This window comes from Lepidochelys olivacea, assembly GCF_965140295.1.
Source record: "Lepidochelys olivacea isolate rLepOli2 genome assembly, chromosome: 14".
Lineage (NCBI taxonomy): Eukaryota > Metazoa > Chordata > Testudines > Cheloniidae > Lepidochelys > Lepidochelys olivacea.
The window spans coordinates 26852267-27097699 of record NC_140424.1 but is presented as its reverse complement, the minus strand read 5'-3'; the positions used below and the strand labels follow the sequence as shown (position 1 = coordinate 27097699).

The 245433-nt window shown below is 44.1% G+C and overlaps 3 protein-coding genes across 3 annotated transcripts; 1 reads left to right on the top strand and 2 right to left on the bottom strand.

Annotated features, from left to right (window-relative positions):
- Positions 1-14851: 14851 nt before the first annotated feature.
- Positions 14852-93186, bottom strand: LOC311530250 (germ cell-specific gene 1-like protein; the record flags this gene model as incomplete). The annotated part of the gene is made up of 5 exons (XM_084646714.1): positions 14852-15152; positions 37981-38092; positions 66181-66333; positions 76618-76665; positions 92892-93186. 5 exons carry the CDS (start codon positions 93184-93186, stop codon positions 14852-14854), a joined length of 909 nt encoding a protein of 302 aa, XP_084502840.1.
- Positions 93187-102844: 9658 nt separating this feature from the next.
- Positions 102845-225034, top strand: GLP2R (glucagon like peptide 2 receptor). Its single transcript, XM_084647601.1, has 13 exons — positions 102845-103143; positions 111242-111335; positions 123488-123592; positions 126943-127064; positions 134465-134571; positions 134815-134971; positions 139623-139782; positions 154793-154853; positions 169824-169893; positions 187485-187573; positions 209118-209256; positions 218325-218366; positions 224386-225034. Exons 1-13 carry the CDS (start codon positions 103039-103041, stop codon positions 224719-224721), a joined length of 1587 nt encoding a protein of 528 aa, XP_084503727.1. The 5' UTR covers positions 102845-103038; the 3' UTR covers positions 224722-225034.
- Positions 206227-207872, bottom strand: LOC311530194 (uncharacterized protein; the record flags this gene model as incomplete). Its single annotated transcript, XM_084646672.1, has 2 exons — positions 206227-206726; positions 207317-207872. The coding sequence occupies 2 exons, from the start codon at positions 207870-207872 to the stop codon at positions 206227-206229; spliced, it is 1056 nt and encodes a 351-aa protein (XP_084502798.1).
- Positions 225035-245433: the final 20399 nt, after the last annotated feature.

The following is a 245433-nucleotide window of genomic DNA, read 5'->3' as shown; positions in this document are numbered from 1 at the left end:
ACAGAAACCCTTTCACTTTATATTCATTATACATCTCATTGCATTTACTATACATTGCATTACATGGTTTTGGATTGGCTTGGTTACTTTGCAGGAACTAACCCCTGTGCAGCATGTTCTGTTCCCAGCCATAGTGAGTCGAGCCTGAGGGCCAGGGGGCGAGTTGGGGAAATAAAGGGGGCATAGCTCATGGGCATGAATATATGTGAATAGGGCAAGTGAACTGAATACTGGCACCATTTTCCATAGGCGGTAGTGATTTTAGTTGATATCGCGCTCCTGAGGGTAACAGAGACTGAAACGGAACAGCTCCTGCAGGTGTCCGGCTACAGACCAGGGCTGTATGCTGCTAGCCTGTGTGCTGCAATGCTAAAGTAATCACTCAGTGATGTGGAAATGTGTCCTACCGTGGTGGGAGAAATAAAGCAGCCCTCCCCAGAAACATTTGGCAAAGGATTTCTGACCTCCTCCAGGAAAGTTTCATTGAGATCTTAATGGATGATTCATGGGACATCCTGATGCACATAAACAAACTGTTCCGCATGGCCCCCTATGCGTAACTCAATAGGGGAATGAGAAGCAGATAGCAACTCTACCTCTATTGGTTGTTTCACTACCTCTTCTAGCTTCAGAGTAATCAACATATGTGTCCTGCTACTCTGAGAGTTCCATATCTACAATTTCAAAGCAAACTGCATACTTATCAGAGGTTCCTTTCCCTGCATCAGGCTCACCCATGCTGGACCGTAGATACGGCTGGACTGCCCAGGAGTCAAAAACGGGTCCTGGCTCACTGCAGTACTGGATTCTCCTGGTCACCTGTTCCCCATACTCTTCCTCTTGTTCCACCTTCTCCTTGCTGTTCACTCATGCTCCCCCAAAGTATCCACAGAGCTCTTGGGGATGGTGGTGGGGACCTCTGGCATTGAACCATGCCTTGTTCTTCTGTAATTTTGCCTTGTCAGTTGCTACCATGATCTTTTGAACTTGTAAAATCTGCATCTGAACCCAGGCTTCTGACAGGGCCATTGTAACCAGATGGACTGGAACCATGTCAGTTATATCTTCCCACAATCTCAGTGTCCTTCCCATTAAGGCCTAGCAAGGGGAAAATCCTGTGGATGTGTGTTACTTAGGTTTGATGTGCCATTTATCCATGGTAATACTTCATTCCAATTGCTGCCTGTTGTATTCACCTCTTTTTCTTAGTTTGGATTTGATGGTTCTATTCATATCCTGCTGCTGGATGATAAGGAATGTGAAACTTCTGATCACTGACCAGCAGGTTGCATACTTCTTTGACAACTGACCCCACAAATCCACTCCCATTGTTGGAGTCAATAACCTTAAGCACCCCCTATCTGCAGAACAGATAGCACATCAATTGCTTTGCTGTAGTTATGACAGTCATCTCTAACAATGCCTCCACTATCTGAACTGGATGTATGGGATTCCTTATGGTCCAGTGACTGGTTCTGAGGCAGTGAGTCCTCTCCTACAAGTAAAATGTAGGTGTGCACTTGACAATATTCCAGGCTGGACTTGGCCCATGCCTCCAAAAAGGTCTCGAGTAATTGGGGTACCCATGCAGACATATCCTGTCCATTTTGTACAGGTATTTTCTGTGCATTTTTAATTGATTCCACAACCGCAGCCATGGGCATGACACATCCTTCCTCATTCCCCCGAAGCATTATGTTAGCCAAATCCACTGCTAATTTTATTTCCACTATAACCTACTTGCAACCTCCAAGCCGACAGATCAGAAAGACAGACTCCAAGCAGCATGGTACTGTCACAAGGGGTGACTGGTTTAATGGTTTTGTTTGAGGGGGTGGAGGTTGGAGCCAAACGGCCAATCAATACAGGGCAGAGACTGGCCCAAGGGAACACTGCAGAAAGCAGCTTGATTACCTCATCAGTGTCCGTCAGTCCCTGCTACAGGTACCTGTGTCTGTACTCCACTTCCTCCCTCCTCCTATTTCCCCCCCACCCCCACCCCACAGCTGAGTGTAGCTGTACCTGCTGCAGCTGCCTTGTGGCTCAATCTCTGGACTTCTCTCAGGAGACATTTGCTTTCTAAACTGGTAGGAGGGAGGGAGACTGATGTGATAATCAGATGAATGTGTATTCAACTGTCCTGTTATCCTGGAGAGACAAGGGGCATGAGGTAATCTCTTTTAATGGACCAACTTCTGTTGGCAAAGAAGAAAAGTTTTCAAGCTACACTGAGCTCTCCTCTGGGTTTGGGAAATGTACTCAGAGTGTCACAGCTAAATACAAAGTGGAACAGATTGTTTATATAAGTAGTTCACCCATATTCTAAGGGACCATTCAAGGTGAAATGGCCTGTTAACACCTCTGCAGTCATAGGACACCCCTAGTTCTTACCTGCTACCCCGCACTCGAACCCATATAGGGGTATCATTAAAAATTACAATCCATCTTTGATGGGGACCACATTCTGAAATAAATCTTTCCTAAACCCCATCTTTTGGCCTTCAAACAACTCCCCACCCCACCCCCTCGCCACCACCACCCAGTCTTTTGAATCTCATCCTCAGAAACAAGCTTCCTACAGACTGGGACCCACCAACTCAAAGCAGCACCAGACCCTGCCAAAACAACAGATGCAAAATCTACAAACATATCTCCACTGCTATGATGGGTGCCTTGCAATGCCTTGCTAAAGTAGGTTCCACCTGGGCCGCTCACAAGCAGCCTTCCAGAATGCAAGTCACACCCTGAGTGTCTGCATGCAACTGGAGCCTGCCAGTCACACTTGGGTTACACTCTGACTCTCACCAGCTTTGGTTATACTGCAGGGTGACCCCAACATACCCCCAGTCCCAGATTTATCCCAGAAATGTATGTTCTGTACTGCCCAGCCCTCTCCTAGACAGTACAAATATTTTAAGTTCGCTATTCCTTTAAGGGAATATTATGCCATTTTATTATCTCAAATAGTTATTCAGATGCTTTCACGTTAAACACGTTGGACTAGATAAAACAGTAAAACAAGTTTATTAATTACAAAGAGATAGATTTTAAATGAGTACAGTACAAGTAATGAGGCATAAATTCAGGAATGGTTACAAGAAAAATAAAGATAAAACATTTACTAATGCCTAACAAAACAAATTATATTAGATTCAAGCAAAGTTTCTCAGCACATGATTTAAAAGATTACTGACCAAACTCTGAAGTCAGAACCCCTCCCTCAGTGTCCAATATCTGCTTCCATTTTCTCTTCAGGTGCAATGACTGTGATGGGAGGGGGGAGGGGGGTTCCTTGGTGTGTTTGTCTCTCCTTGCTTTAGTTTCAGGTCCCCCCCACCCTTGAAAAACATTTCCAGCTGGGCACTAGGACACAAAGAGTTTATGTGGAAGAATGTTTCCTGCTGGCTTTTTCTCACCTGTTGGAGCTTTCTTTGTTTCACTCCCTGCTTGGTGACGCTGTCTACAGCTTAAATGCAAATTAAGTAGAGCACACAGTCCTGTGTTTAGGACATACATGTTGGCCAGCTTCTCTTAGGGCAAGGCAGTGGAGTTTGAAATATGTGTTAATAGCATCACACAGGGGAATGTTATAACTTCACATACAATGTTGCCACACATATTTTACCAGGACAATACCGAACAGCAAATTATGAGTTTTCAAATGATACCTTGGTCACAGTGTCTGGAGTAGCACACAACTAAGACTGCCAATCTCAGATCAGACTGTCATAAAACAGGGCAGACACCCCAAACTGGTAGTATATTCTATAACTAAATTCTACCAAACCAGTAACAAGCATGGACACCTAAATTACTATATTTGTTTGACCATAGAGTCTCAGGCAGTCCTCTTAGGCTCTCCAATGCATCTTGCCACTCAGACACACTGGACTTTATGATGAAATATTATTAAAACCAAAAATCATCACACATTAGGTCACTCCCAACCCCAAAGGGCCAGTCACTTACTCCAGGTCAATGGATACTCGTGATCTCACACTAAAGACAACACTGTAGTAATTTTTGCTAGAAGACTTACTAAAGATTTATTAGCTAAGAAAAAGAAATGAGAGTTATTGAGAGGTTATAGCAGGTAAAAACATTAACAGGTGAGTCAGAGTTTGTAAGTCCAAATGACAGCAGATGTGTAATAATCTCCTAGTTTTCCCTAAGTCTCTAAGGGTTACTCAAAATGGCTTTGGGGATCTCAGTCCAATGGCTCAGAATTCCACCCTATCAGAATTCATCAGTCCAGAGATACAGGATCACTCCCAGGGTTCATTCTTATAGCTGTCTTCCCAGAAAGCAATCTGGCAAGTGTTTCCATCACAGCATGGGTATGTAGATTTCCCGTTGTTGAACACAATGACCCATGCTTTGAAATTACCATCCTTCTTTATTACGGCTCTAAGGCTTCAATCCCATTTGATGGGCAATTAAGTTACAGATATATGCATAATGCGTTTAGTTACAGCAGTCCAACCAATCATTCACTAGTTTTCATGAACATTGTGATAACCAGAAACAATCCTTCATTAGTTTTCATGCAGTTTTACACATTAAGTAGATTCTCATCCTAATACTAATAAACATTTTCGATTGGGGGTTATCTAATTAGAGGGTATACATATATAATGTAAATTATCAGAGGGGTAGCCATGTTAGTCTGGATGTGTAAAAGCAGCAAAGAGTTCTGTAGCACCTTATGGACTAACAGACGTATTGGAGCATAAGCTTTCATGGGTGAATACCCTCTTCATCAGTTGCATGTAGTGGAAATTTCCAGAGGCAGGTATAACTATGAAATAATTATGTAAATATACAATAATAATGTAAATTGTAATTGTGACACTCAAACAATGAAATGATTGCAAAGCTAGAGCTGTTCAGACTGCAGGCAGCCAAAAAAAAGAAAAAATATAGGCAAATCTTGGAGCTAAAAGAACTGGAAATAGGGGCCCAAAAGCAAGCTATGGAATTAGCATAGCAGAGGGCTGTGGAACTGAAACAACAAGAAGTTGAGGAGAGAGAGAGAGAGATCAGGAACATCCACTGGACTTGCTGGAAAAGCAGAACCAGAACTCCCCCACAGCACTGATTCCCACCTCTCCAAAAAGCCAGAAATGGGAACAATTGTGTCCTGCATACGGCACAGTGAGAAAGCCATTAGAGTCATCCAGAGAATGTTCCAGATACTTCAATTACATGGTTTTGTCATCGACCTGGATAGCTTCTCAGGACTTAGCTCATCTTACAATCACAGAATCACAGAAGATTAGGGTTGGAATAGACCTAAGCAGGTCATCTAGTCCAACCCACAAAGACCTTGGAGCCAGATCTTCACACACTGAAACAAAATTCTCCTTCCTATATTGGAATGGGCAAGGACCTCATGAACTCCTTCCCACAGATGCCAGAGGCTACCATCTGGCACCTGCTCATTCTGGGACTGATGGTGTCCTGCTTGGAGGTGGTGTGGAGGGCACTCTCCCATGTGAGGTCTCTACCAACTCTCTTATTGGTTTGGGACCATGCCAGGAGTAGCTGAAAAATGATATCATAATCACTCACTCTGTCCTGTGGTCATTGAGCTGGTGGTATGGACTGAGAAACCTAACACAAAAGAAACTTTGACAGTCTCAAGTGAGAAGGATACCCATGGATACCTGCCTCATAGTCTGGGAGCTCTCATGGCATCCCATCTCTGCCATCAAAAGCAATATCCTTCCTTCAGAACACAAGAGAGACAGCAATGAGGATTGCTATGTAATGTTTCTCTCCTCCTCCTCACTGCTCCAGCCCAACAACAAGATGGTAGCGGGGAACCCCAGTTCATTGCTCAGTACTCTCTGCTGGGCAAAGAAGAAGATTGGTATTAATTTTCAATGAGAGGGGCTGACTCACTGCACATGGTTCCTAGGAAAGGTGGGAACTGAACAGTAGGAGGCATCAGTCAGTGCTTGAACATAAGAATATAAGAACGGCCATACAGGGTCAGACCAAAGGTCCATCTGGCCCAGTATCCTGTCTTCTGACAGTGGCCAGTGCCAGGTGCCCCAGAGGGAATGAACAGAACAGGTAATCATCAAGTGATCCATCCCATCACCCATTCCAAGCTTCTGGCAACAGCGGCTAGGGACACCATCCCTGCCCACCCTGGTTAATAGCCATTGGTGGACCTATCCTCCATGAATTTATCTAGTTCTTTTTTGAATGCTGTTGTAGTCTTGGCCATCACAACATCCTCTGGCAAGGAGTTCCACAGGTTGACTGTGTGTTGTGTAAAAAAATACTTCCTTTTGTTTTAAACCTGCTACCTATTAATTTCATTTGGTGACCCCCTAGTTCTTGTGTTATGAGAACTAGTAAATAACACTTCCTTATTTACTTTCTCCACACCAGTCATGATTTTATAGACCGCTATCATATCCCCCCTTAGTTGACTTTTTTCCAAGCTTTTTAGCCAGTTATCAATCCATGAGAGGACCTTCCCTTTTATCTCATGACTGCTTTCTTTGCTTAAGAGCCTTTGGTGAGGGACCTTGTCGAAGGCTTTCTGAAAATCTAAGCACACTATATCTACTGAATCCCCTTTGTCCATATGCTTGTTGACCCTCTCAAAGAATTCTAGTAGATTGGTGAGGCATGATTTTCCTTTACTAAAACCACCTTGACTGTTCCCCAACAAATTATGTTCATCTTTGTGTCTGACAATTTTGATCTTTACTATAGTTTCAACCAGTTTGCCCGGTACTGAAGTCAGGCTTACTGGCCTGTAATTGCCGGGGTCACCTCTGGAGCCCTTTTTAAAAATTTGCGTCACATTAGCTATCCTCCAGTCATCTGGTACAGAAGCTGATTTAAATTATAGGTTACAGACTACAGTTAATAGTCCTTCAATTTCACATTTGAGTTCCTTCAGAACTCTTGGGTCAATACCATCTGGTGCTGGTGACTTATTACTGTTTAATTTATCAATTTGTTCCAAAACCTCCTCTAATGACAGCTCAGTCTGGGACAGTTCCTCAGATTTTTCACCTACAAGGAATGGTTCAGGTCAGGGAATCTCCCTCACATCCTCAATGGTGAAGATCAATGCAAAGAATTCATTTAGTTTCTCCGCAATGGCCTTATCATCCTCAAGTGCTCCTTTAGCATCTTGATTGTCCAGTGGCTTCACTGGTTAGTTAGCAGTGTTCCTGCTTCTGATGTACTTAATTTTTTTTTTTTTTGCTATTACTTTTTGAATCTTTGGCTAGTAGTTCTTCAAATTCTTTTTTGGCCTTCCTAATTATATTTTTATACTTCTCTTGCCAGAGTTTATGCTCCTTTCTATTTTTCTCGCTAGGATTTAACTTCCATTTTTAAAAGGATGCCTTTTTGCCTCTCACTGCTTCTTTTACTTTGTTGTTTAGCCACAGTGGCTCTTTTTTGGTTCTCTTACTATGTTTTTTAATTTGGGGTATATATTTAAGTTGAGCCTCTATTATGGTGTCTTTAAAAAGTTTCCATGCAGCTTGCAGGGATTTTACTTTTGGGGCTGTCCCTTTTAATTTCTGTTTCACTAACCTCCTCATTTTTATGTAGTTCCCCTTTCTAAATTAAATGCTGCAGTGTTGGGCCACTGTGGTGTTTTCCCAGTCACAGGGATGTTAAATTTAATTATATTGTGGTCACTATTACCAAGTGGTCCAGCTATATTCACCTCTTGGACCTGATCCTCTGCTTTACTTAGAACCACATCAAGAATTGCCTCTCCTCTTGTGGGTTACAGGACTAGCTGCTCCAAGAAGCAGTCATTTAAGGTGTCAAGGATCTTTATCTCTGCATCCCTCCTTGAGGTGACATGTACCCAGTCAATATGGGGATAGTTGAAATCCCCCATTATTACTGAGTTTTTAATTTGTATAGCCTCTCTAATCTCCCTGAGCATTTTATAGTCACTATCACCATCCTGGTCAGGTGGTCAGTAATATATCCCTACTGCTATATTCTTATTATTTGAGCATGGAATTACTATCCATAGAGATTCTATGATACAGTTTGGTTCATTTAAGATTTTTACTTCATTTGATTCTATGCTTTCTTTCACATATAGTACCACTTCCTCAGCAGCATGACCTGTTCTGTCCTTCCGATATATTTTGTACCCTGGTATTACTGTGTCCCATTGATTATCCTCATTCCACCAAGTTTCTGTGATGCCTATTACATCAATATTCTCATTTAATAGGAGGCACTCTAGCTCACCCATCTTAATATTTAGACTTCTAGCATTGGTATATAAGCACTTTAAAAACTTGTCACTTTTTAGCTGTCTCCCATGATATGATGTAATTGAATGAGACTTTTTTTCATTTAACTATTTCTCATCATATCCTACTTGTATTTTATCATCTTCCATCCTCTCCTTCTTACTAGGACATAGACAATCTCCATTCGTAGATCCTCCCCTAAGGGATGTCTCTCTCTGAACGACGTGCTCCTCCGCACCTGTTGGCTTTCCCCCAGCCCTTAGTTTACAAACTGCTCAACAACTTTTTCAATGTTAAGTGCCAGCAATCTGGTTCCATTTTGGTTGAGGTGGAGCCCATCCTTTCTGTATAGTCTCCCCCTTTCCCAAAAGTTTCCCCAGTTCCTTATAAATCTAAACCCCTCCTCCCCACACCATAATCTCATCCACGCATTGAGACCTTGCAGTTCTACCTGTCTAACTGGCCCTGCGTGTGGAACTGGAAGCATTTCAGAGAATGCTACCATGGAGGTCCTGGACTTCAGTCTCTTACCTCGCTGTCTAAATTTGGCCTCCAGGACCTCTCTCCTATCCCTCTCTATGTCATTGATACCTACATGTACCATGACCACCTGGCTTCTCCACAGCACTATACATAAGTCTATCTAGATGTCTCAAGAGATTCGCAACCTTCGCACCAGGCAGGCAAGTCACCATGCAGTTCTCCCGATCATCACAAGCCCAGCTATCTATGTTTCTAATGATTGAGTCGCCCATTACTAATACCAGTCTCTTCCTAGTAACTGGAGTTCCCTCCCCCGGAGAGGTATCCTCAGTGCAAGAGGATACCACAACATTATCTGGAAGGAGAGCCCAACTATGTGATCATTTCCCTCTGCTCCAGCTGGATGTTCTCCTTCCCTGACACTTTCATCCTCCTCAACAGCACAGAGGCTGTCAGACAGAGGGTGGGATCATTCTACTTTGTCCCAGAAAGTCTCATCTATGTACCTCTCTGTCTCTCTTAGCTCCTCCGGTTCAGCCACCCTGGTCTCCAAAGACCGTACATGGTCTCTGAGGGCCAGGAGCTCCTTGCACCAAATGCATACATACGCCACCTGCCCATAGGGCCGGTAATCATACATGCTGCACTGGGTGCAATAAACTGGATATCCCCCACTCTGTTGCTGGATTTCTGCCTGCATTCACTTTTTACCTCCTGAAGTTAGTTCCTTTGCTGAGGTTTTGTTTTTCTCAGGGGTTATTTGGGGCTTTAAGTTTAAAGAAGTTTAAGGAATGTTACATATATCTAGCCCCCCACTTTCCCTGTAAACTCCCACACAAAACTCCCCCTGGTCGCTAGCTCCTCTGGTCGCTTACGGGTGGGCTTTTTAAAGCCCTGGTCTTCCTGATTAGCTCTGTCCCTTGGTTAGGGGTTGATGGGTACTAAAGGGCTTAGAGATCAAAGCCTCATCAAGAAGCTCTCAGCCTTGCCTAGCAGGCCGCTAGGCTCAGCACCCAGATGGTGAGCACATGGTCCCCCAAACAAACAGACCACACGGAGAAAGGGCAGGGCAGGGGCAGGACCTCGGGGAGGGTAGGGGTAGGGGTAGGGCAAGGGTGTTTGGGTTTGTGTGATTAGACAGTTGGAACCCTACCCCATGTATATAATGAACATCTAACAAATGCAAAGAAATTCAAGCCTAAGTAAATCTGAGGCAAAACTGTCGGTGAAGTGAAATTAAGGTTGAGAGTAAAGAACTAGAGCTACAAAGGGACAGGCCTCACAACACTGACCATTGCAACAGCTAACTCGTAGGTACCCTGCAAACCAGTGGAATCCTTGGACCTAAATTAGGCACCCAGGCTCCCTATACAATGTATGGGAAGAGTTAGGTGCCTATGAATGAGCTTCGCAGAAGCCAGCATGCTGAGCAGGGAAACACCTAAGCCAGCCAGTGGGAAATGTTGAGGAAAGGGACATGGCCTAAGCTCCACCTCAGAAAGGATTTAGGCATCTAACTGCTTCAGATGTACAGTCATGAATCCTCTCCTGGAGTTAGGCATCTAAGCTAGGTCACATCAGCCCAGAAAGAAAGATCCCCACATACATGCCACTGTAGTCAGAGACCTGTAACCTAGTGGTCAGGGCACTGACCTGAGATGTGGATATTGTTTTCAAATCCCTGCTCTAATATGGAGCAGGGACTTGAAGTGGGGTGTCCCACATGCCAGCTAAGTGCCCTAGTCCCTGGGCTCTTGGGTATTCTGAAACACACCGCACCCTCTCTGTGTTTAGGGTCAGACCCGATCAAGTGGACATATTCTGAGCATACCTATTAGATTGGGCTCTGCAGGTGAGATAGGCAGAGGCACACTTAGTTGGCGAATCCTACTGGGGCTTAGGTCTGAGCTAAGGCACTGAGCTACACGTGCATACCCACTGGAAAAAATGTAGGCACCTTGGGCACTTTGCTGGCAGAAATTTATGTATCTGCACGAACAGGCAGCATCTGAACAGGGGGTTGAGGATCTCAGGGGAGTTAGGTGGCTAACGTAGCGGTCTCTTTGTGGATCTAGCCCAAAGTACCTATTAGTAAAATAAGAGAAAATAACTGTTACAATAACTTTTGTAGCTATAAAAAACAAACATTAAAACAGGGAAATTCAAAGTCAGGGTTAACTGACATGTCTGAGTCGATGAAAATCAACATCTAAAGCACTAGCCACCTTCACTTTGTCCCTTGTAGTGCTTTCCTGAGGAAAAAAAGAAGCTCTGAGATAAATGTATCCATTCATAGCAGTTTATTTGTATCATCACCACAAGTGTTAGCACCCAAAGAATGTGCCTATGGGGGAGCACACATGCAAACATGCACTGTAAAAAGTGCAGGCCAGGTTGAGGCCCTGTTGTAATAAGTGATTCATAGATTCCAAGGCCAGACAGGACCATTCTGATGATCCAGTCTGACCCCCTATATAACATGGGCAAGAGAACTTCCCCAAAATAACCCCTAGAGCAGATCTTTTAGAAAAACATCCAATATTGATTTTAAAATTGTCGGTAACAGAGAATCCACCATGACCCTTGGTAAATTGTTCCAGTGATTAATTATTCTAACCATTAAAAAGTTATGCTTTAGCTCCTGTCTGAATTTATCTAGCTTCACCTTCCAGCCACTGGATTGTGTTATACTGAAGAGTCCATTATTAATTGTTGTTCTTCCTGTAAATACTTCTACTCTGTAATTAACTTACCCCTTAACCTTCTCTTTGTTAAGCAAAATCAATTGAGCTCTTTGAGTCTATTACTAAAAGGCAACCCTCTCCAATTATTTAACATCTTTCTTGAACTGGACACAGTATTCCAGCAGTGATTGCACCAGTGCCAACTACAGAGGTAAAATAATTTCTCTGTTCCTATTTGAGCATCGGTTTATGCATCCCAGGATCACATTAGCCCTTTTGGCCACAGCTTTGCACTGGGAGCTCATGTTCAGCTGATTGTCCACCATGACCCCCAAATCTTTTTCAGTCGCTTCTTCCCAGGATAGAGTCCCCCATCCTGTAAGTATGGCCCACATTCTTTGTTCCCAGATGCATATACTTACATTAACTGTTTAAAAACACATATTGTTTGCTTGTGTCCATTTTACCAAGCAATCCAGATCACACTGTCAGTGACCTGTTCTCTTCATAATTCACCATTTCCCCTATTTTTGTGTCATCTGCAAAATTTATCTTGATAATTTTGTGTTTTCTTCAGGTTATTGATAAAATCCTTAAATAACATAGGGCAAAGAACTGATCCTTGTGGTACCCCACTAGAAGCATGCCTGCTTGATGATGATTCCCCATTTACAATTATATACTGAGACCTATCAGTTAGACAGTTTTTAATCCATTCAGTGTGTGCCATGGTAACCTTAAATTGTGCTAGTTTTTTAATCAAACTGTTGTGTAATACCAAGTCAAAGGCCTTAGAGAAGTCTAAGTTTATGACATCAACACTATTACCTTTATCAGCCAAATTTGTAATCTCATCAAAAAAAATATCAAGCCCTCCTTTAATTATTTATTAATTGAGTTCTGAATGAACCACTCCTTTATCTTCCCCAAGCTAACTTTAACTGTGAATGTAATTGGTGGAAAATGGGTAAAGGTTCGTGAATTGTCACAATGACCTGTTATATGATTGTTTAAGAAAAGATGCAAGAAGGAGACAGAATGACTGAATTTAAACAGAGAGGGTCTATGATAACATTCAAGGACAGTGTTAAGATTATGATTGATGAACAAGAGGAGTAGGGGACCAGAAATCAATGGACCAAAAGTGGTGCTTTGGAAATTAGGCCTAATTGGTGGGCAAAATAATGAAAGCATGAACCATTCCACTCATCACCATTTTGGAGGCCCTTAAAATGAGGCAAGAGGTTAGCAGCTGGCTTATTTACTGAAATATGAGAGTTCATCTCACTCTTACTTTTCCCTACCAAATGTTATTGTGGGTGTAATCATTTTACATAGGGACATCTAATTTTTTAAAACTCTTACTAAGATCTTCACCTAAGTGATATCTTGTGACAGAAATATCCACACATTAATTATGTGTTAAGTAAAAGCATATTTATTTTGACCAGTTTTCAATGTTTTGCCTGTCAAAATCATTGGATACCCCCTCCTGCAAGTAAGCAAATAAAGGCACCTGATTTACCATCTTTAGACTATTCGCTACTCTGTGTATTTCTGACACATCCCCTCTTGTTAGTCTCTTCTATATACTAAACAGTCTCTCCTCATAAGAAAATCTTTCCAAGACTTTAATCCTTTCCACTGCTCCTTCCAATTCTTCAAGATGAAGGGGGAACCAGAACTTTGCACAGACCTCTGTGCCTCGAATACCATCAGAGACACTGTATTATGTAGTCTTCAGTGAACTATGACTCCCAATAAAGATGCACATCAGCATAGTAATAGCGGGGTCATTTGGCACAAAAACACCAGCACTCACAGCATGGGTTTCTCATTCAGCTTGCACAATAACACCTTATCACTTCCAGTTTGTCTACAGGCATCAAATTCCACCACCATCCTTATGGTGGGTGAAACACGGCCAGAAAGGGTTAAACATCCTGCACGATAAATGACCCAAATTCAATCTTTAGAGACATGTTTAAAAAGTATGTAAATGGTAATTAGGGCCTTTCCATGTTAGATAGGCTAGAACTTTGAAATGCAAACCTGTATTTTTAGAGAATTAGAGGTGATACTAATTGTATTTGTTTACTTATATCTTGTTAGATGTCAGCCATGTAAACAGACAGTTCCTGTCTATTACTATAGCTATTGATTCAGAGATCAAAAGGGAATATTAACATTTAGATGAATCTTGGGTAAAATAATGTCATTGTCTATATGTCTCTTTAAAGTTTGTGATAAGCTGCCTAATGGATAAATTGCCTTATGTTAATCCATATAGCTAATTACCAGTGATGCTTAGGAAACAGGTCTACTTCAGAGTCTGGCTGATTGCCTGTTGTTCGCCTAAGCACTGTGTGGTCAAGGGGCTGCTAGAAAACTGTATAAAAAACTCTTGGGACCTGATCCTTTTTATCTCAGTTCTGCTTGATGCTTCATGCAGGGGAAGCTTAAGTCGTAAGACTGAGATCTCCAGTCCTATCTGGATCACCCTGAATATGAACATTGGACTATAACCTATGGACCAATTCTGAAAGAACACTTTGCAACTACAAAGCTTACCATCTCTACTATGAATCTGATCTCAGAACTGTACTCATGTCTGTATGTATACTGATCTTTTAACCAATACTCTCTCTTTTATTTTTTAATAAATTTTAGTTTAGTTAATAAGAATTGTCTGTAAGTGTGTATTTGGGTAAGATCTGGAATATTAATTAACCTGGGATGTAATGTGTCTGTTCCTTTGGAGTTGGTAGAACTTTCTTATATGATGAATAAGATTTTTAGTAATCCTCATCATATTTGACTTGGATGTCTGGTTGGAGGCCGAAGGCTGGGTTACTTTAAGGGAACTGTGTTGTTGGCTTCTGGGTAACAAGTTAGGTATTATACAAGCTGTTTTGTGCTGCCTTGATAAATCTAAGTATTGGAATATCCACTAGCTTTGGGGATTATCTGCCCCATTCCTTACAGTTTATCCTAATCGAGTTACCTCAGTGTGGCTCCCTGGGACCTCTGTCACATGGTGAAACTAATCAGTGTAGCCTGAAATGTGCTGAATTGGGCTGGGAGGTTGCATCTTTAATGAAAAATAGCCTATTCCAGCTATGGACCAAGTTGTGGACCAGATTCTTTGTTGCCATGGTACTGGTGTTGTCATTTCCACTAGTAAAGGGGTGTAAGCCAGTGCTATTCTGATGTAGTAGTGTTCACACCCACTTTGCACATGTGTATATGACTGTACAAGATGCAGGACGATGGAGAATATGACTTACTGCCTTTTGTGAACCACTCTAGCTGGATCAGTTCCACAAACACTATGTCTTGCTTGAAGCATTGATAAAAGCATTTCTCTTTATGAAAAATAAATAATGCTAGACAGATAAATTTTTAATTAACAAATATTGTAGAACATATTTAGCAATACTCTTCACGGTGTGGCTCAGGGATATTGTTTAAATCTACAAACATTGAAATGCTGGCTGGATTATGTATGTCCTTTAATTGATGCTCCAAGTCCTCTGTAGTGTTATGAAAAGAGCTAACATACATATTCCAAGCTTTCTCTGGAACTCCAGGATCTGGAAACTTGCATTTATTCTTTAAACTTCTCTCCAGCTTTTTTCGTTTGTGCTTGAATTCCAAAATAGTTTTTGTATATCGGTTAATAGTGGTGACAGAGGCAGCCATACAGCAAGCGAAGGAACCCCATGCAAGGCTGTCAACAAAAAGGCTTGTTAGAAAGTGACAGCAGTTTTGCATCCACATCATACTACTGTATCTCCTAAATATATTGTAGCAAAAGTGGTCAAGCTATCCATTTATTGCTATAAATTATGGATTAAATGGGGGAACAGATTCCTAGTGGAAGGTTTTAACAGCTACTGTAGAGTTAAACAGCTCAAGATGAAGCAGAGTTAACTGAGTACTTAAGTTTAATGTTTGCCTTCAACTGTATGAACACTAAACAGCATATTTTTGTGTTTTAGAACAAAATGATTATTGGCATAAGTGAGTATCTATGAAAGAAGGGTCCCTCCTGCTGAAACAAGCTGGAGCATGCTGATAACTCAGTGTGAGTAAGAAACTATGTTACGCAAAGCTATATTTTGCTAGAATTAAGTTTTAGACCCTAGAAACCACGTTATTTTCATTTTGTTTGCAACCCTTTCATAGCTCTCTCACTCTTGCTTGAAATCATGGAAATCTGTGTTTGTAATGGGGGGCACCCCCTCCTGAGCACCGCCTGCTGCTCCATTTGGTACTGCAGGCCTTTTCCTGCTCCTGGTGCTCCCAGTAGGTTTGTGACCTCCCTAGGTAGGTCTTCAGTGGCTCAGCCCTCCAGCCAAGTCACACGGTCAAAAAGTAAATCACTTCCAGGAGTTATAAAAGTTCTACGAACTGTTAGCCCTCACCAGGGTATTCAGCTCTATCTCTGGGCCCTTTAAATCCCACCCTTAGATCAGGCTTCTAAACAAGCCTTCTCATTGCTTGGGCCACTTTCCCAGTGGCCAGTGGGGAAACCCAAGCCTGCCCACCTCTCCAGGTCCGAAATCAGGGATCCTACACACAGCAGCCACATGCTGCCTCCTTTAAAAAGTTGCTGCTGTTTTTTCTCTGGGATTCTTTTCACCTTGTCTCTTTACCACCACCTCAGGGTTACAGTTCTTAGGTCCTCTCTCTCTCTCAGGTCCAGTAAATGCAGCACACCAAACACCCTGGGCCAGAGCAGAGCACCCCTCTAATCCTAGCCAGAGACTGAGCTGCTCAATCTTGCAGCTCCTTTTATTTGAGCATAGTGGGCTCTGATTGGCTGCTTCTGTGTAGCCTTTCTAGGTAGGCCTGGAGGACTCACCTTTACTAGTCCTTCCTGGGGCAGAGTGCAGTGGGATTGCAGGGCCTCCAGTAGGGGGTCACAAAGGTCCAGGTGCACCCTGTCACAACGTTCTTTGTTAAAAACTAAGAATAAGTTTATTACTACAAATCATTTTGGTGCTGTGTAGTAGGGTAGAGTATATAACCCCAGCTGAGCTACCAAGCTATTATCTATAGTGGCTCTTTGGATTCAGTGAACTTGTGGTTACCTCTGTGAGTGTCCAGTAAGAGGATCTGGACACTGCAGGGGAGATGGTTTTGGGGAGAATTGAGACCAGAAGTGTTGTTATGGACACTCTGTAAGGAGTAACTGGGCTGGTGGAAGCCAGGGTGAGACCATTATGCTGTGAGCTGACTCCTGGTGTCAGAGGTCTCAATCAAAGCTATACAGCACAGAAGCACCCAAAGTTAGAGGGCAAGGAGTGAAATTGGAAAACGTCCAGCAGAGGGCAAATGATTAGGGGACTAGAACACATGACTTATGAGGAGAGGCTGAGGGAACTGGGATTGTTTAGTCTGCAGAAGAGAAGAATGAGGGGGAATTTGATAACTGCTTTCAACTACCTGAAAGGTGGTTCCAAAGAGGATGGATCTAGACTGTTCTCAGTGGTAGCAGAGGACAGAACAAGGAGTAATGGTCTCAAGTTGCAGTGGGGGAGGTTTAGGTTGGATATTAGGAAAAACTTTTTCACTAGGAGGTTGGTGAAACACTGGAATGTGTTACCTAGGAAGGTGGTGGAATCTCCTTCCTTAGAAGTTTTTAAGGTCAGGCTTGACAAAGCCCTAGCTGGGATGATTTAGTTGGGGATTGGTCCTGCTTTGAGCAGGGGGTTGAACTAGACGACCTCCTGCAGTTCCTTCCAACCCTGATATTCTATGATTCTATGAGGATGGTAGAATAGGGTGGATAAACTTACTAGGGTGGATAAACCCCCAAAACATCATAGGAAGATGATCAAATAACTTTTAAGACACTTTAAACAGTACCACACTATCAGGTAAAAAACATTACCTCCACTCCTGACTTTCACTTGGATTTGGCAACACTACCCCCTGCTTAGCGAGTGAGGTCCAATTTCAATCAAAGGATACTAAGTACAGTTCTGCTGCCCTTTACTCATACAATAAGGATAACAACATTTAATTACAATGACATTTCATACTAATGTGAATCTTTACATGAAATAACCAAAATTGACCACTTAGGCAAGCAGATTTATTTGGTTATCGCCTAGGCAGGGTCTATGCAAGTATAATCTGCTCCTAAGGTTTTTTCCCCTCAGTTCTTCACTAGACAGCAGGGGAGAGTTCATTCAGATCCTGATTACATTCTCCTTCCAGCCAATAATTTTTCGTCCTGGCAAATCACACTCCATATTATACCGGGTCTACGAATTCTCCCCATAGAGTCTTAAGAAGCCTACTATTGCTGATTCAAACCTGTGAGCTACATGTATCAGTTCTTCTCTAACCTCCCCAGGTGCTCATAAGTTAACCTGTTTACTGGCCTGATAACCCTATCACTACTATTGAGAATAGGGATTGCAGGGTCAGTGAAGACTTCTCCGTGGCAAGGGACGGTAACAGTTCCATTGATGGTTCCTCAGACACTGACATAGGCCTCTGCATCTCTTGCTCCAATAGTGGAGGGTCTAAAGCATCAGGGACACCTTCCACCTGTATGTCCCTTTGCCCAACAACTGAACTGTGTCATCAGAGTCCTGTCTTTCTTTCAAGAGATACGGGAATGCTGGTGGGGCAGACTCATTGCCATAGGCTGGTCGCACTGATGAAATGGGTGTGCTAGCAACAGGCCTAAATGCTTCTGCTGTGGGGTTCAAAGCCAAAAGAAGTTCAGTAGATAGAGACCAGAATCTGTTCTCCATTCTAGGATACACCATGGTAGTGTCTTCAGTCTCAGTCGGAGCCATGCTGAACAGGGTGGGTTAGCCCCATGGGGCCCATTGCCTTTATTGGACAGTGGTTTTGGTCCAGCTTCTTTTTGCCACCCATTTTTTACTACTACTCCTCCTCTACTAGAAAGCAGGTCTTAGGGTCAATATTCATCCCCTTGCTCCACTCCTCTAACATGTATACAGCCATTATAGAAAGTGTCGTTTCTCAAAAATATAACAAAATTGTTTCCCCAAATTAATGGTTTACTCAAAATGTGCTTGCAAGGGGCACTGACCCAGGACCCTAGACAAGCCCACAAAACTGTAACCCTTCTGCCAAGTGGAGTCGACAGCAACAAGGGCCTGGTTTAAAATATAGGGGTTCCTATTAACAAAAGAAAACAAAACTGTCTTCAGTCCTCACCCAGTACTCTAGAAAAACTGACCACCGCCCTTGGGCACCCCTTAGAGGCAACACTTCGCCACTTGCTGAGGGTATGGCTACACTGCAGTTAGAAACCTGTGGCTGGATGGGCCACCTGACTTGGACTCACGCTAAGGGGTCGTTTAATTGCAGTGTAGATGTTCAGGCTCGGGCTGCAACCCAAGTTCTGGGATCCTCCCACCTCACAGGATCTTGGCGCCTGGACACCATTCCAAATCCAAATGTCTACACCACAATTAAACAGCCCTTTAGCCTGAGCCCTAGTCAGCTGGCCCGTCCAGCCACGAGTTTTTAATTGCAGCGTAGCCATATCCTGAGTCTGCGTATAACAAAATAAACAAAATTAAAGAACTAAACAAAGCATTAATTTGAGAAAACACTGCAACAATCACTTGAAAGTATACAACCAATAAATAAAACCCCTGCCCCAGTATTGGCTCTGTTTTCCACCGTGTGATGCGAAAGTCCAACAGATGGATGTGTCTCTAACATGCCATTCCCCTTTTTCTTCCACTGCATGCCATTCATGGTTTGTTGTCCAAGGTCAGCAATATCCTCAGAGGCCAGGAGTGTGTTTGGGTGGGTTTGCCTCTCGGCCCCTTTGCTCATCAACGTTGTTGCCGTTTCTGCCACTGTCATTCTACCCTCCACGCTACCTCTTTCTGCAATGCTGTATCCTGCTGCTCCACTACTTAGCCCAATTCTCACTGATTTCAACGTTCTGCTGATTTCATTGGGTAGCAGGGAACTTCTCTGCTGCTAACTCTTCTACATTGTCTTTTCACTGCAACACTATATCCACAGCTGACCTAAGGTTCAGCTCCTTTAGAGCAGCTTATCAGTACATGCAGCTCAAGTAATCACTAACACCACCCAGATTCTCAGTTGAGTCTAGTCAGCTTTACTTTTAAACACTGGACAGAAAAGGATCAAATAGCTCTAGAGACTCCCTAAACAGGACTGGACCACAAGGCAAAGATACCTATACCCCTCTTCTCTAACTTTCACCAGGATTTGGCATCAGTAGTCCCTGATTAACAAGTGAGGTCAAATTTAGGGTGACCCCCTCAATGGGGCATACTAAGCCCAGTTTGGCTGCCCTTTACTCATACAATAAAAATAAAAATATTTCATTATCTCAGGATTCATATCTTTACCAAAACAGCCAACACTGATCACAGTGTAGATGTTCAGGCTCGGTGTTCTGCCTAGGGAATCAGCAGAGAAGGGATGTCTATGCAAACACAGTCTGCTCCTGACATCCTTTCCCCCCATCTTTTCCTCCTGCCATAGATGGCAGGAGAGAGCTCATTCAGACCCTGCTTACAATGAGTAGTTGAGGGCTATAAAGCAGCTCAGCTGCACTGATAGGGAATGGGGCTCAGTGGCATGTTTCTGCCATTTACTTGCCTTCTCCACTCCTGCCTCATAAAACTGACCAAGGAAATCCACAAGGGTGCAGAAGCGTACCACAAAAAATATTCCAGGGATGGGGAAAATACTTTACAGTGAAAGACTTAAGCTGAACAGACCAAGCTCTTTATCAAAAAGAAGATCGAGAGGTGACTTAATTACAGTGTATAAGGGCTAAATCCACAAAGGAACTTAGGAACTGCAATGCTGAGTGTTGCACCATCTACCATGTAGGCATCCTTCCACCCAGTGCAACCTCAGCCCACGTTTGGTGCCCAACTTAAGAGACGCATGACTCTTGCATTTGGGGAGGCTTGCATTTGCAAGCACCAGAAGCTCCCTAGAAGTGGGAGGGGCCACTGGTGCCTGGACTGTGAACCCACCCCTTGCTCCACCCTGAGGCTCATCCATTTCTCAACCTCCTCCCACCCAAGACCTATACCATGCTTCACCCTCACTCTGCCCCGAAGCCTTGCCACCACTTGGCCTCTTCCCCTGAAGCTATGACCCCACTCCACCACTTCTCCCCGAGGACTCTCTGCCTGCTGCTCAATCCTCTCTGCCCCCTCCCCCTGCCCACTGCTTGCTCCTCTCTGCCTCCTCCCCAAGGACCCCCACCTTCCGCTCTCTCCTCTCTGCCCCCTTCCCCAAGCCCCCCATCTGCTCCTTTCTGCCCCCTCCACAGAGGTCCCCTTGCCTTCTCCTATCCACCCCCTCTCCCAGGGCCCTCCCACCCACCGTTCGTGCCTCTCCGCCCCATCCCCCAAGCCCCCCACCACTCACTCCTTTCTGCCCCCTCCTGCCTTAAGGGCGAGCAGCGGGTGGAGAGGAGCGAGCTGGGACTCGGGGAAGGAGACCTAGCGGGAGCGGAGCTCTGGGGCAGAGTGGGGGCGGGGTCGCTCTCCGGGCACCAGTGGCCCCCCCACTTCTGAGGAGCTTCCAGCAGCGACAATAGAAAGGTGGCAGGCTGGCACGCCTCCAAAGGGAGGTGCACCACAACTGGCATTTCTTGCCCTGTTTGGAGAGATTTCATCTCCCCAAGCCCCTTATACCTGCCGCCAGGCTTCCTACACATGGGGAGAGTTAGGTGCCTAAAAATGGGAGCCACAAAAGCTAGCACACTGAGCAGGGAGCCACCTATTCTAGCCAATAGGAAATTCCACTGTGAGGGGTGTGTCCTAAGCCCCACCCTTCAAAGGTAGCTAGGCACCTAATTGTGGGCTGGAGAGAGGTATCACTCTCTGCTTGGGATTCAAAGCTGTGAACTGTCTGTTGGGACTGTGAAGGGGGAAAGAGGAGAGAATGAGTGAACAAGAGATTCCGACCCATTATAGCCAACAGCCCAGAGATTAGGGTAGTCGCCTGGGATGTGAGAGACCCAAGTTCAGAACATGCCCCCCAATGGAGTTCCCTATCCACTGGCTTATTGGGTACACACACACAATCCCCAAACATAATCATCTAGCTGTTCTTTGTGTGAGGCCCAGTTTGGTAAGAGTGCTCTTAAAATGCCTGCTGGATAGGCCCTGAACATGAGATAGGCAGGGGACTGTATAGCTTGAGCATCCCACTAACTCGGGTTTAGGTGTAAGCAAAGGTGCTAAGCAGCTTTGGGGCATCAGGATTTGGTTTTGCTCATGCCTGCTGATGGAACTTAGTCACTTATAAGTTAGGTGGCAGCTAAGTGGGAGTTTTGAAGGATTCAATGGCACCAAAATGTTGGACTTAAGTGCCTAAAGTGATTGTTAGGCACCTAAGTCCCTATGCAGATCTAGCTCTAAGTATCTTCATGGGGAGAAAATACCAGGTACTAGAGGGCTTTTTAATTTAGCAGAGAAAGACAAACAAGAACCAATGGCAGGAAGCTAAAGGCAGACAAATTCAAATTGGAAATAAGTCAGAGTTTTAAAAGTTAGTGTGATTACCAAATGGATCACACTATCAAGGGAAGTGGTAGATTTTCCATCTCTTGATGTCTTCAAGTCAAGACTGGATGCCTTTCTGGAAGATATGCTGTAGTGAAACACACATGACTGGGCTCCGTAGATGGGTAATTGTGTGGAATTGAACAGTCTGTGATATACAGAAGGTCAGGCAAAATGATCTAATGGTCTTCCTGGCTTTAAAAATCTATGAATTCAGTGCACAGGATAGACTGCAGCTACTCAATATTTTGTTTCATCCTCATTGTTCAACTTGTGGCCCCCAGGTTTATTTACTGCACACTAACCATACCCCACTCTGAATACACAATTCTAATTTCTTCATGGGCTTTTCAATGGTGCTCATCACTACAGTATCTGAGAACTTCAACTATATTAATGAAATTATTTTCCCAACACCCCTGAGAGGTGAAATGGCATTGTTATCCCTGTTTTACACATGGAGAGCTCAGGCACAGAGAAATTAAGGTCAAAGGTATCCATTAATTTTGGGTCCCCAAATCTGAGACACCCGAGACCTGAAGTTTCAAAGTATATAGCACTTTATGCTTTCAAAGCACAGCTCCCATTGACTTCAGTTGCAGCTGTGAGAAGAGTTGAAAGCAGATTTTCACACAATGTAAATGACAATTTCCTGACTCAAAGAGCATTGCAGCCAGCATGGAGGAATTTTTTATTAGATCTTGTTTTAACAGATAAAGAAAAATTGATCACTTAAAATTAATGGTAGTCTAGGTACAAGTGATCATGACTTGATCAGATTTATAATGTACAAGCAGAATGAAGTCCAGCCCAGTAATATATATGCACACTTGATGCTTTAATAGAACCAATTTCATAAAGCTAAAAACTATTATGAGCCAAAACAGCTGGGAAGACTAATTTAAATCAGAAAAATGTGAATGTTAATTGGGAATCATTAAGAACTCCTGACTAGATATCAAAAAAGCCACAAACCCACAACTGAGGAAAAATGCCATGCTGATTAAAAAACAAACCTGGTTTGGAGGGGAAGTGAAGGCAGCAATAAAAAAAAAGTGTGTGTATTATAAATATATAAAACAAATGGAAGACAGGGGAAGTTGATAGCAATGAATATAAAATATAAATCAGGAGCTAGGAATTGTAGAAAATTGATAAGGGATGCAAAGAGACAAAAAAAAAAAGAAAGAAATGTATTGCCAGCAGAGTTAAGGACAATAAGAAGGCATTTGTTCAATATATTAGGAACAAAAAGAATCCTGACAATGATATTGGTTCATTACTAGATGGAAATGGTAGAATTATCAATAATAATGCAGAAATGGCAGAGGTATTCAATTAATATTTCTGTTCTGTATTTGGGGGAAAAAACAGATGATGTAGCTATATCACATGATAACACTCTTTCCATTCCACTAGTGTCTCTGGAGGATGTTAAGCAGAAGCTACAAGAGGCAGACATTTTAAAATCAGCAGGTGCATATAACTTTCATTGAAACTGTTAAAAGAGCTAGCTGAGGAGCTTATCGGACTTTTAATACTGATTTTCAATACGTCGTATGTAGGCCTTGCTAGAGCCTTAGGCATAACTAACAGTGTGAACCAAACGCTGTGAACCAGAGTAGGCCTGGCCTTGGCAGAATAGCAATGCACCAGGTGTTAGCTAATACCACGTGTAACCCTTCTGCCCGTCAGAGTTGGCAGCAACAAGGGCCGGGTTCAATATCTAGGGGTTCCATTCCAATAACACAATGCAAACCGGCTCGAGCCCCCACCCAGTGACCTGGGACAAATATATACCACCCCCGCTGGGCGCCTCCAAGAGGCAATACTTCCCCTCTCGCAAGCACATAGTCTGAGTGTAGCAAAAGTCTTTTAATAACAGAGAGAAACAATGTGGCATTATGTTGGGGAAACACCACCAACCGGATTCATAACACAACCCATGAGCAAAAACAACCCCACCCCAGGCAAATTGGGGCATGCCCTTTTCCCTTTGGTTCTTGAGTCCAGCAACCCCAAAAGTCCAATGCCCCAAAAGTCTCTGTCCCTGGTCAGGGCAGCCCCAGAGTTCGAAAGTTTATCGGCGGAGTTTTACCTCCCAACCTGGGTGGAAATGGGACGGGGGTAAGAGGCACCTTACGTGATCTGAAGCTGACCGCCCCATAGCTCCATAGCGGCGCTCCGCTCCGCCAGCCGCCCCACAAAACTCCTTCGCGCAGCTGCACTCCGCTCCACCAGCCGCCCCACGAACTCCTTCGCTCAGCTGCGCTCCGCTCCGCCAGCCGCCCCACGAACTCCTTCGCTCAGCTCCACGGCCCACAAGCAGCTCCTGCCATCCACACACTGCTCCGTGTCGAACTGCTTCGCCAGCCGCCCCGCAAACTGCTCCACAATATATCTTCAGGCTCCCCCACTACTTAACACAACACTCAGTGATTTCAGCGCTTAGGTGAATTCAGCTTATAATAGGGGAGCCCCAGTGCTGGTGCACTGTCAGCCCAAAGTGAGCTCAGCAGCCTATAACTAGACTTCTAATGAAATCAAAATTAGCTCTGATATTCCACAGTGGAGAGAGGAGGAAGTGCAATTAGCATGTAAGGCCCTCACCAAGGGGCCCATGCCACCAAGTATTAATACTTGTCCCCAGCCTCTCTCCATTCACACAGTTTTGGAACCCATGACCCTTGCCTAGCGAGTGCTACTTAGATGATGGTGAATCCCTCCATCGTAACAAAAGGCCACGTACAGTTCCAAGCACAGTTCCCATAATCAGGGTAATAACAATTTATTCTTCCTGCCCCAATAACAGAGACACTGGGGATCCCACAGCAGCCAAAGTGACCATTTGGGCAGCTATGGTCTCATTCTAGGCGTGGTGGGTGTGCCTATGCAAATGAGATCGGCCCCTGAAGTTCTTTTCCACAACTTGCCACACCTCACCACCAGATGTCAGGGTGGAGCTCATCCTGACACTGCTTACATCCTCCCCCCAGCCGAGACTTTGTCGTCCCGACAAATCACACTCCCTTTATACCAACTCATTGGTTTCCTCCAAAGGGCCTCAGGAAGCCCACTTTAGCTTCCACAAGCCTGTGTGCTAAATGTATTGGCTCCTCACTAGTCACCCCAGGTGCATCATAAGTTAACCGTTTCACTGGTCTTATCACCCTGTCTCGTCTATTGAGAATCTCTGTTGCCGAAGTAAGGGGAACATCCTCTTGAGTGACGGATGGAGAGGCTTCCCTGGAGGGTCCCTCGGCTACTGGCGTAGGCCCCTGCACTCCTAGTTCTAACGCTGGAGGGTCCAAGGTGCCCAGGACATCCTCTACCTGTCTGTCCCCATTGTCCAATAACCTGTGTGTGTCATCACAGGGGGGTCCCATCAGCAGCACCGGGGTATCAGAAAGGGGCCTAAATAGTTCCGCCATTGGGTTTAGGGCGGAAGAGGGAAAACTCTCGTTTGGTTCAGCTGATCGAGACTGAAATCTTGTCTCCATCCCAGGATACACCAGGGTTGTGTCTTCCTCCTCAGACTCACTCTCAGATGTGCAGAATAGGGGTAAGTTAGCTGCAGGGGGCCCACTGTCTGTGTTGGATGGCGGCTTTGGTCTAGCACCTCTGTTCTGCCCGGCGGCCCTGCCGTGGCCCATCTCACAAGGGGTGCTTACCAATTCCCCCACAGGGAGCAAAAGGTTTCTATGCACCGTCTTTATTTGCCCTGGACCGTCTTCAGGTTTGATCTTGTAGACCGGCAGATCTCCCAGCTTTTCCATCACCAGGTAAGGTATTGCCTTCCATCTGTCAGCTATCTTGTGTTTGCCAGCAATACCCAAATTTCGCAGCAGGACTCTGTCCCCCGGCTGGAGCTCCTGCGAACGCACTCTAGCATCATATTGATGTTTGTTGCGGTCTGCGTTCTTCCGAGCCGCAGCGGTAGCTAAGCGATAAGCATCCCGCAGCTTTTCTCTTAGTCGGGATACATATTGCTGATGAGTTTCATAGCTATCTCCATCCTCTGATACACCAAAGCACAAGTCTATGGGTAATCTTGGTTCTCGCCCAAACATCAAGAGATATGGGGTGACTCCCGTAGCATCGTTCTTTGTGGCATTGTAGGCATGCACCAGAAATGCGACATGCTGGCTCCAGGTTGCCTTCTGCTCTGGTCGCAAAGTTCCCAACATATCTAATAGGGTTCGATTGAACCTCTCTGGCTGAGGATCACCTTGGGGGTGATAAGGCGTTGTCCTAGACTTTTTAATTCCTGCTATCTTCAGCACCTCCTTCAGAAGGTGACTCTCAAAATCCCGCCCCTGATCAGAGTGTATCCGAGCCGGGAATCCATAGACTGAGAAATATTTGTCCCACAATACTCGAGCAACGGTGGTGGCCCTCTGATCACGTGTGGGATATGCTTGTGCATACCGTGTAAAATGGTCAGTCACTACTAGAATGTTTCCAACATTCCTCTTGTCTACCTCTACAGACAAGAAATCAATGCATACCAACTCCAAAGGTTTGTTGCTGGTGATGTTCTTGAGATATGCAGCCCTCGTGGGCAGAGTTTTCCTTTGAACACATCGAGCGCAAGTCTCACATTTCCTGCGAACATCTTCAGCCATTCGGGGCCAATAGAACCTACTACGAATAAGTTCCAGGGTCCTCTCCATCCCTAAATGCCCAAAGTCATCATGCAGGGCCCTCATGGCCAGGGCTCTGTACTTTTTTGGCAGTACTAGTTGTGCTCGTTGTTTTTGTAAAGGGTCACTGGTCATTCGGTGTAGCACTCCCTGAATCAGTTTTAGTTTGGTCCATTCTCTCAATAGTAGTTTACCCTCCGGGTTAGGTGGGACAACCACAGTTGGGCTTCGCCCCTCCCTTTTGGCAAGTAGTGTATCACGAATGTCAATATCTTGCCGCTGGGCTTCTTGCCAGTCAGCCGCATTGAGCATGGGCAAAGGAGATTGGTCTAATGCAATATAGTTCACCGAAGCAGAAGGCATGCATTCAGGGGGCAGGCCCAAAGCTTCTGCAACACATCCCTGAAAGTCTTCACGGGCCTCTGGCTCTCGGCGACTCACACTGCAAATAGCTCTCACTCCATCTGTGGGTATCACAGCAACTTCTGGAGCCTGCGGACGCCTGGACAATGCATCTGCATCTACATTGCTTCTCCCTGATCGGTACTGAATGCTGAACTCATAGCTAGCCAAGGCGGCCACCCATCTCTGCCCTGTAGCATCCAGCTTAGCACTTGTTAACACATAAGTCAGTGGATTGTTGTCTGTCCACACCTGGAACTGAGCACCATACAAGTAGTCTCGAAATTTCTCAGTGATGGCCCATTTCAAGGCCAAAAACTCCAGCTTGTGGGTGGGATAGCGAGTTTCACTATCAGACAATCCTCGGCTGGCAAAGGCTACAGGTTTACATTTGCCTTCCACTTCCTGGTACAGGACTGCTCCCAGACCCTCCAAACTGGCATCAGTATGCAGGATAAATGGTTTGCTTGGGTCAGCAAAAACTAGGACTGGAGCATGAGTTAGGCAAGTAATGATTTCTTGAAAAGCCCTTTCACATCTCTCATCCCACCGTGGCCCAAATGGTGCAAAGGGGCCATTGTGTCTCTGCACAGGAGGCTTTGGGGACCTCCCCTTATTCTTGGACTTAGATTTGTTCTTGCTGGACTGATGTCCCCTGGTAAGATCATTCAGAGGCTTTACAATCGTAGCATAGTTTTTCACAAATCTGCGGTAGTAGCCACTAAATCCAAGGAAGGTCTTGAGTTCTCTGTAGTTACTTGGACGTGGCCATGTAGTGAGTGCTTCTATTTTATCAGGATCAGTACTCACACCTTCTTGGGACACAATGTGACCCACATACTTCACTGAGGTTCTGCAGAACTGGCATTTGTCAATTGAAAGCTTCAGACCATAATCCTCCAACCTATCAAGCACTTTAAGAAGTCTTTCTTCATGCTCCTCTAAGGTTCTTCCAAACACAATCAGGTCATCCAAATAAACTAACACTTGCAGTAAATTCATGTCTCCCACAACTTTCTCCATGAGACGTTGAAAGGTGGCAGGTGCTCCAGAAATCCCTTGGGGCATGCGTTCGAACTGATAAAACCCTAATGGGCAGATGAAGGCTGTCTTCTCCTTATCTTCTTCTCCCAGAGGGATCTGGTAGTATCCACTTCGAAGATCCAACACAGAGAACCACTGGCTTCCCAGCAAACAGTCTAAGGCATCTTGCACTCGAGGCATAGTGTACTGGTCGACCACCGTACGGCTGTTTAGGGTGCGGTAGTCAATACACATCCGGATTTTCCCATTCTTTTTGTGGACTACCACAATGGGTGAGGCGTATGGGCTGCGGGACTCTGTAATGATGCCATTCGCAGCCAGCTCCTGAAGATGATGTCGCACATCTTCCATCTCAGAGAGAGCAATCTTCCTAGATCTCTCCCTGAAAGGTCGAGAGTCATGTAGTCTGATATTGTGCTCTACTCCTTTTGCACATCCCACATCCCACTCATGCAGTGAGAACACCTTGGATCTTTCACAAAGTTTCTTCCTCAGGCGATCTTTCCAGTCCTCGGACACTGGTGAATCTCCAAAGTCAAACTTTGCTGGGTCTATTGCCGGAACTGGAGTTTCATACTGGGGTTTTACAATCGACTCAGGCTCAAAGAGGTCTGCTATCTTTTGTCCTTGCTTCACAAAAATATCACGACTCGTTTCATTAGCAATCAGTATAGTCACCCTTTCCTGGGCTTCAGCAGGTAGGGTTATGACTCCACTGGGGACCAGCACTCCTTCAGGGAGCTCTCCTCCCATCGGCTGCTCTATCATTGCTAACGTCCCTTTACTGCCTTTCAGACAGGTACTCATGACAAGCACTTCTTGCTCCGTCCTTGCAGGCACTACTAAGGGGGTTGTGCCCGCGTACTTCAGTGCCCCAAGCGGTAGCTCAGATGTGTCCCTTTTAGCGCTCTCAATTTTCCTATAGGCTTCAGCACAAAGCGTATGGATCATCAGGGTATTCAGGTACTGGTCCCCAGCCCGCCTTCTGCAGTAATCCGCGAGTACCTTGAAGAGACTGGAGTTGGTCCCTATCAGCACAGACACATCAGAAGTCCCTTTAGGGTCAGGGCATATTAAGGCAGCTGTGTCTACCTCTTCTCTCACCCCAGCAACCTCCTCTGGGAATTCCAGGTGCACTATGACATACCCTTGATAGGGGTATTCATCCATGCTGAGGCCACATAGGCCAAGGCCAGTCAGTGGCTGTATAGGCAGGTGCCTAAGCATCTGTTGGTAGAATGACTGAAATATAATAGTCACTTGAGATCCAGTGTCAAGCACTGCTTTACACTCCACCCCTTCGATCCTCACCATGACCTCTGCTCGAGGCCCTATCAGTCCTGCAGGGATCCCAGCTGGACAGTCTTTTCTGGGGGAATCTTCAAATCCTGCAGACCTGGGGGGTCCCCGTCCCCAGACCCTCTGGCAGCTACCGGATCTCTCCCAACTGATCCTCAGCTTTCCATACACTAAGGAGGGGTTTTCTTCATTACGGCACTTGGCAGCACTGTGTCCATCCTGACCACATCGGTAGCAGAAGAATTGACCTTTCCCCCTTCGCCTGGGGGGGATGGTGGCTCTAAGTGCGGGCTTCTCAATCGCCACAGTTTGAGGCTTCTTATTCCTAGAAGTCTTAACTCGGTCAACGGTACTTTGCAGCTCAGCTATCTGTTCCGTCAGGACCTGCATTTGTTGGGCAAGTTCCTCTCTGGTGCTCACCATCAGTATACTGGCCATTTGCAGTGGTGTTGTGCTGGCTGGCTCCGATGTTTGGGCTTCCCAAAACTCACTGGCAGCCTGCCTTTCTTCCTCCTCTCGGACCTCTTTTATCAGCTGGGAGTAACTTGGGGGATGTTCCCGTCGTTCTCTTAGCCGGAGATGAAGTAGAATCGGGTTCTGATACTGAGTTCCTCTTACAATTTGAGCCAGTCTGGTCTGATCCATCTGCTCAGCAGTCACTGCTCCCCTCATGACAGCTCTCTGAAGCAGTCTCTCCAGTCTCTGTATGTAGGCTGAAGCCTTCTCGCCCTTTTGTTGTCGGGAATTAAGGAACTTACAGTAGCTGTCTTCAGGGCCCTCTACGCTCCCAAAGTTGTGTTCAAGGGCCTCTAGGCAGTCCTTCACACTGACCCCAGGGTCAATGAGCTTCAGGGTGCGAATCACATCTAATGCTGGGCCGCCAAGGCTCTCTATAAGGCATCTTCGCTTTTCTGCATCTGGTACGGCCCACTCTTGCAGCATTTCAGTGGTATGCTCTAACCAGGGTTCAAACTCCTCCTCCCCAGCAAATAATCTTAACTTACGACAAGAGTCTGACTCAGCATGGGGCAGCACAACCTTTTCCAATATTTGCCCCAGAGCTTTTGTCCAATCATCAGCCGAGGCTGCAGCCTCCGAGCTAGAAGCTGCTGAGCCAGGGCCCAACAAACCTGACATATTAGCCATTATACAAACAGTAATTTCCTCAAAATATAAGCACAAAAAAAATATATATAAATTGTTTCCCAATGTAGTGGATCACTCAACAGGTGCTTGCGAGGGGTACTGACCCAGGCGATCCCGGACGAGCCCCCAAAAATGTAACCCTTCTGCCCGTCAGAGTTGGCAGCAACAAGGGCTGGGTTCAATATCTAGGGGTTCCATTCCAATAACACAATGCAAACCGGCTCGAGCCCCCACCCAGTGACCTGGGACAAATATATACCACCCCCGCTGGGCGCCTCCACGAGGCAATACTTCCCCTCTCGCAAGCACATAGTCTGAGTGTAGCAAAAGTCTTTTAATAACAGAGAGAAACAATGTGGCATTATGTTGGGGAAACACCACCAACCGGATTCATAACACAACCCATGAGCAAAAACAACCCCACCCCAGGCAAATTGGGGCATGCCCTTTTCCCTTTGGTTCTTGAGTCCAGCAACCCCAAAAGTCCAATGCCCCAAAAGTCTCTGTCCCTGGTCAGGGCAGCCCCAGAGTTCGAAAGTTTATCGGCGGAGCTTTACCTCCCAACCTGGGTGGAAATGGGACGGGGGTAAGAGGCACCTTACGTGATCTGAAGCTGACCGCCCCATAGCTCCATAGCGGCGCTCCGCTCCGCCAGCCGCCCCACAAAACTCCTTCGCGCAGCTGCACTCCGCTCCACCAGCCGCCCCACGAACTCCTTCGCTCAGCTGCGCTCCGCTCCGCCAGCCGCCCCACGAACTCCTTCGCTCAGCTCCACGGCCCACAAGCAGCTCCTGCCATCCACACACTGCTCCGTGTCGAACTGCTTCGCCAGCCGCCCCGCAAACTGCTCCACAATATATCTTCAGGCTCCCCCACTACTTAACACAACACTCAGTGATTTCAGCGCTTAGGTGAATTCAGCTTATAATAGGGGAGCCCCAGTGCTGGTGCACTGTCAGCCCAAAGTGAGCTCAGCAGCCTATAACTAGACTTCTAATGAAATCAAAATTAGCTCTGATATTCCACAGTGGAGAGAGGAGGAAGTGCAATTAGCATGTAAGGCCCTCACCAAGGGGCCCATGCCACCAAGTATTAATACTTGTCCCCAGCCTCTCTCCATTCACACAGTTTTGGAACCCATGACCCTTGCCTAGCGAGTGCTACTTAGATGATGGTGAATCCCTCCATCGTAACAAAAGGCCACGTACAGTTCCAAGCACAGTTCCCATAATCAGGGTAATAACAATTTATTCTTCCTGCCCCAATAACAGAGACACTGGGGATCCCACAGCAGCCAAAGTAACCATTTGGGCAGCTATGGTCTCATTCTAGGCGTGGTGGGTGTGCCTATGCAAATGAGATCGGCCCCTGAAGTTCTTTTCCACAACTTGCCACACCTCACCACCAGATGTCAGGGTGGAGCTCATCCTGACACTGCTTACATCGTAAGCACATTCCTGGCCTAAGAGGATGGTACAGAAACACCCAGAGTTCAAAATGAGTGAACAAATTCTCAAAAATTTATAGACCTCTATCATATACCCCCTTAGTCAGCTCTTTTCCAAGATGAAAAGTTCTAGTCTTACTAATCACTCCTCATATGGAAGCCATGCCATACCCCTAACAATTTTTGTTGCCCTTTTCTGAACCTTTTTCAATTCCAATATATCTTTTTTGAGATCATAGAATCATAGAATATCAGGGTTGGAAGGGACCCCAGAAGGTCATCTAGTCCAACCCCCTGCTCAAAGCAGGACCAATTCCCAGTTAAATCATCCCAGCCAGGGCTTTGTCAAGCCAGACCTTAAAAACCTCGAAGGAAGGAGATTCTACCACCTTCCTAGGTAACGCATTCCAGTGTTTCACCACCCTCTTAGTGAAAAAGTTTTTCCTAATGTCCAATCTAAACCTCCCCTACTGCAACTTGAGACCATTACTCCTCGTTCTGTCATCTGCTACCATTGAGAACAGTCTAGAGCCATCCTCTTTGGAACCCCCTTTCAGGTAGTTGAAAGCAGCTATCAAATCCCCCCTCATTCTTCTCTTCTGCAGGCTAAACAATCCCAGCTCCCTCAGCCTCTCCTCATAACTCATGTGTTCCAGTCCCCTAATCATTTTTGTTGCCCTTCGCTGGACTCTCTCCAATTTATCCACATCCTTCTTGAAGTGTGGGGCCCAAAACTGGACACAGTACTCCAGATGAGGCCTCACCAATGTCGAATAGAGGGGAACGATCACGTCCCTCGATCTGCTTGCTATGCCCCTACTTATACATCCCAAAATGCCATTGGCCTTCTTGGCAACAAGGGCACACTGCTGACTCATATCCAGCTTCTCGTCCACTGTCACCCCTAGGTCCTTTTCCGCAGAACTGCTGCCTAGCCCTTCGGTCCCTAGTCTGTAGCTGTGCATTGGGTTCTTCCGTCCTAAGTGCAGGACCCTGCACTTATCCTTATTGAACCTCATCAGATTTCTTTTGGCCCAATCCTCCAATTTGTCTAGGTCCTTCTGTATCCTATCCCTCCCCTCCAGCGTATCTACCACTCCTCCCAGTTTAGTATCATCCGCAAATTTGCTGAGAGTGCAATCCACACCATCCTCCAGATCATTTATGAAGATATTGAACAAAACCGGCCCCAGGACCGACCCTTGGGGCACTCCACTTGATACCGGCTGCCAACTAGACATGGAGCCATTGATCACTACCCGTTGAGCCCGACAATCTAGCCAGCTTTCTACCCACCTTATAGTGCATTCATCCAGCCCATACTTCCTTAACTTGCTGACAAGAATACTGTGGGAGACCGTGTCAAAAGCTTTGCTAAAGTCAAGAAACAATACATCCACTGCTTTCCCTTCATCCACAGAACCAGTAATCTCATCATAAAAGGCGATTAGATTAGTCAGGCATGACCTTCCCTTGGTGAATCCATGCTGGCTGTTCCTGATCACTTTCCTCTCATGCAAGTGCTTCAGGATTGATTCTTTGAGGACCTGCTCCATGATTTTTCCAGGGACTGAGGTGAGGCTGACTGGCCTGTAGTTCACAGGATCCTCCTTCTTCCCTTTTTTAAAGATTGGCACTACATTAGCCTTTTTCCAGTCATCCGGGACTTCCCCCGTTCGCCACGAGTTTTCAAAGATAATGGCCAATGGCTCTGCAATCACAGCCGCCAATTCCTTCAGCACTCTCGGATGCAACTCATCCAGCCCCATGGAATTGTGCACGTCCAGCTTTTCTAAATAGTCCCTAACCACCTCTATCTCCACAGAGGGCTGGCCATCTCTTCCCCATTTTGTGATGCCCAGCGCAGCAGTCTGGGAGCTGACCTTGTTAGTGAAAACAGAGGCAAAAAAAGCATTGAGTACATTAGCTTTTTCCACATCCTCTGTCACTAGGTTGCCTCCCTCATTCAGTAAGGGGCCCACACATTCCTTGGCTTTCTTCTTTCTTCTTCATGGGGCAACCAAATCTGCACGCAGTATTCAAGATGTGTGCATACCATGTATTTATGTAGAGGCAATATGATAGTTTCTGCCTTATTATCTGTCCCTTTCTTAATGATGCCCAACATTCTGTTAGCTTTTTTGACTGCCACTGCACATTTAGTGGATGTTTTCAGAGAACTATCCATAGTGACTCTAAGATCTCTTTCTTGAGTGGTAACAGCTAATTGAGACCCCATAATTTTATACATATAGTTGGCATTATGTTTTCCAATGTGCATTACTTTTGTGATACAGCAGGGCCAGAGAGCAGCAGGAGAATTGACTTATTGGGTGCTGGGAAGTTAGCTGGGAAGTAGGTGGGCAGAAGCCCTAGGATGATCTTGTTCCCTGTGGACGAGGGAAACATTACTACAGGTTAAATAGATTGTGGAAGTGTGAAAGGGAAAAGAGGATTTGTGTGCAGTTATTTTAGTTTGGTTAAGAGACAGAGCAAGAAACAGGCCAACCTTAACCCTAATAACACAAGATTTGTAGAAGCGAGGTTTGTGCGAGGCGAATAGGAAAACTACAAGGGACCTTGCTTTAAGATAAGAATGGAATGCAATGTTGACTAAGATAATGGGAAGAAAAAATGTATAAACAGGACATAGCTATATGTAATGAAAGGGAATAAATAATGTTTTATATTGTTTGTACTTTGAAGATTTGCCTAAGGACAGACACTCTGTCCAATTGCTGTCTTCCCTGCAATTGCATGAATAAATTGTCTCTGACTCGTTGCTGACAAACTCAGCGTGAAGACTCTGTCTTCTTCCATCAGACAGAGAGAAGGAAGGAGAGCTGACCAGAGTTTGGAGGAGTACTGCTGTTAGCCAGAGAACCAGATTGCCAGGGGAAGGGAAACCCTGCCCAAGCAGAGCAGAGGGACTCCCCAGGCACAGAGGACTGAGGGAAACCCTACCCAAGGGGAGAGAGGGTAAGCAGCCCGCAAAGCTGAAGGGGCTGGGACTCAGAGTAGGAGAGTGGACCTGGGTCCCTTCTCCGTTCCCCTCTCTCTCCCACCGGGGCACTAGTGGAGCCCACAATGCCCAAGAATAGGGATAAGGGGTGGCGCCCTGACCCACCACACCAAGAAAAAGCACAGGACCCATCCCAGTAGCATCAGCCATTTGCCACACTTTGCATTTATCAACATTTAATTTCATCTGCCATTTTGTTGTCCAATCACCCAGTTTTGTGAGATCCTTTTGTAGCTCTTTGCAGTCTGCTTGGGACTTAACTTAACAGAAGATTGGAAGAAAGTGAATGTTGTGGCAATATTTAAAAAGGGTAAATGGGAAAATTATAGCCTATCAGCCTGTCATCAATCCCTGGTAAAATAATGGAGTGGCTCACACAGGACTCAATTAATAAAGAACTAAATGTGGGTAATGTAATTAATGCCAATCAACTTGGGTTTATGGAAGATAGATCCTGTCAAACCAATGGAATATCTTTTTTTGATGAGATTACAAGTTTGGTTGATAAAGGTAATATACTTAGACGGTTGTAAGGCATTTGACTTGGTACCAAACAACATCTTGACGAAAAAACTAGAATGACATAAAATTAACATGACACACATTAAATGGATTAAAACCGAGCTCACTGATGGATCACAAGATGTAATTGTAATGAGGAGTCATCAGTGAGCAGGTCTGTTTCCAGTGGAGTCCTGCTGGATTGGTACTTGGCCCTACACTCTAACATTTTTATCAAGGGTCTGGAAGAAAACAAATCATCATTGATAAAGTTTACAGATGACACAAAAATTGGAGGAGTGGTAAATAATGAAGAAGACAGGTCACTGATACACAGCAATCTGGATCGCTTGATAAACTGGTCACAAGCAAACAATTTTAATATGGCAAAATGTAAATGTATAGGTCTGAGAACAAAGAATTTAGGCCATACGTACAGGATGGGGGAGTCTGCCCTGGGAAGCTGTGACTCAAAAAAAGATTTGGGGGTCATGGTGGATAATCAGCTGAACATGAGCTCCCAGTGCGATGCTATGACGAAAACAGCTGATACAATTTTGGGATGCATAACTATGGAATCTCAAGGAGGAGCAAATTCACCTCCGTATTTGGCACTGCTGGCATACTGTGTCCAATTCTGATGCCCACAATTCAAGAAGGATGTTGATAAATTGTACAGGGTTCAAAGAAGAGAATGGTTACTGGACTAGAAAACATGCCTTACAGTGATAGATTGAGCTCTTTGAGTCTATTTAAATTTTAAAAAAAGGAGGTTAAGGGGTGCTTGATGACAGTCAATAAGTTCCTACATGGGGAACAAATATTTAATAATGGGCTCTTCAGTCTAGCAGAGAAATGTATAACATTTTCCAAGGGATAGAAGCTGAAGTGAGACAAATTCTGACTGGAAATAAGGCATACATTTTTTAACAGTGAGGGTAGCTAATCACAGGAACAATTTATCAAGGGTCCTGGTGGACTCTCCATCACTAACAATTTTAAAATCAAGAATCATGTTTTTCTAAAAGATCTGCTTTAGGAATTATTTGGGGGCAGTTCTCTGGCCTGAGTTATGCAAAAGGACAGACTAGATGACCACAATGGTCCCTTCTGGCTTTGGAATCTATGAATATTATTAAATAGTTGATTCACCCAAAATGCAGTGTGGCAAAATACCTCGTTCACCTCAGTAGGCTCAGTCCTTTTCAGCCTTGGAGACTGTGATTTGGGGCAAGGCAAATCCTTATAGGTGGCACACGGTCCTGTTACTCCTCTCCTCAGTCAGTCCCTTGTGCTTGTTTTCCTTCCCTTCTGGGGAGCGAGTGCAGCCTTCCTACTGGGAAGGTTTGGTGTCTTGCTACAAACAGCCTACTAGCAGCTTCCCTACGCCCTCACTCTCCCCCTCCTACCACCCAGGGGAGGGTTTGAAAAGGTCCCAAGTAGTTGGAGTCAGCTGAACCTAATTGGTTCCCTAGCAACCCCTTTTCCAGCTGAACCTTATTGCCCAGTGGTTCTCTCTCCTCAGTGGATAGGGAGGGGCCTTTTAATCCCCTGGGACTAATTACTACCGCCCTTTTGTAGCTGTTTGTCCTGGGTTTACCACAGCAGTTTCAATTGACCCAAAACTATTCACAAATTTGACTTAATTAGTGACAGCCGAGGAAAAGTTTTTCCAGGCCAGAAATGCAGATATGTCTTTATAACCTGCAGTCCAGTGATTACTGCACTTGCCTAGAATGTGAGTGAACTAGGTTCGAATCCCCATTCCGAACCAGGGAGTTGAACTCACATCCCTCATCCCAACAGAGCATCTTAACTAGTGGGCAACATACTATTCTGAGGTAGGTCTCAGTCTCTCCTATGGCAGCTGTTCCCATTTTAATGAATATCCATTGGTCTACAGAGAATGAAAATGACTCTATAGCAGAGGTGGGCAAACTATGCCCCGCAGGCCACATCTGGCCCGCAGAACCGTCCTGCCCGGCCCTTGAGCTCCCAGACGGGGAGGCTAGCCCCAGACCCGTCCCCTCCTGTCCCCCCTCCCCCGCAGCCTCAGCTCGCCATGCCGCCAGCGCTCTGGCCCACCACTCCTGCCTGGCAGCGCAGCACTGTGGCTGGCTCCATCTGGGGCTGCGAGCTCCTGATGGTAAGGGGGCGGGTGGGGGGGGGGTGTTGAGTAAGGGTCAGGGAGTCCCAGGGGGCAGTCAGGGGACAGGGAACAGGGGGGATTGGCTAGGGGGTGGGTGATGGAGTGGGAGCCATGGCACCTGCATGCCCTGGGTAGTGCTGATACTAGCTGTCCTGGAACTATGGGACCTTATACCATTAGACAAGACTACAGAAATTTCAAATAAAGAAGTTGGTTGTTGTATTACACCCTCAATGGAAAGCTCAAATCAGAGCCATTAGTTGTTACTGGAGGACAAGGATGGCAGAGAGAGCAATTTAAATGTTAATGAAACAGTTAGATATTTTAGTGCAAAAATTACCAATAGGACCAGCCATAATCCCACATCTGTGGTCTCCAGTCTTCTGGACCAAGGTTGACGGTCATTTGAAATACAGTTGTGTACATCATGTGTGCGACCATGCCAAAGAGACCTAGAAAAATATAACTTTGTAAGATATATTAAAAAATAAACACATGCAAAAACTGTTTCTGGCACTTTATAAGAGATTATTCCTGAATATGGAGAATGTTTTGTGAAGTATTTAAAGGTCTAAAAATAGCTGAAAAAATACTTTACTTTGTAAAGGGAATGGAACACCCACCACCCTGCTTGTGCTGCTCCACAAACTAGCAACTCATACATGGGAAGCCCCTTCTATTAGGGACTGAGTTGTTACGGTCACCTCTACAGCACCATGCAAACTTCGCTGTACACTGGGGAATGAGGATGGGATATTTAAAAGGTATTTAAGGAAGTTAAAGTGTACAAACCATACTGAATTTCAGTGGCAGTGGAGTGCCTTACTCCTTTAAGCTGCTTTGAAAACCTTATATGAAATTCATCGAGAGTAGTGTAGCTCATAGGGCTAGCTTGCCTTCATTATATTCAGCTGTAATGCAAGGAACCTATAGGCCTGTATCCTGTAAGACATTAGCTTCAGCAGTTTTAGCATAAAGCTTGAGGCCTATGAAATTTGGCACAGACAAATGGCCCAATGGAAAACCCCAAGTATTGGGGAGCTGAAATTAGAATGTTTAAGGGGAATTTCAGACCACAGGAACATAAGTCCAACCACAAGAGTGTCAAGGCAATGAATTGGTGTACATAACAATAACAGGTACATGAGCTACATCTGCAGATACCTAACCACAAGAGGGCCATGGCACTGAAATAACGTATATGATAATAAGTTGAGATAATTGATGTACTAACCTATAGGAGAAGGATACTCCAATGTTAGTAAGGGGAGGAAATACAAATAAGGAAAAGGGGGGAAAACCTACTGAATATGCATCAAACATAGTGGCATCAGCATAACATTTTATAAAAGTTGCATCCCAGCCTATGGACAGTAAAGAGAGAGAGAGAGCCTCTGAGAGGTGTCAGAATGATGACCACCAATGATGAGGGGGAAGGTGATGGTGACAAATAAGATGATGGTTAACATTTCCAGGTCATTCTGCAAGGGATGGTGTGAGCACAAAGTCAATGTCCCACCTCAGCCCCACTTAACTCTTATTTTAAAGGTAAAAAGAAAAGGAGTACTTGTGGCACCTTAGAGACTAACCAATTTATTTGAGCATGAGCTTTCGTGAGCTACAGCTCACTTCATCGGATGCATACTGTGGAAACTGCAGAAGACATTATATACACAGAGACCATGAAACAATACCTCCTCCCACCCCACTCTCCTGCTGGTAATAGCTTATCTAAAGTGATCATCAAGTTGGGCCATTTCCAGCACAAATCCAGGTTTTCTCACCCCCCCCCCCCCCACACACACACACAAACTCACTCTCCTGCTGGTAATAGCCCATCCAAAGTGACCACTCTCTTTAAAATGTGTATGATAATCAAGGTGGGCCATTTCCAGCACAAATCCAGGTTTTCTCACCCCCCACCCCCCTCCAAAAACCACACACACAAACTCACTCTCCTGCTGGTAATAGCTCATCCAAAGCGACCACTCTCCCTAGAATGTGCATGATTGTAATGGAATGCTAAACTGTAGTGTACTGTTCAGCCACTACATGGCACTCGGTGTAGAATATCTTATTTAAGCTAATCTCAGCTGTACCAGGCAGTTCATTGAAGGCTCTTAGGATGAACATGTGTGGTATGTGTCTTGCTCAGAAACAAGAACTGTAGCCATTCCATATCTCGTACAGGAGCATGACATAGTGTCAGAAGTAAACTAGAGTCGGAGGAGAACAGAAGCAAGAACACCACCTACAAAGGTTGCAGACAGAAGAAACAAAGCAACAAAGGTTGCAGGATCTTATCAACATGCCATGCTTCAATGCCCCAGAGAATTTGAGCTTTGACAAACCGTCACAATGGATGGACTGAGGGCAGTCTTTTGTAAGATTTTGAACTGGAAACAAGCTCCACAAAGAAACTGGAGATATACAGGTATCTTCTTTAATTTATGCTATGGGGAAACAAGAAGAGTGTATCTTTAAATCCTTTGATTTTACTGAAGACAATCACAAAGATGACTATGAAAGTGTTCTGGCTGTGGTTGATGCATATTTTATACCTTAGAGAAATGTGATTTATTCTCTGCTTCCACCAGAGAATTCAAGATCCAGGAGAAAATGTTGAATGCTTTATAAAAGCTCTGCATATCTTGACTGAAAATTGTAATTTTGGGAATGCAAAACTTAAAATATCAGAAACAGGCTTGTTATTGTATTAACAGGTAAAAACCTTGCCCAGCAGGTACAATTGAAGAGAGCTTTAACTCTAGCCACAGCTATAGAGAGCAAAGCATTCTGAGCTGGAGAGACAGCAAAACTTAGAGCAACTTGCCACTTGATAGGCCTTGTGAGAAAAATGGAAGAACTCAATGGAGGATTGATGACATTGGACTTTTGAAAGGAGTTCCAGTCTGTATCTGGTAAACAACCATCAAAGGGACATGGTCAGGCCCACTGCACAGGGCAAATTTCACCCTGACCAGGGCAATAATAACAGTAGGTGATTAGGCCCGTGGGTAATGAGCTTCTGGGAGCCCTCACTTAAGGTGAAGCCCCACAGGCCCTGAAGTGGGATTCTCAAACTAGGTTTTCAATTATCTCACCTGTAGAGCATGAGCCCATAGATGGTCTCAGAGTACACCTAGGACCTGATAGCTGTCACAAAAGACAAGTGTGTGTCCTGGCCTTGTGGTTAGGGCACTCAGCTGGCATGTAGAAAATCTAAGTTCAGGTTCCTGTTCTTCCAGATTTGAACCCAGATCTCCATCCACCTATGTATGGGCTATTATGGGGTGAATTTCTGTCCTCACCTGTAGGAGATATTCCACATTGTGTAAACACTTCAATAGTCATGGAGTGAGCAGCAGACTGATTTTATAGCCCAGTAGTGGGATGTGGGAGATCTAAGTGCAAGTCCCTGATCTACTGAATAATTGTTTGTTCACAGAGGAACAGCTCCAACAGGAAAGATTTAGAAAGCCCAATCCCAGAATGTCTACAGCCTAGCAGTCAGATTGCTCCCCTGACAGTCTAGTGATGTAGATACAAGTCTCTGCTCCAAACCAGTAAGAGCAGTGACTTGAAGCCTGGTCCCCCACATTGCAGGTGAGTGCCTTAACAGCAGGGCTGCTCGCTACAAGGTGGTATGGGCCTGTCAGTACCTCATACCTTTTTAAAAAATGGCCCTCACTGGCTTCTGCTTTGCTACCTTAAAGTTCTTATAAAGTTAGTTGTATATATGGAATACGCTCTTGCTTGGTTATCAACTCTGTCCCCTTTCCATTTCAAATATTCACTTTATTCTCAGATCTTTGAGCAATCACTTGTCAATTCATATTTTTAAATTTGTGTATATCAATGTATTTTATATAAATGATGCATTCATTAAAATGTTGAATATTGGCAACTTTTCACTTACTGCCTTACTCCTGGCTGATTTCCAAAAATACCCTGAACCATGGCACAGCTACTGCTCCGCCAGAATACCCTAAACTACGGATACACCACTTGTAAGGGATATATGGGACAGATATGATTTGGATGATTAATAAGTAATGATTCCTTCTGGTCCTCAAAAATTAGAAAACATATCCCATCTCTGTTTATCCCAAAATAGGATCCACCTATGCAGACAATAAGAACATGTTTCACATCATGTCAGACACTGTGTCTAAGGTCCCACAGATCAGCCAAGCAACCCCAACTATTGAAACTTAAATGAGGGTATTGTTAATCACCTAGGCAAGACTCAGTCATAATCTGCATCTGTATAAACCTTTCTCCCATCCAGCCTAGCTAAAAAGAACTCCAAAAGAACTCCAAGCTACATGTTTTCATCCTAAATTAGAATCTGCAGGTTTATTTACCTTGAGACATATTAATATCCTTCTATATGTGGAAGATATCTCTTCTTCTATTGCAAGTCCTAAAGAATGTGAAATTTTTATGTATAATCAAAGGATGTATGGTGCACGTCCTCCAAATTTTGTTGGTTTTCATTGTAAATAATTATTGCACTCTAGAACTAATAGGAATTCTCTGGCACGAGGAAGGAGAAATGTTAAAAGATATAAACCAGAGTATAACTTTGGGCTATGAAGAGAAATTGCTTAAAATGGGGGATCCCAATTCACAGTGGAGACAAATAATGAAATACAACTCTTGAAACTGATCAAACTTAAAAAGCCTCTGAAAATAAAGGATTAAATAAATGTATCCATGCCATTCACTGAATACCAGCAAACCCTGAAACTAGGACTCAATAGAGTGAACTGAACCCAATGCAAGTGCATGAGAACTCTGTGGGCAGGGGGGAGGCAGTTACACCTTGTGTGAAAGTTGATGTGGCTAATATAATGTTGTAGAGTTGAAATGTGAAGGGAGTGTGCATTTTCCCACAACATGTGCAGTGTATATTGTAGAAGGCGTAAAAAAAAATGCAAACAAAACATGCTATATGTAATTAAATCCTATTGGGGCTCCAAAAGGAGCCACAATAGGTTGTGTTTTCTTTTTCAGGTGGCTGTGTGTTTTAGAAGCAGAAGTTAAAAGTGAAAAGTAATCAGAACTCTGGTAAAAGTTAATTGCTTCCCTTTTAAAACAGAGTCTTTGAGCTGCTAATAGCTTTTGGTCCAAAAGCAAGCCAGAAAGCATCTGTGGGGATGCAAATTACCTAGCTGATGGGGGAAGGAAAGAACTGCCCATAAATGGCAGCACAAAGGAGCTGAAAGTAATAAATATACCTAGTCAGCAAACAAGCTACTTGTAAGCGAGAATACTCAGATTATGGCCCTCCAGGAAAGGGAGGTGGGAAAACAAGTCAAGCCTGTAAATAAGAGGGGAAACTGAGGTACACAACCTCATAAATTTCATAAATAAACAGTGGAATAATTCACTAGCCTGCCTATAGAACAAAACAAAAAAAGTATAAAAGTAATTCTTCTGTTTTTCTTGCAGTCAGCAAAATTTGTAAAAGGAAAAGGTATTTTTAGGCAATAATCTGTCCCCACCCAGGGGGCTGGGAAATGTTTCTTTTGTTTTTCAGACACTCTACAAGCAAGCTGGCACCAGCGGAAAAGTAACCCAGAGCACTGTGGGTCTCCTGCTGTGATGAAGATTGTGTTGTGTGTTTCTCTTGTTATTACCGTTATTTTGGTGGATATTGTACAAGAAGGGTTAACGCATATAAAAGCAAAGGTCAACGCATGGTATGACCTGCCTGGGAAGCACGGTCTACTCAAACTAAAAAATCAAGTGCAAATAAAAAGGCACAAAATGGAGGTTAAAAATGGGGATAAATAAATTCTGTTGCATGCATCTTACAGGTGGACCCACAAAGGAAAAATAAGGACACCCTGACCTGAAATAGAACAATTATTGCTGCTATTCTTGCTATTATATACCAAAATCCAGCAATGTGAAGTGGCAAAGGGAGGAAACACGTGAATTGTTATACCACCCCACCCCCCCTCAAGTGGTGGTAATGAAGCAGATAAGAACTTTAAGGATTTACCTGTGGAAAACTGTACTACTAATCCCCCATGGGAATTTGGCAATGTCGGTATGTGCTGTATGATTTGGAGGTGGGGGGGGGGATCCTAACCTGGTGGATAATATCAAATTTATCAGAAAATATTGCATGGTATTCCTTAGGATGTGTCATGATGAATGACAGTGGGAAACAGTCATCTGGACATGTGGTTTGTCACGGAGGGCCCCCCAATATATAACTCTCTGACCTCCTGGGGTGTTTGGATTATGGGGTTCCACAACTGGGGTGTGGTGTTACCCTGGGTAATCATAATGGTATCTCCCTAGAGGACAATTCTTAGGCATGAAGTTATGTATATACCAGACTGGGTATGAAGTCTCCCCTGGGACATTGAGAATACGACAATTTAACTGCTTTGCAGAATGTAACCCTACAGGTAATATGGATGCCAAAATGGAAGGATCCTGATTTAAGCTGGCCACAGCCTGGAGCTGGAAATACTTCTTTATGGGCAAACGTGTGGGAGCCACTGTGGGAGCAGCTGCAACCAGAGCTCATCAATGTGTCCTTTCAGTCCATTACATGAATGGGTGGTACACCCCAGAGAATGGTGGGTGGACCAGGTACACCCCAACTGCAGCACATACATAGAAGGGTTGAAGCAACAATTTCATTGGTGGATGAGGGGATACACATGATATTGTCACTGCAGAAGGGATCTATGGGAAGTAGGAACCACGGGGTGGGTGTATGAAATCTGGGGGACCGTTGGATAACTAAGTAATTAATAAGCCAAAATGTAAAACTTCAACAACAAATCAATGAATTACTAGCACAGCAACTATCTGCAATTGCAATGGAATGAAAAAGGATGGAAAAGGTGAACCTGCAGTTAACTCAATGAACAGGGAACCTTGTAACATGGGTGGACGTATGGCTTTAAAATCTAACTTGGGAAGGGGGAAAGAAGGTGTGTATAAAAATGCAAAATGCCCAACTAGGGGGGCTAGCACCTAAGTAATAGTTGCAGTGGTACCTTGAAATAAGGTGGCGACTAAGGTGGTCCCCATGAGCCCTATGGGAATAATAAGAAAGGGAGGAGCTCACTGGGAACCACTGGGGAATAAATAGGAAGAATGGAATGGTGTAAAATGAACAATAATTCAGTTAAGTAATTGTTTGTCCAAAGAAAATGTTTAAATGTGCCCCTTCCCGATGGCTGTGAAGGAGCAGACCCAATGGCCTGTGCAGGGGTGGACGATTGAGCGTAATGTATATGGGGTATGAAGTGTTCTGCTGGAAGTGTACACAATTCTGTAATATAACACTTGGGAGTACATGTGCACCAGCATCTGGCACAATTGCACACATCTACGTGCTGCCATTGGGACTTTGGTGCATGAATGGAACTGTGGAACTCATTGCAGTGGACAATCATAGAATCATAGAATATCAGTGTTGGAAGGGACCTCAGGAGGTCATCTAGTCCAACCCCCTGCTCAAAGCAGGACCAATCCCCAATCGAACCAGTGCATTACCCAATTCCATACCAAGTGGTCAAGCTGGTTTGGACAATACCCTGTTTCTCTGTGAATATTCAATGGCCTCATGATATGGACAAAGCACATGAACACTGTAGGGGCAGCTCGCTGCAACTGCCAGAATGGTGTTACAGGATTTTAAACCTGTCAAAGGAGAAGAAGCAGTGCTTCCGGTGGTGGCCCGGATTTTGAACTATATTACAGTGGTCAGGGCTGACAATGTTACTGTAAATTATGGCTATTTTCCTATTATTAAGTATACTAATCCTGAAATGTATAGAGCTTTATGTGATCGGACACCCATCAACACCCATTAATTGAACAATAGTGGTACCGGAACCCACCTGGATAAACTGGGATCATTTAATAGAATCATAGAATCATGGAATATCAGGGTTGGAAGGAACCTCAGGAGGTCATCTAGTCCAACCCCCTGCTCAAAGCAGGACCAATCGCCAGCTAAATCATCCCAGCCAGGACTTTGTCAAGCCTGACCTTAAAAACCTCTAAGGAAGGAGATTCCACCACCTCCCTAGGTAACACATGCCAGTGCTTCACCACCCTCCTAGTGAAAAAGTTTTTCCTAGTATCCAATCTAAACCTTCCCCACTGCAACTTGACACCATTACTCCTTGTTCTGTCTTCTGATACAACTGAGAACAGTCTAGATCCATCCCCTTTGGAACCCCCTTTCAGGTAGTTGAAAGCAGCTATCAAATCCCCTCTCATTCTTCTCTTCCGCAGACTAAACAATCCCAGTTCCCTCAGCCTCTCCTCATAAGTCATGTGTTCCAGTCCCCTAATCATTTTTGTTGCCCTCCGCTGGACTCTCTCCAATTTATCCACATCCTTCTTGTAGTGTGGGGCCCAAAACTGGACACAGTACTCCAGATGAGGCTTCACCAGTGTCGAATAGAGGGGAACGATCACGTCCCTCTATCTGCTGATAATGCCCGTACTTATACAGCCCAAAATGCCCGTTAGCCTTCTTGTCAACAAGGGCACACTGTTGACTCATATCCAGCTTCTCGTCCACTGTAACCCCTTGGTCCTTTTCTGCAGAACTGCTGCCTAACCATTCGGTCCCTAGTCTGACACAGTTTGACATTTGACACAGTTGCTCAGGCAGCTCCAGGCCAAGCTACGCTGAATGCAGGTCTGGGTAGCCCAGGCCCTTCAAAGAATGAATGCCTTCCAACTAGCTACTGAACTGCCTGCTATTTGTACTTGGACTGATGTAGCCTGAGCCCTTCAGACAGGCCTAATGGACACTCATTCGCTTCTTGGTCATATTACGCATGTTATAGGAGTGTTATTCATATTAATTGTATTATTAATCATATTCATGGGATGCTTAAAATTATGTACTGCCTTAGCCACTCCCCAAAAGCCATACTTGTAAATTCAGCGGCTTACCCCTTTTATGACCCACCTCCTCTCTCTCCCTGAAGCATGAACAGAGGGGCACTCCTCTTGATACTGGCTGCCAACTAGACATCGAGCCGTTGATCTCTGCCCATTGAGTCCGATGATCTAGCCAGCTTTCTATCCACCTTATAGTCCATTCATCTAATCCATACTTTTTTAACTTGCTGGCAAGAATACTGTGGGAGACTGTACCAAAAGCTTTGCTAGAGTCAAGATATATCATGTCCACCACTTTTTCCATATCCACAGAGCCAGTTATCTCATCATAGAAGGCAATCAGGTTGGTCAGGCATGACTTGCCCTTGGTGAATCCATGTTGACTGGTCTTCATCACCTTCCTCTCCTCCAAGTGCTTCAAAATGGATTCCTTGAAGACCTGCTCCATGATTTTTCCAGGGACAGAGATGAGGCTGACTGGTCTGTAGTTCCCTGGATTCTTCTTCTTCCCTTGTTTAAAGATGGGCACTATATTTGCCTTTTTCCAATTGTCTGGGACCTCCCCGATCATCACAAGTTTTCAAAGATAATGGCCAATGGCTTTGCAATCACATCAGCCAACTCCCTCAGCACCCTCGGATGGATTGCATCTGGCCCCATGGACTTATGCATGTCCAGCTTTTCTAAATAGTCCTTAACCTGTTCTTTCACCACTGAAGGCTGCTCACCTCCTCCCCATACTGTGCTGCCCAGTGCAGCACTCTGGGAGCTGACCTTGTCTGTGAAGACAGAGGCAAAAAAAGCATTGAGTACTTAAGCTTTTTCCACATCATCTGCCACTAGGTTGCCCCCCGCATTCAGTAAGGGTCCCACACTTTCCATTATCTTCTTCTTGCTAACATATCTGTTGAAACCCTTCTTGTTACCCTTCACATCCGTTACTTGCTGCAACTCCAATTGTGCTTTGGCCTTCCTGATTACATCCCTGCATGCTCAAGCAATATTTTTATACTCCTCCCTAGTCATCTGTCCAAGTTTCCACTTCTTGTAAGCTTCCTTTTTGTGTTTAAGCTCACCAAAGGTTTCTCTGTTAAGCCAAGCTGGTCGCCTGCCATATTTGCTATTCTTTCTGCACGTGGGGATGGTTTGTTCCTGCATCCTCAATAAGGCTTCTTTAAAATCCAGCCAGCTCTCCTGGACTCCTTTCCCCCTCTGAAAACATCCACTCAGTGTGCAGCGGCAGTAAAAAAAGCAAACAAAATGTTGGGAATAATTAAAAACGGGACAGATAAAACAGAAAATATCATATTGTCTGGGTCCCCTGCCCCTTGCACTTCCACCTGGCTGTTAGGAGTGGCCATCACGGTCTGCACCAGACTCCTGCCAAAAGAGGTTAGACTTTGGGGTGTGGTTGGCCATTGTGACTGGGGTGAAGAGAAGGACTGCTGATAACACCAAACCTTTGGAAGGGGGTGGGACCGGAGCAGTGGGCACTGCTGGAGGGCAGCGTCCTGAAAAGGACGCCGCAAGCTGGGAGCAACGCGGGTTGAGACACCAATCGAGGGTGGGAGACAGACGGGACACCACCAGCAGAGGGTGCTCTGCATGAACTGAGCTAAGTGAACAGCAGGAGGCACTGCGGTGGTGAGTCCCAACCCTGTCACACAAGGGTATGCCCACATTTTGAATACTGCATGTAGATTTGGTCACCTCATCTCAAAAAAGACATATTGGAAAAGGTTCAGAAAAGAGCAAAAAAATTAGTAGGGGTATGAAACAGCTTTCATATGAGGAGAAAATAGGACTGGGACTTTTCAGCTTGGAAAAGAGATGGCTAAGTGAGATATGACAGAGATCTATAAAATCATGACAGGTGTGGAGAAAGTAAATAAGGAAGTGGTGTTTACTCCTCATAACACAAGGATTATGGGTCACCGAATGAAATTAATAGGCAGCAGGTTTAAAACAAACAAAAGGAAGTATTTCTTCACACAACGCTCAGTCAGTTGTGGAACTCTTTGCCAGAGGATGTTGTGAAGGCCAAGACTATAACAGAGTTCAAAAAAGAACTAGATAAAGTCATGGAGAATAGGTCCATCAATGGCTATTAGCCAGGATGGGCAGGGATGGGGTCCCTAGCCTGTATTTACCAGAAGCTCTGAATGAGCGACAGGGAATGGATCACTTAATGATTACCTGTTCTGTTCATTCCCTCTGGGGCACCTGGCATTGGCCACAGTTGGAAGACAGGATACTGGGCTAGATGGACCTTTGGTCTGACTAGGGTGATAAGGCAGCAAATGTGAAAAATTGAGACGGGTGGGGGGTAATAGAAGCCTACATAAGAAAAAGACCCCAAAATCAGGACTGTCCCTATAAAATTGGGACATCTGGTCACCCTAGGTCTGACCCAGTATGGCTGTTCTTATGTTCTTATTTAAGGAGTTATGGGTCCATATTGAAATTTATGTTTTTAAGGCAGGTAACCAGGAGATGACGTATTTCAGGAATGTTCCTTTCAGGCAGGTGGTAACAGACCCTGCCTGGTCATTGTGTAATGGGCACTGTCCATTCATCATACACATCCATTGGCATCCTGAGCAGGCCTGAGGCTAATCAGGAGATTGCAATGTTGACAACAGAGGAAAGCCACAGGAAGAAACAACCAGAAGGGGGGATCCTGTTTCTTAATAGGACAATGGATTCTTCTGATATACCTGGGCATGCAAACAGACACCCTGAATCTTTCGTCTAGGAGGCAAGCTGACAGCAAGTTTGTCTCATGAACAAAAGATCACAGCTATGAGACTAGGCTCTATGAGACAGAAAAGTATCTAGTTAAATAAGACTGTGCCATAGAATGAATGTTATGATTTTATTTGATATAGAATCATAGAATCATAGAATATCAGGATTGGAAGGGACCCCAGAAGGTCATCTAGTCCAACCCCCTGCCCGAAGCAGGACCAATTCCCAGTTAACTCATCCCAGCCAGGGCTTTGTCAAGCCTGACCTTAAAAACCTCGAAGGAAGGAGATTCTACCACCTCCCTAGGTAACGCATTCCAGTGTTTCACCACCCTCTTAGTGAAAAAGTTTTTCCTAATATCCAATCTAAACCTCCCCCACTGCAACTTGAGACCATTACTCCTCGTTCTGTCATCTGCTACCATTGAGAACAGTCTAGAGCCATCCTCTTTGGAACCCCCTTTCAGGTAGTTGAAAGCAGCTATCAAATCCCCCCTCATTCTTCTCTTCTGCAGGCTAAACAATCCCAGTTCCCTCAGCCTCTCCTCATAAGTCATGTGTTCCAGTCCCCTAATCATTTTTGTTGCCCTTCGCTGGACTCTCTCCAATTTATCCACATCCTTCTTGTAGTGTGGGGCCCAAAACTGGACACAGTACTCCAGATGAGGCCTCACCAATGTCGAATAGAGGGGAACGATCACGTCCCTCGATCTGCTCGCTATGCCCCTACTTATACATCCCAAAATGCCATTGGCCTTCTTGGCAACAAGGGCACACTGCTGACTCATATCCAGCTTCTCATCCACTGTCACCCCTAGGTCCTTTTCCGCAGAACTGCTGCCTAGCCATTCGGTCCCTAGTCTGTAGCTGTGCATTGGGTTCTTCCGTCCTAAGTGCAGGACCCTGCACTTATCCTTATTGAACCTCATCAGATTTCTTTTGGCAAAATCCTCCAATTTGTCTAGGTCCTTCTGTATCCTATCCCTCCCCTCCAGCGTATCTACCACTCCTCCCAGTTTAGTATCATCCGCAAATTTGCTGAGAGTGCAATCCACACCATCCTCCAGATCATTTATGAAGATATTGAACAAAACCGGCCCCAGGACCGACCCTTGGGGCACTCCACTTGATACCGGCTGCCAACTAGACATGGAGACATTGATCACTACCCGTTGAGCCCGACAATCTAGCCAGCTTTCTACCCTCCTTATAGTGCATTCATCCAGCCCATACTTCCTTAACTTGCTGACAAGAATACTGTGGGAGACCGTGTCAAAAGCTTTGCTAAAGTCAAGAAACAATACATCCACTGCTTTCCCTTCATCCACAGAACCAGTAATCTCGTCATAAAAGGCGATTAGATTAGTCAGGCATGACCTTCCCTTGGTGAATCCATGCTGGCTGTTCCTGATCACTTTCCTCTCATGCAAGTGCTTCAGGATTGATTCTTTGAGGACCTGCTCCATGATTTTTCCAGGGACTGAGGTGAGGCTGACTGGCCTGTAGTTCCCAGGATCCTCCTTCTTCCCTTTTTTAAAGATTGGCACTACATTAGCCTTTTTCCAGTCATCCGGGACTTCCCCGGTTCGCCATGAGTTTTCAAAGATAATGGCCAATGGCTCTGCAATCACAGCTGCCAATTCCTTCAGCACTCTCGGATGCAACTCGTCCGGCCCCATGGACTTGTGCACGTCCAGCTTTTCTAAATAGTCCCTAACCACCTCTATCTCCACAGAGGGCTGGCCATCTCTTCCCCATTTTGTGATGCCCAGCGCAGCAGTCTGGGAGCTGACCTTGTTAGTGAAAACAGAGGCAAAAAAAGCATTGAGTACATTAGCTTTTTCCACATCCTCTGTCACTAGGTTGCCTCCCTCATTCAGTAAGGGGCCTACACTTTCCTTGGCTTTCTTCTTGTTGCCCACATACCTGAAGAAACCCTTCTTGTTACTCTTAACATCTCTCGCTAGCTGCAGCTCCAGGTGCGATTTGGCCCTCCTGATATCATTCCTACATGCCCGAGCAATATTATGTAACCATTTGTTTCCAATACTCTTGTACTTACTATCATTTGAATTTCTGTACTTTGTTAAATAAACGTTTACTTGTTTTCACTGTAAATGTATGTAAGTATCTACCCTTAACTGTGGCATAGCTACCACTCCACAAGAATACCTTTACCAGTGGTACAGCTATCACTCCACCAGAACACCCTTAGTTACGGCTCAGGTGCCGCTCCACCAGAACAACCTTAACTGTGGTAAGCTGCCACTCCACCACAATATGCTTACCTAGGTTGCAGCTACTGCTATACCAGAATACCCTTAACTATGGTGAAAGTACCACTCTCTGTGAATACCCCTAACCGTAGCACAGCTACTGCTCCACACAAATATCCTTAACTATGGCAAAGCTACCACCAGAATACTCTTTAGAGTATTGAAGGTAATCTCCGCTACAATACACGTAACTATGGCAAAGGTACAGCTCCACTAGAATAGTCTTAACTGTGGTACAGATATTGCTCCACAAGAAACACCCTTTACAATGGCGCAGCTACTGAGGCACCAAACTATCCTTAAGCATGGTGTGAGTACTGCTCCACAATGGTGTCTGTAACTAGCATACAACTACTGGTCTACCAGAATATCCTTAACTATGGGAAAGCTGCTACTCCACCAGTATACACTTGACTATGGTGCAGCTACTGCTCCACCAGAAAACCCTTAACCATATATTTGTACGTTCTAAGACCAGAAGGGGTCATTGTGACCATCTAGTCTCACTTCCTTTACAGCACAGGCCAGAGAATTTCCCAAAAACAATTCCTGAAGCATATCTTTTAGGAAAACATCCAATATTGATTTAAACAGTGACAGTGATGGAGAATCAACTATGACCACTGGTAAATTGTTCCATGAATTAATTATTTTCATCATTAAAAATGTATGCCTTATTCCAATCTCAATTTGTCTAGCTTCTGCTTCCAGCCATTGGATAATGTTTTATGTGTCTCTGACAGATTAAATAGCCCCTTGTTAAATATTTTTTCCCCATGTAGGTACTTACAAACTGGAATCAAGTCACCTCTTAACTTTCTGTTTGTCTGTCACTATAAAGGCATCTATCTATACCCTTAATCATTCTTATGGCTCTTCTCTGAGCCCTCTCCAAATTATCAACATACTTCTTGGAATGTAGGCAATAGAACTGGACATAATATTCCAGCAGCATTTGCACCAGTTCCAAATACAGAGGTAAAATAAGCTCTCTACTCTTAACCATGGTATAGCTACTGCTTCACCAGAATACCCTTTAGCGTTCTGCAGTCTTCTTACACACCACCGGATTTAGAATTTTACCTTCAGAGGGAATACATGTGTTAGTACCTGTTAGTAAAGATTAGCCTTTTTTAGTCCTCTTTTTGCTGTATACTGAATTCTTCTGCATATTAACTATTCTTCCAGAATCTTTATGATATTAGCAATTCCAAGGCACAGACTGTTGGCTCTCAACCTTTGAGCAACCTGTATTCAGGAAATTCATGTGACTGAGTATTGTGTTTTACCTCATTAATGCTCATCCCTCCAAGTCTGTGGGAATATAGATGTTGAGGGAAAAGACCCCTCAAACTAATAAAAAATGTCTGCAGAGGTATGGTGTAACAGGACTTGGTGATTGAAAAGGGGTGCCTATGATGTAATTATGTTCTGTGATAAGAGGTACTTGTTAGTGCAGACGTTATCTGTAATGGATGAAATAAGGATCCATTGAAAGATGATTTTTAACTGATTAAGAACTGCCAATAGTCACAGCTTTCAGTAATAAAGACTGGATTAGAATTCCCTTTATCTTATCCGTCATGTAACCTACAGCTACCATAAACGAAATTCCATAAGTAATTAGGTGAAATGAAAACATCCAAAACAGAACACAAAGTGAAATTACTCACTGAAAAGCAATTTCCCCTCCAAAACGGAATTTGTTTGTCTAATCCCTGATAAAAAGACAGAGGGTGTGGAAATGGGTTGGGGAATGCAGACTGCTAGCACCCCACCAGTTACAGAGGAGAGACACACACACAGGCCAGCTCTTTGTCTTACACCAAGGATGGGGAGAGTAATGTATCTATTCTTTCTGTATAGTGTTGTATTAATCTTTGTCAAATAAGAGGCCCAAATGCAATTATTTAATCAAAGATTATCAATCTCAACTCATTATTAAATTCAAGCATTCAACTATTTTTAAAATCCTTTGCTTCTTTATGCTGAAGTTTTTGTTTATTTGTATTATCTCCCTGCTTTTCCTGCAGCATTCTGGAGAACTGGAAGGTTTATGATATCAGAAAGGCAGGTCTGCTGGGAGTCAAAGTGCAGCTCAAGAGGGATAAATATTCTCTGTCAGCAGCTCTGTGTGACCCTCCTCATGCCATCAGCTGAAGTTAAGCCTTTCTCTGTAAAATAAAATCTGGCATAAGAGTGCAGCTCCTGCCAGAGATGTTATGTTCACGCAGCTCTCAACCGGGTTTGTGGTATAAAGCCTAAACTGTCAGTTAACTAATGGCAAAAATGACCCTACAGTCAACTTTTTTTAAATAACCCTCCCCCACTGCACTTGCTGTACTCAGGATCACCTCTGGGCCACCTTTTGTGCCAAGAGCAATTTGTTGTGATAGATAGCTGTTGTTGACACATTTCAGCTAGAGTTCAAATGGAAGGACCTCCCATTAAAACTCATGAGGAGAAAATCAAAGAAAAACTACACACATGTAAGCAGAGTCAGAATGAGCTCTACCCTGACATCCGGTGGTGAGCTGTGGAAAAGGACTTCAGGGGCTGATCTCCTTTGCATGGGCACACCCACCCTGCCCAGCATGATGGACTGCTTGCCCAAATGGTCACTTTGGCTGCTGTGGGATCCCCAGTCTCTTTGTTATTGGGGCAGGAGTAATGAAGTGTTGTTACCCTGGTTATGTGAATCAAGGATATTAGAACTGTACTTGGCATTTTATGATGGAGGGACTTGCCCTCAACTAAGTAGCACTCAGTAGGCAAGGGACATGAGTTCCAAAAAACATACTGAATTGAGAGAGGTTGGGGACAGGTATGTGTATCTAGTAGTGTGGGTCCCTTCTGAGGGCCTTAAATACTACTTTGACTCCCCCTCTCTCTTTCTACTAGCAGAGCTAATTTTGGCTCTATTTAGGAGTCTTGTTACTTGCTGCAGAGATGAAATCACTGATACCTTGGTCTAATGGTGCACTGGTACTGAGGCTCCCCTACTACCAGCTAAAAATCACTGAGAGCTGTGTTAAGTAGGGGAGGGGTATGTACCTGAAGACAAGTTGGTGAGTGGATGGCTGGTGGAGAGGTGTAGCTGGTGGTGAAGACTGCAGCAGAACCCCACAGAGGTGTGTGGCACTCGGCTGTGGATCCAAGCAGTGGAGCATGTGAGATACGCACACACACCCCACCCCCATACCTCTCTCCACTTCCACCCAGGCTGGGAGGTAAACTCTGCAGATGAACTTCTGAACTCTGCGGGGCTTCACTGACCAAGGAGAGACAGTGTGTGTGTGTGACTATTGGGTTGCTGGACTTAAGACCCTGAGGGGAAAAGGACACTGCCAAACTTACGTGGGGGTGGGTCTTTTGCTCATGGTTGGTGTTATGAATCCTGTTTGTGGTGTTTCCCCAACATAATGCCGCATTGTTTCTCTCCATTATTAAAAGGCTTTTGCTACACTCAGACTCTGTGCTTGCGAGAGGGGCAGTATTGCCTCTTAGAAGTACCCAGGGGGGTGGTATGTACTGAACCCAGCCCTTGTTGTTGCCAACTCTGATGGGCAGAAGGATTACACACAAAAGGGCATAAAAGTGAACCCTGCGTGAAACTTGCCACCAAATGACCACCTAATTTTAGAGAAAAACCAGGGAGCTCAGACCACATTTTACAGTAGTGCAACCCACACTATGTAGTCACTGCCAGGAACCTGCGTAATGACTTATTCATTTATTCAGACAGGTTTTTCCTGACAAAATATACAGCATAATTCCACTTATCCAAATTCCTTGTTATCTGATTCCACAGGCTGTCTTTCATGTAGGCCTTATGTTAATCACACACCAATAACTTCTCAATTACCTCTTAGTGCCTGTTAGTGCTAATCAATGGCTTTGTATTTGTGTAGCAGTTCTGAGTGGTTACCTGCTGATACCAATACCTAAGCCCATTTCAGCAGCAACGGCAACTTGGCAGGACACTATTGAAAAGAAAAAGATCTGTATTGAATCTAAAGCAGAAATTGTACAGTAAGAGCTACATCATTCAGAATTAAATTATGTCCACTGTGGTTTTAATGCAATTTTGGTGTTTTAATAAACTCAGTGGTTTTTTTTTTTTACTCTTTAATAAACTGCAAAATATTACACAAACTTCAGCATTACTGCCTTTGTTCCCCATATTTGTATATCAGTGAAACTGAAACTCAAAATAGCACTTCTGTTTATCCAACTGCTCGGTTATCTGAACATTTTGGATGGCTCCAGGCCACTCAGATAAATGTGAGTATACTGTAAGAGATCCCTACCCCAAACTGCCACAATCCAAATTAGACACAACACAACAAGGGTTGGCAATAAGCAAAGAGTGTGGCAGGAGGGACAGGGAGGCTGAGGCCAGCTCTACACTACAGACCTATAGAACTATGTTGTAAAAAATCTACAGCCCTGAGCAACTGACCTAACCTCCCATGTAGATAGTGCTATGTTGACGGAAGAGTTTCTCTCATTGACATAGCTACTGCCTCTCCGGTCAGCAAAGTAGCATCTTCACTAACATGGTACAGCAGTACAGCTTCACCAGTGCAACTGTAGCACTGTACATGAAGACAAGCCCTGAGTGTTAAACAAAGGATCTGCAAGGGGACAGTGTACAGAATGGAGACCACAGTGGAACTCTAGATTTTTAACTTTCTATAGGTGGTTTCTTGATAGCAGACATCCTCATACAACTGCATTCAGGATCCTCTCACTCCTTCTTGTGCTGCTCTCTGGGAGCTCCGGAGAAAGGAAGAGTAAGAGACATTTCTTGTAACCTTTATCCCAGTGGCTAGAGCAATGTTTCTCAAATGTGGCCACCATGGCCACACAGGGCAACCAGGGGCTTTTCGTGAGGCTACAGTGGGGGCAGTGGGCAGTGATGGGGGGGCAAAGCATCAGTCTCTCCCCAGCCCTCCTTGTTGTGCCGCCCTGCACCACCTCTGGAGAGAGATGGGGAACAACACTGCAGAGCAAAGTGAGTTCTTGACACAGGTTGGCGGGGAGGAGGGTTGGGTGGCAGGCTCCAGAAGCAGGACTTCAGGAACCTGGCCATATGACCCCGTGTAACGATGCTGGTTCTGCGGGACCCAACTGAGAGTGCCAATTCAGGACAAATTGCTTAAAGCAGGGCAGTTACAGCCCAAGGCTGGGATTTCTATGCACACCAAGGCAAACCAAACCAGCCAGACAGAGAAGACTTTGGTTTTACCCCACTGGCTAACCACAAGTCACATAAGCAATTCTCTTAGACACTCCAGTTTCCCAGTATCACCACCAGTGCCACTCGTTATGGGGACAGATGGTTATGAAAACCAATACCCCTGTAAAAGAAAAAAGGTTCTCTCGATCCCAAAGGACCAAGCCCCAGACCCAGGTCAACATACAAATCAGATCTTACCCACAAATCATGATATTGCCAAACCTTTAGATTTTAGATTCTAAAGGATTATTCATAAAAGGGAAAAGATACAGATGAGAGCTAGAACTGGTTAAATGGAATCAATTACATACAGTAATGGCAAAGTTCTTGGTTCAGGCTTGCAGCAGTGATAGAATAAACTGCAGGTTCACATCAAGTCTCTGGAGAACATCCACAGCTGGGACGGGTCTTTCAGTCCTTGGTTCAAAGCTTCAGTGTAGCCAAGTCCCTCCAGAGGTAAGAAGCAGGATTGAAGACAAGATGGAAGAGCTGCAGCAGCTTTTTATATTTTCTTGCCGTGTGGTCTTTCTTTCTCTGTTCCAAAGACAAGCTGTCCATCACACGGCATGGAAAACCGCAAAGTTCTGTCCATAGGCATGTCCCAGCACAACTTGCTGAGCCAGAAGGTATGTCTGCCTTCTCTCAATGGGTCAATTGTATAGCTGATGGTCCTTAACGGGCCATCAAGCAGGCTAGGTAGACCTGACACCAACTTGTCTGGGGTGTCACCCAGAAGCACAGCACAAGTTTGAAATACAGATTGTATAGAGCCAATACTTATAACGTTAAACACAAAAATAATACATGCATACAGTTCACATACTCATAATCAGCAAACCATAACCTTGTCTTAGACACCTTATTTGACCCCCTTTATACAAGATTTGGTGCCACTACGGGACCTTGGTTGCAACCATATTCTATATGGTCCCAGTTCAAGTCAATAATGTGACACCCCGGGTTCCAATCTCAGGGCAGTGGGTATTGACCCCCCTGGCTCTGGCCACGCGGCCCTGGTCTCCAGTTGCAGGGCTTCAGCCTCCAGTCCCTGGTTCCAGCTATGTGGCAACCGGCGCTGGCTCCTGGCTCCAGTCCCGGGTTCCAGCCATGCAGTGACAGGCACTGGCCACAGGCACCGAACCCCAACCCCAGCTGGATGGCAGCAGGCTCCAAGCAGGGGCTTTGGGCGCCAGCCCCTTGCTCTGGCCACAGGGCAGCAGATGCAGACTCCCAGCTCTGGCCTCAGAGCTTCAGTCGGCCTCTGGCCCCCAGTTCTGGCCATGCAGTGGTGGGTACTGGCCCCAGGCTCCAGCTGTGCGAACCAAGCCCCTGGCACTGATCCCCTGCCGCAGCTGCATGGCAGCAGGCACCAACCCACAGCTCTGTTCCCGGGCTCCGGCCACATGGTGGCAGGAACTGGCCCCAGGTGCCAACCCCTGGCCCTGGTCATGCAGCAGTGAGTGCTGGCTACAGCCTCGCAGCAGTGGGTGCTGACTCCTGGCTCCAGCCACACACTCCTGGGCTCCAGCATCCAGCTCCAGGCTCTGGGCCTGCGGCTGCAGGCACTAGTCCTGGGCGCTGACCCACAGCTCCAGCTGCGTGGCAGTGGGCTCCAATGCCTGGCTCCAGCGAAGAAGTTCCTGTCCCCAGTTCTGGGTTCTGGCCATGGGTACTGAGCTCCAGGTCTGGCTGCATGGCAGCAGACATCAAGCCCTGGCTCTGGCCATGAAACAGTGGGGCTCATCACTCACCCCCATCGCCCCCGCTGCCTCCCCTGGCCTCGCATCCATCCCACCATCGCCTCTGGCTCCTGTTGTCTCGCACTTTTCCCCCCTCCCCCCATCCAGAGCTTAATGGGTCCTGGGACTTGCTAAGAAAAGTGATCTTAACAAACATGCAAGTATCACTTTTTACAGCAGACTTACCAGCTATCTGTGAAAAGTGATACTTGTATGTTTGTTAATATCACTTATCACTTTTCGCAGCCTCCCAGGTAGCTACTAAGTGTGCTGTGATATACAAGTATCCACAGACAGACAATATTTTTCACAGCAAGCCCCAGCCTAAGCCCTGGGTGGGGGGACTGAAGAGGGAGGCATCATTATTTTTGTTATTGAGTCTGCCAAAAAACCCTACAAATATACATTACAATGATTTGGATGTGAATCTGTCTATATTTAATTGTTTTTCCTAAAGTTCATTAAGTATTTTAGGAAAAAGGCGTCAAGGAGGCCACCAGTGCGAGTTGGTGGCCACACTCTGAGGCCACTAAAAAAATTGTTGTGAGAACCCGTGGGCTCCAGCGCTCACTTGGTATATGGGACACCCACGCTCAAGTCCCCCCTCTGCCTGATGTGTAAAAGGCAGGGTGAATAAAAACAAATGGTTTCTTTACAAAAATGATTTTTATGTAAATCAGTGGTTTTATTTAAATCTGATATTTTTATTTACATAATTTTCTTTAAAAATAAATTTTAAATGATATTTGAAAGTTTAATAACCCACATGAAAGCTTAAGCTTACCATAACCTATTAAAATAATTTAAATTTTTAAAAGTATTCAGCAGTTTAACATTGGTTGCTACCAAAGTTTTAAAGTCAAACCACTGAACCGGTGGAAGCCACTGTCTGAGTACCTGGAACCAGATTTTTTAGAAGTGGGGAATTAGCTTTTGACAGTACTAGTCTCTTCTGCAGTTTATTCCACCAGCTAATTTCAATGACTAGTTTAATCAAAGTTAAGAAACCAATTGGTAGTTGAAAAGGCAGGCAAGTTTGTTATCCTCTTCCAAATCTATAAATAAAAATGGAGGTATGACAGGGTGAGATCTACTAATTGTAAATTCTTTGAAGCACATGGTGACCAGAAACAATCAGTTCAATTCACTAATTGCAGATATTACTTTTTGTGTGTAATACATCCTTTGGTTTTAAATGCAAAACATGCTTTGATAAAATTATTTCCCCCTATATATCCAGCACATTTAAGGTAGTTTTATTTAACTAAACAACAACACCAGCAAAAAAGCTTTTTTTGGTGCATTTTTATATTGAATTCCAATTTCCATCCAGTTAGAACTTGACACAAATCACAAGTAAAAAAATCATATAGTAAATAAGAAATGCATCATTTACCATATTCTAACATAATAACAATATTAAAAACTAAGCTATATAATTGCTTAATTAACATCTTTCCTCCTGGTTAGCAAAAAAAGTTCCAAATGTAGAGTAAAGGCTATATTTAGTTGCAAATCAACTTGTTTTGTTACCCACAAATGAGAATCAACCTCTCTTTATAATTATATAACCTAAAAAATACAAATGCAAAACAAGATGGACATCAATTATTTAAATCAAGGATTTTTGCTTGCTGATTTAAGTTACTTAGATTTGAATCAATCAACCCTGGGAGAAAGGATTTCAGAATGGGTTTTGTAACTCTCTGGTGAGTTCCCTAACCACTGGGCTTTAGATAGGCTTGGAAGGATTAGACTTTTATGGATAAATGTTGATTTCATCATACACACCTAAACCAGAAAAAAAAATTTCTATCTATAATAATCAAAATGTACAGGTAAGCAAAGTAAGAAAACTGCTGCTTGAGAAATTAGAATTTCAGTTAAGGTGATTTACTCTGTATATTTTGGCACGTGATGCTGACAGTGTGTGTGTTAAGAGTTATAAAGCTTTAACTTTTGAATCTTAGCATCTACTGTCATTAAATAATTACCCTAACCCTACCCCCAATTGTCTGACCCCCTATAATTTTGTGCAACTGTGAAAATCTATATTGATAAAAAAACTGAAAAAATACTTTATTTATTTATGGTAATTTTGATAATATCAATGTTATTTTAAATAATAAAAACTGAATTATCTTCTCTCTCTCTCTCTCTTACTCTCTAGCTGTAGAGTAATTCTTACACTCTCTCTGGGCCAAGGGGTATTTAATATATAGTGGAACAGCTTCAACAAAAAAGACAAAGAAAGCCCCATGCAAAAATACCTGGTAGCCCAGAGGTTACTGCTGCCTCTTTCTCCTAGTGTTTCTAGAAACATTTTAGGTGTGCCTGACTCCAGGAGAGGGTTCACAGCTCCAAACCCCAACCAGAGACAGAAACCTTTTGCCATCCCAGGGATAGGTGATTAAGTCCCTTTGAGGGGTGGGACTTAAACCACATGCCTCGTCTTGTTATTTTCTATTAGCTTGTTTCCCCAAATTTGAGGGTGTGTGTGTGCCCCAGATTTTGATTAAGCTAATTGCATCCAGCATTCAGACACCATGAATTAATAAAATAGACCACCACCTAGTTAAGGGTTAATTTGAACAAGCAGAGCTTCTGGAGGCATGTTCAAATACATTTCCAGACTTGCAGTCTCTGCTAATCAGAATGGGAGGAGGGGAGTAAAAGAATCAACAATTTAAGACTGAAAGAAAATAAGTGGATGGGAACCTTGGGTTTGGGGCTCCTTTGACATAGAAGCTTATTATGACTAAGAGTGTAAGGAATGTTTGTTGATAAGTAATTTGACATTAGGAGACGTGATGACCCAGTAGGGGTCACTATGATCTATGTGTTTTGTAAAAGTTAGTTATAAAAAGGACTACATAATAGAGTGTACTTTGGAGCAGTCCTCTGAAGCTATCCTGAGAGGCATTTTTCCTGACAACTCACTCTCTGACGGGGAAGCAACCGGCCAGTGTTGAACTGCTGCAATTTACTCAATACCATCCCACATTTTCAGTAAATATTTGAGATGTTCTAAACCTATTGGTTGTGTCTGTGTATGCTTAAATCGAATAAATTGTAGTTGTAGATAACAGAATACTTACTTGTATTAATCTTTCATCAGCCAGAGCACTGTGTTCCTACTGATTTATTCCTGACACCGCTTGGAGTGAAACAGTTAAGTTACCACTGTTTTGGATTCTGAAAACCATGGGTAACAAGCTAGCTTAGGTGACTCCAGTTTAGCAAGATGGCTTTCGTGGATCCCATTCTTAGGTGCCCAACTCTCCCCATGCATTGTATGGGAGCCGGATGCCTAACTTTGGCTCTTGGATTCCAGTTGGTGGAAGGACACCGAAGAGTTAGGTGCTGCAACACTCAGCATTGCAATGCCTAAGTCCCTTTGTGGATCTAGACCTTTGGGTCAGATTTTAAAATGTATTTAGGTGCTTAAAGATGCAGACAGGCACCCAGCAGGACTTGATTCCAGTACCAGTAGAAGTTAGGTGCCTAGGATCTTTTGAAAATCTGACTAGGTGCCTATCTGTAACTCTAGGTGCCTTTAAAATCTGACCCTAAGTCATTTAGGTGCTTTTGAAAATGTTACCCTTTGACTCTGTGTAGCATCAAGGCACAATAAAACTGGTGTTAAAACATAGAACCTCATCAAATCCACATTCCATATAACAAATGCAAGATAACATATAAACACCATGCAAAGAGAGGCCTTCAAGCCAGAAAGGAGAGTCAAACAGAGATATAAATTCAGTCCAAATCTCTTAAAAAAAATACACATCACATATTATGCAGCCCAGTAGTTTGCACAAAATTCACCCCTTGCCAGAGTTCTGATCTGCCACATTCATCTCAGTCAGGACTCCACAGCCTAGCTCTTGAGAGAGTAATGCAGGAGGGGAGGCCTAGGGAGCAGGGAAATTTACTGTTAAACCTGGCTACAAGCTCCCCCTTCCTAGCACACTCTGGAACAAGGCGGTTCTGAGTGGGGTCACCTAGACAACTGCACAACAGCCATGGCCTGGGCAGCCTGGCTGTCTGGAGAATAGAGTGAAAAAGACATAATTGTAAACAATCATTGTCAAAAATATTCAGGGACAAAAATGTTCTTCTAATGAGCCTTTTCAGAGCTGTTGCTATGGGGGATGCGGGTGGGGATAGTGATAGCAACAAAGAGTATTTCATCGTGATAGAATAAATTAGCAAAATTGTGGAATTTGGGGGTTACCACCACAGAATTTGGTGACATTGTTCTGCAGAGTACACAGGGACCTGTCAGTGAACTACAAACCCTGTTGAAACAAAAACAACAAGGAGTCCTAGTGGCACCTTAGAGACTAAAATTTATTTGGGCATAAGCTTTCATGGGATAAAACCCACTTCATCAGATGCATGGAGTGGAAAATACAGAAGCAGATATATATACATAGTACATGAAAAGATGGGAGTTTCCTTACCAAGTGGAGGGTCAGTGCTAACAAGACAATTCAATTAACAGCAGAAAAATCACTTTTGTAGTGGTAATGAGGGTGGCCCATTTCAAACAGTTGACAAGAAGGTGTGAGTAACAGTAGGGAAAAATTAGTATGGGGAAATTAGTTTTTGTAATGACCCATCCATTCCCAGTCTTTATTCAGGCCTAATTTGATGGTGTCCAGTTTGAAATTAATTCCAGTTCTGCAGTTTCTCGTTGGAGTCTGTTTTTGAAGTTTTTTTGTCAAATGCCGGTTTATAGAGCTTTCTGGTTGGTAAAGTGCCTGATAAAACAGCTGTTACTGTATAGGGTTTCGGACAAAGGAAACCTAGTTGCCAAGAATATTCTCCTAGAAACATATGTTGTGATGTCATTTCTATACAGTCTCAGTTTACCTGATTCATGTGTGAAGGCATGATTATTCACAGCTGAGAGCACTAACAATTCTTCAATTTAATATCTCTGTGAGTCTTTCTTACCCCACAATCATTCTTCCATGTTGATTTCCCCAATAGAAAACATCTGCTATAACAATAATCTCTTATTAATTTCCCTAATCTATATATGCTTATGTAAGCATTTTATATATATGTTAAGGAGATGGTTTCCAAGAATATCTGGTGTTTTATAGACAAGAAGGTACCCTAGAGTTCTTAAATACAGCATCATAAATAAATTCCTAAATAGTGTTACTTATTGGTCAAGACCAGTGTTCTAGGCCTTAGAATTCAGACATACTCTTTGTTTAAGATAAAGATTCTAAAGAATAGTTAATATGTAAATTAATCAATATATACAGAAAGAAAGAACTAAAGGTATTATTATTTACTAACAGGTACTAAACAAAGTCCACTACTAGATCAAGACTGTAAAAATGTTAACAATGAAGCAGGAAAAAGTCAGATGTGTTCAGTAAATATTTCTGTTCTGTATTTAGAAAGAAGCAGGACAGTGTCCTGATATCATGTGAAGTGATGAAATATTTTCCAGTTTAACCAAGGAGGATGTTGATCATCAACAACTAGGGATGTATATTTTTAAATCAGCAAGCCCAGATAACTTGCACCCATAAGTCCTAACAGAGTTGGCTGAGATGTCTGGCCCTCTGATGTTAGTTTTTAATCTATCTTTGAATATGAGGAAATTCTAGAAGACTAGAAGAGTACTAATGTTGTGCCTGTATTCAAAAAGGAAAAGCGTAATGTCCTGCGTAAGTCTAAGCCAGTTACCCTGACCTCAATCCTCAGCAAAATCATGGGAAAGCTGAAAGTAAAGGACAAGATATAATTGATGCCACCTGATTTCATTGTTTGTGAGACTGCAAATTTGGTTGATAAAGGTAATTGTGTAGATGTTAAGCACCTTACAAAAGTCTAAGTATAAGACTTAGTACTGTGCAACATTCTGGTTAAACAGTTAGCATTATACAATCATAATAAAGCATGCATTATATGGATTAAGAACTGGCTAACTGACCGATCTCAAAAAGCAGTCGTCAATATGGAATCATCACTGAATGGCGGTGTTTCTAGCAAGTTCCACAGGGATCAGTTTGAGACCCAATGCTATTCAATATTTGTATCAATGATCAATTTAAAAATCAAAGCTGATAAAATATCGCTGGCACAAAGATTAGCGAAGTGGTAAATGATGATGATAACAGGGCAGTCATGAGGAGCAATCTGGCCTCATTAGTAAACTGGGTCCAATCAAACAAAATGTGTTTTAATACAGCTAAATGTGAGGTCATTCTTCTAAGAGTAAAGAATGCAGGCCAAACCTACAGAATGGGGATTGTATCCTGGAAAGCAGTGACTGAAAAGATTATTGTGGACAAACAACTCAACATAAGCACACAGTGGGATGCTGTGGCAAAAAGGACTAATCTGATCCTTGGATGTATGTACAGGGTAGTAGTGAGAAGTAGAGAGGTGATTTTACCTCTGTATATGCATTGGGGGGCAGATACTAGAAAACTGTGTCCAGTTCAAGTGTCCACATTTTTAAAAGAATGTTGGAAATTTGGAGAGGATGCAGAAAAGAGCCACAAAAATAATTTAAGGACTGGGAAAAATGCCTTCCAGTGATAGCACTCAATCTGTTTAGCTTATCAAAAAGAAGAACGAAAGGTGATTTGATTAGGATGTATATGCATGTTCAAGAGAAGAAAATAACAGATACTAAAGGGCTCTTTAATTCAGCAGTGAAAGGCATAACAAGAACCAATGCAGGCAAATTCAAATTAGAAATAAAGCACAAATCTTTAATAATGAGAGTGATTAACCACTGGAACAAAATACCAAGGGAAGTGGTGGGTTCTCCAGCTCTTGATGTCTTCAACTCATAGCTGGATGCTTTTTTGGAAAACATACTTTAGTCAAATACAAATTAATAGGCTCAGTACAGGAGTAACTGGATTAAATCCTGTGCCCTGTGTTATGCACGGGGTCAGACTAGATGATCGAATGGTCATTTGTGGTTTTTAAATTTATGAATCATTATGTACCAGTCCTCCAGCTACGGTTTCATTTGCAAACTTTATCAGGAATGCGTTTATGGTTTCTTCTAAATCATTGATAAAGAGATTGGATCGTATTGGGCCAAGAACTGATCCCTGGGAAAACCCTAGAAACATTCCTTTAGGAGGATGATTCCCCATTTACATTTACTTTGGAGATATATCAGTTACCTAGTTTTTAATCCATGTAACAAGTGTTATATTAATTTTGAAGAGGGCTGAATTTGTAATCAGTGTTGTGCAGCACTAAGTCAAATGTCTTACAGAAATCTATTATGTCAACATCTTTGTCAACCCAACTTGTAATCTCTTTGAAAAATTATATCAATATTGTTTGACAAGACCTATTTTCCACAAAGCCATGCTGAGCCCGGCTCTGCTGTCTGGATCTCAGTATGGAAGGGCATATTTATTGAAATCAAGTCTAATTTCTCTCTCTATGTTGCATTTTCTAGATTAATGAATTATGCCATTTACAATAGTATTAGAAAATAGAGGACCCCGTCCTGCCGTCCTCACTCAGGCAAAACTCTTTGATTTAAAGATCTGGTCCATAAATTAAAGAATTTTACTGCAAAAACATTTAGCATTGCAACTCAAAGTTACAAAGTTACAATATATAAATCCTAAACTGTACCTGCTAGTACAGTGAATATTGCAGCAAAGGCGTTGAGCTTTAACCCATCAATGACTGTAGTGTAGTAGCACACTTCTATGGACATCAAAGTGGCTCCAGTTAGAAGCAAAATGATATAGAGTAGCTCCGCTACAATAGACAGCCACAGTACACCTGGAAAGACAAATCAATAGCATCGATATTATAAGCAGCCATTACAGACATTTAGTACATTTCTTTCTTCATTTTTATTGTTTATAAAGCTTTAAATCAAGGGTCAAAATCTGTGAGGGTGCCCATGCAACTTCTGACTTTAAAGGTACTTAGATACCAAAGAGACATTCTATATTAGGCTTCATCTTAACAAATAAAGAAGAACTGATTGCAGAACTAAAAATTAATGGTAAGTAAGATACCAGTGATCACATTTATAACATGCAAGCAGAATAGAGGCCAGACCAGTGATACATATACTTGGTGCTTTAAAGGGGCCAATTTCACAAAGCAAAAATACATTTAGAACCAAATCAGCTGGGAGGAGGAATTTAATCAGAAAAATGTGAATGATAATTGGAAATTGCTTAAGATCACTTTACTAGATCCCCAGAAAGCAGTAATCCTACGATGGAACAAGAAGATAGTATTGTTAAAAATAACTGATCTGGTTTGGAGGGGAAGTGAAGGCAGCTATCATAAAGTTAAAAATAATATATAACAAATGGAAGAAAGGAGAAGTTGATAGTAATAAAAACAAATCAGAAGCTAAGAATTGTAGAAAATTGATAATGGCAGCAAAAGGCGACAAGTTGAAATCTATGGCCAGCAAAGTTAAGAAGGAATTTTTACAACATAGTAGGAACGAAAAGAATCCTAACAATGGTATTGGTCGGTTAATAGATGTAAAATGTAGAATTATTAATAATACAGCATAAAACACAGATGTGTTAAATAAATATTCCTGTTCTGCATTTGAGAAAAAAAACAGATGATGTAGTCATATCATATGATAACACTATTTCCAGTCCACTAATGTCTCAAGAGGATGTTAAACAGCAGCTACTAAAGTTGGACAGGTCCAGATAACTTGCAGCTAAGAATTTTTTAAAAAGCTGGCTGAGTAGCTCACTGGACCATTAATATTGACTTTCGATAAGTCTTGGAGTACTGGGGAAGTTCCAGAAGACTGAAAGAAAGCTGATATGGTGCTGGTATTTAATAATGAAAGATCCAGGTAATTATCCTGTCAGTTTCACAACTATCCCAGGCAAGATAATGGTGCAGCTGATACAGAATTTGATGAATAAAGAATTAAAGAAGGGTAATATAATTATTGCCAATCAACATGGGTTTATGGAAAATCAATCCTGTCAAATTAACTTGATAATCCTTTTTTGCTGAGTTTACAAGTTTGGCTGATAAAGGTAATAGTGTTGATGAGATATGCATAGACTTCTGAAAGGCATTTGAATTGTTACTACATGACATTCTGATTAAAAACTTCAAAAGATATAACGTAAACATAACATGCATTAAATGGATTAAAAGCTGTCTAACTGCAACTAGTATAAACTACAAGATATATCAGAACAGGAAAAGGTGCAGAGAATGGCAACAAAAATGACTACGGGTATGGAACAGCTTCCATACGAGGAGAGATTAAAGAGACTGGGTCCATTCATCTTAGAAAAGAGGTGACTAAGGGCAGATATGATAGAGGACTATAAAATCATGAATGGTGTGGAGAAAGTGAATAAGGAAGTGTTATTTACCCCTTCACATAAATACAAGATCTAGGGGTTACCTGATTAAATTAATCCCTTTGCCTTCCTGAGAGCACTCTCTGTGGGACAAGAAAACTGAAACAGCATTGGGGCAGGGGAAGTATGCATCTTCAGAGATGCTGGATTCTTTCAGTTGCCACTGGCATCATTAGGTGTAAGTTGTGAGAGCACAAGGTACAGCATTGGGATTTATGGGTGGAAACTTGGAGCGGACACTACCATTCACTGTGGGGGGGTCCCAGTTGGCATTCTGGAAGAGGGAGCATGTGTCAGGCTCTGGGTTCTAGGCAGTCAGGTCTGGTGATTGGTGTGGAGATCCAAGCCAGACATAGGGTCAGGACTGGGCTGAGGGCAGCATGGAAACCAGGGGAGGCTGTGGGTCAGAACTGTGATCAATGTCTGTAGACAAGCTAATTCAAGTTTGTAGTCAGAGTCTGGATGCAGGCCAAGTGTCAAAGCTGGGCTGGAGTACGTGTAATAGTTTTGGGGTCAGGAGGTGGGTGCGCAGCTGAAGCAGGGTCAGGAACAGGGCTGAAGCAGGGTCAGGGTAGGGCACAGACAAGGCTGAAGGAAGCTTCAGGCAAGGTTGGGGGAAGGAACAGAATTGAGGGCAGGCTGGAAGCTGAGGGAGTCTGTCACACGTGAAGCATCAGGAGGGTTCCTGGCTGAGTAGTGCTGTTGCACAGACTAACTTGCAGCTCTGGTGGGGTCAGGGAAACACCTGTTCCTGGGGGTCATCTGATCCAGCCTCTGCTCAGGGCTGCAGCATGGATGAGTTACTGCAGGCTCTCTTGGAGGGGTGAGTCATAACACCTGAGTGAGTTGCATTGGTCTGGTTGTGGGGTTGCCTCACCTTACCCTCCTCTGAAGGTGCCTCCCAGGCATTCCTAGGATTGGTTTGTTGGGATGGGACTGGTGGAAGTCACAGATCAGGTTGGGGCCATGGATGTTTCTCACTGGCTCCCGTGAGTGCTCCTCTGGGCCATAACCTTCCCAATCTATTAGGTATAGGAGCTTCTCTGAGGACCTGATTCACCAGTTATTATTCCTGACCTTGCACCACGACTGGAGGAGAAAGAGCTTTCATTCATCCTGACAGGGAGTTGTGGGTGTGCTATTTCAGTAGGGAGACATGGAACATGGGATGTAATCTCATGGTGGGGGGCAACTGGAGGCAGAAAGTGACTAACTTAATTTGCTAAATGACAAGGAAGGGACCAAGGTACCAGTAGTCAAGTTTGTGTGAAGGACATGAGGTGTCCAAGTGTTTTGTGTAAAGCCAACAGTGATGGGAGGTTTGGTCTATTAGTGGTGGTCAGCAAACCACTTATAGTCTGCCTTGGTAGTGTCAAGCTTACTTCCTCCTGGATACGAAGGAGGCATTTGACCAGATCAGAGGCTGCAGGGATATGGGAAGTTGAGGTTCATGATGGGTAGAACCAGGGATGGAAACTGTAGCTGGAGAAAAAGGGCCTTTGCTGGGTAGACTTATGTTCAGAATTGTTATAGACAAACTCTGCAAAGGGTAGGAGTTGTACCCAGTTGTCCAGGTGGAAATCCCCAATGTCTTGTTCTAAAATATCATTTATCTGTTCTGATTGCCCATCCATTTGGGCATCACAAGTAGTAGAGAGATGTAGGTCAACATCTAAGAGGCGGAAGAGCTCTTGCCAAAGGTGGGTGACAAACTCTGGTCTGTGGTCTGATGTGATTTTGGAAGATAACAGATTCAACTTGCAAACATGGTCAAAGACAACATGGGCTGTCATTTCTGCAGTGGGAATCTTACAGGAGAGCTCGAAGTGAGACATCTTGGATAAGAGGTCTACAGCTATGACTACGGTTCTGGAGTTAGGGAGCTCCAAAAGAAAATCCATTGCTATTGATTCCCAGGGTTGGGAAGAAATAGGTAGGGAGATCAAGTATCCCAGCAGCTCAGTATGGGGGACCTTAATACAGCATGGGAAACTTTGCATAAGTCAATGTATGATCTCACAGAGGTGTACAGTCTAGACTACCAAAAAGGTCACACAATCAGTTTTGTGGTCTTCCATGTACAAAAGGCTGTCCAGAGGGGAGTTGTAGCATAGTCAGAGAGTTGGAAGATGGGACAGGCCTCTGGGGGCATAAACACAATATTTGAACAGAAGTAGACCATTTCTAACAGAGAAGCCTGGGATGGACTTGGCATTGTGCAACATCCATTGTGCAAAATGGTAGCTCTGTAGAGAGGATTTTACAAGGGATAAGAAGTCCATGTTCACTAATACATTGGTGAAATGGTGGGGCTTTAGGATGGTGGAGGGTTCAGATGGTCCTTCATTGCCATCAAGGTACCCCCCCTTGTGGGAGAATGCATCAGGTTTGCCATTGGCCTCCAGACCAATAATGCAGCATAAACTCCAGACAAGAAAAAACAAACAGACAGGGACCATTGGATTTGGCCTTCGCGGATCACAAGTGTTCTGGGTTTTTAAGATTGGTGAATACCTGGATGGGGAAATGTGCACCCTCTGAGAGGTGATGCCACTCTTCAAGGTGGTCCTGATAACTAGCAGCTCTTGTCATAGATTTTGTAGTGCTGTTCGGTGGGACTTAGCTTTCTGGAGTAGAATGTTCGTGGATGGAGAATGCTTGGTGACACTCTGAAGTTGCGACAGGGCTGCCCCCATGGAATAATTGGAAGTGTCTGTCTTGACAACAAAAGGCTGGGATGGTTCAGGTGTTTCAATATAGGTGCAGAGATGAAGGCCTTCTTTAGTTGCTCAAGAGCCCATTGGGCCTCTGAGAGCCAGATGAATGTGGAATTCTTATGGAAGTTACGTAATGGGGGACACTACTTGGGAGATGAACCTCCAATAGAAGTTTGTGAATCTCAGGAAGCACTGGATGTCACAGGTGCTCTTTGGCAGGGCCCAGTCCACAATGGTGGTGTGGATACATAGTGATCTCATTAGGCAAGATAACATAATCCAGGAAATCAATGGTGGTGCAGTCAAACTCACATTTTTCTGATTTGGCATATAAGCTATTTTTCCTGAGGCATTCCAGCACTTGTTGGACATGCTGGTCGTGCAGAGTCTAGTTTTCTAAGAAGAATAGGATGTCATCTAAGTAGAGATCAGAATGAACTGGTATAATATATCTTTGAGGGTATTATTCGTGAAATACTGGAATGTGGCCATGGTTTTGGAGAGGCCAGAGGGCATAGCCAGGTTCTCATAGTGGCCATACCTGAGGCAGAAAGCTTTCTTCCACTCGTCACCCTCCCGGATGCAGACCAAGTTGTATACACCATGCAGGTCAAGCTTGATGAAGATCTTTGCTGTACTGACCCATTCTAGAAGCTCATTGATCAGCAGGAGAAGGTCAAACTGCATAATTTCCCAGTGGTCTCCTATCTTGACCTGGAGAGGTGCTGTGTTTTAGGAAACTGGCCAGAAGTCAGCATACTACCATCAATAGTCTCCACCTGCTCTGGGACACGCTTCCTCTGCCTGGGCAAATGGTTGGCTCCAGCAAAGGTGAAGTCCATAAAGTTTCTGGACAACTCAGAGTTGATCAATGCAAGCAGGTACAGCTTACTTCAAGTGTGACTGGGACCCAGAGCTGGAGGGGGATCTGCTGGTGTGGTTGGTGGTGCTCCTAAGGTGCATGGGAAAATGTAGGCAGCAGAGTGGATCCAGTTGGGGAATTTGCTCTCTGCATTAGGTCCAGCCATGACTCCTCTACTGGGGCTGGATCGAGTGGTTTTCTGGCACTGTAGCGGGTCTGGGATTGCGGGAGCACCTTGTGCTGAAGTGACCACTTTCTCTGCAGCACAGGCAAGGCCATTTTGGCACCAGTAATCCTTCTGCTGGTCTGTGATGAACCCCCTGGTGCTGTTTGTTTGCATGTGATCAGATCCAGAACTGGGTAAAGGACATGCATGGGGACCTTTGACCCTAGGCTCGGAATGGTCAACATCCTGTTTCTTTTCCAGGCAATTCTCAAGCAGCTGGTTCTTGATTCTTATGCAAAGCTTGATGTAGGGTACCAACTCAGTGCAGGGGTGGGGGTGGGTAGGGTTGACCAGAGCCAGATCCTCCTTTACAACATCATTCAATCCCCAGTGAAAATTATAGATTTGGGCTGCTTCATTCCAAGCGTTATCGGCATTCAGACTCCGGAAGTGGACTGTGTAGGTGGAGATAGGTCACTAACACTGGCGAGGAACTATAGGGCTGCTTTGATGTTGCAGACGTGGTTGGGGCCTGGAATATTAACAAGAAGGAGTGGATGAAGTACTCAAAATCAAGCATCACGTTGACCTGTTCCAGGCTTGGTGAGGCCCACTCTAGGGCTTCTCTAGACAGTACATTGATAACAAGTCCCACCTTCATCTGATTGTGTGGGTGGCACTGGTAAATAAACCCTCAAAACATGTGGCAGTCACCGCCAAACCACTCCGGCAAGGGAATTTTTGAACTACGCTCCAGGGCTTCTACCATGGGTGGGCCAAAAGATCCTAGAGGGGTCTGAACCAGCACTTGGAGGGAAGCGTTCTCTAACTTTAGCTGGGCAGTTGGCTCTAGAGGTTCTGGAGTAGCGATGACATCTCTGGGGCTGCAGCATCCAGGTGCTCCATGTAGGCCTGGGATCCAGTACAGTGGAGTCTGTGCAAACTGTCAGGCTCTGGTTTGTAGGCAGTCAGATCTGGTGGTTAGATCAGTGAGCAAGAACTGATACCAAGGGTTGAAGCTGAACGTAGGGATGGGACCAGGCTGAGGGCAGCTCTGAAACTGGGGCCCAGGGACAGACTGTGGTCAGCATCCATAGACAAGCCAAATCAACATCATAGTCAGAACTCGATGCAGGCCAAAAGTCAAAGCTGGGTTGGAATCAGTGCAATGGTCTGGGGGTCAGGAGGCAGGTGTAGGGATGGCGGAGTCAGGAGTGGGTCAGGGCAGGCCATAGACAGGGCTGAAGCAGGCGGGAACAAGAGTCAGATGAGGCTAGGGGCAGGATGGAACAGGAACTGGTTCAAGAACAGGCTGGAAGCTTTGGGAGTCTGTGACACTGTAAGGCAGCAGGAGGGTTTCTGGCCAGGTAGTGCTGTTGCACAGACTAACCTGCAGCTCTGGTGGGGTGAGTGAAATACCTGTGCCTGGGGTCATCTGGCCCAGGGCCTACTCAGGGATAGGATGCTGCAGTATGCCTGAGAGCTGAGTCACTGCAGGCTCTGTTGGAGTAGGGAGCCATGTCAGGTGAGTGAGCAGCCCTGGTCTGGCTGTGGGTTTGCCTCAAAGCATAGGCGAGGGAAGAAGAAATCCTTTTTATTATTATTATTATGCATTTTTCTTTCCACATCCCACCAGCTTTAGTTCATTCTCCAACCCAGGAACTGCCAGACTGGATCAGACCCTAGACTCCTCTAGCCTAGTCTTCTGTCTTGGACAGTGGCTAGTACAGCTGCTGAAAAGGAAGGTGCAAGAAACCTTGCAATGGGCAGGTGTAGGATAATCTGCCTCCCTAGGAAGATTTCATCCTGATCCCTAATAGTTAAAGATAGGCTTAAGCCCTGAAGCAGTAGGCTGTATTTTCTTCTAGAGTTTTTTAAGCATTAACTAGTATTACATTAAAAATCATATTAATTTATCCACTCAATTTATCTCCTTCAATGCATGGCAGAGATGATACTCAATGACTGAATATTTCTTTTTGTCCTCCTCATTTAGTCTATTGCCTCAGGCCTTATTTACTGTACATCATTCAAGCCCTGCACTGAATGCATAATTGGTAATTTCTTCATGGGCATTCTATGGTAGTCATCCCCATAGGGTCTCATTTTACAAACATTAATGGATGTATTTTCACAACACCCATGAGAGAGGGGATGATATTACCCTGTGGGGGTCTCTTGGTGTGGTCTTTCAAGGGGAACCAGCTTCTCCTAGCTGACCACCCTGAGTATCTCTTCAATCAGGTCAATACTTGGACTTTCACCTCTAATTAAGGCTAGCAGGCCTTCAATTATAGGGCTTGCAGTCTGCTTCAGTCTCTTGGTTCTTTCTTGGAGACAGCCTGGTGCAGGGCTGTCTCCCCTTTACTGTCCCAGGCCTTTCTACCTTCCCTTCCATCTCTGAACTCTCTCCCTGATATCAGGTCTTGTGTCCTCTATTGGTTGCAGCTGTGGGTGCCTGTCTCCATGACTGGCAGCTCTGGCAGCTGTATGGTGGTGTGATCAAGCTGCTTGCTTGTAAACAGGAGAGGTTCTCCTCTCCCTCTGTTTAGGCTCAATATGGGGTTTGTAGACCCCCATACATACTCCCATTTTATCTATGTGAAACTGAGGCACAAGAAGATTAAGGTCAAAAGTGGCAAGTGTTCACTAATTTTGGTGCCCAACTTCAGACACCTGGGGCTAGATTGACCTAGGAACTTAGACACAGTGATACTGTGCATCACCACACCTAACTTTTAGGTCTCTAAAAAATCCCTTTGATTCACAAAGCCTGAGTTAGGAACCTAGGCTTCCCATAGAGTGAATGGGGTGAGAGGCGCTTTAGACTGCAATTTACAAAAACCAGCACGCGAGGGAGCTCCTTACGTGAGCTAGCCAATGGGAGATGCCAAAGCAAGGGGTACGGCAGAGATAGGTGCCTAAATCTGGGCTTCAGGGAGGTGCCTAGCTCTGCTTGGGATTCTCAGCTACAAACCCTTTCTTGTCAGTAGGTGCCTATGCCATCTTAGCAAGAAAGACATCCCTGCTAACGTTTAGCCCAGTGTTAGGGTACTCATCTGGGATGTGGGAGACCCACCTGTGGGGGAGAAGGAATTTGAACAGGGATCTGCCATCTATCGGATGCTTGCCCTAATCCCTGGTCTGAGGGATATTCTGATGTAGGGGCTCCCTCAGTCTCTCCTGTGAAGCTGTTGCCAGTGACAGAGAGCAAGAATGACTCTGTAGCTTGCTGGTTCGAGTGCTCCCTTTTGAGGTGTAACTCAGGATCCAATCCCCCTACTCCCAGGCCTTTTTTAAAAGTTATTATCCACAATTCAACAGGAGAGATGCGGGAGCCGCCATAGCAAAGTAGTCCATGGCCCTGTGGCTAGGATGCTTGCCAGACAGATGATAGATCACTTTTCAAATCCCTTCTCTCCTTTCAGGTGACAGGAGACTTGAAGTGGGGGGTCTACCCATCCCAGGTGAGTGCTCTAACCCCTGGGCTAAAAGTTATGAGGGAATTCCTCCTCCTCCCCCACCCCCAGCTCTTCCATGTAAGCTCATCTGTAGGGGTCTGATCCGATAGGCAAAGCTCTAAGCACTTACTGGACAGGGCTCCACAGGCAAGGTAGGTGAAGGAACACCTCTTTTCCCCCAATTTGTGAATTGCTCTGGAACTTAGATGTGTGGATGCTTGGCATGGGACTGTGCTGTGCAGAACCTAGGAACAGAAACCTAGGTAGCTTTTACTGCAAGAATGGAGGCACGGAGTGAGTTTAGGTACCTACAACATTCGGGAGCAGCTGAGTGGGGGGTTTGTGAATCCCAGTGGGGCCTGATCCTGGGATTTTGCTGCCTAAAGTGGCAGTTAGACACCAGAATGCAGAAATCTACAGTTAATGGAAGGTGAAGAGATATTTGTGTAGTCTCATTTCTTACAAGTGCGACATACATGGACAAGTGTAAGATAACCCATTGCTTGTTAGAAAATGAACTCTGCCACTGTGTCCCATGGCTCAAAAGGGAAGGACTCCTGCTCTAACAGGATAGCTGGGATTCCCCTTGTGTAGAGGGAGGTTGGCATAGCTAGGTATACACTACCCACTTCTCTCCTCCAGGACTCAGTAGGCATGGCCAGAGCTCACTACACTGTGGGGAGCTTGAGCAGATAGAAGAGTCCTTTGGGAGTTGGTCCAGCCAGAGTAAATTAGAGCACCCCTGAGGTTACTCCAGGGCGGGGAGGCGATACGTTAGCAGAGAGCCGCCTATGAGCCTCACGAAGCGGAGTTCAGAGCATCCTGTTCATCCTGTTCAGCTAATGCACTCCCTATCCACCACTGAGGTGAGAAGGGAGTAGACGTGTTAGGAGACAAATTCACGGGTAAGGATAAAACATTTTTAAAAGTTTATGAACCACAGAAATATAGATTTTAAGCATTGTGATAGGCCTGAAGAGCAGAGATAGTTCCTTACGAAAATGAGAAGCAAACACCCAGTCTAAATCCTAAACTTTTAGACTAAACAGGAGTTGAATGAAACAGCCTTTTTCACCCCACTGGACGTCTAAATGCCTTTCAAATCAGGCCCAATACTTGGGAAACTCCCACCCTGAAATTTTATCAGATTTGGGCTTCATCGTGGAGTTTGGAAAACCCAAATAAAGCCTCCAAAGCCTTCCTAAGAGAGTAAAGGGGAGATTTCCAAAGGCACAAAGGGGAAAATGAAAAGGAGTACTTGTGGCACCTTAGAGACTAACCAATTTATTTGAGCATAAGCTTTCATGAGCTACAGCTCACTTCATCGGATGCATACCGTGGAAACTGCAGCAGACTTTATATATACACAGAGAATATGAAACAATACCTCCTCCCACCCCACTGTCCTGCTGGTAATAGCTTATCTAATGTTTAGAATGCTAAACATAAAGCAGGAAGGTTACAGAGCCCTGAAGTACTGGAAATATATATTTACCTCGATCTGCAGGTGGAGTCAGACTGATAAAACTTCTACATTGCTCACCTAAAAGACATATACAAATTTAAAGTTTAAAAATAAAATGCAGAACTAGATGAATAAAATGCAAAGAAAGGCAAAATGTCCTCCTGTATTCAAATTAGCATGAATGCATGTATAAACATACGTGCTGGTTTTAGTTTAGAACTGCCCCTAAGGGGAGCACTTGTTTTAGTATACCATACACTATATTTTCCAGCCCAAACTAAGTGAACGAAGCACTACAGTTATGATAATAACTGCATAAAACTCAGGACATTCAGAATCCAGGTTCCCAAACCATTATAAATCTTCCCTTCTTTACAGTATGGTCTTCCATGCATGATCACATAAGGCCCCACATAAGGAGCCCTCTGAGACACAGATGTTGATTTTTAACTAATTTTTGAATGCTAGTTAAGTCCCAAAGGGTTGGGGAAAAGTTTCTGTTGTGCTAATATTCAAACAGGATCAAAAAGGTTGACCCTGGTTATTAGCAGCCAATTAGCCTGACATGGACCCCAGGAAAATACTGGAAAAGCTGATGTGGGATGCAGTTGTAACTGCCGTGCTTGGTTTTCAGGATAGAGTGATGTGAACAGGGAAGTAAAGAGTGGGGAGGAATGCCTAGTTTATTTGTTCTGTTTTGGGGAGCTTGATTTTTTTTAAACGAGATTATAAATTTGGTTGGCCAACATAAATGTGTTGACATAATACACTTAGACTTTGTAAGGCATTTGACTTAGAACTGTATGACATTCTGATTAGAAACTGAGCTCTATACAAAATCAATGCAGTATCTAATAAATTAATTAAAAACTGGCTGACTGTGTCAAATGTGGAGGTGCTTTTTAATAATTATTAATACTGAATCTGGATCTGCCACTAGTGTGATGTGTCCATACCATACATGGGAATGCGTATTTCACCCTAAGGGGCTGACTGGGTAGCAGAGCCTTTCAATCTAGAGAAAGATAGAGGAGGCCCTTTCTGGTGGTCTAAGGGTCTGCCTACCTCAATTACTGTGTCCTCACTGGCGCTGCGCTCCCCCACCCTCACCCCGCCCCCATGTGTGTGTCTCTTAGACTTCTGGGGCAGATCCTGTTGTTCTTTGTGTGGCACTAAGCTGAGCCACTCTAGGATTCATTCTCAGTGAATTGTCAGAGAACTTGTCTGTCCTTCTGGGCACATGCGGTGAATTGTAGGAAGGTACCATAGGGTTGTTTAGCCTGTATCCACACTGAAAAGTGAAAGCAGTAGCCAGGCTCTGGCCTATAGCCCCCCTCTGGACCAGCTAGCCTGGGTGTCAAGCACCATCAAACTCAGGGGAGAGGGTTGCATATGGAGGGGAGGGGGGTTAGCAGCATCACCCAAGGAGGAGTCTGAGTTGGATCTGCAATGAAGACAGACCCTAATAGTCACCTAACATCTTACACTTAAGAGTCTCTAAGTGATAATCCCAGAGGGAGTAGCCTTAACTGCTTTAGCCCACACTCCTGAGGGAGCGTTGCTACCAGTCTGAACAGGGTGGGTGAGATTAAGAGAACCAGATTGAGAATAAGACACACAGGAGGATCTGGGCTGTCCAGGGGAATGTGAGTTGCTTCTCTTCTGTTCCTGTAACTGAAGAGGAAAGTCTTTCTAATTTAGCTTGTAGGGAAGCATAAGGTTAGAAACTAAGCATAAGGTTAAAACTAAGTATACGTGTGGGCTTTTTGTTGTTTTCAAATCCCCTTTCTCTAATGCTTTGTTCCAACTACTAAATAAAATAGTCACTCTCACTTGTCACAGGTTCCTGAAGGTAGGAAATGTGGGTGCCTGACCCCAGCCAGATCTCCAGGGTGAAAAGCAGTGGTACATGGGGTAGTGCATTCAGGACCTGGTCTAAAAGTGGAAAAATTGTGAGATTCCATCCCAATATAGGTAAAGGCAAGATGTCGAACACCTTCGAGGGTGCACTCAGAGAGATCAAAAAGGGAACCACCGTGCAGATTAGCTACATAACTGTGATGCTAACCAATAGATCTCAAAAAGTAATTGTAGATGGGCAACTGTCATCCATGAAGGGTGTTTCTAGTGGGGTCCTCCTGGGATCTAATCAATAATCTAGGAGAAAATATAAGACCACTTCTGAAAAAGTTTGTAGGTGACTCAAAAATGGTGGAGTGGAACATGATAATAAGGACAGATCAGTTATAAAGAGCAGTTCAGACTGCATAGGATATAGCCTACTGCAAGGTCATACACCCATGAACCAGAAGATAGGACAGAAATGACTCAGAAAAGGATTTAGATGGCATAGTGGCAAACAAATACAGAGGAGTTCTCAGTGTGAGGCTGTGGCTAAGATGCCTAATGCAATACCTGGGTGAATAAATAGGGGAATATTGAGTACCAATAGGGAGGTGTTACAATTTCTGCATATGGCACTAGCAAGACCATTGTAATCATTGGGGTTGCTCATTAAACCTAGGGTGCCTGTAGAGTGGTAGGTGTACCACAACCCAGAGGTGGTGTAATAATTGGGCCGATAATTTTTTCTGAATTGTGAGCTCAACTGGAAAAACCATGAGAAAGTTTATAATGTGTCACAGCAACTTATAACAATAAATGTTAATGGGAAAAGGTGCAAAAGGAAGACAAAGACTGAATTAGTACAAACAAAAAGGCCAAATGATACAACTCAAGGACTGTGTTATGATCAAGTCGGGTAAACAAGAGAAGTGTGGGACTGGAAATTAATGAACCAAAATTGGTGTGTCAGAATTTAGGCCAAATTGGTGAACTAAATAATAATGAAGGGATGGGGTATTTCACCCATCACTCCCTTCTGGGGTCCTCAAAAAAGGATTTTGGGGACAATTGCCGACTGAAAAAAGGGGAAGGAGCAATCTTCACCATCATGGCTGCCACACTCCCTGTCCCCTGGGACCCCAGAATCCAGCATGACACCATTATGTCTTTGTCATCCTGATCCTGAGAGATGTCCTGACCAGGCCAGGCCAGACAGAGGGACCCAGATGACATCATCACCTTCACTGGCTCCAGTTATATCCCGAACACTACCTGGGATGTGAGACTTTGTCACATACGCATGCCCACTTACGCACACAGTGTCCTTTAGCTAGGATTGTATGCTTTGCAACACTGTGACCAGAAAGGCAAATAAAATCAATTCCCTAAACAGCCTCATGCTGGTACAAGTTTCCCAAGTCTCGGTGTGGCTGATCACACCATGTGCCATGCTTATGTTGCTGGGCCTATATTTCTCCATGAGTGCGGTTACAAGTGAGAGTCAACACCAGAAGTGGAAGCTGCATTTTCTCGCTTTGCTGTTCTTTTCTTTTTCACTCCTGTGTTTGTCTTGTTTTGTCTTCTAGGAAGTGGGATTAGACTTTAACAACCATAGCAACAACAGCTCCTCAACTAACTTCTCTTTTCCCCCAAAAGAACAGTTATTACCATTTTTAATATCATCTAAATGACTGTCAGACAAGGGGAGGAGGTTCTTCTAAAGACTCTTTCTACCTAAAGGGAAAGGGAATAAAGTTTGTTGTTAAAATGAAAACCTTACTTAATCCTTTACATTTCAAATGCTTTAATGGTTTCTCCTTTTTCTGTATCTTTAACAAAAAGAATGCTAATGGTTTGTTTGCCATGGTACTGAGCAGGCTGAGTTCTCTGCAGACAAAACCCTGAATCTTATTTAAAACTGTTTAATGCTGGACATTGCCAGGGTTGTGTTAACAGCTTTGACTCTTTGGGCCCATTTAGTCCATCTAAATTAATACAATGGAAGCAAACATTGTAGGTACTTAAGCAGCTAGGCCCTGCAGTCACCAGTCCTTGTGCAGCCCAGTAACCACTCTGACATGTGGCTAAGGGAAAGGGTATTTGACTAGGGCTGGCAGGAAAGGGAAAGGTTGCAAATACCCTAGGTACTGAAATTGTTATGATTCAAAGTGAGCAATAACAGATCTTGTTGGTTAGGGCATAATGACAAACATTTTCAAATAAATTCAGGGAGATTTATGGTCTCTGGTGGGAGAGGGAGGGAAGAGGTGTCCAAGCTGGTGCTGGACTCTGTCTCTCCCAACCTCACCCCCATATACCCTAAATTCAGCCCCATTCCCATCCCTCAATCCCCTTTGTACCCCAACCTCACCCTCATGCACCCCCATGCACCCACTACTCCATCCCCCATGCACCTTGTGATGCTGTAGAAAAAGAAAGATGCAGGTTCCAGGGTGCTGCTTTGAGGTACATAGTGCCACACATGCTTACACTAAGGTATGATCACTGATGTATCGACACTCTTGCACAATTGTGATAAATCTTATACAAAGTGTGCATTGTAAGGTATCATTGGAAAAGGGAAAAGCTGTGATCCGTTGAACAACGTTATCCCAATGGCCCACCTTGATTATCATACACATTGTAAGGAGAGTCATCACTTTAGATAAGCTATTACCAACAGGAGAGTGGGTTTGTGTGTGTGTTGGGAGGGGGTGGGGAGAAAACCTGGATTTGTGCTGGAAATGGCCCACCTTGATTATCATACACATTGTAAGGAGAGTGATCACTTTACATAAGATATTACCAGCAGGAGAGTGGGGTGGGGGGAGAGAAAACCTTTTGTAGTGATTATCACCCATTTTTTCATGGTTTGTGTGTATAAAAAGTATGCAACCAATGAAGTGAGCTGTAGCTCACGAAAGCTTATGCTCAAATAAATTGGTTAGTCTCTAAGGTGCCACAAGTACTCCTTTTCTTTTTGTTATCCTGTTTATATGCCTGTATTGTCATTGCATATGAAGCTGTGAATCTTTGCTGTTTATTGGCATCTCAGACATGTTGTGTTCCTGGATAACACCCATGAGATGAATTGATTCGGAGAGATGTATTGCAAGCTAGCCGACTTAACATCACTGCTACTGTCCTGACCTAGAGACGCTGAAATCAACTGTAATGTACATGATTCATTTTCACCTTTTAATAACTCTCTTCTTTTCTTTTTTTGTTAATAAATCTTTAGTTAGTTTACTAAAGATTGACTGCAGTGTGGTATTTGGTGAGATCCTGAAGTATGTATTGACCTGGGTGAATGTCTGGTTCTTTGGAACTGGAAGGACCGAATATATGTGATTTCTGGTTGTAATAACCATTTATCAGAGAAGTCTGGCTTGTACGGGTAGTTCAAGGGGGGCTAGAGGGCCTGAAGGGGACTGTCTGTGGCTTCGTAATACCTAATATAGTATTAAAATCATAGAATCATAGAAGATTAGGGCTGGAAGAGACCTCAGGAGGTCATCTAGCCCAACCCCCTGCTTAAAACAGGACCAACCCCAACTAAATATTCCCAGCCAGAGCTTTGTCAAGCTGGGCCTTAAAAACCTCTAAGGATGGAGATTCCACCACCTCTCCCGGTAACCCATTCCAGTGCTTCATCACCCTCCCAGTGAAATAGTTTTTCCTAATATCCAACCTAGACCTCCCACACTGCAACTTAAGACCATTGCTCCTTGTTCAGTCATCTGCCCCCACTGAGAAGAGCTGAGCTCCATCCTCTTGGGAACCCCCTTCAGATAGTTGAAGGCTGCTACCAAATCCCCCCTCACTCTTCTCTTCTGCAGACTAAATAAGCCCAGTTCCCTCAGCTTCCCCTCATAAGTCATGTGCCCCTGCCCTCTAATCATTTTTGTTGCCCCACGCTGCACTCTCTCCAATTTGTCCACATCCTTTCTGTAGTGGGGAGCCCAAAACTGGATGCAATACTCTAGATGTGGCCTCACCAGTGCCAAATACAGGGGAATAATCACTTCCCTCGATCTGCTGGCAATGCTCCTACTAATGCAGCCCAATATGCCATTAGCCTTCTTGGCAACCAGGGCACACTGCTGACTCATATCCAGCTTCTCATCCACTATAATCCCCAGGCCCTTTTCTGCAGAACTGCTGCTTAGCCAATCAGTCCCCAGCCTGTAGCAGTGTATGGGATTCCTCTGTCCAAAGTGCAGGACTCTGCACTTGTCCTTGTTGAACCTCATCAGTTTTTTTTTTTTTGTGCCCAATCCTCCAATTTGTCTAGGTCACTCTGTATCCTATCCCTACTCTCCAGCATATCTACCTCTCCCTCCCAGCTTAGTGTCTATTTTGGAAGCACACATTTATTAAAGGCTTCGTGAAGTCTTGTGATAGAGTACACCATCAGTGTGTGGTATATGCCCTATATTCTGGCAGTCTAACCTGAGACTGGCGCTCTTAGCTGTGTCCCATTCAGGCAGCGTGACACCCGCTCCCCATCCCCTGTGTAATCCCCTCCACACACCAGAAGCCTCACACAAATGGATAGACTTTGATTTTGCCACCTGCAATCAATATGGTGAACATAATGTGTGGGGAAGCTGAGGCAAACAAGCTCAAGGCCATACCGCTCTCCAACAACACAGTGAAGCAAAGGATTGAAGCGAGAGCAGCAGCTTAGGAAAACACTGGTGGAGCCTCTGAAAAACATGGATGCTTTTGCTCTTCAAGTTGATGCAAGCACTGAGGGTCATGTTGCACAATTCTTGGGTTTTGTGAAATACACAGGAAGGGTGCAATTCCCAAAGACATTGTGTTCTGTGTCCCTCTTCCCAGACAAGGAATGTTCAATGTGCTACATGGCTACATGCAAAACAAAAATCTACCATGTGATCACATAGTGGGCTTTTGTACAGATAGAGCTCCATCTATGGCAGGCCACAAACCAGGTCTGCATGCCTTGGTAAAGAAAGTGCTCCATCTGCTGTGTGAAATAACTGCATGATTCACAGATAACAACTGGCACCTATACTTCTGAGTCCAGAGCTAGGATGTTTTGCAGCAGATCTCATCTATTGTGAATGATCCAGACTCCAGACTCAGCTTCTTTGTGCATGCCTGTTTGCAAAATGGTGTGAAGAAATGGGGTCCAATCATAGAATCATAGAATATCAGGGTTGGAAGGGACCTCAGGAGGGCATCTAGTCCAGCCCCCTGCTCAAAGCAGGACCAATCTCCAACTAAATCATCCCAGCCAGGGCTTTGTCAAGCCTGACCTATTGTTATTGTTGTCATGACGTATTGTTATTCCACACTGAAGCTCATTGGCTCTCAAGAGGAAAATACTGGGACAATTTTCTGAGCTGAGAGACAAGCTTCATGCTTATTCAAAGGACTGCAAAAGAGTGAATTTGTTGATTTTCTCTGTGACCAAAGGAGATTTTGCCATCTTACTTGTGTCACAGACATATTTGGGAAACTGAATAAATTGAACATAGGTCTGCAAGGAAGGAACACCCATGTCCTTTAGCTGAGTGATTGAATCACAGGATTCATAAAGAAAATAAATTGTTTTCTGGAAGACTGATTTACTGAAGACAAACTATGAAACCTTCCCGCAACTTTGTAAGTTCCTGGCTAACAATGGAATTATTCAGCCTCCCACGTAGGTGATGGTGGTGCATCTCAAAGGAACAGTTTGCATCCTTTTTCCCTGACTTGGCAGTGACTAAGTATGATTGGGTGTGAAATCCCTTTCAGTGCAAGCCTGATTCCAGCTGCTAAAATTGAACAGCTGATTGAAATGTCCTGCGATTGATTCTTGTGAGGAACATATGCATAGACATCAACTCTGTGGGTGCTCTGGGGCTGGAGCACCCATAGGGAAAAAAAGAATGGGTGCTCTCACCCCCTGGTGGGCCCTGCCGATCAGCTCCACCTCTCTCCCCCAGCACCTCCCACCCACTGCTGATCAGCAGTCCAGTGGCAGGCAGGAGGCACTCGGGGGGGGGGGGGGTAAGTAGGAAAGTACAGTCTAGGTGCAGCTACTCTAAGGTGGGTTAGTAAGTGGTTGGAAAACCATTCCCAGAGCATAGTTATCAGTGGTTCACAGCTGGGAGGGCATAACAAGTGTGGTCCTGCAGGGATCAGTTCTGGGTCTGGGTCAGTTCAATATTGTCATCAATGATTTAGATAATGACACAAACTTATAAAGTTTGTGGATGATACCAAGCTGTGAGAGGTTTCAAATGCTTTGGATGACACAATTATAATTCAAAATGATCTGGACAAACCGGAGAAATAGTCTGAAGTAAATAGGGTGAAATTCAATAAGGGAAAATGCAAAGTACTCCACTTAGGAAGGAACAATCAATTGCACACATACGAAATGGGAAATGACTGCCTAGGAAGGAGTACTGCGGAAAGAGATCTGGGGGTCATAGTTGACCACAAGCTAAATGTGAATCAACACTGTAACACTTGCAAAAAAAAAGCAAAAATCATTCTGGGACGTATTAGCAGGAGTGTTGTAAGCAAGACACGAGAAGTAATTCTTACGCTCTACTCCACACTGGTTAGGCCTCAGCTGGAATATTGTGTCCAGTTCTGGGCACCACATTTCAGGAAAGATGTGGACAAATTGGAGAAATTCAAGAGGAGAGCAACAAAAACTATTGAAGATCTGTAAAACGTGATGTATGAGGGAAGACATAAAAAATGGGTTTGTTTAGTCTGGAGAAGAAAAGACTGAAAGGGGACATCATAACAGTTTTCAAGCACATAAAAGCTTGCTTTAAGAGGGAGAAAAGGGAGGAGAGAGAGAAAAATTGTTCTCCTTAATCTCTGAGGATAGGGCAAGAAGCAATCCGCTTAAATTGCAGCAATGGCTGTTTAGGTTGGATATTAGAAATAACTTCCTAACTGTCAAGGTGGTCAAGCACTGGAATAAATTGCCTAGGAAGGTTGTGGAATCTCCATCACTGGAGATTTTTAAGAGCAGGTTAGACAATCACCTGTCAGTTTAGAAAATACTTAGTCCTGCTATGAGTGCAGGGGACTGGACTAGATGACCTCTTGAGGTCCCTTCCTATCCCACAATTCTATGTTTCTATGATTCTAAGAGTGAAATGTTTACAAGCAACTAAAAGTGAAAACATGCATTTAAAGGTCTGAAACTTAATTTTCCAAGTTTTGGTTCCAGGCTTTGTTAAGATGGCTTTTTTTGCCCACACTCTTCCGGCAAGATTGTCAGAATCTCTCCCAATGGCCCAAAGATGTTGGTGCCTTTGTCTTCTTAGGTGAAAGGCAGAGACATAACTTGGCGTTCTCTGTCCCCCTTTCTTATAGTCCAGTGAACCTTTGAAGTGGATTCTTCTGAGTCTTACCTTGTAATGTAAAGTTTATTCAAGCAGTAAAGAAGGCAACATAGGTAAGGGAGGCTCCATGCTCTTTCTCCTCATCTGTGTTTGCTGAAATGCAACATTGCTTTGTCTCCTGCCATCTCTTCCCCCTCTGTCATGAGGACCCTGGTTATTACTTATGTATAAATTAAGGTAAAATTTAGGATAAACCTTGTTAACAAATTTTGCCTAGGCAGGGTTGTGTGCATTTGAACATGTGATAACAACATCATACAGGGGATTCATAACTTGACATATAACTTTGCTACACACAGTTCACCATATATTGACCAGCGAGTTATTAGTTTTCCAGTGATATCGAACAAGGCATATTTTGCACAAAGCTTGTTGTAGTGATGTGTAGGGTGTGAGTACAGGGGTGCTTTTGGTCACACTCTCTTGCAGAGCTGCAGGAGGGCTAACTACTGGCTTAGCCAGAAGCAGCAGGTTAGAGCCCTCTTACAGTCATGGGGACGCTATTGCTTAAATTTAGAGACTGCTGGGTGTGTCTGGCTCTCACGCTTCCTTGCTCAATGCCCTTGCAACACTCCCTTGTTTACTAGCTCCTCTGGTCACTCAGGAGCTGACTTTTTAAACCCCTGTTCCTCAGTAGCCATGCCCCCTTATCAAGGGATCCTACAGGAATTAGGGATCAAAGGGTGGCAGGCTAAAGCCTTGTTAGGAAGCTCTCAGCCTTGCCTAGTAGGGTGCTAGGCTCAGCAAACGGCTCCTCAGACAGACCACACAATAAACTTCCATCAAGCAGCGCATGGCAAGCAGCAAACAAACAACAACAAACAGACAACAAACTCACTCCAAGCGTCACATAGTTGCTCCTCCTTTACCTGGAGAACTCCCTCGCAAAACTCCCCTGTTTGCTACTCCTGTTCACTAGCTCCTTTATCTGTTTTATCAATAAAAATATTGCTCGGGCATGTAGGAATGTTATCAGGAGGGCCAAATCGCACCTGGAGCTGCAGCTAGCCAGAGATGTCAAGAGTAACAAGAAGGGTTTCTTCAGGTATGTTGGCAACAAGAAGAAAGCCAAGGAATGTGTGGGCCCCTTACTGAATGAGGGAGGCAACCTAGTGACAGAGGATGTGGAAAAAGCTAATGTACTCAATGCTTTTTTTGCCTCTGTTTTCACTAACAAGGTCAGCTCCCAGACTGCTGTGCTGGGCATCACAAAATGCAGAAGAGATGGCCAGCCCTCTGTGGAGATAGAGGTGGTTAGGGACTATTTAGAAAAGCTGGACGTGCACAAGTCCATGGGGCCGGACGAGTTGCATCCGAGAGTGCTGAAGGAATTGGCGGCTGTGATTGCAGAGCCACTGGCCATTATCTTTGAAAACTCGTGGCGAACCGGGGAAGTCCCAGATGACTGAAAAAAGGCTAATGTAGTGCCAATCTTTAAAAAAGGGAAGAAGGAAGATCCTGGGAACTACAGGCCAGTCAGCCTCACCTCAGTCCCTGGAAAAATCATGGAGCAGGTCCTCAAAGAATCAATCCTGAAGCACTTGCATGAGAGGAAAGTGATCAGGAACAGCCAGCATGGATTCACCAAGGGAAGGTCATGCCTGACTAATCTAATCGCCTTTTATGATGAGATTACTGGTTCTGTGGATGAAGGGAAAGCAGTGGATGTATTGTTTCTTGACTTTAGCAAAGCTTTTGACACGGTCTACCATAGTATTCTTGTCACCAAGTTAAGGAAGTATGGGCTGGATGAATGCACTATAAGGTGGGCAGAAAGCTGGCTAGATTGTCGGGCTCAACGGGTAGTGATCAATGGCTCCATGTCTAGTTGGCAGCCGGTATCAAGTGGAGTGCCTCAAGGGTCGGTCCTGGGGCCGGTTTTATTCAATATCTTCATAAATGATCTGGAGGATGGTGTGGATTGCACTCTCAGCAAATTTGCGGATGATACTAAACTGGGAGGAGTGGTAGATACGCTGGAGGGTAGGGATAGGATACAGAAGGACCTAGACCAATTGGAAGATTGGGCCAAAAGGAATCTGATGAGGTTCAATAAGGGTAAGTGCAGGGTCCTGCACTTAGGACGGAAGAACCCAATGCACAGCTACAGACTAGGGACCGAATGGCTAGGCAGCAGTTCTGCGGAAAAGGACCTAGGGGTGACAGTGGACGAGAAGCTGGATATGAGTCAGCAGTGTGCCCTTGTTGCCAAGAAGGCCAATGGCATTTTGGGATGTATAAGTAGGGGCATAGCGAGCAGATCAAGGGACGTGATTGTTCCCCTCTATTCGACATTGGTGAGGCCTCATCTGGAGTACTGTGTCCAGTTTTGGGCCCCACACTTCAAGAAGGATGTGGATAAATTGGAGAGAGTCCAGCGAAGGGCAACAAAAATGATTAGGGGACTGGAACACATGACTTATGAGGAGAGGCTGAGGGAGCTGGGATTGTTTAGCCTGCAGAAGAGAAGAATGAGGGGGGATTTGATAGCTGCTTTCAACTACCTGAAAGGGGGTTCCAAAGAGGATGGCTCTAGACTGTTCTCAATGGTAGCAGATGACAGAACGAGGAGTAATGGTCTCAAGTTGCAGTGGGGGAGGTTTAGATTGGATATTAGGAAAAACTTTTTCACTAAGAGGGTGGTGAAACACTGGAATGAGTTACCTAGGGAGGTGGTAGAATCTCCTTCCTTAGAGGTTTTTAAGGTCAGGCTTGACAAAGCCCTGGCTGGGATGATTTAACTGGGAATTGGTCCTGCTTTGAGCAGGGGGTTGGACTAGATGACCTTCTGGGGTCCCTTCCAACCCTGATATTCTATGATTCTATGATTCTATGAAAGCTGTTCAGTGGTTCAGCAGCTGCAAGCAGGTTAGTACACCCACACCACAAATGAATACGAAGCAGAACCACTCTCAAACATCCCTGCACTTCAGAACATAGTACAATGTGGAGGTAGAGAAAGGGGACTGGGGGAGGGTCAGAGATTCTATGGCCAGAAGGGGTCACTGTGATCTTCTAGTCTGACCTCCTGCATAGCTCAGGCCACAGAACGTCGCTGAATTAATTCCTCTTTGAACTAGAACAGATCTTTTAGAAAACATGCAATCTTGATTTAAAAATTGCCAGTGATGAAGAATTCATCATGTTCCAATGATTAATTACCCTCACTGATAAAATATTATGTCTTATTTTCAGTCTGAGTTTGTCAGTCCTCAAATGTCAGCCATTGGATTGTGTTATATCTTTGTCTGTTAGATTGAAGAGCCCACTATCAAATATTTACTCCCCATGAAATACGTATAGACTAATCAAGTCACCGCTCAGCCTTCTCTTTGTTAAACTAAATAAATCGAGCTCCTTGAGTCTATCACCATAAGGCAGGTTTTCTAATCCTGTAATAATTCTTGTGGCTCTTCTCTGAACCGTCTCAAGTCATCAACATCCTTCTTGAATGATGGGCATCGGAGCTGGACACAGTATTCCAGAAGTGGTCACACCATCAGATACAGAGATAAAATAATCTCTCTACTTCTACTCAAGATTCCTCTGTTCATGCATTAACCCTTTTGGCCACTGCATCACACTGGGAGTTCAAATTCAGCGGACTATCCAGCATGATCCCCAAGTCTTTTTCAGAGTCACTGTTCCCTAGGATAAAGTCCCCCATTCTGTAAGTATGGCCTACATTCTTTAGTACTTCTTGCATAAACATTTGCAGTTGGTCATCTTAAAACTCATATTGTTTGCTTGTAACCACTTTGCCAAGTGATCCTGATCACTTTATATCACTGACCTGTCTTCTTCATTATTTACCCTACCCCAATCTTTTTGTCATCTGCAAACTTTATCAGTGATGATTTTGTTTTCTTCCAAGTCACTGATAAAAATATTAAATAGCACAGGGCTAAGAACCAGTCCCTTTGGGACCCCGCCAGAAACACACCAGTTTGATGTTGATTCCTCCTTTACAATTACATTTTGAGACCTGTCGGTTAGCAAGTTTTTAATCCATTTAATGTGTGCCATGTTAATTGTTTAGTATTCTAGTTTCTCAATCAAGATCTCATGCAGTACCAAGCCAAAAGCCTTACAGCAGTGTAAGTATATTACATCAACACAATTAACTTTGTCAACCAAACTTGTAACCTCATTAAAAAAAAAAGATATCAAGTTATTTTGGCAAGATCTACCTTCCATAAAATAGATTGGTATGCTGATTAGCATTAATGTTATTGCCCTCCTTTAATTCTTTATTTATCCTTTAAGTATTTATCTATAAGAAACCACTGTAGAGGGCATGGCAGAAGCCAGGACCCCGTCTCTTGTGGTGTAGTTTGTGATGTCCCAGGTGTGGAGAAAAAAAGGGACCCCTCTTCCCCAGCTTCCCTTCCCTTCCTGACTGTGGTTCACCAGCCTAACCCTAAACCTAGGTATGTCTTTACTAGGGCTACTTGAAAATTTTGTGTTAACTTGTTTTTGACTCAGAATTGGGTTTTAAACTAAATGAAATTTTTCATGAAATATGCCTGTTTTCCCTGAAAATGTTTGATTTTTACTGGAAAACTGAAAAACCCTGAACCAAAAAGTTTTTGTCCAAAAAATGAATAGTATTTTTAACAAAAAAAAAGGAAATGTGTATGATCATATAACATGTGTGCACACTTTTTTGCAATAGAGAGGAGTTGAGAGTAGACAGTGGATGCAGCTAACGGTGACAAGCGAGGCACAGAGTTTGAGGAATGGGCTGGCACTGTCATGTTAGTGCACAGAAAGAATTCGTGAAAGGACAGTTCCTGTGGCCCAGGGTGTCTTGGCCTGGCCTTCTGCCTTGGCCCCCCAAGCAGCAACTCCAACAAAAACTAGGAAATCCAGATGTCTTCATACAGCACCTTTCCCCTCTGACACCACACACTCACACCCACCTTCTGCTCCTCTAGAGCCCCTCCCTGGCTGAATGGTGTGTGTGCATGATTGGGCTGGTAGGGCAATCGCCACCCCCAGGGTACTCTACGGAAAAGGGCCAATCCTCTAACAAGGAAGAAAAGAATGCACAGGGGATTGCGGAGCAGAACTAAGGTGACTAGATAGCAAGTTTGAAAAATCGGGATGGGAGGTCATGGGGGGGTAATAGGATCTGATAGAACACAAAGCCCCTAATAACCAGAATGGTCCAAATAAAATCGGGACATCTGGTCACCCTAAGCAGAACAGGGAGGACTGGGGCTGGGCCTAGAGTGGAGCAGAGTTCTCCCCCAGTGGTGAATTCAGGGAATAGATTTGCTCTGTAGTGCCGCCTAGCTGTGTGTTGAAGCATTTGCTTGGGCTAATATGGCAGTCATTCCAGCCTGGGTAAAGCAACAGCAGCAGCAGAGGAGTTGGGTGCTGGGGCCATGCAGTGGCAGAGGAGTTGGGCCCCAAGGGCATGCCATGGAAAAGGATAAAGGGAGGGTGGCCTCACTGTTAGGAGGTGGGTGAGAGAATCCCTCCCCCTTTGAATCAGGGGCCAGAGATGAAGCTGGGGGAAACTTAGGTGAAGACTCAAATTTGTTTTCAAAAGGTTCGTTACGAAAACAGAGTTCCCTTGACAGGTGGGGGCTCCTCCAAACTCAGTCAATTTGCTTCCCCTCCAGGTGATCAAAAGAATACCCCTGCTTCAAGTTCAACAGATTTGTGGAAACTTGGCTCCAGCCTCTTGCTCTCACAAATGAGTCTCAAACCTCCCTCCCAGCCCCCATCCAGATCCTCTGACCAAAGCTCATTAAATTGATTCCAATCAGCTTGTCCTTTCAGCCACTCACAGCACAAGATACAAAAGCTCTCTCGCCTCTGCAGTCTACAGGGATCACTCCCTCCAGAATGTCTCTGTTTCCCATCTCCTAGGCTTTGTTCTGTCTCAACAGAGGGGCGCCTCTGCTGATCCCTGTTGTTTACAATTTAAGATGTCAAGCCCAGTGCACAGCAGAACTGGGATCCCCAGATTTATGGCTGCTAGTTGCTGAGGGTTTGATGTTTATAGGTCTGGAGTGATCTGACTCTTCTGTTGTCTTTTGTCTGTTTCTCTCTCTCTTTGGGACTACAGGGGCAGTATGGGTAGTAACTTGGAAATCTGGATTTATAATGCGCACCATACTTGTACTAAATAAACAGCCTTATCTTACAAAGATCCAAGATCAATCAACAGTGTCATTTTATGGCAAACTAATTTCATTCTATGCCATCTTGGTGTTTAGTGTTACTCAGATTGGGGCTAGCTTATGTACAAGCATTTATGATGAATAAATGGCCAAGTTATTCTTCAGCAGGGAAAAAATGCTTCTTCTGCCTTTCTTTAGGAGTGACAGCATCATGATGAAAAGAAAATGATCAAATTTCATCTTCTTAGCGGGAGGCACAGAGAATGAGGAACCCCAAAAAGAAAATCCATTTCTTTTACAATAAAATGTCATTCTTAGCACAAAACCAGGGCTTCTCTTGAAATTCTTTACCTAGGAAACACTCCTCACGTTTCTGTAGTATTTACACAAGATCTGCTGTAAATTAACACAATATGTACATTAACACGACATTTTAAAATAAGAAATAACATTGCCCTGCCTATTCTGCAATCAGGGATCTAAAGAGATTATTCCCATCAGACATGTTTGTTTTAATCCAGTTCACAGATATCAGAAAAGTAAAAAACAATTTCAAACCTTCTTTCTCATTAAAAGCCTTTTAACTTGCTGCTCTTACCATAAGAGCAAATATTGTTAATTTCTAATGCTGGTAGCCCTAATCAGTTAATGCTCATCTAACCATCTAATGCTAATCACTGAAATCGAGAATCTGCACTGCAGTCTGCTGTTCTAAACTTCATAACAGTTATTTCTAAGGGTTTATTTGAACATGTTTCTGTCCAATCCTTCCTGAAGCTTTGGATCTTCTCCCTCTGGAGAAGTGGCACCCTTGTGCTGATACCTTTCCCCCTCAATAAACAAACAGCACTAAAGCAGCAGAAGAACAGGGAACAGGAGATAATCAGGAAGCATTTTGGCTAAACACTTTTTGAAGTAAATGTGTCTGGCTGTCACTCACCTTCCCCATTAATAATCTCCTCACATGAATACCAGATGCCAGCGTGAAACTTTCGGTCAATGAACTTGTCATCGCCTGTCTCCCAGATATACTGAACGGCGTTGCTATTGTTCAGACCAGAGCTATTGAAGCGGATGCAGTGAGTCCCTTTCCCCTGATCTGTACAGAAAGGTTTTGCAACTTTTCTTGTCCCTTCACACCAGTAACTGCTGCTAAATGCTGTGATAGAGAAGATTAACGAGAGGAAATTGAGGGAGAGTGCTGCTGAGGCTCTCTGCCGTCTGTCCATGCCCATGTCTGAAATCTGCCTACTTGCAGGGCCAGCATCAGTGTTAAAGTGTGCTGAAAAAGCCAGGGATAATGCTTTTCATCTGGTTGTATGGGGAAGCATCCACTGAAATTCACTCTTCAGTTCTGGATTTCCACCAGTGAATTGTACCAGTTTGGTAGTTAAGATGATAAGCAGAAATTGTAGGTTCATTGTTCGGCAAGAAAGAAAACAGGACACAGCAGATCTGTCCAGCCAGTGAAACCTGTGCAGGAAATGTAAAGGGGGGAAAGGATACTGGGAGTGTGTCTGTTGAATCAGAAGACTCAGGGATTAGTCTGTATCAGAAAAAAATAAAATAAAATAAAAAAGAGGAGTCCTTGTGGCACCTTAGAGACTAACATATTTATTTGGGTATAAGTTTTCATGGGTTATCCCAGGCACAGGTGTGTGATACAGACAACATTCCTGACTAGGGAGGGCAGCTCAGGCTTCAGAACATCTTGTTAAATTTAATACTAATTATGGAAGGAGTGAATGTTATTTGTAGGGAGATTCTTAAGGAGATGAGCCCTATCCCTGAGATGGAGCATGGGGAATCCTCCATAGCCCAGGGGGACAGGAAATCTGCCTGGAACCATACCAATTACAAAGGCAAGAAGTATGTATTTGCCTTTGTCATTAATGGAGCCACTGCAGTCTGCCCCCAGTACTGCAAAGTGTCTCCATGGAATGCAGTTTGGTGAAGCAGTGCAGAGGGCTGAATTGCCCGAGGTGCCATTCCCTCTGCACTGGTGCCAATCCTGACCCTTCCTCAGGAAAAGGAAGAGCTGGCTGGGGTACAATCCAAACAAGTGAAGAGATGCGTCACCTCTTTCTCTGTGACCCTGATTGCCTCACAAGGCCTTGCTACTGAAGCTGTCTTCAACAAGTCAGCAACAAGCAAGCACTCTATGTCTATGTACTGGGCAGCCCTGGTCCAACGCTTTGGGTCCTGGAGCCTGCGTGCAACATCATAGACTTCCACTGTTCTCCACCAGTCTTGGTTAATGCCCGGTAAGGTGACTCCACATTCTTCCTAGCCCCGAATATCCATTTGTTTTCTGAAATGTCCAGTCCTGTTCTGGAACAGTCAGGGGAATTTTAAGATTTGTTGTTCCTTTAAAACGTAAGAATCCAACAGTTTGTTATTTTAACTGGAATTACCAAACAGTTGAGTTCAAACACAGCACTGGATTAGTTTAGATTAAAAATAAAACAAGTGTATTTAATTGCACAGAGAGATTTTAAGTGAATGCAAATATAAGGATTAAAGTCAGAAATGGCTACAAGAGAAGTAAAGATAAAATACTTTCTAGTAACTAAAACTTAACAAGCTAGTCTGGGTTCAAGGTAAGTTCCTCACCACATGTTTCCATCAAAATGTCTGACTGAGCTACTGATGAAGGATGCCTCCAGATTAAAAATCTATTTCCAGCTGTGAGGTAGGCAACATGGAGTCTGTCTTGAAGGAAGTTTCCTGTTGCTTCTTACCAGCTAGAATTGTGTCTGCTAAAATGCAAGTTTTTTAGTTCCTGCCCCCTCGGGTGCAATGGACATTAGACATGTGATTGTCTATTTCCTCCCCGCCATTATAATGTGAGGTTTACCTCCACCCCTTGCGAGTTTGATGGGTCTTTTTATGCAAAATGTAAATACATTCTGAGTGTGATTCAAAGTACTATAGAAGTAATTACCAGGTGGAGAAGCCACATTCTTTTTCTGAGGTGGGGCAATTCCTGCTTGGCTGACAAAACACATCTTAAAAATGATAATTTCAGTTTATATCCATAACTTTGATCAGTTGCTTGCACCTACATTATGTGATTATATTAATAACCAGTGAGTCATGAGCTTCACTGAGACCTTGCATGACACTTACCAGATACATTTCATACATTAAAGAACTGGGGTACACTTGAACTGGTTAAACCAGCTGCAATTCATTACCAGATATATGGGTGCCTCTTGCCCTCTGCCTTTTGGCTGTCATACAGTGACTGTCCCTCTGGTGTATCTGAGTAGACTTACAAAGTTTCAGGAAGCAGCAAGCCTGGAAACATCTGCACTCTCCACCATGGAAGATGCAGCAGCAATCTCTCCTCTCCCCAAAGTGTCAGTCTACCTTGACAACTTTTACAGACACTGCTCTCATCTCCTTCTGTTTGACATTGCAAGTGCTGCAGGAGTCTTCCAAAGGGTTCTGCAAAGTCTTGTTTGGAGCAGCTGTTGCTGTGTAAACCTGTGAGGTGTGGCTGCACAGAGTAAAGCAGTCACCTTCATATTGAGCGGTGGTCTCCCATCATAAGGGACAGTAAATGAGCTGCAGGCTGCAGTGACCAGCTGGCTCTGGGTTATGTTGTGATAGGGTTATGTAATTTTTAAATAACAATATTTGTGTTGTTCAATACAAGTCTCCGCATGAAACTGTAGGAAGCAGAAGTGTCACTGGATGACAGCTGAATTTGAGAAGTCTGAGGCAGACCGTAAGGGGAAAGGTAAAACATGCAAGTGAGAATATTGAACAGAAGTTAAAAAGAGACAAATGTGTCCTTTTATTCTCAGTGCATGTGATTGATACAGAAGGGTTAAGGGTAGATCCACAAAACATCAACGGTTAGTTCTGACTGTTTTTCACAGGCTGAGCTGGTAGTGATGCCTGTAGTTAAGTTTGTCAGACACTTTCCATTATAAGCCCTAATTTCCGTTGCTTATAGCTTTGCCAAACTTTAGCTGTTTGGGCTGAAGTTGCCAGTGCTGGGTGTCTGACTCAGGCAGAATATTTTTGGAAAATTTCAGCAAAAATGGTTAAGCTGTTTCTGAGACTGAGTGTAATGGGGTTTGCTATTCACTGCTGAGGCACCTCCTTGTGGTTCATCGCTCTCTGGAGTCAGGTCACTCTCTCTCTTCACGATTTTGGGTGTTCCCTCTTCATGGCAGTCCTCCAGCCAGGTCACTGTAGTTTTTCCATTGTGGAGGTATCAAAGTTCTACTCAACAAAATGTCTCTCACTTGCTCCACTGCCCAATCTGTGCCACTTCCCCATTGGCTGATAGGGGAACCCGGGGCCGGGGCCGTTCTCTAGGTTCCAGCCCTAGGACCCTATGACTAACAACTCAATCCCAGACCTTGTCATGGTTTCCATGGCCTCCTTCCTACTTTTCCTCATCTTCTAGACCAGTGGTTCTCAAAGCCGGTCCGCCTCTTGTTCAGGGAAAGCCCAGGCCAAGGGACGTGCCGGCCGCCCTTCCCGCAGCCCCCATTGGCCTAGAGCAGCGAACCACGGCCAGTGGGAGCCGCGATTGGCCGAACCTGCTGACACAGCAGGTAAACAAACTCGTCTGGTGCGCTGCGGCTTTCCCTGAACAAGCGGTGGACCAGCTTTGAGAACCACTGGTCTAGACCACCTTCTCTGCTCCCTGTGGCTACCATCTGTAGTAACCTGCACTCTGGTACTAACACCTGCTGCAGTGGCAATGCTGCAGCACTGAATGTTGTCCTGGGGAGACAGACGGCCAATGAAAGGGCAGCTCGAGCTGGGCTGGGGGCTTGGAATCTGCCTGAAGCACACAGTTGGAAGTTGCTGTTGAAGAAGAATTGAGATGCTGAGCTAGGGATGAACTGGCGCTGGGGGTGGAGGTGAGGTGATAAAATAAAAGAAGAACAAAAGAATAAAAGCAGGGGGCTGGGAAGTGAGAAGGAGGGAAGAAGGAAAATAGGAAAGGTTTCAGATCTGGAGAAGCAGAAAAAAACAGACCTGGGTATGTGAGCAGGTGCTATTAGAGAAGGGACATAGAGGGAAATAAAATCTACAGGCTTACCAGAGAGAGAGTACCAAGGGGAAAAAAAACCTGAAAGGAAATATAAATGGTGAAAAATGAAAGTGATCAAAAAGCTGTGTGGTGTGAGGTGAAAACAGACCCTGAAAACAGTAAACAAGAAACCCACCCACAAAGGAGCTAAAGTACCTGAACAGAGAGAATGACTATTGGAACATCTATTGATGGAATACAGTTCAAAGGTACCTAATGGACAAGTGAGGGTCCACTAGGTGAAGAAAACCCACTGTGGATAAACCCGATGAAAAGAGGCACAACCACAGGAACATCGAATCTAAGGAGCACTTCAAGCTGAAGAGAAGCAAAGAACAGGACAGCAAGAGTGGAGCTGGACATGACACAGTCTATTATTAAGTAATTTTTTAATTCTTGACAATAACAATGCACTTGGTACTAACTGCACAGTGTGTACAAGCTCACAAAGGTTAATGAGTGGGTAGCAATAGTTTATTAGTAGTAATGGTAAGTCTTTGGTAATGGTCTATATTATTTCTGCTCCTGATACAATTTTGGGGTTTTCCCTGATAAAGTTCTAAAAATTTAAAATGATCCCTTTTGTTTTGGTTTGCCTTTGCCTCTCCTCCCAGTTACCCCTACCCTTGCTGAGCCAGGTCACCACACACCCCTCTCGCAGGTTCTTGCCAGAGTCTGTATTCCCAGGCAGGATCCCAGAGTTTTCTCCCCCCGTATGACTTCTACTGGTCTCTTACCCACTCACCTCCTCTCTAGGGAGTGACTGCAGGGTTTCTTCCAGCAGCCCCCTTCTTTCTCTCACTTTCTGGTTAGATACCAGCCCAGCCTGCCCCTGCCAGGCTGGGCTTCACCATCAGTTAGTGCTTCTCAGCCCTGACTCTCCTTCGGGTGCAGCCTGTCACTGGGCCAGTTGGCACTTTCCTACTCAGTCCATGTGTGGGGTAGACACCCCATCACACCCAGACTTGAGGGAAATATGTTGTGCCCCTGCAGTGAGGGAGAGAAAAAAGCAGCCTGACTGAAATGGAGAGGGGTGAGGAATGGGGGGCAGGGGTTTGCAAGAACCAGAGGGTGCAAGAGAGAGAGGTCAGGAAGATCAAAGGTACAGGAGCCAGTGGGGGAGGGGGAGGGGAGTGGATTGGAGCAGAGGGAGGGAGAGAGTTAAGGATGGGAGCATATAGGAACCAGGGGTGAGGGAGTAGGGGGTGTATAGAATCATAGGATACATCTACACTGCAGCTCAGAGCGTGCTTCTCACTGGAAGTGCCCAGCCAGTAGCTCTGCGTGAGCTAGCAGGCTAAAAGTAGAAGTGCAGCTAGGGGTGGCCCAGGCAGTGGCTTGGGCTGGCCATTGGATATGTACCCAGAGGGTCTGTGAAGGTTTGTACTCAGGCAGTCAACTTGAGCTGCCACCCCTGCTACCGCCTACACTGCTATTTTGAGCACAGTAGCTCAAGCAGAACTGTCACGTATCTTTTTACTTGCACTGGGAAGCACGCTCCTAGCTACAGCGCAAACATAGGAAGGGTGGCAATTAGGGAGGGCATGGGGGGCTCCCGCCCCACCCTGAGTTTCATACAGGAGGCGGGTTCCCAGATGGACCTCTTAACTGCACAGAATTAGTGTGGAATGTGAGTTCTGCAGAGGAGAGCTGCTTCTTGCAGCTTGTGCCCTTGGGGGAGGGAGTCAGTGTTTTGTTTACAAACAGAGGCAGGGTGATTAAGAAAAGAAAGGGCTGGTGATTAAATTAAGGATCTGGACATCCTTAGATGAACCTGGAAAACAGGAATCCCTCTATGGTGGGGAGGGGGGCGGTTTGAAGAGAGAAACAGGGGACTCAGAAGAAATACAGCCAAGCCCTCTGATCCAAGTTTACATTCAGAAAAGAGGGAGATGTGAGGGGGATATGTGAAAAGAAGGGGCCAAATCCCAGGGAAGGGATAGCAGTGATATAGAGAAGTTCCCATTCTACCTGTGGTACTTATGTGGCCCATCACCATGGTATCTGAGTGCCTCCCATCACAGCCCCTCAGTGGGGTGGAGCAGTGCTGTTATCCCTATTGTACAGATGGAGAACTGAGGGACATGCTAGGGTGACCAGATGTCCCGATTTTGTAGGGACAGTCCCAATATTTGTGGCTTTGTCTTATGTAGGCACCAATTACCCTCCACCCCCTGTCCCAGTTTTTCATACTTGCTCTCTGGTCACCCTAGGACAAACAGACTAAAGGCCAGATTTTCAAAGGCACCTAGTGGGAAAATGTTGTCCCTGAGCCAATGCATATATGATGTGTAACTCTGGATAAGATGGCTCCGATATTTAAGTATGAAGTGTACAGTTATTGACCACAGAAGTTATCACATGTTCACTGTGATGTTAATATCTACGAGTGGAGACACTAATGGCAATAGTTTTACTTGATTAACATCTAGAAGATTTGACCCTCCAACTTTCTTTCAAGTGGAAGAGCTGCCCAAGCTTCTGTGCTGTTTATTTTCCTTTCCTGCCTGCAGTGGCCCTGAGATATCTCAGAAGTCTCAATTTTTTTTCTCAACTTCAAAATGTGGAATTGTCTTGGTGTTTGGTTTTAAATATTCACCTGCGAAAACTGCAACTCAAGCACTGTAGTGTTGTGTTTAACATGCTTCTGGAAAGTAACTCATGATAATTATTGTTTTCCTTAAAGCTCCAGCTTCTGGAGTCAAGTGTATATGTGATTATTTCATCCTTTATTCGTAAAGAGAAATGAAGTTTCTAGCCCTTGTGCCTGTGGACAAAGCTTCAAAATGTGGCCCCAGTTCACTGTAAAGGCTCAAAAAGCAGAATTTAAATAAAAAGAACATCAAATCTATTATTTTTACATAATCTCATTATCTGTAAAGCCAATCTCATGATTTTTGGTGAGCCTGATTCATGATGTTTGAACATTTGGGGTTGGCAATACTATGAAAGTGACATGACAGTGTCAGTTTCACACTTGTTTACAGTCAGTTTCTACTCTATTATTAGTAGTGGGGTAACACCCCTAGAGTCCCAGGCAGGTGCAGTATAAACTCACAGGGCCTTGCCCTAGTAGGATGTTTCCAAAAGTAAAATGATCTATTCCAAGCTTGATGAACTGCAAAAAAGTAATAGAAAGTAATCTAGATTTTTCTACAATTGTTTCAATTGCTGTATTCAAGAATTAGTAACAAAATATGAATACACATTAAAATTTTAAACCTAACCAGTGTCCCTTATGTGGATTGACAAGAGATGTCAGAACATGTTAGTATTAGAGCTGAGTGGGTCTAATATGTATTAAATTTTATTTTTTTATATAGGAATTAGAAATTATTATCTGAGAGGAGCACTCTAAGTTATTATCTGGAAAAAAACAGTTTTCAGGTACCCAAGTAGCCTCCGGAATCACACTTAAAGTTGCCACCCAAATCCCCCCAAATCTGAAATGGTGCCCCTGAAACATAGCCATGGATGAAGGGGTCAAGAGCTAGGAGAGACTGAAGATAGGATGAGTGGGGGAGAAAGACAGGAGCTGAGATGGGGTGGACAAGATCAGAGAGGGATGGAAGCATGGGGGAAAAAAAGCCTGTGGCTACTACAGCACACTCCCCTAGAGAACCTAAAATGGACCAGAGGCATCCCGAGTCTCACCACTCCTCTGTTGTCAGCAAAGAGCTGTGAAACTCCCAGGGAAAGTGTGTGGCTCATCCCCCGTCTAGTGGTGGCTCCACATAGAGGACAACATCCTACTACAGATACAGATACAATGGTCAGGGAGGCAAGTCCACTTCCCCTCCTCCAGTAGAACCTGGGGTGTCACTTCAGTGGACCCCAACTTTCAACTCACTAAGAGGTGGGACAAAGACAGGAAATCATCTGTGGGGTAGGAGATTGTCCCCAAGGAGGGAAATGGTTTTGTTGTATGCACATGGTGTAGGAGAGGGGACAGACACCCAGACAAATATTGCCAGGACTCAGGAGTCTGGAGGGTGGGAAAGAATGGGTAACCATGGCCCAGGAATAACTGCTTGAGTAAGACTCACTCTGCAGGGGGCCAGTCCTGTCTTGACCACCCAGGCTATCAAGGAGGTGCTTGATCACCACCCCAGCAGGAGGGAAACCCCAGTGGACAGCCCTGACGGCTGATATACCAGGGAATGAGGGATCACTGCCCACCTCAGTCCCTAGGAGGATCAGGTCCCAGCTTCAGACCCACAAGTTCTGGGGCAAGCGAGTCCATGTGAGAACTTCCCATCTGTGCTGCGAGCATCCCTGTACATTATGGTGTAAAGGGCAGAGGGTAACTTGGCAGATATGAAGGGTTCTCTTTAATTAGTGATAACAGTATATCTGGATCTGTCATTAGCACGGTGTGCCTGTATCGTACTCTGGGGTGGGGATTTCGCCTCTGGGTCTGACAGGGTAACAGCACCTGCTCAGCTGGTGAAAGAAGGAGCAACCCACTCTAACAGTCACCTGACAGTTTGCACTTAAGGTCTGTAAGGCCCACCCCCAACAGCTATGATTGGCTAGGAACAGGAGGGCGGAATTTCCCTCCTAAATTCCCACCAATGCCACCCCTCTCTTTACTGGGCTGGGATGGAGAGAATTGATCGGCTAACAGGCCAACAGACTCTCTTTGGGAGAAAAGGATGTCACTCCTGAATGGAGACAGCAGGGATACTGGTGACTGGAGTTACTGGAGGGAAAGGTTGTCACTCCAGAACTAAGAGAGGAGATTGGCTGGGGATCATCAGGATGACTCTGGGCCAGTCACCTAGCCCCAGGGGCAGGATGGCAATGATGGGCACTGGAGACTTTCTCTTTGTGTACGAGAAGTCACATGGTACATCTACACTGCAAAGAAAGGTGTGATCTCAGCAACTCAGGTTGGAATAGCAGTGAAGACACAGCTCTTAACTTGGTTTAGCTGTTTGAGTTCCCCCAATAGGTGCTGAATGATCTCTGCATCGTTCAGGGCTAGGCCCTGACTCTAGGCACAGCCCTGAGCAGGAGATGGGGACACATGCTAACCAGGAGGTGCACCCAGCTAGTTGCTGGAACTAGGAATGTGGGGGGTACTGCCTCACCCCGGCTTGAAGTGATTTCCATTATAAACAGGGTTCACAGTTTGGTTCAGTGGTTCTCAGCCCCCCACTATAAAAATTGTTCCAGCATCCCTGGCACCAACAGACTTGGGCCTCAGAGGCAGCTGTCAGGGTCACAATGACGCCCTCGGGGTAGTAATTTATTGCCAGCCTGTCCCAGGAGGAAATTACTTGCCCAGCTCATTGCTCTGACTCAGCTACACTGACCAGTAAGTGCAGAGGGGAGGCAAAGCGCCATTTATTTCCTGCTCTCTTCCACCCTCCATGCCCACCTGCTCAGTGGGGCTGTAAGAAAGACATCCCAAGATTAATAATAAAACTGTAAGAGGTGGCAATACATGTTCCATGTCACCATCCTGCCCTCTGTGTGCAGACTGGGTGATGTGTGCTCCATGCGGATCAAAATAAACCTGGCGTGGCTGCCTCCAGCGCACCATTTAATCTGTGTCCTGGTTCGCCAGAGATTCTGTGCAAAGATTTTTCTTTGTATTTACCTAGGGTTTGTATTTGAACGGCAGAGGAGGTTTTTGAATGTACAAGGGTCTGGATTCTGCTCCCACTAAAGTCAAATGGCAGAATTCCCATTAAGTTCTATGGGAACAGGATCAGCCGCTTAATGTGTAATACTTTCGCTAATTCTCATTGGCTGACAAACAACAGAAAGCAGACAAGCTTGTGCAGTTTAGAGTAAATTCCCTTTGCCTTTACACAGAGAAACAAAAGGAAGTCAGAGTCTCAAAACTGGTTCAACAGATTTGTTGGCTTGATTAAATTCAGACCCAGGAAATAGTCACAGTTGTGAAATTGTCTGTAATTTTAGAAGTGCAGGCAGTAAACTTTTCACGGAACAAGGTGGGGAATTGGCTCTATCGTACAGCAAGAGCACAGCACATAACTCTTGAACCAAGTCTGCCGTTATGGGTATCTTCACACAGTCTGGTCTCTGCTCCAACATGTGGTTCTCTTCCAGAGCATCTCCTGGAGCTGTTTCTATTGTTATGACACTGTTTGTGGTAAAACAGGTAAGAAAGTTTAATGATCAATGATTGATTTTAAAACCTAGACAGTCCTTTCACCTAGCATTTTAATATGCATAAATGGTACTTGTTTAGCTATTTGTTAAGCATTTCAAAATGCAAAAAGAGTGCTATTGATTTATAAGCCCTAGCATGTTATTTCCCAATTTACTGCTCTTATCCAGGTCATATATTAATGTTTTCCTATTTTAATGCTGGTTTTTATATTGAATATATTGTTTTTGAATTTCCTTTATAAAGGCTGTTTTAATATTAACAGACATTGTGTTAACTACCAAATCTGAGTATCAATTTTAAAACTGTAGTCTGTTTACAAAAGGCAGCAAAAATACATACAGTATTTACATTAGCTTCTTTTGCAAAACACTACATTTTCTTTAAATACAGTGAAAGATTTTAATAAGATCACATTTTAATTTTTACCATAGATTATTGACATATGTAGAATATAGAAGAGTTTGAAACATTTCTTCTCAACGGGTTGCCATAAAATTCACTTCAAGGAAATTTTTATTTTTTTAAAAAAAGGCTATATCTGTAGTGAGCTAGGCAGATTTTTTTTTAACAGTTTCATAAAGTATAATGGTAAATTTCATTCTGTTCTGACTGAGATTAAAACACAGATTTAAGATTCCTGTGAGTAAAAAGAAAGTTAAATTTTCTCCTATCTGAATATAACTGACAGATTTACTGAGGGAAGCGTATCTTGTTGAATACATTTCATGGAGTTTTGTTTTACTTTTGCTTTTAAAATTTGTATGAATAAATAATACAAAGTCAATGAATATCACCAAGGCTTTGAATTTTTGAATGAACAAAATCATATTGCACTCAGACAATTCTAACCACGCAAATGATTTCACAGAGATTCACTTAAAACTGAATCATCACTGTACTTTCTAAGACATATCAAATCATGAGGACACATGGGGTGAAATCCTGGGCCCAGGGAAGTCAAAAGTAAAACTCATTAACTTCAATGAGGCCAGGATTTCATCCCTGTTATATTTTCCATCCATATTCTCAGTAATAACATCAGCTTTGATTCATTTATAATGCTGTAATAAACTTGAAGCATGTCTTGGTGAGGAAGAAGCAATTGTAATTTTTCACATCCATGTCCCCCTGATAGACAGGTAGATTAAGGGAATGGTTACAAATATTAGTAACTATTTAAACTTTTAGAGCTTTTTCGGAGCCTATGTAGTTCTTTTTTGTTGTTTACAGCCTGTGATCATTCAGTCTGACTGGCCAACAATTTCTCAGCATATTCCAAATAAAGAATATTCCAGCATTAAGTAGCATATTCCAAATAAATTTGTATTACTTTATTTCACCTTCATTTTAACAAGATTCACAGGGCGAAATTTTGACCCCTCTGAGGTCAGTGGCAAAACTCCCATTGACTTCAATGGGGCCAGGCTTTCACCCATAGATTTTAATGTCAGAAGAGATCATTATGATCTGACCTTCTGCGTAACATGGGATGGAAAATCTACCCAGTGATTCCCACATCAATGCTATAATTTCTAGTTGAGCTAGACCATATCTTTTAAAAAGAGACATCCAGTCTTGATGTAAAGATTCCAAGTGATGAAGAGGTCCCAATTAAGTTGTTCAAAAGGTTAATTATGCTCACTGTTAAAAATTTGTGCCCTATCTCTAGCCTGAATTTATCTAGCTTCAGCTTCCAGACACAGGATCTTGTTCTGATTTTGTCTATTAGATTAAAGAGCCCACTACTAGCAGAAATGTTCTCCCCATGTTGGTACTTACGGACTGTGATCAAGTCACTCTCACTTTTGTAACAGATATGGCAACCTCCTGAAATATCCTGAACAAACCTTATTGAATTAAGTTAAACCGTACTGAATTAGGTTTAAGTATTTTAGGAGTTTGTTTGAAAAATGCAAATGTTTATGCATTATTGTGGAATTGTCTGGAACTTCTTTTGGAGGAAGACACAATTAATCTCTGAGATGTATTTTGAGCTTCAAAAGACGATGTTGAATAATGTAGCAGACACGACTGATCTTTTGGGACAATATGTGTGAAGTGGAATTCTTAGGAAGTACTTGGGAGAAGGAGATTGTAAACTCGGACCTACAGACTCAGTTTTGGAAGTTGCACCTAGAGGAGGGGACCTTTTATCTGCTCATCCCCTATTACATGAGGACAGTTCAAAGACAAACTGTATAATGGAGTAACTGAGTTACTAATGAAAGATCTTGTTTTCATTAAGAATAAATGTGCTTGCTTAGAAAGAGCTGCGTGGTAGTTTAACTGTGACAATTACACTGTGTACCATCTCTGAAGAGAAAAATAAAGCAGGCCGGCATTGCTGGGGAGGTCACAGTATAGACAATGAGCTGTGCAGTCTGGAAGTACCCTGATCAGGAGGGAGCGAGATGGGAATCTCCGCCCAAAAGAGATGATGGCTGAGGAGCCGGGAGTCTTAAGCTGGTGCCCTTGCTGGACCACAGAGGGGGAATATAGGTGCAGTTGCTCTGAACTGTGACAACCCTTTCTTGGATAAGCTTTCTCAGTCCCTCACTTTTAGGTGGGTTTTCCAGACCTCAAATCTTTCTTGTAGTGCTTTTCTCAATCCTTTCCAATTTGTCAGTATTATTTACTCAAAATAATTGTCCAGTAATAGTATCACTAATGCCATATACAGCAACAATACCACCTCCCTACTTGATATTCCCCTGCTAATACATCCATGAATTTCATTAGCCCCCTTAACCAGAGCATGGCATTGGGAACTTGTATTCAGTTGGTTTACCCCATGATACCTAAATTCTTTTCTGAGTCATTGCTGTCCCAGAGGTGTAACCTGCATTCCTGGCTCCTGGGAGTATTAAAATGACTATTGTTCAAATGAACCCAGCTTTCACATTGCTCTTTGTAGCTGACTTGTGCTTATCATTATGGACCACTCCACCACAAGTTGTGTCCCCTGCAAACTTCACCACTAATGATTTTATGTTTTCTTCCAAATCATTGATAAAGATATTGGCTAGCATTAGGTCAAGCGCAGATCCCGAGGGAACTCAACTAAAAAAACCCTCATTGGATGATGACTCCAGATTTACAATTACCTTTTGAGATCTATAGCTTAGGAGGCTGTTTAATATATTTAGTATATGCTGCACTGATTTTGTATAGTGCTACTCTTTTAATCAGAATGTCATTCAGCACTAAGTCATGTGTCTCACAGAAGTTTATGCTGTCAACAGTTACCAGCTACTGCTGTTTCAATTTCTCTATATATGAAAGCTTGCAACCGAATCAGAAAATGTGATGAATCTGTGTCCTTGTACCTTTAAACGTCCTGCCCCTTCTGTGGTGGGTGCTGTCCAGAACCTCTTTCTCAGCATGTGCAGTGACAGCTGGGACTAGAGAGGATCCAGGTAGCAGTTCTGAGAGCTTTCCCTGTATTTCCTTGGTCATTTACCCCTGTTTGTTTATTGTAAACCAAACTTGTGTCAATTAAATGGAGCCGCTTTTTCTACGAATGCGTCATCTCCATTTACTTGCCTCTTAAGATGAAGTTCACTGACCAGTGGTTGTCCCAAGAATCTCTCCTGGTCGCCTGCATTTTGGGGCCCACATCAGGGAAAAGCCAAGATGTTTTTTGTCCTGGAAACAAACATTCCTTTCTCATGGCTCTTATAAATATTCTCTCCTTATCTTACAAGTCCATCATGTGAAGAATAATTAGTCTTTCCACTCCAGGGGATTTAAAGTATGGGCGGCTCACAGTCATGAGCCTGAAGCTGGCCTGGGAGCAGTGCTGGGGAAAACAAGGAGCTGGGGAAACAGTCCTCTCTGAGCTATTTCAAACTTCATGCTCCCAGAAAAGAAAGCTCAAATCCCCTCTGTCTAGCACTGAAAGCTTTCATGCTGGCAGGCTTTTAGCACAAGACAGAGGAAGCTGGAGCGCTCAGCACTGCACCTCCACTTTTCTTTTAGACCCTCTCTCAAAACCTTCAACCAGTCTCCAGTCCTGGCTCATTAAAAATCTTATTTGCATACAATAATTCTGGGGGATTTGGAAATTCACATTAAAAAAACTTCCTTAATTGAGAGTTATGGTTGCTGATGGGTATTTCCTGAGAAAGAAACACTAAAAAGCAAGGATATCTTAAGGCAATATTCACACCCAGAACAAAATCATTTTCTAAGCATTAACTCACTGCCATTATGACAACACCAACCCTTTCTGACACACTCCTTTCCATTCAACAACGCTATTATCCCTCAGCACACACTGAAGAAATGAAAATCACACAGAAACTTTGCAAAGGTGGGTATGAATGAGAAGCCCCATTTAAGAGATAGGTTTTAACAACTATTATTCCTGTTTTACAAACATTACAGACAGTCAATAGATCTGCTATGTTGTTCTAACATGCTCTGAATCTAATGGATAAGATACAGATATGTCCCCAGGAGGCTACTTGTGTGGACTCACACAATCTTCTGGATCTCAGTTACTTTGGCCCAGATTTTTAAAGGTATTTAGGCGTTGCTGTGCGGATGGGACCTTCTGATCAGGATTATAAATCCTGGGTTTCCCTGAGGAGCACTTAGCCGTCAGTCAGGAGTGGAGTCTACAGCACACTGAAGACCAGACATGTGTGCAGTGCAGCCTATCAGCTTTTGGCATTTCACCAAAACTGTTCGCAACCCAGACAACGTACATTGTATATGTGCAAATGGCAATTTTTCAGAAGCATTCAACTCAGCCAAATGGAAATGGATTTTCCTTGGAAAACTGAAAGGTGCCTCTTCACTGTAAGGACTGCTGCTTTAAAGGAAGCTTATGTTCAGCCTCCCTTCCAGAAACCATCTCTTGATGATGACGAGCTGGACAATAACTGACCAGCATCAAATTGTTTGTTCTTGGTTATGATTGTAAGAAAGGTCATGGCAAGTGTCCTTGGAGTTTCTGGATGCCTCTGGTTTCTTGGCCTCTGACAGGATATCTACCAGGGCTTGGCATAGAGACTGGTCTCATTACAATGACTGATGATCTTCTCCTGGCAGTGGATAAATAAAGATCAAGCATCCATGCCGATATTAGATTTATCAGCAGCCTTGACCCATGGATTAGGAGTAGGTTTGGAAGAATTAGATTTTTATCAGTAAATGTCAGTAAAAGTTGATTTTACTGTACGCACACAAACCAATGAAAAAATATTTCCATCAGTAATAATCTAAATTTACAGATAGGCTAAGTAAGCAAAATGCTGCTTGAGAACTTAGAGAGTTTGACTTAAGGATATTGACTTTGTATATTTTGATAGTTTGTGTTTTAGTGGTGTAAGGCACAGAGTGTCCTTAAACCCAGGCCTGCAGAGCAGCTAGGCAACAAACACCTCCATGCTGCCACCCACCAGCAGCTGTAACCAGCTCACACTCCTCTCCCCTTGCCCCACTGCTGACACAGACCACAGAAAGTCCTGCCTCAAGGGGTCTGACAGGCAGCAGCCCTATGGCTCCTGATTGGCTCCCTGCCCTATATAAACACAAGGGTCATTCTGGGAACTGTCCAGGCAACAGTGTGGATTTTCTGTAGCTGTCATGGCCATTCCTGCTCTTGAACTCCTGGTTTAGACCTCAGCTTGACTTGGACCTTGTTTCTTGACTCAGACCTTGAAACCTTTATCGAACTCTGATCCTTGATATTAACCCCAGCCTAGAACTTGATGATAAGCTCCTCCACTACTCAGCCTCAGGTATAACCTGACTCCAACCCTTGGTCCCAACTGCACTTCACAGGATGCTGACAGTTTGCCTTGGCCAGCCTAGCTCACAGTGAAGGCCACTCCTTGCCCAGCATGCCCTGGAGGGTACTGGAAATACCTGTACAGGTTGACTGCTCCCAGGAGGAGCTCCCCAGCTTCGAGTCCAAGTATTGCAGCTTGCAACAGAGACCCAAGCTCGGCACAAGCAAGAGCACGGCTCTATGATGAAAACATGGCACCGTGGGCCTAACTGGCACAGCACACCACAGATAACCACGAGCTATGAGAGCAGGCTGCCTGGCTGCCAGATGAGAACCCTGCACTGTGAGCATGTACTGCAGCCACGTACCTGGACCCAAGGCCTTCAGGCCCCCATCCAGAACATTCACAAAATGCCTAACTGTTATCAGGTATCTTGCAGGCATCTCTGCAGAGGTGGGTTTGAAGGAGGATGGTTTTGTGGATGTTTACAGGGAGTTCCTTCCAGGAATAGGGGCATTGGAAAAGCAGTTGTAGCCTTGTTACTTTTGCTCCACCCATTTGTTGGATCAACTCGTCATCTTAAACTCTCCACTTGTTTTTGTATATGTAACTTTAGTGCCCTTGTGGCCAAGATGGAGTCTGCTCTGCAGGCAGCTCTGGCCAAGAAAAGGTGTGCACAGGAAAGGAACACAGCAGGGAAAGTCCTTTCCACGCCAGGGGCAGCTGTTCCAAAATCCAATCATGTGGACAAGGGTGATCCAGTGAATATATAAAGCCTTTGACAAGGTCCCACACCAAAAGCTCTTAAGCAAAGTAAATAGTCCTGGGATAAGAGGAAAGGCCCTCTCATGAATCAGTGAGTGGCTGGAAGATAGGAAACAAAGGGTAGGAATAAATGGTCCATTTTCACAATGGAGAGAGGTAATAAGACAATAAATATAATGCCGCTATATAAATCCATTGTACCCCCACACGTTGAATAATGCATACAGTTCTGGTCTCCCCATCTGAAAAAAGATATCAGAGTTAGAAAAGGTGGAGAAAAGAGCAACAAAAATATTAGGGGTGTGGAACATCTTTCATATAAGGAAATATTAAAAAGACTGAGACTGTTCATCTTAGAAGAGAGATAATTCAGGGGAGATATGGTAGAGGTCTATAAAATCAGGAATGGTGTGGAGACAGTGAATAAGGAGTATGCCTTCATATAACACAAGAACCAGGAGTCACCAATTAAATTAATGGGCAATAAGTTTTCAACAAATAAAAAGAAGTATTTCTCCACACAATGCACAGCTGACCTATGGAAACCATCTCCAGGGGAAGTTGTGAAGGCCAAAAGTATAACTAACTGGGTTCAAAAAAGAATGAGATAAGTTAATGGAGGATAGGTCCATCAATGTCTCTTAGCCAAGATGGTCAGGGATGCAACCTATCATCTGGGTGTTCCTAAACCTCCACCTGCCAGAAACTGGGAATCGATGACAGGGGGTGGATCACTTGATAATTGCCCTGTTCGGTTCATTCCCTCTGAAACATCTGGAATCTGCCAATGTCAGAAGACAGGATATTGGGCTCAATGGGCTATTGTTCTGACCCAGTATGACCATTCTTATGTTATGTTATGTCCTGTGTTATACAGGGAGTCAGACTAGATTATCACAATGCTCCCTTCTGGCCTTGGAATCTATGAAAATGGAGATGAGTCTTTGCTAGTTTTTCAATTGCCTTACTTGAAACAGGGATACTGAGGGGTTGCCGGGGAGGTCTGCTGAAACAAGGATTAGTGTCTGGAGTCTCGGAGGGATATGCTGGGAAGGGATTTACCTCTTTAAAGGTGACGTTAACAAAATGGTATTACTTATTTATTTCTTCACAATTATATTAAACTGCAATGAAAGAGCTCTCAGCCAATGCTCCGGGCATCCTTGACAATCTGTAAAATATACTAATAAACAAACAGTCCCATGAATTATTTCCAGTCATATCAATCAAATAATCCAGTGAAAACATAAATATTCAACAACGATTAATCAACCTCTGCGTATAATCCAATTGTTAACGGCTTGAAAATGTTTCAGGATTTATGAGTCATAGCACACAACTTGGACAGCATGGCTCTGTCGAGGTGATATATTCAGTGTCCAGTTGGAAGTTTGACAAAAATGTGTGGCATGGGGGAGAACATAGGAGTGTAAAACATATCGCTTGGCCAGAGAAAAAGTGACAACTCTTGAATTTTTTATATTACTTATTTCAACTGTTAAAGTAGCAGAAAACTATCCCACCTAGAAAAATACAAAGTTCAAACTCAGTTTCTTCATTTACAATATTTTCTGTATGTGCAGGTCTTAGGTTCTCTGCTGCAGAAAACGACGACGAAGTGGCTTAAGTATAAAAAAGATTGTTTGAAAAAGTTACAAGAATCTGCAGTAGAAACTGGTAAGAAACCTGACTAAAAATGGGGTAACATTTCAAAATAACCATACTAAAGGGGTAAATAGAAATTTATTGAACCATATTGCAGAGGTATGTTTTTATTCATATATTTCAAGATTTAAGGCCAGAAAGGCCTACTATAAATAGACAAACAGAGGAATGCCATCGAGTTATGTTTAAGACCTTAGTGTTGCTTAGCCAAAAAAAGAAGTGAAATCAGCTTGAAACTCAGCAAATTGTTCACAGCCCCAGACAAATGCTGGATAACTTTGGAGCGAGATGAATTTCCAGATGTTGGGATTTATAAATGACCCTAATTAAGCAAAGCAGTTAGAACCCACTGAACTAACGAGGTTTGCCACCCGTCAATGATCACTCTGTGTTGTATCCCTTCATCTCCATCCTTCTGTTTCTTGTCTATGCAAGTCCTGAGCCTGATCCCACTTAAGTCAGCAGGAGATTTTCCACTGATTACAGTGTGTACAGATTCAGCTCTCTGGAGCTGGGAATGTCTCTTTGTACAGAGTCCTAGCACAGTGGGGTCTCTGCACGCTACTACTACAACGACTATTAATAATAAACTAAGGAGGGTGACCATATTTCCCAAAGGGAAAATGGGACATTGTGTGGAGCTAACCTGTGCCCTCCCCTGACCGCCCCCGCACATGGGGCTGGCCCGAGTCATTCGCCTGAGGGCCCCCCGACATGTGGGGCTGGCCTGAGCCCCTGGCTCGAGCACTCCTCTTCCCCCACCAGCATGTGAGGTTGGTGTCGCTGCTCGCTTGAGCCCTGCCTGCCCCTCCCCCCCATGCATAGCTGGCATCACCACTTGCCCCCCCCCACATATGTTCCTCTGCACCCCACTTCTTGACAAAAGTGGGCATTTGTCCCATTTGCTCTTGCCACCTGATCAACTTGAAAAAAGTCAGGACAGCCGGGACAGGGCTTAAAAAAGGGACTGTCCTGGCCAAAGCAGGATGTCTGATCACCCTAAAACTAAGTATTAATCTTACAGTGTCCACATAAGACAAACACATTGATTCTTATGCAATATAAAGGAGTGCACAGTTCGTTGTAACACAACCTTAGCTCTCACTCAAAGTAACTATTTCCATCAATAATTTCAAAACATAAACAAAAACATTAAATATATATACAAAAACACATAGTGATCAGCTTCCAAACAGACGCACAAACATATATATAGATAGTCAATGTTATATGTTTTCCCGGTGAAACTAAAAAGTGTTTATAGGCAGTTTACTGGGGGGAAAGAACTATTGAAAGTACACATTTATGTGACGTATTTCCCTCAACAGTAACACTTAAGAAAATGTTTGGACACTGAAATCAAGATATCATGGATTTTTTGATATGTGTTGTTTTTGTTGAGAATTAAAATGGAGGTGTCATAATGAAACATGCATTTATTTGTACTTGAAAGGATTAACTGATGGAACCCTGGCCCACTGAAGTGAATGACAAAACTTCTATTTACTTCAGCGGGGCCAGGATTTCACCCAGTATGTTTATGTTTATGTAGCCGTGTAAGATTTATGACATACCTGGTTCAATTATCTTGCTTTGTTTTAAGAGATTGTCTACACACGGGGTTTCAAACTGGATGAAATGACATTAATCTAGTTTGAAAACAATTTGCATATGTAACCCTTCTGTCAGTTGGAGTTGACAGCAGCAACAGCTGAGTTCAATATCTAGGGGTTCCTTTTCAACAATACAACACAAAAACGGCCCCCACCCAGTAACCTGGGACAATTACATACCATCCGCTGGTCATCTCCAAGAGTCAATACTTCCCCTCTCACAAGCGCACAGGAGAGATAATAAGAGAAGAGAAGTAACCCGGCGTTACTTTGGGAAAACGTCACAAGCCGGATTCATAAACATAAAACCATGAGCAAAAGACCCACCCGACAGTATGTTGGGCAGGGTTCTTTTGGCTCGGGTTCTTAAGTCCAGCAACCAAAAGTTCCTTTAATGCACCCTTCCTTTCTTCTGTCCGCCACAACCCGCTTACGACTGTTGTCCTTGATCAGTGAAGACCCAAAGTTCAGAGGTGAGCTCACTTCCCACCCTAGTGGGGAATGGGGGCACCTTGCTTGTTCTGCTGTCCAGGAGCTTGCTTTGGCATCAGCCACCCTGTCAGCAGCTTGCCACTCCGCCCTGCCGTCCACTCACCACTCCACCAGTTGTTCCACTGGCCACCCTGCTCACTGCTCCGTTCTGCCTGCCAGCCACTTGCCAGTCCATTCTGCCAGCCGCTTCGCTCCGCACCCTTTGGGATGTCTCGAGATCCCACCACTTAACACAGTTCTCAGTGATTTCAGCTGTTAGTGGTGTAGCCTCACTACCAGTGTGGACTGGGCCATCTTGTGCATCAGAGACACCGTCCCAAAGCAGGCTGAACGCTTAGACCTGGTTATCAGTGATTTCAGTTCTGTGGTGTGTAACAAGACTCTCAGTTGAATCTTAATCAGCTCTGTTATTACACTGTGGAGAGATGCAGGGTTAAATAGTGGTTCGGAGCCTTTGGCAGGACCCACACCACCAGGTACAAGTACCTGTCCCCACCCTCTCGTGACTCCACTGGGTTTTGGCACACACATCACCTGCTTAGCAAGTGCAATTTAGTTGAGCCTGAGTCCCTCGATCAGAGTATGCCTAGCACTGTTCTTCTGCCCTTGATTCACACAACGAGGATAACAACCCTTTAGTACCCCTGCCCCAGTAACAAAGTGACTTATGACTTGAGCTCATTCAGACTCTGCTTACATTGCATACATACAATGAAACTTATCACCGCACACTAACTCTGCATTTGTCTGGAATGCTGGAGTCCTCTTGCAAAGTGGACTAGGTTTGCTTCAAATTGAAATAGTTTGGTTTTTTGTTTGTGTGTATGTGATTGCTGTGCTCCACTTTTTTCATGCTTTCAATGGCTATCCCACAGTGCTTTGCAGTTTGACTGTTACTGACCTGTCCATTGTGTGCCCTCCCTCCACGGGGGTCCTGTTTTCTGGATAATGCGTCGCCCTGTAAAAATTGGCACAGAGCCAGATATTGCCTGTTTGCTCCTCAATCCCAGTGTATCATTATTCTGGTGATGCAACCACAATAACACTCCAGAAGCCGCATAACATGCCTCGCACAGCTCCTTGGAGCTGTGCTGAGGCACTATATCTCATTGCCATCTGGGGAGATGCATTGGCTCAGGAACCTCTTGTGGGAAAGCACAGGAATAGGACCTTTTTATGGACATTGTAAAACAGATGTCCACAAAGGGTCGCAACCAGGACACCAGCCAATGCCAAATAAACAACAATCATCTCAGGAGAAAGCATACTGAAATGAGGGATGAAAGGAGACAATCTGGCAGGGGACATGTGACCTGCCCATTTTTGAAGAACTGGATAGCGTTCTACACAATTACAGTACAACCTGTCCCAGGCATTACTCTGAACTTTCTGCCTGTACCTCCCCCTACCAAGCATGACCAGCTCGACTCATGGGAGGATGAGCAGAAGGATGCTGGATAGGAGCTGCCCCCTGACAGCTAGGATCTCTTTGTGGGTCAGGACAGCCAGCTGGAAAGCCAGCCCCAGTCCTGCTACAAAAGACCCTCATTCCCGCCCTACAACAGCTGACCTGGATTCCCAGCCCTAAACCAAGCAGAGACCAAAGAGTCAGATCCTCTGGAGGGAATGTCAGCATGTAAGTACCTATCTTTACAATGTATTACTTATTGGTGGATGTAAGTTAGGAGCCCGTCTTTCACTCACCCTTCACCTTGTACTGCTTCAAAATGGCATCTGCCAGCATGGGGCAGTCACAGTCTGTACCCCATTCCTCCTCTCACACCAGATTCAAATAGCCAAAGCATGTATTTGTACAACAATCAATAATTTATTGAGATAGTGCTTATAGGAAAAGAAATCTGGTTAGTTTTTGTAATTTACATGAGGTATAAATGCACATTGCAGGCACAGGCAAGGCACAAACAATACTTGCTCCCCACTGAAGTGCAAATGCCTTGTAACATGCATGTAGCTGACCATCATTGCAGGGCCCTATCTGTTTTTCTCTTCACTTTCTCCAGGGGAGATATAGCAGAAACTAAGACTGAGAAATTACTTGGTTTTTGTTTGTTTGTTTTGCAAATTATAGGGAATAACCCCATGCCCATGTCCTCTCATAGTGCTTGCAAGTCCCTTCCACTACAGCCATGCTTCTGGGGGGACCATCATGGGGAACAACTTCACAGCATATCTCATCAGTCTATCCTTTGTCTTTTTTGAATAAGACTAGTCCCCCACCTCAGTGTAATGTCATTGAAAGTCAGGACATAGCTCCAACCAACCCCCCACCCTAAGAGCATGAAAGCAGATACAGTAGACTGAAATCCAAAGGCACCCACCACAGTCCATACCTACCTACCATCTCTGAGGTTCCCACAAGAATGGGAAGAGTCTCAGGGAGGAACGGTCACACATATAGACTGAAAAAAGCTATCATGCCTTGTCTGATTATGAACAATAAATGATGGTTTTGATGTTTTGTTTGCTCCCACAGCACCCTGCAACAGCAGAACAGTCAAGGACAGGGCCTCTCTGAATTGCTGACAGGATAGCCAACCTGAGGGGAAGAAAAAGGAAGAGTTGGGATGAGATGTTTACATGGCTGAGTCACAGAGTCGAACCAGGCTGTCTGAGAGGTGAAGCCTGCACATGAGGATCCAGAGGGAGGGAGATGATGCTTTCCCAGGAGATCATGTCAATGGCCAAGGGAAAGTGTGGCTGTGGCCAGGATAGCATTACCAAGGTGAAGGAGAGCATGGAAAAGGACGGAGATATAGAGGCAACTTGTGGATACTATCCTGAACCAGAATGCCCTCCTGTGAATCTTGGTACTTCTAGGCCAGAAAGCCCTGCAGTCCCGTAATTTGGGATCCAGACATGTTCTTCAGCCTGTGGACAATGATGGCTACTGGCACCAGCAGCATCTCCTAATCTCTGCATCCCAAAATCAGTGCTCCCTGCAGGTCCCATTCACCTCTCAGGTCCTATCTCTGGGCACCGAGAACATTTGCACCTGGCATAGGCGCCGATAGTGGGTGCTCAGCACCCACCGGCAGCCCCGCGGATCAGCTCCTTCCCCTCTCCCCTCAGCTGTTCAGTGGTGTGCAGGAGGCGCTGGGGAGGAGGGGGAGGAGTGGGAGCAGGAAGAGGCAGGGAGGAGGTGGGGTAGGGACAGGAAGAGGCGAGGTGGGGTGGGAGCTTGGTGGAGGGGGTGAAGTGAGGGCAGAGCCTGGGGTGGAGTGGGGGTCGAGCACCCCTGGGACCTCGGGAAGTCAGTGCCTCTGCCTGGGAGTCCAGCTCTTTTGAGCCCCGCAGAGCCCCTGAGAATTTTGAGCTGAGGCACGCAGCCCCAGAACCCGTGCAGATAAGAAGAGTCAGAGGCAAGGCCTATACTCACCTGTAACTGCTCCCCCTCTCCTCATTCTGTTGCACTTGGAATGTTCTTATTGCTGCATTCTAAGTTTTATGTGCACTGTTGCAGTCATTAAAGGTTTGTGTATAGACATGTACCCCTTTTCTTTTTAAAAGACTGGTTTTCTAAATGTATTTCCAAACAGACATTATTTTTCCATTGCTTTGATTAACATTTTTGTATTTTTTTATTGTTTCATATTAACACCATTTACAATACATCCATTATGGGTCATCATTGCAGTTAGCACAGAGAATCCTTTAAATACAGCAAAAAATAATTCATAGGGTTTTACAAGAGCACGTAGGGAACAGTAAATTTCAACCACCCACATGCAATCCCTCAGTGCTCACAATGTCTCCATCCCAATGCACCCCACACAGAGGCTTACTTTTTCTGGTATGGTAGGCACTCAAAATGCAAACAGTAGCCTCCCTGACAGCATTCCCACGGCTGTTTGTGCTCCTTGCTGGCTGTTTGAACCCCCAAGCAAGTCCCCACACCTCAGACTCCCACCCATCGGCCCGGCTTTCCCCCTTGCTTTCACAAATATTGGGCAAAACACAACATCCACCTCTAATACTGAACAATTTTTTTCTGCAGCTTCCAACCTATTCCACAAACAGTGCCATCGGCCTTTCATTGTGCAACTATAAAGCAATAATTAAAATGTTGCTTCTGTCCCAGCAGCTCGTGTATAGCTTCATTAGCTAGGGCACCAGGCCATACATTGGATCTCCCAGAATAACCAGACCAACTTCCACGCCAATAATGCCCCAATGCTTCAGGTGGTAAACAGTCTTTCTCCATTTTATGTGAACAGTAGTGAGTTCTGAAAGGTTCTAGCATTGTGGACCATACCAAATGCTGCTGCATTTATGTCTGTAAACCTGCCATGGTGGTCCACCGGTCCTTGGAGCACTATGGACAAATATCTCTTTCTGTTTACAAATCCTGTGCTCAACGGGGTGAGGGCAGGCAAATGTTAGGCACATGGGTTCATTAATTACCCCCAAAACAGGTTGGGTACCCAATGTATGCAAACCCATCAATAATCTCCTGAGCATTACCCATCTGCATGAACTGGTTAGAAAGCACCTTATCAGTGGCATAGCAGACCTGCATGAGAATGGCTTCAGCAGTTAATCTCCCCACACCAAATTGGTTGGCCACATACCAGTAACATTCTGGGGGTGACTAGCCTCCATATGGCAATGGCAACCCTGTTTCTCCATGGATATGGGGCACCACACATTGGTACACTGCTGCTGCAGTTCCAGTGCCAATTCTGCACAGATATAAAAAAAAGATAGCCCTCCCTGTCCTGAAGTTCTCTTGTCACTGAAGAGCTTGTCATCCCAGGTCTACAGAATGAGCCTCTCCCACCAATCCACGGTGGTTTCTTCGGCCCAGAAATGGTGCTGACCCCTGTGTAGGTGATCCAGGACCTGGTCTCCTCATTCCAACAGCTCAGATTTTCCCGTTATTCTGCATCAACCTGCTGCCATCACTGCAGATTGTACTCCTGCTGCCAGAGTTGCTGCTACCATAGAATAGTCTTCTGCTCCTGCATCATCAGATTGTTGGTGCAATGGGCAAAATCCAATGCTGAATTCATCCAGCTTTGAGCGCTGTAATATAGCCCGAGGAAGCTCTGTATATTTGCTCTTCCCACCACAAAAGCAGGGAGCAGGAGCCTGTCTTCCCACAGTTCACAGCAAAAACAATCCCCACATGCATGCTGCTCAGTGGTAAAGCAAAGGACCCTGGGATACCCCCAAGAATGCTACACCCTCAATTTGCAGCAATCTTCTACCATCTGTTCACTGTATGTGAACTGAAAATAGAACAGGCATTGTGTGTACATGCTATTGATATGACTTACATAATGCAAATTATCTGATGCACATCAAAAAGCTTTAAATTAAACTCCCCAGCGTAGACATGCCCTAAGTGATTATGCTTTGTAAACAATGGGACATTGTCATCTACTAAACTTAGTTGGACTTTGAAACATAGTGTTTGGGTTTTGATGCATATGGAGAGGGTACATCTACCCTACAGGCTAGGGGTGGGATTCCCCGCTCACATGGATATACTTGTGCAAGGTCACATTGAGCTAGCATACTAAAAATAGTAGTGTAGCAACGGTAGCACAGCCAGCAGCAGCCTGGGCCAGCCACCCTGAGTGCAAACCCTCCTGAACCCCATGGGTATGAACATGGCTGTTAGCCCATGCCACCGCTGCCCATGCTACCATGGCTATACTGCTATTGTTAGTGTGCTAGCTCAATGAGAGCTAATGCTAGTAGATCTTTGTGAGATGGGAGCAGAGGTAGCTATAGATAGATAGATCTGTGTTTTTTCCTGGAACACAGAGATCCCCTACGCAGTAACGTATCACTGAAGTAGTTCACAGAGAAACACATTAACAACGTGACTTCTAAAATGTCTTGGTGGATTATGTCCCTGGAACTTTAATGAGGCAGAACTAGGCTAGATCACAGCACAGCCAGCCTTTGGGAACCAGAAACCCATAGTCCTTGATACCTCCAAGTTGGGGAACTAAACAATTTTCATTAAGAAAAAAATGTGAATCTTCACCACTTTCCATTGTAGAGATGGCCTTAAAAAATGGAAACCAAAGCAAACCAATCATTGAACTTGAAAACTTATCACTTTTTTATTTCATGAGGTGGGACTGCCCTGAGAAGCCAGCCTCTCTGTATCTGGGGGCAATCCTAGAGCAATCTGTAATGTGGATAACAGTACCATCTGTACATGAAGCTCCTTGTCAGGAGCTCTTCAAGTGGTGCCTCTCCTGTCTTCATCTCACCCTGTGGACCCACCTCACTCCAGGAACCACAGCATCCTCTTCATAACTCAGCCCTCCAGCCGGGTTACCATCTGTGTTTCCCCCTTCCAGGGTGACCCAAGGTCCTTCTATGGCATGCAAATGGTCCCAGGCAGTCTTCTCCAGTGCTGCCCTGCTTGTGCCATTTCTCCAGTGGCCAGTAAGATGACCTGGGCCCTCCCCCTACTCTAGGTTCCAGTTCAGGGACCCTCAGCTCAGCAGTTCTGGGCTCTACCCTCTCAGCCCTCACTGCTCCTTCTCTGGACTGCCTCCTACTCTTCCTGGTCCCCCCCTTCTCTGAGAATACCAGCTCTAAACCAACTCCCTCTTCCCAGGGAGTGACTGCCCTTTCCCAGCATCCTCTGTCTGTTGCCAGCTATCTGACTTTATACAGGTCCCACCTGTTCCTGCACAACTGAGCCTGCTTGCAATCAACTAGTTCCCTGCTCCCTGGCTCCTCCTCCTTTGGAGTTAATAGACCTATCTGGCCACCTTAACCCCTTTCAGTCCTGTGTGGGGTGGACACCCCATCACAGCAAGTCACTTGCCCTTTTGGGGCTGTATTATCCTGGGCCTTTCATATGTGCCCAAGATCTTGCACACCCTCTCTATTGGCCCATAGAGCTGACTGGCAGAGGGGAGCAGATCTCTGTCCAGAAACGACGCATCATTCATATTCCCCATGCATGCTAGAGACATCAGGGAAGAACTGTGGGCACCATTCCCAAGGAAGGCTAGTGCCTATCACAATCAGTTTCCCCAGGGGATAACAATGCCTACCTCACTGGGCCAAAAATTGTCAAAGTTATTTAATTTGTGTTTGTAAAGTGCTATGATCAGTAAACTCTGTTAGGATGGTCCCGTCCCCCTTTAAGGGCTATGGACCCAATGGCTGCCAGAACCCCATTATAATTTGACAACTACTCCTTGAAAATCATTTTATGAACTTTAGCCCCTATGTATACCCCAGCGCAGATGTCCAGACACCACTTTTCCTGCAGCAGGAGACTTTTGGTGGTTCAGTGTTTCCGGCCACACTTATCCTACCAAGCATTGGATGGAATCTCCAGCAGCACCCATCATACCAAAGAGATATGTAACAAGACCCATCCAGTACCAGTTACCCAACAGACATAGCAGTGCTGTGCTTATTGGATGGTCACAGACAGAGAGAACAGGTCCACGATTACTAGGTGCACAGTAATTGCTGCCAGTTGTCCAGACAAAAATGCTCGGCTCCATAGATACCACATGACCAGTAATAGATATAAAAGATCTCCATGGTTACACAGTGCTCAGAGACATGTAACGGTACTTATAGTTGCCAGGTTTCCAAAGGTAGATTAATAGATTTTAAGGCCAGGAGAGAGCATTGGATCATTTAGTCCAGTGCTTTTTAAACTTTTCTTCTGGTGACCCAGTTGAAGAAAATTGTTGATGCCCATGAGCTGGGGATGAGGGGTTTGGGGTGTGGGAGGGGCTCAGGGCTGGGGCAGAGGGTTGGGGTGCAGGAGAGGGTCAGGGCTCTGGACTGGGGGTGCAGGCTCTGGGGTGGGGCCAGGGATGAGGAGTTTGGGGTACAGGAAGAGACTCCAGGTTTGCCGAGCGGCTCAGGACTGGGGCAGGGGATTGGGGTGCAGGGTTGGGGTGCGGGCTTGCCTCCGGTGACTCCCAGTCAGTGGTGCAGTGTGGGTGCTTAGGCAGGCTTCCTGCGTGTCATGGCACCGTGGACCGCGCTGCGCCCAGCAGCAGGTCCGGCTCCTAGGAAGAGGCGCACCAGCAGCTCCGTGTGGCTCTTGCCCAGAGGCACCTCCCCCTCCCCTCAGCTCCCATTAGCTGGTGCTCAGGGCAGGGGCAGCTCACGGAGCCCCGTGGCCCCTCTACCTAGGAGCCAGACCTGCTGCTGGCTCTTCCGGGGCGCAGCGTGGTGTCAGAACAGGTAGGGACTAGCCTGCCTTAGCCGGGCAGCACCACTGATGGGACTTTTAATGGCCCGGTCGGTGGTGCTGGCCACCGCCGCCGTGACCCACTACCTTACATTCAATGACGCAGTGCTGGGTCACGACCCACAGTCTGAAAACCACTGATTTAGTCTGACCTTCTGTTGAGCAGAGGTCAGGGAATTTCATAATATTGAGCCCAATAGCTTGTGTTTGGCTAAAGCAGATCTTCCTAAAAGGCATCCAGTTTTGATCAGGACAATGGAACAGACGCCTAGGGAGGTCGTGGAAGCACCTTCACGGGAGGTTTTCAAAAGGAGGCTGGAGAGCCCTATGCTTTGGATGGCTTCGATACAAGAAATCCTGCATCTTGGCAGGGGGTTAAAATAGATGACCCTGGTAGTCCCTTCTAATCATGGTCAGCGCATAATGGAAGCTGGGGGAGGCTAAGCCTCCCCAAACTTCGCACTGATGGGGCGGGGGGCAAGTGGTGGATTACCACATGGGCCCATGGGGCCCATATCCAGAGGCCCTGGCTGATTTGGGACCCCTGGAAAAATCTTCCTGTCCACCTGCCTGCCATGGTCAGGGGCTAGAGTAGCTCTTGCTCCCTGCTGTAGCCACAGAGCTTTTCCAGTCTCTGGGCTGCAGCATGGGGATGTGGGAGGCATAAAGGAGTGAGTGAGGTGCGGGGCCTCAGGGGAAGGGGCAGAGAGGGGGAAGAAGGGGGGCAGAGCCACAGGAGGAAGGGGTGCAACAGGACCGGGGGTATGGGTGGAATGGGGGCAGGGCCGCAAGGGAAGGGGCAGAATGAGGTGGGGCCATGGGTGGGGCCGCAGATGGAAGGGGCCAAATGTGGGAGGGGCTCCAGCCTCGGAGCTCCGGCCAGGGCCAAGAGCTGTGCCTCAGTCCCAGCCAGGGCTGAGAGCTCGACCCCAGCCGGGCCTGAGCTCTCAGCCCCTCTCCGTGTCCCCCACCAAGCTCTCAGCCCCCTCTTGCCCTGGCTGAGGTCATGGGTGCAGGGGTTGAGAGCAGTGAGCAGGGGGCTAGCCTGCCCAAGGGGAAGCTTCACGCTCCATCCATGCGTCTAACCTTATGGTTCTACGATTCTATGATCTAAACACACCAACAGATTAAGAATCTACCATATCACTTGTAGTTTCTTCCAGTGGTTAATAATCCTCACTGTTGACATAATGTTGTGCCTTGTTTCTAATTTCAGTTTATCTGGCTTTAGCTCCCAGCCACTGATTCTCGTTCTGCCTTCCTCCACTAGATCGAAGAGCTATTTATTAACCAGGAATTTTTCTTCCTATGAGGGTACTTACACACCAGGATCAAGTTCCCTCTTGATTTTTTTACAAGCTAAACACGCCAAGCTCCTTAAGTCTCACTATAACATTTTTTCCAATTCTTGAATTATTTCTCTGGAAATCTCCTTCCTCTCTAATTTTTCAACATCCTTTTAAAAATGTGGACACCAGAACTGAGTGCAATATAGCAGCACTGGTCTCATCAAAGCCATGTACAAAGATAAAAACAACTCCCTACTACTCCTACTCACTACTCCCTGGCTGTTTATACATCCAAGCATTGCATTAGCCCTCTGCCACAGTATCACACTGGGAGCTCTTGTTGAATTGTTTGTCCACTATGACCCATAAGACTTTCTCAGAGTCACTGCTTTCCAGGATACAACCCCCATGCTATAACCATGGCCTCCATTCTATATATAATGGATCCCTGTGCTTACAGGCTGCCTGGAGTCAGGCACGTACCACAGTCTCCATGGTTACCAGCTGCCTGAATAATCTTTATTCAAAACTAAACATTAGTTCTTTCTCTCTCTACAGGAATATATTGCAATGGGACATTTGATCAATTTGTTTGCTGGCCTTATTCACTTCCAGGAAATGTGTCTGTTCCTTGTCCTTCATATTTACCCTGGATGGAAAATGGTAATGTGATTTCTCTTTTTTTACAAGATTCATATCAGGAATCTTCATTGCAGGAGGGAGTTGTCAGCTCAGGCTCTACTGTCCTGGAATTGCCTGGGGGGTTGCTTGGGGCTATTCTACATCACCTCCTTCCTGGCTAGCCACCAAAGTCATCCCACTGCAACGTGCTTCAAGCCCTGTGAGGATGAGCAGTGACCTTGCCTGCACCCTTCCCCACCCCTCTTTGTTACGTTTCAGTCACTTTAAGGCCAAAAAGTCACTTTGGGGTATTGACTTTTAAGAAACACTTTAAGAACCCTCCTAACTCCTTTCCCCCTAAATGCTGTCATGATGCTGACCCTTCCCCCAGCAGTTTCCTTGGCCCTCAGGGAATCCTGTGGGGGTAACTGAAGGCCAGGGTGTTCAATCTATGGCTCTAAACTGTGGCCCTCAAGGGCAGCTGTGGTGAGAAGAAGTGTTACTGGATTGCCAGCCTCATGAGGGCCTGGAGGCTGAGGGCTGGTCAGCCCTGCCTGTGCCATAATTGCCTGCCTCCCCGCTTAAGGGATAGGACTAGTTGTGGTCAGGTGACTGCCTGAAACACCTGTGTCTCATAAAAGGACTGAGGGAACTCAGCATCAGTGAGGAACAGGAGCAAGTTGGGCTTTCATGGAAGACCTTGGAGTAGAGGCTGGAGGGACTGCAGGGAATCAGCCTAGGTGTTAGTGCTGTAGCCCAGATGGGGGTTGAGACTTTGAGAAGGACTCTGGGGAAAGAGCCTGGAAGTCAGGGCTCTATGCCAGAGTAACTTAAAGATAACCCTGAAGGGTGTGGGAACTGGCACCAGAGGGTGAGCTAAAGAGGGCCCAAGGAGAGTAAAAGAATGTTTTGCTTGGACTTTTTTTTTTACCTCCAGAAGGTGATTAAACTCTCACAGTGACCCAGCTGAAGGGCTGAGGCACATGAATCCTTGGGAGTGTCAGAAAACCATAGTGATGGGAAACTGAGGCAGGGAGCACCTGCAGTGCCATGCTCAGCCACCATTGGGCACTATGGGGCAGCCATGCCTTATGACAAGAACATTTTATTTGACAAGAACTGAAAAAGGTGCCTTGCAACTTTTAAACTGACCTGTTTGAACCAGCCCCAACAATACAAGGTGGGGATATTGAGCACCACCTCCGAGCTGCCTCCCACCACCTCTCCTGCAGCACTAGGAACATTCTAAGCCACAGCTGGTCCTCCCTACTGCTCAGCAACTGCCCCGCTGACTATTTACTGCATTGCAGGGGTGAGAGGAGAGTAGATCTAATGGTTCCATTTCCTGCTTCCAAGGAGGAGCAGGGCAGGAGCTCAACTTGCTCTGCCTGAGCCTAAGGGCCCCTAGCAAAGACTACTCCCCTTCCCCACACACTCCTGGGCAGCTCAAAAGGTTGGAGAAAAGGAGAAGCTGGGACATAACAGACAGTTAAAGTTCCCTGCCCGCCTGACCTGGCAAGAGCAGCCTGGGGCTGGTTCTAATTTGCTTCCATTGGCAAAGGATCACAGAGTAGGTCTATGCTGCAATTAGACACCCACAATTGGTCCTTGCTAACTGACTTGGGCTCGCAGGGCTTGGGCTAAGGGACCATTTAATTGTAGTGTAGATGTTCTGGCTTGGGCTGTACCCCGAGCCCTGGGACTCTCCCACCTCACAGGGTCCTAGAGACTGGGCTTCATCCTGAGCCTGAACGTCTACACTACAATTAAACAGCCCCTTAGTATGAGCCCCAGGAGCCCAAGTCAGTGTCATGGACCAGCTGTGGGTTTTTAATTTCCATGTAAATGTACCCATCGTGGCTTGGAATAGCTGGGGCACAGCACAATCCAACTACTCATTCTTCCAGCATCCGACATACCCCTCCCCACTCCTTCACCTGTCCTTGCCCTTGCCTCTGCCTCTGCTCCAGGAGCTGCTCCAGGAATGAGGTACAAGAGTGAATTTTGCCAACTCTATGCCCACTGTAGATTCAGCTAGGCCAGGGGATACCCAAAAGCAGACTTGTGGGAAGTTTCTGGTTCTTTTGTGCTTCTTAGCCATCTGTAAGGAAACAGAAGAACTAGGCAGAGATCCACTCCACAGCAGTGACTGTGGGCCCATAAATTGTATGATTAATAACACTTGGCCCCCAAGCTGACAAAGTCGGACACCTCTGCTTTAAGGTGGTTCTTGGCCTTTTAAGAGGATGCTTAGAGGGCTGCTCCATTCTCACCCTGCTTCTTTCATTGCTGCACTGGCCATCATGTTCAGGGAACATCTGTTTTCCAATATGGCCCAGCCTCCGTCTTTCCCCTGGGGATGGAGGGGCCTCCTAGCATGGGTATATTTTCAAATGGCACAAGCTCCTCTGCAGGTGTATCTGGATCTTGCATAGCTCCCCACCACTGCCAACCCCAAGATCACAAGTCAGATGCCTAAAATCATGAGATTTTTGAAAAATCACATTTTTGACTGCCTTCTGATTTCTTTCCTCATTGGGGGAAGCTGCCTGCCCCTGGTTTGTATGGGATCAGCTCACAATCAAAATTCAACCTTCAGCACACACACAAAGCTGCAGCTTCTATTCACAGCTCGAAGGGACTCCACAAACCCTTCCTTATTCCTGTGGTGTGTGTAGCAGCCACTCCATAGCCCCTTGTCACCCCCACTTGCTACACAGACTAGGCAGATGTCCCACTCCCATTCCCTAGCCATGCTCCCAAACAGTTTTTTGCCCCTACCTGTCCCCTAAATTAACTTCCCCACATTTTTCCCTCCCTTTCCTATCAGATTCTCCTTCTCTGCTACATCACATCCCCTTGCACCTTCCTCAGCCGGGCCTTCTGCTCCCCATACTCCCCTGTGCCAATGGAGCTACACCATTTCACACCAGCTGAGGATCTAGCCCCTACATTCTGTGATAGGGCACCGTAAGCTGATGTGCCAGAGCATGACAGGATGGTTATTTAATTACTAAATCATCTTCTTTGCCCAGAGTTCTGGTGGTGGTATGAAATTTATTGTCTGTATGTAAAAGGAAGTGTTCAGATTAAGAATCTAAAGGATGAAGAAAGAATTATCTGAAATGTAATTTTATCTTTTTGATGTACTCACTATATTTGCTTTTTGAAACTACTGGGGAAATTATGGGAATTTCTTTTGAGAATATATTCATAAACTAAGTTTCTATGATTTTCTCCCACATAGACATTACAAAGAATCATCAAAGTCCAAAGCAAAGATTTCTCTAATGGGGTTTCCCTAGCTTTGCTGAAAGGGTGAAATTTGTAAAGCACATGAAAAATTAAATATATGTCTTGACCTTTCAGACTGAAGCTCTGTTTACTTTCAGGAAGTGCAGGAAATGTATACAGAGTCTGCTTGGACCAGGGAATCTGGCAAACAGAAGAGAATTCAACAGATATTTGGCGCGATAATTCAGAGTGCTCTGAGAAGAATCACTTCACTCCACAAGTAAGTATGATGTTTTCTTTTATGCTTTAATACTTTAATCTTCTTAATCCCTTCTTGAATAATTGATCAGATGTTTCCATTGAATAGCTGCAGAAGAGAGCCAGACTTATTTAGGTTATGATATGGAAACCTTTCCTTGAATTCTGAACAGGGATTAGGGCTGGAAAAATCCTGAGTGCTTTGGCTTCAGCAAATTATCCCTAGGTCAGTTTTGGGATCACCACATTTACTGAATTCTAATATAATGAGAAAAAATGAAACTCATAGAGTAAATTACTCAGACTCAGAGAATCCCACATGCTAAAAGGAAACATACTGTATTGGGCAAAATTGCTGTGGAACTAATTGGAGTGAACATGGAACAAATTTCCCACTTCAATTAATTCTCTTCATCCCTGAACCTCACAGTCATTAGTGGGCAGCTGCATGCAAAGAAAAAATGGAGGCAAAATCACAAACAAACCCAGTCCTTGTTGGCACTGGACTTTTGATAAGACCCTTGCAAACACCCGGTTAGGGTTAGGCTATGCTAACTGTGAGGAGAGGCAGGGGAAAACCAAGACAAAAGGGATAATTTTAAATTTTTAGAACTTTATAAGGGAAAACCCCCCAAAAATTTCAGGAGTATAAATAATATATAACATTGCAAAGTACTTACTACTTATAATAATAATAAACTATATGTTACCAACACATTAACCTTTGCAAGTTTGTACATGATACTCTTCTTTACTCTGTGCAGTTAATACCACATACATTGTCATTATCAAGAACAAAGATTATTGAACAATAGACTGTGTCACTTCAGAGAAGAATCAACTTTTCCTCTGCTTGGCTGTAAGTCCAGCTCCACTCTTGCTGTCCTGTTCTTTGGTCCTCTTCGGCTTGAAGTGCCTCTTAGATTCGACATTCCTGTGGTTGTGCCTCTTTTCACTGGGTTTATCCATAAGCGGGTTTCTTCACCAGTGGGCCCTCATTTGTGCATTTTGCACCTTTATTCCTTCACTGATGTTCAAAGTCATTCTCTCTGTTCATGTACTTTAGGTCCTTTGCAGGTGGGCTTCTCATTTACTGTTTTCAGGGTCTGTTTTCATCTGACACAGCTTTTGATCACTTCCCTTTTCAACCAATTATATTTCCTTGGTACTCTTTGTCCAGTATGTCTGTAGATTTTATTTCCCTCTATTTCCTTTCTCTAATCGTGTCTGCTCACATACCCAGGTCTGTTTTTTTCTGCTTCTCCTGACCTGAAACCTTTCCTATTTTCCTTCTTCCCCCCTTCTCACTTCCCAGTCCCCTGCTTTTATTCTTCTCTTCTCGTACTTTATCACCTGACCTCCACCCTCAGCACCAGTTCATTCCTAGCTCAGCATCTTGATTCTTCACTTTCTCTAATAGCTTTTTCCAACTGCCCCCTTTGGGTAGATTCTGAGCCCCGTCCCCAGCTCAAGCTGCCTTCTCACTGGCTGTTTCTCTCTCCAGAAGAGCGTTATATGCTGCTGCATCACAGCTGCAGGGCTAGTGCCTGGGCCAGGGTTACTACAAATCCTGTTAATAGTGGAGAGCAGTATTATCACAGTGCAGAGGGCTGCTGTACAGTGAGCATCATGGCTTGTGCAGTATGATCCCCAGGCGAGCCAAACGCAGTGCTGTTACTGGCCCTTACTCATGACTGTACCGAAAGCTGCCTGTACAGTGATATTTTATTGTGCAAGCCAGTAACACTCATCAAGATGTCCTGAAAACATTTACTAATCAGCCACATGTCGTTTGTGCCCTTCGTCCCCATTTAATATACAGCTGAGTGCAGATCTTGTGGCCCATGCTGAGGACAGCGTACAGTTGCATACCTCTGTAACCGTGCCTTCTTGGGCCACAACTGAGAATGCCAAACTCAGGACGAATTGCTGAGAAATAGGGAAGATACCCCCCGAGACTAGTGGCTAATCCCCCATCGGATATACCAAACCAGCAACAAAAGTAAACTTCTGTTTCACCACACTGGCTAACAAGAAGTCATAAAGGCAGTTTCCTCAGGCATTCCAGTCCTTGTATTATCACCAAAAACACTAGACTTAGAGATGGGTGGTTCTTTAAAACCAGTCTCTTCAAATCAAAGGTTCTTCTGATCCCAAAGGACCAGCCACACTCCCAGGTCAATATATAACTTAGGACTTACCCAAAAATCATGCTGATGCCAATCTAAAATCTTAAGGTTTATTGAAAGAAAGAAAGAAAGAAAGAAAGAAAGAAAGAAAGAAAGAAAGAAAGAAAGAAAGAAAGAAAGAAAGAAAGAAAGAAAGAAAGAAAGAAAGAAAGAAAGAAAGAAAGAAAGAAAGAAAGAAAGAAAGAAAGAATTGGTTAAAGGAATCAAATACATACAATAAATGCAAGGTTCTTGGTTCAGGCTTGAAGCAGTGATGGAATAAACTGCTGGTTTAAGTCTCTGGCTGCTTCCAAATTATCATTGGAAGGTCCTCAGGCCATTGGTTAGAATGCTCCCATTCGTATAGTTCTTATTCCAGAGGTTTGAGCAGGAAAGAGGCAAAATGGAGGAGTTTCCAAGGCCTTTTATATCTTCTGCCATGTGGAGGAAAACACATTGTTTCAAACAAAGGCCTCAGCACAGCTAGTGGAAAATTACAGGTGACAAGATAGCGTTTGGAGTCACATGTGCAAGTCACATGGCCATTCATGAAGGTTTGGACACAGTAGAAGCCACTACCTATATCTCAAACAGCATGTTTGCAGGACAGTCCATTCAGTGTAGATGGGCGTCTCCCATGGTCCACTGTCAGTCAAGTGTTTCTTGATGTGCCACTTAATTTGAATAGTTCCTCCAAGATGTGCTGGCTAACTATCTTGTGGGCATTATCCCAGGTGCAAACATTTGAAATCCACGTATAAAGCCAATATTCATAACTTTAAATACAAAAATGATAAATACATACAGATAGCATAATCATAACCTGCAAATCATAACCTTAACATAAACATCTTACATGCCACATTTTGTACAAGCTTTGTTGCAAATATACAACAGTGGTTGCAACAATGATCTATATGGTCATATTTTAATCAGATAATATCACAATCTCCACTGAGGAATTCTCTCCTCATACTAAGCACAGTGTGGTTCAGAGAACAGGTGATAGGGCTAAGGGTCAAGAAACCAAGGTTCTAATTCCAGCACAATTGCTGCCTTGCTGTGTGATGGTGAAGAAGTCACTTCATCTTTCTGTGCCTCTGTTTCCACTTCCATGCTTGGTTCATGATTTCTGATTGTAGATGGTACTCTAATCTGACAGAACCAGATTCATTTTTAGTTATACCTGAAGCTAGACAGTGTCTGAGAGATATCAGTTGTGCACTGATTTTCCAAGGTCTCAAATGTGGGTAAGCGAGGAGGGTGTCAAACCTACTAGTCCAACACCACAGATTTTCCAGTATGGCCTTGGTAGATTTTTGCTTCCCAAAAGCTGTGCGAGGCCTCAGCAAATCAACTTGCTACTCCTGAACCTGCTAAGGCTGCCACAGTGTGTACTATGGTCTCCCACAGTATTCTTGCCAGCAAGTTAAAGATGTATGGATTGGATGAATGGACTATCAGGTGGATAGAAAGCTGGCTAGATCATTGGGCTCAATGGGTAGTGATCGATGGCTTGATGTCTAGTTGGCAGCTGATATAAGCAGACTGCCCCAGGGGTCAGTCCTGGGGCCGGTTTCATTCAACATCTTCATTAATGATCTGGATGATGGGATGGATTGAACCCTCAGCAAGTTTGCAGATGACTGGCTAAACTGCAGTTCTTCAGAAAAGGACCTGGGGATTACAGTGGATGAGAAGCTGGATATGGTCAACAGTGTGCCCTTGTTGCCAAGAAGGCTAATGGCATATTGGGCTGCATTAGTAGGAGCATTGCCAGCAGATCGAGGGAAGTGATTATTCCCCTCTATTCAGCACTGGTGAGGCCACATCTGGAGTATTGCGTCCAGTTTTGGGCCCCCCACTACAGAAAGAATGTGGACAAATTGGAGAGAGTCCAGTGGAAGGCAAAGAAAATGATCAGGTGGCTGGGGCAAATGAGGAGGAGGAGAGGCTGAGGGAACTGGGCTTATTTAATCTGCAGAAGAGAAGAGTGAGGGGGGATTTGATAGCAGTCTTCAATTACGTGAAGGGGGGTTCCAAGAGGAGCTAGGCTGTTCTCAGTGGTGGCAGAGGATAGAACAAGGAGCAATGGTCTCAAAGTTGCAGTGCGGGAGGTCTAGGTTGGATATTAGGAAAAACTATTTCACTAGGAGGGAGGTGAAGCACTGGAATGGGTTACCTAGGGAAGTGGTGGAATCTCCATCCTTAGAGGTTATTACGTCCCAGCTTGAAAAAGCCCTGGTTGGGATGATTTAATTGGGCTTTGAGCAGGGGGTTGGACTAGATGACCTCCTGAGATCTCTTCCAACCCTAATCTTCTGTGATTCTATGATTCTATGCTGTACCCTTGCTCTGTTCTTGGCAAGTGTTTGCTGGATCTCCCATGGGTACCTGTCTGAATTGCTTGCACTGGTTCTCTGTATCACAGGAAGATGCACTTGCTCTGATATATCTGTCCCCTGAGCCCTGTTTCTGCTCCTGTTCACCTTGGTTCATCTGTACCTGCTCCTTCTGTTTGTGCTGGACCTGCTTTTACCTGGGTGCTATATCAATTGGTTGGGTCAGATTCATGGCTAGTATCTACCAACAGCGGATAAATCAACCATTTATTTCGTCTAATTCAGAGGTGGATAACTCCTATGCCCATATTGTCAGCTCATTCTGTTCCTTGGTGCTGGATTTTGTACTGCTGCTGCTGTGTGTCAACATGGAGATGGACTTCTAAAGACAGCATGCTGGGAATCTCCAGCACCCACATTGCTCCCTGCTGGCTCTATTGTTCCATTATCTCTATCCTATTTTCCTCTCACAAAGTGGCAGATGTATTTTCTTCTGCATCATAGAAAAATACCAGAAAGCATATTATGGCAGACTCCACCACTATGCCCTCTCAAGGGTATAGCCACCAATTTGAGTTAGTTAGAAACAGCTATATGACAATGATGAAGGTGATAACATCCAAGCCAATGCACTTGAACCATCAGTGGAAACAGTGACATTGTTCAGAAGAAGATATGATTACCAGGCTGGACAATAAATCATTGCAATCCATATAGGGGTTTAGTGAGTAGTCCGTACTGTGGAGTTGTCCTCTGTCTATAGAATTTTTCAGTTTGTTTCCCGAAGAGAAGCTTTACTTGAGCTAGAAAAGTAAATACATTGTGCTGGATCAGCTAAGCAGCATTAGCTCCCTCCCACTTCCCCTTCCTGTGGCCAGGTAAGGGGAGACGTCCTCAAACGAAGTGGATGAGCTCTGTTTGGAAGTGGTGGCCGCATGGCTAGCCAGGAGCTGCAGAGAAGCTGAATGCAAAGAGAAACCCCCCAGGAACTATGTGCAGAGTTCCTGTGTGGAACAGGCTGTTGCTGCTGGATGTGACAGATGTGTGTAGGTCTGTGTGGGACTTATGGCAGAACAGCAAGGGCTGGGTGCAGAGTAGCCCCAATCGGAGACAATAACAGCCTGTCTTGGAAAACTTCAAGCTTCTATTTACTTGAATAAAGACTGGACTGGAAAAGGCACCCTAACCACTAGGCTTGAAGAATCCTGACTCTCAATTGGACTGTCCCAGGGACCCAAACATTTACCACTATTGCTCACTTTGGAGTGTAACCATTTAAGCCTCTGTACCTGAGGTATTTCCCCTTTCCTGCCAACCCTAATAAAATAGCCTTTCACTTACCATGTATCTGAGTGGCTACTGGGATCCACCAGGGCTAACACCCACAACACCTGGCTGCCAAAGCACTGAACCACTTGCCTCTGAGTTGCAGTAGACCTGTAACACTACTGACACCTTAGGAGTTTGGTATAATTAATTATTGAGTATCTCCAATAATTACAAAATGCATCAGAAACAGGAACAAAATAAATAAAATGTTAAATGAAAAGATAAAAGAAAAATTGATGCACACTCATTCCAGCTCAGATGTCCTGTTCCATATCACTCGACGTGCTCACACATTAATTTCTCCTTTTTATTCATCCTTATTTTCATCTTGAGTTTAGAAACAAAACCTATGTAAGTGGTGCTGAAAATGATTGCACATGATAGACCTGATTTTCAAAACTGCCCACCCAAAAATGCATGTTCAACTGTTCACCCATTTTGCACAAATGATTATTGTGCTTCATGCAGAATTAGGTCATTTCAAATGAGTAATTAGAGCTGGTTGAAACTCAGAATTTCTGTTTCACCAGAAATTTCAGCACTTCAAAATGTGTTTCATTCTGAATCAGAGCAAAACAAATATTTAGAATTGTTCTACAAAATGGAAATTCTGGAAAAAATTTTGGAAAATTTCAAAATTTAGATTCAAAATGAATTTTTTCCCATTTTTAATTACTTTTATTATATTTGTGTTACCCTGCAATCATATTTCTAAGATATTGAAAGAAGCTTGCTGCTGTAATTAGTACACTGAGTGCTTATCTTCTTTTCTTGTTCCAAACGTGAAACTGTTGCCTCACAACACAAACAGGAGACATCATGGGCTAGAAAATAAGATGTTTCAATTAGTCCTAAACAACATCTATCCTTAATCATTTTAAAACTAAAGTAGAACTAAAAGGAAAGGAAATAATATTTTGACTATTATGCCGTAACGTGTCATATTATGCACTACTACTACTGACATGGCATAAAATAATGTAAAAATGAAAATACATTTTTAAAAGAAAATTTTGTTTGGAAATAAAATTTCAAAATTTTCTCAAATGAAATTTGCCATTTAAAAATTTACACAGGAATTGTCATTAAAATTCTTGTGATTTCATGAACAATTTTAGTTTAAACAGAATGGCATTTTCTGATAGAAAACTGTTGTGATGAAAAATTTCTTCCCAGCATTAGAAGTTATGAATTTATTTGGCTATCTTCATACCCTAGAGCCCAATTTGCATACGTAATCATGGTGGCTGTTGGCAGAAATTAGGCTCACAGCAGTGCATACACAATTTTCAAAATTAGACCCAATGTGCCTATTCCAAATATTAAATTATTTCAAATTTTAAAACCTGCTAATTATACCTGGCTTTCCATAGTGCTTCCCACCTATTGATCTCACAGGGGTTACGGAGGAGGGTCATTTACAGATGGGGAAACTGAAGTTTGGAGCAGTAAGTGACTTGCCCAAGGGACAAATAATAGAACCCTAATGTCTTAACTCCTAGGCTAGTGCCCTATCTGCTGGGCCAGGCTGACTCCCACACTTGTGCTACTTATTTATTTTTCTCTGTTATTCTTATGATTAGGAAGAAGAACACATGTTACTTTCCACACTACAGCTACTATACACGGTTGGATACTGCTTGTCTCTCACTTCCCTTGTATTAGCTCTACTTATACTTCTGCTCCTCAGGTTAGTGTCAACCAACATTACTAGAACATGTCTTGTATTCTGGAATTTATCAATTTATGGATTCTTTTTTCAAGTAACAGCTTATAATTCCATGTAAGATGTAACTATATACATTTACTATGCAAATATAATTCTTGAGCAATATCTGTTGATGGCTATAATATGAATACAATTATATTGTTCATAATGAAATTTATTCTAAAGAATTCATAAAAAGGGACATTTCTTTTTGTACTTCCACAGAAAACTTCACTGCACTAGAAACTACATCCATATAAATTTATTTGCTTCGTTTATACTGCGAGCCACAGCAGTTCTTATAAAAGATACCATATACCATAATACTTATTCAAAAAGACCAAATAATGAAACTGGATGGATTTCCTACTTCAGTTCTGAGGTAATTCTATTTTAGTTCATTGTTAATAGTATAATTTGTGCTGCAAAAGTTAAAGTTGCAAAACAGTTTCCCTTAGGAAAGCAGGTTTTAGATCCTAAGAGGTGAATTATGAAAATAGGAAATAGTGTTCATGGAGAATAGGGTAAAATTCTGGTTCAGAATTTATATTTATTTGATTTAGATATGATCATAAGAAAAATGAATAGCAAGCACACTGTGCTGGTTAATAGTGTTCATAGTTGTCATTTCTCAGCTGAATCTTCAGAGATATTTCCTACAGCTGCCATGCTGAGTACCTGATAGCAATTGGATACCTCTAGTAGTGCGTATTTCTTTTTGTGGTGATCATAGAAGATTAGGGTTGGAAGAGACCTCAGGAGGTCATCTAGTCCAACTCCCGACTCAAAGCAGGACCAACCCCAACTAAATCATCCCAGCCAGGGCTTTCTCAAGCCAGGCCTTAAAAACTTCGAAGGATGGAGATTCCACCACCTCTTTAGGCAACCATTCCAGTGCTTCATCTCCCTCCTAGTGAAATAGTTTTTCCTAATATCCAAACTAGACCTCCCCACTGCAACTTGAGATCATTGCTCCTTGTTCTGTCATCTGTCCACCACTGAGAACAGCCTAGCTCCATCCTCTTTGGAACCCCCCTTCGGGTAATTGAGGGCTGCTATCAAATTCCCCCCCCCCACACACACACACACTCACTTCTTTTCTGCAGATTAAATAAGCCTAGTTCTCTCAACCTCTCTTCGTAAGTCATGTGCGCCAGCTCTCTAACCATTTTTGTTGCCCTCGGCTGGACTCTCTCCAATTTGTCCACATCCTTTCTATAGTGGGGGGCCCAAAACTGGTTGCAATATTCCAGATGTGGCCTCACCAGTGCTGAATAGAGGGGAATAATCACTTCCTTTGATCTGCTGGCAATGCTCCTACTAATGCAGCCCAATATGCCATTAGCCTTCCTGGCAACGAGGGCACACAGTTGACTCATATCCAGCTTCTCGTCCACTGTAATCCACAGGTCCTTTTTTGCAGAACTGCTGCTTAGCCAGTTGGTCCCAAGCCTGTACCAGTGCATGGGATTCTTCCTTCCTAAGTGCAGGACTCTACACTTGTTCTTGTTAAACCTCATCAGATTTCTTTTGGCCCAATCATCCAATTTGTCTAGGTCCCTCTGGACCCTATCCCTACCCTCCACATATCTACCTCTCCCCCTAGATTAGTGTCATCTGCAAACTTGCTGAGGGTTCAATCCATCCCATCATCGGATCATTAATGAAGATGTTGAACAAAACTGGCCCTAGGACTGACCCCTGGGGCACTCCACTTGATATCGGCTGCCAACTAGACATTAAGTCTTTGATCACTACCTGTTGAGCCTGACGATCTAGACAGCTTTCTATCCACCACAGTCCATTCATACAATCCATACTTCTTTAACTTGCTGGCAAGAATACTGTGGGAGACAATATCAAAAGCTTTGCTAAAGTCAAAGTATATGACATCCACCACTTTCCCCATATCCACAGAGCCAGTTATCTCATCATAGAAGGCAATCAGGTTGATCAGGCATGACTTGCCCTTGGTGAATCCATGTTGACTGTTCCTGATCACCTTCCTCTCCTCCAAGTGGTTCAAAATGGATTTCTTGAGGACGTGCTCCATGATTTTCCTGGGGACTGAGGTGAGGCTGATCGGTCTGTAGTTCCCTGGATTCTCCTTCTTTCCCTTTTTAAAGATTGGCACTATATTTGCCTTTTTCCAGTCGTCTGGGACCTCCCCCGATTGCCATGAGTTTTCAGAGATAATCGCCAGCAGCTCTGCAATCACATCAGCCAACTCCCTCAGTACCCTTGGATGCATTGCATCTAGCCCCATGGAGTTGTGCATGTCCAGCTTTTCTAAATAGTCCTTAACCTGTTCTTTCACCACCGGGGGCTGCTCACCTCCTCCCCATACTGTGCTGCCCAGTGAAGTAGTCTGAGAGCTGACCTTGTCTGTGAAGACTGAGGCCAAAAAAGCATTGAGTACTTAAGCTTTTTCCGCATCATCTGTCACTAGGTTGCCTCCCCCATTCAGTATGGGTCTTACATTTTCCCTGACCTTCTTCTTGTTGCTTATATAGCTGCAGAAACCTTTCATGTTACCCTTCACATCCCTTGCTAGCTGCAACTCCAGTTGTGCTTTGGCCTTCCTGATTATACCCCTGCATGCTTGAGCAATATTTTTATACTCCTCCCTAGTCATCTGTCCAAGTTTCCACTTCTTGTAAGGTTCCTTTTTGTGTTTAAGCTCACTGAAGACTTCTCTGTTAAGCCAAGTTGGTTGCCTGCCATATTTACTATTCTTCTGCACATAGGTATGGTTTGTTCCTGCACCCTCAATAAGGCTTCTTTAAAATACAGCCAGCTCTCCTGGACTCCTTTCCCCCACCCCCCATATTAGCCTTTCAGGGGATCCTGCCCATCAGTTCCCTGAGGGAGTCAAAGTCTGCTTTTCTCAAGTCCAGGATCTGTATTTTGCTGCTCTCCTTTCTTCCTTTTGTCAGGATCCTGAACTCAACCATCTCATGGTCACTGCTGCCCAGGTTGCCACCCACCTCTACTTCTGGTACCAGTTCTTTCCTGTTTGTGAGCAGCAGGTCAAGAGGAGCACAGCCCCTAGTTGGTTCCTCCAGCACTTGCACCAAGAAGTTGTCCCCAACACTCTCCAAAAACTTCCTGCAGTTTCTGTGCACTGCTGTATTGCTCTCCCAGCAGATGTGAGGGTGATTGAAGTGCCCCATGAGAACCATGACCTGTGATCTGGAAACTTCTATTAGTTGTCTGAAAAAAGCCTTGTCCACCTCATCCTCTTGGTCTGGTGGTCTATAGCAGATGCCCACCATGACATCACCCTTGTTGCTCTCACCTCTAAATTTAACCCAAAGACTCTCAACAGGCTTTTCTCCAGTTTCATACTGGAGCTCTGAGCAATCGTACTGCTCTCTTACAGACAGTGCAACTCCTCCATCTTTTCTCCCCCACCTGTCCTTCCTGAACAGTTTATACCCATCCATGACAGTGCTCCAGTCTTGTGAGTTACCTCATCAAGTCTCTGTTATTCCAATCACATCATAGTTCCTTGACTGTGCCAGGACTTCCAATTCTTCCTGCTTCTTTCCCAGGCTTCTTGAGTTCTTGTACAGGCACCTAAGATAACTAGCCCATTGCCCTGCTAGCTGATTGCCTTGAATCAGGAGGTCTCCTTGTGTTTCCTCCCAGTATCTCACTTTCCCATTTACGTCAGAGCTTAGGTCTCCATCTCCTGGTGAACCTAGTTTAAAGCCCTCCTCACTAGTTAGCAAGTCTGCCTGCGAAGATGCTTTTCCCTCTCTTCATTAGGTGGATCCCATCTCTTCCTGGCAATCCTTCTTCCTGGAACAACAGCTCATGGTCAAAGAATCCAGAGCCCTCTCTCCGACACCACCTGCGTAACCATGCATTTACCTCCAAAATTTGATGGTCTCTACCTGGGCCTTTTCCTTCAACAGGGAAGATGGACGAGAACTTGACATGTGCCTCAACTCCTTTATCCTTCTTCCCAGAGTCTTCAGTGACCCGCTCAAGGTCATTGGTGCCCACATGGAGAAGCAGGAAGGGGTAGTGGTCCAAGGGCTTGATCAGTCTCGGCAGACTGTCCGTCACATCCTGAGTTCTAGCTCCAGGAAAGCAGCACACTTCTCGAGTTTCCCAGTCTGAATGGCAGATGGAGGACCTTTAGGTGAGAGTTCCTGACCACCACCACCCATCTCCTCCTCTTGGGAGTGATGGTTGTTGAACTCCTATCCCTAGGACAATGCATCCCATGCCTTCCGGTCAATGGGGTCTCCTTCCGAGCCCTTCCCTCAGATGACTCTTCCAAACTGTTTTCCTCCATAGTACCTGTGCAAAGAGCCTGAAAACGAATAGGTCCCCTCCCTACAATCTACTCAGCTCATGCATGAGCTCCTTAATCAGATAATATGGCTGTTCCTTGTATGGACTTCTCCTGGTGTTCCCCTTACCTTGGTATTAGGGTCCATCAATAAGTTTCAAAGAACGTACTTAGGAATCATCCTAAAAGAATAAACCCTTTCAAAGGTTGCACTAGAAATGGCTGAGCTGCACTAATGCTAGAGCAGTGGAAAGAGATTTCCCTACATTTCTTCATAGACAAGGACAGAGAGCTCCAGTCCCTCCCCAAGCTTCCTGTTAGTTGTGCGGTGTCTTCTTCTAAGAAATCATGGTGTGTGTGTGTGAATCCCCACAGCATGCCTGGCCCACATGAGGCACTTGGTTGTTTTTTTGGAATCACACACCACACACACGCACACACACACCGTTTTTAGCATGTTGGAGACAAATGTATATTCTGATTAGCTGGTTTTGGCTGTAGATGACATCAGAGGTTTGATCTATTCCCAATGGCACACAGCTGGAAGTGCAGCAACCCAGTTAAAGCTGCAGAAGGGTGTCTGACTGAACCAAATATTTATTACAACTGTTAATTTTTAAAGGATATAAAATATGACATAAGAGCAACAGTTCTTTTCAGAGATTTTACAGTACTACAATGTGTAATTAATTACTATTATTAAATACTTCCTGATGTCTTATTTCTGCAGATTTTAACCATTTGCAGGACTTCCCAGTTTTTCTTGCATTACTTTGTCGGTGCAAATTATTTTTGGCTTTTAGTTGAAGGACTATATCTCCACACGTTATTGGTGACTGCTGTGCTCTCTGAAAGGCTACTGCTGAAAAGATATATTGTGATAGGATGGGGTGAGTTTCAAATAAGTTATTTGTCTTATTTTATATCAGAAAATAAGTGATAGGTAAACAAAGTTTTGATACTTTGTGAAAGAAAGAGAAAAGCTGATTATTTGAACTCCCTGAAATTTGTCAACTTCTTTATGCTAATGAGGTGTCCAGAACTGATCATGTGATCATAATGAACTTTGTAACAACATAATATGTAATGTCCAGCAGGTGTCTGAACACACTGGCAATTAGTAAATTCCCTGATAACATCTGGGGATTGGAGGAAAGCATCCTGTGAATGTGGGGCGTGGAGGGATAGCCAGGGAAATTACTGAGACTGGACAGAGGGGCTGGCTTCAGGCTGGGAAGGGGCATCTCAGTATTTCTTACTGCTGTTCCGATGGAACTTCCTTGGCACCTGGTGCCCAGTTTGTCCCCGCCCCTGGCAGCTGGCACCCTCTGCACCAATGTCCTCTTGCTCCTGCCCAGGTGCCAGTGCACTGTCCCATCCCCCGCACTCAGGCCCGCCGAGAGCAATTCCGGGCCACTGGTCCAGGGCCATCGGGGGGGCGGGGGCAGGGCCCAGGGTACGACGCTGTTACTTCCGGGACTGACTGCGCTGGCCTGCGGGGCCCTCCAGAGCGCGGAGCAGTCGTGCACACCCGTAGGAGCCCTGCGGCCATCCAGGGTGATTTAAAAGGGCCTGGGGCTCCCAGCTTCCACCGCCCTTACTGCAACAGTAGCGGCATCAGGGGCCCCCGGGCCCTTTTAAATCTCCTGGGACCCTGGACAATTGCCCCCTTTCCTCCCTCCCTCCCCCAATTGGTGGGCTTGCCCGCACCTGAAGCTGGTACACGTGCTCCTGCCCCTCTTCTGGGCCAGGTTTCTGAGCCCAGATCTGCTGGCTTCTCCCTGGTCAGCCTGATTTCATGCTCTCTGGCATTCGCTCCAGCCCCTCCTCTGGATTGCACTCTCATTTTCTCCCCCCGCTTATGTGCACAGGAGGAACATAGGCCTCCACAAGATATTGGGTGCGTCCCACTATTCCTTCCCCCCCGCACTCCCCACGATTACACCGCCCTGGTATCATCCCCTTTTTCATAACAAGAATGTTCCAGTACATAAAAGAACCAGAAAACCCATTCTCACACGTTCTGTATGTCAATCAACTATTAAAGCAATACCAAATTTTCCATTTAACACATCATCATATTATGACATTTATCCAAAAATGTCTCCATTTAATATAGTCACTCTGTGTCTACACATTATAATGGAACGTAGGGCTAGCATAGTGGAGGTGGCACCGCATTCGTATTTTAATGGGAATGATGAAATTCTCAGTGTGTTTTGAGTTAGAGGTTAAATCTGAACTGCTTGTTCTGAATTGGTAGTGCCAGGGAAAACAGACAATCTGACCTAAGTTATAATTTCTTCAAGAAACATCATGTTACCAAAATATTTTCACTGTCTCCTTGTTTCTTAAATTTGGACCTCTTTTTAAAATGTAATAAAGCAGGAGAGTGAGTTTGTGTGTGTATGGGGGTGGGGGGGATGTGAGAACCTGGATTTATGCAGGAAATAGCCCAGCTTGATTGTCATGCACATTGTGTAAAGAGTTGTCACTTTGGATGGGCTATCACCAGCAGGAGAGTGAATTTGTGTGGGGGGGTGGAGGGTGAGAAAACCTGGATTTGTGCTGGAAATCACTTTAGATAAGCTATTACCAGCAGGACAGTGGGGTGGGAGGAGGTATTTTTTCATATTCTCTGTGTATATATAAAGCCTGCTGCAGTTTCCACGATATGCATCTGAGGAAGTGAGCTGTAGCTCACGAAAGCTTATGCTCTAATAAATTGGTTAGTCTCTAAGGTGCCACAAGTCCTCCTTTTCTTTTTGCGAATACAGACTAACACGGCTGTTACTCTGAAACATGAATTATGAAATCACTGTGTATAGTTCTTCCGTATGTATAGGTTCATGAATGCTTGATAAATCATCTTTTGTGTTACTAGTTACTAAGGTTTAATAAGTCACAGGCTTAATGCAGTTATACTGGAGTTATACTGGAGGTCAGACTGTGTTATACTGGAGGTCAGACTAGATCAGGGGAGGGCAAACTATGGCCCGCAGGCCGGCCCCGGCCCATCAAGGCTTTCAATGCGGCCCGTGGGATTGCCAGCTCTGTGGCACAGCTGGGCTAAGGCAGGCTCCCTGCCTGCCCTGGCCCCGCGCCACTCCTGGAAGTAGCCGGCACCACATCCCTGCGGCCGCGGGGCAGGGACAGAGGGCTCCGTGCGGTGCCCTCACCTGCAGGCACCGCCCCCCACAGCTGCCATTGGCCGGGAATGGAGAATTGTGGCCAATGAGAGCTTTGGGCATGGTACCCACAGGTGAGGGCAGTGCGCTGTGGAGCCGCCTGCCCCACTCCACCCCCAGGAGCCACTGCCAGACATGTTGGCCACTTCCAGGAGCATCGTGGAGCCAGGGCAGGCAGGAAGCCTGCCTTAGCCCTGCTGCGCACCACTGTCACCCCGGAGCCGCTCAAGGTAAGCAGTGCTGGGCCAGAGTCCGTACCCTGAACCCCTCCTGTACCCCAACCCCCTGCCTTGAGCCTCCTGCCACACCCCTCCTGCACCCCAACCCCTTGTCCTGAGTCCCTTCCTGCAGACTGCACCCCGTCCCAGACCCCACACTCCCTCAGGCACCCCAACCCCCTGCCCCAGCCCTACATTCATGACCCTGCATACAATTTCCCCACGTAGACGTGGCCCTCGGGCCAAAAACTTTCCCCAGCCCTGGACTAGATGGTTTTAGTAGTTCCTTCTGGCCTCAAAATCAATGGCTTTATATCAGTTTAAGCATTAGAAGCCTGGCCTCCCTCTCTGAAGGTCAAGGGCTCAAGCCCTGTTGTTTACCATTGGGGGCAGGGGAGACCTTATGGTTGCATACAGCAGGATTTGGTTTTCCAATTTTCCTTTCTAAAAAATTGATGTATTTAATTCACATTGTGAGAAAACATCCTTTAACACAAGTTTTATACTTAAAAATGCAAAATCAATTAATTGTTCTGTGACATACAACAAATTACAGATGTTCTGCATTTCAGTCATTTGTTCCACATGTTGAGCGCTCATATCATGCATTGGCAGGTTTCAAGGTTGAGTAAGGCCCAGATCAACAAAGGTACCTAGGTGCCTAAATCTTAGTCTTAGGCTCCACTGCAGTCCACAAAGCTCCCACTCAGCTGCCCCCTAAACCTATAGGGGCCTAAACTCACTCGGCACCTGAATGTTTAGAGTAAAAGTTCTCTAGGTAACTATGGTTCTGTCTTCGGGCATGCACGCTGCTGTCTCCCTCTCAGTGCCTGGATGCCTGTCTCCCACTTAATCCCTAGTGTGGTCCACAAACATGGGGAAGACAGGAAGACAAGTGCCTTTCTCACATGTAGGGCCTGATCCAGTAGATGTGCTCAGTGGCCACCTACTGGATTGGGTCCCATTCAAAATCTTGACCCAAGAGAAGAGGTGGTGGGGGCTTTTAGCCTAGTGGCTAGAACACTAGCCTGGGATACAGGACACACAGGTTCAGTTCCCCCTTCTACTTGATGAGGAGAAAGGATTGGCTCAGGGTCGCTCTCAGGAGGATGCTGAAACCACAGAGCTATGGGATGTGCTGATGGGGTGTTCCCACAGTCTCTCCAGTTGAAGCTCTTCCATGGTGTATAAATACTTAAAAGGGCACTGGGCCAGAGAATGAGAATGACTTTATAGCCTGCTAAGGGCACCCACCTGTGAGGTGGGAGACCCAAGGTACAGTCCCCCTGCTTCATTACCTATTCAGTTTTTTATCCAAAGTGGAACAGGAGAGACAGATGGAGTACCATATCAGAGTATCATATCACCCAGTGGCTACAGCACCTCCTGAGAGGTTTGGGGATCCCTGTTCAAAGCCTCTCTCTCATTAGGTAGTTGAGGGAACTGAACAAGCCTCTGCACCACATGACTGAAAAGTACCCAAAGTAACACCAATTTTTAAAGAGTTCCAGTGGAGATCCTGGCAATTACAGGTTTCAGTACTGGGCAAACTGGTAGAATATATAGTAAAAAACAGAATTACCAGACACATAGATAAGCATGATTTGTTGGGGAAGAGTCAACATGGTTTTTGTAAAGGGGAAATAATGCCTCATCAATTTACTAGAATTCTTTGTGGTTGTCCACAAGCATGTGGACAAGAGTGATCCCGTCAATGTAGCGTACTTAGATTTTCAGACAAAGTGCATCACCAAAAACATTTAAGCAAAGCAAGTAGTGATGGGATACCAAGGAAGGTCCTCTCATGGATCAGTAACTAGTTAAAGATAAGAAAAAAAGGGTAGGAATAAATGGTCAGTTTTCACAATGGAAAGAGATGAACAGCAGGATCACCCAAAGATCTGTACTGAGATGTGTGCTATTCAATGTACTTATTAATTATATGGAAAAGACAGTGAACAGTGAAGTGGCAAAGTTTTCAGATGTTACAAAATTATTCCAAAGCTAAGTCCAAAGCTGACTATGAAGAGTTACCCAGTTTTGTGAGATCTTTGTAACTGGATAACAAAATGGCAGATTAAATTCAATTTTGATAAATGCAAAGTAATGTATGCTAGAAAAAATAATCCCAACTACACATATATAATGCTGGGCTTTAAATTAGACGTTACCACTCAAGAAAGAGATCTTATAGTCATTGTGACTAGATCTCTGAAAACTTCAGCTCAATGCACAGCAGCAGTCAAAAAGGTTAACAATGTTAGGATCTGTTAGGAAAGGGATAGAAAAATAAGATAGAAACTACACAGCTACTATTTAAATCCATGGTGCACCCACACTTTGAATATTATGTGCAGCTCTGGTTGCCTCATCTCAAAAAGGATAGAGTGGAACTGGAAAAGATTCAGAGAAGCTCAACAAAGATTATCAAGAATATGGAACAGCTTACATAGGAGAAGAAACTAAAAGAGTATGGTTTTTTTATAAAAAGATTTAGAGCTGTTGATTAATTGCAGTTAACTCATGCAACTAAACTAAAAAAAATTAATCACGATTAAAAAAATTAATCGTAGTTTTAATTGCACTGTTAAACAGAATACCAATTGAAATGTATTAATTATTTTGATGTTATTCTGCATTTTCATATATATTGTATTCTGTGTTGTAATTTAAATCAAAGTGTATGTTATTTTTATTACAAATATTTGCACTGTAAAAATGATAAAAGAAATAGTAGTTTTCAATTCACCTCATACAAGTACTGTAGTGTAATCTCTACAGTGAAAGTGCAACTTACAAATGTAGATTTTTTTTAGTTACACAACTGCACTCAAAAACAAAACAATGTAAAACTTTAGAGCCTACAAGTCCACTCAATCCTACTTCTTGTTCAGCCAATTGTTAAGACAAACAAGTTTGTTTACATTTACAGGAGATAATGCTGCCATCTTCTTATTTACAATGTCACCAGAAAGTGAGAACAGGCATTTGCATGGCACTTTTGTAGCCGGCATTGCAAGGTATTTGCGTGTGTGGTGGAAAAATTAACCACGTGTTGTGTTTGGATCAGAACCAAGCCTAAGGCTCCTTTATTGATTACAAGCGCAGGGGGGTAACAGCTCTAAGTAGCTGCCCCCCCCCCCCGATGAAAAGCACACAGAGCTTTTTAAAGCTTAAAACCACAGACAAATTACACATTCGTCTTAATTACCTTATTTGGAATATAGCAAAACAAGCTTTTCCTGTTATTGACAGGTGTTCTTTTGTGGTTAACGATTCTTAAGCTGTGCTGCTGCAATTGCCTTACAATGGAATTTTCCACACTCTTTTCTTATGCTTCATATACACAGTTAGCTTGACCAAAAGTTTTAGGCCTACTTGGAAAGTTTAGGCATACTTGGGTCCACTGAATTTTTCCTCTACACGTGCCAGATATGCTAAATGTTCATATGCCCCTTCATGCTTCAGCCACCATTCCAGAAGACATGCTTCCATGCTGATGATGCTCATTAAAAAAAATAATGTGTTAATTACATTTGTGACTGAACTCCTTGGGGGGAAATTGTATGTCCCTGGCTCTGTTTTACCTGCATTCTGCCATATATTTCATGCTATAGCAGTCTCAGATGATGACCCAGCACATGTTCATTTTAAGAACATTTTCACTGCAGATTTCACAAAACACAAAGAAGGTACCAATGTGAGATTTCTAAAGACAGCTACAGCAGCCAACCCAAGGTTTAAGAATCTGAAGTGCCTTCCAAAATCTGAGAGGGACAAGGTGTGGAGCATGCTTTCAGAAGTCTTAAAAGAGCAACACTCCTGATGCGGAAACTACAGAACCCGAACCATCAAAACAGAAAATCCATCTTCTGCTGGTGGCATCTGACTCAGATGATGAAAATGAACATGTGTCGGTCCACACTGCTTTGGATTGTTATCGAGCAGAACCTGTCATCATGGACACATGTCCCCTGGAAAGGTTGAAGCATGAAGGGACATAGGAATCTTTAGTGCATCTGGCACATAAATATCTTGTGATGCTGGCTACAACAGTGCCATGAGAACGCCTGTTTTCACATTCAGGTGACACTATAAACAAGATGAAAAGGAGTACTTGTGGCACCTTAGAGACTAACCAATTTATTTGAGCATGAGCTTTCGTGAGCTACAGCTCACTTCATCGGATGCATACTGTGGAAACTGCAGAAGACATTATATACACAGAGACCATGAAACAATACCTCCTCCCACCCCACTCTCCTGCTGGTAATAGCTTATCTAAAGTGATCATCAAGTTGGGCCATTTCCAGCACAAATCCAGGTTTTCTCACCCTCCGCCCCCCCACACACAAACTCACTCTCCTGCTGGTAATAGCCCATCCAAAGTGACCACTCTCTTTAAAATGTGTATGATAATCAAGGTGGGCCATTTCCAGCACAAATCCAGGTATTCTCACCCCCCCACCCCCCTCCAAAAACCACACACACAAACTCACTCTCCTGCTGGTAATAGCTTATCCAAAGTGACCACTCTCCTCACAATGTGTATGAAAAATCAAGGTGGGCCATTTCCAGCACAAATACAGGTTCTCTCACCCCCCACCCCCTTTTTTTCAAAAAAACACACACACAAAAACCAGCTGAGTTTTTGTGTGTGTGTTTTTTTGAAAAAAAAGGGGTGGGGGGGTGAGAATACCTGGATTTGTGCTGGAAATGGCCCACCTTGATTATCATACACATTTTAAAGAGAGTGGTCACTTTGGATGGGCTATTACCAGCAGGAGAGTGAGTTTGTGTGTGGGGGGGGGGGGCGCGGAGGGTGAGAAAACCTGGATTTGTGCTGGAAATGGCCCAACTTGATGATCACTTTAGATAAGCTATTACCAGCAGGAGAGTAGGGTGGGAGGAGGTATTGTTTCATGGTCTCTGTGTATATAATGCCTTCTGCAGTTTCCACAGTATGCATCCGATGAAGTGAGCTGTAGCTCACAAAAGCTCATGCTCAAATAAATTGGTTAGTCTCTAAGGTGCCACAAGTACTCCTTTTCTTTTTGCGAACAGACTAACATGGTTGTTACTCTGAAACCTGTCTATAAACAAGATGTGGGCAGCATTATCTCTTGCAAATGTAAACAAACTTGTTTGTCTGAGCAATTGGCTGAACAAGAAGTAGAACTGAGTGGACATGTAGGTGCTAAAATTTTACATTGTTTCATTTTTGAATGCATTTTTTATACATAATTCTACATTTTTAAGTTCAACTTTCATGATAAGGAAATAGCACTACAGTACTTGTATTAGGTGCATTGAAAAATACTATTTCTTTTATTTTTTACAGTGCAAATACTTATCAAAAATAAATATAAAATGAGAGCTGTACACTTTGTATTCTGTGTTGTAATCGAAATCAATATATTTGAAAATGTAGAAAACATCAAAAATATTTAAATAAATGATATTCTATTATTAACAGTGTGATTAATCACAATATTTTTAATTGCTTGACAGCCTTAAAAAGATTATAAAAAGATTAAGGCTGTTCATCTTAGAAAACAGACGACTAAGGGGGATATGATAGAAATCTATAAAATAATGAATTGTATGGAATAAGTGAATAGAGACGTATTATTTACCCTTTCCCTCAATACAAAAAAGAGGTCACCTTGTGAAATTAATAGACACAGGTTTAGTACGAACAAGAGGAAATACTTTTTCACACAAAGCATAATTAACCTGCATCATTCACTTCCATAGAATGTTGTGATGGCCAAAAGTGTAACTGCATTCAAAAAAGAACTAGATTAAGTTCAATAGGATCAGTCTATCACTGGCTGTTAGTCCAGGTAGTCAGGGATGCAACCCTATGCTCAGGGCAACCCTAAACCTCTGACTGCCAGAACTGGAAGGGGAAGATGGGTGGATCTTTCTAGCATTGCCCTGTTGCATACATTCCCCCTGAAGCTCTGGTGCTGGCCACTGTTGAAGACAGGATACTGGTCCATATGCACAACTGGTCTGACCCACTATGGCCATTCTTATGTTCTATAGTGGTCTAACCACTGGATTAAGGCTATGTCTACACTACAGTTTATTTTGGCATAATTTAGGTCATTCAGGGGTATGAATAAACCACCCCCCTGAGTGACATAAATTACAACGACATAAGTGCCGATGTGGACAGTGCTATGTCGGTGGGAGAGCTTTTCCTGCTGATGTAGGTTCTGCCAGTCATGGAGGTGGTTTTATTATGCTGAGGGGAGAGTTTTCTCCTGTCAGCAGAGAGCATCTTCACCAGAGAGTTATAAGATCAGTACCACCACCTCCTTGAGTGGTTTCATGTGGACTGAGGTGGGTGCCTACCTCATTCTCAAAATAAAAGACTTAGGTGCCTGAGCCGCATAACTCCAGGAGAGGGGTTCCCAACTGTGTCTCCGAAACCCCACCCTTCTCACACCCGTCTTGTTGGCATCTCTCATTGGCTAGTTTAGGTGGCTCCCCTTTTAGACTGCTTAGTTTGGTGGATCACATTCTTAGGCACCCATCTCTCCCTTGTCATTGTATTGGGAGTCTAGCACCCAATTCAGGCTTTGTGGATGGCTGTGTGTTCCTGTGATTTTCTAGCCACCTAAATGTTAGGAACCATAACACTCAGCAACACAATGCTGGGCCGGAATTAGTGATGACAAATTATAATGACAGAATGTTACACTTCTCTTTCTGTATGACTTTTATTGATTTCAGAAGATACAATTTTAGTCCATGCTCACAGGGTGGCACTATGACCACTGCTGTGGCTACGCCACTTATGAGCCTGCTACTAACTCTGAACTTACTCTGGTCCTTTACCTGAATGAATAGCAACTCATTCTTTTAGATCCAGAGGTCACAGACATAGAATCATAGAAAAGTAGGCCTGCACGGGACTTTGGTAGGTCATCTAGTTGAAGCCCCTGCAATGAAGTATTATTCAGACTATCCCTGACAGGTGTTTGTCTAGCCTGCTCTTAAAAACCTCCAATGATGGAGATCCCACAATCTCTTTAGGTAACTTCTTTCAGTGCATAACCGCTCTTACAGTACTGGAAGTTCTTCTTAAAGTCTAACCTAAATCTCCCTTGCTGCAATTTAAGCCCATTACTTCTTGTCCTGTCCTCAGTGGCTAAGGAGAACAATTTATCACCCTTCTCTTTAAAGCAACCTTTTACGTACTTGAAGACTGTTATCCTGTCCTGCCTCACTCTTCTCTTCTCCAGACTTAACAAATCCAATTTTTTCAATCATTCCTTGGAGGTCATGTTTTCTAGATCTTTAATCATTTTTATTGCTCTCCTTTGGACTTTCTCCAATTTCTCCACATCTTTTCTGAAGTGTGATGCCCAGAACTGGACACAATATTCCAGCGAGGTCTTATCAGTGCTGAGCAGAGTGGAAGAATTACTTTTTGCGTCTTGCTTACAGCACTGCTGCTAATACATCCAAGAAGGTTTTTTGCAAAAGTATTACATTGTTGACTCATATTTCATTTGTGATTGACTATAAACCCGATACTTTTCTGCAGTACTCCTTCCTAGGCAGTCATTGCCCATATTGTATTTGTGCAACTGATTATTCCTTCCCAAGTGTAGTACTTTGCATTTGTCCTCATTGGATTTCATCCTATTGATTTCAGAACATTACTCCAGCTGGTCAAGATAATTTTGAATTCTAATCCTGTCCTTCAAAGAGCTTGCAACTGAGACAGTTACTGAATGTCTCCAGTTGAGGTATCCACATTTTAGAAAGAATGTTGAAAAATTGGAGAGGGTGCAGGAAAGTTACTAAGAAGATTGTAACAGGGAATTTGGAGCATTTCAGCGGGATAGTGGTAGGAGCACTGGGCTCTCAGCCCCTGGCTTGGTTGAGGAGCCTCAGTCTTTAAGGTGGGAGGGAATAGGGGGACCTGGAGCCTCCCTCTCCACTGGGTTCCAACCCCTGAACAGAGGGAGCCCTCCCAGCAGGAAGTCTAAATCCGCTGCCCTGAGCTACTTCCTACCAATGTCTGCTAAGTTTGAAGCATGGCTCCTCTAGTCCAGTTAAATGCCTGGCTTGCCTCCCATAGCACCCTCTGGTGGATCTTGGGCAGTGCCCTGCCATGGTTCCAGTCTCCTTTGGGTGGGGCAGGCACAAGTTGATAAAGCCAAACCCCACAATGTCTCTGGGCTTTGCTCACTCAGTTATCTCCAGTGCCAGAGACTCCTACATCTACTTTGCAGTCTCCCTTGGCTGGGGAGACAGTGCTTACTCCCAGGTGGCTGCCTTGGCTGACAGACTAGTACCCCTGCATCTCAGGCAGGGAGACAGCTAGATCCTGCCCCTTCACCAGTCAGTCCCAAACTGAGCTAGGGTCCCTCCTTTTCTCCCCCTCCAGGTCTGGCATTGACTGCAGGTATAATGGGGCAGGGCTAGCTGGGCCCAAAGGCTCTCTTTAACCCTTACTGTGCTGGTGGGCAGTTTCTCTGCTTCATCACAGTGATACAAAATCTGGAAAACCAGACTTCAAGTAAGAGTCTAAAGGAACTCAATTTCTGTTGTTTATGAAGGAGAAGTTAAAGAGGTGACTTGATCACAATCTGTAAGTACAGCAGAATCTCGTTTATCTGATGTAATTGAGATCGGGGCCAGATCAGAAAACCAAAAATTTGCATAATCTGGAGAATGGGAAAGTGTGAGACTGAAGCACCATCAAGCAGCCACAGGAGAGTTTGCCTGCTTCTGGACCTGTGTGCACTAGTTGTTCGGTTAATACAGAAAGCTGGCTAATGGAGGGTTGGATAAACACGGTTTTACTGTACTTATGCAGAGAGAAGAATGCTCATACTAGAGGGTTCTTTAATCTAGAAGGCAGAGGCATAAGGCATCCAATGGCCATAAACTGAAGTCTGAAAAGTTTGAATTAAAAATAAGGCACAAATTTGTAAGAGCATAGTAATCAACTACTGCTTACCTGTGGCAACTGTATTATGGTCCCACAGTCGTGGCAGAACAACATGTTGGAACGGATACATAAGGGACACCAGGACCGCACAGAATTCCAGGAGCCAGCCCTAACATCAGGGTAGTGACCTGGCCTAGGATGGCCATCCAATATCTTGAGAGATAAAAGGAGATGCAACAAAGTCAGTCCGTCACTGGTGCTTAGCCATGGTATGAGAAAAGAGCCTGATGCGCGAGCAGCAGACTTTCCCAGAGTGGCTACAGGTCCACTCACCAAATGGAGGTTGGAGCACTCTGCCTCCTGGCTTGCCTGTGGGCCTCTACGTGGGCTCTCTGTGATGACTGCACTAGACATAACCCGGCTTCTCCAGACTGAGCATTTGTGGGCAGGATTCTTCCAGTTGTCAGTGGGAATGCTGAATTTGAGGCCTCGCTTGACCTTGTCGCTGTATTGGAGCTTTGGCATTCCTCTGCATCACGGGCAGTTCTTAAGTTGACCATAGAGTACAGCCTTTGGCAGACAATCTTGAGGCATGTGCTCCACACATCCCAGCCAGCAAAGCCTGTGAATGTCCAGCATAGTCTGCATAGACAGTAGGCTGTCTCTCAAGGATCCTCCCCATTCTCTCAAGGATCTTGTTATTGATGATCCTTTGGTCCCAAGTAACTCCAAGGACTTTTCCAAGAGAGTAGAGGTGGAAACTTTTCAATCTCCACTCCTGCTTGTAGTACGTAACCCAGCTTTCACAAACGTAAAGGAGGGTACTAAGGACACAGGCCTGATAAATTGCTAACCCTGAACACAAAGTTGTCTGTTTGTTGTTCCAAACACACGAGGTAAGCTTGCCAAAGATAACAGAAGCTTTCTCGATTCCATTATCAAGTCCCCTATCAAGGTTAAGTGAGCTGGTAAGAATTGAGCTGAGATAGCAGAAGTGATCCACATTGTCCAGAGCTTCATTTTTGACATAGATTTTAGGTGGATTGTTGGTACCTTGTGACATGACAATTGTTTTCTTGATACTGATTACTATGCCTGGCATTGGGCAGGCCCAAAAAAGCAGTTTGGAACCATGCAAGCCATGCAAAATGATGACAAAGACGCAACTCAAAGAACATCTCAAATCTGTAGTATCTTCCAGAAGGCCTTGGATATTAATAGCACTAGTGCTGTCTGAAGCAGAGGATCATACCAGCCTGGGACCCATCAATTATTTTTTTATATTAGTAAAAAAATCTACTTTTCACTAGATTCACAAGTGATCAGGACATAGAAAATGTAAAGGGTGTCTTCATTTGGACAATGGGAAGAAACAGTCACTGATAATGGGGCTACAGTTTGACAGTTCAGAATTGTGTGCTTTTGGGGTATATTTCAAGCATATTCCTTTCAGCCCCCACCACCCAAAAGGGAGTGGACTATCAGAGAGTGCAACACAGATTGCTAAGAGATAGCTACAAGAAAATGATTCCAGAATAGCTCCATTGAAGACTAGGTCAAAACTACAGAGGTGTTATAATTACCTACCCAGGAACAAGGTAGTTTTCCTTTAAATAAATTGTGAGGCTACTAGTGCCACTCACTGTGCTCTATGTCTGAAGCTTCTAGAACCCACTCAGAGCAGCAGTGTGTATTTAGTTAGGCCTGGTATATTTGTGTATATTTAGAGACTCAGCTGTGTCTGTGAGGTTTCTTCATATTGTCTTTATGTAATCAAGAAAAGACACAAGAAAGGTGAATCATAGAAGATTAGGGTGGGAAGAGACCTCAGGAGGTCATCTAGTCCAACCCCCGGCTCAAAGCAGGACCAACACCACCTAAATCATCCCAGCCAGGGCTTTGTCAAGCCAGGCCTTCAAAACCTCTAAGGATGGAGATTCCACCACTTCCCTAGGTAACCCATTCCAGTGCTTCACCACGCTCCTAGTGAAATAGTTTTTCCTAATATAACAACCTAAACCTCCCCCACTGCAACTTGAGACCATTGCTAATTGTTCTGTCATCTGCCACCACTCAGAACAGCCTAGTTCCACCCTCTTTGGAACCCCCATTCAGGTAGTTGAAGACTGCTATCAAATCCTCCCTCACTCTTCTCTTCTGCAGACTAAACAAGCCCAGTTCCCTCAGCCTTTCCTCATAAGTCATGTGCCCCAGCCCCCTAATAATTTTCGTTGCCCTCTGCTGGACTCTCTCCAATTTGTCCACATTCTTTCTGTAGTGGGGGGTCCAAAACTGGATGCAATACTCCAGATGTGGCCTCACCAGTGCTGAATAGAGGGAATCTCTGTGTAATTTCCTGAGATGATTGTAACACTCCCTGGGCGAACCCAGGGTTGTGAAGTATTTTGCCACTACCTGCCCTTGTTGTGAAGCAGTCTTGTCTTGCTTGCGGTAGCTCAGCTCCCTGAAACTAACGGCTTCTGGCCACACTCGAGCACTGACTTCCAGGTCTCTGCAGACCTCTCCCTCTCTGTGCAAGCTTGTGACAGACCCACACCAACTCCCTAGTCCTCAGAGCACTCCCTGCAGTTTCCAGCCTTTGTCACTGGATACTCACAAAAATTACCAGGTAAGCTGTGCCTGATGAGACAGTGTGCACACAGCTCAACTGGTACAACTCACAATCAGGTCCTCTATAACAATACTGCACTGATATATATTTCTAGTGAAACAGTCATAAATTTATTATCAAAGGTTAAGTTTTAAGAGATAGTGAATAAGGATTATAAATTGAAACTGAAATGTTTACACATATAAACAAAACATAAAACACGATTCTTGGTCTACACTTCTTAATGGTTACCTTTCCTATTTAATAAAGTAGATTTTCTCCCAAAGATTTAGTCTGACAGAGCTGCTGGTTTTCAGTCAAAACTAGGATCCAAGCTTTCATGAACATCCCATACCTTTCAATGAGTTTCTTCCATGAATGGATCACAAAATGTCTTACTTGTCCCCCAGCTATAGCCCTTTGAAGTGAACCCCAGTTGTTTATTCTTTTGTGTATTGTTCCCTGTTGATTTTGCATCTCCCACTCATTCTGTATGCTGATGAAGATTTACTTTGTACTGATTTTTAATCCTTAATTTACATCAAAGACACGCTTTATCTGTCAGAATTCTTGTTTGTCAACTCTGCCTTGTTTCAGATTTTAAAACATATTTTCAGTAGGTATACATAACTACTTATATAGTGTCGTTACATATATTTCACAATGATGTTAATGACTAGTGTGTCACCATCATTCATTTGATACCTTACAAGACACTTTGTATGGATAAATATTATTAAAAGAATGTGTTAGGTATAGTAAGCTTCTCAGATATAATAGGCATTGCTGACACAGAGTAATGAACTCTTTGTCAGTTGGCACTGGGAATTTCTAAGGGTCACAATGATCCTGAAAAGAATGAAAATCATTATATGTAGGATCATCAGGCACAGCTGTAACATGACTGTATTTTGCATTAAACATTTTGAAAACCTGGTTCTAATTTGCTGTTTTTCTTTCCAACAGTTATTCCAGTTCTGTTTGTGGCCCCCTGGGGAATAGCCAGATCAAAACTAGAAAACACAGGGTAAGTTACTATATAAAGATAATCATATAAGATTGATTTGTTTGTTTTAATGGGTTTTCTGATTGTTTATAAGTTAGTATGCACAGACATGCTACTTTTCCTGGAGACCTTTGACAGCATAGGACACCAATATCATCTCTTAGGGTAGTTTGACTTTATTCCTTTGGGAACAGTGAAAGGTGCAGACCATCTTGAAGGATGGGGACACTATCTTCCCTGAAAACAGCATTTGGTTTGAGTCCTATTGAAAACAATGGGAGAGGGCAGCCATTTTGAAAAGGTTCCATTTTAAAGAATGTCATATATGATCACTAGCCCTCAAGAAAATTCTTCAAAAGTAGTCAAATCATGAGATGTCAATGAGTTTTAATTATATGGGAAGTTTGAAGGGTCTGCATTATCCCCTTATTAAAATCATTCAGGAGAAAAATGCTCTGAAAGGAGGTGTTACATTTATTAAAAGATCCATTTTTAAAATTAATTTTAACTCAAAAACTAATTCATGGACTGACTTGTAAATTCTCAGAAACTTTATTCTGGACTCAAAGAATAAGTGCTATAATTTTGGGAAGAATATGACATGTACTTCATACATTTCAAAATGGCTGCATGTCTGTTTTAATGGCAATACTGAACTAAACCTTAACTATATAATCACAACCAGAGCTTTCATGGTAAAAGACAAAAACACCACATTTTGCAATGGTTAAGTTTATGCATAACGACTACAAACCAAGCATTTTAAAATGAGCAAATCTGCAAGAATGTCAGAGACAGCAATGATTCAACAGTTTATAGAAAGCACAATCTTCACCCAGACCATTTCTACACATGTCACAATCTATCACTTTCATAAGCAAATGCTTCACCAAAACAACCTTAACTCTGTCCTTGTAGTGACACCATCCTATAATCTTCATTTCTTCAATCCTTATTTATTTCCCCAAAGCCAGTTTTTAAGCTATTGATTATTCATACAAATAAGGGCTTTCATTATCCTTTCTCTGCTTTTAAAGATTTGTTACCTTTAAATGCAGTAATTTTTCTGAGAGAATAAGAAATTTACAGGCTGTGGCTAACATCATCTCTGTTTTTTAAAAAAATCAATGTGCTTGTATAGTGAACATATTATTGCCAAACTCCAGTCTTCCCCTCATCAGGCTTTTAATTATATTGTAGACAATAGCAGCTGTAATATTAAAGTGAAAGAAGGCACTTGCCATACTAGCCTTTGCTCTTTTCCTTCAATTTCTATCATATCACTTCAAGTGTTTATGAGGCTTCTATACACAATAGCAGAGTATTTATGGTACATGGACAACTTTGTCTGGAGTATTATTATTGCTACGATTTATCTTATATTGCAGCAGCAATAAGAGCCACCCATGGTTATAGTGCTATTGCGCTGGGAGCTGTCCAAACAGATGGCAAATGACTGTCCATGGGTGGGGGTAACAGAGACACTAACATGTACAATGGGATGTTCTTAGCCAGTCAGGAGCAGTGATCGCAGCTTCTCACTTGCCTAACCATTATCCAGTTGTACTTTCCTGTATGCACCACAGCAAAGGTGAACTGCCCCTTTACATGGACACAGGCTTTGTTCCACTATCAATTTAGCAAGGAGGGTGGGCTCCTTAACTAGCTCCCACTCCTCCTGTTCCCTTTCCTTAAACATTCCTTTTAAAATTGTGAAATTACCACAATATCACTCACAAAAAATACTACATTGCCCAAACTCCTATATCCTTCAGAGTGTTGTTTAACAGAGCAAGATCTGTTTAAAAGGAATAATCTCTTGAACAAAGTATAATCTTTGGATTGCTTCCTTTTAAACATTTCTTTCTCCAGATGGAGAAAACAGGGGGAGCAGAGATTAAAAAAGGCACCACCTGCTTGTACTCACCCGGCGGCGCCCCAGGTCTTCAGTGGCACTTTGGCGTCGGGTCCTTCACTCGCCCCGGGTCTTCAGCGTCACTGAAGGACACCTCCCTGCGCCACCGAAATGCCTCTGAAGAGCTGGAGTGAGTGAAGGACCTGACGCTGAAGTGCTGCTGAAGACCCAGAGCGCCACCTGACCCACCGCCGGGTGAGTAAAAATTAACAGGGAGCCAAAAAATTTAAAAGGCACCACTTCTGCTCAATGGGAAAGCGGCCACTGCCCCGCTCCTTCCCTAGCTACGCTACTGATGAGACCCCTTTCCAGCCTGGGACCAAAGTCCCTCATTCAAAGTCTTTTCCTTCCAGATGTTCTTCTAGGTGTTGAGATGGCGGGGGAGGGGAGAAGCCAAGAGATGATGTTATCATTTCTCTTTTTATAGCTTCTTCCAGCTGCTAGAAAGATTCTTGCTGTGACATGGGGGTCAGGCAGTCCCCATTGATCAAATAAATAGTCTCCATTGCATATGTGCCTTCTTTGAGGCACCTCTGGGATAGTGGATTCTTTCTTGATAGGCCCTCAATGCCCACCTGGCTGGCGATGGGTGCTCCTTTGTCCCTATTGAAAGTCTGGCTGTGATCGTTTCTCAACTTCACAACATCAAGGACAGGGAGATGGAGCTTGCAGTAGTCAAGGTGAGAGAAGATCAAGAGTTTTGTCCATGTGGGCATAGAAGGAAGACTGGATCCAGGAGATGTTTTATGGGAAGGGCATCAAGATTTAGACATGGTTGGTTGATTGGGTCAAAAGAGTAAAAGAGAGGGCCAAAATTATGGGCTTAAGTGAAAGGAAGGATGGTGGCATTGTCCATCATGATAGAGAAAGTAGGGAAAGGAGTGGGTTTGAGGGCAAAGATCTGCAGTTCCATTTTGGCCATGTTGAGTTTCAGATAGCAAGTGGGCACCCCAGGAGATGGTTTGTTTGGTCGGAGGGACACTGGTTCTAGTTGGAAAGGTACATTTATTTGTATGTTATCAGCATCATGATTATAGTTTAAGTAACGTTTGTGGATAAGATTACTGAGATATACGAGTTGCAAGGTTTGTACCTGAACTCTGCTGGGTGATGGGTTTCAGCATGTTATCCTTCTGTTCATGAATTTGTGGAGTATGAGTAAAATTTTCAAAATTTGTAAGTAACTTAGGAACTCATTAAAATCAGTTACAAGTTAGTAACCTAACTCCATTAGGCTATTTTGAGATTCCCAGAAATAATTCTTACATAATATTAAATGTTATGACAGTGTAAAACATAAGTTCTTGGATTTTTCCTTTAAAGTGAGTATTTTTAAAAACTTTTTGAAAGAATTATCATAGATTGTGGTCTCCATTCTGGGCAGTGTGCTTTTCTGTATAATTGCTTATAAAATCTTCTTCTTTCTATCAATATTTAAGTCATTTTCTAGTTTTGTTTAGTTTTTGTCTATTTTGGCATATGACCTATTATTTCTTTCTGGATTTGCCTTACCTCCAGATATACAAAGCTTTTTGGCTGACAGTTTCCTTTTTTAAAAAAAATGTAGAACTTGTCAACATTTTTCAAACAAAAACATTTATTTAAAATGATGTTTTGAAGGCAGCATTCCTAGCAAATCAAGACTTGCCTGGATGAAAGCTTCCAGGGCCAGGGTGCCTGTCTGGAAGAAGTCCTCACAGGTGCAGGCAGAGGAAGAGTGAGTAGTGGTGTTGGCAACACGCTATTTTCCTCCCATTGTGGGTTCTACCTTGTGAGTACCTGCAATTAAGGATTAAAAGGGAAAACCCTACCTTCCTGCCTCCCTCTGCTGGCAAACTCCTTTATTTCACCAGCCAGCAGGAAGACTAAGTACCTATTCTGAGGATCATACTTTAGTCAACCATTTCCCAGTTTTGAATGTGATACTTGGATGTGGAGTGCAGAACAGGTCAAAAAGTTACTGAGTTTATTTCCCCTATTGCACTATTCACCAAGCACAATTTCAGAGACTTAGAGGAGGAATTCCTCCAGTTTAACACTGACAAGGGCAAATCTGCAGGTGCTGAAGTAAAATTTTTATCACCTACAAGACTCCCCTCCTTCCAGTGTTCATCTTCGAGGTGGACTATGAATGTTCTCATTCCTGGAATAAAGTGTCCACAGAGCCATGAACCTGGAAAGCATCTAGCACATTTGTGTCCTTTGGGCTCAAGGCTGCTCAAGTGCTGCCTTCCAGTAGCAGATGTTCAGTGTCCACGGGCATTTTGTAAAAGAGGTGGGGCTCTCAGAAGTTCCTTTGTGTCAGTGGTTAGCGGCAGTTGGAGGAAACTTTCTACCTGGGCCCAGGGTCTGATTTCAGCCAGACATTAGCTTGTCTTTAAAATAGTTACTTATATTTCTAGTTTAATTGTTTTTAGGGCTGATTAATGACAGTTAACTCACGCGATTAACTCAAAAAAATTAATCACAATTAATCACAGTTTTAATTACACGTTAAACAATAGAATTAATCCCAATTGAAATTTTAAAAATATTTTTGGATGTTTTCTACATTTTTAAATATATTGACTTCAATTACAACACAAAATACAAAGTGCACACTGCTTACTTTACATTATTTATGATTACAAATATTTGCACTGTAAAAAATAATAAATACTATTTTTCAATTCACCTCATACAAGTACTGTAGTGCAATCTCTTTATTGTGGCACTTTTGTAGCCAGCATTGCAAGGTATTTACGTGCCAGATATGCTAAACATTTGCATGTCCCTTCATGCTTCGGCCACCATTCCAGATGGTATTCATTTAAAAAAAAATGGGTTAAATTTGTGACTGAACTCTTGGGGGAAAATTGTATGCATCCTGCTCTGTTTTACTGGCATTCTGCCATATATTTCATGTTATATCAGTCTTGGATGATAACCCAGCACATGTTGTTCATTTAAGAACACTTTCACTGTGGATTTGACAAAATGCAAAGAAGGTACCAGTGTGAGATTTCTAAAGATTGCTACAGCACTTGACCCAAGGTTTCTGAATCAGACGTGCCTTCCAAAATCTGACAGCGACAAGGTGTGGAGCATGCTTCCAGAAGTCTTATTCTGGTGGCATCTGACTCAGATGATGAAAATGAACATGCATTGGTCTGCACTGTTTTGGATTGTTATCAAGCAGAACCCATCATCAGCATGGACACATGTCCTCTGGAATGGTGGTTGAAGCATGAAGTGACATATGAAATCTTTATCACATCTGGCATGTAAATATCTTGCAACACTGGCTACGACCATGCCATGCGAACACCTGTTCGCACTTTCAGGCGACATTATAAACAAGAAGTGGGCAGCATTATTTCCTGCAAATGTAAACTAACTTGTTTGTCTGAGCGATTGGCTGAACAAGAAGTAGGACTGAGTGGACTTCTATGCTCAAAAATTTTACATTTTTAAAAAAACTGCATTCAAAAATAAAACAAACATAATTCTACATTTGTAAATTCAACTTTCATGATAAAGAGATTGCACTACAGTACTTGTAATGGAGGAATGGAAAAATACAATTTATTTTGTTTTTTTACAGTACAAATATTTGTAATAAAAATATATATACACAGTGAGCACTGTACATTTTGTATTCTGTGTTGTAATTGAAATCAGTGTATTTGAAAATGTAGAAAACATCAAAAATATTTAAATAAATGGTATTCTATTATTGTTTAACAGTGCAATTAATCACATGATTAATCGCGATTAATTATTTTAATCATTGTTAATTAATGTTTTAATTGCTTGACATCCCCAATTGTTTTTAGTAGTTTTTAGTTTTTCTGCACCTTTAGAGTTGAGGTAGGATTTGGCATATTGCTCTGCATGCTGGAGTCAAGCTGGTCTAGCTTGATGGGATATGGCCAATCTTGACTTTAAGAAGTCAGGGTTCCAGAGGTGTACTGTGTGCCCTCTATTTTCCAGGATATGATCATAGAATATCAGGGTTGGAGGGCACCTCAGAAGGTCAAATGATGCCCATACCAGATGCATGATGTGTCCAGAGAAGGATCAATTCCCAGATCTTTGCTCAGTTTTTTGAGCTTTCAGCTCACAGATCCATGAGCACCAGCAAGTAGGGCTACAGGCCTTCTTACTGAAGGAAAGGCCTCAATGTGTGAGCCTCAGAACTGGGTGACAGTGGCCGCAATTCCATGTGGGAACTCAAGAGACCAGCTGTGGCTGCTAAGCTCTCTTCTGCATGAAGCCTGTAGTTCCAGTTGGAAGAATCAGCATAGCTGCAAGTGATCCTAGGAGAGTTTCAGGTTTGGAACAGTGAAAGTCAGCACTTGGATCTGCTGACACAAGAGTGCAACCAATGTGGGGGCCATTGTTGGGGTCATCTGGGGTTTCAGGACAACCAGGAACTTTCAGTACCACCTCTGCAGTGTCAACATTGCCTTCACTACCAGAGGCACTGGAGACGCAGGACCCCCCGTAATGCCAGTACTCCAGAGAGATTCTCTACCCTCAGATATTGGTACTGGCTGTTCTAACACAGTGCGGCAGATTCGCTGCGGGGATATTTCAGCCCCACTCTCCTTGTTCCTCAAAGGCAGGGGAAAGAAAATGGGCCAATCACAGGCCTCAGATCCTGAGCCTACCAAAAACAAAAAGAGGGAATCATGGGGTCAGTGCCAGAACCAGCACTCCCAGAGTTTGTGTCCTGGGTACTACGCAGTGGCCATGGGAGTTGCCTGTACTTTGGTCAGCCTTGCCCTGCCTGGGCTGAATAGTAAGATTTTCTTCCCTCAGAGGGATCCTAAGAGGGAACCCTTCTTGTAGTAGAGGGGAGATACTCTATGAGGAGAGTATCAGATCTGGGAGCTGCCCACTTTATCTTCAAAGCCATCTCGGATGGCAGGGCTGGCGTTAGCAAAAATGGCACCCTGGGTGAACATGTATTTTGGTGCCCCCCCCATCACTCCTGGCCCCAATGGGTTCCCTGTGCTTCCCCCTCCCACCCCCATCACCTCTGGGCCTGCTGCCTCCCCCAGTGTTTACTTCATATTGAAAGAGATTGAAGAGCTCAGCCTTGGCACAAATTAAGCACTGGCAGGGCAGCCAGCCAGGCGCCTAGCTCTGAAGGCAACACCACCGCCCCCAGCAGTGCAGAAGGGTGGCATGGTGTATGGTCCCCTTACTTCTGCACTGCTGTTGTGGCTTGTGGTGCCTGGCCTGTGGCTTTGCACGGTCACATGGGAGCTGTATCTTGCCAGAGCCCAGGGCCCTCCTGCAGCCCTCTGGCCACTCCTGGCTCACTGGGGTACCATTTCAGATTTTGGGGGATGGGAGAAAACTTTAACCATGATTCCAGGGACTACTTAGGCACCTGAAAAGTCTAGGTTTTTTTGCCAACAACTTAGGGATTAGTTGACAGGAGCACTCTAATTGTTATAAAAATAAAGAAAAAATATATACGAACTCCAGTTAAAGCCACGTTTAAAGTTTATATGTAAATTTAGAACAATCAGGAAATAATACAGCAAGATACACAGCAAGGGGTCGGTTCTCGGGCTGGTTTTATTCAACATCTTTATTAATGATCTGTATGATGGGATTAATTGCACCCTCAGCAAGTTCACAGATGACACTAAGCTGGGAGGAGAGGTAGATAACGATGGAGGGTAGGGATAGGGTCCAGAGTGACCTAGACAAATTGGAGGATTGGGCCAAAAGAAATCTGATGAGATTTGGCAAGGACAAGTGCAGAGTTTTGCACTTAGGAAGGAAGAATCCCATACACTGCTACAGACTGGGGACTGACTGGCTAAACTGCAGTTCTGCAGAAAACGACCTGTGGATTACAGTGGATGAGAAGCTGGATATGAGCCAGCAGTGTGCCCTTGTCGCCAAGAAGGCCAGTGGCATATTGGGCTGTATTAGTAGGAGCTTTGCCAGCAGATCGAGGGAACTGATTATTCCCCTCTATTCGGCATTGGTGAAGCCACACCTGGAGTATTGTGTCCAGTTTTGGTCCTCCCCACTACAGAAGGGATGTGGAGTACAGTGGCAAGCAACAAAAATGATTAGGGGGCTGGGGCACATGTCTTACGAGGAGAGAACTGGGTGTATTTAGTTTGCAGAAGACAAGAGTGAGGGGGGATTTGATAGCAGCCCTCAACTACCTGAAGGGGGGTTCCAAAGAGGATGGAGTTAGGCTGTTCTCAGTGGTGGCAGATGATGGAACAAGAAGCAATGGTCTCAAGTTGCAGTGCAGGAGGTCTAGGTTGGTTATTAGGAAAGACTATTTCACTAGGAGGGTGGTGAAGCACTGGAATGGGTTACCTAGGGAGGTGGTGGAATCTTCATCCTTAGAGGTTTTTAAGGCCCAGCTTGACAAAGCCTTGTCTGGGATGATTTAGTTGGTGTTGTAACTATAACATCAACTGGCGGGACAGCGTGTGTGTGTGTGTGTGTGCAATTAAATGCATATGCTAATTGTTGTATCTTCAATAAACACGGCGTATTGCCTTTCCCCCTGAAAAAGATCCTGTGTGCTTCTTATAAGCATAACATTTTTGTGTGAATATACAGAGGCAATACCCACCCCCCCAGAACTGCAATTACTGGTAAGGAGTTGTGGCAAATTGCCGGCACTACTGTGATGGGTCTCACGCTTTCTCTTCTTGGGTGGGGGTTCAGGGCACCATTTCTTGCCCCTGAACTGGGGTATTAACTGCCCCACTAGTGTCCTAGAGGAGGAGAGTGGAGAGGGAGGGACCCAGGCCCACCCTCTACTCCAGATCTCAGCCCAGGGGCCCTAGGGATAGCAGTAAACCACTAGAACTAGCGGTTCCTTCTCCTGGGCTACTTCCCTTTCCTGCCCTTCAGCTTGTGGCGCTTCCTGCCCTCCCTCTGCACAAACCAGGTGTCCCTTTACCTTGGGTCTTGGTCTTCTTAGCCCACCGCAGCACTTCTCCAAACTCTCTTCTGCTTCCCTCCAAACTGCTCTCTGCTCCAACACCAATCCACTCTGCTTCAACTCCTCCACTTGTCTGATGGTGGAGAATTGAGAAATGGGGAAACATGCCCTGTAACAGTTGAAAATATTGCTAAATATTGCTAAAAGGTATACCATATGTATAAAGCAATCGATCATTCAGGTGTGCACACCCCTGGTCGTAGAAGTGCCAGAGCACAAGGGAGAGGGTTAGAGTCCTCGCTCCTACCAGTCTGTCGGGGAAAAATTGCATAGGTAAAAAAACCCTCGGTCATAGCAGGATTTAGCCCGAAAGGTAGGGGGCTTAGCATTTCCCCCTCCTGCTCTGTTAGACAAAGTTCTTTTTAGTGGGTATAGACTTTTGTGTTTTGTAAATCCCTGCATGAGCGGGGTCACGAAAAAGTTATAAAGGTAAAAACAAATTAAAAAAATCAGAAATATGTTCAGGCGGTATTTTCTATGTGAGGCCCAACTCTGAAAAATATAGGAGTGTGGGCAAATAGTGGTAGCACCTGTGTAAGAAATGTTTAAAAGGAAGCAATCCAAAGATTATACTTTGTTCAAGAGATTATTCCTTTTAAACAGATCTTGCTCTGTTAAACAACACTCTGAAGGATATAGGAGTTTGGGCAATGTAGTATTTTTTGTGAGTGATATTGTGGTAATTTCACAATTTTAAAAGGAATGTTTAAGGAAAGGGAACAGGAGGAGTGGGAGCTAGTTAAGGAGCCCACCCTCCTTGCTAAATTGATAGTGGAACAAAGCCTGTGTCCATGAAAAGGGGCAGTTCAGCAAGGAAAGCAGGACCAGGACCAGACAAGCAGGCAAGCAACAAATAAAAGAACTGGAAAACAGGTTGAGAGCCCTGAGGGGCATAGTGGCAGGAGTAAGGAAAGCAGTAAGTACAGGCATGGAAATTCAAATCCCTGAAACAATACTTAAAATGGTAAAATCTAAGTTAACCACGGTGTCATTTTGAAAAATAAGCAAGTAATTTTTTTAAAAAAAGGAAAAAGTGAACTCTGCAGAGGCTGAGGGGAATTAAGCAGTTAAAGTTAAAAAAAGTTATAAAAAGAAAATTCTTGGTTTCTTTGCAGCCATTCTGGAAAAAAAAAGGGGGGGGCCCTTTTCCAAAGGAATGTCTATAAATAAACCAGGCAAATAAAAATCTAATTTAAATAATTTGACTATAAACAATTTAGTCAAATTTGCTAAAAAAACATAAGGGGTTTCTGTTGGAACTTAACTGCCTCCAAATGTATACAAATGTTATCTATGTGCAGCTGTGTAAATATATTGTGTAAATATGTGGTTTAAAATAAATTGGTTTTTGTTTTGTTTTTAAATAATACCACTAACATGGCATGTGGATATGGTAGACAAGTTGAGTTCACAAAAAAGGCCTTTTGTGTTTTCATATATAAATAACATTTTTATATTTGGGGAAACTAAGGCACAAACTCAAACACTAATGAAAAAAGTTTTTGCATTCATTCAGGAAACGGGGTTCAAAGTAGCTTTAGACAAGGCTCAGTTGGTGCTACCTCAGGTTACATGCCTGGGCATAGTCACTGGACAAGAAGAGAGAGAGGTAGATCAGAGGAAGGTAAGGGCACTGGTAGAAATGCCAGCCCCTAACGATGCTCACTCTTTAAAAGTACTGCTAAGAGAATTCAATTTTCTTAAACCACACATTTATAAATATGCTAAAATAACTCACCCATTCTAAAAACTGCTTTAAAAAAGACAAAATGGAAATGGGGAAAAGAGCAGGTCTCTGTTTTAACCCTGGGGATATGATATTCACTGCCAAAACCAAAAAGTCCTGAAAAGACTGAGGGAAAAAGATCCATTCAGTCCTTATGACTCTTGCCACGTTCCTGTGCCCAAAAGGAGAGATCCAACTTTCCTCCATCCTTCAGGTACCAGTGCCAGTATCCCTTGTTCCTTAGCTGCCCTGGATTATTGTTATTACTAGAAGCCTCAATCTCAGTCTCATCTAGAGTGTAAGAAGGAATAAAACAACAAGGGTGGTCATCAGAGATGTAGTTTCTCAGGAAGTCAGCCATTGTCATCAGAGGTAGACCTCAGGTTTGATGAGTGACCTGACAGCACCAGTCATTCATTTTCCTTCCCTCTCTTCCCCTTCTAATTCCCTGTGCTTTGGAGACCATCTGATTGGCCTGTTTCCTGGTGACATGTTGTGGAATAACCACTGACTGGGGAAGGAAGCTGATGTTATTGAAAATGGTTGCACTATTTAGGTCTAGTCTGTGTTGCCTACAAACCTCCTTCCCATAATCCTTCAGGGATCCCCTCTCCTGTGACACCACTCACGGAGGAAGTGGGCTCTCTTCTGAGAAAGAGGGCCATCAAGGAAGTTCCAGTAGGGAGGAAAAGGCTTTTATTCCAGATCTTTCCTCACACTGAAGGCTGATAAAAATTCAATCCAACAAGGGCCTGATGAATTTGAGCAAATACATCAGGATATCCAAGTTCCATATCCAGATATCCATATACTAATTCTGATGGCCATCACCCCGAGCCTAGCAATGCAAGACTGGTTTGGGGCTCTCAGTCTGAAAAATGCCAACTTCCACATAGCAATCAGGCCATCCAGTCACAAATGTCTGCATTTTTTGTGTAGAGGACAGGCATTTCCACTACAAAGTTCTACCCTTCACTTTCTCCACTGCTGCAAAGGTGTTTACAAAGTCTTGCTTTACCAGAAACTTATTTGATATATCAGAAATCCATGATTTTCCCTACCTTAATGACTGGACATCTCAGTAGACCAGTTCAACTGGGTGTGTCCAGCATGGTGCCTGAAGCTGAGTAATGAATTATGTGTACAGGAACGGAGGCTACCTGACAGTGGAATTATTTGCCATAGGAATCAGTGCCAGAAGAACTGGGCCTGTACCCCACCAGAGGGAACAGCTTCGGCCTTGGGACTTCAGTTGTCTCTGACTTTTCTCATTGTGTGGAGTAACCGGACAGCCTTTTGCAATCCATAAAGCCCTCTCTGTTTGCAGAGGATGACATTTCTAAATGTTAGGGATATGACTGACAGTCTTTGTATAAGCTCAGCCCTAACATTCAGTGGTTTAAGAGGTGCTTGTGTGGCTCCCAAAGAGTATGTTTTGGCTAGGTGCTTCCTGTTTGCAGCATATGGTATTTTAATCACAAAAGTGTGAATATACAGAGGCAATACCCGCCCCCCCAGAACTGCAATTACTGGTAAGGAGTTGTGGCAAATTGCCGGCACTACTGTGATGGGTCTCACGCTTTCTCTTCTTGGGTGGGGGTTCAGGGCACCATTTCTTGCCCCTGAACTGGGGTATTAACTGCCCCACTAGTGTCCTAGAGGAGGAGAGTGGAGAGGGAGGGACCCAGGCCCACCCTCTACTCCAGGTCTCAGCCCAGGGGCCCTAGGGATAGCAGTAAACCACTAGAACTAGCAGTTCCTTCTCCTGGGCTACTTCCCTTTCCTGCCCTTCAGCTTGTGGGGCTTCCTGCCCTCCCTCTGCACAAACCAGGTGTCCCTTTACCTTGGGTCTTGGTCTTCTTAGCCCACCGCAGCACTTCTCCAAACTCTCTTCTGCTTCCCTCCAAACTGCTCTCTGCTCCAACACCAATCCACTCTGCCTCCACTTGTCTGATTGAAGCAGGGGGGTTTTATCATGTGACAGGCTTCAGGTGCTTTAATTAATTTATAGCAAACTTTCTTCCCTCTACATGGAATAAGGCTCCCTTCTAGCACTCTCCTGCTGCCCTCTGGCCATGCTGTATCACATAGTATAAACTGTGGCAAATGAAGTGTAACAATATAATTAGGAAGGCCAAAAAAGAATTTGAAAAACAGTTAGCAAAAGACTCAAAAAGTAATAGCAAACATTTTTTTTAAGGTTTCAGAGTAGCAGCCGTGGTAGTCTATATTTGCAAAAAGAAAAGGAATACTTTTTAAAAATAAATTTGTTAGTCTCTAAGGTGCCACAAGTACTCCATTTTTTTAAGTACATCAGAAGCAGGAAGCCTGCTAAACAACCAATGGGGCCACTGGATGATCGAGATGCGAAAGGAGCACTCAAGGACAATAAGGCCATTGCAGAGAAACTAAATGAATACTTTGCATCAGTCTTCATGGTTGAGGATGTGAGAGAGATTGGCTCAGGTTTGGGATTCTTTTTAGGTGACAAATCTCAGGAACTGTCCCAGATTGAGGTGTCAGAGGAGGTTTTGGAACAAATTGATAAACTAAATGGTAGTAAGTCACCAGGACCAGATGGTATTCACCCAAGTATCCTGAAGGAACTTAAATGTGAAATTGCAGGACTACTAACTGTACTCTGTAACCTACCATTTAAATCAGCTTCTGTACCAAATGAGTGGAGGATAGCAAATGTGACACCAATTTTTAAAAAAGGCTCCAGAGGTGACCCCGGCAATTACAGGCCAGTAAACTTACCTTCAGCACTGGGCAAACTGGTTGAAATTATAGTAAAGAACAAAATTGTCAGACACATAAATGAATATAATTTGTTAGGGAATAGTCAACATGTTTTTTGTAAAGGGAAATCATGCATCACCAATCTACTACAATTCCTTGAGGGGGTCAACAAGCATGTGGACAAGGGGGATCCAGTGGATATAGTATATTTAGATTTTCAGAAAGCCTTCAACAAGGTTCCTCACCAAAGGCTCTTAAGTAAAGGAAGCTGTCATGGGATAAAAGGAAAGGTCCTCTCCATCAATCAGTAACTGGTTAAAAGATAGGAAACAAAGGGCAGGAATAAATAGTGAGCTTTCAGATTGGAGAGAGGTAAATAGTGGTGTCCCCCAGGGGTCTGTACTGGGCCCAGTACTATTCAACATATTCATAAATGATCTGGAAAAAGGGGTAAACAGTGAGGTGCCAAAATATGCCGATGATACTACTCAAGATAGTTAAGTCCTAGGCAGACTGCGAAGAGCTACAGAAGGATCTCTCAAAACTGGGTAACTGGGCAACCAAATGGCAGATGAAATTCAGTGTTGATAAATGCAAAGTAATGCACATTGGAAAACATAATCCCAACTATACATATAAAATGATGGGGTCTAAATTAGCTGCTACCACTCAAGAAAGATCTTGGAGTCATTGTGGCTAGTTCTCTGAAAATATTCACTCAATGTGCAGCAGCAGTCAAAAAAGCAACCGGAACATTGGGAATCATTAAGAAAGGGATAGATAATAAGACATAAAATATCATATTGCCTCTTTATAAATCCATGGTATGCCCACATCTTGAATACTGCGTGCAGATGTGGTTGCCACATCTTAGATATAAAAAGATAGATTGGAATTGGAAAAGGTTCAGAAAAGGGCAATAAAAATGATTGAGGGCATGGAGCATCTGCCATATGAGTAGAGATTAATAAGACTGGGACTTTTCAGCTTGGAAAAAGGACTACTAAGGGGGGATATGATAGAGGTCTATAAAATCATGACTGGTGTGAAGAAAGTAAATAAGGAAGTCTTATTTACTCCTTCTCATAACACAAGAACTAGGGGTCTCCAAATGAAATTAATAGACAGCAGGTTTAAAACAAACAAAAAGGAAGTATTTTTCTCCACACAACGCACAATCAACCTGTGGAACTCTTTGCCAGAGGATGTTGTGAAGGTCAAGACTATAACAGGGTTCAAAAAAGAATTAGATATATTAATGAAGGATAGGTCCATCAATGGCTAATAGCCAGGATGGGCGGGAATGGTGTCCCTAGCCTCTGTTTGCGAGAAGCTGGGAATGAGCGACAGGGGATGGATCACCTGTTCTGTTCTTTCCCTCTGGGGCACCTGGCATTGGCCACTGTCAGAAGTCAGGATACTGGGGTAGATGGACCTTTGGTCTGATCCAGTATGGCCGTTCTTATGTTCTTATCGTCTCTCAATTTCATTCTATTGTTTCTAAGGAATAGCAAATAAAATAAAATAAAATCTTGTCAAATACCCTTTAACATTTCAATGTTATTTTTAAAAATTTAAAATTACCAAACTTGTTTCTAGGAATGTAATATAATTATATTTTAAATTAATCCTTAGGTGCTGGGGAACAAATGACCACATGGGAATCTGGTGGATCATCCGAGGGCCAATGTTATTTTCCATTGCAGTAAGGATTATTTTATCTTTTGTTTATATATTATATAGGTGTGATTGTCTATTTTTATCTTTCCAAGAAATTATATTCTGGCTCAGATGATAATGACAGCCAAAGTGCAGTGGTCACTTGGTGTAAAAACACAGTCCCAAAGAATCTACAACTTGGAGTGAGAGTAATAAACACAGAAATGGAGGAAGGGACAAGTACTACAAATACTAATGTCCAATAGGACATGTGTACTTGAAGAGTCAGGGAAATCAGATGGTTTTTGTTTCATTGTTTATTTGGTGTGAGGGTTTTTCTTTCTATGAATTCATCACTAACTTTGCAGAAGCAAGATGGTAGGGCAGTGCTGGCAAATTGGTTTCAGTAGAGCATCCCATTGTGGTGCAGACACCCCTGTCTGCTGGGTTATTCCAAACTTAGAGCCTTTGGGAAGGTTGCAATTCACCCAGAAATCACTACAATGCAGAGATCTATTCCAACCTCTTCATTACCATGTGCAGTATCATATTGTGATCAAAAAGCAGTCAGTGGGAGTAGGACATAAATCCCAGATACCTAAATGGAGCTCTACCCCCATCAGGTACCATCTCCGTAGCTTCTCCAGCCTCTGCACCTTAGTCACAAAAATCACCTCCTTCTCTTTGGGCTGTAACCAATCCTTAAATGCAGTGCAGGCTCACAGGCAACACAACACTCCAGCTGCTCCGTGGGCCTGTCCCCTAGCCCTGGGCTCATAGAATCATAGAAATGTAGGGCTGGAAGGCACCTAGAGAGATCATCTACTCCGTCTTCCTGTGCTGAGGAAGGACCAAGTAAATTTAGACCATCCCTAACAGGTGTTTGTCTAACTTGTTCCTAAAAGCCTCCAGGGATGGCAACCATACACAAGCATTACCTTCCAGGCCTTGCTTTCTCTGTATAGATTAGCGATAGGCACACGTCAACCAAGTCTCCTTCTGGACTGCCCACCCCCAATTCACTGAAGACTCAGAAATCTCAGCTTTGCTATCCCCAAAGAAATAGTACACACCAGCTTATTAGTTTTAACTCAGGATAGCCACTCCTCTTAACACACAGCACTTAGATACATTTCTAGTTAAAATCTGTTTACATGCACAGTCTGTGGAATAACCTTGCTGTAGGCCCTTTGTATATTGTAGGTAGCATCATTAACCCTTTCCATGACCTCGAAAGGAGCCTCCCATGAGTTCTGCATTTTGTACATTTTTACAAGGAGTAACGACAGCCCCAAATCCCCCACATCAAATGATCAGTCCCAAGCACTGTGGCCACACCATTCTTTCAGAGCTACTTAATTTTTGTGAGCATTCCCATCATAGTCTTTAAATCTTCCCTAATATTTGCAGCCAGTGGTTCCCCCTCTGCCTCAGTGCCACCTTCCCAGGAGTCTCTGATGGGATCTAGTGGCCCTCTGATTTTTCCTACCATACACGAGGTCAAATGGGGCAAACCCTGTGGCATCTTGAGGCTCCGCCCAGTAAGCAAATAGGTAATAACAAGTAAGGGTAACGTTACATCTCAGTCCCTCTCCTTTCTGTTGACATATATTTTTAACAGATTTTAGTGTCCCATTGAACCTCTCAACTAAACTGTTTATCCCTGGATGATATGGAAGCAATTAAAATCCACCCCATAACTCACTAAATAGATGAGATATGAAATTTGAACCATGATATGACAAAATCTCTTTTGGGAAACCTACTCTGCTAAATGGAGAGAACAGTGACTTAGCCATTGCTTTGGCCTCTAATTACACAGGGCGCTGCCTCTGGGTACCTGGTGGGAAAATCCACTATGACTAATAGATATTTCTTTACCCTCTGGGTTGGATAGGTTAACAGTCCTATAATATCCGTGGCCATCCCCAGAATTCTTCTTGGATTGTTGTCAATAGGTGCAAGGGAGCCTTCCAGTGCCCTACAGGCTTTTTTCTGCTTCTGACATGAGTCACAAGTCCAGCAGTAATCCTTTATCTGATTTTAATATTGGACCAATACAATTTATTCTTTAACATTTCATATGTCCTCTGTTCCCAAATGATCTGCAAAAATACAATTTCATTAGCCTATGATTAACGCCACACTATGTTTTAGGGCACAATCAAAATTGTTTGCAGGGTCCCCAGGATTTCCTTCTGGCACAGCCTACCCTCTCCTATAAAGAGCCTTCCCCTGTTAGCTGTATCTGGGGCCTTACTGTGAACAACTTCCCTTATTGTCTCTAGAGAGGGGGGCTTCATTTTTCTCTGCAGCAAACTGTTCAGCTCTGGCTTGCATGGAGAGCTGTTACAGGCTGGGGGAAGATTCCTCCTCCCACTTCCCTTAAGACACATTGCTATTTTCTGCTAATAAGGGGGCAGAAGCTTCTCCTCCCCCATCACCTGTCTTTCCCTTGTCAGAGATTACCTCTGTGAACTCAGGGACATGTTCTCTTTAACTACAGGTCACAATGTTAACAGCTTTAGGCAACGATATTATTCCAACCAACACATCAGCTGGTAAATTCTTAAATAGTCCCACTTTAAAAGTACCCCTTAGACCTCCCCACTCTGGTTGGTGAAAGCCATCTTCTGTCAGTCAAAATAGTACCCAGTCGAACCAGACCCCTTTTGCAGGAGTGCCATTGTGGGTGCAACCAGACTAGAGAATTTTTTAATAAATTACCTGTAGAAACTGGCAAAGCCCAGTAATCATTGCATCCCACATACATCTTTGGGTGCAGCCCAGTAGGATATTACCACCACTTACAAGCATCCATGTTGAGGCCCTCATGTGAGACAATATACCCCAGGAATACCAGTGTCCTTGTTGAACTCGTTGAGCTTTGCATGCAGGTGGTTTTGGTGGAGTATTTCCAAGACAGTGTGCACGTGTTGACTGTGGATGTGAGGCATACCCCCAATCAAACTAGGGCTACTCGCTCAACTGCTGCAATGAGTCAGCACTCAGCTGGGCCTGTGGTGAGTCAGTCCCTAGGTATGCGGCAGCAGCCTATCACTGAGTGGAGCTGTGTCAGATGACCCCAGGCTCGAGTATTTCCACAGCCCCAGCAGAGCTACAGATTAGTCTAAGTAACAGTGTTACTTGGCTAGGAATCCTCCTGCTGCCTCACCGTGCACCAGTCTCCAGTGACTTCCAGCCTGCTCCTCAGCCTTGCCTGAGCCATGCCCTTGTCTTGTCCTAGCCTGACTCCAGCCTTGTCACTAGCCTGGTCCATCCTTGCTACCGCTTCCTGATCCACCCTAAACCCTCAGCCATAATGTTAACAGGAATCTTGGAGTCATTGGAGACATCTGGAGGTTGCCTTTGAATCTTTTCTTCTCATCTCTGAATTCTTTAGTAAGTCTCAAAGGGTTGCTGGTCCTGGGTCAGCTTTCAGAAAGCAGTGATTACATGGGTTGTGGGTGATGAGCCAGGAGATGTTGAGGACAACTAATTTGTGCACAAATTAGTCTGAAGTGGAAGACTTTTCTGTGGCCTTGAATGGTATTTACCTCTAAGGGAGCCATCTGGGGGTGACTGGTCCCAATAAAAGGAGTGACCCATCTATGGACTCTCCTAACTCATGAGAGTCATTGTGCTGGGTGGGGATATTTTGTGTTTGGGCAAATCCATGAAATTGCCTGGGGCACCTGTGTTCACCAGAACCTCTAGGTTGGTTTTAGGCATCACTGGGTTTGGGAGTTGAAGAGGGAGTTGGTGAGGTGTTGGGTACTGATTGGCCATCACCAGGATACTAGTGGACAAGTGTTGCTGTGGACTGCTGGGGAGAGTGCCAGCCCAACCCAGATCCCCCTGCTGGGGCTGGGGCTTGGCATTTCCTGACCCAGGTGCATATCAGACTGTGGCAGGGCAAATTGATGCAAAATGTCCTGGTTCCCCGTAGGATAGGCAGAGGCCTGATTCTGGCTTTGAGTCTTCTCCTTGTCAGAGAGGTGCGGCCATACCTGATTGACTTGCATGGGTTTGGGTGATAGAGAAAGGACTGGTGGTGGAAGGACCAGGGCTGGCAGGAGCTGGGAGGACCATCTTTTTCTTGGTGTTTGGTAAAGCAATTGTCAATCTTGACCCATAGTTTGACTAAAGCATCCAGGCAGCGTGGGGATTCCACCCATACCATTCTGTCTTTAATATCCTAATTTAGATCAAGCTGAAAATTTATAACACTGGATTGTCTTGTTCCATTCAATGTCCACTATCAAGCATCAGAACTCCTCTGCGTATTTAGCAACTGGCCAGCATCTCTGCGGTATCACACAAAGTGCAGCTTCAACTATATGTTTGTGACTTGGGTCATCGAAGATCACCATGATAGCTTGAACAACATTTTCAAATTGTCCTAGAAGTGGGCTTGATTTTTTTTAAGGAGCAGAGACCCCCACAAGCCAGGGCCTCCCCATTAAGCAGGTTGATACCCTATTGACTTCAGTAGGAATGATTATGTTGGAACAGCAAAAACAGGAGCCAATACTAATTTAGGAACCAAAAAATTTGTCACAATTACTATTAAGCTTGTCATGCAACTCAGTGGAAGTGGAACTCGGTGGAAGTGGGGGTTGGACCTGAAGGCAGTATGACTTGATCTTATAGGACTACCTTCGGTGCCTGCAGGTTGGCAACTTGGGCCTCTAAGGTCTCTAGGGTTCCTACTATCTTATGTTAATGTTACATATCAGGGAACAATCCAGACTAATGAGTCACTGTGTCACCCTTGGCCTCTAATGTGGGGTGCCCTTTAGAATGCTTTCCTGTGTAGTTTCCAGTCAGGACTGCTCACAAACAGCTTCCAGGATAAAAGTCACACCCACCTATCTCTGTGTGTGCTGCTGCAAGCCAGCCACACCTTGGATCTTACCAGCCTGGATTATATTAAAAAGTGACCCCAAAACACTCCCAGTCTTAGATTTCCCCCGAGAAATATATGTCCTGTACTGCCCAGCCCTCCCCTGGACAATGCAATTTTATATATATAGCCTGTCCTTGCTTTAATAGAAATAATACCTTGCCACCCCAAATGGAATTTCCCAGACACTTCAATTTAAACACATTGGATTAGATAAAACAATAAAATGAGTTTTTATTAACTATAAAGAAATAAGATTTTAAGTGGGTACAAGTAATGAGGCAAAAAAGTCAGAAAAGATTATGAGAAAATAAAGTTAAAATGCTACTGGTGCCTTTCTAACAAAATATATCAGATTGAAGCAAAGTTTCTCATCATATGCTTTTATCAGTCTCATTGACTACAAACTTCTGAGGTCAAGACCCCCTTCTCCAGTTCAATGAATGCTTTCTTTTTCCCTTCTGGTGCTGTAAAAGTGATGGGTAGGGAGAGAAGGGTGATGTCATGGGGTGTTTTCCCCTCCTTTTTATAGTGTCAGTCCCCCTCCTTGGAAAAACATTTCCAACTGAGATTCAGAAGACAAAGTCTATTGGGAACAATGTTCCCTGCTACTTTTCCTCTCCTGTTGGGGGGGTTCCAAAGAGGATGGCTCTAGACTGTTCTCAATGGTAGCAGATGACAGAACGAGGAGTAATGGTCTCAAGTTGCAGTGGGGGAGGTTTAGATTGGATATTAGGAAAAACTTTTTCACTAAGAGGGTGGTGAAACACTGGAATGCGTTACCTAGGGAGGTGGTAGAATCTCCTTCCTTAGAGGTTTTTAAGGTCAGGCTTGACAAAGCCCTGGCTGGGATGATTTAACTGGGAATTGGTCCTGCTTCGAGCAGGGGGTTGGACTAGATGACCTTCAGGGGTCCCTTCCAACCCTGATATTCTATGATTCTATGAAAACATACTTTGTACAAAGATTATTACAATAGTGTATAGGATGGGGACACAGGGTACATTCTGTCACAGTTGGGCTGTTCAAACTGTCAATGACCGGGATGTGGGCAGTCATGTCTAGTGGTCAGAGCAAGTGCCAGGCCTAGTCATTAGAACAGCAGTTAGTACCCAGGAATCAGATCCCAGGGTCAGAACTGGAGTCAGAGACCAAATGCCAAGCCAAGGGTCACAGCCAGAGTCAGGAGCTAGAATCAAAGCCCAGGGCTAGAATCAGAGTCAGAGGCCAGGGCCAAGGGTCAGAGTTCAAGTCCAAATCAGGAATCAGAGACAAGGATCAGAACTGGGCTACCTGGAGTGAGGGCTGGATCCAAGACAGGAGCATGGCTGGGTCCAATGCTAGAACAAGGATGAAGCAGGACTAGGAACAAGAAGGTTTAGGAGCTCTTTCAGCCATTGGCAAATGCTTTGAGCAGCCACTGAACTGCTGCTGGGCTGAAGAGACAGTCTGCTGACTGTTCCAACCAATCATGTGATATAACCAGTTTGGCAGCCTACTACAGACCAGCTGCACTCATTAGGTTGCCCGGAGGCTGGCTTTGCTGCAGGCCTTGATTCCTCACAATAGGGCAGTCATTCTTTACTCATCTGGGATTTTATGTACCATGCATATTCTTTCAACAGAGGTTAAATATTCTTCACTGCACTCTGTCTCCCTGTAACTCAGACACAGCTTCTCCCAGCTGTGTGATCCCTGTGGGGGATTACCCCTGGGTTGAAGGATCAGTTTTTGTAAGTCCAGCATGCTCAGGGCATGCTGAATCTTTCTTTTTCTTGACCTTCTGCTTCTTAGGATTCATGCTTTTTGTCTTCTAGCTCTGGTGCTCTTTGGTGGGCTGCTTCTAGAGGTGTTTCTTCTGTCTCCTGCTTTTGCTTTTCTGCCTCCCACTCCTCTTTGGATGCTCACATCTGGAATTTTTGTTCCTTCTGCACCTTTGCTATCTCCAACCTGGCCAGCTCTAACTTAATAGCTGTCTCACTGAGAATGGTGCCATGCTGGTTTTCTTAGTCTTTAGGACTTTTCTTAGTCTTTAGGGGAATTCAGCTGCCCTTCTTGTTGCTTGTCATAGTCAACAAGTGGGGCTTTTAACCCTTCCACATTTTTTCTGGCAGCAAATAAGTAGTGCTCTGAACCCAGCTCTTCTAATTTATTCTTGGTGTACCTAGGAAATGCCTCTGTGCTCATCTTGCCTTTCCTGCTGCTATATTTCCTTACTCAAAATAAACAGAAAACAACAAATTGTATCCTTTTTTACCTGTTCCCAACCTTCTCACTTGAGAATCTTTCCATATCTTTATTATTGGTATATAAGTGCCTAGAGTGTGATCATTAGCTAACCAGCTAACTGGGTGTAAATCCTGCTGACTGTGCCACCATGATGGTTCCCTAATATACCCAGGGTTGTGAGGCACCTCACCATCATCTGCCCTTAGTGTGAGGTGGGAGGGAGGGATGGAGGGATAGCTCAGTGGTTTGAGCATTGGCCTGCTAAACCCAGGGTTGTGAGTTCAATCCTTGAGGGGCCCATTTAGGGATCTGGGCCAAAAATTGGGGATGGGTCCTGCTTTGAGCAGGGGGTTGGACTAGATGACCTCCTGAGGTCCCTTCCAACCCTGATATTCTATGAGGTAGCTTTGTCTGCACCTGCTGTGGGTGAGTTTCCTAACTCTACCAGCATCTAGCAACACAAGCACTGCCCCCACCTCCCCAGGCCTTGCTCACTCTGTACACATTAGCAACTGTCATATACTAATCTCCAGGTGTCCCTCTGGAATACCCAGCCCCCGTTCCATGGAATACTCACAGAGCACTCAGATTCACTACTCCCAAAGGAGAAGTACACATGAGCATATTAGTTTTAACTCAGGATCACTACTAAACACACACAGAACTTCACTATATTATAGTGAAAACAAGAATAATTTTTTGTCAAAGAACAGATTCAAGTTATTGAATGTAAGAATGATACCTCACAAAACAAATGGTTACACATAAAACAAAATCATAACGTCCTTTCCAGAGCCTAAACTTAACTCACAGGACATTCCCCTGTCTTCTATAGGATAGCTTACCCACAGTCCTTTTCCTAGAGCGTTTAGCTGAGATGGTTGAGATCCCCTGTTCATAAGATCTATCCTGCTGGCAGCTTGTCTTCCTAGATTGAATGATGCCAGGGTATCTCTCTGAATCTCCAGACATACTAGCCCAGACCTTTGGTCTTCACATTTAAACAGGGTTCCCCCCATCCCACTGGTTACCTCTTCCTATTAATTTCCTTCTGAAGTCTCCGCAAGCTTCATTAGCAGTATGCTAACCATCTTCTGTTATTAGGCACACAGTACACAATTGTCCACCAAGGAGATAAGTGTCTCCTACCTCCTGTCTGGAGAAATGTTTCTCAGGAGACAATACCTTTGAATGACCTACCTTTAACTACAAGGCCTAGAGAACATAATTTTCAGTATATATACATAACTCCACACATGTCTTCCATACATATATCTCACAATAGTTATGTTGACCAGTGTGAAACAGGCTTTCAGTAGAGACCTTACTTTACATCCTTTTGGTGAACCAAGGGGATCCCTGTAACCCCATGAACCTCTGTACCCCTGCCAGTTGGCATCAAGAGGTTTTTGGGTCACAAACCGAGATTCCACACCCTCCCTTGGAAGCCTATTCCAGTACATAGCTATCCTTATAGTTAGAAAGTTTTTCCTGAAATCTAACCAACATCTCCCTTGCTTCAAATTAAGCCGATTACTTCTTGTCCTACCTTCAGCAGATGTGGAGAATATTTGCTCACCATCCACTTTAGAACAGCCCTTAACATATTTGAATACTGGTCAATTAAAAAGCTGTAATTCACTGTTATTGACTGTATGTAGTTTGTTGATTATCACAGGTTTTTTCCAAGAATGGGCTACACAGGTTTCAGGTTTTGGTATGATTCACAACAGATCCAAACAAATGCTTTAGTCATTTGCACTCATTAATATAATTAAACAGCATAAGTAATTGCACAAAATAATTGTTGTTAAACAAAAAGGTATCATACTACTTACACCCCCTCTGAAGCCATGGAAAACAAAGAGAAGAAAACAGTCTGGAGCACATCAGGAGACTGGTCCCAGATCAGGGAATGTGCTGTTCTAGAACTGGACACACCCAAGGAATCAAGGAAAGTTCTAAAACTTTTATACCCCAAGGCTGTTTGGCTCACATGGACATAGGCAACATCAGCCCATCTTTTTCCATATGGATAATTTGGCAAGCTATATTTATGCTTCCAATACCTACACAATTAATGTCAATACAATCTAACTGCCTAGCAACAACATTTGCAAACAGTCCCAGAACTCTTTATATCAAAATGTTAGAAACATGAGGTGTACCTATTCACTTGGGGTCTGTTGTTTGTTCTCTCATGATGGGCAGGTAAGCAAATGTGACCCAGGATCCCCACCTACACTCTATTTTGTCAGTTATGCTGACCACAAACAACTGCCTGTAGGCATCACATAACTAATACTATCCTCTCTTAATACAGCAAAGCCTAAACCCCTTTATGTGTGTGTCCATGCATGTCCCAAGTTAATAAGCTATAGCAGTGCTTCTCAACTCATTTACCATTGTAGGCCGCATAAAAGGCCCACAATGTGTTATGTAGACCACATCAAATACTACCTGTATGGCTCTGAGGATGTCACATGGGCAGCAGTTCTGTGCTGATTGGTCTGAAAGCAGCCCGAGGGCTGCAGGTTGAGAACATCTATCATCTCAGGTTGAGCTATAGGAACCTTTATCAATATTATATCTGCCAAAGCACACCTGGTTATACTAGTGAATTAGGAAAGGAAGGGGCATAGGTCAACAACAGTTAGCAGGTCCCTGCTCAGTCTTGTTTTCTGAGGACATGCCAATTTTTTAACCTGTTCTCATAGGTCATTTTTGTTGTCTTCTCTGGACTCTCTTCAATTTGTCCAGATCTTCCTTAAAGTGTGGTGCCCAGAACTGGACACAATACTCCATCTGAGGCCTCACCAATGTGGAGAAGAGTGAACAATTGTTTGCCTTGTTTGCAACTGCATCCCATTGGTAGCTCATATTCAATTTGTGATCCACTATAACCCCAGATCCTTTTCAGCAGTACTGCCAACTAGCCAGTTATTTCCCTTTTTGCATTTGTACATTTTATGTTTCCTCCTGTGTAATACTTTGTATTTGTCTTTATTGCATTCCATCTTATTGATTTCAAACTAATTCTCCAATTTATCAATGTCCCTTTGAATTCCAATCCTGTTCTCCAAAGTGCTAGCAATCCCTCCCAGCGTAGTGTCATCCACAAATTTAATAAGCATACTCTCCACCTCATCATCCAAGTCATTCATGAAAGTATTGAATAGTACCAGACGCAGAATAAACCCCTGTGGGACCTCATGTCACCCATGATGCCTGGGGCAGCCCTCACTGGAAATGCCAAGGTCAGGGCAGGCTGCAAAAGGGAAAGCAGATACTTCCAAGACTGATGGGTAACACTGAAGTTAAACTCCCCAACCAGTCACAAACTCTGCTTCTGATCCCTCACACTGGTTATCAAGAAGCAAAACAAGAAATCACACCCCTTTATTGCATTCCAGTTCTCTGGCTCCCCAATCAGCACTTAGGTGCAGTACAGTGAGAAGTTATTTAAAAACTCCACTCACTGTCCAAAATATTCTTCTGACCCCAAAGGGCCAGCCACATTATCAGGTCAGTATAGGTTTGGATCTTACCCAAAATACCACATTGCCAGCCAATCCTTTAGTGTCTAAAACTAAAGGTTTATTATAAAGAAAAAAGAACAAGACGAGAGATGTTAAATGGTAAAACAATCTATCAAGGTTCCCTCCCCACTCTGAACTCTAGGGTACAGATGTGGGGACCCGCATGAAAGACCCCCCCCCAAGCTTATTTCTACCAGCTTAGGTTAAAACTTCCCCAAGGCACAAATTCTTTGCCCTTGGAGGGTACGCTGCCACCACCAAGTGATTTAAGAAAGAATCAGGGAAAGGACCACTTGGAGTTCCTATTCCCCCAAAATATCCTGCCAAGCCCTTGCACTCCCTTTCCTGGGGAGGCTTGAGAATAATATCCTAACCAATTGGTTACAAAGTGATCACAGACCCAAACCCCTGGGTCTTAGGACAAGAGAGAAATCAGTCAGGTTCTTAAAAGAAGGATTTTATTTTAAAAAAAGGTAAAAGTCACCTCTGTAAAATCAGGATGGAAAATAACTTTACAGGGTAACAAAAGATTCAAAAACACAGCAGAACTTCCTCTAGGCTTAGTTTTAAAGTTACAAAAAACAAGAATAAACCTCCCTCCAGCAAAGGAAAAATTCACAAGCAAAACAAAAGATAATCTAACATGCCTTGCCTGGCTTTTACTTACAATTTGTAATATGAGAGACTTTTAGGATGGTTCATAGGAGAAGGAGTTTTCTGACCTGATGCTTCTCTGCTTCCCAAGAGAACACACACAAACAAAGCCTTCTCCCCAAGATTTGAAAGTATCTTCTTTCCCCATTGGTCCTTTTGGTCAGGTGCCAACCAGGTTATTTGAGCTTCTTAACCCCTTACAGGTAAGGAGGAATTCTAGGCTACCCTTAGCTGTGTGGTTATGACACAGTCACCTACATTCAAAGACTTCAAAGTCCATATATCAGGTTCCTAGCATTATTGGTGAGTTTGCTGGCTTGAAAGTCCCTCTGGAACACATCCACAGCTTGGATGGGTCAGTCAGTCCTTTGTTCAGAGCTTCGTTTGTAGAAAAGTTCCTCCAGAGGTAAGAAGCAGGATTGAAGACAAAACGGAGAAGATGAACCTGCCTTTTCTAGTCTTTTGCCTTGCAGCTTGTGCTTCTTTTGTCCCACACACAAGCTGCCCAGAACATGGCTTGAAAGCCTTAGAGTTCTGTCTATATGCATGCCCCTGCATTCCTTGCTAAGTCAAACAGTGTATCCCTTGCCTTCTCTCAATGGTCAATTGTAGAGCTGATGGTCCTTAATGGGCCATCAAGCAGGCTAGGCAGTGCTGATGCCAAACTGTCTGCGGGTGTCACCCAAAAGTATACCACAAGTTTTGTAATACAGACATACATACATACATACATATCTATAACCCAAACTACAAAGGTGATACAATACATAAATGAAATTATCATATTTGGCAAATTATAACATTTTTGCAGATACCTTACATGGCATATCTGCCACGACTCATTGCAGTTTTAAAATATCAATATTCATAATATTCTCAAGTTTCCCCCAGATTCCATACAGCATCACACCCCACTAGATGCATCCTTCCAATCTGACAGAAAACTACAGATAATTACTCTTCGAGTACAGTTTTGCAACCAGATCTGCACCCACCTTATAGTAAATTCATCTAGTCCGCATTTCCCTAGTTATGTATCATCATAATATCATCTGAAACTGCTATATAGAGCCTGCTTGCTCATTGCTGCATCCTGTGTATTATCTCTCTTCCCACTGAGTGCAATGTCAGGCTAGCAGGGACTCCATAGCCATCAGAGCACAGGAATGGGAAGGACCAGAGGCTGCATGGGAGCAGAAGCAGCAGGTCAGAGAAAACATGTGGGTGAGATCAATTGGTTGGATAGTAGACAGCCTGAGAGCTTGAACTAGAAGGCCTGAGATCTGGGCAGAAACCAGAGCTCAAGTCATGCTGGAATGCTCTGGAATGTCATTCCAGCATTTCTATTTAATTACTTATTGGCATTCTGGTACTCAGTCACTCACAGAGACACAGCCTCTTGCTGGCAGGGGGAGAAGTAGCCACAGCTGGAGGAGAGAGGGTTGAAGCCTGAAGACAGGAGGACCAATGAGATGAAGCCATAGGGTAATTTTTACTCTCTCTGACCCAATGATTATTCATTATTTTACACACAATATGTTATACAAAATGGAGCAACTTCAGCATGAGAGACTGAGAGCAGCTCACCTGGGATTGAATAGGCCGGAGTTCAAGTCCTTGTTCCTGAGTGGGGATTCTAACCTGGAACTCCTGTGCAGCCTTAACTCAGCCACTTTTTGTGTATGCATTATGTCCACAGTCTTTAACTACATTTATTGATTTAGCGTTTGCATTTTCGCTGAGCCAAGGAATAGCATTCTTAATGGCGAAGTGGAGCTCTCAGAGCCCACCACTGAATTTGGTTAGTGAGCACTCCTTATGTATCATTGTTTGATCTGCACCACAGCTGCAACTTGGATTTTACCCCAGTGGTGCTGGTTGGCTGCACAGAGGCCTTGCCCAGTCCAGGCATTATCTACAGTCATTAACTACAAGATTACATACTAGTTTTTCCACCCCCACATTCACTGCAGTTCTGGGGCAGGCAAAAGGTCACCTTTTCCACCACAGATACCAGGCTGGTGGGTTAGAACACGCTCACCCCAACACACACGGCTGCGACACTGCTGGAGATGCCTCCTTTCTAGTTCTGTTCTTGACATACCTCCCATGACTGGGGCCCCATCTCTCTGCCCTCTTCTCAACCAGCTAGAGTTTGGAGAAGGGGAAGCATAGCAAACCTTCCAGAATATGGAGATAAGTAGGGAGCCTCAGAGCTCCCATACCACTGTGAAGCTCTGGGGCTTGGATAGAGACTTATTCATTCCAATGAATCTCTGCTACCCAGTGTCACTGGCTCTGTGCTGGAATCCACCAATGAGGTTGCTGTGCTGGTGGCATAAGGGCAGGTCGGGATAGAGCTATCACTGATCCCATTAATAGTGCCCTTTCATCCAACTCACACAACAACATAAAACCTTAGCTCTGACCTCTTACCCTATGCGTCCTTAATGCTCACGTTACTGTACCCGAGGTGAAAGTCCTTAGAGTGCAGCTGCACACCCAGGCTCCCACTTTGCATGGTACCGGTTTCCCTAAAACAACCCCTTCCGCCATACACACCCAGCTTTCACTCTGCCCCCTTCCCCAATCTCTTCCCCTCCACATCCTCACTGTTCCTCTGCTCCCCCACACTCATGCCCTTTATCACCAGATACCAGAGAAAGGGGAGGGGGAAACATCCAGCAGTGGGAAGATTATGTGAGTAAACAGGAATATGTGGGGGAATAGAAAGGTGAACAGCAACGAGGGAGTGAAGGGGCAAAAATTGGGAATATGGATGGGTAGGGGGAATAAGTGAGGACAATTGGGTCATAGGAGATGTCCATAATTCCCAATGCATGTGCTCCAATGGATGCCTCCCCTGCTGTGGAGATATTCTCCTTCCTCAGCAAGATTCCAATTCCAGCCAGGCCCTATTTGAATAAGCATGGAAGCTAGCAAAAACTATTCAAAAAAAAATTAAACGTCCTGTTTTCAAATTAATTCTAATTTATAGACTAGTTAACAGTGTATTTGTAAATGCTCAGACAAATCAATCTGTATTCACAGAGTAAATGCTACAAATTTCAGAGGACTACACTGTGTTCTTCATGCACAATAAAAGGTTGAATTGCTGCTTTGAGTACAAAACTCACCTCAGACTGAACTATGGAGTCATGACCAACATCTTCACAATAATATGTGGAGCTGGTCACACTACCAACAGCTAATGTTGCCAAAAACTTCCCCTTAGAAGAACCTGTTTTCAATTGCCTGTAACTTTGCCAGATTTTAACAGTTTGAATTGAAATTTCCCACGTTGGGTGTCTGTATCAGGCTGAAGGTTTAGTTGTTAGGTTTTTTGCATGTTGAAAGTTTCAGCAAAAACAGGTCAGCCTTTTCTGAAAATGAGATTGGGGGAAATCTGTTGTTTGTCCATGTTAAAAAAATCCTGACAGCTTCTTCACTGAGAAGCCTTAATGCCTCCATACTTTAGAGCAGGGACTTGACATTTGGCAGAGGGAGTCCCTAGTGTCATGGATGTGCCCTTTACAGTCCCTCTGAAAAAAATTCCACATTTTCCAAGTTATAAGACTCTGAAAAATCTCAGTTTTCATTTGCTCAATAGTGGTTTGCTAGAGGTTAGCAGCTACATTTTTTGAAGATTCAATCTGCACGGACCGTGCTTCTATCCCTACTGGCTGCTACATGTGACCACGCTGTGCAGGTGCCATCCCCTCAGATTGACTGAGCATGCTCCAGCCAAGGGCTGCCTTGGCTGGAGCATGTGATTCCCTGTGATTGCTCCTCCTGGCTGCTGGTTGCCACTTTAGCACTGGGCATCAAAACTGAGAGCAGGGTGACTATCAGGAAGATGTTAAACAGAAGCTACTAAGTTAGACATTTTTAAATCAGCAGAGCAAGAGAACTTGCTTCCAAGATCATTAATGCTGATTTTTAGTAAGTCTTGAAGCACTGGGGAACTTCCAGAAGACTGGAAGTTAGCTAGTGTAGTGCCAATTTTTAAAAAGGGTAAATGAGATGTCCAGGTAATTATAGGCCTGTCAACCTGACATCAATCTCAGGCAAGATAATGGAGCAGCAGATATTGGACTTTATTAATCAAGAATTAAAGGAAAATAATATTGTGATGGGTTCCCCAGGGCGTAGCCTGGGACTGTGGGACTGCTGTGCCCCCCTGAACTCTCTCCAGCCTGGGCTGTCTCTCATAATGCCTTGGAAGTGATCAGCAGCAAACCCCTCCAGGTGCTGTTATCTCTCAGACCAACCTCATGTGGAGACCCCACACCCAGTTAGGTTGCATGAATGCTCCCAGAGTCACTCATGAATTTCACAGAGAAAGGCACCAGATCTAGATCCTTCCAGCTCCCAGCACTGTACCTCAGGAATATACTGTCTTGCACTGCTCAAGATGGGCAGTACATATTTATTAATTGGGTCACCACTTCATCAGTGGAAAGTGGATATACATCAGCCTTTGCAAAACCTGAGCAGATTTGCTACACACTTCATACAAAGTCACTGGTAAAGATAAACAGTTAAATGTATTGACTATAAAAGATAGATTTTAAATTATATTAAGTGATAGAAAGAAATAAAATATAAGCACACAGTCTAAACTCTCAACCCTATTAGATTAGATCAACAACTAGACTAAGTAGTTTTTCTCTCCCCACTGGATATTGCAGTTCATAGTCCACAGATTTCACCCTTGAAATCTGGGCCAGTCCCCTCAGTTGGAGTCTTCAGAGTGTCCTTGATGCTTGCATAGGTGGGTGAAGGAAAAAAAGCCAGGCATGTGGCCAGTGTGTCTATTTATACCCTCAGTCCATGTGCTTGGAAAACGCAAGTCCAGGCATGTCTGGGTGCATTGCTGAGTCTCCAGGCAAGGTTGAGCAATTCCCCTGGTGTGGCCTCATGCAGGTGAGTCGCATCGTAGCTCCCTTGCTGGACAATGGTTGTTGATGGGTTGATTGACACGCCACTGGGTGTTGGCTACTTTCCTTGCTGTTGCCTCTGGGGAGCTAATGTCTGGCTGATTCCCCAACTTACAGCATGTTTTAGTGGCCACCATACAACACAATTATCATAACTTCATATGCATTAATGATATACACATATGGATAGAGAAACGACTTTCAGCACATCATAACCTTTCCCCTGATACCTTACAAGGTATGCTTTATATGTAAGATCACAATTATATAAAAATGAGGAATATGGGGGTTCCAGGACACTCCCCCAAGGTATAGAATGTCACAAACGTAAGTAATGCAAATCAACATGGGTTTATGGAAAATAGATCCTGTCAAATTAACATTAACTTTTTTTGGATAAAACTAAAAATTGGTTAGTAAAGGTAATAGAGTTGATGTAACATAGTTAGACTTCTGTAAGGTGTTTGACTTGCTATTGCACAACATTTTGATTAAAAACGAGAATGATATAAAATTAACATGGCACAAATTCAGTGCATTAAACACTGGCTAACTGATAGGTCTCCAAATGTAGTTGTAAATGGGGAGTCATCAAGGAAATTCCAGAATTAAGATTGTCCATGCCATCTTTAATTACATGATCACATATTTTTTCCTGCCTCATTCAGTGCACAGGATGGATCTGCCCGGGGGATGAATCAGAGTAGTGTAGTGAAAGAGGCTGTTGTCCATAGGACCTGTCTCATTTGTTTCAGAATTTGGAAGTTGTGTGGTGAATGAGGCAGGGGGTCGCAGGAAGAGAAAGAATGGTTTGCTGGTTAAGGAAGTTGAACGCAACCCTGGAAAATTGGATTCTATCCCTGCCTCTGCCACAGAGTTCCTGTGTGATGCTAGCAAGTTGTTAAAACCAACATTTTCACAACTGGCCACTAATTGTTTGTATCTTTTTCTGGGTGCCTAACTCGAGACCTTAGGGCCAGATTTTCCCAAGTGCTGAGTACTCTCACCTGCACTTGAAATCAGTGGTTTTGGTGGTGTGTATTAAATGAGGCCTGGGGGGCACACATTGCAAGAGGATGATAAAAGGAAACATTGAATAATTGCCCATTCACTAAATGAGGCAGGGGTCATGTGGAAAAACTAAAATGTGATAGTATATTTAAAGACTGTCTCATAATGCATACACACAAGGGAGCAGAATGAAGGTTGCACAGGCAAACATAATTGACATTTCCTAACTTTTGACTGCTTGAAGTTACAACTTTCATGTTCTTTTAGTTTTTCAGATGTATATTATATACTCATGTATAACTGATATTACTGTATAGTGACATTTACTGTAACTAATCCATATATATTTTCTTTTAAGGTTAATTTCTGCATCTTCCTAAAAATTCTAAAGTTGTTAATTTCCAAACTCAAAGCCCAACAAATGAGCTTTCATGATTACAAATACAGGTATGTGATAAATATCAAAGTGCTACTAGTCATTTGTATTACCATGGTGTCTTTCCTTTAGAAAGTTCCAAAAGTGCTATGCAATATATATAAGTATACACAGCCACCAAAGTGGTAAGACATGGCAGCCATTTTGATCAAGTAACACAAGTGTCTTAGGAGAGGAAGAGAAGAATAATGACTTGCCAACTGAAACGCTAGAGGAAATGTAGCGCGGTTGAATGTAGGTACCAGTACTAGCTGTAACCACAACACTTTGTTTTGCAGTAAGTGATAAGGGATCTTTAGTGATAAGTTGTTAGGACCCCAATTTTATGCCTCTTTCAAAACATACATCATCCCTGATGCTTCCCACATCTGGGGTGCTGAAGACTTAAGCCCGGGTCCTGGAGGGGTGGGGGGTGGGCAGGGCTACCCCTTCAGAGTCACCTGTATCCCTTAGCATGCCCTAGTGCCATGCTGTGGTATTGGGGATCAGTAAGGACTCAGAGTGCCACCTACTGAATCACCGCCATCACTTCCTACAGCCAGCTGAGTTTTCCTGGGGGCAGTTCCAATCCAGGTACCAGACCTAAGCTGTGCACAACTTGGCATATGAGACCATAAGAAATTCATGCAGTCCATGCAGGTCTTGTAAGTGTATTAGTATAGCTTACCCACGAGTGGTTGCTGCCCTCCAGCAGCCACCCACATTGGCTATATAAGAACTCAGCGAGTGCAAGTCTGACTACTCAACGCAACAGCTGCCTGGCTTCTTATCCATTAGGTGCTGTGCTGTGTTCTTGGAATAAAGCCTGATGCTGATTCAGCCTAACATGTCTATTGTGAGTGTTATCTTGTTCCATGACAGTTTGAGCAGACCACTGACTAACCCATCTCCTCCCTTCGTGATTTCTACTAGGAAATGCAAAACACTAACATACCTGTGGCTGATATAACCTCCAAAGACTCCAGAACCAAATGGTGCAACTACAGGTATAGAATACTGCTCTCCAGGCTTCTCAACCCCAATACCATCTGATAGGGGCCCTCAGTCCCACTGGTGGGTACATTTGTTTGTGACAGATAGAAATTTTGTGATTTCCTGAATCATGGCCATCTACTTTATCTGCTCTGGCTGCTTATGTACCCTACAGACTAGACCAAGGTAGGGCTTATAAATAGCCTACTGACCAGAAAAGCTCTGAATTAGGAATCACTACTGCTGCAGCAGTACAGTCCCATGCTGAATAACTTTGATTTCATCGGTGCTATCTCAACTATATTTGATGACCCAAACTACACTCATGTGACCAAAGCCTCCCTTCACTCCCTAAAACAGGGTTGCTGGTCCATTTCGGACTACACTGCTCACTTTTGACACCTGATAAGGATGCATTGGCCTGGTTGAAACCATCAATGACCCTATTCTCCTTTGTCAATTTATACATCTGGATTGATGTCTGCTTGTTTGAATGACATCAGGAGAGAAAGAGTTCATTCCAGCAAACTTGTTTCTATGTGATGACATTTCTGCAGGCATCACAAACTTTAATCGTGTGATTGAAACTATGTGCATTGACACAACTTGAACTCATCTCACTGGTCAAGAGAAGAAGCATTGTCACCAAAATGGTCTTTGTCATACTGTGGTGGATCTGGCCACTTTGTGGCTATCTGTCCCTTGAAATGTAAACCTAGCATACACTTAGGAATCTCCAGTTTCCAGCCCTATACAATGCAAACTCTGATGCATCCAGTAATTTCATGGACATAAAGTCCCAATTTAATGTAAACCTGCTCCTGATTATGTTGAGTCCATTGATGGTACCCTGCTTTCTTCAGGCCTGGTTAACCAAGAGACCACCCCTCGTGAAGTCGTGATTCAGGATCACCATGAAGTCAACTTAGTCAAATTGCTGCATTTTCCAGTTGTCCTCAGTATTACTTGATTTACACTGAATGATCCACATATTTCATGGAGGGCACAAGAAGCGCAACTGAAGTCAAGTTACTGCTGACAGTTGTGCCTTGTGGGACCAAGCACCAAAACCCCAGAAGGCAACACAACTAGGTCTATTGTGCATTGTTCCCAACACATTAGCCAACTTCAACCTAGTCCTTCAAACACCTTTGATGTCCATAATTGTGGTAACAATTAAGGTACTACCAACCAATGCCCGTCCAGACTATGTTGTTGGAATAGTTAGGACCAAAGATCTCAACCCAGTCCCTGTGATCCCAGCAAAATACCAAAATCTAGCAAACATATTTGATAAAAGGAATGTGGACATTCCTTACAATTGTCCTATTAATCTAAAGCCAGGAGCCAAAATCCCACTGAGTGAATGTACACTCTGCTGGAACAAGAGCTCAAGGCTCTTCAGAAACACCTTCAAGAAAATCTTGCAAAAAAATTTCATCCAGCTGTTGACCTCTCTGGCCAGTATTCCTCTGTTATTTGTGAAGAAGAAACATGTCTGACTTTGTGTTTGTATCAATTATCATGCCTTGAGTAGAATCACTATTAGAAATAGATACCCCTTGGTTTATATCACTGAGTTATTTGACAGATTGTGCTCCACAATGCTATTTACCAAGCCTTTGAGGCACTTACAATTTAGTATAGCCATTTTGAGTATCTGGTGATGCCTTTTTCTGTCTTTCAAAGACCCTGGCCACTTTTCAGCATTTCATTAATGACATTTTTAGAAGCATTTTAAATCCATTTGTGATGATCTACCTGGATCATATTCTTATCTTCTCAGAAACCCAACTCCTCCATGACCAACACATTCACATAGTACTAGAATGTCTTCATGAGCATAGGCTCTACGCAAAACTAGAAAAATGTGAATTTGGCCAGTCCTCCATGGAATTTGTAGATTATATATTTTTCTCAAGTGGCATCAGCATGGACAATAGAAAAGTATCTGTGATCAGGAATTGGGAAACCCCAAGAAATGTGTGTGAACGTCAACATTTCCTTGGATTTGCAAATCTTTACCAATTTTTATCAAGGATTTTGTAAGACAGGTGTCCTCTATGATTGCACTGCTCCAGAACAATACCCAATTTGCCTGGACATGGATAGCTCAGTCTTTTTTAGACCACTTAATGGAAGCATTTTTGTCAACACCTATTCTGGTGCTCAGATCCGGTGAAACCCTTTAAGCTGAGGCAAACATGTTCAAAGTGGCAATCAAAGCTGTACTATCATAACAACATGGACACCGGAATCAACTCCATGTGCACCCAATTTCTTGCCCAGGTATATACAGATCACAAAATTTTGGAATATCTACATACTGTGAAAACCCTGAATCAACATCAAAACCAGTGGTCTTTATTTTTTTCCAGATTTTACTTCATTTTGATGTACCATTCAGGCACCCAGAAAGCTCAACACACAATGTCTTAGGAGGGAATGCACTAGGAGAAAGAACTCAAGAATATTCTATAATCCTTATATATTGTAATTTTGCCAATGCAATAGTACAAAGGAATTTGCTGCCCTTCATCTGATCCTTGTTATCTAATGACCCATTTACGACAAAAGTCATGTTGACTCAGAATGCTGCCAGTGACCAACTTCCTAACCCCAGCTTCCTCATTGAAGATGGGATCCTTTATTTCAAGGGCCATATATATGTCCCACAAGGCGACCTGTGGCTTGAAGCATTTAAACTTTGACATGATTCTCCTTTAGCTGCCAATTTTGGCCACTTTAAAACACACATTTTCTGTGGCCAAAGATGCAACCTTTCATCAAGTTATATATTAAATCCTGCAATATTTGCTCTCCAACAAAGACCGCCCCACCACTCACCCCCATGTGAAACATCTTGAGGACTTCATGCCAGCCCTGGTTATCTATCGCCATAGATTTTAGCATTGACCTACCCGGCTTAAAGAGCAATAGAACCATCTTAGTTATCACCCACAACCTTCTTAAAATATACCACTTTATCCCATAGTTTCCCCTGCTTAGGGACAGCCTGGGTCATTTTTACTTGTGTCTTCAAACTCCATGGGTTACTATCTATCATCATCTCTGACCAGGCCCCACAATTTGTTTCCCATTTGTGTCAAGAACTTTTTAAGTTGCTGAATGTTAAGCTATATAATTCCTCTGCCTACTATCCTAAGACCTCTGAGCAGATCAAACAGGTTAACCAAATAATTGAACAATATCTTCATTGTTTCATCAGTTATCACGAGGACTACTGGGTCTCACTCCTTCTTTTTGCCAAATTTGCCTATAACAACTCTATGTCTCAACCCTTTGCAGCCCCTTCTACACTAACTATGGCTTCCATCTACATTTCCATCCATCCTTACCAGGGGTGTCTTATGTCCCTGAACCCATTGACGTAGTCCAGCATTTGTACCATCTTCAAGAGGAACTGAGAAAACATCTCAACTCAGCCAAAAGTTCCTACAAATATTGCATAGACTGACACTGTTGTGTCATTTCATTTCATCATTGCTGACTGGGTATGGTTATCATCACGAAACTTCACCTCCATTCATCCCTCACATAAACAAGATCATGAACACCTGGGTCCAGGAAATCATCCAGCAAATCAACCCTGTCATAGTCAAACTGTTTCTGCCTAGCTCCTTGAGAGTACATCCAGTCTTCTGCATTTTGCTGTTAAAGTAATAAACTGACAATCCCTTTGCTGGATGATTCAACCCTCCACCTTCACCACTTATCATCCAAGGCCATGAAAAATATCGTGTACAAAGGATCCTTGACTCTAGATAGTCTGGGGGAAATGAGGTACCTTGTGGATTGGGAGGATTATGGGCTGGTTAACCAGTCACAGGAACCCACCAGTCACATCCATGCCCCTGATAAGATTAGAAAATTTCATCAAACCTACCCTACCAAGTCCAGACCCAAGATTCCTGGTAGGCATCCTTAAGGGAAGTGTAAATGCAGCCTGTGAAGAGGTTATAACTGAATTACTATAACTTACCCCCTACTGGTCTTTGCTCACCAGAGGCCTTCCTCACCTACTATGTAAGAACTCATCAAATGCCAGTGTTAGCTCAATGCAATGGCTGCCTGGCTTTTATTCACTAGGTATTCTCAGAATAAAGCCTGATGCTGCTTCAGCTGGACCTGAGTCTGTTGTGAGTGTTGCCTTGTTCCATAACAGAGACCACAGCACAGAAGCAACTCTTAATTTTTGTAAAAAAAAAAGAATTTAAAAGATTTAAAAAAATAACAACAAAACCCCCAAAAAACTAGAACCTAAATTTTTAGAAGAATCAAGAGATCTTCAAATTCTGGCTCCCTCCTAAACATCCCTCTTGTCTCCACACACACTCTCTTCCCTCCCACGCACACCCTCTTCCCTCTCACACACAAGTCAGTTTGCCCTTCCCTTTCATGGACCAACTAATAGTTCTCCCCACACACCAAACAGCAATTATTTTGCTCTCTCTCGCTTCCTCCACACACACCATTAATTCATTCCCCCTACCATTTTGCAGAGCCCCACAGCTAATTCTGCTGCCCTGTCCCATTGTATGCCTGGGACCTCTTCATCACCTTTTCCAAGATCGAGTGATAGCACTCAACTCCCCTACCCAGGTTGGGGGGCAGGCAGCTCCAGCCAGAGTTGCAGAATGACAGGAAGCTGTTGTTCCCAATTTTCCCCTGAGAACATGATACAGGAGGGTTTCTCAAGCACTCCAGCCTGTTTGCAGAGGGAAGGGAACTCCAGATGGTCCTTCAGTACATGAAGCATTTCTGACTGGTTGTCTTTTCCAAGAGGTGGGGTAATAGGGAAGGACAGTCAAACAAATGGGGATTTCCCTGCAGATCCAGAGAAGGAGCTGAAGAACCCCTATAAAGTTAGTTATTCCCTGCTGCAAGGCATGGAAAGGTTATTAGCCACCATGAATCTGTTGTGGGCACTAGTGTATACTAGTATTTGTGTATTCCACACCACAGGCTATAAATACTTACCACATACTTATCCTCAAGGAGCCATATCTCTGCCATTCTCTTGTCAAGCTTTAGTCTTGAACAATGAACTTTTATTAGCAGTAATGTACATTGGAAAACATAATCCGAACTACACATATAAAATGATAGGGTCTAAATTAGCTGTTACCACTCAAGAAAGAGATCTTGGAGTCACTGTGGAGCTCTTTGCCAGAGGATGTTGTGAAGGCGAAAACTATAACTGGGTTCAAAAAGGAACTAGATAAGTTCATGAAGAATAGGTCCATCAATGGCTATTAGCCAGGATGGGCACGGATGGTGTCCCTAGCCTCTGTTTGCCAGAAGCTGGGAATGGGCAACATGGGATGGATCACTTGATGATTGCCTGTTCTGTTCATTCCCTCTGGAGCACCTGGCATTGGCCACTGTTGGGTTACTAGGCTAGATAGACCTTTGGTTTGACCCAGTATGGCCGTTCTTATGTTCTTATGATAAATAATAAAGCTAATTCCACACAACCAGTCCAGAAAAGCCTGGGAAGGAAGGAAGAACTCAATAAGCCAAAGAAGATAATCAGTCTTATTTAATAGAACAGATCAAACTATTCACTACATGTAGTATTTGTAATGAGTTCAGACCCTTCCTCTGGTTAGTGCATTGTTCATGAAACAATCCTGTTGTTCTTTAAGTCCATTTGTTATTATATGGTCAGTATTCATAGGGCAGATCTTGCATCCCTTACTCATTTAAGTAGTACTTTACAAATAGCCTCAGTGAAACCAAAGGAGCTCATTCTGGAGTGAGATGCCACCACTCTTCAGTAATAAGGATGACAGAATCTAGCCCCAAATATTTTGGATTAATAGTTTTCAGACCACAGGTTGTTCACAAGCTGTTCTCTTCAGCTATTCACTGTTAGTTATGTGTGCTGTGTGGCTAGTCACCCTAAAGTCCAGGAGATTACTTCTGCTCCCTGATTGGATCACAAACATTTAAAGCCACAAAATAACGAATAATGAATGGCAAACAATGGCAAGTGCATAGAGTACTTCCAGTACAGATTTCCACATGAATAACCATTTGTGTTCAAATTTGTGACATTTCAGGATTCACCAACATTTCCAAAAATATTTGGAAGTTTTATTTACTATAATAATTTAATTATTTATTCAGTGATCAGCTCTTTCATAGTGCTTAATTTGACAGCACACCCCCACTGTTGTGAATTTCCATGTGTAATGACTAATAAAACTCTCTGCAGAAGGAGACAAACTCAACAATAATATTTGCAAAAATATTCATCGGTTGTTTTTATTTTTATTATAAAACAGATCCCATGTTTAAGACTTTCTTTTAAATATATTTTCCCCATGAGGCCTATAAAATCCAGTCCCAAAGTGAAATAATAGAAATCTTTAAAAGCAGTCAGGGGCTTTATTAACACAAGCAATCCCAGGATCTTATTGCCACTTTTCTTCTCATCCTAACCCCCACACTCCTTCAATGTTGTTTTCCCTCCCTTTTCATGTCATTCCATAATTTAGAGGAAGATTGTGGCATTTAGCCTACAGTTAACATAGGAGGTGGTGCGGAGCTGCACAGCCCCAGGGGAAGTTGTAAGAGGGGCACAAGGACTCCTGGTATTCCATAGCACACATGCATGGAATATGCATATGGCACCATCCCTTTAGACTGAAAACTATTCCCTGGCCAAACACACCCAACCAATGCACCAGGGGTGGGGCTGTTGCCTATCTTCTTCCTGCCCCCAGTGAGGCAATTTGCATGCTTAGGGGTGACAGACGGGAGCAATCCCTGTGCTCTCCTGCCTGCAGGGACTGCTGTTGTGCCTGACCCTTCTGATGAAGGCCTATAAGTGGGGACAGGTTCCTTTTGCTCTCCAATCATCTGTGCGTGCACACACACACACGGGCCAGGGACAATGTGTCCCTTAAATTGCAAATTACTTAGGGCAGGGAGAATGTCTTTTCATTGTCTGTGAAGCACCATACCTATCTATGCTTCTGTATAAATTAAAATAAATAATAATTGCATGGAAGATGGTTATCAAAAATCTTGGAATGTGGTAGAAGTAGAAGTTAGTCTTGGCAGTGTGGAGCACAGCCCTGTAAAGCATTTCATAGTGGCCACATGCTGGTTTTTCTAGACAACAGTGTTTATTTTGGGAGTTCAATGGTGAGGAGCAACGTGTGGTGGTTTCGTGAGGCACTGATATGTCCGAGGCACTGTAGCAGCTCTGTATATGAAGCAGAACTTGAGAAGTTTTGATGATTACAAACAAATGGACAAGAATCAGCAAAAGGGTGATGTGTCAGCAAAGGGGATCGAGAGAATATATCCGGCTGGAGAGCCTACTAAGATCCATCTGCTTAAGAAGATGGAGAGATTAGGGGTGAAATCCTGACTCCAGTGGGGTCAATGGCAAAACTTCCATTAACTTTATTGGGGCCAGGCTTTCATCTTGGATAATGTTCTGAGGGTTGACATGGAGGGAGTGTGTTTCCAGCTACAACCATGAATGGTGGGTGAAAGTAAGATCATGCACAGAGCAGTTCAAGCACTCCTGTTCAAGCACTCCTCTCTCCCTGGTGCAAAGCCTCACTTTTGTGTGAGTTTCAGTTTTGCAGCCAGAACAATAAAGCCACCACAGCACACATCTATGGTGGTTTTATTGTTCTGGCTGCAAAACTTACACTCAAAAAGGCTGTGGTCCAACAGTTCCCCCGGCGTCTGTCTGCTGGCTCCAGAAATATAACATTTGGTGATGAGAAAGTTATATCCCACAAGTGTCCAGTGCTCCCATTAGCTGATCACAAAGAAGGAAAATAAGAAAATAATACTATTGAAAAAAGGGGGCAAAGTTCACTTAGTGGCACAGGGTGACAGACTGCTGTTTTTTGCTCCTGAAACAGCATGAATCAGCCAGCTAGAGAAGAGGAAGTAGAGAAATAAGGATAGAACAAAGGAATAGGCTGCTGCCCGGGGCTTGTGCAAATGAAAAGCAGTGACATGGAAGCAAGCAGCCATACTTACTGAACATGTGCTATCAGGCAGACACTGAGGGTCTATAGCCAGCAGGAGCACAAGCATAGCCAAAGGAATGTGTAAGCACACAGCCAGAAAAGGGTGATCGAGTGCAGGTAGTGCAATAACAAAAAAGAATTTCCCTGTGGAAAAGGCATCCAGGAGGCATGAAGTCCAAGAGGAGAACAGAGAAATGGCACCTTTTGTGGGCAAAATTGGTGAGTTTGATGACAACTGCAACTCATTGGTGGTGTAACTTGAACATTCTGAGCAACTTGTAACTTGCTACACTATTCCTGATGGATAAAATGTTTAAACCGTGCTGAGAGTTATGGGTCCAAAGGCAGACAGACTGTGGCATGACCTGTTGTCTCCCACTCGGTCTAGAACTGCCACACAATTACTGCAGCAATGCAGGAACATTTTTCTCCGACACCCCTGATGATAGCAGGATGGTATCAGTTTCATCAATGACGTCAGGGAAATGGAGAGTTAGTAGCACAGTTTGCTGCTGCTTGAATGAAATGGTCAGAACACTGTCAATTCGGACAAACATTAAGTGATGACCTACGTGATCAATTGGTATATAGACTATGCAGTGACCAGGTCTGGAAGAAGTTATTGACTGTATCAGCACTTACACTCAAGAAGGCTGTTGAAGTCGCGGCTGCAATGGAGACCACAGAGAAGGATTATTTGTAATTTAGTGTGAACGAAGTTCAATTCCTGCGTCGATGGGACAGAAAACCATGGGAACATAAGGAATTTCTGTGGGGCCATTGTGCACAAACTGCACACTCTGAGAAGGATTACAGGCCACAATAAGTTATTTTCAGAAAGTGCCAGAAGAAAGGACACATTGCAGCAGCCTGTCGCACAGTTCAGTGACCAGCAACACAGAGTAACTGTATACCCAAGAAGACCCCTATGAAGATGGACCCCAGGAAAGACTGGAAGTGAGGAATTCATAATGTTGAAAAGACAAGAGCATGCATTACACTTTTTATCAGATGCTGGAGTCAGAGATGGCATCTGGGTTACACCATTGATCAAAGGAGGTCCTACAAGAATGGAGCTTGATATTGGAGCTGCTGCTATCACCAGACTTTGTCACAAGCTCCCTTGGGAGAAACCTCCATGGTTTTGAAGATGTAATAATCCAGGTGAAAATTCAAGTCAATGGGCAATCAGTCATTTTACCTTTGTGTGTGATTGAAGGGAAGTATTCACCATTATCTGGCAGATCTTGGCTTGTGTAGCACAAGATGAATTGGCCCATGACAAGGTGATCGTGAAAGCGCCTCAAAATCTTCAAGAAATATTGGACAGATATTTCAAAGGTTTTGAGAAAGAGCTTAGACAGAAGAGCAACATACCAGTGAAGTTCACTGTTAAGTCTGACAGTGAGCTGAAATATTGTAAGCCCAGAGTTGTGCTTTATGCTCTGAAGCCTCTGGTGAAAGCTGATTTGGATCAATTAGTGAATATTGGAATCTTATCACCCGTTTCACAAAGTGAGTGGGTTATACCCATCATACCAGTGATCAAGAAGGATGGCTCAGTCCAAATTTGTGAAGATTTCAAAGTGACACTGAATCCAGTTTTATGTGTAGACCCATATCCATTACCTCATATTGATAATTTGTTTGCTACTCTTAGTGGTGGACAGTGTTTCAGTAAATTGGATTTTCTCAATGCATACCTACAAATGGAGATTGATCTGGCATCTCACAAATATCTCACAATCAACACACAAAAAGGCTTATTTTATTACAACAGGTTGCCTTTTGGAATCACATTGGCACCTGCCCTGTTCCAGAAATCCATGGATGAGATTCTGAAGGGACTGAAGGGAGTTCATCATTGTGGGTGACATTCTTTCTCAAATGAAGGGGATGGTACTAAAGGGTACAGTGTTGGATCATAAGAATCCCCAGTTTACACAAGTCATGTCATATCAACATGAATTACCTGTGAATCACAGTTGCATATTATGGGGAATGTGAGTGATCATTCCAGAATAACTTCAATATCAGGTTTTGGAAGCTCTTCTCAAAGGTCATTTTGGCATTGTATGGATGAAGGCCATAGCCCAGAGTCATGTCTGGTGGCCAGGGACTAACGAAGACATTGAGAGGAAGGTGCAGTGTGGTACTACATGTCAACAAATTCAGCATGCTGCTGGCCCAGCTCATCTACATCCTTAGTCATGACCTCAGACTCCTTGGACATGTATTCATGTGGACTTTGCTGGACCTTTAGATGGTTATATGTTTTTAGTCATAGTAAATGTCGATTCAGAATGGCCCAAAGTTTTCAGAATGACTTCTATACAGCTGCTAAGACCATTGGACATCTTCGTACCTTGTTTAGCCATTTTGAATTACCATTACAGTTAATGAGTGACAATGGACCTTGATTCTGTCCTGAAGAATTTCAGCAGTTCCTAGCTTTAAATGGAATTCAGCACATACCCTCAGCTCTTTACCATCCTGCTACAAAGGGACTAGTGGAATGCTTTGTACAAACACTTAAGCATGCTTTAAAAGCTAACAAGTCTATTCTGAGTCATCAGCAGAAACTGGAAAATTTCTGGCTTGTCTACAGGAACACACCAGTTGATACTACACAGTAATCACCTGCAACTCTTTTCTTGAAACCATCTTTGTGAACCTGTTGGAACCTGCTATGTTTTCAAAATTGCCTCATATAAGGCTATGTTTTAGTCGTGGGTATTTTTAGTAAAAGTCATGGACAGGTCACAGGCAGTAAACAAAAATTCATGGCCTGTGATCTGCCCATGACTTGTACTATATACCCCTAATTAAATCTTGGGGGTAGGGGCAGCCCGGAGGTGCTGCGGGTGCTTGGGGGGTGGCCTAGGGGGCACTGCGGGTGCTGAGGGCGTGGCCGGGGGGGCACTGCGGGTGCTGAGGGGGTGGCCTGGGGGTGCCATGGGCTCTGGGGCAGCAGCCTGGGACCCCTGCTTGCGCTTGCAGGGGCAGAAGGCACTGCACAGCCCAGAACCCCTGCTGCTGCAGGGGGGGCAGGCAGTTGCATGTGGCCTGGGTCCCCTGCTGGTGCTGGGAGGAGGGGTTGGCAGGGCTGGCAGGCTCCCTACCTGGCTCCACGCCTCCCCAGAAGTGTTGACATCCCCCTCCCTCAGCTCCTAGGTGGAGGCGAGGCCAGGCAGTTCTGCACCCTGCCTCTGCCCCGAGCACCGGCTCCGCAGCTCCTGTTTGCCAGGAACCATGGCCAATGGGACCTGCGGGGGCGGTGCCTGCAGGCAGAGGCAGCACACACAGCCCCCTGACCACGCCTCCGCCTAGGAGCCGAGGGATGTCGCTGCTTCCAGGGAGCAGCCCTGAGGTAAGCGCCACCCCGAGCCTTCACCCTCTCCCACATCCCAACCCCCAGCCCTGAGCCTCCTCCCACATCCAAACTCCTGCTGCGGGGGGGGGGGTGGCCTGAGACTGCCCCCCAGCGGCTGGTGCAGCTGGCCCTAGGGCTGCCTGAGTTGCTCAGGTGGCCCCTGGGCCATGCACACTGGCCAGTGCAGAAGTCACAGAGGTTACGGAAAGTCACAGAATCGATGACTTCCGTGACACTCGCAGCCTTACTCATGTGTAGCCAAATTCCAAGCTATGCGAGTTGATCGACAATGTAAGACTTGTCATCATTCTTTTCAAGTTGGAGACTTAGTGTGGACTTGCAACTGCAGTTGTGGAGTGAAATGGGTATCTGGTGAATTTGAAAATGCACAGGACCTTTTTCATTTGTGGTAAAACTATCCAGTGGTATTTTATGGAAAAAAAAAACATATGGACCAGTTGCAGCCTCAGCTAGTACCAGAGTCTGTGGATGTTCCAGTAGGACTTTCTGTTCCTCCAATCAAACGTCCTTCCATCACAACTCCTAATTTTGATGACTTAGTGTTTTTTGTTGATTTCTTACCATTGACTATTCTTGTTGTTCAAGACTGCCACGCCACCATCACCATGGTATCCCAAGAGAGTGCAAAAACCAGTTGTGCACCTACACGTATAAGTCATTTAGTTAGTGAGTTGCTATTGCAGGTTGTCAACATGATTCTTAGGTGATATAGTGTTTCTTGTTAGCCATGTATATGATAATGTATATGTGTTTGGAAAGTTTTATAAAGTAGGATGGAGGAATATGAAGTCCTGTCTCTTTAAATGTTTGAGTACTCCCCACTCCCCCCTGCAAAGCCTCACTTTCATGTCAGTTTCAGTTTTGCATCCAGAGCAATAAAGCAAGCAAAACAGACAGCTGCTTGTCCATCAGCTCCCCCTGTCTCTGCCTCCTCTGCTAGCTCCAGAAATATAACAAGCAGGAACAAATGTGTTGCTCCTGATAAAATTAAGGGAAGAGATAGGTGATAGTTTGGGTGTGGTGATATGAGTTGGTCTGGTTGTCAGGGGGAAAAATCATGGTGCTGTCTTGAAAAAAATGCAAATGAAACAGTTTTGGTAGAAAACAGGAAAAGTTGTGGCCCATAAGATACAAATTTGTGGTGGGGATTTCAGACGACTGTCATGCTTGACCTTAGGAAAACTGCAAAATAGCCTGTATTTTACACTAAATGTTGTTTAAATCCATTTAATATTCAGATCAAATTTTTAAATAATTTTAAAAGCCATAGTCCTGCACTGGACATACGTAGAACCAAACTTGTCAAAATTCATGTGGAATCTTGTTCATCAGAAGTCTGGTCAGCTGACAAGGACCATGACTTTTTTGAAAATTCATACAAGTCACAGCATTTGTTATGGAAGTCAAGGTCACAAAGGTGACTTTTGCTGTCCCCGAAAAAAATCTGCCCTATTTTGACAAAATTATGAGTCTCTGAAAAGCTTCTGTTTGCACATGCTCAGTAGAAGTTGTGAGAAATTTGCAGCATTATTCTCTGAAGATTCCATCTGCACTGGGCATACTCCAGCCCTTCACAGCACATATGTGCAACCTGACTGAGCATATGCCGTTTCCACGGTGCAAATGAGCATTCTCCAGCTCAGGGTTTCAATGGCTGAGCAGTACTATTCCTGAAATTGCTCCTACCAGCTGCCAAGGGCTGTTGTGGCACCAGGCAATGGAAGTGAAAGCTGCGAGATGGTCTCTCCTAGGCTGTCACTGGAGAGGGAAGAATAAGCCTGACTCAAATGCATAATTGTGAAGAGTCAAGGGGAAAGGAGGCAGTTGGAGGCTGAGAGGTTAATAGTAAGGAAGGTCAGGGCAGATTGGACAGGGGGCAGAAACATCTGTAACCAATACAGCATGTTCTCTTGCTAAACCTGGAACTGAAACCAGAGTCCAGCATTCCTCTGTGAAACCCACCAACAGTGTGTGTGTCACATAGAGGGATCATAGAATATCAGGGAAGGGACCTCAGGAGGTCATCTAGTCCAATCCCCTGCTCAAAGCAGGACCAATCCCCAATTTTTGCCCCAGATCCCTAATGGCCCCCTCAAGGATTGAACTCACAACCCTGGGTTTAGCAGGCCAATGCTCAAACCACTGAGCTATCCCTCCCCCATCAGGAGAGTCGGGGGGGGGAGAAAAAAATAGCTGGTAGTAGCTCACCTTACCTGCTCACTCTCCTTACAGTGTGTATGGTAACACCCATTGTTTCATGTTCTCTGTGTATATAAATCTCCCCACTGTATTTTCCACTGCATGCATCCGATGAAGTGAGCTGTAGCTCACGAAAGCTTATGCTCAAATAAATTTTAATAAATAAATAAACTCTGAGGTGCCACTAGTCCTCCTTTTCTTTTTGCGGATACAGACTAACACGGCTGCTACTCTGAAACCTGTGCAATCTTAAGTTTGGCTCCTTGTGCATTTATAATATCATCTTTAATTACATGTTCACATTTTTTTCAAGAGGCTCTCTCCCATTCAGTGCACAGGGGCCCTGTGAAAATCATAGTCTGTGATCATGTAAAGACTGTGTCATAATGCATATTCAAAAGGGGGGCAAATTATTGTTGCACAGGCAGCCTTAATTCTGACATTTCCTACTTTCTGAGTGCTTGACTTTGCAGCCTTAATAATGTTCTTTTAATATTTCCCACCTATATAATTTAACATTTATTTTGCATTAGTACCTAGAGGCCAACCATGATCAGGACTCCATTATACTGGGCGCTGTACAAATATATAGAAAATGACAGTCCTCACCATACAGAGCTAACAATCTAAAAAGGAGGAGTTTATGGCTCCCCTGTCAGACCCCTCTGTACAGATGTCCCAAAGAGCATTGTGTGGCGAGCTCATGCAAGTGTGGAGACTCTGACTCAGTACAGGGCCCCCCCTACTAAGCCAAATAACTCTGGTCACATTTTCAAACATAGGTACCTAAGATGAGGCACCTACATATCTCTTTATGCACCTAAATAAAAGTTGTCTGATTTTCAGAGCTGCTAAATAAAGTGAATGGGAGCTGTGGGTTCTCAGCACCTAAGTTCCCCCTAAGCTCCGCGGCCGCACAGACACCCAGCAGGCTATCAAGTGCTGCGCACATCAGGTGCCCCTCCCCCACACTGCCATGTGCTGCTCCTGCCTTCTGCCTTGGAGCTGCTCCCGGGAGCCTCCTGCTTGCTGTGCAGAGAGGGGGAGAGCAGTAGGGTTGCTGATGTCAGGGTGTCTCTCTTCCCCTGCCCCTGTACCCTATCTCTGTCACACACACACACACACACACACTGTGTCTTTCTGACACACACACAGTGTGTGACACAGACACAAATACTCTGTCTTTCACACTCACCTCCCAACACATACTTGTGGTGGTGTTGTTGTTACTTCTTGATACTTCATGCAATGCACATCTATTCTCTGTAATTTTATTCTTTCAAAGTGCTGTTATTTGAGGATTTTTACTGGTCTATGCATTTCATAATTTTTATTTCTCTCTTACGCTTAAATTTAATTCTTTTAGGGTATGTCTACACTACGGAATTAGGTTGAATTTATAGAAGTCGTTTTTTTAGAAATCGGTTTTATATATTCGAGTGTGTGCGTCCCCACAGAAAATGCTCTAAGTGCATTAACTCGGTGGAGTGCTTCCACAGTACCGAGGCAAGCGTCGACTTCCAGAGTGTTGCACTATGGGTAGCTATCCCACAGTTCCCGCAGTCTCCACTGCCCATTGGAATTCTCGGTTGAGATCCCAATGCCGGATGGGGCTAAAACATTATCGCGGGTGGTTCTGGGTACATATCCTCAGGCCCCCGTTCCCTCCCTCCCTCTGTGAAAGCAAGGGCAGACAATCGTTTCGCACCTTTTTTCCTGAGTTACCTGTGCAGACGCCATACCACGGCAAGCATGGAGCCCGCTCAGGTAACCGTCACCCTATGTCTCCTGGGTGCTGGCAGACGTGGTACTGCATTGCTACACAGCAGCATCAACCCCTTGCCTTGTGGCAGCAGACGGTACAGTACGACTGGTAGCCGTCATCGTCGTGTCCGAGGTGCTCCTGGCCACGTCGGCCGGGAGCGCCTGGGCAGACATGTGCGCAGGGACTAAATTTGGAGTGACTTGACCAGGTCATTCTCTTTAGTCCTGCAGTCAGTCCTATTGAACCATCTTATGGCGAGCAGGCAGGCGATACGGATTGCTAGCAGTCCTATTGCATTATCTTCTGCCGGGCAGCCATGAGATGTGGATGGCATGCAGTCCTTCTGCACCATCTGCTGCCAGCCAAAGATGTAAAAGATAGATGGAGTGGATCAAAACAAGAAATAGACCAGATTTGTTTTGTACCCATTTGCTTCCCCCCCACCCGTCTAGGGGACTCATTCCTCTAGGACACACTGCAGTCACTCACAGAGAAGGTGCAGCGAGGTAAATCTAGCCATGTATCAACCAGAGGCCAGACTAATCTCCTTGTTCCAATAAGAACAATAACTTAGGTGCACCATTTCTTATTGGAACCCTCCGTGAAGTCCTGCCTGAAATACTCCTTGATGTAAAGCCACACCCTTTGTTGATTTTAGCTCCCTGAAGCCAACCCTGTAAGCCATGTCGTCAGTCGCCCCTCCCTCCATCAGAGCAACAGCAGACAATCGTTCTGCGCCTTTTTTCTGTGCGGACGCCATACCAAGGCAAGCATGAAGGCCGCTCAGCTCACTTTGGCAATTAGGAGCACATTAAACACCACACGCATTATCTAGCAGTATATGCAGCACCAGAACCTGGCAGAGCGATACCGGGCGAGGAGGCGACATCAGCGCGGTCATGTGAGTGATCAGGACATGGACACAGATTTCTCTGAAAGCATGGGCCCTGCCAATGCATGCATCATGGTGCTAATGCGGCAGGTTCATGCTGTGGAACGCCGATTCTGGGCTCGGGAAACAAGCACAGACTGGTGGGACCGCATAGTGTTGCAAGTCTGGGACGATTCCCAGTGGCTGCGAAACTTTCGCATGTGTAAGGGCACTTTCATGGAACTTTGTGACTTGCTTTTCCCTGCCCTGAAGCACATGAATATCAAGATGAGAGCAGCCCTCATAGTTCAGAAGTGAGTGGTGATAGCCCTGTGGAAGCTTGCAACGCCAGACAGCTACCGGTCAGTTGGGAATCAATTTGGAGTGGGCAAATCTACTGTTGTGGCTGCTGTGATGCAAGTAGCCCACGCAATCAAAGATCTGCTGATATCAAGGGCAGTGACCCTGGGAAATGTGCAGGTCATAGTGGATGGCTTTGCTGCAATGGGATTCCCTAACTGTGGTGGGGCTATAGACGGAACCCATATCCCTATCTTGGCACCGGAGCACCAAGCCGCCGAGTACATAAACCACAAGGGGTACTTTTCAATAGTGCTGCAAGCTCTGGTGGATCACAAGGGACGTTTCACCAACATCAACGTGGGATGGCCGGGAAAGGTACATGATGCTCGCATCTTCAGGAACTCTGGTCTGTTTCAAAAGGTGCAGGAAGGGACTTTATTCCCAGACCAGAAAATAACTGTTGGGGACGTTGAAATGCCTATATGTATCCTTGGGGACCCAGCCTACCCCTTAATGCCATGGCTCATGAAGCCGTACACAGGCAGCCTGGACAGTAGTCAGGAGCTGTTCAACTACAGGCTGAGCAAGTGCAGAATGGTGGTAGAATGTGCATTTGGACGTTTAAAGGCGCGCTGGTGCAGTTTACTGACTTGCTTAGACCTCAGCGAAACCAATATTCCCACTGTTATTACTGCTTGCTGTGTGCTCCACAATATCTGTGAGAGTAAGCGGGAGACGTTTATGGCGGGGTGGGAGGCTGAGGCAAATCGCCTGGCTTCTGGTTACACACAGCCGGACACCAAGGCGGTTAGAAGAGCACAGGAGGGCGCGCTATGTATCAGACAAGCTTTGAAAACCAGTTTCATGACTGGCCAGGCTATGGTATGAAAGTTCTCTTTGTTTCTCCTTGATGAAACCCCCCACCCCTTGGTTCACTCTACTTCCCTGCAAGCTAACCACCCTCCCCTCCGCCCTTTAATCACCGCTTGCAGAGGCAATAAAGTCGTTGTTGCTTCACATTCATGCATTCTTTATTCATTCATCACACAAATAGGGGGATGACTACCAAGGTAGCCCAGGAGGGGTGGTGGAGGAGGGAAGGAAAATGCCACACAGCACTTTAAAAGTTTACAACTTTAAAATTTATTGAATGCCAGCCTTCTTTTTTTGGGGCAAGCCTCTGTGGAGGAGTGGCTGGTTAGCTGGTGGCCCCCCCACCGCGTTCTTGGGGGTCTGGGTGTGGAGGCTATGGAACTTGGGGAGGAGGGCGGTTGGTTACACAGGGGCTGTAGTGGCAGTCTGTGCTCCAGCTGCCTTTGCTGCAGCTCAACCATACACTGGAGCATACTGGTTTGGTCCTCCAGCAGCCTCAGCATTGAATCCTGCCTCCTCTCATCACGCTGCTGCCACATTTGAGCTTCAGCCCTCTCTTCAGCCTGCCACCTCTCCTCCCAGTCACTTTGTGCTTTCCTGCACTCTGACATTATTTGCCTCCACGCATTCGTCTGTGCTCTGTCAGTGTGGGAGGACAGCATGAGCTCAGAGAACATTTCATCATGAGTGCGTTTTTTTTTCTTTCTAAGCTTCACTAGCCTCTGGGAAGGAGAAGATCCTGTGATCATTGAAACACATGCAGCTGGTGGAGAAAAAAAAAAAGGGACAGCGGTATTTAAAAAGACACATTTTATAAAACAGTGGCTACACTCTTTCAGGGTAAACCTTGCTGTTAACATTACATATATAGCACATGTGCTTTTGTTACAAGGTCGCATTTTGCCTCCCCCCACCGCGTGGCTACCCCCTCAACCCTCCCCCCTCCCCGTGGCTAACAGCGGGGAACATTTCTGTTCAGCAGCAGGCAAACATCTCAGCAGGAATGGGCTCCTCTGAATGTCCCCTGAAGAAAAGCACCCTATTTCAACCAGGAGACCATGAATGATATCTCACTCTCCTGAGGATAACACAGAGAGATAAAGAACGGATGTTGTTTGAACGCCAGCAAACATACACTGCAATGCTTTGTTGTACAATGATTCCTGAGTACATGTTACTGGCCTGGAGTGGTAAAGTGTCCTATCATGAAGGACACAATAAGGCTGCCCTCCCCAGAAACCTTTTGCAAAGGCTTTGGGAGTACATCCAGGAGAGCCGCGAATGCCAGGGCAAAGTAATCCTTTCACATGCTTGCTTTTAAACCATGTATAGTATTTTAAAAGGTACACTCACCAGAGGTCCCTTCTCCGCCTGCCGGGTCCAGGAGGCAGCCTTGGGTGGGTTCGGGGGGTACTGCCTCCAGGTCCAGGGTGAGAAACAGTTCCTGGCTGTTGGGAAAACCGGTTTCTCCACTTGCTTGCTGTGAGCTATCTACAACCTCATCATCATCATCTTCATCTTCTTCGTTCCCAAAACCTGCTTCCGTGTTGCCTCCATCTCCATTGAAGGAGTCAAACAACACGGCTGGGGTAGTGGTGGCTGAACCCCCTAAAATGGCATGCAGCTCATCATAGAAGCAGCATGTTTGGGGCTCTGACCCGGAGCGGCCGTTCGCCCCTCTGGTTTTCTGGTAGGCTTGCCTCAGCTCCTTAAGTTTCACACGGCACTGCTTCTGGTCTCTGTTATGGCCTCTGTCCTTCATGCCCTGGGAGATTTTGACAAAGGTTTTGGCATTTCGAAAACTGGAACGGAGTTCTGATAGCACGGATTCCTCTCCCCGGACAGCAATCAGATCCCGTACCTCCCGTTCAGTCCATGCTGGAGCTCTTTTGCGATTCTGGGACTCCATCATGGTCATCTCTGCTGATGAGCTCTGCATGGTCACCTGCAGCTTGCCACGCTGCCCAAACAGGAAATGAGATTCAAAAGTTCGCAGTTCTTTTCCTGTCTACCTGGCCAGTGCATCTGAGTTGAGAGTGCTGTCCAGAGAGGTCACAATGGAGCACTCTGGGATAGCTCCCGGAGGCCAATACCATTGAATTGTGTCCACAGTACCCCAAATTCGCCCCAGCAAGGCCGATTTAAGCGCTAATCCACTTGTCAGGGGTGGAGTACGGAAATCGATTTTAAGAGCCCTTTGAGTCGAAATAAAGGGCTTCATCGTGTGGACGAGTGCAGGTTTACATCGATTTAATGCTGCTAAATTCGACCTAAAGTCCTAGTGTAGACCAAGGCTTAGTAGTGAGTTCTAAAATGTCTAACGTGTCCTGGCTGAAGTAATTATCTCTATGGTAACTTTATAAAAATATATATGATTTCTAGGGTTTTTTTTCTATTGGTGGCACACATCCGCACATTACCTCAATAATTTGGTGCACATAGCAAAATTAATTCAGCACATAGATGAAAAAAATTAAAGGGGACATTGCTTAGCACCTCTAGAAAGAGGCCAATATTTAGGTGTGTTTATATTTAGGTGTACTGTAGTTAACTGCCTAACTGTAACAGTTTGCTAATGTTGGCCTCTGTGGCCAGTTTGCTATCCCTAGTTCCTCACTGCAACCCACCCCCAAACCCTTCCTTTCACATCACTTTTCAGATAACATTCTTCTAATACAGGGGTTCACAAACTGGGGGTCACCCTTCAGGGGGTCGCAAGGTTATTACATGTGGGGTGTCAGCTGTCAGCCTCCACCCCAAACCTCACTTTGCCTCCAGCATTTACAATGGTGTTAAATATATTAAAAAGTGTTTTTAATTTATAAAGGGGGTCGCACTGAGAGGCTTTCTCTGTGAAAGGGGTCCCCAGTACAAAAGTTTGAGAACCACTGTTCTAATAGGTATTTGCCAGTTCCCTAATCTAATCTCACCTCTGTCTCATTTGCCTTTGGTTTCTTTTTCCTGATATATCTTTCATTGTAGATGCAGTCCCTCAGATGCTGTTTTCTCCTCCAGATCATTAGTGAAGCTCTTGAATCAGCCCCAAACTGGAGCCCTGAGGGACCTACTCCTGTAGTTATTTCTCCATAGTTGGATGTTCAGCTTCACATCAAGGAGGTTAAGAAATATAATATTCAAACACTTTATTTTTAAGATTGGCAAGATCTACTCTGGTGTTAATACCTTTACTGGGGATCCATGAGTTTGTCTTTACCTTCATCACTGATGAACAAGTTAAAGGATTGTCAAGACATATAAGACTCTTCATTCAATTACCAATGAGCTCCTTTCAAGTAAGTACTCCATTACAGTATCTTTCCTTAGAGACAGGATGTTCCCATATAGACTAGATATCCTGGTTTTATTTATTATTATCCTTCAACGTATATTGGCTTAACATGATAGTGTTACACTGGATCGATCAATGAATTCACAAAAACAATTTCAAATTGGCAGTTTCCTGAACAGACTAAAATGGGAAATTTGACCCTCTCGCCTGCATATGTCCCTTCTCAGCCAGTGAGTCCCGCATCCCCTCACAATCAGTGCAGTCTTCAGAGGTGATTCTGACGTGAATCCCCTTATGAATATAACAACATAAGAATGGCCCTACTAGGTCAGAAGAAGGGTCCATCTAGCCCAGTATCCTGTCTTCCGACAGTGGCCAGTGCCAGGTGCCCCAGAGGGAATGAACAGAACAGGTAATCATCAATGACAGGTTTCAGAGTAACAGCCGTGTTAGTCTGTATTCGCAAAAAGAAAAGGAGTACTTGTGGCACCTTAGAGACTAACCAATTTATTTGAGCATGAGCTTTCGTGAGCTACAGCTCACTTCATCGGATGCAGTTTCCACGGTATGCATCCGATGAAGTGAGCTGTAGCTCACGAAAGCTCATGCTCAAATAAATTGGTTAGTCTCTAAGGTGCCACAAGTACTCCTTTTCTTTTTGGTAATCATCAAGTGATCCATCCCATCACTCATTCCCAGCTTCTGGCAAACAGAGGCTAGGGACACCATTCCTGCCCATCCTGGCTAATAGCCATTGATGGACCTATCCTCCATGAGTTCTTTTTTGAACGCTGTTATGGTCTTGGCCTTCACAACATCCTCTGGCAAGGAGTTCCACAGGTTGTGTGTTGTGTGAAGAAATACTTCCTTTTATTTGTTTTAAACCTGCTGCCTATTAATTTCATTTGGTGACCCCTAGTTCCTGTGTTATGAGAAGTAGTAAACAACACTTCCTTTTCTATTTTCTCTATATCAGTCATGATTTTATAGACCTCAATCATATTTCCCCTTAGCCATCTCCTTTCCAAGCTGAAAAGTCCCAGTCTTATTAATTTCTCCTCATATGGCAGACACTCCATACCCCTAATATTTTTGTTGACCTTTTCTGAACCTTTTCCATTTCCAGTATATCTTCTTTGAAATGAGGCAACCATATCTGCATGCAACATTCAAGATGTGGGCATACCATGGATTTATATAGAGGCAATATGATATTTTCTGCCTTATTATCTATCCCTTTCTTAATGATTCCCAACATTCTGGTCACTTTTTTGACTGCTGCTGCACATTGAATGGATGTTTCAGAGAACTACCTATAATGACTCCAAGATCTTTCTTGAGTGATAACTGCTAATTTTCACCCCATCATTTTATATGTATAGTTGGGATTATGTTTTCCAATGTGCATTACTTTGCATTTATCAACATTGAATTTCATCTGCTATTTTGTTGCCCAGTCACTCAGTTTTGAGAGATCCTTTTGTAGCTCTTTGCAGTCTGCCTGGGTCTTAACTATCTTTAGTAATTTTGTATCATCTACAAATTTTGCCACCTCACTGTTTACCCCTTTTTCCAGATCATGTATGAATATGTTAAATAGGACTGGTCCCAGAACAGACCCCTGGGGGACACCACTATTTGCCTCTCTCCATTCTGAAAACTGATAATTTAGACCTACTCTTTGTTTCCTATCTTTTAACCAGTTACCAATCCATGAGAGCACCTTCCCTCTTATCCTGTGGCAGGGATATTCCAACAGGGTGCATGTGTTGGAAGCCTGTTAAATTACAAAGCAGGAACATCCTAATAAATATTCTCTAGACAACATTTTCAATAACAAGCAGTCATTTGGGGAGGCCTCAATTTTTGATGCCCAACCTGGAATACCTTAACAACACCTGCTTTTCATTAGTGTTGAGCATCTGCCTTCTGAAAATCAGACCCCTTCAAGTTGTCTCAGATTCACCCTGGAATTGATATGCTTAAACTCACTAGCCCTTTTTGAAAAGTTAGGCCATTAGATACAATTTCCAAATAGAGAACAATATCTATAACTTAGAATATCAAGGTTGGAAGGGACCTCAGGAGGTCATCTAGTCCAACCCCCTGCTCAAAGCAGGACCAACCTCCAATTTTTGCCCTAGATCCCCAAAAGGCTCCCTTAAGGATTGAACTCACAACCCTGGATTTAGCAGGCCAATGCTCAAACCACTGAGCTATCCCTTCCCAGCTTCAATTAATTCTGCCAAAACCAGCCTCAAAACCAAGGGGGAGGGCAGAACTCCCAGCCATGCTTTTGCCAAGCAGGGCATTTTACCGGTAAGGGGACCAATTTCCATTGCTCCAGAGACAGCACATCTGGGATTCTATTGCAATGAGCTGGAGCTTGAAGCAAGTGCAGAAGAATAGGAAGGGAAGAGAGAAAACTTTTAAAATGGTAGAAAGGTTTAGAGAACAGCAAGTCTGCCCTCACCCTTCTTGCTGTATAAAATTCCTCTTTCTTTCCTTCTTTCTAAGGTTTTAGAAATTTTCACTTCCCCTCTTTTTCAGCTTCCAGCCATTGGATCTTGTTACTCAGCATCCCAAAATTCAAGAACCTACCGCCCCTAATGAGAAACACACCTGTCTTCCTCCAAACAGCGCAGCCTTTATTTCAGTCATATAGCTGCAACTGTCAGCAAATGGATTGTGATGTAATCATGTAGAAATGACAGCCCTCAGAGCCCTGCATTCCAGGACCTATCCCTACAGCACAAAGGAAGGAGAGGCCCCACTTGTCCCACCATCTCCAGTTAACATGGTCTAGGAGCCAGAGCTCATGAGCGCACTACATATCTAGAGTGAGCTCTTTTGGCTGGCAGTGTACAGTACAAACTCATCCTAATGCCAGAGCTGCTGAATTTGCCAGAATTCCCAAATTCTGGAACATTCGGGTTCATTCAACACACTTGAACAGAGCCAGCTTGTATAGGCTGCATCTTTCGGAACGTTCGATCCCTCCAGCCCGAGTCAGTGGGTTGGGATGCAAGAGGGGGTGAGAGCTCCGGCTGGGGGTGCGGGCTCTGGGGCAGGGCCAGAGATGAGGGTTTGGGGGTTCAGGATGGGGCTCCAGGCTGGGGGGTGGAGCTGAGGGGTTCAGAGTATGGAAGAAGGTATGGGTTCTGGGCTGTGGGTGCAGGTTCATGGGTGGGGACAAAAATGAGGGGTTCAGGGCATGGGAGGGGGCTCTGGGCTGGGGCAGGAGGTTGGGGTACAGGGCGAGAGGGCTCCAGCTGGGGGTGGAGGTCCATTGGAATGTCCTCAGTCCCTTGGTTAGAATGTTCCCATTAGTATAAATCCATAGTCCAGAGGTTTGAGCAGGAAAGAGGAAAAATGTAGGTGTTTCCAGTGCCTTTTATAGCTCTGCCATGTGGAGGGAAACCCATTGTTTCAGACAAAGCCCTCAGCACAGCTAGTGGAAAATTATAGGTAGCAAGATGCTGTTTGGAGTCACATGGGCAAGTCACATGTCCATGCATGACTTTGCCTAGTCATAGCAGGAAGCCATTACTTATACCCCAGACAGAACATTCACAGGACAGTCCATTCAGTGTAGATGGGCGTCTTCCATTGTGAGTTAAGTGTCCTTTTGATGAGCCACTTAACTTGAATAGTTCCTTCCAAATGTGCTGGCTAAACACTTTGTCAGTGTTTCCCAGAAGCAAACACATTAAAAATACAGGTATAGATCCAATACTCATAACTTCAGATACACAAATGGTACATGCATACAAATAGCATAATCATATTCAGTGAATCATAACCTTTCCATAGACCTCTTAGATGCCACATTTTGTATGAGATTTGTTGCAATTATATAATAGTGGTAGCAACAATGATCGACATGGTCATAGTTTAATCAGATAATGTCACAACAGTTAAGAGTTGTCCCATAATTTAGCATTTCCTTTCTTTTAAGGGTTGCATTTGTTGGATGTTATGTTTAGGCAACCTTAAATGATTTTAAATGACAAGATTGAAAAAAAGTGAATCGTAAAAAGAACATCTTTTCATCTAGGGGGACTTGCTAGGCTTCTGCAACTTAGCAGACATTTCACTTTTAAAAAATAAAACAGTTTTTCAAAATAGCAAAAGGACTTAATCTGTATTTCCTGCAGTTGCTCTCTCTCTTGTTTTTATTTCTAATGAAAACATTACTTTGTAAAAGGATTAACGAATAGCATACAAACTAGAACCAATTCCATTTGTTTAGTCTCTAAAAATCCTAAGTAGTTTTAAACTGTTTTGTTAAGGAAAAACAATTACCTCTGGGATGTGAGATGGAAGTTTTAACTCAAACAATTGGAAAGAGCACAAAATTAAATATTAAAAGTCAGCTCTGCTGTAGCTATGACAGTACTAGCAACCTCTCTGCTTTAGAGAGTGGGGAGATCCAATCATCTCAGCTTAGTGTTGTCTAACATGAATTGTTACCCACAGAAAAAAACTACTGCTTCATGATGGTTTAAAAATAGACACAGTCTGTTATTTACATCAAAAGTGAACAATACTAAGACCACAAATGCAAATCTCTTCTTCCCAATAGGCTCATCAGAAACCAATAAGCATTTCTTCTGAACTTCTAACTTCATCTCCCCCCTATAATGTTACTTTTAAAGAGACTACTGCTCATACACTCATGGTCATAGTAGAGAGATTTCTAGCTATATAGAATCATAGGGTTAGAAGGGACCCCAAGGTCATCTAGTCTAACTCCCAAATGTTAATATTATTCACTGAGAAAAATAACTGATATTGCAACACTAAAAGTGAGAAACTAAGCATAAAAAATCATCAAATGTGGAGTGAACAGTAAACATGACAGTCAATTAATGGTAAAAGAAAAGGAGGACTTGTGGCACCTTAGAGACTAACCAATTTATTAGAGCATAAGCTTTCGTGAGCTACAGCTCACTTCGTCGGATGCAATATATATATATATATATATGCAAATATATTGTGCCAGATCTTCAACTGGTGTACATTAGCATAGCTCTGTTGACTTCAGGGAGCTACAGTGATTGATACTAGCTGAGGATCAAGTCCACTGCCTCTTTCTTTATATCAATACATATGGAGGATTTGCAGTGCTGCCATGTGTGACTGCACACACAGCTCCCCGAACTGCAACAGCTTTTCCAGCAGGAGATGAGCCTTTTAAAGAGGGCTCCCAGCCATTCGGAAGGACTGACAGGGAAACTGTGGTACTCTATGCCAGCAGCAGATGCTTTTTCAGCTTAGCAGTGGCCCTTTAAAATGGGCTTTGTAGGGCTCCTGGGGCCATCAGCTGACACAATATGCCTCACTCCCTTAGTAGCAGTGACTTCTCCAGCAAGAGAAGAGCCTTTTAAGAAGAGTTGCCAGAAAAGTTCTGTTGTGGCCACCACAGAGTCCTCCCTCCCTCCCCAGTGTCTGGGGCATTCTTATTAGGGGAGATAAATTCTTTAAGAAGGACTCGTGTAATTAGATTTATATGGGAGATTGGTTGTACACTTGTGCCCTGATGTAACATGGGGTAAAGAAGATTGTGGCATTGATAATGGCAGAAGGGAAGATAGAATGTTGTGAGGTTGTGGAGAAAGAGGAGAGTTGGAGTGTAATAAGGTAAGGGGAAGCATTTAGTTATTTATTTGAGGTGTTTGGATGAAAGAACCATAGGAAGTTAAATTGCACAGGCTATATCTAAAGTCTGTGTAGCTTAAATGAAGAATCTGAATGTCAGATAATATCCACAGGAGCAGACATGATTGTTTATGTGCCCAACTGAGAATAAGTGTTTCTGGGATATGTTTGAAGATAAGGAGGGATATCACAGGAATAGTTTGGGGATCTGTCTATGGGAACTTATGAATTCCAGTTTGATTTTTATGAACTTTTTTTATGTGTATGTTTATACACTTACTGACATCTTTCCCTGACCCCTTGCGTCATACTTTCTGTGTTAAGGAGAAGGGTCTGGCACTGGATGTCTGTCTCTGAATGGAACAGAGAGATGAGGTGGGTGAGGACCAGCTTCTGGTCAGACTTGAAGAAGAGCTTTGTGTAGCTTGAAAGTTTCTCTTTCACCAACAGAACTAGGTCCAGTAAAGATATTTCCTCACCTACCCTATATAAATATATATAAAATATAAATAAGTCAGAAAATATCATATTACCTCTGTATAAATCCATGGTATGCCCACTCACATCTTGAATACTGCATGCAGATCTGTTCATCCCAACTCAAAAAATATATATCGGAATTGGAAAAGGTACAGAAAAGGACACCAAAAATGATTAGGGGTATAGAACAGCTTCCACATGAGGAGAGATTAATAAGACTGGGATTTTTCATCTTGGAAAAGAGACAACTAACAGGGGATATAATAGAGGTCTATAAAATCATGACTGGTGTGGATAAAATAAATAAGGAAGTGTTATTTACTCCTTCTCATCACACAAGAACTAGGGGTTACCAAATTATATTAATAGGCAGCAGGTTTAAAACAAACAGAAGGAAGTATTTCTTGACACAATGCATAGTCAACCTGTGGAACTCTTTTCCAAAGGATGTTGTGAAGGTGAAGAATATAACAGGGTTCAAAAAAGAATTAGATAAATTAATGGAGGATAGGTCCATCCATGGCTATCAGCCAGGATGGGTGGGGGGTGGTGTCCTTAGCCTCTGTTATCCAGAAGCTGGGAATGGGCTACAGGTAATGGATCACTTGACGATTGCCTGTTCTGTTCATTCCCTCTGAAGCACCTGGCATTGGCCACTATCAGAAGACAGAATACTGGAATAGATGGACATTTCGTCTTACCCAGTTTGGCTGTTCTTATGTTCTTACATTCTTACCTTGTTTCTCTAATATCCTGGGACCAGCATGGCTACAGCAAGGGTGCAAACCTGATTGGAACAGTCATTAACAATGAATAACAGCTGAAATAGCCTTTCCCTTGCAGAACAAGGCAGAGCCATAAAGAGTTGTTAACCTGTTCAAGTGGAAGCATCCTAGGACAGAGAGATAGCTGCCACCCAGGAAAATCAGTTCTTCTAGGTCGGCTGTAACCAAACAACAGATCACCATTGGCTGTCTTTCTAAAAGCTCTGTTCTAGGAATTATTTTTGGGAAGTTCTCTGGTTTGTATTTTACAGAAGGTCGGACTAGATGATCAAAGTGATCCCTTTTGGCATTGGGATATATGAAACTATGAATTTGACAAGGGACTTGAAGCTACTGAGGAGAGTCCCCTGACAATAGGAACTGGAACCTATAAAAAGAAGGCTCTCTCACTGGCCATTTTAGGCTGTCTACACTATGAGCTAGTGGTGTGATCCCCAGCTTGCACAGACATACTCATGCTAGCTCTAATCAAGAGTTAGAGATAGTAGAGCAGCCATGGTTGTCAGGCACTACCTCCAACAATCAGGCCTAGTGAGTGTAGGTCACAGCTAGTCAGAGGGTTGAGCCTAGGCTGAGGGTGGTGCTAGAATCAAGATCTGGGGACAAGCCGGGGTAAAAATCAAGATCAGAATCCATAGATAAACCAGAATTGGAACTGTCAGCACAGTCCAGGTGCAGGCCAGAGACTGAGGCCATAGGGTCAAGTTCCAGGAACAAGCCAAGTGAATACTGAAGCCAGTGTCCAGATACAGGCCAGAGGTCAAAGCCAGGTAATCAGAGTCCAAGGGTCTGGGGAGGATGAGAAGGTGGAGGCAAGGTTGGAGCAGGTCAGTGACAGGGCTGGAGCGAGGCTAGAGTAGACTGGACAAAGACAAGACTGGGACAGGACTTAGGCAAGACTGGGGCAGGGTTGCCAACTTTCTAATTGCACAAAACTGAACACCCCTGCCCCACCCCTTCTCCAAGGCCCCACCCCTGCTCACTCCATCCCTCCTCCCTTCATCACTCACTCTCTCCCATCCTCATTCACTTTAACCAGGCTGGGGCAGGGGGTTAGGGTGTGGGAGGGGGCTGAGAGCTCGAGCTGTGGGTGTGAGCTCTGGGTTGGGGTTTGGGGTGCAGGAGAGGATTCCAGGCTGGGGCAGAGAGATGGGGTGCAGGGGAGTATGGGCTCTGGGCTGGGGGTGTGGGCTCTGGGGTGGGGCCAGGGATGAGGGGTTTTGCGTGCAGGAGGGGGCTGAGAAATGGGGTTGGGGTGTTTGGGGGGGTGCGGGCTCCAGGATGGAGTTTGGGTGCAGGAGGGGACTCCAGGCTGGGATACAGGAGAGGGTTCGAGGTGCGGGATCCCGCTGGCTCTTTCCACAGCTTCCCGGCCAATGGGAGCTGTGGAGCCTGCCCTTGGGGTGCTAGACAGAGGCTCTGTACCTTGAGAGTGCCTGCACTCCCAGAGCCAATGCCAAGCCTCCGCTCAGACCCACCAAGTCAAGTGCACATGGGATCCAGTGGATGGATCCAAACACAGCAGCCTGTTGAGCATCCACCAAGGACAGCTCATCCAGCCTTGTAATAAACATTAGAGGTCACATCGCTGCTAGACATTTTAAAGTTGGTGAAATCCCTTGGGACTAAAGAGGATGTTTCAAGGCTATAGGTGTAATAACAAAGCAAGCCAGAGCTTCCTTCCATGTCCAGTTTCTGAGGAAGACTTCTTTCCATCAAGTTCCTGGAGATCATGGCATTGTCCAAGGCCTTTTGAACTAATAAGGTACTATGGACTCCTCAGGATGGCATCCACTGTGCTAGAAGTAGCGTACAGAAGATACTACATCGACATTTGTACAAGAGGCTAAACTGTTGATTATCTCCATTCTTGAGTGTTGGCAACAAAATAGCCTCAAGTATATCAAGTACAAATCTGTTCCACACTTATTAGAAGGTTTACCACTTAACCAATTTTGTTGGTCATATTAGCAATCCCTTAAAAGAAACTTATTGTATATGAGAAAATTATTTAAGGAACCAAGATTTATGGTCCTGGGATTAGTATTATGAAGATTTTAATAGTAATTTCACCCTTAAATTAAGACTATAGGAATCAGTCTCTCCTCCATAATCTAATTTTCTTCTCATTTTCTTTCTCTTATAGGGTTTCCTTGTAGCAATTTTATACTGCTTTGTTAACGGAGAGGTAAGGCACCACAACGTGTATTACTAGTTGATTTCTGTAGAATTTTCAAGGCAATGAATAGAATGACAATAAAATAATACAGTACTAACCACTGCGATTTCCATGAGTGCATTCTCCTAAATAGGCAATACCCTCTTTTTATCAGGAGAGACAGTAGCCAGATTCAGCCCTCGCTAAGGTAAATAAAAATGCAGAGTAACTCCACTGAAACTAGTGGAGTTGTTCTAGCATAAAAAGCACTAGTGAAGTCAGTAAAAAATAAAATTTCATACAGACAATGACATGTTTCTACTGCTCTTTATATCATACACTGAAATGTAATGTAATATTTATTTTCTAATTGATTTATTTTATAATGTTATGGTAAAAATGATGAAGTAAGCAATTTTTCAGTAATAGCGTGGCTGTGACACTTTTGTATTTTTATGTCTGATTTTTTAAGCAAGTAGTTTTTAAGTGATGTGAAACTTGGGGTATACAAGACAAATCAGACTTCTGAAAGGGGTACAGTAGTCTGGAAAGGTTGAGAGACACTGCACTACAGGTAGGGATAGGGTCCAGAGTGACCTAGACAAATTGGAGGATTGGGCCAAAAGAAATCTGATGAGATTCAAGGACAACAAGTGCAGAGTCCTGCATTTAGGAAGGAAGAATCCCATGCACAGGCTGGGGACCAACTGGCTAAGCAGCAGTTCTGCGGAAAAGGACCTGGGGATTACAGTGGACGAGAAGCTGGATATGAGTCAGCAGTGTGCTCTTGTTGCCAAGAAGGCCGGCGGCATATTGGGCTGTATTACTATGAGCACTGCCAGCAGATTGAGGGAAGTAATTATTCCCCTCTATTCAGCATTGGTGGGGCCACACCTGGAGTATTGCATCCAGTTTTGGTCCCCCCACTACTGAAGGGATGTGGACAAATTAAAGAGAGTCCAGCGGAGGGCAACTAAAATGATTAGAGGGCTGGGGCACATGACTTATGAGGAGAGGCTGAGGGAACTGGGGTTATTTAGTCTGCAGAAGAGAAGAGTGAGGGGGGATTTGATAGTAGCCTTCAACTACCTGAAGGAGGGTTCCAAAGACGATTGAGCTAGGCTGTTCTCACTGGTGGCAGCTGTCAGAACAAGAAGCAATGGTCTCAAGTTTCAGTTGGGGAGGTCTAGGTTGAGTATTAGGAAACACTATTTCACTAGGAGGGGGTGAAGCACTGGAATGGGTTACCTAGGGAGATGGTGGAATCTCCATCCTTAGAGGTTTTTAAGGCCCAGCTTGACAAAGCCATGGCTAGGATGATTTAGTTAGTGTTGGTCCTGCGTTGAGCAGGGGATTGGACTAGATGACCTCCTGAGGTCTCTTCCAACCCTGATATTCTGTGGTTCCGTGATTCTACCTGGGACCCCAGAGACCTGGGTTATACCTCCAGTTCTGTCACTGGCCTGCTGTGCAATCTTGGACAAGTCAGTCACTGCTCTATGCCTCAATTTCTCCATCTGTAAAATGATAAGGATACTGACCTCCTCTGTAAAGCACTTTGAGATCTGCAGATGAAAATGCCATATAAGAGCCAGATGTCTTCATTATTGTTTTTGTTTAAATGAGGAATACACGACTAGTGGCGGGCAGGAATTTTGGGGTGTTTTGTGTGTGTGTGAAACAGGGTCAATTTTCACAAACCTCCTGATTCAAAACATTTTTGAAAAAAATTCTGAAATTGTCAAAATATCCCTTTTTAACATTTTTTTAACCAGAAAAAATTGTTTTTTCCTGTCAAAATGACCTTTTGTTTCAAAGGTTTAGTAAAATGTCTAAATCAAAACAACTCTTCAAAATTATCAAAATTAAGTGCTTTGATTGACCCAAACAAAAAATATTTTGTTTTCTTGGCTTGCAAAACTGTGTTGACATTTCATCCCAATTTGGAATAAGAACATTTTTCAGTATCTCAAAAATTTTCATGGTATGGAAAAATCATTTCTCACCCTGCTCTAAACAAGACATTTTTATGGAGGCGCCACTTCCTGCTTCATAGTTAAGGTTGTATTTTGTTTCCCATTTAAAGCAGGGACTTAACATCTTTGTTATATATGAAAAATCCTCCCCAGATTATATCACTTATTCTGAGTAAATCTTGTGCATAGGCTTTGGAGGTTTTTTTTGTTTGTTTGTTTGTTTGGGGTTTTTTTAAGATTAACAGTCTTTATCCTTCTTAACTTCTTAAGAATAATCTTCAGGTGACATTGTTTTTGGGTTTCTGGCTTATTGTTCATGTCTGAAATTTTTAATAATTAAAAAAAGGAAATTCCTAGATAAAATTACATTAAGATGGAGTTAAAGTTGCAATTCCTTATCGGTAGTGTAGGGCATCTATTTAGGAGAAGTAAATTTACAGGGATGTGGACATTAGATCTGCAACTGAGTGCCTGTGGCATATTGTTGTTAACTCTGTCCTGTAGTGAGGGGGAAAAAAACAGAAAAAACTCCTATGTGTCTTTAAAAATCAGTTTAATCTAGTGTGGGACCAATAACACTAAAATATCTTATAAATAACAGCAGTGCATAATGACCCTACAGGACATAGCTAAGGTTCTTTGGGTGCCCTAACTGTATATAGTATTTCCTGATTTTATCATTTGGATTTCTTTTAAATATAACCTTAATTCTGAATTTCCTGGGTATATAATGTTTGTGTTCTAGAGATAATTACAATATTCCTGTAATTACAGTATCCCTTATCCTAAATAACTGATATGTACTTTTAGTTTGAACTCCTTCATATAGTTTTTGTCTGGAAATAAATATTGTGTTTGGTTTAACAGTCATTAAACTTCTGGAGGAGAGCTAGAAAAATGGCAGCTGAGCTTAATCAGAATTAAACTGAAATATGTGAGCTGAACAAACTTCTAGGTGCCCCAACTCAAACATGTACAGAAATCTCTCCCTAAAGCTGCATTTAGCCATACTTTTTTTTTAGTCCTTATGAACTGAAGTTGCAAAAATGGAAAACAGACATACATCAAAAATATGACTGCATTTGCACACATAACTGGTTTCAGAGTAGCAGCCGTGTTAGTCTGTATCCGTAAAAAGAAAAGGAGGACTTGTAGCACCTTAGAGACTAACAAATTTATTAGCGCATAAGCTTTCGTGAACTACAGCTCACTTCATCGGATGCATGCAGTTCCACATAATTTGTTAGTCTCTAAGGCGCCACAAGTCCTCCTTTTCTTTTTACACATAACTGGATAAGTGCTCTTGCAAATAGCCATATATATATCTAACTGGAAGACCAGGAGGACCTTTTTTGTCTATCTCCTGTGCGGCGTTCTAGTTATCTACATAAGACAAGCTTACAATACAGGAGGTTCACTGAGGCCTAGAAGCATGTGTGATATTCAGAAAATTAAGGGACAGATTCTGAACAAATTCTACAGTGCACATGAAAATGGCAATTTTCCTCCAGTATTAACTTGGCCAAATCTGGAAAGATTTTTATGGGGACAGTGAAAGAAAACATTCTGAGTATAGGATTATTCCACTACGAGGCATTTCAGTTTCCTATTCAGCATGGAGGTGTGTAGCAGTTTATAAAACCAGTTGAAAAAAATGTTTGATGTTGTCAAGACTAAGTAGTTTTCACTAAAATTATTCTTGGAAATAACTGAACCACTTTTGCTCAAACTCTCAAACAAATTCTACCTCAGGCAGAAGTCAAGTCTGAATTTTAAGAAGCAAAAATCAGAATGTCCATCCTGCAGGAAATGCCAATATTCTGAAATTGTTTAGTCCCATAGGGATGACAAGTCAAAACGTCAAATTTTTCGCAGAACAGAGAGTTCCAAAAATGTTTGATTCAGAAATTCTGGAACATTTTATTTTGACATTTTTGATCTAAACTAAACATTTTGACACCCCTAGATTGAAACATTTCATGGTGGCTCATTTCAATATTGAATTGTGCCTGCCTGAGCTACCGTGAGTGTCGCATTCTCCCACTCTGCTCTGTGGGCTGGGCTCCCTGGTTGGACTACATCCGCTGCGGTGCACTGTAGTCATGGGGTTCTCATGATGCACCAAGATGGTTCAACCAGAGGGAAGATGTAATCCAGTTGGAACATAGGAGCTGTGCAGGATTGGAGGATGCTCAATACTGATAGAATCTTCACATAATTCAACTGCCAAACTCCAAAAAAGGCTACTGAGCATGTGCGAACTGAGATTTTTCAAAGGTTTGTACCTTGGCAAAAACTGGGCATTTTTTCACAGGAACAGCAAAAGGCAGATCTCTGACACCTGCCAATTTCAAGTCCCTACTTCAAAGCATGGAGGCACTAGGGGAATCTCATAAAATTCTTACTAGTATTTCATTAACATCAGCAAAATAATGTATTTTTTCCTAATCTCATCAGACACTCTTGAACCATTGTTGGTGAAACTTTCCAAAATGATTAAGCCTGAAGCAAACATCTTGCAAGAAAAACTTCTGCCCGAAAAGTTACAGTTTAGCATAGGCAACTGAAAACAGGAAGTGTTAGGCAACCTTAACTTTAGCCATCACTATCTGTGCCACCTATAATTACAAACCCAAAATCTACATGAAAAGAACACTATTCAAGTTGAAAAGTCAAACACTCAAGTTAGGATGGGACAAGGGAAACCTTAATTTGTCCCCTTTTGTGTGGATGCATAGGCAACTTTTATTCTTGACTCGGAAACCATCAAAATGTTTGCTTAGCACAGCTTTCCTATGGTTTCTTTAAAAAAAAAAAACGGAAAACAGAAATTCTATAATGTGCAACAGTAACAACTCCTGCCTAGACCATGAGCAGCAAACCAGCCCCATCAGTTCCACAGCACCTAATCTCTTCCACTGAAGATAAAAGATACCTCTACTAGCACTCAGTGATAGTAGGCTGTTATCTCCTTGGCCTCGCTACTTGTGAGGGACATCAAACATTGGCTTACCTATGCAGCAGTAGACCTATTGTACTGACAGCATGTACATTTGATCACCTCTTCCTGAGAAGCATCATGGTGAGAGGGTAAGGCTTGGAGCTTCTTTATGAGAGGCTGGAATTCTCTTCCTAGCTTTCTCAGAAGTGACATACAGCAACTGCTCAGCTACTCCTGTAAGACAGGCTGATACTTGCCTGCACAAGAGGAGGCCTAGCTCAATGACAAGGGTTCCAAAGTGCACAGAATTATTAACAGCACTCAGCAAAAGTAAGACTTGAATTCGTGGCTCCTTCTAAAGGGGACTTTCCCTAGGCCAAGGGGTACACTGATGCTGTTTGTGGTAGGGCTGTAGATCCATTTTGTCTATGTGCTGTCTGGAGCTACAGCTCCATGTGCAGTGCTGCCACGGGGACGATGCATGTGGAGGGCTATACAGTATTCAGGGTTTGGGGCAGCTGTATTGTACAAACCACAGACCAGAGCATACAACTTATGCAAATCGCCCAGGCCCCAGGACTATCTCCTGCCCAATTTCAAAGTCCTGTACCAATCCCCAGTGGTTCTAAGCATTTCAAAACAAAAAGTCCCCTAAAGGAAAGTGTTTGGGGATATAAACATAGGAGTCACTGTCACTCCCTCTAGAGTGTAGTGTGGTGAACGGAGCAGGAACTGGCTAGCTCAGGAGACTGACATAGGAATGCAGTCTTTCGCCTCTCCGTCACTGTAGCCAGCTGCTAAGTGGGCTATTTGACATAATTTGCTGGTCTCCACACACTTACTGTTAGACAGGCAGCCACATCCCAACAGCTACTTCACAGACAACCCTCTTGTTGGCAGGTGTATCAGAAAGTCCAGGTCTGAGTTGGCCCTGTGGTCTGACCTCCGCTTTGTCCCCTAGAGCGCTCACATCAAGTCAGGGCTGAGACACGGCAACTTGCTTGTTCTTACACTGCTCTGTGAGTAGTTGAAAGGACAGACTGCAGGGCTGTCAGCCCAGCATCTTTTGCCTGCATGAGAGTCACCACACACCAGAAATACCTTGTGTCAGGTTGTTTTCTTTTTCCAACAGGTGAAAGCAGAACTCCAAAAGCAATGGTCCCGCTTCCTGCTGGCTGATCCATTTGGCTGCATGCAGTGCTTCCTTGGGGAAAACATCAAATATCTGGGGAAATGCTCAAAGAAGCAAAAACATCACCACTTTGCCAATAACAGGTTGTGTATGGAAGTGAGCGAGCCCTGGGCTGTGCAGCTCCAGCAGGCGCTGTTGAATAGAAGAGCAGTCCTTAGCTCAGAGCCAGGCCCTACTGGAGAGCCCTACCCCAGGGCTAGTGTGTCCGATAGCAGCGAAGGAGAAGTCACAACTGGAGAGACAACGGAGGAAGTCTTTGAAGAAAGTGAGATTTAGAAGGCTCTTATAAAGGACAGCATAATAAAGGCACGGTCAAAAGGACCTCTTCCTCCCTCACAAGCTGTGTTCCTGCAACAGGAGAAAAAGAATGGGAAGTTTCTTCCCATGGGCTATGCAGTGTTGTTGTAGCCATCTTGGTACCAGCATATTAGACAGAGAAGGTGGGTGAGGTCATAGCTTTTATTGTACCAACTTCTGCTGGTGACAGAGACAAGTTTCAAAATGACAGGTTTCAGAGTAACAGCCGTGTTAGTCTGTATCCGCAAAAAGAACAGGAGTACTTGTGGCACCTTAGAGAGTAACCAATTTATTAGAGCGTAAGCTTTCGTGAGCTACAGCTCACTTCATCGGATGCATAGAATGGAACATATAGTAAGAAGATATATATATACATACCGATAAGTTGGAAGTTACCACACAAACTGAGAGAGGCTAATTAGCTAAGATGCACTATTATCAGCAAGAGAAAAAAACTTTTATAGTGATAATCAAGATGGCCCATTTAGACAGTTGACAAGAAGGTGTGAGGATACTTAACTTAAGGAAATAGATTCAATATGTGTAATGACCCAGCCATTCCCAGTCTCTATTCAAACCCAGGTGAATGGTATCTAGTTTGCATATTAATTCAAGCTCAGCAGTTTCTACTTGGAGTCTGTTTTTGAAGCTTTTCTGTTGCAAAATTGTCACCCTTAGATCTTTTCCTGAGTGGCCACAGAGGTTGAAATGTTTTGACTGTTATGATTCCTGATGTCAGATTTGTGTCCATTTACTCTTTTGTGTAGAGACTGTCCGGTTTGGCCAATGTACATGGCAGAGGGGCATTGCTGGCACTTGATGGCATATATCACATTGGTAGATGTGCAGGTGAATGAGCCCCTGATAGCGTGGTTAATGTGATTAGGCCCTATGATGGTGTCACTTAAATAAATATGTGGACAGAGTTGACATTGGGCTTTGTTGCAAGGATAGGTTCCTGGGTTAGTGTTTTTGTTGTGTGGTGTGCGGTTGCTGGTGAGTATTTGCTTCAGTTTGGGGGGCTGTCTGTAAGCGAGGACTGGTCTGTCTCCCAAGATCTGTGAGAGTGAGGGATCATTTTTCAGGATAGGTTGTAAATCTTTGATAATGCGCTGGAGAGGTTTCAGTTGGGGGCAGAAGGTGATGGCTAGTGGCATTCTGTTATTTTCTTTGTTGGGCCTGTCCTGTAGTAGGTGACTTCTGGGTACTCTTCTGGCTCTGTCAATCTGTTTTTTCACTTCAGCAGGTGGGTATTGTAGTTTTAAGAATGCTTGTACAGATCTTGTAGGTGTTTGTCTCTGTCTGAGGGGTTGGAGCAAATGCGGTTGTATCGTAGAGCTTGGCTGTAGACAATGGATCGTGTGGTGTGGTCTGGGTGAAAACTGGAGGCATGTAGGTAAGTATAGCTGTCAGTAGGTTTCCGGTATAGGGTGGTGTTTATGTGACCATAGCTTATTAGCACCGTAGTGTCCAGGAAATAGACCGCTTGTGTGGACTGGTCCAGGCTGAGGTTGATGGTGGGATGGAAATTGTTGAAATCATGGTGGAATTCCTCAAGGGCTTCTTTTCCATGGGTCCAGATGATGAAGATGTCATCAGTGTAGCACAAGTAGAGTAGGGGCATTAGGGGACGAGAGCTGAGGAAGCGTTGTTCTAAGTCAGCCATAAAAATGTTGGCATGCTGTGGGGCCATGCGGGTACCCATAGCAGTGCCGCTGACTTGAAGGTATACATCGTCCCCAAATGTGAAAGAGTTATGGGTGAGAACAAAGTCACAAAGGTCAGCCACCAGGTTTGCGGTGACATTATCAGGGATACTGTTCCTGACGGCTTGTAGTCCATCTAGCCACTAGCTGTCACCTTCAGTCCCCAACTAAAACCTCTCCAGCGCATCAAGGATCTACAACCTATCCTGAAGGACGACCCATCACTCTCACAGATCTTGGGAGACAGGCCAGTCCTCACTTACAGACAGCCCCCCAACCTGAAGCAAATACTCACCAGCAACCGCACAACAGAACCACTTTATTCAAGTGACACCGTCATAGGACCTAATCACATTAGCCACGCCATCAGGTCTCATTCACCTGCACATCTACCAATGTGATATATGCCATCATGTGCCAGCAATGCCCCTCTGCCATGTACATTGGCCAAACCGGACAGTCTCTACACAAAAGAATTAATGGAAACAAATCTGACATCAGAAATCATAACAGTCAAAAAACCAGTAGGAGAACACTTCAACCTCTGTGGCCACTCAGGAAAAGATCTAAGGGTAGCAATTTTGCAACAGAAAAGCTTCAAAAACAGACTCCAAGTAGAAACTGCTGAGCTTGAATTAATATGCAAACTAGATACCATTCACTTGGGTTTGAATAGAGACTGGGAGTGGCTGGGTCATTACACATATTGAATCTATTTCCTTAAGTTAAGTATCCTCACACTTCCTTGTCAACTGTCTAAATGGGCCATCTTGATTATCAATATAAAAGTTTTTTTCTCCTGCTGATAATAGCTCATCTTAGCTAATTAGCCTCTCACAGTTTGTATGGTAACTTCCAACTTAGCGGTATGTGTATATATATATATCTTACTATATGTTCCATTCTATGCATCCGATGAAGTGAGCTGAAGCTCACGAAAGTTTATGCTCTAATAAATTGGTTAGTCTCTAAGGTGCCACAAGTACTCCTGTTCTTGTTACAAGTTTCAAAGCTTACCCAGAGCTGAAGATTACCTCACCCACCTTGACTCTCTTGCCATGGGTTAACATTCCCCTCCCCATCCCAAGTTATCTCTTAATCACACAAAGGAAATTAAAGCAAAATCTGACGGTTCCTGCAGATCTGGTGGTGCGTTTCCTTTCGGTCTTGATGGTGTTTAAAAGAGAGGGGGGATATTGTTTTCGGTGAATCTGGCAACCAAGGAAAGCAAGTTGCATTCTGGTCATGAATGGGACCCTGTGGGTGCACATAGCAGATTTCACAGATCATCCCTGTGTCTTTATCTGCTCATTTCTGCCATGCTTTTAATACAATAGAGAAGAGAACTGTTTTGTCCCTTTATGTAAATCATGATACATCATCTGTATTTTGTTTGCTTCTCTGTCCTGCAGTTTTGCTGACAGATATGAATATTGGCATGTTTCCTTCAGGTTTGTTTATTGTTTGGCATGACGGGTATTTTGGGCATATGCTAATCTAGTTTTCAATTTTATGGAGTTCAGACGAATAATTACATCTAGTGAAGAAACATTTTTTGGATTTATTTTGAGGTGTTTCATATGAGTTTCTTTGGTGTGGTCACTGGCTCTGTGTGTGTGTGCTCATACGTGTGTGTGCATGTTTGTGTGTGTGTTGTGTGCACGTGTTCCCACACAGTTCTTCACAGTGATCCAGATTTGCTAATGGGGTAGGCATGTACTCAAGCTGAACAAATCCACACAAGGAGGGACAAATGCTCTTCCTCGCCCCCCATGAAGCAGAAGTTGAACATGTGTCATGCTGTGACAGAACAGTAAGAGGAGAGTCATTGTGGATGGCACACTGCTGAGCTGTATGAGTAAACTTATCCGTTTCCATTTAGGCCAGTAGAGGGACAAGGTGGGTGAGATATCTTTTGCTGGACCAACTTCTGTTGATGAAAGAGACAAGCTTTCGAGCCACACAGAGCTCTTCCTCAGGTACAATAACACTGCCAACATCCATTTAGGACAGAGAGCTTCCTTAGTCTCAGGAGCAGCACCAGTCCACAAAGACTGGCCTCCAACTTTGAAGGAAGCAGTACAACTGCACGAGAGCGTGGAACTCACAGGGAGCATACGACATCACTGGCAGAGCCACGTGCTGCTTCGCAGGACTGTGCTCCGCCCATTGTTCTGATCTTGCAGAGTGGGGGTCAGTACGGCACTCAGTAACATGGCCCACTCTGGATTTCCTAAACTATGCTAATTCCTCCAAGGTGCAGACCTGTGTGATCTGCCCTGTCCTGCCTCACTGTAATACAGAAACAGGACATTTAAACACGCTAATTGGCAATCCATGGTTAGACACACAGCTGCAAAGGGCTGGTTCTCCACTCAATGGCAGGCTTAAACCTCAATGGCTTCTAACTCTGCTAGAACAAGGGACTCTGGTTAGGGACCTGGAGCTGCTGTGGGTGCAGGGTCTAGCCCAGGGAAGGACCTAGCAATGGATAAGGCTGGGGAAGGAGAAGACTCCTTCCTTTGAAACACAATGCCAAAGGCTCAGAGCAGCATGGGGCATGCCAAACTAATCCCCTCATGCCTTCCCATCATGGCGCCAACTCTGAAATTCCACATTCTATCCAGAGCAGAGCACAGTGTGCCCTCAGGGCCCAAGTCTGGAACACTCTGCTGGCCCAGGGCAATGATCTGGGCTGCTGGCTGCTGGCACAAGGATGTACAGCAATAGAGGGATCTCTGAAACTGGGCCCAAACCGGCTCTGCACAGCTCCTAGCATCCTAACATTCAGCCACGCAGAGCACACAAGGTTCCAGGGATATGGCCTCACAGAAGGACATTCTGAGAGGGACCACGTTGGGTGCCAGGAGACTGGACACCTTTGAATATATCTCCTTACTGCGGGGAACATCTGGCACAGCACTGGCAGCAGGGGAGAAAGGAGGGCACTATCCAGAGCTCCCAGGGTAGCTACATGTAAGGAGACTGCACAAGTTGAGTGGTGGTTCCAAGTGGGAATCTCCTGCGCATCCTCTCTCCCCGTCACCAGCCAGAGTTTCCTGCCTTTTAGCAAGCATCCGGCACACCCCTCATTGCACTGTTCACCATCTCTTCCTACCTTCCTCACTGACGAGCAGCCTCACAGTCCATGTGGAGCAGGTGGCCGCCTCTCTTCTGAACCTCCCTCCTTTCCCCCTTCCATCAGGTACATTCACTGCCCAGACAGCCATGCAGGAGAAGCGGGAGGTGCCCCAGGTGCTTCATACATTCTCTGCCTGTCAAGATGCATGAAAACACCAAAGACTAGAGTGACAGGTGCAGCCTCAACAGTTAGTGCTGTCTGCAGCTGAAGCACACAGATGGATAGTTAATCCTACGGCCATTCCAGGTCATTGCCAGCATTTAATTACGACCTAATTCCTTGTACACAAAGAGGCCCAAGATGATTATATGACAGGTGCTCAGGCTGGGAGCTCAGAGGACTTACAGTGTAATAATAATTCTAGATACACTTTCACTTTGAGCTGGAAATGAGCTTGCAAAGAATTACAAACTCCTGCATATTTTGTTCTTTGGGGCACAGTATTTCACAAACCGATCCAATACTAAATGGGAAAGAATAGCTGAAACTTCCAGCTTCCTCTGATTTTAAATACAGAGTTTCATCTTAAATCACTTTCTAGCACAAATGCCATATTACAGCCCCTCCTTCACACATTTCTGTCCTTTCGAGTCACTTCTTACTAAGTCAACAAATTGCAAAGCCCCTGCTCAGCTGCCCCTTCAGTATCAGATTCTGTTTCACTTTTTGTCAGTTTCCCATGAAATAACCTACCATAATCCAGGCACTTCATTCTCTATTCAAACAATTCCAGCCCCATAACTCCATGGACCTTGCAGAGCAAGAGGCCCTGAGGAAAGCAGATGCTGCTGGCTCTGCAGACCCACCATTGCAGGTTTCAGCAATACCCAAGGAGCCAATATAATGGTATTGAAAATCATGTTAATGTTAAGTTCATTAAAGGAACCTTGTTTACTCAACTATTTCTAAATAGTTTATATATAGAATTCCCAGCTTTTGAGAAGTCTGGCAATACTGAATTTTACTATTGCTTCTAAATGTGTGTATTTTAATTGTATTTTTATTCATTTGTGATATAAAATGATGACAATGTAATCATAGGTGCTGTAAGTCAGGGTGCTGCTGCACATCCTGGCTTGAAGAGGTTTCCATCATCTACAGGGTTCTACAGTTTGATTCTATGGCTCCCAGCACCCCTGACTGTAATTATAATGAATGAAAAGAAATTATAGAAAAGAAACTATATTGCAAAAAAGCTCAAAACAATCCAGAAGAAAGACAGTCTCCATGAGGACCAGGGGATGAGGGTGGGGCACATGGCAAAGTTAAGATCAAGAGATGCTTAGTTTGCAACTGATTCTGCAGCCATTACCCATGCTGAGTAGCACTTACTCACTGGGGTAATCTCATTGATGCCAATGGGGATAATCATCTGCTACTCAATAAGTGCTAATCAACATGAGGCAGAGTGGGCCTGTTGGGTCACAGAATATAAACCACGGGCTCACAGAGTGTGCCAAACAAAAGAAAACAAGGAAAACCTCAATTCCTAGTCAGGAAGCCGAGATATCTCCAGAAGGCCCTCCACCAGCATAAGCATAGAAATGAGCTTTCTTTTGACTCAAGTGTGGGGCAGGACCTTCCCCTGAGATCCAGATACAGAGGCCTAGCTCAAGGCTCATTCAGGGGCAGGGGGGTTGCCAAGCCTCCCCGCACAACCAAATATTTTAAGCCTCTCTGAGCTCTCCCCTGTCAATGCTGCAATGGAGTGAGGCAACGTGGCTCTGTGTTAAACTAACAGCCCTGCATCTCTCATGAGGGGAAAAACAAAATGTTATTTTAAATTTTTTAAATAAGCTTCAGTTTCACCCAGAACACAAAGCTGGGAAGCCCTATAACAAGAATCCAGGGAATAGGCCATTACTTTCTTCTTTTGGATGGTTCTGCTGATTTCAAGAAAAGTAAAAAAATTTTATTTAAAAATATTATAGTATAGTCTCCATAAATTAGTCATGTGTCCCTGGTTCCACACCCATTACCCTGTGACCAGTCTGGTAATCAATCTTTTATTCCAGGTAATGTTCAGGAAGAAGAGGTGGATGAGGCATTTCTTGAACAAATAACAGAAATATGCAAAACACAGACCTGATAGTAATGGGGGACTTCAACTACCCAAATGTGTTGGAAACATAACACAGCAAAACACAAAATTGCCAATAAGTTTTTGGAATGTTTTGGGGACAATGTTTTGTTTCAGAATGTGGAGAAAGTAACCAGGGGAACAGACATTTTGACTGGATGCTGACCAACAGGGCTGAATCTGAAGGTTTTAAGACAATTGGGTGAAGGCAATCTGGTCCTGGTGACTTATTACTGTTTAGTTCATCAGTTTGTTCCAAAACCTCCTCCAGTGACACCTCAATCTGGGACAGTTCCTCAGATCTGTCAACTAAAAAGAATGGCTCAGGTTTGGGAATCTCTCTCACATCCTCAACTGTGAAGACCGATGCAAAGAATTCATTTAGTTTCTCCGCAATGGCCTTATCGTCCGTGAGTGCTCCTTTAGCATCTCAATCGTCCAGTGGCCCCACTGGTTGTTTATCAGGCTTCCTGCTTCTGATGTACTTAAAAAAATTGCTATTACTTTTTGAGTCTTTGGCTAGCTGTTCTTCAAATTGTTTTTTGGCCTTCCTGATTATATTTTTACACTTCATTTGCCAGAGTTTATGCTCCTTTCTATTTTCCTCACTAGACTTTAACTTGCACTTTTTAAAGGATGCCTTTTTGCCTCTCACTGCTTCTCTTACTTTGTTGTTTAGCCATGGTGGCACTTTTTTGATTCTCTTTCTATGTTTTTTAATTTGGGGTATACATTTAAGTTGAGCCTCTATTATGGTGTCTTTAAAAAGTTTCCATGCAGCTTGCAGGGATTTTACTTTTGGTGCTGTACCTTTTAATTTCTGTTTAACTAACCTCCTCATTTTTGTGTAGTTCCCCTTTCTGAAATTAAATGAAATTAAAGTGTTGGGCCATTGTGGTGTTTTCCCCGCCACAGGGATGTTAAATTTAATTATATTATGGTCACTATTACCAAGCTGTCCTGCTATATTTACCTCTTGGACCTGATCCAGTTCTCCACTTAGGAATAAATCAAGAATTGCCTCTCCTCTTGTGGGTTCCAGGACTAGCTGCTCCAAGAAGCTACTTCTCTCCCCACCACCACCCCGTGGCCGGAGGAGTTTCCTCTCCCTGCTGCAGCCCTGGCACCAATGGATCTGGCTGTCCTTCCCTCCCCCCACAACCCCTTGGCCAGAGGAGCTGTCATCTCCCTTCCCAGCCAGGGCCAAGGAGATGTCTCTCCCCACTACGGCGGGTGGAGCTGTTTCTCCCCTGGTGGCCAGAGTTGCTGCCTCTCCCACTGAGGCCCTGGCACCAGTGGATCTGGCTCTCCCTCCCTTCCTCCACAGCCCCAGGACCAGAGGAGTTTGCTCTCCTCACCAATGGTCCCAGAGGATTTCTGAGACCCTGCTGACTGGGGAGACCTGTGGCCCTGCTTACCCCACCTGGAGGAGGTAACAACTCAACTATCAACGGGAAAAAGAGACTGCACCCCAGGAAGCCTTCTTGCTTTTGGAAGCAGGGTCAATGAACTTCAAGAGACATGCTTTTCAAAGGTTTGCTGGATTCTACAGAGAGGGGCAGTGAATCCCTAAGTGATCTTTCACCTAAGAAGACAAGGGAAACCAGCACCTCGTACTTCTGTAGAGCAAATCCATCTTAAACAAAGCCTGTCCCTTGCTAGATTAAGTTTTAGACTTTAGAGCCATGTTTTCACTCTTATGTGCTTGTAACCATCTCTGCCTTTATTTCATTTACTTGGCAACACTTAACCTATGTCCAGTTGTTAATAACATTGTTTTATTTTAATCTAAACCACTTCAGTGCTGTGCTTTTAATTCAAGTAATTGTTAGCTCCAGTTAATGTGGCAAGCTGATGAGTATTGTATCTTTAAAAGAGCAAACAAACCCTTATTATTCCTCTGAATGGCCCAGCAGAGGGCTGGACATTTCAGGGCAGACAGTTTTGGGGAAATTCGGGACTGGGTGTGTGTTGGGGTCACCTGGCGATTAGTAACCAAGGCTGACGGAGACCAGAGTAAGGCTGTGGTGCAGCATGTAGGCTGCTGGAGTCAGAGTTACTGGACCAGGGTTGCTTATCAATCAGTTAGTACCTATATGCATCTGGGAGCATCCAGAAAAGGCAGCAGAGCATTTTAAGGCACCCAGAGTTATAGGGCAGGCGGTGAAACAGCCTCTCACTGATCTGGATGGCACCCCAGAATGTGACAAGGGAAAGCAATAGATGTGATGCAACTACAAAATGGGGAATAACTGACTACATGTAAGAGCCCACAGGCCTAGAGTTTAGACCACAGGGGGTTGAGGCTGCTGACACCACCACATTGCCACTGGAGATATAGGCTAGCCCTCTACTGGAGGACCCTGAGACGCTAGGCTTGGCACGAAGTACCACCCCACAGGGCCTGAGTGGCAGCCCCTCACAGCCACTGATTGGCAAATACCAGTATTTAAACCAGGAAACCATCATGAGGCAGTATCTGAGCAACAATACAGACTGCCTGCCTGCTTCAGGCCTTACTTGTGATAGACCCTAGACTCTAATTTCTGACCTGGTTTGTCCTTGACTTTGCTATTCATTTGCTGTCTATAACCTGGTGCCCAACTCCAGCCCTGCTATCTGCCTACAACTTGATGGCCTACAATAGTGTTCTGACCCAGCTTGCTCCTCACCCTGCTGCTTGTCTCCAGATTACAAATTAGCAGCTGACTGAGGCACACTGACCACCCACAGCTCGGCCCTCACAGTAAGTGGTTGTATTGCTGAAAAGCTTCTGGGGCTTACAGATGCAATGAAATAGATACAACACTTATGGCCCCTACATGCATAGAATGCTGTTAAGGTTGCAAAGGCAAGGACCAGACAATGGAAAATGTCAGAATTAAGGCACCTAAATCTGGGCTGGAGGGAGATGCCTCCCTCCACTTGGGATTCACAGCCATGAACCCTCTTCTGAAGGTAGATGCCTAAACCAGATCAGATCTTTTCCAAGACAGGTGGAGGAGGACCAGGAGTCCCCTTTCCCCCCCTCTTCAACCTATAAAACAGTGGTTAGAGCACTCACCTAGGAGATGGGAGACCCACGTTCAATTTTTCTCCCCATCTGATGTGAAGAAGGGATTTTTAAATTGGGACTTCTGCCTCTCAGGAAAGTGCCCTAACACTGGGTTATGGAGTGTGCTGGGGCAGGGCTTTCTCAGTCTCTACTGTTGAAGCTGTTCAAGTGTGAAGACATAATTAAGTATTCATTAGAGTTGAGGAACTGGATCCTGGGTCTCACACCTCTCAGGTGAGTGCCCTAGCCACTGGGCTATAGAGTCATTCTCAGTCTACCTCTTTCTCTAGTGCAAATAGCCAATGAATATTTAAGTAGTTATACACCAGGGGTTCTCAAACTGGGGGTCGGGACCCCTCAGGGGATTGTGAGGTTATTACATGGTGGGGGGGGGTTGCAAGCTGTCAACCCCAAACCCCGCTTCACCTCCAGCATTTATAATAGTGTTAAATATAAAAAAGTGTTTTTAATTTATAAGGGGGGGGAGTCACACTCAGAGGCTTGCTGTGTGAAAGGGGTCACCAGTACAAAAGTTTGAGAACTACTGTATATACAGTGGAAGAACTCCAATAGGACAGTTTGAGAGAGACCAGTTTTACAATACTCCATAATCCAGCTGTTCAGCAATCCCCTGGTAGGTGGAAGACCCAAATTCAAATCCCTAGCCCACCTAAGGCTGGGGAAAGGGAGGAAGGAAGGGAGAATTAATTGACTCATTAATATCTGGTTCCACATCTCCTGTTCTTAACAAGCATAATTTCAACACAGTCCTTGAATCATATCGACTTGGTCTTTTTGTTCAGACTAGTACAGTTCTTCTGTCTCCCTTTCATACCTTTTTCCATCAGCATTTGTTATTATGGGTTATCTTATGAACTTTTATCTACTTTTTACAGCTGAACTCACAGTTCAGGGAAATGTATACGCCCAGTTGTCACAACAGACCCCAAAGGCAAGAGAGGCGTAGGGAAGCCTAGTTCAGGAACCCTGCTGGACCTAAAGGGTAAGTTAGGGAACCTGAGCTGCTGGACGGTATCATGTTTTTGGCAGCTAATCATATGCCTAGCTGCTGAAATGTAGGCACTTAGGGGACTTTGCCAGTGGAAACATAGGCACCTACTGGGGTAGATAGCAGCTGAACAGGGCGTGATGCTGCCCAGCAGGCTGCCAGCTCAAACCAAGGTAGCAGGCTAATTCACCTGCATGCCAATAGAAACCAAAGATATGCTAAAAGGTCATAGTGTGTTCAAGCCAATTCACTTGTTAGAATAGAACAAAGGGGAATGTTATCATACTACATGTACATGGCCGATGCCTGATCAGTGCATTTGCCCTAGAGACTTAAAAACTATTGAAATGCCAATGTTATTGTCTTCACTCACCTGAAACTTGTTGACTCACATTGTACTTATTTAGCCCTAGATCAAAAAGCATGTTAGCATTAGGATAAGAATTTATTCAATATGTAAAACTGCATGAAAAAAACAAATGAAAGATTGTTTCTGGCTATCTCTTTATTCCTGTAAACTAATGAAAGCTTGTCTGGGTGGCTGTAACTAAATGCAGGTTTCAGAGTAACAGCCGTGTTAGTCTGTATTCGCAAAAAGAAAAGGAGTACTTGTGGCACCTTAGAGACTAACCAATTTATTTGAGCATGAGCTTTCGTGAGCTACAGCTCACTTCATCGGATGCATACCGTGGAAACTGCAGCAGACTTTATATATACACAGAGAATATGAAACAATACCTCCTCCCACCCCACTGTCCTGCTGGTAATAGCTTATCTAAAGTGATCATCAGGTGGGCCATTTCCAGCACAAATCCAGGTTTTCTCACCCTCCACCCCCCCTCACACACCAGCAGGAGAGTGAATTTGTGTGGGGGGTGGAGGGTGAGAAAACCTGGATTTGTGCTGGAAATGGCCCACCTGATGATCACTTTAGATAAGCTATTACCAGCAGGACAGTGGGGTGGGAGGAGGTATTGTTTCATATTCTCTGTGTATATATAAAGTCTGCTGCAGTTTCCACGTATGCATCCGATGAAGTGAGCTGTAGCTCACGAAAGCTTATGCTCAAATAAATTGGTTAGTCTCTAAGGTGCCACAAGTACTCCTTTTCTTTTTGTAACTAAATGCATTATCTCTAAATTGCCCATTAAATGGGAAATCCACAAACTTTGTCTGCATTTAGTCAACAGAGCCTGTTGCCTGATTTTAGGAGGTTAATATTCTTGCTTGGATAATATGGGTTAGAGGCTCGCCAATTGATCTGATCAGAAGATAGCAAGGTTCTTGTCCCAGAATCAGGCTACACAGACTTTGCAAGGGCCCTCAGGATGTATGACAAGGACACTCACACTGAGACAAATGTAGCCTTAAAGACTTTTACTGAGATCAGTGGAATAGTAATCAAATCAAATCAAGTGAAATAATCAGAGTTACCAAGGCAATAATATTGTTCTAGAGATACATGTGATATTATGCACTATAAAGCTTTTGATTAATATACTCACACCCTTTCTTGATAACCTGGTGGTAAGAGACAAAGGACCAGCCTCACTCCTGGCATGCCAAGAGAGTTCAGATCCAGGTTCCTCAATTCTTGAGTGGGAGGTAGAGTGCTTAGGAGAAGTGTAAGAGCTATAGAAGATTTAAAAAGCTAACTGACTTAAAACTTACAATTAAGAACTAACACACAGACTAAGAAACAAAAGGATAATAAACTAAGAACTAAGAATGAAGAAGCTTCCTTGGCATGGTGGGTCACCCCTCTTATAGAGCTTGAACACCTGAGCCCTCCTATGTCCAAATTTAGTTTCCCCACCCACAGAAATGTCTGAATACACTTACACTATAGGCTGGTATGTTTGTACATAATGATATATACACACATATTAATGACATTAGCTCATTCTCACATTTGTTATTTGTGTCCTATCCGTTTATTTCGGTTCTTTCCAAGTTCTTTCATAGAATCATAGAATATCAGGGTTGGAAGGGACCTCAGGAGGTCATCTAGTTCAACCCCCTGCTCAAAGAAGGACCAATCCCCAATTAAATCATCCCAGCCAGGGCTTTGTCAAGCCTGACCTTAAAAACTTCTAAGGAAAGAGATTCTACCACCTCCCTAGGTAACGCATTCCAGTGTTTCACCACCCTCCTAGTGAAAAAGTTTTTTCCTAATATCCAACCTAAACCTCCCCCACTGCAACTTGAGACCATTACTCCTTGTCCTGTCCTCTTCTACCACTGAGAATAGTCTAGAACCATCCTCTCTGGAACCACCTCTCAGGTAGTTGAAAACAAGTAGTATCAAATCCCCCCTCATTCTTCTCTTCTGCAGACTAAACAATCCCAGTTCCCTCAGTCTCTCCTCATAAGTCATGTGTTCCAGACCCCTAATCATTGTTGTTGCCCTTCGCTGGACTCTCTCCAATTTATCCACATCCTTCTTGTAGTGTGGGGCCCAAAACTGGACACAGTACTCCAGATGAGGCCTCACCAATGTCGAATAGAGGGGGATGATCACGTCCCTCGATCTGCTCGCTATGCCCCTACTTATACATCCCAAAATGCCATTGGCCTTCTTGGCAACAAGGGCACACTGCTGACTCATATCCAGCTTCTCGTCCACTGTCACCCCTAGGTCCTTTTCCGCAGAACTGCTGCCTAGCCATTCGGTCCCTAGTCTGTAGCTGTGCATTGGGTTCTTCCGTCCTAAGTGCAGGACCCTGCACTTATCCTTATTGAACCTCATCAGATTTCTTTTGGCCCAATCCTCCAATTTGTCTAGGTCCCTCTGTATCCTATCCCTGCCCTCCAGCGTATCTACCACTCCTCCCAGTTTAGTATCATCCACAAATTTGCTGAGAGTGCAATCCACACCATCCTCCAGATCATTTATGAAGATATTGAACAAAACTGGCCCCAGGACCGACCCCTGGGGCACTCCACTTGACACCGGCTGCCAACTAAACATGGAGCCATAGATCACTACCCGTTGAGCCCGACAATCTAGCCAACTTTCTACCCACCTTATAGTGCATTCATCCAGCCCATACTTCTTTAACTTGCTGACAAGAATACTGTGGGAGACCGTGTCAAAAGCTTTGCTAAAGTCAAGAAACAATACATCCACTGCTTTCCCTTCTTCCACAGAACCAGTAATCTCTTCATAGAAAGAGATTAGTCAGGCATGACCTTCCCTTGGTGAATCCATGTGGTGTACCTGTTAAGTTTAAAAAGGAGGTATGAACTTAGGTAGCCCCCTATACCAACCTGCTTCCACGCATCCTTTATCTATCTATGTTAAAGGTCGTAACCATACATGGACCTTACGCTTTAGCTCATCACCACCTATCTAGGTGAAAGGTCCCAAACATATGTACACTAACTTTGCCTTAGCTCAACATACAGGATGTGGCTTGTAGGTCCCTTGCGTTACAGCCAAAAATACTCTAATATAAACCTGTTATAATAAAACAAATAATCAAACCCATACGAAAATAAGAAACCCATAAGAAAAGATCTATAAACAAACAAGCAGGCTTGGTATTATACTGCAATCCTTTAGCTGATACATCACTAAAGTGGAGTATCTGTGGCTCTCCTGGATGGCAGTACTGCAGGACAGGGGCATGCATTAGTATTTGTTTCAGCATGTCAAATGCTTGCCACTGGGGACCTGCCCAGTCCCATGCAATATCCTGCCTTGTGTGCGGATGCATAGGTTCCACTCCAGCAGCCAGGTCAGGACAGAACTTGGACAGAAAATGTATCATGCCTATGAAGTGCTGGTCTCCTTTCACGTCCACTGGATCTGGAGTGTCCCTGACTGCCTGGATCTTCTTGTAAACTGCTTTCAGTCCCCCGCTGTGTGTAGATGTCCAATGTATGTCACCTCAGACTGTTTCCGTTCCTTTTTTCTTGGTTCAGTTTTATGTTCTTGTCCATGTCTCACTGTAGTTTTCTGTCATGGTATCATTGCTCCCTTTGCCTACAATGAAGATATTATCTGCAATTATTTTCACCCAGAAAGTCTTTATAGTGGTAGGGGCAGTCTTTTCTGGAACACATCTGGTGCTGGGCTTATGGTCATTGGCATGCTCAGCCATCTGTAGCAACCAAATTGTGTTGCACAGGTTGCCAGCATGCTGGACTATTTATCCAGGTTTATGTGCCAAAAACATTCCTTACATCACAGATCTTAAAGATTCTAGCTTTGGAAAGTTCTGGCAAGATGTCATTAATTGTGGTTAGTAGCATCTTTTAATGCCCAGGTCAGTTCCTTTGGGTCTATGCAAATGCATAATTTTGCTGATGGCTTCTTTACCACTACCATGCTGCTTACCCAGGCTGTACTGTCCTCTACAGGTGCTATGATATGTCAGCTCTGCAGAATTTACCACTCTTTACATACTGGATTATTTAGTGCCACTGGAATTTTTCTTTGTGATGAGCATGCAAGTTCCAATGTGGGGGTCTATTTCCAGTTGATTTTTCCCAAGGAAACAGTTTGATCCTGACAGAGTCTCCTGAAAGTAGAGTTCACTAAATTTGTAGACATTGCCCTATATATAAGAATGTTATCCTAGTGTTCCCCTATTGGGAAGTTATTTATCAAAATGGGTTGGGCCTGCAGTGCACCTGGGAAGGGCCCAGAGGGTGGGAAATGCACCCAAAGGGCAGCTCTAGCACCTAAGTGTTGGGTCTGTGTTTGGGGGTGAGGGAGCTTTGGAAGGAAAACTTCTACTCTGTGTCTGAATTTCTGTAGGAGTGCCAGATAGGGGTTCTCTCATGCCAATCCATGGGCATGGAGGAGGCAGTAAGGCTCGGACTCTCTGGGACCACTACCTGTCCAGGAAATTGTCCTCTATCTCCAAGAAGTTTTGGCAGAGGCCAGTGTTATATTCACAGCCCCCACACACAGAGAAATGAGAAAAAAACATCATTGTGCTTGCTGAAAGGTTGCAATGCAACACAACTTCCTTTCTTAGAATTAAGAACAATAGCACTCAAGAACCCCACAACCGAGATAAAAAAGCAGGCCGCTCCCTAAAACAGAGGCACAACTCACCGCACCTTACGCGAGGCTAGCTGAAAACTGATGCCGATCACCTGCTTTAGTCCAGACCACTCTAGACTGCAAGCAGAACCAGGGAACCACCTCCCGCAAGTCACACACAAACAAACACTCACACTCTTAAAACAATAGCCTGCAAGTCCAACACGTTGCTGTGTTGTGTAGATACTTGGGCTGGAGCTCAGGCTCTGACACCTTGGGGAGGGGGCTGTAGACCTGGGCTCTGAGACTCATTGCTGTGAGTTTTTAAAATGCAGTGTAGATGTACCCCTAGGCCTCTGGGCTTTGGGGCTACTAGCCCTGTCCCACCGCATGGAGTCAGAGTGATGGGATATAAATGCACCAATGCGTGTGAACAGTCCACATGCCAGCTACTTGTAAGTAATTTCAAAGTTTTCAAGACAAGCTATTCGTTTTAAAGTAACAGCCGTGTTAGTCTGTATTCGCAAAAAGAAAAGGAGTACTTGTGGCACCTTAGAGACTAACTATGCTCTAATAAATTGGTTAGTCTCTAAGGTGCCACAAGTACTCCTTTTCTTTATTCGTTTTAAGTAATTCTGCGTAATAGCTAGTAACAATGTGGTGCTTGTTTTACATGGTGTTAGTAATTACTATGTAATGTAGTTTAAAAAATAAGAACTTCTTGGTAACTAAGTAATCACTAGGAAATGCTGGAGAGTTTGTATGTCAGGAACTGATGCTTGCTGAGTGGTTACTCTCGGTGACTGTGCTGGCCCTAAAACCTACTCCTAGCCCACAGAGAGCTTCAGAGTTAAGACTAGGGCCTGACTGATGCTGATTTTACACCAGTGTATCCCCATTGATTTCAGTGAAGTTATTCCAGTTTTACACTGACAGGTCCATTATCATGTGCAGTGCTGTACAGCTAAGATACATTTAAGGCCCACCCGTCTCAGGGAGTTAGGAACCTAAGTCCATGACAGACAGAGGTTGCCCATCTCTGCCTGGGATTCTTAGTTGTGAACCCCCTTTTGGAGTCAGGCATCTCAGACATTTTTGAAACATTAAAAAAATCAAGGAAAAATAAAAGTTCCATAATCTGTGACTCTTTGAGTAGATGCCACCAGCAGGCCTGTGAAGAGTTCAGTGACTGTGAAATGAAAATGATTAGGGGGCTGGGGCACATGATTTACGAGAAGAGGCTGAGGGAACTGGGGTTATTTAGTCTGCAGAAGAGGAGAGTGAGGGGGGATTTGATAGCTACTTTCAACTACCTGAAAGGGGGTTCCAAAGAGGATGGAGCTTGGCTGTTCTCAGTGGTGGCAGATGACAGAACAAGAAGCAATGGTCTCAAGTTGCAGTGGGGGAGGTCTATATTAGATATTAGGAAACACTATTTCACTAGGAGGGTGGTGAAGCACGGGAATGGGTTGCCTAGGGAGGTGGTGGAATCTCCTTCCTTAGAGGCTTTTAAGGCCCGGCTTGACAAAGCCCTGCCTGGGATGATTTAGTTGGTGTTGGTCCTGCTTTGAGCAGGGGGTTGGACTAGATGACCTCCTGAGGTCTCTTCCAACCCTAATCTTCTATGATTCTATGACTGACACCAGAGCTCCTATGGAGGCTACCTCACCCTGTCCTCACCTGACCAATTGTATATGGTCACACTTGAGTTGGCCACACCTGCATGCACTGTACAGCATGCCACGATCTGGCCAGAAGGTAGTCACATGGTCACATAAAGCCATATGACATTGGAAGGCACCTCTAGACGGCTTCTGCAGGGAAAGGAATGTGTATGGACAGCTCCGTGCTGCAAACTTCCTCCTAATCTACTTTTTAAAGAACAGCAGTGACTTTGAGAACTTGACAGGCATTGTTTGCAGGCAGAAATGGGTTTGCCTGTACAGCGCTATTGCTCTTGGAGATGAGCTATCTCCTGATCACATTTCAAACTAATCAAACGACCATAAGGGTTAGCTCTCCAACCATGGTCCATACACTCAGATTATCTCACGGAATTTTCAAAGTGTTCAGAAATCATCCACTGGAAGAATACATCAATAAAGAATACATTTGGAGTCATGCCTTGAACCTGGAACAACACAATTCTGATTAGAAAATTTTCAGTATGCTGAGTTTGCCTGCAAATGGTTTTACAAATCAGAGTTTTAGACAAGAATCTGTAGTCTGTGTTGTAATTGAAATCAGTATATTTGAAAACGTAGACAACTATATTTAAATTAATGGTATTCTATTATTGTTTAACAGTGCGATTAATCGTGTTTTTTTAATCGTGCAATTAATCGTGATTAATTTTTTTAATCGCTTCACAGCCCTAGTCTTAAACAACAGCTTAAAGCATGGTGCCTGTAATGGACTGCTAAACTGTATTATATTGTTCAGGCACTAGGTGGCAATGTGTGTAACATCCCTTATGTGGACAGAAAGGTGGGCTAACTTATGTCATTGAAATAGAGCAACATGGCTACAAGAACACTGCAAACATACATTACTTAAGTTCACAATAGCCATACCTGGCAGAGCATTGAAGGCTCTTATAGTCAATACATCTGGTATGCATCTCACTCAAAAGGGAGCTCCGTAACCATGTACAAAAGCCTAACCTGGTAGCAGCAGCCCTGCAACCTGCCTCGCACACAGCACACATGATATGGTGTCAGGAGTAAACTAGAGCCAGAAGAGAACAGAAGGAAAACAGCACGAAAGCAAATAGAAGAAATAAAGCAATGAAGGTTGCAGGATCTCATCACCGTGCTGCTCCTCAGTGCCCCAGAGAACTTCGGCTTTGACAGCCCTTCAAAATGGACATAGTGGAAGCAGCATTTTGCAAGATTTTGAATTGCTGTGAAACTCTATAAGGAAATTGAGGATATTCAGGTATCATCATTAATTCATGCTAAAGGGAAGCAAACAGAGCATATCCTTAAATCCTTTGGCTTCACTGAAGACAGTCACAGAGATGATTATGAAAGAGTTTGGGCTATGTTTGATGAATACTTTATATCTCAGAGAAATGTTGTTTATGAAAGAGCATGTTTTCAACAGAGATTTCAAGGACTAGGGGAAAATGTTGAAAGTTTTATAAGAGCTCTGCATGCATTGGCCCCAAACTGCTTTTGGAACTGCAAACCTTGAAAATATCAGAGACAGGCTGGTTGTCAGTCCCCATAAGTTGGAAAGAAAATGAGAGAGTCAGGAGAATTCAGACGTGATGTGGGCAGACCGATAGAAGAGTGTCAGCTGCTGCATCATGAGCAGGGACAGATAGATATTCAAAGTCATGAGACTGGAGAGAGAATGGACAACCTGACCTTGAGTTTCTGCAGCTTCTTCCCGATAATAAAAAAGTGTGAGGTTTTGCTGTTGCAAATGTATCCCACTAATGAAGCATAAAGAGAAGTGGCCTTGAAAAGTTTTTACTAACTTTGAAAAATACAAAAGTTAATGAGTAGGCAGCCTTAGGCATCTGAACCCCTGTATAGAGAAAATGATTGGCTAATATGTTTTTGCATAGAACATGCTTTGAGTAAAATAACTCGTGAAGGTATTGATAAGAAGAACTCTCATTTTAACTATACAATGAGGGTCAGAAAACAAGCTCATTGGAACTTAACTCTGGGATACAGCTCAAGACCAAAGCTGCTAGGATTTTTAACCCCTGCACAACTAGACTGTGCAGAAGCCGGAGCCCTGGATGAGATCGGATCCTGACTGACCACTGGGAGATGTAATCTGTTCTGTTGGGAGAGGTGAGCACTGGACACTTAGTGTGTGTATTGTGCTGTTTAGTTGTTGATTGCTAATAAATACATACACATGTTTAAGAATATTCACTGTGTGATAAAGGCTCTTTTACTGGGAAAAGGTTCCATTAACCTGTAGAGGGCCATTGCACCCACAGTGCGGGCGGGGGGAGGGGGGGAAATTGTGCTGCTAACAGGTTAACAGAAAAAAACATTTCTCAGCAGCTAAAAATAAGAATAGACATACCCTGTGTACTGCTTTGCTACTTGAATAGCCGTCTGAGATGGTGAGACAGCAAAACCAAGAGCAACTTCCCAAACTTGAAAAACAAGTAGCTAGCTTTAGAAGCTGTTAACAGATGCAGCATGAGTGCTACAAGTCATTGCCATAAGAACACTGAGGCAAGGAGAGAGCGTTCTCAGGATAAGCGGACAAATTCAAGACAAACACCAAAGCCTTACAGCCCAAATGCACAAGACGTGGAAAAATTCCTAGTCCAACAGATGTATGTTGCACCAAAGGCACAAAGTAATAAGTGCACAAAATATGCAGATTTTGGATCTGTTTGTACCAAAGCAGTCAAGGAGTTGACTAATATTACAGACAATCAATATCCCTTGAATCTTATCACGTATGATGGCACAAAGCCTGCCTAGAGAATGAAACTGAATATTCATGGAAAGACTATTGACTTTAAAGTTGACTCAGAAGCAGACATCTCAGAAAGGATTTACAATCACTTTGAACCCTTCCCAAAGCAAAAATCACCTGACACAGTCATGAATTGCCCTGGAGATATTCTGAACTACATGAGCCAGTTCTCCATAGAAAGAACTTGCAAAGACAAAAGCTTTGCATTCAAAGGATCATAGAATCAAAGGATCACAGACCAACAGCTT

Bases quoted from the DNA above. Each gene is read 5' to 3' on its own strand.
- GLP2R (XM_084647601.1), top strand. From the start codon at position 103,039: ATGGGTATCTTCACACAGTCTGGTCTCTGCTCCAACATGTGGTTCTCT. The intron at 134,572-134,814 runs GTTAGTGTCAAC...GTACTTCCACAG, and splicing joins CTTATACTTCTGCTCCTCAG to AAAACTTCACTGCACTAGAA. The intron at 154,854-169,823 runs GTAAGTTACTAT...ATTAATCCTTAG, and splicing joins TCAAAACTAGAAAACACAGG to GTGCTGGGGAACAAATGACC.